The sequence below is a fragment of the Suncus etruscus genome, chromosome 6 (assembly GCF_024139225.1).
Source record: "Suncus etruscus isolate mSunEtr1 chromosome 6, mSunEtr1.pri.cur, whole genome shotgun sequence".
Taxonomy (NCBI): domain Eukaryota; kingdom Metazoa; phylum Chordata; class Mammalia; order Eulipotyphla; family Soricidae; genus Suncus; species Suncus etruscus.
Genome location: NC_064853.1, coordinates 40,424,115 through 40,712,472, shown reverse-complemented (window position 1 = coordinate 40,712,472; position 288,358 = coordinate 40,424,115). Strand labels below are relative to the sequence as shown.

At 48.1% G+C, this 288,358-nt stretch overlaps 1 protein-coding gene, 1 non-coding gene and 1 pseudogene across 2 annotated transcripts; 1 reads left to right on the top strand and 2 right to left on the bottom strand.

The window, feature by feature from the left end:
- Positions 1 to 2,382: 2,382 nt before the first annotated feature.
- LOC126012299 (U6 spliceosomal RNA) lies at positions 2,383 to 2,484 on the bottom strand. Its single transcript, XR_007496817.1, has one exon. It is a non-coding gene; the product is annotated as a U6 spliceosomal RNA (small nuclear RNA).
- Positions 2,485 to 50,726: 48,242 nt separating this feature from the next.
- GRIK3 (glutamate ionotropic receptor kainate type subunit 3) lies at positions 50,727 to 240,162 on the bottom strand. Its single transcript, XM_049774672.1, has 16 exons — positions 239,995 to 240,162; positions 130,731 to 130,907; positions 121,775 to 122,032; positions 115,653 to 115,834; positions 113,175 to 113,228; positions 103,965 to 104,138; positions 103,280 to 103,423; positions 97,921 to 98,028; positions 94,590 to 94,703; positions 87,439 to 87,642; positions 75,531 to 75,754; positions 68,992 to 69,110; positions 66,396 to 66,613; positions 56,616 to 56,838; positions 55,797 to 56,047; positions 50,727 to 53,772 (listed from the first exon to the last, which is right to left on the bottom strand). Exons 1-16 carry the CDS (start codon positions 240,107 to 240,109, stop codon positions 53,578 to 53,580), a joined length of 2,760 nt encoding a protein of 919 aa, XP_049630629.1. The 5' UTR covers positions 240,110 to 240,162; the 3' UTR covers positions 50,727 to 53,577.
- On the top strand, positions 161,663 to 161,723 carry LOC126012421 (uncharacterized; annotated as a pseudogene).
- Positions 240,163 to 288,358: the final 48,196 nt, after the last annotated feature.

Here is a 288,358-nt window from a genome sequence, read left to right as displayed (position 1 = left end):
TTAATTCAGATGAAAGGAAGCAAGTTCTTTCTCTGAAGGTTGGACACTGATATGTGAGGTCTAATTTTGGTTGACAATCTCCTTTCTCCATTGGGAAAGCATTGTTTGTATTTTGGGCTACATCTTTTGGTGCTTAGGGTTTACTCCTGGCTCTCTGTTTAGAGAATATCCTAGTGAGCTCAGAGAACCATAAGGAGTGCCAAGAATCAACCCAGATGAGCCACATACAAGGCAACTGCTCTCCTTGCTGTACTTTCACTCCATTTTCGGGGAAAGCATTCTAGGGAGGAAGAAACAGCCAGTGCCCCCACAAGGGGAGACTGAGGATGGGCAATCTCTAGACTCTTGTTTATATTACTCTTGTAATTCAAGTTCACCATTCTTCCCACGGTTTCCTCATTTGCACCAACAATGCTTCATTTCATGTAGCAAAACCAAGTGTAGACAGAATGAAGCGTTGGTACCTGATGGTGGATGATGGTGATGCACTGGCAATGGGTCTGACAAAAACCCTGATAGTCGGTAAGGTTGGAAACTTGCTGAGAAGGATAGTGCTATCAAGGTGGGTGATGGAGAAGGTAAAGACACATAGGAGAGAAGTCTACAGGGAAAATAGCTGCCCCTGGCAGAAGTTGCAGTAGGTTAGAGGCAAATGGAATTGAGAATATCTTCTAACTCAGCAGCCATACTTGTGAAATTGCTTCCATGGACAATCAATGCAATTGGGAGTTCTTTTAATTTCCACTTGACTTCACACTTTGAGATTCTTCCTTTAAAATTAAATATGATTTGAAAATGTTATTTTTAATGGCTTCATAGCATGCCCCTCCCTACGAATCTAACCTAATTTATTTAACAAATCCCCTAGTGAATTGTCTTCTTTTTTTGTTTGTTTTGATTATTTTGTTATTGTGTACCATGCTGCTAGAATCTCCTTGGAAATAAATCTTTGTGCACATCTCTAATTATTTCCTTAGGATAAATTGTTATAAATGGAATTGCATTATCAAAGGGTAAGAGCATTTTAAAGCCTTTGATCCATATAAATAAATTGCCTTCCAGAATGGATGTGGCAACCTGCACGGCCCTTCGCCTAGAACAGTTCTCTTCCCTCTGAACCTTTGCCAGCTCTAAGTACTAGGGTGTCTTAAAAGCTTGGCAACGATGACAAGCAAAATATATGTCTCATTGTTTTAATTTGAATTTCTTTTTTATTACTGGTGACGGTGAACATTTTCCTACATCTATCGGCTATCTGTAGTTTTCTATAATATATTTCTTGTTTTATAGCCTCTGTTCTTTTTTCTAACAGTGTTTTCTGAGTTCTCTTATTGAGTTATAAGATTTCTTCAACTTGCCTGTCATATATGTTACAAATACCATTTCCTCTTGGTGTTTGATTTTTAATTTATGGCTTATTTTTATCAACATAATGATCTTTATGGTTTCAGCTTGTCTTTGTTTTCCTTTGCATTTTCTTTTAAATATGAGTATAAAGAAGCTGCTTCCTGGAGGCTGGAGGTCTAATGCAGGTATCAAGGCACTTGTCTTAATAAGTGTCTGACATAGGTTCAATCCCTAGAACCACATATGATTCCCTGAACACCTCCTGGAATAACGCCCGAGTACTAAATAACTTCCAAAATCAGGTTAAAAGTTCACCCATATTTTCATTTGAATCTTCTAACACTCAATAGTTTGAATGTGTTCATTCTCCTAGAATTGACTGTGGTGAGCATAAAAGCGGTTCTTTTTTAACCTGTCCCAGTTTTGTGCCAGTTGCCCCACATCATGTGATCACAAAACCACACTTTAGCTAGGCCATCTGATGATTCACAAAATAATTTAAAGTATGAGGGTCTGCTGCTTTCTTTCAGCTCTGGTTTATTTGACTAATCTGGAAGAGAATACAATTGAAGCTATGCTTTTTAACTTAAAAAGAAGAATCCTTGTTTGATAATAAGAAAATTGAATCTAGTTGCATTTGTTGTCAAAGTTGATTGTGCCATTTTGCATTTTGCATTCAGTCTCAGATTTTCCTTTCCCAGTCTTGTCCCCTGCTATTTCACACTATTCTTCACAAGAAGTGGTTATTTAATATATGCTTATTAAATTAGGGCATATATGAATATAATATAGGAGAAATATGGCCACTAAATATGCAAAGAAAGGACAAGGGAAGTTGAATCAATTGAAGAGTCTTCTGGAAAATAAGCAACACAGATCTATACCTCACATCATGCACAAAGTAAATTTCAGATGAACTGGAAATGCTATCTTTAAAATAAATCAAGCAAATTTGGGGGAAATGCTAGAAGGACATGTTTCTAATTGTAGGATAAACAAGATTCCCTTAATCATGATACAAAATACAAAAGTCACAGAAGAGAAGATCAATTATTTTGTGTGTCATCCTTGTGCAGGGGCCATGCTAATCTTCTCTGCACCGTTCAAATTTTAGTATATGTGCAGCGAAGTGAGCACAAGATCAATTATCTTGTCCATATAAAAGCTTAACTTTCTTTAAGTCAAAATTAAATAAGCTAAGCTAAGTAAAGCAATGAATTGGGAGAAAATACTTTCATATAGATGTATGTATATAAAAACAAAGGATTACTAAGCATAAAATAATAAAATTACATAATCTAAAAGAAAAGCAACACAAAATAGGGAAATTATATGAACTGGCAATTTACAGTATAGGAAATGAATAATAAACACTTAAAATTTTTCATTAGTCAGGAGCATAGATCAGAAATTACAGTGAGATATTGTTCTGTCATTTTGTCAGCAAATACAAAGTATTGGCTTGACTAGACTCATGTAAGAGATGGATGTGATTATAATTTGTATCACCAAAGGTAGGCAGTCCTAGGGCCTGAGGGTAGCTCAGTGGCAAAAGATGTTGACTTTGAATCCTAGTTTTGGTTTGATCCCTGGCATGTGCCAAGCATCACAGTTAGGCATGACCCCCCCCATGTGCTCTGTGCCAAAATGTGGGTGAGCACCAAAACTAGAATGTGACTCCCGCTGAACATGTGTGGGAACACTACAACCAAGAATCTAATGATCCCTCTGGTCATCGCAATAATAACAGTAACAGAAAAGGAAGGGATAAAAAAAGAAAAAACGGGGCCGCGGAGAGATAGCACAGCGGCATTTGCCTTGCAAGCAGCCGATCCAGGACCAAAGGTGGTTGGTTCGAATCCCGGTGTCCCATATGGTCCCCCGTGCCTGCCAGTAGCTATTTCTGAGCAGACAGCCAGGAGTAAACCCTGAGCACTGCTGGGTGTGGCCCAAAATTAAAAAAAAAAAGAAAAAAGAAAAAAGAAAAAAACGAGGCCGGTGAGGTGGCGCTAGAGGTAAGATGTCTGCCTTGCAAGCGCTAGCCAAGGAAGGACGGCGGTTCGATCCCCCGGCGTCCCATATGGTCCCCCCAAGCCAGGGGCAATTTCTGAGTGCTTAGCCAGGAGTAACCCCTGAGCATCAAATGGATGTGGCCCGAAAAACCAAAAAAAAAAGAAAAAGAAAAAACATAGAATTTACTTAAATATTAAGGAATGCACATATCTTTTAGCCCAGGAATTTCACTTCTTGGCATTTAACCTTTTCAGAGTGCTTCTAACATGTAAAAGGAAATAGGCAGTTACTACGGGGTCTCAAACTCACGTCTCGTGAGTTGTTGCAGCCTCCATACAACATTTTGTGGCCCGAGGCCGGCCTTCAAATATCGCAGTATTTACGATTATTCTCTTACAGAATAAAAATCGCATATTTGAAGGCCGGCGATTAAATAAACTGAGGAATATTGAAGGCAAGGATTCTTAAACTTCTGCACCGCTTACTCCTCTGGTGGTCTAATGAAGCCTGTGTATGAACTTATTCTCAGAAGATTTGAGTAATTAAAATACATGGGATTACAAAGGAATGGAGTATTCTCAATGAGAATTATCAGATGTTTCTGGGTGGGAGCAGTGCTGGGGAATTGAACCTAGAGCTTTACACATGCAAGGCAAGAGATCTACCAGGGAGACATATCCCTAGCCCTATACAAATTTTCTTTTATGGCTACCTTTAATACCAAGATCTAGAGACAGGTTGTTAACTACAAAAATTATTATTTTTTTTTTGGTTTTCCGGTCACACCTGGCAGAGCTCAGGGATCATTCTTGGCTCCTGGTAGTGCTCCAGAGACCAAATGATGTCCTAGGGCTTGAGTGACCATTGGTTGCATGCAAGGCAAGTTTAAGGCATGCAACTGCTGGACTGTATCTCTAGCAGCAACTATAGAAAATTTGAATTTAAGATGCATGTAAGCTATATTTTGAGATATTTGAATAACTGTCATCTACTGTGACTTTATTGCAGACAAGGTGCTAATTTTATAGTTGTTTTTGCCTACTTGCATTAATTTCTTCTTGCCCCTGCAACAAATTTAACAAATTAGTTTGTTAACTGACATATACAGAGTTCAGAAGTCCAAAGTCAGTATCAGCACATTGAAAAGGTGTTTGCGGGGCTGAGTTCCCTTTGGAGGCCATACAAGAGAACATTCTTTTGTCTTTTTCATCTTCCATCTTTCCGACCATCTTTTCATCTGCTTTCTTGGCTTGAGTCCTGCCTCTCTTCTCCCAATGGCTTTTCTACCATGACTTACACTTTTCTGCCTTTCTCTTATAGGCCTCCCTGGGATTTAATAGAATTCATTGAGATAGTCGAGAATAAGCTCTTCTTCTCACAGCTCTTGGTTTAGTCCCACCTGTGGAGGACTTTGCCTTATAAGTGCACATACACACCGATTCCAGAGCTAGGATGTAAACATCTTTGGGGACCATCTGTTAATGAGGAAGATACATACATGACGAAAAGAATTGTTAAAATTCAATGAGAGTGTAGGGGAAATAAAGTCACAAAAGTTTCCCACTCAAGTTCATAAAATATTACTCCCCAGATATGTGGGTACACGGGTGATGAATATAATATGGAAATTATCTCCATAAGAAACCATTATGAACAGTATTGTAAATTATAGTATCTCAATCATTTAAAAAGTCCCCTCCCCAATCTTTGAATTCTTTAATTATAGAATCTAAATAATGTAAAAAAGAATCTCCTCCCTAATCCTTGAACCATAGATTGACGCCAGTGAACAACTTCCATCCAGAATGATAGAGATTAAATGTATGCTCTTTCAATGGATCCTCAAACTGTCAACTTGTTTATATTGTTTAATCATTTTTCCACTCCCTTTTGTTTAATAATTTAGGCAAAGATAAGAAAATAAAAGAGTGAGATGGAGGGCCCGGAGAGATAGCACAGCGGCGTTTGCCTTGCAAGCAGCCCATCCAGGACCAAAGGTGGTTGGCTCGAATCCCGGTGTCCCATATGGTCCCCCGTGCCTGCCAGGAGCTATTTCTGAGCAGACAGCCAGGAGTAACCCCTGAGCACCGCCGGGTGTGGCCCAAAAACCAAAAAAAAAAAAAAAAAAAAAAAAAAAGAGTGAGATGGAGAGATATTTTTTTTTTTTTTTTTTTTTTTTTAGGTTCTGTGGGTCTGAGATTCAGACTGAGCCTATAGGGACTGTTTGTGTTTCCACTCTGTTGGTGGAGGTCTCCACTGGGACAGTCGAAGGCTGTGATCTGCGTGATATGGGGAGATACTTTAAGGTCAAAGGTCCTTGTCTTGCACCAACCCTCGTTTGATCCCTGGCATCACATAGGGTCCCCGAGCACAGACAAGATTGACCTCTGAACACAGCTTCATAAGTAACCACCAGGTATGGCTCCAAAACAAACAAACAAACAAACAAAAAGTAATAAAGAAAGAAAGGGGGAAAAGGAAGGAAGAAGAAGATAAAGAATAAAATAAATCTCTGACAAACTTACAGGGAAAAGTCATCACATAGAACTTGGTTCTATCTAAACAAGATGCTGCCTTTTAATCCCTAGTCCTGCTTGAAATTTTCACACAATCTATTGCTATTTATTACTTTAGAAGTTGGCTGTCTATCTGAGAATGGTTAGATAACAAATATTTTATGTTTTGCAGGCTATCTGGTTCCTATTGCAATGACTGAACTCTATTGTAGTATAAAAGAGCATAGAAATATGTAAACAAATGAGTTGGACCATGTTTTGAGAAGATAAATTATTATGGTGAACCCAATTTGGCTAGTAGGCCAGCTTTCCAATCCTGTTCTTCATCTTCACTGTACATTAAAAATAGGCTGTAAATTATTAAAAAAAAACTCCAGTATCCCTGTTAAAAATTAAAACAGATGAAACTGATATATTATTGGATTCCATAAATTCCCAATATTGACATTTCAAAATATAATATGCATAAAAATATGGGATTATTTTACATAACTTTATTTGTGGTGTGTATTTAAATTTTGATGAGCATTTTATACTTATATCTCATTTCAGTTCAAACCAGCCATACTTCAAGTGCTCAGTTGTGATTGGAGAAATAGTACAGGGGTTAAGGCACTGGCCTTGCACATGGTAGACTTGGGTTTGATCCCGGACACCTCATATGGTCCACTGAACACTGCCAGAGTGATCTCTGAGCAGAGTCAGGAGGAAGCCCTGAGCACTGTAGGGTGTGTTCAAAACAAAACAAAACAAAACAAAAAACCAACAACAACCCAAAACCAATCAAACAAACAAAAAAACAAATAAGATTAAGTGCTCAGTGATGCCTTGTGTGGCTAGGGGGCCACTACATTGGTCTACACAGTTCCAAAACAGAAGCTAAAGATTGCTTCAGATTTTTCTTTGCCATATTTTTCTCCTGTAGATCTTATATGAGAATTTTTTATGCTAAATTTTTTAATTTGACTTGGAAATACTTAGTTTTCAATATTTTTATCTGCTCTTTAGCAATTCCTTTTAGTAGACTTGGTACCATCTGGAGCGCATTCTTCTGCCCTCTCTGACAATTGCTTTGGTTCTGTTACTGTACTTATGCTAGAAACACCGATGATTTGTACTGGATCACAGTAATTTCTCTTCATATTTGTCATTTCTTGTTTACTGTTTGAGCTCTTGACTGGTTCATTCACATCTATTTTCAACAATCTGGTTTCTTGTCTTCATTAGCTTCCGATGAAGATTCAAGCAGCAATTAAGTCTATTTCTTCCCTTATCTAACCTTCATTTCTCTTTTTTTACCTTTGGCCAACTGGCTACGTTTCCACCTAAACCTTTTATTTATCATTTACTTTCTGCCACTTAAAAATCCAATTTATTGAACCTTTTAGATGAGCTTATTCACTTAACCTTTTGTGGTAAACTTTAAAATATTAAGTCTGAATTGCCTGGTGTACATTCAGCCACAATAATGCTGTGTAATTTTAATCACCTGAAACACTGTGATAAATCACATGAAAAACCATAATGAGTATGCATTCTCATGCCCATTAGTCCTAAATTAGCCGGGGAACTTTGCCCAACTGCAAACCTGCACATTGTTTAGGATGGTTCTACTCCATACCTCATGCTAGGCCCAGAGTAACCCAGGGCATTCTCATCTCATGCTTGAAAGGCCAAGCTCCTCGAGAGGCAGAAAAGTGTGCTAGGATTCAAAGGTGGGGACTTGGAACTCACATGGCATCATGTCTGTCCACATACCAAGGACAAAGCCAAAATCACCAACATGGACTTTTATTGCGTGCCTTAAAGTGTTAATTTAGAAAACCACAGTGACAATAGCATATACCTATTAGAATAGGTAAACTCAGGAAAGCTGCCAATACCAAGTGTTAGTGAGGAGGTGGAGAATCTGGAGCTCTGATTTCTGGAGGAAAACAAAACCCTGCAGCCTCACTGGAAACCAATGCAGCAGGGTTTTATTATGTTCTTTTGCAGGTGACCCAACAGTCCAACCCCAAAGTATTGATCAGAGGCATGAAAACATGTACAAAGTTAAAAAAAAAAAACTAAAGGCTTCATAGGGCCTGAGAGATAGTACAGGGGTAGGGAACTAGCCTGGCATATGGCCAATGGGGTTCAGTCTCCCAAACTTCATATAATCCCACGAGCCCACCCAGAAATGATCCTTGAGCAGAAACAGGAGTAAACCCTGAGCATACCTGGGTGTGCCCCTACAACACCCCCCCAAAGAAACAAACAAACAAAACTAAAGACTTCATGCTGTTTGTTCTATTTAAATGACATCTGGAAAAGACAAGATTATAGAGACAGGAAACAGTCAATTGAAAAAAAAAGTGAGTGACAACAAAGGCCGAGACCTTTCTAAAAATGTCTGTTGTTCCTTGGTGAACTGTTTTTGTAAGAAGTGTGGAATGATTGCATCGCTATTTTATTCTAATAGCACGTAGTCTGCATGATTGGATTTCACCTCTTCGCCTTTGGAATGAAATCCTTTTACAGAAACCTAGCATTTAACCCTCATTAGAGCAGGTGGGTCCGATTTGTTCCTTTCATTTACCTGGTTGTGGACTTTCAGCCCCTCTCAAAAGAAGTCAGCCCTGCATTGGTCTTTCTGTTTGCCATGGCTGGGCCTAGCTCAGCTGCCCTTAAGCTGTCTGTGCTGGCCATGTTGGCCCAGGAAATGTCCCAGGAATGCTCTGGGGGATAAGGATCCCAGAAAAAGGAGTCTTGACTCTCATCTGCCTAGGCCTGGTGAAGTTGCAGAGCCTGGGGCAGGGCTGAAGAGTTTGGACAATGACCTTCTGGTCTTGCCCAGAGAGCAGAGGCAGGATAAAGGGGTGTCCTTTAGGTTTGCAGCCTGGTCCCCTGCCATACTGCCCAATTTCCACTCTAATGGAAACCCTCACTGCCCTCCCCATATCCTCAGCATGGGCTCCTAGCTGGCAGGTGGCAGCAATGATGAGCCAATTTGTGGTTGCATAATTCTGAGGATGAGCTCCCCAAAGGGGGCTGATGGGCTGGGCTGGTGCTGACTTCAGGAAACTTTCTCAGGACAATCAGTCACTTCCTGCCACCCTTCAGCTACAGGGATGCACAGGCACTCACTGAACTCCTTGAACTGACCTTTTAGTTTAGAGCCTCTGTCCCTCATCTGCTCTCCTCCTTCACAATCACTGCTCCCTCACTCCTTCCACTGCTCACTTCACTTACCGGAGCAAGTTTATTGGGGGCTTAGTGTGCTGAACCTGTTGGTGCAGAGATGCCTATAAATTTCCTAGGAAATGTCAGGGGCACATGGGGTTGGGACACTTAGAGGTGAGATTTTACTATATGTCAAAGTATTGCTATGTCAGAATCCAGGGTATGTCCAGTTGAGGAAAAAGTCTCATTTCTTTGTGTTGGGGGGGTTGTCACCTGCTATTTGTCATATGTTGCATGAAACTCTGGAAAGGGGGTCCTAGGAGCTCAAAATGTCTACTTCAGGTTGTGGTGTCCACTCCAGCAGGCTCCTGTCTGGGCACATGGCTAAGAGCTTTGCATAGGGCATCTCTGCTCAGATATCTTTGTGGTTTCTTTTCTTATGGTGCTTGGGGCCCTATCGTGGGGCCAGAAATAGAACCCAGGGCTTCCCCCATGCAGACCAAGTACTCTAATACCTCATGGTCCTCACACCATTTCTTGAGGTTATTTCCTAGAAGTTCTGGGGAACAAAATTCCTCCCACTGGTTTATCCAGGCAAAACTGTGTGGCTGGTCAATGGAGGCTCTGATGGAGATGAGATAATGCTTAGCAGACATGCTCCCAGGCTTTCAATCTGCCACTCTTACATGGGACACCTTTGTCTTCCTCCGAGGTCACACATGGCCGGGTCTGGTCTCACTGACCAATTGGTATCTAAGAATTAGTGATCCAGCCATTGAATCTTTAGGAACCCAAAACTAGGTACCCTCTACTCCCAGCCACAGCAGGAACTGATTTCCAAGACCAGTGGTCTGAGATCCAGAGAGGAGAGAGAAGTGGGAGCTTGATACACAAGATGCTCTTATCAAGACCAGTATCTCTGAGCTGTCACTCAGGCTGGAGGGTCTAGAGAGGCTAGACCACTAGCTTTCCTGTGCTTATGGTCATGGAAAACTATTTGTGTCAGCAATTGCTGGAAACTCGACAAGGGTGGTGGTGGTGGTGAGCCTGGGTTTAAGGGACTCCAGTGAACCCCATCTCTTGCCTTTGGGACGCTCCCCTTCAGAGATGGAAACATTATTGATCTACCCAACAGTTGGTTGCCCTGAACATACTGGTAGGTCCATAGGACAGGACCTAGGGAGAGTGTTTTGGTGAATGATTCCAATTCTTCTTAGGGCTGAAGAAAGGAAGTCCACAGTGCCCGACAGATGGCAGCACTTTTTGGCTGACAGACTTGGTCTTTATGTGGTCTTTGGTGTGTGGAAAGCATGGAGAGAGAGTGAGAGACAGACAGAGGGACACAGAGAGAAAGAGAAATGGGGAGAGACAGAGAAAGGGAGAACACAGCGAGTGAAGGGGATTGAGAGAGAATGAGAGAGAAAGAGAGAGAGAGAGAGCAAGCTTCTTTAGTTGCTTTGAAGATCTCAAATCTCACTGGGGGCTCTGCCCTTAGCCTAACTCAAACCACCTCTAAGCCATCCCAGTCGGAGATGGGGCATCGACGACACTTCATTCCATCAGAGGGTGAAGGTTAGGTGAAGATCAGGGTCAGGACAGGCTTGGAAGTTTGGAGAGTGACAGGTCTTAATGCACTTGTCTGTCTCCCTCTGTCCTCTCACTGTCCCTGTCCCCGCCTGCCACCCATTTCTTCTCTTTCTTTTTGGAGGATGGGAGTTATGGGTCCAGAATAGAAGTTTATGGGGAAGTTTATCCTTGGCACGAGAGACATCTGCCTCACTCCAGAAAATCAGGGTAAAATAAATCTAATTAAATCTGTTACTGTTCACAGAGACTAGTTTTGTGGGCAATTGACCTGTTTTATTTATTATGTAAACCATCATGAAACCCAAACTCCATATTATTTATGCTAATGGGAGGGAATGGGTAATAAATCCCGTGTGAGGATGTGGGCTGAGCAGATGGCAGTGTGGCACTTTGATGGCTCATGCTGGTGGAGCGTGGCAGACGTGGCTTCCAAACCTAGGACAAGGAAGGGGTGTGGAGTATGGAGGGATACAATGAAGTTCTGGGGGCCTCTCATGCTCAGCCAATCACAAAGGGCAAATGAAAAGGGGGTAAGGGGGGGTTCTGGATTCTCACCTGCCCTCCTCTTCTCTCTCTGAAGGAATCTGAGGTATGTTCTGTCCTTGGGGGAGATGGGGATAAAAGTGGAGACTTAATTCCTGTGTTTCCTGAGCTAAGGCAGTCAGTGGCATGGCCACAGCTCAATTGTCCTGAGATTGGCATCTGCTTGTTTCCTCTTCCAGGTACAAAGACCAAAGTGTGGCAGCAGACATAAATTTTGAGCTCCTAAAAAGTTGATTTGCAAACCTCAAGCTTCTGGGGGATACCTTGGATTGCACAGACCTAGAAAGGCAGGAGAGGTCTGAAGGGAGAGAAGGGGACAGAAAAGGAAAGGAGAGGTGTGAGTGAGAGGGTGAGGATGGGAAAGGGGCCAGAAAGGGGAAAAGGAAGGAAGGGAGGGAGGAAGAATGGAAGGAAGAAAAGAGAAAGAAAGGAGAAAGGGAGGAAGAATGAAGAAAGGAAGGAATGAGGGAAAGGAGGAAGGAGGGAAGAATAAAAGAATAAAGGAAGTAATGAAGAAAGGAAGGGAGGAAGGATGAAGAAAGGAAGGAATGAGGGAAAGGAGGAAGAAGGGAAGAATAAAAGAATAAAGGAAGTAAGTAATGAAGAAAGGAAGGGAGGAAGGAAAGGAGAAAGGAAAGAAGGAAGAAAGGAGGAAGAAAAGAAGGAAGGAAGAAAAAAGAAAAAAGGAAGGAAGGCAGGGAGGAAGAGAGGAAGGGAGAGAGGGAGGGAGGAATGTCTATCTTAGAGCCAGCAGGGGAGAGTAGGGGAGTGGATTCTGAGCAGACAAGTGCAGGAACAGCTGGGAAGCAGGGGGAGCTGTCTGCAGCTCGAAGTATAATTGCCTCTCAGAAAGACTGGAAAGAGGGTCACTCAAAATTTTGAGAGCATTTTTTTCAAAGAAAGAAAGCAAGCAGCCCCATCCTGGCCAGTGGGAAAGGGCCTGAGTACCAGGAGCCTAGCAGGAAAGCAAAGGAGGCTGCTGCCCAGTCCAGCAACTGCTTTCTCCAGCCCGCCCCACCCCTGCAGGCAGCTCCAGGGAAGGGCAAGGCTCCCTTCTGCTCTCTGGTCATACAGACCTACTTTCCCAGCTAGAAAGGGTTGGTGCCCTCCGCCTCCTTTCATTCCCTGTCCCCTCTTTCCTCTTTTTTCCTCCTTTTTTTCTTCCTTTTCCTCTTCTTCCTTTTCTTTGCTCCCCCTCCCTCCCTTTTCTTTTCTTCCTCTCCTCCCCTTTCCGTAGTTCTTTTTCCTTTTGGTTTTGGGTCCTGCTTAGCCGTGCTCAGAGGCTATTCCCTGTTCTGGAACCAGAGGCTCTCAAGCATAAAACATATGCTCCAGTCCTTTGATCCATCTCGTCAGCCTCCAAAGAAGGATTTAACCCCCGCAGAGGTTTGATTTGTCTTGAAAGTGTATAGAGTAGAATTAGAGACATGGATAGAGGAATCAGTGTGTACATGTGGGGTGCTGTGTGGGAGGGGTAGGGTGTCATGTGTGTTGCCTGCAGGTAGAGATGTAGCCTTGAGAAAGTGTCTGCTGAGGTCCCTCACAGAAAGGATTGGGCAGTGGCCTGCCAGCTGCCCATATTAGGTATTGAACATGGTTTCTGCCTGCAGCACCCACCCCCTTTTTTTAGTTCCTACGTCTTCTCTGTCCACTACCCACATGTAGGCTGGGATGACTGGACAGGGCTTCCTTCCCTCGGATGATGCTCTGGTACCAGCTGCTGCCATCATTTTGGAGCTCAGGAACTCTTCAAGCTTATAGTTCAGCTGATTAAAAAGATAGACTTCACTCCCCAGAGTCTACACCCCAAAATCCCTGTTATCCTGCAGTCTCTCTGAAGGTCAGCTTTGGACAAGGAAAGGCCAAGTTCCTCTATAGGTGATCCTGTTGCTTTTCCCATGATCATTCTTTTCTTCCTTTAGTCTTAGCCTCCTCTCAGATAATTAAGACATGTAAAAATAATCACAGCTGACATTTGGAAAATCCTTACCAGTAGATGTGCTTTTCCAAGTGCCCTACATAGACAGATCATTTATCCCCTGGTCCATCCCAGGGGAAGCTATGGTTTTCCCAGTAAAGAAACTAAAGCCCAGAGAGGTGAAGTGTTTGCTAAAAGTCACAGAGTGGGGAGGTGGAAATGCTGGGTACAAACCAAGCACCCCTGGAACCTGGGCATTTTCTCCTGTGCAAATGGTGCCTGCAGGAAGACTGTCAGGCAAACCCAACTATGTTCCTGAATTCTAGCAATTTTTGGGGCAATAATATAAATCCTGTGTGATCAGAGGGATGGACTGTGGTACACCACATTCTTTAATAATAACAATATTACAAATAATAGTGATTTTCAAGTACTAACTGTCACACACTATACTAATTCTATCACCTCTTTATCTCTTTTTTGTTTGAGAGGAGAGAACTTCCAAGCAGTGCTCAGGGGTGGCAAGAGCTACTTGGGCAATGGGACTGAAAGGATCAAGACTAGCACCTTATGATGTGGTGCTTCTTGAACCTTATGGTGTTGGGAATCACCAGTGCCATCTGGAAGTGCTTGGGAGCCTCTAGGGTTACAACCAGAGATGCTTAGATGCCATATGTTGCCAGGAATTGAACTTGGGGTAAACACACATACACACACAAAAGCATTCTCTTTTGAACACTATGCTATTTCCTATCACCCAATTCTTATCATGAATCTGCAAGGAAGTCATTCTTATCCCTATTTTATAGAAGATTGTCACTTATCCAAGGTCTCCAAAGTGGTGGTGCTCAGTGGGTTACCCATTTTTGGTAACTCTCTAGAAGTTAGCAGCTAACATTATCTTCATTTATTCTGCCTTATTGTTTAGAAGGTGAAGTATCTAGACAGGACTCAGTTGCATGTTTCTTTTGCTTCATGCGCATTGTCTAGATCTCTCAGGGGTATTCAACTAGCCACTGAGAGCCCATGACTGCTTCTTTCATGATGGGTGTCACTGTTTTTTTTTATTATTATTATTCTTTTCCCTGTAGTTTCAGGGCTTTCTCAGGGGGTCCCTCCACCCCAGTTAGGTTTCTTAGTTGGCAACGAAAGCATTCTTTCTCCTGACTGTGGCCAGTCCATAGGTATATATAGAGAAGTAAATGGCAGGTTGATACATGGCTAAAACTATACCTGAAGCTTTAGCCAACTCTTCTGTAAACAATCCAATTATCTAGATGCCTAAGTGAATTAGCTAGTATTTCTGTCATTTGCAGCAAAACTCTCATTGGTGGTAGTTTTGCTGAGATTCAGATGAGATATTAACAATGGATAGTGGGCTATAAATTATCCTCTGGGGAATGATCATAGAACTTGATTGTCTTGGCTTGTTGCCCCTCACTTTCACTGTGTAAATGGAGAAGTAGAGGACAGAGTAACACAGATGGAGTAAGGTATTTGAATCCCAGTGAAATGGCTCCTCTACTACTCAGCAGAAAACAAACAGTCTTAGTTCTGGGTCTGGGGGAAACACCGAGGGGGCTGAAGGGCCACAAGTCTGTGACCTGGTTTCAGGGTGTGTACTCTTTTCTTGCTCAGCTCCCTGCTCTAGACACACTGGCTTGCTCTGTTTCTGAACTGAGCCAGCACTGTTTACATCAGGGTTTCTATGCTTACAGCCCATTGGTGTGGATAGAAAGTTCTTTCTACCTCCCCCTACCAGCTGCTTTGCTCTTATTTCTCAGTCGAAACACCGCTTTCTCAGGGAAACCTTTTCTTATCTGCCTCTGTAGTTCAACAAATATTGATTGAGGCTCTACACATGCCAGAATCTTTTCTAGTGGTCCTTTCTCTCCTCTCCATAACCAATGTAGCAAATGCTGTTACTGGGAATAGAACTGGGGGGTGTGTGTGTGTAAAACACACACAGACACAGGTCCAGTCATACACAGACAGACAGATATACACACAGATACACATAGATATACCAAGGACACAAGTAGAATGACATTCACATAGGCATATATATATATATATATATATATATATATATATATATATATATATATACACACAGACACATAGATATACATCGATATGCACACACAGATATACCTACATGTTGGTGGACGTACCTGAGACCCTGGATCTGGGTGTAGCTACCTGAGACCCACCCATTTCTGGGAGGGGTCTTGGGAACGGAATATTAGGTGTTACCTTACCTGCAAGACCCCGCCCATTCCTGGGAGGGGTCTTGGAAAAGTTAAATAAGCCTTGGACAGAGGGGATTCGGGCCCCTTTCGGCCCTGCTGAGCTCTCTGGCTTTAGGGTCTCTGCCTCTTTTGGTTTTGGACCAGGATGGAGGCCAAGGGGAAGATGGCTGAAAGGGTTTAGATGCAGGGTAGCCTAGAATGGCTGAATGCTTAAAAGGTTATGAGATAGGCCACACACATGTGATGAATAGGGCATGAATAAAGTTAATGCTTCCTGATGCCTGTCTCTGGATAAGTCTAATTTCCGCCTTTCACCTGGGCCTGGGACCCGCCGGCTAGATGGGGTTGCGGAGCCACATGGCCTGGGATGGCAGAAAGAAATCCATCGCCATCCACCGCCATCCAGCCCCATCGTTAATTATTTGATTCAACACCTACACACAAAACATCCATACATATGTATACATGGATGTGTATATGTTTATCAAGGTATATCATAGACATAGGTACACATAAATAGATATATAGACTTACATGCATGCATAGTCACTGACATACATACATAGGCAATATATATAAATATACATAAAGCATACACAAGGCATATATGCATAAATACATTGATTGTTTAATAAGAAACCACAGAGATGTTGAAATAGAGGAAGATGGGTTTGAGTCCTGTTTCACAGGCCCCCTCTGGCTACTGTGTAGGAAACGGCCTATGGACAGAGAGCATGAGAGTGTGGGGGTTGGCTGAGTTGTGCCAACAGTCTGGGCAAAAGAAATGGTGCTGGGCCCAGGACAGTAGCTGTCATGGAGGAGGGCAGAGCAAAGGTTGGATTCTAAATCCAGTTTTGAGGTAGTGCCAGCAAGATTTTCTGGGGAACTGGACATGGGGTGTGGTTTTGGCCTGAGCAACCAGTCACTTAATGAGATGTGTAAGGCTCAGGGAAATGGGCTGGGAGGGAAGCCCAATTATTTTGCTGAGGCACTGTAGGATTTGAGATGTATTTCTGCCAAAGGAGTCTGTCCAGTAGGTCATGGCATAGATGAATCTGAAGTTCCAGGCCAAGGTGAATGCTGGACATGCACATATGGGCACCTCAGTTTATAGAAGACCTTGAAAGTTTTATGGGGGGGGGCAAGGTCACTGAGGGTGGGGGGATGGAGAGAGTCAGGCCTGAGACTGGGATCTGACAGCAGTGAGGGAAAGAACTGGTACTCCCAATACATCTCTAATCCTTGGGAAGGTTCATACCATAGAAAAGGCCTTTCCAAGTCCAGGGGGCATCTCCAGAAACCCAGGGATCAGGTCTAGCAATGGTCCTCAAACTACTGCCCGCGGGCCACATATTGTATATATTCCTCTTTTGTTTCTTCACTTCTAAATAAGATATATGCAGTGTGCATAGAAATTTGTTCATAATTTTTGTTTTTACTATAATCTGGCCCTCCAACAGTCCGAAGGACAGTGAACTGGCCCCCTGTTTAAAAAGTTTGAGGACCCCTGAATGATCTAGAGAGAATCTCTCCTGCTCCTGGCTCTTGCTGCTTCTGCCTCCTGAGTCCCTTAGGTGTTCCTTGGTCTGTGGCTGTGTTGTTCCAATCTCTGCTCCACCCTCTCCCAGACTTCTCCCGTCCTTTCTGGTGTCTTCTCCTCTTCTGTCTCTTCTAAGGACATTTGTCACTGGAATTCAGAACCACTGGTTAATCCAGGATTATCTCCAGTTTGAGCTCCTTAACTTAATTACATCTGCAAAGACTCTTTTCCCACAGAACTGCACGTGCATGGGCACTGGAAGGTGGATGTGTCTCGTTAGGGGCCGCCATCCACACAACACAGGGGTACAAAATGGTTATAGGGAGGCTCCCAGCTGGGCACTGTCAGTAGAATGTAATGTTGACCTTCTCCAACAGACAGACAGTTCCCATAGCAGTAGTATGCTCAATTTTATCCCCATCACCCTTGGTTTCTCAGGGCCTAGTTCAGTGGCTGGCACATGATCCAGGGCCCATACAAATTTCCAGAAAACTGTTTTTCCATATAGGATTCCCCTGGGATCCCTAGGGAACTGGGACATACCTCTGTCATGCTCAGCCTGGTATCAGGGGCTTGGTACTTGGTAGATTATGTAGTGCCAGGGAAGTGCTAGACATGTACTTTAGTCCTTTGAACAATCTCCTTGGCTCTGAATAATTTCTTATTGAATTCAAGGGCTGAAGCCCAGCACCCCATGAGGATAATAACCCCAAGAGAAAAGTTGTGTGGCACCTAATGTTCCCTAAAGTCCAGGGAGCAAGATGGGATTGTTCTTGCATAGGCTCAGGTGGTACCTTCAAGCCTTCCTTGCCTACCCAGGGGAGGGTAGAGACAGTGGCAGGCTCATGGGCCCTAGGTGGGGTAAAGTTCCTGACACAGGAGGGCTGAGAAGAGGGAGCTGGTGGACATCACAGAGCAAGTTTCTGGTCAGGCAGAAGCTGGATGGAAATTCACCCTCAAACCCCACCCACTGTGCTGGGTCATGCTGCCCACGGTCTTCAGCCAAGGTGCCAAATGCTAACCCTGGCCTGGGCCTGTGTAAGCTGCTGTTTAAATAGTCAGAGATTAGTTTTCAAATTGACAAATAAAGCCCATCTGGAGTGCTTGGAGCCGGCCCCTCCAGAGCCTGGCTGAGCAAACCCAGTTTAATTAGCCTTGGTGCACAGCCCAGCAGGGGCGGGGCTGACCGTGGTAGGGTGGTAGTTTCTGGCTACACTTCTTGAGCTTGTTTCCATCTTTCTGCCTATCTGCTGGGTCCTGAGCCCTCACGGGTAAAGGAAGGCGAGGTGGGGCAGTGTTGAAAGCATTTACTCCAGACAATGAACAGGCTAGCACCTCTTCAACACTCACAGAGGGGTGGGGGTCTCCTTCATGCCCCTCCCAACTGCTACTTGACACCCTCTTCTCATTCACTGAGTCCTCCAGCCTTGTAGTTATTACTGAGCACCTATTGTTTGCCAGACAACATTAACTGGTGGGATAATCACAGAAGTGAGAAGTGATGTTTGGTTACAGATGGTCAAAAGGTGGGCTCCAGGGCCGGGCGGTGGCGCTAAAGGTAAGGTGCCTGCCTTGCCTGCGCTGGCCTTGGACGGACCGCGGTTCGATCCCCCGGTGTCCCATATGGTCCCCCAAGCCAGGAGCAACTTCTGAGCACATAGCCAGGAGTAACCCCTGAGCGTTACCGGGTGTGGCCCAAAAACCAAAAAAAAAAAAAAAAAAAAAAAAAAAAGGTGGGCTCCAAAGAAACAAGCACTGTGGGTAGAGATTGTGGGGTGGGGTTAGCACTTGGCAGAAAAGAGAAATCAGAGAGGTCGATAGACACCCAATAGACTGGACATTGGAGCCTAGGTGAAAAGATCTGGGAGTAAGGTGAGGGAGCAATGGTACACTTAGGGGAAGTCTATGTGTCTAGGGTGAGTTGGGGGAGACAGGAGAGGTTAGAGTGGAAGGCTGGTCCCCATATCTGCTAAATATTGAATTGTTAAACAATGGGAAGCTTCATTGGCTTTAGCTTGGTCATCAGTTTACTGTGTGTATGTGTGTGTGTGTGTGTGTGTGTGTGTGTGTGTGTGTGTGTGTGTGTGTGTCCCTGGTCTCCAGTTTGTGTTTTTAAAGGGTGACATTAGTTGCCACATGAGGACTAAAATCATTGCTTAGAATTCTGCTCCCTACCACATTGCCCTTGGACAGGGGAACTACAGGTCCCATCATGCTTTACATCTTCAATGGAAAGTCATGTGCTTCCCCAGAGAAAGAAAATAGGTTCCTCTTTGCCCAGCAATAGTTCAGCCAATGAGGGAATGTCCTAAAGCAACCAAAGAATAGCTGCAACACATCAATCTCATCCTTACCCCCAGTGAACTCTTGGGTTACAACAGCCCCTCTAAAATCTATATAATTTGGTTCTGGCTTTTGTTCTGGAGGAAAGGTGGCTTTGTCACTTGTCACACCATGAGATAGCACTTTCCAAACTGCCTTTTTGTATTGCTTCTGAATAAGCTTATTCTGTAGTTGAAATGACTGGCTGCTATTTGTATGAGATTCTAGAGTGTCAGCTCTAGGGCCAGGCACATACATCATCTCCTCAAGCCCTTGAAGGTGGTGGTGTATGGGTAAACATTTAATAAATGACTCTGGGGATGGGGACAGGGAAGGGATGTCCTTTCCATGGACTCAGGTCTCTGCTAATTTCAGTAACCCTATCTACCATGACAGAACTGAAGCTTCCAAGCTTGCCTCCCCAGATGTAGAGTTTGGAGGAATTGATCATGGTCAGTGCTTAGAAGAGGTACAAGTTGACTCACCCCAACCTGCCTAAACTACCCCATTGTTTTATGACTGGCGTCACCCTGGGTCCAGTTTAACCTCACACTGTATCTCTGTGTCTCAGGACATCTTGACTTTGCTGAGGTCCTGGTAAGACTGGGTGTTACAATTTTCCCTGCCTGGGGTGGAGCCTTACAACTTGCTGTGGCTGGTTGCTTTTGCTTTCCAGGTATAACCATTAACCCTAACCTAGTTGTTCTGTGGTTTTATGTCACATGCCAGCTGATTGCCTTCTTCAAACCCTGTTCTCACCTGTAATAGAAGCCCACTCAACTCCTTTTCAGCAAGCAGAGGCCCAGATCCCCAGTCCAGCCCCCAGCAACTCTTCCTATGGAAGACTCAGACCTGGCTGCCTGCATCTCTTCATATCCTGTGGTCTAGATACTCATCCTCTGCCTTCAACTCTAGACTACCCACCTCTTCTCTACCTCCTCCACCCCAGTCTGGGATTACCTCTTTGTAGGGAGGCCCTGGCGAGTCTAAGGAAACTGGAGATCCAGGATTTTTTTTTACCAGATTATAATTTTAGAAGTCTTTATGGGAGCAGTGAAAGTGTCTAGAGCTGTGCATACTCTAACCAAGTGCCAGAAAACTCTAGGAAAGCCAGGTGGACCCAAGAATAAGGAGCTTACCCAAGTTTTCTCTTGATGTCCTTGAATGCCTTGTTTGTTGATTCCATTCTCTTGAAATAATTGCAGGGCCCAGATGTTCAAGAAACAAAAGATAGGGCCTAACCTGGGGTTCTATTTGCACTACCACATATGCATCTACAGATGTGGCCCCGGAACCTGGCTTAGGTAGCTTCAGCATCATGGGGCCTGAGTAGCATAAATTCTTGGGGTCTGTCTTTGTACTGAGTCAATAGCTCAGTTGGCTGAGAATTACTGTTAGGTCCCCTAAATCTCCTGAATACAACTTGAAAGGACCCCTACCTCCCAGAGAGAAAAATCCATAATGTGAGGGCAATTATATTAGCTACTTCATTTTTTTCCTTTCACAAATTTGGAAGACAGTTGAGCTAATTGGCAAGAAGCAAGTAGCATGCTTGATTATTTAAAAAAGGTCTGGACAAAGTGTGCAATTTACAAGAGAGAAAAGGGGTCACTGCTTCCCTTGGGTACCCAAAGGGCAAGGAGGGAGTTTCCAATGGCAGACTTGTTCATGTTCCTGGAGGAAGGTAGCAAGGACTGGTGTCCTGCTGGCGTTCAGAGGGTGCTGTGTTCACCTTGGATATCCTGAACTGGGGTAAGGGCTCTATGTGGAGGAATAGAAACTTGGCAACATATGGGGTATCTTGTCCTTGAACCCCTTTCCCTAAATTTGCTATTATCCACAAGGGCAAGGAAGTTGTCCGGTGCTGGCTGGCAGGATGGCCTCCATGAGAATCTTCTCTTTGGAGTCCTGAGGTTGCACCCATGGCCCTGTGGGTATGGCTGCCAGCCATCATCTTGCCACAGAGGGTAAATGCCCAGGAGGTGGAAGGTGGTAGTTGGCACAACAAAAGTGGGGCCTGCTGAGCAGGGGCTAGGGCTCCCTCAGGTCTGCTTTCTGCCTGGTGATTACCCATTACCTCTCGTCAGTGCCTGATAAACCGTTATCATGGAATTATCCGCCGCAGGCTCCGGCAGTAGTATGAAATCCATTACTGTCTGTCAAACCCCATGGCTAATGGGAAAAAACCCGGCAGCTGCCCGGTGTGCCAGGCGGGGCTCGGCCAGATCTGTTATCTGTCTATTACTTTAACAATCACACCTCGTAATAGAATCTTGGATGAGAAATGACAAGTCTCTGGGCGTGTCATCCTGATGGGCAGCTGGTGGGTGGGACTGTAGGGTGCGCCAGCAGTGTGAAGTACAGCAGGGGAAAAAGATCCAGGAGGTCACTCTGTGCCAGCCTCATGAGCTGGAGGGAAGATCTTTTCTTGTGGGCTGGAGCCAGTTCCCTGATGGGCTGAAGCCAGTTCCCAGTACAGAGTCAGCTAAGTATAATAGGTGCAGAAGACTGGATGTGTGGCTGTCTGGGTGAATAGATGCATGAAAGACTGAGCCCCTGTTCACGTTGTACTAACTCAGAATTGCTTCTATATCCTTTAGTCCTCTCTTCCTGCTCTTTTGTGCAGGGAGACTCAAAGATTCACTGCCTTCTGGGATGACCTGCTTTGGAGCCCAGCCACCACTGTCTGGCGACAGGACTTCAGAATATCAGGAACTCATTGCCTCGGTCTCCTCCATAATCCCTCTTGATCCCTCCTTGTGCATGACAACCAGTGATAGTGTTATCATGTATTTATAAAGGTCACCTGCTTTGGGGCCAGCCAGAGTTTCCATCTTGACTCAGAAGACACCAGCCACCTGTCCATAGATGTCGCATTGCATTGAGAACGCACTGTATACTCTCTCACCTGCGTGCCTCCTCTGGGCAAGGGAATTTGTGGTGTCTTGGATGGTAGAGAGGGACAGAGACTGTCCCAGGAATGTGGCTTCACATCTTCTCTCCCAGTCCTGACTTTACTCTTCAAATACCAATACTCTCTCTTCTGGGTTTTTAACTTTTCTTTTTCTTCTTTCTCCCTTCAGCACCAATCCTGGACCTCCACAGCACTCTGTGAGGCCTTTACTGGCTGCCTGATCTACACCAATATGTCAACCCACTCCACTCTTCTTGTCCCCCTGTTACCAAGCTTTGTCCCTCTCTCATCTATCTCCCACTACTGACAGTCTAGTTTCCATGCTGACTATCCTCTTCCCTCTAGAATTGAACTTTGTCTTTTTGATTCGCTGTTGTGTCTTCAGAACCCAAGGCAGCACTTGATCTGTGAAATGGATAGATGGATGGATGGATGGAGGGGTAGGTGGACAGATATGATTGGTTAGATAAATAGATAGCTGGCTAGGTAGATGGAGATGGTTGGATGGATGAGTGAATTGATGGGCATGTGGATGGATGGACAGATATGTAGATGGATGAATGGATGAGTGATGGATGTAAGCACACAGCAAGATTCTGAAAACGCCTATTTCTGTGTCCTCTCTTGATTCAATTTTCCCAATGTGACATTTTCTCCTTCCTTCCTGTCTGTAATCCAAGCCACTAGTTTCTGTCTGCCCTAGGTACAATTGGTGTCTTTAAAATTTTTAATTAAAAATTGGGAGGGGTATACCTGACAGTTTTCAGGATTTAATCTGTGCTCAAGTATCACTCCTTGTGGGCTCAGGGGGAAGCTGGGCATTAAACCTAGGTCAGCATGTGCAAGGCAAATGTCCTATCCTCTGTACTATTGCTCTGGCCCCAGGGACAACCAGTATCTGCCCCCAATCTTCCCCTCCCTGGTGCCCCTCATCAGGCCTTCTTCAGTACTTGGCCCTTTGAACTGTCTCTAATTGCTTTTGCCCTCTGTTCGAAATGTTCTCTTTCCACACCGCTACCTGGCTCTTGCTCTCCCTTCTGGGTCCTGTGCAGGGAGGTCCCCAGGGCACTTGCTTTATCACTTTCATATTTTCTTCACGAATTCATCTCTAACTGGAATTATTTCATTTCTTTGGATTTTTAAAGTGTCTCTCCCCCACCAAAATAAATGTCAACCCTTCAAGTGGAGGGAGCAATTTATCTAGTGGGTGGTTAGAACCCCAGCGCTCAATAAATGTCAGGTTATTGAAAGAATGAATGAAAAGATTGGGGGAGGTAGGAGAAGAGGAGGGAGGAAGGAGAAAAGAACTGAGTGGAAGGGAGTGAAAGAGGAATAGGAAGGAGGAGGAGAGGTGGAGGGAGGAAGAGAGAGGCAAGAGGAGAGAAAAGGAGAAGGGATGGGGAAGGAGGATGAGAGGAGGGAGGAGGATAGTGGATAAGAGAGGAGAGAGCAGAGAAGAGAAAGGGATAGGGCCATGTATGGTGACTGTGATCTCACTCAAGTTCCTCTCACTCCTCAAATCCTGTTGTCATCCTGAGGTCTCAGGGGCTTTGTGAATATCCTATCCAGCCTCCTGACCTCCAAGAAGAGTCCCAAGTGTTCTCTTGGAACGCAGACAGAGGTGACTGTCAGCCATGCTACCCATCAGTGATGTCCCTGTCAGATACTTGTGGAAGTAACTCATTGTGTGACCATGGGAAGGTCGCTGAATCCCTTGGAGCCTCTGAAATGGGTTTCAAGACCTGCTAGGAAGGGCTGCTGAGCACTAAGGGGGCCCGAGAAGATGTCCCAGCTCCTGGAGTTTAGTGGTGCTCCAACAAGTGTGGCTCTCAATTCTGGGACCATTCAGTCACTCTTGTCCCAGTTCCTGCCAAGGTCCCCTTTGCTTCATAGCCTGAGACCACAGAGGAGCTAATACACACATACCCTCTCTGGGCCTAGACTCCCCTGATCTGCCCGAGGTACTCTTCCTGGTGAGGTACCTGACTGCCCTTCTGTGCACACATCCTACAAACTTTCCACGCAACACAGCTAGGTCATATCCACACACACATGGTCTGCCACACACACTCACACATATACTTTCACACACATAGACACACTATTATAATCTCATACTTATACACACAATCACACTGTACACCCACATACAACAGTATAAACACATATTCCCACACGTACACACATATCTACTCACACATGGTCACATGTTCTGTCACATCCACTCACACACTATCATCTGCTCTGTCACAAACACATAATCACAGTCACATACTATCTCACACACTCATTCATACACTCACACATATGTATTTTCATACTCATAATCAAATACGTTTACATAGACATTCACACACGCTCATATACACTCATTAATTCACACACACACACACACACACACACACACACACACACACACACACACACACTTGGGTTGGAGGCAGTGTGGAGACTCAGAACCACCCTCTTGAGGAAAGGAGCCCTGAAGCACAAAGCAGTCCAATTGGGCCATTGTGTGTGGGGTGAAAATTAGAAAGAAGGGTCTGAGAACCAGTTTGATGGAAGAGGTTGTTTCCATAGGCAACCTTAAGTCCTCATGGCTATGTCTGGGAGGGTGGGGGAAGATGAGGACATGGCCAATCTCAGGACAGCAGTGGGTGTTGGCAGGTAGGCAGGCTGGGTGGTGCAGGATGAGGGCTGGGATCCTCAAGATGGCTCAGGCTCAGCAGAGCGGGAAGGAGAACTCATGACTAGAATCCAGGCTGAGCTGGGGAGTCCAGACCTGCAGCACCTGTTCTTCATAAGGGAGGCTCCAATTTAAGGCTAGGGTCTCCCTTCCACAGGGTGACACTGAGTCCCTAAGAAGCTGCTGGTATTGCAGAGTCCTGAGTTTGAGGCAAGGCAAATGCACCAGGGTGAGTTCTCAGCCACTTCCTGCACTCTTGGAGCATGAAGCCGGGCAGTCTCTACCCAGGCAGATGCATGTCTCTATGGGGTTACAAGAATTTCTTTAGCCCCCACCACCGTCTGCCTCTGAATCGCCCAAGTGTCAAATGGAATTAATCCATGAAAGCAGATGAGGCACCTTGGATGGGGAGACTTTGGGGAGCTGTGAAGCAGCCTCTTGGCTTGGCCTGGCCCTGAGGAGACTCCCCAACCCAATTAGCAGTTTTATTAAAGACAATTGGATCAGATGCCAGTGCAGCCAGCATTTACTTGGCTGGAGCTGGGGAGTTTATCCATTTTTCATTAATGTGTCTGATTCCCTCTCATCTGCTGGCCCTTGTCGGCACAGCTGGTGGACACGTACCAGACTGCCTGCTCATCCCGCCTGCTCTTACCTGCCCCTGCCTCTCTAGCCTCTTAGTGCTGCTCCTGCCTGGGGTGGGGCAGAGGAGTGAGCTTTGAGATTTCTGACTACCTACTCTCCAACAACACCTCCTTGCCTGGAGACAAGAGGGGAGCAACCTGGCCCTCCCCCCCTGGGGTTTTCATGAGTCTCCATGGTTTAGAATATTCTTCCCCAGCTTTTTGCTTAGATCCTTCTTATCTAAACCCAAATGCAACCTCTTTAGAGAGACCTTTCCTGACAACCTCTCCCCAAGTGACCTCCTCAAAGTTTTCTTTTAAAATAATGTTTGGGGGACTCTTGAAGCTGTGCTCAGCTGTCACTCAACGATGTTCAGAAACTGGGCACTAACTGGGCTGGTGGCTCAGTGCTTGGGCCCAGCTGGAGTAGGAGTCCCCAGGACACACCCATTGATAGCTGGGGTGTGGGGTGGGGTGAGGCTTGTGATGCTGAGTTTTGAAGCCTGTGCATACAAATATCACATGTTCTCAATCACTGAACAATCTTTCAATCAATGCCATCACTCTATTTATTTCCTTTATAGCTCTTATGCCAAGGGAAAATATTTCTTTGCACCTGTTGGATAAGTAAATACTTCTCTTAACATCCCTGCAATGTTAATAGCATATTTAATTTCATTTTACACATTGGGACACAGAGGTACAGAAAGGTTTAATCAGTTCCCAAGGTCATCCAGCAGGTTTGTGGTAGAGTTGGGAGTAAACCCAAGACCATGAACTGAGAAGAAAATGTTTTTCCTTCCCCTTCTTCTCCATGAAAGCAGGGTGCAGAGAGATCTTCTGCATGCACAACCTCATTCACACACAGAGAACTATAATCATTCCCAGTGGGGCCCAGGAACAGCCTCCATGTCCAAGCCAGCAGACTGCTTGCTATGGAGCAAAAGTGAGGCTGTGGACCCGAGTCTAGCAAAGGCAGCCACAGGCTATTTGTTCCCTAGATCTTTAGTCCAAGGAAGCCTGGAGGCTTTGCTCCATTCAACAGCAGTATATCCCCTCCCACTGCAGATATTAATTTGGGGCTTTATAGAAAAATCCATATGCTGTGAGTTATCCAGGGTGGCGGTTGCAGGGAGAGGCACAAAATCAATAGTGAGAGATTGTCCCATTTCACAGCTTCTGTAAACAGGGCTGGTCGGGCCACTCTGGGTAGGGGCAGGCAGGCAGGCGAAGGTCAGGGGGCCACTGGGCTTGGAGCTGCCCATGCTTCTGGCTGCCAACCCCAGGAGGCTTGTTCCAGCGCCTGCTGGGCTGATTCCTTTTCTCCCTCGACACTGTCAAAGGGCTCTGTAAATATTTATTAACACTTCTCTGCAGGCGAGAGCGGCTTCTTGGCTGCAACTCCTTGGGCATCAGACTATGGCAGTGATGCTCCAGTGTTCAGTGCCACACCCCACCCCACCGCTTGCCTGCATTAAGAGGAAGGGGGGTCTAGATACCCCCTAGGTCTCAACTCAGGGCTGGAGCAGAGGCTTTCTACTCAGGGAATCCTCCTGAGATTTGGTAAAGGAGTGAAACTGGGAATGAGGATCCCTGAGGCTTTTTTTTTTTTTTTTTTGAGGTTCTATCTTCCTTGTCCCTTGTCCCTTTATTTGCAGGCTTACTTTGAGTCTTGGTTAATGGTAAGTAGGATCAGAATTCTCTCTGTGCTGATGTTAATAGATATGGGGCAGAAGTCTCATGTACACAAATTTGAATGTTCTAATAGTCATGTTTAGAGAGGTATACAGATGGGCCTGGATATTGCAAAGTTTTGTCTTGCAGGTGGCGTATCTGGGTTTGATCTCTGGCACTCCATATGGTCTGATGAGCCCACCAGGAGAGCAACCCCTGAGATCTGTAGAGTGTGACCCAAAAATTCCCCAAAAATGATAGATAGAGGGGCCTAAGAGATAGTACAGCAGGTAGGATTTTTTCTTGCATGTGGCTGATTTTAATTTGATCCCCAGAACCCCCATATGGTTCTCTGAGCCCACCAGGTGTAATCTCTGAGTGCAGAAACTGAGCACTGCCAGTTGTGACCTCAAGACCCACCATCCAATAAAAACATTAAGAAAAAATACAGAGAAATAGAGAAAGTGAACCAACCTATTTTTGTGGAGCCCAAATTCATTTCAATATGAAATCAAAATTAAAATTTGATAACAAGACATTTTTATTCATTTTTGACCTGCTAGTTATTGGGTCATGTTTGAACATGGAACTCAGAACCCATCTAACCTATAACCACACACAGGACAACTCTGTTGTAGGGAGCAATGCCCTTTTCAGGGTTTGCTGGGCCATGGCTGGGGCAGCATCAGGGTAGGAGGTGAAGTATGTGCCCACCAGTGAGGCCCATCACAGCCCCTGAGTTCTGCTGGGCACAGGGATGGATGGAGACGTTGTCCAATGAGCCCCCTACCTGACACCTGGGGGTTGTTTGTGACACAGCACAGTGTGACTGGTGGTGGCATTGGAGACTGGGCTGTGGCCCATCTCAGGAGGTGGCTTCACCCTTCTAGAACAGTGGGATATGAATGATATAGTATCTCTCTCAATGATTGGGGTGAGGGACCTGAAGAAGGGTCTGAGACTCATGAGTACATGTTACAGGTGGATGCAGGTTCAGGGGCTAGGGAATGAGTGAGGCTGGCCCTGAAGAATGAGAGGGATTCAGTAGTGGCGGTGGATGCAGCATATGTGAGCTGTCTTGACCTGTATCAAGGCCTGCCTGGTCCTGGCTTTAGGTTTACTGCAGGGCTTGACCCTGTACTCTCTGAGCAGGGAGGACACACTCAGCATGGTGACTGGGAGACTCACTCTAAAGGGGCTCTTCTCTTACCACACTTGAGCTGAGTCTGAACTCAGAAGAAGGAAGCAACTATTTATCCTGCCTCATATCAGTGTGTGTGAGTTATTGACTGGGATATGGTCAGGCGAAGGGTTCAGATCATGCTGACCATAGCAAAGGACATGGGGTGATCTTCCTGTGAGTTCAGATATCCTTTGGTGGAGTTGGAGGAGTAAGAAATGGAAAAGGGATAAACTCCCTGGCGTGACAGGTAGGGTCTTTTCAGGTAAACAAGTGCCCTTGCAATGTGAATGGGAAGCAGTGTGGATTCTGAGCAGGAATCTGAAGAGGTGAGACCATGGTAGAGTGTAGAGCCAGGGACAGAGGGCGCCAGAATAGGACAAAGAATTATGAAGAACTATTTAATATAGAGACAGCTCCAGAGTGTCCTAGATGGTGTCCCTTCCACGTGTGCTCAGACCCAGTTGAAGGTATCTCTAGACAAATTGCCTCTATTTATTTAAGGAAATGACAGGCCCTTTGATATTTCCCATTCAAACCCTCTGTTGGGATTCAATGAGGTTCTGGTGACCAGCACTCTGGGAGGCACCACCAGGGCCACATTAAAGGCTCAGCATTCATACTGAGATCTGTATACTAGAACAGGATCTTTAGGGACATCTCCTGGCCCCAGGGACCTCTGCCAGCCAGTGAAGAAACATGAAGATTGCTAAGTCCCATCTCTAGGCAGTTGATGTAGATATGGTCCAAATTCAGCTTGGTAAAAAGTGCAGAAGCTACAGGAGGGAAAGTAGAGAGCCTGGTCAGAGGTGGGCTTTTCTCTCTGTATAGAACTGGCATTACTGTTGGTGATTCCATCACAGCTATCTTTAGCACCCCAAGCATGGCCCTTTAGGGAGAAGAGGGCCCTTTGATTTGACAATGGTGCTGGCCCCTGCATTCTCTGCTCAGGACTGGCTCTTAGGTCTCTCCTGCCTGCAGCAGTTTCCTCTGCACCCCTTCTCTGAGGCAGGCTCAGCCCTGCAGCATGACACCCACTTAGTGCAGGGGGCTGGTTTGTACAAGGCCATGTGGCCCTTGCACTTAACCTGCTGCCCACTGCAGGCAAGTTGACACTCATCTCTATCTAATTTGGGGGGTAAGGGGATGACCGGAATGTCATTTTGTGGATCTTCTTAAGCCTCATTAGCGGGCATCCCAGAGTAAACCTCATATTGCTGCTACACCATGTGTGGGCATCTCATGTGAGGGGCCAGAGGGACAGAGAGAGAAAGACAGACAGACAGACAGACAGACAGGCAGGCAGACAGGCAGGCAGAGACAGAGGCATGAGCCAAGGACAATTCTGGAAGCTCTGGTAAGGACTGTCTTCTCCTCTTCTCTCCTTTCTCATCCCTGTCTGCCCAACACTATTAAAAACCTACCTGCCAGTTACCATGTTCCATGGATAATGCTCTTCTTCTAACTCCATGTTTAGAGCTAATTTCATGCCAACACATTTTAGCATTTTTGACACCACTGAATCCAGCCTCTTTATTTCGTTGCAGAATTGTGGTTTTTTTCTCATAAAGTGTTTACTGGGTATGTAAAATATAATCACATCTTTATGTATATGAGCTAGATTATTTTAATGATTGCAGGTAATTTAAAACTTAAGGGCAATCACATTTCCCAGCCACCTTCTGGTGCTTTCAAAGCACGAGTGAGCGGTTTTGAAGAGCCTGGTCTCACTTGCCTGCTTCTAGGCAACATCCCCGCTCCAACCCTGTTACAGTTATCTGATTATTGTAATTGATGACAATAGGAATACGGAGTCTGCACCAAATACTATAGCTGCTTGTCATGCCAGAGTGGTTTTATTCATTGTTAGAGAAGTTCATAAACTTGAAAGAAAGCCTTTGCGTGGGCTAACACTGCACAAAGCATGTTTAAGCCCATTCTCAAATTGTAAATAAAATGATTAGTTCCCAATGTCTACTTGAGCTGATAATTGAAATAAGCGCTGAACCTTCACTCCCTCCTGCTCTGTACCCGGGAGTAACTTGGCATGGTTCATTCTCTCCAGGGACCCCTTGTCCTTCTTGTTCAGAGCCAGCTCTGGAAATCCTGTCTCCCTTACTGCAGAGACCCTTGGGTGCTCTCTTCTCTGCTTAACTACTTGCTTAGCAAGTGCCTTTGATATCTTATAAAAGACAAGACTTTAGTTGTTCTGGAACTTCAGATGTTGTTCCTTTGTAAGGAACAACAGAAATCTCTTATAATTAATACCCATCATTCATTGAAAATCGCTGTAGACCTGAAACAAAAAAGCAATTAGCTATTTTGTCAGCAAAATGGGATTTGTTTAGAAACAACTACAAAAAGGCAATTTGGCCAGTAGTGAGTGAGTCACACAGATATTCCCCGGTGCGATGCCAGCCCCCAGGGTAGCCTATGAGGCCATGACTGTGCAGGAAGGTGCCTCCCTCTTCCTTCCTGGGAGCGCAAAGCAGCATCACTTCCTGTCGAAGGGTAAGGCATGCTGGGTCCCGTAGTTTGCTGATGGCAACTCCCTTCTAGCCCCACCACCCCAACCTCATTTAAATTGGGTTTCTTTAGGATCCTCTTCACATTGCAATGTGCAGGCGTGCTTTTCAACCCTGTATTGATCTGTCAGTGGGACACTTCACAACACTTTGCATTAAAGATGTCCAAATTCTCATTTTACAGATAAGGACACAGGCTTGGAGAGGCTGATGTATGTCTAAGAAAGCACATTTTACTTGCGGAATTTGTGAAGTGATGATTAGAGATTTGTGGAGAGGAAAGGAAAGGAATGTTAAAATATAGAGGAGTGTGGGAGAGGGGATGGTGAATGCAAAGGTGGACCTTTTGATCAGAAGCACTTGAGAAGTGCTGACAGGAGAGGTGAGAGAGGGAAGTCTAAGACTAAAGAGCAACATGGTTGTCTGCTGGCTTTGAGAACTACCTAAGGGTCACAGCTTTGGGGAGGGAGGACTGTGCGGGTGGGAAAGTCCTAGGTCAACCTAGTGGCCCAGAGTTACCATCCATTCTATCTCCTCTCCATAGCCGCATGCTGCAGAGTAACTACAAATTTCCAATTTGGGGACACGGGAAGGCAGGACAATTTCCCTCTCATTCTTGTTAATTTGCTGCTTCTGCTTGAGATCATAAAAAGTTCCCTAGCAGAAACATTTCGGCCTGAGTTCCCACTGGAGCCTGCTGTGCTGCTGTAATTAAGCTTTGATTAGCGGACGGTAAATTCCCTTTGGGGAAGCAGCTCTTGGTGGCCTGGCCCTGCTTGGTAAAAAAGCCTGGCCCAGAATTTGGGTTATTTACCAGTCTTGGGGGGAAGGGTGTCTCTGGGCAGGAAGTCAGGAGTGGAGGTAGGGGTTCAGGCTCAGCCTTCAGCTAGACTAGACCATTTCCAGACATAGGATAATGGCACTCGGGTGCTGGGACACAGCATGGGGGGCTCTGTGGAGACTCTCTCTGGCCTCTGTTTTACAACGCCGAACAATAGGTCCTGGCTAGATATATTTTTCTACCATCACAAGCTTGTTGCGGAAGTTGGTTTTATGGATGCACTAAACCTGCCTTTTAAATTATCGTCAAGTGTAATAAAATGGTAGAAAATCGTCAATTTTCCCGAGAATGTGAGTAAAGTGAAAGTTAGTTACACGTCCGCGTGGGAGCCGCAGTCCAGCTGTGTCTCTGATCGGAGATAAACTCAGAGAGCTTTGTGGGAACAGCTGTTTTCCACTGTGGCAGCCTGACTGAGGTTCTATCTGAAGCAGCAGAACACTGGACACTCCCTGTCTGGGAGCTGCTCATCCAGAGGCCAGTGAAGAAGGGTTCGGTTGCAGTGTCCAGCACCTCCCACACCAATTTCACTTCCTGGCTCCCTGACTTCTTGTTAAGAGCTAAATTGCTTGGAGATTATTTGGCCCCTATATTGAGAAGCAGCCCGTGGTCTATGAGAGATAGTTAACCACTGACTCAAAAACAACACTTTCTACGTGTAGTATCCACTAGGCTTCATGGTCCAAATTCATCCTTTTCAAGGGACATGGCCAACTTCATTGGACATGATGAGAGGAGTTAAAGTATAAACTCCTAGTGGAAAATGTGGCTTCAGAGTCATGAAAGACCATGACCTCGCGGTCAGAGGGAATGGCCAAGATGTGATGCCAGCTCATCCTTGGGTTTATAACAGCTTGTTTAGTGGTCGATATACATGATTTTATTTTTATTGATGGTTGTGTTTTGTCGGCTTGAATATTTTTTTTAACATTTAATGATATTCTCTCACAAGCTGCTTGGAGGCTTTTCTGCAGGCTGCAGGGGACAGGGCAGGAATCTTGCTAGATTACTGAGTCTCCACCAGCAGGCGCCTCTGCCTGGTTCATTGGTGAAGCCTTGCTATAGACAGAACTCAGGGTTTGGAGTGCAGTGAAAGTTTCTAGAATTTATGATCAGTCAGTTGTAGGAAATGTTTCTTGGGGTAGGGAATGGTCTTTTCCTGTGCAGCTCTTTTCTCTCCTTCCGGCGGAGCTCCTGGGTACCCTCATCATTCATCCAGGTGGTCCTCACAGATGCTATAGAGAGTAGTTAATGGAAAAGACAATCTGATTCCAAACCCTGGTTCCATCTCCTCCTTGCTTAAGCAAGTTATTAGCCTCCTGGATACCCACCAGAGAAGTGGAAATGATCTTCCCCCTCCTTCAGCTAATGTTTATCGAGTGCCTACCAGGTGCCAGGCACTGTCATAAACGATGCAGACACATAAAAGAACCGACAAGGGAATAGACGACGTGTCATCCTACAGCCTTGCCGGTTGTGCTGTGAGCTCTTGAGGGGATGTGAACATTTCCGGAAGAGAACCAAAGGGCACAGAACGCAGAGTTAGATATCCTAATGAGGAAGCACCATATAAGGTGAGCGCAAAAGTTGTGAAGGAGCTTGATTCATGGCAAAGAGTATGAGGAACATTCCAGAAAAAGGAAAAGCAGACTCAGGTGGAAAGAGTCCTTGAAAAGCCTAAAGGCTAATATGAGTGTGAGGCATACAGTAGGATCTCAATAAAGCTCCTTCCTTTCTCATCCTCTTCTGATTCCCAGGGGCTGGACAACAAGAAGTCCAAGTCCAAATTAGTCTTGGTGCTAGATTCAGGGGCCAGGGAGAGAGGTTACACCCCAGACATTCTCTTTTTAACCAGGGGTCATGCTGTCAGCTCCTGAGGGTGTGTGTGTGTGTGTGTGTGTGTGTGTGTGTGTGTGTGTGTGTGTGTGTGTGTGTGTGTGTAAGCTTGGTATTGGCATTTTGGCATTATTGGCATTTTGATGGCCCCATGTCTCTAGACTAAGAGCCATGTACAACCCTTTGCTTTTCTCCTGCAGATTCCTCAGATTTCGCTAAGGTCTGCAGTCATGTCCCTTCTGCAACTCTGTTCTATTTCTTTCTAAAGCAAAACTTTGATTTTGCCTGTCCTCATTTTCTCCTTCCCTAATGTTAATTTAATGTGGCGACTGTTATAAGCTGGCTTGGATTCCTGACGAGTATGGTGGAAGAAATTAGAGAGAGAGGAGAGGGGAGGGGTGGGGCAGGAGAAATGAGGATACATTGGAGGGGGGGATTTTCTATAGTTCAGCTCAGGAATCTTCCAAGAAAGCCAAAGACTTAGATTAGATGGGATGCTCTCCATTTACTTAGGGTCAAACCCTGTTGGGCAGGGGATGAGAAATAGAACTGTCAGTGTAAAAATTGTCTTATTCCTGAGTACCCAGATCTTTCGATTCTGGAATAAAAGATTTTCAGACTAAACCCTAGATGTTTAAGGAAAGATAATTTATTGTGCAGTTTACATTTCCCTCTTTTGACCAGTACCAGTGTCACTCATCCTGGCACTTGAGAATCTTGGTTCAGAGCACGACTTCCTGGTCCTGTATCTTCACTGTCCACTTGTCTCCAGTCAAGATGTTGACTGTTTCTGTCCCCACTAACCTAGTCCATGCTCAGCTTCAGAAACTGAGTCTGAGACAAGAGTTTTGGGACCATGGTCCTCTTTCTGGACCTTGCAATTCTAGTTTATGGCTGAGCCTCTCAGGCTCAAAGCCCAGAGACTCCTTTCCCTCTGAACTCCTTAGCTTTCTTGATGAAGTATTGTGTGTCTAGAACCATAGCTTTCCTGCCATACTCCCAGAACAGGTGAGGGGCAAAGAGAAGCTGCAGTCACCTGGAGGTGTGTGGGGTCAAAGAGGAAGTGCCCTGGCCAGGGGCCCCCTTTCAGAGCAAACTATTTCCCACCCCACCACTTCATGATCTATTTGGTCTATTTTTATGGTGGGAAGGATTTCAAAAGGACCAATTAAATGATCTATATAGGCTCAGGAGAAAGATTTGGAGATAGGAGTTTATTCTGGATCATCTGGATGGAATTGATATAATCACAAAGGTCCCTATAAGTGAGAGGTCTTAGACTGCCTTGGTGGTAGAGCAGACTAGAGGCCACCATTCACATGCTGACTGTGGTCACCAGTCCCGCTGACTGTGCTCTCTCCAGCACCCACAAATATGGATATGTTGACTGCATGTGTGTGTGCCTGAAACCACATATGTAAGTACTACAACCAAGGCCACACAGGATACTGCAATAAGTGTGACCAACAACATCAGAGAGAAGGGAGATATATAATATATATATATATGATTAGGACTAGGAAGATAGTATAGCCGGTAGGACACTTGTTTTGCACTTGGCTGACCAGGGTTCGATCCTTGGCATCCCATTTGGTTCCCCGGGGTCTACAAGGAGTGATTCCTGAGTGCAAAACCAAGAGTAAGCCCTGAGCATTATGGGATATAAACAAACAAGTTAAAAATAAAAGATGAGAAGGAGCAGGGACAGCTGGACTGTACGGCTGAGCAGGGAGGCTGAGGCACTGTTAGGAGGTGAGAGGACCAGGAGAGCAATGGAAGGTAGGGGTGGCCTCTGGGGTGGCAGGAACAGTGAAAGGAACCCTCTTTCTCCCCCACTTCTGGAAGTATCAGCTTTCTGGAGGTTAAGGTTGGACTTCTAGTCCCAGAACAATAAGAACACTTTGAGCTGATTTTGAATTTCTCACATGTTACAGCGGTGACAGAAACCTGATAACTCTCTCTAGACACATTCAGCTTCTTACCTCTGATGCTGCACCTCCTCTAGGAGTCTTTTTGGCCTTCCACTTCCCACTCTCAACCACTGGTCTGAATCCCTTGAATCTGTCTGACTTTATATCCCCCAGTCTCCCCTTTTATTTTTTCTAACCTCCTGGCATTCATAGTCAAATACTGGCCTACATCTGCCTTCTGCAGCATCTTCAATTCTGACCCCAGCTTCTTACCCCTATGACTGCCCAGTCCTCCTCCTTTTGACCTTTTTTTGTGCACAGGGTGTGACTCCCCTTCTCTGAGAGGGAGTGAGGGACAATGACTTTGGGGTGACCTGCTTCCCAGTGTATCTGCTGTCCAATAACTGTATCTGCACAGAACAGATACTGTAGGGGGAGATGCTTAGCATCATCCTCAGCTGGGAAATCTGAATTGGCTGATTTTGACTATATATTTTAATAAATTTCATCAAGTCATCAATAAATATCGAACTGAATTGACCTGAATAATCTAATAATAACCACAGCTGCTGGATATCTGGCACCTGTGGGTTTGTCTCTTTGGTCCCATTTCTTCAACTAATTCCCACAGTGATTTCTCATATCACAGGTGAGAATTTGAGGTTCAGAGAGGTCAAGGGCCTTGCCTAAGGACAGAGCACTGGTGAGTGGGAGAATAAGTCAGTGTGTCCCAATGTCCATGATCTTTTTTTCTGTTTTGGGGCCACACCTAGAGGTGCTCAGGGGTTACTCCCAATTCTGTGCTCAGAAATTACTCCTGGCAGGCTCAGGGGACCATATGGGATGCCGGGAATCGAACCCGGTTGACCATGTTCAAGACAAACTCGTTACCTACTGTGCTATCACTCCACCAGTGCCCACATTCTTAACCCCATCCCAAACTGCTTCATCTTCTGCAACCCCATTTCCCCAGGTGTAGATGGGGAGAAAAGCAGTGACCACCTGGCATGGTGGCAACATGAGCTGTAGGCTGGGGTGAGAGCTCCTGGTTTCTGATCTTTGGATCCCCGTGGTTCCCCCAGTGGGGATCCAGGCCTGGCCCAAGTTGTTGTGGGTTCTGGGGAGGGAGCAGCCACTTGTCCCCAAGGTGTCCTTGGGATTTGCTTTCCAGGGCCATCCAGGCCTGGACAAAGCATCCTGGGAAATACCGGTTTGCTTGGATAGCAGAGTAGGGCTGTCTGCAGAAGGAGCTGCGCTAATCCCCGCGTGGCCCTTCTGCGCGCTCCTGCCGCCTCTGCACTTCTCAGAAATGCTTTTTAAGTGGCAGCTGCAGCATATGTGTCCCCTGTGCCAGGAGGCCCCAGGAGCAGTCATCCCGTCCTATCCCAATGGCCCTCCTGAGACTAGAGGGGGCGGTATAGGAATCTCCTTGGTGCAGGGAGAGACATGAGCTTCGGGCAGGGGTCTTGAGGAGAGGAGGGGTACCTTCTAATCAGACAAGGGCCCTGCCTTAGGCTGCCAGCTCCTGTGGAGAGGCCCTACTGTGCAGAAATTCTCTTGCCAGAACAGAACCTTGAGTCCCCCAGCAGAGAGAGTCCTTAGGGCAAAGGGCTTAATTTGGGGAGGCAAATTAGAATGCAAATGTTCTATCTAAAGTGGGTGAGATGAGCAAAGCAGGACAAGCTGCTGGGCTAGTGCACCCAAGTTGCTGAGTGGGGGATGGAAAGGGATGATCAGAGCTCTCCTACCTCCTACCACCTGGGACACTAGAGCTAGCTTCTTAGAGGGGAATGGGCTGTGGGGTCTTGTTCATGGAGTGGGGGTTAAATGGGAGATGGGTTCTCCAGGGTTCAGCACAGAGCTGCCTCCTACTGAGGGACAAGGCCAGGAGAAACCTGGAGAGTGAGCTCACAGCCCCTTCCCACCCTGATCTGACCTACCTGTAGCCTCACTCCCTTCAGGACATGGTCCTTTGGATTCCCTCATCACTGTCATGTCTCTGCCTCTACCCCCAGCAAAGGTCAACAGTTCCACTCCAGTCTTCTGTGCTGGCCATTGGCTCCTTGACATCCTTCCCCTGTGCTTTCTATACCCCTGTCCCTGCTGTCTTCTCTGCCCCTGCCAAGCCATCAGCTCACTGCTAGGCCCTCAGTCTTTTAGTGCCTAACCCTCTCACCTGGGCTGGGGACTCAGACTCACATTCCACCTACCAGAGAACCTGGGGCCTGACCACTACTGGTTGTGTTAAAGACCTTGAGTCTCAGCCAGGAGTACCTAGGTCCCCCCACTCCCAAGATCTGTATCTCTGTACTGGGACACAAAGTGAGTGCTCCCAAGACTCTGTCTGAGAGGTACTAGAATAGACCCAGGACTTCAGCCTTCTCTGCTCAAACACAAAGGGGAGCTGTTGGGATGCATGGGAGGATGTCTGGACAAGGCCCCAGTTCTTTGGGAAACCAAATCAGGAATTAAGAAATTCTTTGACTTTTTAGGGAACCCCACACCACTTTCCTGGCACTTGGTCAGAAACTCTGCCTTCATGATCACAGTTGGCCTCTAAGGAAATAAAAATATTTCACCCTTTGCATGAGTTTTGTGCTAGTTTGCTTTTACAACTCTTTCCTTTTAAGTGTATTTAGTTTTAAGCTCCTCAAATCCTGTTTAAGTACATGGGGATAAGTTGTCAATGAGGGAGACAATAAATAGGCAACTCAGAAGAGCTGGAGTTTCATTTGCTTTCTGATTTTCTTTTCTTTTCTTCCCTTTTTGAGCCCCTTCTCCTTCTTTAAGTCTCACCCTACCTCTGAACCAGGTTTTTGGGCAAGGGACCCAGGTTAGTTTGGGGTATTCAGCTCAGTATCTGAATACAGATCTGAAGCCACAACTCCTTGGTCCCCCAATTCTGGCTGGCTCTCCTACACTCAAAGCTAAAGCAGACCAGTGGGGGCTGAGGAAGGAGGGTGCGTTCCAGGTAAGGTATTCTGGGCAGGAAACTCACTTTGCCATCACAGTGGCTCAGCATGTCTTTATGGGGCCTATGCTTCTCCCCACCAAGCATCTACTCTCTCCCCTGATGATGTCTCACTGCAGCCTTGGGGTTGGGCATTTTATGTCCATTTTACTCTTTACCAACCCCAGTTTCTGAGGGTTCCTGAGAATTTTGTTACTGAGGAGCTCTCTCTCAGAGGCTGAGCTTCTGCCTCCAGTCAGTTATTTGGGTGGATGCAGGCCATTAGGGTCCATGTATCAAGCACTGTGTTCTGGTCAGTCCACCAGAATCCACTCTGGGGCAACTTCTTCAGCCCTGACCACTCCATTGCTCTGCTTCTTCTTGCTTCCTGTCTCTGCTGCATCAGAGGCCTGAGTGCTCCCAGGGATGAAGTACCTACCTTGCCTACAGATAGTGTTTCATTGTAGAAGTTTCATCTGTCTGCCATCACTGTCTCTGTTGATACAACACAGAACCTCCCACAAACCGGAGAGGGTGTCCCTGCCAGAGGGAGGGAAACTATGATCACATGCCATGGATAGGGAGAGTCCGAGAGCAGTGGGAAATTTGGATTAGGGTTATGGTCATGGTTTGGGGTTTAGGGACTAAGGTTTGGGTTAGGAGTTAGAGTTAAGGGTTAGGATTCAAGTCAGAGTCATTCTTTGTTCTGGGCCTGAGCTGATCTCCCCTGCAGTGAGAGCAGGCGTGTGAGAGTTCTGGGCCACATGTCAGTGGACATCAGATCTAGGGGTCAAATAAGGGAAGTCAGTGTCAGGGAAAACAATGCTGATGCTCATTGATCTCCATCCTGGTACAGGGACCGCCCCCCCCCCCCCAGATAGATACACAGACACATTCTGCTGTTGGGTGAAGCAGGAGAGACTGTGGAACTCACACCTGCCACTCTTCCACTCTTCTTTTTGTGTTTTGCCTCAGTTGAGGAGTGAAAAGTGCTTCATGGGGAACACCCTTATCTGGCCCAACTACGACCCTATTTCCAGAAACAAACCTCTCAGAAACTCCACAAAATCTCTCTTCACGTTAAATAAACTAAAAGCAACCTCCCACACTCATACACACATCACATGCAAGGCTATCTATCTATGTCTGCACCTTGGTCTTTGTTGTACTTTCAAGGGGAATTTTAGCCACTCTGGAAAATGCTGTGTGGAGAAGTAAAGCAGAAGTAAAGCAGCCTGTGATGGCAGTTTCAGAGGAGAGTGCAGCTATGCAGAGGTCTGGTCCAGAGAATTCAACACGTCAGATAACATTGGATTGAGCCATCAAGATATTGGGAATATTTGCTGTTTTAGCATTATCAACCCCCCCCCCAGTTTATTCTCTTCCTTCTCTCTCCCTTCCTTGGGCTCTCCCCTCCTCATCCTTTAAATTAATCTACTCTGTCCTAATCAACCCTAATGTGTCCTTATATAATCTACTTTCTCTTAATCTACCTACCCTATCTTCTCTGCCCATATCCTCTCCTCCCCTGTCTTTTCTTCAGTTCTCCTTCCCTACTGTATTTATATATTTTGGGTTTGGGTACATGCCAGGCAGTACTCATGGTTTACTCTTGACACTGCACTCAGGGATCACTTCTAGAGTTGCTCAAAAAACTATGTATAATGCCAGGAGTTGAACCTGGGTTAGCCACATGCAAAGCAAGCACCCTACTAACTGCACTGTGATTCCAGCCCCTGGAGTTGTAGTTTATGTCCTCTCTAGCGGTAATTACTTTATACATATTACTTTACTAAATCCTTTCATTACCATTCTAAATGCATGTTTAGATGAGAATGAGGAAGTTTAGAAAGGTTAAATGACTTTAACTTGTTATCATACAGTCAAGAGGGACCTAAGATGTTAGCTAGGCCAAGTATCTGATTCTAGAACTGGAATGTTTAACAAGACTACCTTCCTTTTCTTGCCTGTGTAGAGCTCTGGGATTTGAAATAAGAGGGAGAGTTGTTTCCAGAGACTCCAAGCATTAGTGGGGACCCTGAATGGGTACACCACCATTCTCTGCACATAGGTTTCATAGTCCAGTGGAGGGTCCAACCCAGAAGAATTGTGTGTGAGAGCATATTTATGTGTGTGAGTGAATACATGGATACATGTAGAGTGTGTGTGCATGAGTATGTGAGAAAGAGGGAAGAAAGAGAATGAGAAAATAAGAGACAGAATGTAGGAGTAAGCTGTGCCTTACATCAAATCTATGATAAAGTTGTTCTCAACTTGGGAGAGGTGGAGGTATTGGGTTTTCTAGGAGCTCTGGGCATGTCCTTTATCCATTTGCCCTTCTCAGAACAACCCTGTACTCCATTCTTTCTGCCCTGTTTAGGAAAGAGTGCTGCTCTCTGCCTGGAAGCAGAGGGAGGAAGCAACTTGTGTCAGCAGTGGACCCAGAAGGCAGCAAGCAGTGAGTGGTGGTGCTTGCTCAGTCTCAACTTGTTCAGAGTGAGGGCTAAGCCCTGAACTGGGGGTAAGGCAGTGTGAGAGTAGAAGAGGCAGACACAGGCTTTAGATTCAGCTTTCATTCAGCTTAGGGATATCCTTGAACAAGTCTCATGCTCCAAGGATGGAGTCCACATCTCATGCTCACTGAAAATAGCCTGTGTGGCCTCTGTGTCCATAGTGTGCTTCTCTTTACACCCCTCCCAAATACCTACCAACAGCTCTGCATGGGACTAGACTAGGACATTCTCTGGACCTGGGCAGGGCCATGGGGGGGGGGTGTCTGTATTGGGGACACCAGGGCCCAGCTGCGGGTGGCCTTGTCTTCACCCAGAAAGGAAAGATCAATTTAAGCATAAAACACCCCCCCCTTTCCCAGCACCCCGTCCCCAGAGGGCGTTTGCAGGCGGGTAATGTACGGCTCCATTTTTAGATGTTGCCGAATTCCATTTGCCGGAGATCTGTGTTTTATTGCCGTATCAGTGTTTCTAAATTGCACTATATTTTCTTAGCTTGATGGGAATTTACAGCTCCCGGATTGGAGCAAAATTGGGCTCTCCCCAGGCTCAGAAATCATGGAGGGCGACTGCAATGGCTGCTGTTTCTGCTAATTATTCATATTACAAAGAATCTGATGCTGAGAAAGGACGTCCAGGACGCCCTGAATGAGAGGTTCCTGGGAGCTGAGAGCTAGGGAGCTGGGCTGCCTGCTGAGAGGCAAGAGGCAGGAATGGGGAACCAAGGCAGGGAGGAAAGTGAGACTGGGGTTCCTTCATGTCCCAGGGAGTGCTGGACTGTGGGCTAGACTGTAGATTGACAGAAGGAGGGTGTTGAGCCTTTGCACTCCTCTCCAAGCACTATCTTGTCTTCCTCACTCTTCTCTTCAGAGAAATTCCCATTTCTCAGACAGGAAGTGAGGGCCTGGGTGCCCAGGATTCAACCTAGGACAGTCTGCACATTGGGGTTGCTGCCACCTCCCCATTGCCATACTAGATGTGAGTGGAGGGGTCGCTGCTTTGAGCCAGCCCTGTGCTAAGGCATCACACCCTCTTAGATGTGACTATCACTAAGTCCATTCTATGAACTAGCTTTAAGCGATAAAAAACATATTTACAAGGCCACACATTGTCTCTTAAGTGGCAAATCAGAAATTTCTGATTCAAGTGCCCATTCTTCCTCCACAGCTTCCATGTTCTTGCTGCTGGGGAACAACCACCTGACTCTATGCAGGGAAGCCTGATGCATTCTGGGAATCAGATGTCTGCCACTGACATTCAGCAGGCTATGGGCTTGCAGGACACAGGTCCAGTGCTTCAGCTGCACCTACATTTGAAATGCACCGTTTCCAAGCCTTCAACCTCTCAGGATGCTGCCAATCCACTAGGGTATGGGACAGGGAGAAGAGGTAGTCCTGAGGACCCAGCTGGGGACAGCAGAAAGTTGGGGCCCAGCCCTCTGGCAAGTTTCAGTCGTTTATCTCACTTGGCACTGATCCTCTGTCTAAAAGCACGTCCGATGTTTTGTGCAATAAAGTTAATGGACTTCTTCATCTTAGAGCAGCTGAATTCTCTGGGAGCAGATGCTGAGGGTTATGGATGTTCTAATTAGGAAGCTGCCTTTGGCATGGAGGCAAAGAGGGGAGGCTCATGACGTGGCACACCCAGACAAGACCCCCCACCAACCTGCTTCCTTCATGCTTGCCAGGGCAGACATGCTGCGGCAAGAGAGATGCTCCTCTTCTTCTCCCCTTCTCTTCCAGTACCAGTGGGTACACCTCACTTCCAGAAGGGACTGAGGCAACCCAACACCATGGCCACAGCTTCCCAAGTTTAAGCCACCACAAACAGGGTTCAGTGTTGCAATCAAATAAAACTTACAACTAAGTTAATCTGACACATTTATTGATGTGCATAATTGTTATTGGGCTGCACTGCAATTAGGCATAAATGGTAGGTCGTTGCTTTGAGCGGCTGTAATTAGTAATTCTCGTTTTTGGCCCAATCAAGTTTGGATTTTTTTCTCTTCTCTACAAGCAGCGATGCTCCTCTTTGCCCATAAACTGCATTGATGAGGGGCTGTCCTCTAACCCAGTCATTCATTTCTTCACTGACTCTATCCTACGGAGACCAGCTAGGAGGCTACTTCTGAAGGCTAGCTGGGTGTTTGGAGGTGAGTTATTCTCTACTTTATTAGCCTTAGTGTCTACGTCTGTGAAATAGGATATGCTACCTTGGCTCCCAGAGTTCTCTGTTGAGAGTTTGATGTCAGGAAGTACCCATGTGCTATGTAGAGTTGCATCTGGAGTTGTCATTAAACTAGCTGACCCTTCTTTAAAAAATCTTTTTTTGGCCATATCTGGCTGTTCTCAGGTTTACTCCTGGCTCTGTGCTCAGAGACAATTCCTGGCATGGTTCAAGGGTGCTGGGGATCAAACTTGATTAGCTGCACACAAGGCAAATGCCCTCTTCACTTTGCTGCCTCTCTATCTCCATATCTGACACTTTTTATTGCTGCTACTTTTAAATTTTATTGTTTATTTATTTTTATTTTATTTTATTGTTTTTTATGGAAAGTTCTAGAAAAGAAAGTCAAGAACTTTCCAGTCTTTGACTGTAGTTGAGGGGTAACTCTAGAATTGCAGGGTGCACTGGAAGTCAGGGAAATGGTGCCAGGAGAACAAAGCCAGCAACATTGGGTCATAAACCACTGGGACTATCTCCTTGAAGGTGAGTGGGGTGAGGGTGGTGTGGGGCTGGAAAACTTCTGCTTTTTACATCTTGTGTCCCACCATGGTCCAAAGCTTAGGGACTGGATCACCAAGTTCTCCATGACTGTGAAGGAGGGTCCTGAAGAAGCAGAAGCTCTTAGAACATGGTGACTTATACATGTCACAGTGGCTATCACAACAGACTCTGGAGGATGCTTAGAGTCTGGGATTGAATAAGGAGAAAAAGGGACATGGTTTTCACAGCACACTAAATCCAGGGCCCAGAGTTGACTGGATGGAGGCCAGCATGCTCTACTAAGGAAGTTGTCTTATGTGGGCACTACAAACTCTTGGAAGTATGCGTACTGGGGAGATGCCTGGAGAGCCAGCCTAAAGCGGACAGAAACTGGGCCCCTCAAAGTAGGGCAGGTGTCTGGGTGGGGGACGTCTATGTGTGGAGCAAGAAGCAGCATCCCTGGGTTCCCTCAATCCTGGCACCTGCTATCTGGGGTTTGGGCAGGTAATATGCTCCCCCAGCCCCGTGAAGCTGGGTCTGAGAGAATGCTGTCTATCCACCTTTCGCATATGCTTCTGTTCCTCCCACTTCCACACCAGTTCCAGATTCTTATCCTTAAATTGCTTCAGTATCCAACTTGCTGCCTGTGGCTATCAAGAGGATGGTCAGGCATTGACAACTCCTGGGTCCAGCCTAAACCAAAGACTGGAGTCTATGTACCCTGACTCCCTCTCCTTTATTTGTGGTGTCAGGAATTGAATCTAGATTCTTTTTCACTGAGCCAAGTCCCTGGAAAGGAAAGTCTTGAACTGCAAGTTCTCTCTGGCCCGAGCTCCCTGGTGGGATGAAGCCCAGTTGCTTTGCTCTCACCTTCACTCTTCCATCCTGCTGGCTACTGCCCACTCTGTCTTCTAGCTCTTGAGAAATTGAGAACATAAATTCTCAGCCAGGCTGGGCAGGCACAGGGGTGGGGATGGGGGCTTTAGAAATCAAGGATTGGCCTCCTGGGAGGGAAACAGGAGCTTGACGTTGGTCTGGTGGGGAGGCACGTGTGCAGGGTAGGGCGACTGCTCCGGAAACCAGCTCCACAGGGCCTCCTCATCCTCCATCCTGTCTGGAGGCCAAGGCCAGCAATAAATCCCGTTGGTAGAGCTGGTCCCAGCATGGGCCACCCTGCAGAAAGGCTTCATCAGCGGTCTCATTTGCATAAGATAATGAAACCGCAGTAAAAATAGTCAAAGAAAAAATGGCCTGGCAACTTTGTTTTCATAATGACAGATGCTTCTGAAACACCAGCTTCTGTTTCTCAGGGAAGTGTCATCAAGGTCCCCCGGCAGCCCAGGGCCCTAGTCCAGCTGATTCAGGAGTGCCCTGGTCCTGACCCCTTCTGTAGCTCCCAGGGTTGGGGGGTACAGAAGCAGGAGAAGGGGGAGCTGAGTGAAGAAGAGTTGCGCCCCACACTAGCCAGCTATTGGACATAGAATGCCTGCTTGATCCAGAGACTCTCACTTTTATACAAACCTGAGCTGCCTATGCTGTCAGAATGGGATTCCCCATCCTGAGGTGGGCAGTTATTAAGGTTTGAGAGAGTCATCTTCTTAACTTAGGGTGCAAAGGGGCCATGAAGCTTATCTTCTGATTCTCCCCTCTAACTTGAGTGCAGAGGGGCTCTTGCTATAGGAAATGACAGGAGAGAGGGAGGTTCCTGATTTGGATGGTTTTGGGAACCTGTAGGTGGTAGGAGCCCATTCACTGGAGCTCAGACCTTTCTGTTTAAAGCATCAAGAGAAGGTCAAGGTTGAAGGTCAAGTTAGACACAAATCAAGGGGAGGGTTTGCTAGAACGGGTCACCCCAGGATCTGAAGTCTACTTTGGTACCATTTTATCTAATCATCGCCAAGTCACCAGTCTTGGTGAAATGTGGGAGGAGAGAGTGAGGTATACATATGCCCCAATCTTTAGTTTAGGTTGGGCACCAGAGATTGTTGATACCCCAGTATGTGTGACAAGCCAGGGAGGTAAAGTGGGTGCTGGGTTAGGCTAAAGCCTCAGAAAAAACAAGTCCTATAAAGTCCGTGGAAGTAGAAATGATGCTGACAATAATGATAATGATGATGGAGAAGGGGGGTGCTCCCTAGTGCAGAAGCCATCTCTAATCTATAGAGTCCCACTTGGTAGGGGTGGGAGGGTCCCGTCACATCATCAGCTTCCTTCTAAGTGTACTGGATGGAGCCTTGATTGTATGATTCAGTGAAGGGCGTGGACTCAGGAGAAGCTGAATAGTATTGGTGAGGCTGACAGCAATAAGGCCTGAAACAACACACTGATGGCTCTCACCATCCTCCTCCTGAAGCCTACTCTTCTTGAAGCCCTTCCCATTTTCAAGGCCCCAGATTCTTTTCTTCTTTATGTCCTTTTCCATTCCTCCTTTAGGAGATGATAGAAATAGGGAGGTGGGGTGCTCCAGGGTCAGTACCTCATACTTTTTTGGGATGGTGGATGAAGATAAGGTACTTGGGAAGGGCTAGTCCTGCTTGGTAACCCAAGTTAGTGTGTAGACTGCTCCGCTCACTAGCCATGGGATATTGGGCAAGTCCACACACATTTCCGTCTCCTTCACTGTGAAGGGTTGTTAATAGCATTTAGGGGTCACTATTCACTCCATAGAAAATGTGTCTAAAGTGATGTCTGTTAAATTTGGTAAGTACTCAGTGCCTGTTAATGTGGGATTCACCTTTTTGGAGAACCCCTCACTAAAGAGAAAAGCAGCACTCCCACTCTGAGGGGGTAGACAGTAACATCCTAAAGCAGGGTCACGGGGGGGGGGGGGGGACGGGACTGGAGGACCACGGAGGAGATGAGCTGGGCAGAATTTCCAACATGGTAGCTTTTATGGCTCCGTCTTTTCTGCATGGCTTTGTGAGGACATAATCTGTGTGATACTTGCCAGCTTATGGAGCAGGAGACACATTTTAGAAGACCTGCCCAACCCATATAGTTCTTTTTAAAATTTTCCCATTTTTGAACTCTCCTAAAGCAAAGAGCCTGGATTCAGAATTGTGTTATGTATTTAGATGAGTTGGCCAACTGATCTGAGCTGACCCAGTCAGTGTCACTCCCCTGGCCACCTGTCACCTAGCAATGAGGCAGGGTGGTAGATATTTGGACTGAAAGGATCTGTGGAGTGAGAGTGTGGGCAGTGTGAGGGTCAGAGGTGAATATGGAAGAAATTAATGGGTGTCAAGGGCTTCACACTTCCCTTGTTACATAGAAGAGCTAAAAATTATGAGTTTTGATTAAGATGATGTCATAGGGGAAGGAAAGAGGGAGGCTGCATGTAAATTAGTTACTACCAATTAAATTTGTTTACATGAGATTTGGAAGACAGAGGCCAGCGTGCTGCCCCTACTAGGCTGTTTCTGACACAGGAACAGGCTGTTTTTCAGCAGCGTCACTCTGAATTCTATCTCAGCTTCCTGGATGATAAGAAGCAACTGTGCGGGGGCAGTGGGGTGGCCGTTTCTCCTTCCTGGCTGTCAGGGCCCTGGAATATACTTTGGTTTCCCAGTGCACATCTCAGATGTGGTGGTTGCTTGGAGGAGTCAGTGCTGGGACCCACTGGGGACCCAACTTGGTCCTGCTCCCTCATCTCATCCTTAGGTTTCATGTCTGTTTTCAGTCCCTCCTTGCTTAAGATGTCCTGCTTTGAACCCTGATTATATGCATCCATTTCCCAAGAGCTAGTTAGTGATTTCAAGCTTCCGCATTTTTAGTTTGAAAAAAATTCAGTTTGATTCACCGAGCTTAGCTAAATACTGTAGGCCCTGGAGCTTTGAGGGTCGCTCTGTGGTAAGGGGTACGTGCCTGAAATGTGCAGGGCCCTGAGTTTGATCTCTGCTCGCCCCCACCCCAGCCCTGAACTTCCATTGGGCAGAGTCCTGGAGGCCCAACACTGTGAACCTAAACGAAACTGAAGAACTGGACCTGAGCCTTGAATACCCAATACTGTTTACCAAGTGTTATTGGGATTGGTCCTAGGCCGCATCTGTTTGGGTGGCCCTATCCTCCCAACTGTAATCAAAGGGATAGGGGGTACATAGGGGCATGACCACTCCCCAAGGAGCTGTGAGGATGTCAGGTGAAGTCAAGATGATATCAGAAATAGGAGCCTTAGAGCCTGTGTTAGAGCCATCCATGTTTCCCCAGGATCTTTTGCCCAAGCGTCTTGCTCTGGGGATGGTGGCACAGCCTAACTACCTGTTATCCCCTGATTTCAAGGAAAAAAGGGGAAGGGAGAAAAGATGTTTTCTAGAAACATTGCTTTATTTAAAATTTAAAACCATATTACTTCATACAGCAAACTGTGCACTTTGATATATCACAGTGTCTTAAAAAGGAAAATAATCAGATTTGTTTGGAAATTTATTTACATCAGCCTAGAATGATTGGCAAGTAACACAGTTACTATGAAACCCAAATTGTTACAAAATGTTTACAAAAAACTATATTCATAGAAATTCTGCATGTCCACAAAGGGTGTCCCCTGAAAGGCCCGGAGACCAGTGTGTGGGAACCATGGTGAGCTGGGATGGGGGGCATCCAGGCACTCTGGTCTGGGGATGGGATGAGCCAGGGGTCTCAAATGGTGCTGTCCTGGGGGCTTAGCCTCAGGGACGGGGACCTAAGTCCCCACCCTGGGACGACCAGCCAGGAAGGGGACTAGCAGAGGCGGGCAGGGAACTTGGACACAGTGGCTTAAGGGCCTCTGGAGCCCTGATTCCATCCTGGAGCCATGCTGGCACCTCCTCAGGGACTGGGTTCCAGGGAATTCTGGCCCCCAAGGAGCCCTCACGGTGCTGTGCAGACAGTTGGCCACACAGAGGAGTTAAGGGGAGGCCAGGACAGTGCTCAAGCCTGCTTTCTACATGCTCCAGAGCTGCCCTGAGCATGGAGGCCAGACCATAAGCTAAAGGATAGACATTTGGAAGAGCAGACAGATCCAGGTGGGGTAGGGCCAGAGGTCAGCAGATATTGAGGGGCTATTCCCTGCTAACTGTTCACAGGGTTAGATGCCACAGGAGGGAAGGTGGACAGATGGCAGGGGCTGTGCTAGACAGGGATCCTGGCCTCTCCCCTCACCCTTTATCACTGTCTTTGGCCTCTGGTTGAGTGGGGCTGGATGTGGTTAGCTGGGCCACACTCTTGGCCAGCACTGCTGGTCCTTAGTGCTTTCAGATCTGGAGGCCCCCCAGTTTGGAGCAGTCAAATAGAGACATACTGAAGGTATGGCATTCAGAAGTTGGGGACAAAGCGCAAGGGAATTAGCTCCTGTGGACTTTGCACAGTGTGTAACCAGTACCACCTTCATTCCCCTGCTGCCATCACCTACCTGGCACACAGCAGGCAACTATGCCACAGTCTCAGGGCCCAGGACTAGTATGCCACTGCCCACAGACAGAGGCCTGCTGCCCACTTTAGGCACTCAGAGGCAGGAAAGTTGCTCCAGGCCTCTTCTGTCCCTATCCCAACCCACTCCCATGGTTCTGCCTCTTCTCCAGGGCTTAGAGCACTGATGAATGCAGAAGCCCATCCCACTGAGGGGTTCTGTGGCCCCTACTCCTGGCAGGCTCTGCCCCCAATATCCCAGACTCTACTACCTTAGCTCCCATCTCTCACCTGGTCCCTGCCCACACTGGTTGGGTTATATACACTCTGTGTGCAGACGTGCGGGAGGGAGCATGTACACGGGGCTACAGGTCCTATGTACACTGTGCATATATATATACAGCATATATATATATATCTTTTTTACATTCATATATATATAGTACAGAACATTAACCTTCTACCAGCAATGGTTTTGTGATTTCATGTATGGCCTCAACTCTGAAATTTTTACTCCAGGGCAAATTCAGGATTAAAATGAGGGCATGGCTCAGACTGGCTAGGGAACACAGGGTAGGGTGTCTTGGAGGCAGCCAGCAGTGGGGCGCCTGGTCCTGATGTGTGCACCCAACCTGGGAGACAGTTCCCAGCTGCATCTGCCTAGTCGAGCTCTCTTCTTGTATCTGTCCATGGGGCTGCCCCATGCCCAACAGTAAGTCCATACAGCTGTTTACAAACCCAGCTTTCCCAGATGGCTCTCCAGACATGGCTTAGTTCAGATGTTTGTGCCTACAGCTGGGAAGGGCTGGAGCGAGAAAGCAGCAGCTGCACCCACCTTCCCCACAGCACCTGGAAAAGGCAAAGGGATCTCTCCACCTTGTTCTCAGTGTGTGTTAGTCTGTCTGTCTTGGGACTGACAGAGAAAAATGGTGACTTTTACTTCTGGGTGCCTTCCCCAGACAGGATCAGGATTTCCATGGGCAGAGCTGGGTCTTGGGGAAGTGAGAAATCCCTTCCTCCACTTCAGAGATTTAGACTGGTACCACAGCTGTGGGGGTAGTCATCCATAGAGACACTCAGAATGGACCTCAGACACTCAGGGTCTTGTACCTGCACAGCCGAGAGGCCAGGAACAGATAGGGAGGGGAATGAGGAGGATTCATGGTTGGCCTCACTGCAGCCCTCATTTGGGCCTGGCTGAACAGGTTGACAGGATGAGCTGGCATCTGGGGATGGGGGTGGGATAAGGATGACAGGTGGGGGCCAGACAGGTTCAATCCAGCACCTGCTCGGGCAGATTACACTTTCTATTCCATTCAAACCACTCACCCCACCTGTCACTCTAGAGCAGCCAATCACAAGAGAGCCTCCTCACTGCCCCACCCCTTGCAGTGTAGGTTCCATTCCCTGTAGCATGTGTCCTGCCTCCTGCAGTGAGATCCCACCTCCTTTGGTTCTAACCCTTGCAGCACAGTCTATGCTCAATGGTAGCAGATCAAAACCTTAACTCCACATAATTTGCCCTACTGGGGACAGATGCCATGACAGAGCAGCATCTTCAGAACCCCACGGAGTCAGTGCAACAGAAACACGGGCACAGTTCTCTGGCACAATCTGAATTTGGGTGGGTGATAGACAAACAGAGACTGGACTGTGGCTGTATGTGAACGTAAGGCCCAGTGGAGGGCAGCTGAGCAGGAAGTGGCTCCATTCACACAGGGGGATGAAAATCATTCCAGCACTTCTCATAGAGGTTTTCAGGTTGAATTGTGCCACTGAATTTCACCCTTTTCTCTTTGATGAGACCTCACCCTACTCCAAGCCACTTCCTTTCCTTCCCACCAATGCCAATGTAAGCTCACAGCCTCAAAAAACAGGGCATATTCTTGGAGCAACACACACAAAGCCACACTCTCTGGTGCGTGCATGCACTGTGAAGTTCTGTCTGAGAAAGGCAGACCACGGCTAGTCACTGGCTACTGAGATTGGCTACATAACCCTAGATTTCCTGCTATCTGGGACTGCTGGGACACACTGTTTTCCTTCCAATGAGATGCAGCTGAGAACAGCAGTGCCACAGCCACGAGTCCCCAATGGGGGTCACCCCCACTCAGCCAGTTCCCCTGCCATGACAACAATACAATCCTGGCAAATCGTGGTGACAAGTGCTCTCTCCCCAGGGTGCAAGAACAAATAGACCGTGGTTCCCTGCCTTCCTGATTGTCCATCTCTGCCCTGTTGTGCGCTGGAAGCTGTATGTGAACATATGGGCGAGCAGACTTCCATACACTCACAACCTCCCTCCTCTGACTTCTCTCACACAACATGCACTGACCTGCTGCCCATCCATCCAGTTATGTCTTGCCTCTGCAGCCTCCGGCACATATCAGCATTATGCATAGTGGGCTTATGTTCCCACATGGCTGATATGGCTTCTCCTTTTAGACATATTTGGCAATGCTGCAGGTTTAGTCCTATCCTTCCTCTTTGCCTTTTGGAGCACAAATGCACACAATTCCAGTAAACAGCAGTCCATATACTACTCACCCAAGTTCCTCTCAACATGGCTTTTTCTGTTTTCAATAGGTACGGGGCATTGTTTGCCAGATTCATTTCCATTCTCCCCAATTCACACACAAGCATACATATATGTATATATGTATTATACAGGTATAACTGTGTGCATGCTCATGTGTGTGTGTGCACGCACACACAAACACACATAAACACAGCCAGAACTCAAAGAATTCTCTTCTTATTGCATGCCCTGGACTCTTTTCTAAGTCCAAATCTTTCCTTTACTTAGTTACCAAAGCTCATCCTTCAAAGACACCCAGCAAAGCACATACGTGTCTGCATGTGGAAACTCACCATAGCATGGCTTTTCCTCGTGGTACATGTGTTGGCTACACTGCACGACCATCCCTCTTCCCTATCCTGCATATGCAGCCTATTGTAGCAGCTGTGATGCTGGCAACTGGCTGATTTGGTCTGAAGCTAACAGTTTGGAGGGGGATTGTATGTATCTGGTGATCTCACAGTGCTCACTGTTTGGGGAGTCCCTGGGAGGACCTAGAGGTTACCCTTCACTTCAGTGAAGATCTTTGAGACTTACATGCTCAGCCTCCTCTGGGAGTGGGCTGGTTGCTCTCTCCTGGGTCCCTGTTCAGAGAGTTTCCAGTCTATATCCCTGCTCAAAGACTGCCCTCTGGCCTTGACCATGGGCAGCCTTGCTGGCCCATTCTGTTATCTTTAAGGACACTTTGCTCCTGAGCTTTGCCTGTTTTACACATTTTCCAGAGTCTCAAAGCATCCATAACAGCCAGCTGGTCTATTCCTTACTGAAACCTCTCATCTGCTACTCCTTCTCTACTGTACCACCATGCCCCATGGGGTCCCCAGCTGCTATGGACAAGAGACCAGGGGCCTAGATGGCCTTGTGTCTCTGGTGAGCTCTTTGGTTAATTCTCCAGGAGGCAGCTTCTCCCCCTCACACTCAGGGGCTCAACCATTATGACAACTTTTATCTGGGGTGTTAGGCTTGACAAGTTCAGAGGTTAATAGTTCCTTTGGGTCCTCTAACTTTCCCTTCTACCCCAAGGTAGCCTGTGAAGCAAGACTCCGTCTTCTCTCTGGAGGAAGGTGATAACTTTCACTGAGTTTAAGCCACTTTTCTTCCATCCGACACAAGTAGGTCATGGCCCACCAGGAGCTGTTGTGGAGTAGATAGATGTGAAGGAGCCTCAGCTCCCCAGTTCTCTCAGGGTTTAGAAAGCAGCTTGTTGACCAACATAGGAAGATCCAATGACTCTTTTGCCATTGGGACTCCCCTAGAGGTCATTGCTCCTTTGGGCTTCAAATACCAGCTGAGTCTCTGGGAATTCTTTGTGAGAAATTAAGGGGTCATCTCTTCTCAAACCATAAAGAAAATTTTCTCTGATTTGTCCCACTTCCTAGTGGAATGGGAGCCACGAAGATATTGTCTATGATGGCAGCATTCTCCTATCTCCGAAGCGCAAACTCCTCTCTGGAACTTTCCTAATAAAGCTCTGCTTCTAATTCTGCTCAAATAGGGGCTGCCATGGGTGATGCCAAGTCCAGGAGACAGGAACTATGTAGTCTCTGAGAGCTGAAGTCTTCCCTCAGTCTAGGCATGTGGGTTGGCTATTCCCCATCTTTAACTCCCAATGGCAGCTGCATTCTAAGATCCTTAAGTTCCCAAGGATTGTAATTCTGATCTCCTGGTCAAGCCCCAGAAAGCCCAGGCTCATAGGGAAGGAATGGAGAGAAGAGCTGTTTTCCATGTTCTTTGGCCTCTGTGGGGCTGCGGAAGCTGCTTCTAACCATACAGGGCTATTGAAGGGCAGGTAGGTTTGGCCTGAGAGAGGCGTGTGCTTCCTTTGGCCTTGGCTATCTTGACTGGCAGCTTTAGAAACCCATAGAGGAAATGAAAGGAGAATGAAGCCCCAGCAATTGGCCTGGGGCTGCTGGTTTCCAAGGAGGTAAGGGCAGATGGCTCCTGGCTCACCAGACAGGCAGCAGCTCTGATCCCCATGGCCAGGAGGGGACAGGGGACCTTCCTTCTAGTCTCCTTTGCTTTCCTTTGTCCTGCCTCAGGCCTGGAGTCCCCAGCACTGTGCCTAAGGGAACACAGGGGCCAGAGATGTGCTGCAGCTCATGCTGTCCTTGCCTGGAAGCCGGCGGTCATTGAATGTGTGCATGTTGATGACGGCATCAGTCTTGACCATCATGGGAGGTTGAGGCTTGTGCTTGACCCTACGCTGGCAGGTAAGGGTGAAACGGATCTCATCCGCCACAGTGCTGCAGAAGGAACGCTGTGTGGGGTGGGCGGGGAGAGGGAAGTGGGAGAGAGAAAAAGGTATACAGTGAGGTCTGGTCTTGCCAAATATGCCAATTCTTTCCCTTTGTTCTAGAGCCTGTGCTGAGGTCATGCAGACACTCTTGCAGCTTTACTCCACCTATGTCAGGCTGCATGTGTAACATCCTGTAAAGCAGCTAGGAGATTAGGATGCATCTTATCCCTAATTTATAAATAAGTACACTGAGGCCCTCATGGCATTCACATCCTAGTTTGAAGAATGCAACTATCTGATAGAGATACAGGTATCTGCTGGCAGTGGGTTGTCAGAGAGGTTGTCTATGACTTGTCTAGAAGGCAGTGAGAGATCTCTATGGCTCAACTTATCCAGTGAGGATGCTTTTAGCACTGGGAAAACTTGCTTGCAGGGAAACGGATTTCTGAGCCCTGACTCTGCCTCTCATCTGCTGTGCAACCTCTCCAGTGATGCCCAGGCTCATCAAACAAATAGAATCTCTTCCCTCCACCTCCCCTTTTCTTTATTCTCAAACATTTACAGAGCCCAGGCCTGGACCAAGCTCATTCTAGGCACTAGGCAAATAGCAGAGAGAAAGCTCAGGGAACTTATAGGTGAAAGGGGGAAGACACAGATAACAAACATGTGATTAAATCATATTGGAGAACAATCTTTATAGGAAGAGAAATAAACAGCTAACAGGCTAGAGAAGGGCCAGGAGCTGGCATGGACAGGAAGGCACAATGAATAGAAGACATGTGGGTGAAAACTTGACTGACCTGAAAAGGTCAAGCACTTGGCACTCGGTGGTTCAACTGCAGGTGCAAAGGCTTTGAAGTAGAAATGCACTTAGGGTGTGAGAAACTGTAAATGCAGGGGAGCAGAGGAAGGGAGGGAGAGGCTGGTCAGAGACGGGAGGGCATGCAGTCTTGTGGAGCTCATTCCAATTGGTTCACTTTTAGCAGGTTCCTTAGTATTATTAGTATAATAAAGTTTCTCCCATATTTTGGGCATACTATCATGTATATTTCGACATCATCCTAGTAAGTAAGAGTGCATAAACCCTTATAAACTTCCATTGGGTGCATTTCTAGTGGTAGAAACTAGTCAAAAACCTGTGGATTCTTAAAGATTTCTCACCCTGCCTGCCAAACTGCCTGGCTGAAATGCCCCTTTCTTCCCTGTACAATGCTGAAATGTGGTTGTTAATGAGAGTTATGCTCTACTCTCTGCTGACCTGGCATCGTGAGTAGGAGGAATTTCATTCCATTCTCCCTGAAACTACTGCTCATTCCTGTCCCTCCCCACGTTGCTTCATGGCAAGCCCCTTCCTGCTAGCCCAGCCGCCATCTAGGTTTCCAGGAGAAAGGCCACCCCCAACCTGCGCTGGCGTCCACTGAAACACCATGTGCTTTTGCTTAGTGCACCAGTGCCAGTCTTCACTGAAGATAGATTAACACAATCTCCCAGAAGACATGGGCATCAGCACTTAAACCCTCTTCCCTTGGAATCTCACTGGCTCTGGACCCAGTGCCAAAGCCTAGCTCCCATGGGATAGAAGGATCAGCATGAGCCTCTTAGCTATCTCCTATTTGAAATAGCTGGTGACAAGAGTTTCCACATATATGTGAAAGTGAGGAGAGTCTAATGTAGTCTAATGTCCTTTCACTCTGTACAATGACCACAGGGCTGCTCACCGGGAAAGGGAAGCTGGGATGAAATGTTAAATGAAGCACAGTGGAGGTGGAGGTGGAAAGTGAGGGAGGAAGGTCAGACTTGGTCTTCTGGGGATGGTGGACTGAGCCAGAAGTGGGACTTAGAGTGGGTGTTGGGCGGGGGGGGGGGGAGGGGTAGAGGACTGTTCAAGTTTCCTGGAGGAGCAGAGAAAGGGTGGATTCAGGTGAGGACAGGCTTAGATCCCAAGAGTTTCCAGCCTATGGTGGGGTGGGGTGGGGTCTGAAACTCAAGTTGATTCTTCTTTCCTGGCCCCCTTTTCCCACTAAGACTCCAGTTCTCAGTCTCACCTGCTCCCGCTCTGCAGTTTTTCGGAGTTTGTACACGAACTCGCCCACGGCCACCAACACGGACAGGACGAGGCCAGCAGCCAGGACAATGAAGATGCCTCCAATCTTCTGAATGCCCAGAGCACTGGCCTCTTTGCTCTCCTCCTCCGGGCACCCGCTGCCACGCCACCACTTCTCCTTCATGACGTGCAGCTTGTCCTCCTCCTGCAGCTGCAGGATAGCGATGGTGATCTTGTCCCGATACGGAGAGCCTGGTGGGGGCAGGGAGGAGAAGAGCCTGGCCTCAGCACACCAGCCACCAGCACCTGCTCAGTGAGCTCCAGAAAGTGGGTCTCTGTTGTCAGAGCTCCCTTTGATGGAAGGAGTATTGATTCAGAACACTGGGGCAAGCTCTGAGTTTGCAGCCTTTTGAACTGGCACCAGCATCTTCTGCTTGACTCATGCCCAGAAATCTAGTTTTCATCTGCTACCTAAAGGTGACCCCTTGACTCAATTTGCCCACCCTGCTTCACCTTCCAGAAGGTGCTGGTGAAATCTCAGGAAGGATCCTGATCCAAATGGGTGTCTTGCCCATGAGAACCTATATACAGAGTCCCTGGAATATTGGGGTGTCTGGGCTGACTCTGCAAGGGGAGGTTAGAAGAACAATGACCTTTATGCATTGGCTTCTCCTGCCCTCCCCCTGAGTTTGTCTCTGTTCACTTACTACTCAGACCACCCTTATCTCCAGGCTCTATGGCATGAAAGGGGAGAGGAGGAGAGAAAGGGGTGCATGAGTGGTGGGGGCAGGCCCGGCCCCTCCTCCCATGCCTTGCTCACCCATGGGGGTGCCGATGCCATAGCCCTTGGAGTCGATGAGGCCCCCGATCTGGGTGAGGTTGCAGTTGCGCTGTGTCACATACTCAATGGTGGTGGACTCCATGAGCAGCGCATAGTCAGCTGTCAGTGTCCTCTGAATACCCTCCTCATTGTTTTTCACCAGTGCCGAGGGCTTGCTGCTCATGAAGGCCCACATCTTCTCGAAGGTGGAGATCTTGGACTTCTGATCCCCCCCAGAGGGACAAGAATACAGAGTTATTGAGCTCCCTGGACACCCAGCACCACTCATCCTCCCTCATCAGGACTGTGCCACTGAACTATCTTGGGGCCTGTGGAGGGGAGTTGCCTACAGGGCTGAGGAAGAAGCTATGGCTGGTTAGGGTACCAAAATCACTGAGAGGAGGACACCAGCCCAGAACCCAGCTCACGCCTCCCTCCTGGGGACTCTTAGCTCTTTGCTTCAATACAATACATCTGATTTTCAGATGAGTTTACAGAACTGAACTATATTTCTTTAACATGGATTAAAGGATTGTATGAACAGGCTCTTCCCTATGTGGCGTTAACCACATAGACTCAATGGACTCTCTGATGGATAGGCAAGCACTATCACTAGCCCTATTCCACAAACGGGAAAATTGAGGGCGAACTGTCCAGGCCAACAAGAAACACAAGGATAGAGCAGGGCTTCCAGCTTCGGCCTTCAGCTCCAAACTCAGTGTCTGATCACTCAGCTGCACTGCTACCCAGTAGCCACTATGAGGTACATGGGAGGAGAGATGAGCCTAGGGACCCCTCTCCCATACCACACACATAGCAACCAAAGCAATGATTCCTACGAACTGTGTCTTAGAGAGCAGGCCTGCCTTCAGGACTGTGGACAGCAGCAAGGAGAGCATGGCAGAGGGAGTAAAGGAGGCAGGAGTGTCTTTGGGTCTTGGTCCTGGAAGATCCCTGGCTGGATGCTGCTGGGAGAAGGACTCAGAGCCTCCCCAGGCCTGATGGCAGGGCTGTATCTGCCTATCCTAGGGCTGGCAGTGAGAGTCAGAGAGGGCACTGAGGCCAGAGAGAGAGCAAGGCTAGTGGGCTTTGCACTCTCTGGATGGAGGGCCAGGGTTTCTGACCCAACAGATGGCTTCCAGATCAGTGCCTGCCTGCTGTCTGCAGGATGGTCCCCACCCCCATGGATCCCAGGGGAGCAAGTGGCTCTTCAGGCCCTGCTGCACCCAGCTGTTTCCCAGAGTAGCTGAGCCTGCCTGTAATGCCAGCCTGTCTGACTGACTGACTAGCCCTGGCCCAGCTCCTGGTGTGTGATGGCCTGGGTGCATTGAAATAGGCTAGCAGACCTGGGGGAGGGAGGTAGGGCAGCATCGTCAGAAGGAATGACTGGCAGGCCTGCAGGAGTGTTTCTTCTCTCCCAAACTAGCTCCTTGGAGACCCCAACATACTGGGGGAAAGAGAACCCCCCAAAGTTGCAGACAGGACCTCACTTGGAATTGCATCTGAGCCCGAATCTGCTTGCACTGGGTACAGACCTGGAGCATCTTCCCAGACAGGTAATCTTTCCACCTACATCCTCTCTTCCTGTGTCCTCCCAGCCTGAATCTCTTTTATCTGTGTCTTCCTTGGCTGAATCCTCCCCACTTGAGTCCTCCCTGCCTGAGTGTCCCCAATCTGTGTCCTTCCCACCAGAGGTGGGACTGAGCTGAAAGATCTCTCACTTCCTTCTGCTGCTGCTCCCTGCAGAGCTCCCTGCCTGGTCTGGTCCCACTTAGAGTTCTCTGTGACTCTTTCCACAGTTACCTCCTTCCTCCCCTCACCTCTTTGTCTTCTGTGCCCCTCAGAGGACGTCCACAGATATTCTGCTATCCCAAACTCCCCCTTAAAAATATCTCTTTGCCCTCATTTTTCTATTCTTCTGGGACTATAGACTCTTCTCCTCCTCTTCCTCTTCCTCCTCCTCCTCTTCCTCTTCCTCCTCCTCCTCTTCCTCTTCCTCCTCCTCCTCTTCCTCCTCCTCTTCCTCTTCCTCCTCCTCTTCCTCCTCTTCCTCCTCCTCCTCCTCCTCCTCCTCCTCCTCCTCCTCCTCCTCCTTCTTCTTCTTCTTCTTCTTCTTCTTCTTCTTCTTCTTCTTCTTCTTCTTCTTCTTCTTCTTCTTCTTCTTCTTCTTCTTCCTCAGGGGTCACACCCAACAGTGCTTAGAAGTCACTACTGGCAGGCTCAGGGGACAATATGGGATGCCGGGAATCATTGTCCATCCTGGACCAGCTGCGTGCAAGGCAAACGCCCTACTGCTGTGCTATCTCTCCAGCCCTAGACTGCATTTTCTATATGATTTCAGTGTTCAAACTCTGTCTCCCTCCAACTTTTCTTTTCATTCTGATGCCTTTCCTGCCCAGTCAAAAGTTTCTCACTGGCTCCAATAATCTGGGCTCTTGGCATCATCATCTCCCCTGGGGTGCGTGCCAGCCTTATGGCTCTCTGAAGCCACAGGAGTGGTGGGCTGTGCTCCGATTGCACTCACTGCCACATGCTTTCAGCCCATTGCCTACAGAAGTTGGCTGCCATGTTTGGTGTTGCCCATGTGATGGAATGGAAGCAGATTTAGCTGATGCTCCATGAATATGGGAGCCCAGGATCTGGGGTGACTACGGCCCAAGAGACCATATGGGGGGGGCAGAGCAGCTGCCATGTCTCTGGATCCCTTATGACTTGCTCTGCTGCTGTAATAGATAATGACACTCTCTTCTCACAGCCCCTTCCCTTTTCCCATTCCCAATACAGTTGCTTTTTCTGAGAATCAAACCTAACTACTCCACAAATCATATCATTCAAGTCCAAGAAAAGTAATTGCAGATTCCCAAGCTCCTTAGACATTCTGCTATCCTGCTTACTGAAAATTTTCTGCTGCCACTGGCTCTGATGACTCTATTCCTTTTACATCCTAGGCTCTCCTGTGTCCAGGTTTTCCTTCTTCTAGAACAGTGAGAACTCTGTATTGATAAGCCATCAGGACTGTCTTTACCTCCTATTCATTCCTGAATGCACTCATTTTTTATTTCACCCTCTATCCATCCACACTCCATCTATCTAGCCATTGTTCATTCATCCATTCACGCATCTATCCATTTTTCCTTCCTTCCTTCCTTCCTCTCATTCATCATGTTCATGTTCATACCCAACCATCCACACATTATATCAACACTAATTTACTAAATTACCTGGATGTCATCTGCTATCCACCAGCCTGTTATCTGTTTATCCATCCATTCACCTAAGTATCCAACTATCCCTCCCTCCCTGCATTATCTTCCCCATCCATCCACAATCTGACCACCCTTTCACTTCTCCATCAGCCTGATCTTACTTACTCACTCTCCATTACGTCAATCCATCATCAAACTTGACCTACTCATGCCTAAGAGTGGAGTTAGAACTTATCCTTCAAATGCTGGCCTTTATCCCCCAACTCAATGCAGAGTAAATGGAGAGACTTCAATAATTCTCCACCCTAAGTGGCAAAGAAATTCAAGTTGAGAGCTGGGAAAGCTTTGAGACTCAATGAATTTTAGGGAGAAATACTTCAGAATCAAAGTTTTCAACAGGTAAAAATGGGAGGAGGAACACGAAAAAGGATGCCAGAGTCTGTTCAGTTAAAGTCAGAGGTGACAATTAGACATGAAGCTGGTTGTAACTTCAGAAGTTTCTGATTATCCTACTTTGAGAACCAAAAAATTTCCAAGGAATTTGAGCATCTTTGAGGTCTGCTTCTCTATGGAGGTCATGCATTATGCTTAACCTCTATCCCGGAGCTCCCTTCTCAATCGTAACGTTCAGAGCTCTTTCTCATTAAGTTCTGTCCTTCTGTCTTTGATTCTGACTTCAGGACACATCCCTGAGATATGAATTCTAGCAGGGATGGCTAGATCCTCTAGAAAGGCAGGTTCCTCTCCTCTTTCTGGGCCTAGATACCAGGGTCCTAGGCTACAGCCTGATCCCAGCCATCAGAGTCTCCTAGTCCTAAGGTTCTGAGTCATCATGCCTGTCCTAATTCTGGTGGGAACCGTTGCTTCAGGGCCAGTCACCCAAATCAATTAATGGAATTGTTTGGAGCAGCCAATACAGGGCAACGTGCCAGGACAGAGAAGCCTTTTTTATTTTTTTTATCAAGGAAATTGGCATGAAAGTAAGTTTCAGGCTCATGACTTTCAATTCCAACCTCCTTAAAGAAGTGAATTGATTTTCCCCAACTGAAGATACTTAATCTTGAGAATTTAACGTTTTTGTACAAGAAAATGTATACTGGTGTATTTATAAAATTTTATATCAATTTCAAAGAGAGCGAATACTAGGAGCTGCATGCGGAGAAGTAGCAGCAATGAGTTTGTGCAAGTCCTTGGGTTTCCAAGTGGTAAAGGAGACCTTTTCCTAACGTAACTGGCTCTCCTATCCCTGGGGAATGAGTCTGTGATCCTACTAGGTCCATGTGCTTGAGTAGCTCCTCACATTTCAAAGGTTATGTCCGTGGGGACCAGATGCATGCCTAAATCTAATACCTCTTTAAACTCTTACAATCCACCTGACTTTCTGACACACTGGTCTGCACTTGTCTCCAAGACCTGATCGTGCAGGGATATGGGCTGCTCCCTGTAGGGGGAGGGTGGGGCAAGGCTGATGGCTCGTGAGAGAACTACAGGGCACAGTCAAAAAGGGTGCATCCTTTCCCTCCCTCTGGATAAGCCAATTGGAGAGTCTTTTGAAGTGAGCACTGCAATGAAATTTGGCTGTGAGACTGGAACTAGCCTGGTTGCACCCAGCAGGAGAATCGAGGCAAGTGAAGACAAATAGGGCAGGACTGCTTGAGGCCCCTGATTTCCTGGCTCTAGAAAAAAAGAGAGGCAGCTGGCCAGGAGAACCACCCCTCCTGCCAGGCAAGAGTCCTGGGAAACACTGGAAGATGGGTTGGGACTGCAGAGCCTCAGTGGGCCCCTGTAGGCACAAGTGCTGGGACAAGTGAGTCTATGCAAGGGAGATGGCTTGAGTCTCAAGCTTTGAGATCCCAGCTGGCTCCATCATGGTGGGAACCAATGTTGCCTCCCTGTGTGAGGTCCCTTTCCTCCAGCACCTTCATAGAGGGCCGGATTTTCAGAGAAGCTTACTCCGACATCTTCTCCTTCACAGTGCTGTCTCCTCGCAGACAGTACTTTCCCGTTTCCTCCGTGCTTTTAGCATACACCATTGTACGGCCAAACAGGCCTTCAAAGGCCTCCCTTTTCATCTCCTAATTAATTTTTATCTTCTAAGACGAAGGGAAGACAACACAGGAGATGCTGTGTGTGATGTTTGCTGCTCTCTGACAACTCTCAAATGAGATTTCCTAAGGAAAGATGGGGCTGCTTGTAGCTATGCAGCCCTGAGGCTACAGGGAGGTAGGGGCTAGGGTTCTGGGAGACCCCCCCAAGAGTCTGGCTTCCTGCTGCTGTTGTCTTTAGATGGGAACACACTTCCATTCCCTCTCTCCCTCCCTCCACTTCTCCCTCCCAAACCCTCAGTCACAGCAGCTTTTCCGATGGTTTATAGCCTCCCAAGAACACACATTGATCATGGAAGTGAAGTGCAGGGCCCTAGCTCAAAACTGTCACCTGCCTTTAACATCTCACATTCTCAGTTGGTTCCACCCAGACTCCTGGTTCTTCAGTGCTGCCTTCAACAGGGATTCTTGGAGCAGCTTGGTGCTGGTGTTTGCCCAATGGGCTTCCCTGCCCAGGACTATGGTTATATCCTAAGCAACAATGGACAAAGGCCCTGAAGTCGCTCAAACTCTCACCTAGAAACTCTGAGCTGTGTGAAGTCAGTGTTAACCAAGTTAATCCCTAAATTTGACACCCTCCAGCCCCCCAAGAGATATGATATTGACTAGCAATGGTTCCCAGGCCTGTGTGAAATTGGCATGATATTGACTAGCATGGGCTCCTAGTGCTGTTCTGATGATATAAGAGCAAGTAGTATGTGCTACACAACCGTGGTGATTACGATTAATGCTTTTGCCACAGAGCAGGGGAGTGAGTGACTGCCTGTAGAAGTGGTTGCTGCCTCTAGACAGCAGCAGCTCTGTCATTGCCCTGCTGAGTGATCACGGGTCAGTTGTTGAACCTCTCTGAGCCTCCAGATTTTCAGGCTGAATCCAGCCTTCCTTCTACCCACATAGCAACACTGCACACCGCTGCGTACAACCCACACAGCAACTCTGCATACCGCTGCACACAACATACTGCACATCACTGTACACACCCCACACGGCAGCATTACACGCAGAGCACACAGAAAACATAGCTCCAAACTGGCTGGGGGTGGGTGGGGGTGAGATGGGGTGACTCAGAAGCTTGGCAGGGGCTGGGACAGGGGAAGGAGGAGGTTTGTGCAGGGAACATTGTGCTTCTAGATCATCAGCGGAGGCCACATCCAAGCTCCCTTCCATTTATATGACAGTTCCACCATAGTTGCTCATGAAAGGGAACCCGGGACAAGGGTCATCACTGGTAAAGTGGCAGGCCACGTGGACGGGCAGAAAGAGAAATAACTGCAAGCAGTGTAGTTAGTTCTGCAGGAGGATGTGGAAGTGTTGTTTCTGGCCAACGGTGCCTGTGAGCAGAGGCTCCTACATCCCAGTCAGGACTTGGGGTAACTTCTTCCTGTCTCTTTTGCCCTCATCCTTGCCTTGCTGTTTGCAGGGCAGGTAAGTGAAGGTGGACTCAGTGGAGGTACAGCTTCATGACAAGGACAGTGGCTTGATGGGAAGCTGAAACAAGACTCCTGGAAGCCAATCTGAGCATGTTAGCATGGAGGGAGGCAAAGATATCCAATCAGTGGCAAGAGTCTGCGCTGGCCTTATTTATTCCGCTTGCCTTTGATGGAGCCCTGCTTAGAGATGGGCTCATGTGTAATGCATGAGAGATGCTCTGACAGAGTCTAAGGGTGGGCAGTCTAAGGGTGAGCCTGAGAAGGTGCAGAAGCACATGCTCACACACGGGAAGGATTACATGTATTCATGAACAGGAGCACACATGTCCACATGTACAGACATGTATACACAGGCAGGAGCACAAATACACACATGGGCAGGAACACATACACACATGGGCTACTTTACTTATGCTGTTCCCATGTCTTATCTAGGCAACATGGAGAAAGAGTCAGGTGTCTGCAGGTACACATGTTCCCTTCTTCACTCACACATAAAAAACATGTGGACATTCTATTACATACCTGCACATACTTGGGCATAGTCCATATGTTCAGACTACAGAGATAAAATCTCTCTTCTTCTCCCCATTACTTATCCACATTCACATGCACATTTGTGTTCATAACAAACTCATGGGTAAGACATATGTGCTCATATACAGATACATCTAAAAGTATACACCTCTGTACTGGCTCCCCTGCTCTAGGCTACATGCATGTACAAATAGTCATGAACACATAGAGCAGGTTCCTGGGAAATCCTCATGCAGTGGTGTCACTTCCCTTTCCTCTAAATACACACTTGTGACTTCAATACACACTTGTGGCTTTGTTTTAGGCTTCTCAGGGGCAGCAGTCATGGTCATGAGGGGACCCTCTCCTCCTCTCTTTGCTCTTTGCCAAGCAGCTGCTTCTACTCAGGAGGGACAGAGGCAGAGGCAGCTGTGTGTGTGGGGGGGTGCTGCTGAGGTCCAGGACCTGGGAGATGTGGATTCCTCTCGCCTAACTCTTTCCTTATCTCCTCTCTCAGAACCCCACAGGCTCACTCAGAGGCTTGGCCTGGAAGAGCAGGGCTGGGGGGTGGGAACCAGAGCCCAGACTGATGATGAATGGTCGACAGCCAGAGTTCCCCCAGAAACTGATCTCTTCTGAAAAGAGGTGGGGGAGTAGTTCTCAAATACATGTTCCTAGCTGAGTCTTCAGCCAGCATCAGAAGCATCACCTAGGATATGGTAAAAATGTACATTCTTGCAGCCTGGGTGCGAGCTCCAAGAACTAAGAACAGGGGCTGGCGAGGTGGCGCTAGAGGTAAGGTGTCTGCCTTGCAAGCGCTAGCCAAGGAAGGACCATGGTTCGATCCCCCAGCGTCTCATATGGTCCCCCCAAGCCAGGGGCAATTTCTGAGCGCTTAGCCAGGAGTAACCCCTGAGCATCAAACGGGTATGGCCCAAAAAACAAAAACAAAAAACAAAACAAAAAAAGAACTAAGAACAGGATTTGTACATTCAAGGTTCCAGGTGTGGTCCTCAACACTACACAGACCTCTGTGCCACTTGGTATAACCTTGGGGTTCCCCTGAGCACATCTGGTTTCAAGCACTGAGCTGTCTAATTTTGTTGCTTTAATATTTTCTTGATTTTAATGGCACCACTCAGAGGACTATCTGGGGTTCCAGGATTTGAACCACTGTCAGATTGTAGCCACATGCAAGACAAGTGCCTTAACCTCTGTATTACCTCTCTGGCTCTGCACTAAATGAGCTGGCTGACTGTATCACTGGGCAATCCCCAGTGTCTCCTTTCTCCCCACAAAAAAATCCTCTAGAAGTAAACTTTCTTGTCTCCACTTTTGCCTTCCCGTCTAAGAACCAGAAATTCTAAGGGTGTATCTAGTCATCCAGGGTTCCACCAGCCTTCTAGGTGAGTTGAAGGCAGCTGCAGCTTGAATGCCACATCTAGGTGAGTCCCCAGATATTCCAAGGTTTCACAGGGAAAAGTCACAGAAATAAGGAATAAGGCATGAAACTAGAGATCAACTGGTAAGATGTTGGGACCACAGGAAGGGAACAAGTAGGTAAAGGATGAGGAGCACTGGCCTCAACCCTGGGTTTTGGAGAAAGGTAGATCTGGGTCTGCCTCTCACTTCTGGAATTGTGAATTTCTAGACAAGTGGCTTATCTCCTAGAAACACCAGGTGTGAAAATGGACATAACAACAAGCACTAGCTCCTGAGACTGGCCTTAGAGATGGAGCGAGGCCAAGCATTCAGCATGGAGCTTGGCCCATAGGGAGTGCTTCTGGCAGCAATTCATATGTAAAGCCATTCATTTTTGGAAGAATACAAGAGCCACTGGTACTTGGGGTCAGTCAGTCTCTTAACTCTCAGCTATTTAGGCAGAAAAAGGTTAAAACAATGCTAGGGAACTAAGTTAACATACAGAAAATGAAGAGCAGCCAAGTCATAGCCAGGTTCACTTTCAGAACACAAATTAGCAGATGGTTGGACTTTCTTGGGACCCCTACGTTTCTGGAGTTCAGAGTGCTGAGGAATGATGGTGAACAGTTGTTCAAGTTCTAAGCTTCTTACCTACTTCTGATGTACCCCACAGCCAATTTAGAGGGCCATAGTTCAACCCTACACCAGATCAACCTATGAATGTGGCTGCTGCAGAGACCCAGACTCAAGAGAAAGAGAGCCCAGGGACTCGTGTGTGTGTGTGTGTGTGTGTGTGTGTGTGTGTGTGTGTGTGTGTGTGTGCCTCTCCTCTCTTTCCCTCTTCCCTACCAGGCCTCTTCACATGACTCAAGAAGGTATAGACATACCACCAATGTACCAGATACAGAAGATTCTAGCTTCTGTTCTGGGACCAAGCAAAATGGTCCCATGATCACAGATCCTCAAAGTTAATAGGCCCCAAAGAAGACACTAAGCCCTGGATTGTGAACAGTGCAATGTGTGTGTGTGTGTGTGTGTGTGTGTGTGTGTGTTAGTGGGGGTTGTTAGCTGTGTCACTGTAAGATATGAGGAGACTCTCACCTTGAAGAAGGTCATAGTGGCTCCATCCTTGACAGCCCCGTACTCGATCTTGGTCTGCTTGGCCAGGTCATCAGCAGAGTCAATGGGTGACTCCATGCGCTCCACAGTCAGGAAGGCGGCCAGGTTGGCCGTGTAAGAGGAGATGATGATGAGCGTGAAGAACCACCAGATGCCACCAATGATGCGTGTGGACAGGGCTTTGGGCATCAACTCAGAGCCTGGGAGGAGGGAATAGGTGGGCTGTGCTGAACTTGGACAGTCCAACCAGGCTTGCTCGCTAAACACAAGCCCAGGCCTTTCTCAGAGGCAGAACATCTTCAATTTGGGTCTGGTGTTAGCATCATCTGGGAGCAACACACACTCTCAGTAGTCCAACTCTCCCTCCTACCCACCCCCTTCCCCAAACTACTGAAGCAGCCATGTTGGGTGTGGAATCTGTGTGCAAAATAGTTTCTCAGGAACTCAGACCAAGGCTTAAATTCAATAAGTTAAATTCAAGAATTCAATAAATTCTCAAGAGCAACAAGATGCTCTTGAGAGCACTGTCTGTGTCACTGTCATGGGGCCACAGATGTGCCTGGGCTCAGAACTTTGAGCTGAGCCTGACCCCCCGACTCTCTGTTAGAGGTGTCCCAGCTCTCTCCTGCTAAGGCATCTTCCTGCTGTCTGGGACCCTGCAAAGCACTGAGCCTTATCCTTCTTCTGTCCCAGCCTTACCACAGACATCATCACACTGCCATTACTGGAGGAGAAACTTGTGTGGGAAATAAAGGTGCGGTACAAATTGTTATGAGGTGCCGTGCAGGAAGAGAAAAATCAACACTTTAGGAAGCTCTCTGCCGAGTCAGATCGCTCTTCTTCCCCGACCTCGGGTGCGGCACACAATTTAGATGAAACCTTCCAACTGAAGTAATTAACTAGACCGCTTTCAAGAGATTTAAATAGCAAGTGACTCCTGAACTTTCCAGAATATTTGGACTGGCAATCTGAAAAGCGCCTGCTTTGATACCGATGATTTTTCTTTTCTTTTTTTTTTTTTTCCTCAAAGAATTCACTCAAGGGAGTTTTTCAATGCGTAACTATTTTTCTCCCTCCTAATCAAAACCTCACATGGAATACATCAGGAGCTGGTGCTTTGAATAGCAGCAGGAGGTGGACGAGGAGAAGTTATTATGCATAAAGGGGCTCCCAGATCTTTTCTGCCTGTCACCGGACAAGGATGAAGAACCATGAAGCAAGGTGAGTCTTCTGGATGCTTACTCCCAGTGAGAAGGAAACACTTCTTGTGAGAGCTGCTTTGAGATCTCCAGGCTCCTGGAAGCCACCATGTGCCTCAGTTTCCCTTCCCAACTAGAGACCCCAAGTCTCACCTGCCTGGCCTTTCCCTGGATGGCCGCAGGTTGGGGGGTATGTGTGCAGCTGCTCACCATAGGAGAAAGACTCATATTAGTTGCTTGATGAGCCTTGTTGGTTCCGTTGGACCTTTACCCGGATCCTAATACTTCACTGCTATGTATTTGTGTGTATGTGTGTGAATGCACACACATGTGCATAGATTTGTCCTTTCTCCTCTTGTATTCAATTGCTAGTATAGACCCAGGTGCTCAGGCATAGTGGGGCTATATATTCACTCATTCATTCATTCATTTGGGACTGATAGACCTATGCAGGGACCAAACTTTGTGTTGAGGCCTAAGGTTACACTCAGGTGAGGGAGGGACACAGAAGGTCACTTAATCCCTGGTCCTCTCTCCTCACCTGCCCTCTAGTCACTTGCTGGCCTTAGTAGGACCCTAATACAGCAGACTCTGGTTTTCCCTAACCTCTAAGAAGGCCTAGGATGAGAGACTTGAGATGCAGAAGCAAAAGCACCCAACCTGGCTTCTGGAGCTTCATTCAGTGTTCTGGGTGCAAGGGGGTCTTTACTGGCCAAACTGCTCTCTCTCTCTCTGTGACCCCACACCTCTGTGAAAGTATTTGTGCTGCAAGCCCTGAGCAGGCATTCAGCTGGGAGGTTTGCCCTGGTGCAGAATTCTAGGACAGGATTCTAGGACTCCCATGTCACATGCTCAGGCCCTTGCACAAATAAACAGAGGCCAATAGCATCTGTGTGCACCATCCCCAATGCCCTTGGAAGGGCTCCCATAGTCAGGTCAGCTATGGGTCTTGTCCTGACAACATTCCCAGGTCCTCACAGCTTGTATCTGCTCTCCTCTCCCAGGGAGGACCTCACCCCGAGCCAGGCCTTGTGATCCCAATTTGGCCATGGCTTGCCCTGCTCATGGCCTTCTGTCTGCTCCCTGCCAGACTCAGCTTGATGAGCTGGTCTATAGTGTGGGGACCAGAGAGGTTGGCACCAGAAAGCCAGGCCTATGTGGTGAAACAGAATCCCCATACGCCACAGGTGGGTACAGCTAATCTGATCAGCCCGAGCACCACACACAGCAGTGCTGTGGGACATCCAGCTAGCTCCATCCCCATGGCTTAGCACAGGCTGACAGAGCACACTGGCTCTGCTGCGTGTATGAAGGCCAGGCATACCCCAGAGAAAGGAAGCCCAGGGAGTATAGAGAAGGGGCCCAGGAGAGGTGCCTACCTTGCTGCATGAGGGAGCCCATGCCGAACCAGAAGCTGTTGAGCAGAGTGAAGTTGTTCTCCACCACCTCAGAACCTGGATTGCAGGGATGAGCATCATACCACTCATAAGGGCTGAATCTGCAGCAAAAAGTGGGGAGTAGGGAAGTGTTGTATATGAAAACATTTCCGTAAGATTATTCTTTGCCTATTGTCCCACCTTGACCTTCCAGGTAGGGGCGCTGTTGAGAGCCGAATGAATAGTGTGGGAGCGAGGTATTTGGGGTCTTTTGGAGAGTTTGCTGGCGGGCTCCAGGTGTTTTTTGGAGCTTGCAGCAGGCTGACAAAGGCCTCTCTTCGTCCAGCCTTTTACCCCTTTACCCTCCTGTCTGTGTGGATTATTTGCTGCGGATAAATATTACCAGGATCTCCCCCCAAAAGGGGACAGGGGGTGAGAATCAATTTCTCATTCTGGGAGCTCTTTGAGGATACACAAATAACCAACAAAGGAGTAAACGGGACCCCACAGGTGGGGCAACAGGGAAGAGGGCTCTGAGCTGCAGGGAGATGGCAGGGAAGGGTGTCCACGTCTCACAAAAATGGTGCAACCCACACTGCTGGCAAGCAGACCATGCTTCCACCCTCTCTGTTCTTCTGGGGGCACGGGTGGGACACCAGGGCCATTTGGCTTCTTGTTCTTTATTGCTAGTGGCCTTATCTGGTTATAAAAGTGATTCAGCAGCAGGTCTTCAAATTAAAAGTGCATATGCCCTCCCACCTAGCAATTCAGCCACTCATTATCCAGCCTAGAAAAATGCTCCCATTGAGCATGAAGAGAAGTGCGTGAGGGTGTTTATGGAAGCATTGTTTGTAAGCTTGAAAACTGGAAACCACCTCTAGGTCCTTCAATAGAGGAGTGATTACTTCCACAACACCACCTGCGTGTGAGCATCATGCAGCTGTTAAGGAAGACAGGATGCTTCGAGATGGGCCAGCAGGAAGAGATCTTCCACACGTATTGTTTAGTTAAAGACAGCAATAAATATAAGCGCAATCGGATCACGTCCGCACAGATTCCTGAAGATGTAACTCTACTCCCCTTCATAAATCTGTCTATGAAGGCAAACCAGAAGTTGGAAGGGTCCACTGCTGAGAAATGCCAATGTTTGTGGAGAGGGAGTTAGAAAGGTAGAAACTGTTTCAGGGAGGCCTGATGCTTGATAGGATGTGAATCTCTAAAAAGGTGAATGGGCGTTTGAATTACTTGCATACTTTAAAAACTTGAAATGGAAAAAAAGTACAGCACACTCTATCAAGTATTCAAGCAGGATGGAAGATACAAAGCAAATGTAAAAGGACTGTGAGCCCAGCCCCTGGGGAAAACAATATGCAAGATAATTTCCCATAATTTTCTCTCTGTATATACAAATTATGTGGCAGGAAGAACATTTGAAGGTCCTCCCTCTACCTTCAAGGGAAAAAGTCCTGATTGGGGCAGAACTATGGTTTGCTAGGAAGTTTCAATAGAGAAAATGAAGCTACTGACATTTCTCTGGAAGACGAAGACTTGGGAACATGGTGACCTGGGGACACAGAGACATAGGGAGATAAGATCTGGGAACATGGAGACCTGGGGGCAGAGAAACCTGGGGAGAAGAAGACTCAGGGAGAGTAAGACCTGGGAAGAGAGAAACCTGGAGAGAGAGAGAGAACAGGAGAGATGGAGACCTGGGGAGATGAAAACCTAACGAAGTGTCTACAATGGAGCTGGGAAGTGTGTGCTGGAGGGGGCAAGACATCTGAGGAGGAAGCCTGGAGACAGCAGTGTGAGGGGAACTGGGTTTAGTTTGTTTATCTTTTCCAGGAACCACTCTCTGTACTGAGACAGCCACCAGTGTGGAGGCACAGCTCTCCCATGCAGCCATTCAGTGCTGTAAAATGTGGTGCGTTTCTGTGGGAGCTGGCAGGAGCCTTTTCCATTGCCCTTTACAGTCTTCATAAATTATACACTGGTCACTGTGGTTCACGTGAGATGAATTTTATTTGCACAAAGCGGGACAAGAAATTCCAAAGTGGGACTTTAAAGCAAGCTGGAGGCTTCGAAAGGGGCCAACCACAAACTGGTCTAGGACTATAACATACTTTGGACATGCTACTGGCCAAGAAGCGACTGCTGGGAGTTGGGGATTGGGGAAGCCCTTGAAAAAGGGTGCACTTGGGGCCTCTCAGGCAGGGCAGGGACTCTGGGGGAGCAGCAATTGGGACGGTGTAGAGGCTGAGTGGCAGTGGCGATGGGCCCAGACACATGGCCAGAAGAGAACACGGATCAGCTCTGCCTCTTTGGCCTGGACTAGGGCCCAGGCATACACCATGACTCCCAGCCAAGAAAGCATGCAGGGAGGGGTCTGGGCTGCTGAGGAGCAGACATGGAGTGAGGAAAAGGTGGAAATTGAGGGAGCCTGGGAATGAGAGAAACAAATGCTGGGGACACCTAGGTCTGACTCTATACTTGCTGCATATGGTTTGGAAGGGAGGGATACCTGGGCTTTCTGACCTGGAGGGGAGTCTGCCAGTTCAGTGGTGTGAAGGACAGGAGGGGGAGAAACAAAGGGAAAATGCTGTTCACTGAGGTGTCACAGGAATTGCTGTTTTAGGGTATCAGTGACATTCACTCAGGAAATTGTCCACACATGTGCTGCTCCTGACCTCCTGACTCCACCCCATCCTGCCCAGATGGCATCTGCATACTCTGCATCTCATCTACAACAGCTTCCAGCATCCCTGGCTCTGCCTCCTTTTCCACCATGGAGCAGCCACTGAGCCAAAAGCCACACCAGGGAGCATGTGAGGGTCCCATGCCTGAGGGAGCCTGGTCCCCCAAGATTTCTAGCTTTAGGATAATATTAAAATGTGAGGGCTCAGTGTGACTCCATCCCGGATGTGGAATTGCTCATGACACAGTACCTGGTCCCTTTGAGGGTGTGGGTAATATCAGGGGTCAAATTCAGTTTCACATTTGTAGGTGCTTTTGCACCTCAGTCATCCCCAGGGCTCCCAGTTGGAACTAAATGAGAATAAAGAAATAACCAGGGGGCCAGAGAGATAGCATGGAGGTAGGACGTTTGCCTTGCATGCAGGACGGTGGTTTGAATCCCGGCATCCCATATGATTCCCCAAGCCTGTCAGGAGCGATTTCTGAGTGCAGAGCCAGAAGCAACCCCTGAGCGCTGCCGGGTGTGACACCTCCCCCCCGAAAAAACCCCAAAAACAACAAAAAAGAAACAACCAGTTCTAGGGGTCATGGAGATAGTCCAGAGGTCTGACTGCTTAGAAATAACTTGTGTTTTGGCCTGATGTGGTTCTCCTGGCCTCATTGGGGTAACCTTGCCAGTCCCTAGCATATTGGGCTTCAGCACAACTGAATCATGGCACCTGAGCATTAAGTCCAGTCAGTGGACAGCTGGAGGTAATCCCAGGGCCCTCAGCATTACTTGGGAGCTCCTTTTCCTGCACCCACACATCAAACAACCAATCCTAGAAAGGGCCTCTTGGCTTTGAGCACTGTTCTCAGTAAGTTTCATGCCACACCAAGAGGGCCACAGTGAGGTGGGAACTGCTACAGATGAGGAGTAACTCAGTGTGCTTCTGGGGGAGCTGGGCTTAGATGGTAGTCCCCAGGTCATAAGAAAAGAAGGGCTGCCTGACCACATCACATTCTTCAAGACCTCCATTCTTCAAGGACCTACCAACCACTTACTACTGCTGAATGGGTTTGAGATAGAACTCCTGGCTTCACTCATGACTTCAGACCTTTAACTTACCCTGATCCCATCCCATGGAAACCCTTAGCCAAAACCTGTATTTTTCACACCAGCCCTTAAGTCTCAATTAATTATCATTGAAGGGGGTGAGCATTCAAACTTGGGCTCAGGAATAAGGCCAGGGGCCAAAAGGGGAGGGAAGGGATACAGAGCAATGAGCAGAGCTAATATTGGAGTGTTTTAGAATAATTTGTTAAATAAGTTAAAAGCAATGTCCACGTGCTGCTGAGTCAATTAAAGCCTCAGGTTTGCAAGCAGCAAATTTCTGGAGTGTATCTTTTCTAGGCTGACCAGGTAACTCAATGTTAAATAACAGGACATGTTATATTCTAACGACTGTTTGTTTGATGCATGAATTATCTGTGTTGATCATGCAAATCTGTGCTAAACACCAGGATATATATATATTCTAACCCCAAGCTATGTAAAGAAACCATTGTCCATTTTATGGATCACTGTAACCATGTCTTATATTTTTGTATTTAACCAGAAAGCATGGCAAAATGTTTTGCTTGAACTATAGACAATGCAGCTAGCAGTTAATCTTGTATTACCATCTATTGCTTTTGTATGTAGTTTTAGAGTATGCAGCTTCAGTGTTTGAATCAGGTCAGACATCATGACCCTGGGGCCCACTATGATAAAATAAACGTATGTTCTATTCTTCTTTATCTTGGCTATCTTACTGAGTTATGAAGAACTTAGGTATAACAGAGGAATACTGAGTCATTTTGGGGGGAAATGGATCTACTCAAATAATGCTCAGGGGGTACAAAGGTCACTCCTAGAAATACTCAGCACATCAGTCATCTGATGTTTCAATGTTTGGAATTCAGTGATGCTGCTTGGGAGGCCAGGGATCTAGCTTAAGGCCTTGTACATACAAGGCCTGTACCCAATCCCTAAGCCATCTCCCTGGTTTCTGAGCCTTTTTGTTTTAGAGTAGAGAGATCAGCTGGCGGTGGCTAAAATCATGGTAAGTGCTCGGGGTGTGTGTGTGTGTGTGTGTGTGTGTGTGTGTGTGTGTGTGTGTGTGTGTGTGAATGGGGTGAGTCCTGAATTTCTAAGTCTCTCAAGCCTGAGATAGGATCTGTTGCATGTTGACTTCCCTGTGGCTGGCTGGGATGCCCTGAGTAGCTGCAATGGCCTAGCTGAGAGGTCTTGCTTCTCACAGACCCACCTGGGTTCTCTGTGCAGGAGGGAGCTGAGGGAGCAGCTTCCAAAGACCATCAGGAGGAAGAAGAGGCCAAAGCCCCAAGCTCTGGCATCTCAAGTGGTCTCTGTAAAGAAGTCTTCTTTATGTTAGATTTAGAGACCCAAATGTCAGGACTGGGCTTGCCATGTAGCTGGGAGGGAGGAGTGGAGGTCTTGGCTGGGAAACAGGGCCAGAAGTTGGACTCAGAAACCATCAACTTGGGACAGAAGATAATGTCCAGTAACAGATGTGAATTGCAGATAGAACACTTAGGGACCCAAGTTTAAGGCCAGGGGTTCTCCTCATTCTCAGGAGCACCTCCTCCCCGAATCTGGACTACCTCCCTCTGTCCTTCCTGTAGCCTGAGACATGGAGCTTAATGGACACCAGAGGCTTGGCCTACACCAGCAACCTCCTCCCACTACCAGCAAAGAGGAGAGGCTCTCATAGCAGACCCTCCCACTCTCCAGGGCACAGCTCGTGTGGCTGGTGTTAGCATGGGTTCATTACAGCATGGACCGTGTTATAGTGGCTAATACATTTTGACATCCCTCATTATTTATCAGCGGTGAGAGTCCTTCCTGCTATCCTGCCTGACCATGTTAGCCTCAGGGCAAGGAAAAAGGGTGCTGATGCTTCTGGCAGCTTTACACCTTCCTACTCAGTCCATGTGGAAAGTGAAATGGGAGTTTTCAAACCCTGATGATTTTTGCTCTCTGCCTCCGCTTATCCCATAGGCCTAGACAGGAGTCACTGCCAGGCCTGATGTCACTACTGGACTTGATTGAGCCAAGAGAAGGAACAAGTCTGGTGCAAAGAGGACAGTGTGGAAGACCTCTACTGTGCCCTCAGAGCCAGATTTTAAGCCCTTGGCTTGAAGAAATAAGAAGACTGACTTTCAAAGTTCAGCTTGGTCTTTTTTTTTTCTTTTTGGCCATAGCCAAAGGTGTTCAGGGGTTTCTCCTGGCTTTGCATTCAGGGATCATTGCTGGGTGAACTGGGGACCATATAGTATGCTGGAGATAGAATCTGAGTTGGCCACATGCAAGGCAAGCACCTTACCTGTTTACTCTAGCTTTGGCCCAGTCTTGTGGTTCTTAGATCCATTTCAAGAGCCCAAGCTGAGCTATCATCCTGATGGTAGTCTGAGTGACTGGCACACACAGGCAGGCACAACAGAGGGCCCTGCTCTGCTGGGTTATGAGAGTGACATGACCTCCCCAGTGCAGATAAGAGGGACCCTTGTCTTCTGCCCCAGCTTAGAGTGAGAACACATACTCTCCAGGCCACTCAGAAGAACGTGGGTGCAGCAGCTGTCTCTCACTCATGGACACAGAAAAGACTGGGGGGATTGAGCCTGGTAAACTGGACTTCTCAGGGGGTCCTGGAAATTTATGAGCTTCAGCAGAGTAGACAAGAGCAAGCCCAGTTTGTGCTCAGCATTTCCACCTTCCTTTGCCAATTTCTGAATATGAGGATGAGGGATAACCTGGTTCCCTCCACCCCAACCTAGGGCCAAGACTCCAACAGAGACACTGCCCTTACCTCGCAATGACAAAGAGGACACAGCTGACCCCCAGGTAGGCGAGGAGCACATACATCCAGATGTCTGGTGATAGGGGGTTGAGGAAGGAGAAGACGCTGGGGTTGGTGCCATTGGGCTTGCGGTAAAGGATGCTCACACCCAGGGTCATGAAGGGCTTGGAGAAGTCGATGGCCTTCTCTCGGACATGGGTGATGGTCAGGGGAGCCACAGCCAGATCTGCTTTCTGCAACCAGAGATAGATGGTAAGCAAAGTAGAAGGCCAGGAAGGAACTGAACAGGAGGAAGGGATTTGAGGGAATGGAGTTTATTCTAGAGGTCAGGGACACTGAACCATTCTTCACCATCCACTGACCTCCATGTCCAGAGTGCTGAGAAACAAATTAGACTAAGCACCTCTTCTCCAAGAACCATAGGAAGGAAAACAACTAGGGACCACAACACTTTCTATCAATGCGATACCATATCATCCATTCCTCTGTAATATTTTGCCAGAGAAATGTAGCCAGTGAACTACCCATATTTTTCACTGAGACATTTAGAATACAGGAATCACACACTCCTTACTGAAGTATGGTTTCTTCTACCCATTTAAAAAAATTGCATTTCCCAGCTCCAGATATTCTGTTTATCTAAAATCTCCTTAAGCCAGGTAGGCAAAAAAAAAAAATAACACATTCTTGAAGGGCACAAAACTGGGGGAAAGCAAACAGGTAAATTCTGATTCCTCTTGAATACAGAGGGAAGAGAGCCAAGGGGGAAGGAGGGATAGGTGGAGAGGAGGCAAGGGATAGTCATAGGTTGATCAATTTTAGCCCATCAGTTTTAATGAGAGGAATAATTAAAGTTCCATCTCTGGTCTGAGCTTCTCATTAAAAATCTATGCTCTCAGGGCCAGGGAATAGCTCAAGTATATATCTAGCATGTGCAGGGCTTCTGGTTCAATCCCAACTCTGTCTGGACCCCGGAGCACCACTAGTTGTGACTCACAATAGCAATAAAAAAAAACCTCTACAATCCTTCACTCTCATCTTATCAGCTTCTCCCATGCTCCTTCGTAGATGAGACTCCATTTAACTGCTTCCTGCTGACCACATTCTCTCTCTCTCTCTCTCTCTCTCTCTCTCTCTCTCTCTCTCTCTCTCTCTCTCTCTCTCTCTCTCTCTCTCTCTCTCATCTCCTGGCTAAGCCTTAAACAGGACCCTTTTCAGAAAGTTCTGTTCCTGCAGTCTAACCTCTGCCCTATTTCATACTCCTTTGAACCTGCTACCTTTTCCCGGGTGCCCTCTTAGATGACTCTCACTCATGAAGCTGGATCTTTCCCAGGGTAAGGTTTTGACACGCACAGTTTGAGCGGCAGTGTGAACATTTGTCTTATCTGTCATTTACCCGAAAATTCCTAAGTGAGGTTAGCTGATTCACTATTTTGTTTCTTTGCTCCCAAGCCCCATCTCACTCTGAAATATTTGCTTATTAATAATGTTTCTCTCTGAGAGGCTTCCCCTGAGGTTCCTGTGGATATTTATATATTAAAAGTGAACCAAATTATCACCTTCAGTCTTTGGGTGAGACAGGACTGAGAGGATGGAACCTGATGATAATCACTGAAAACCCTTTTGTTAAGAGACATTCATTGGTGTGGCCCTGTTCTATCCTTTCATCGATCCTCCCTTCCCTTCCTCCCTCCCTCCCACTCTCCCTTCTTTTTTCCTCTCTTCTTTCCCTCCATCTCTCAATCTTTGACAAGTTATTTGACAAATTCCACTAGGCACTAGGGATATAGAAATAAACCAATCAGGCACAATTTTGCTCTAAAAAATTTCTGTTCTAATGAGGGACATTAATGGACATTAATGAAATTACTTTCTAGCTGCTAGCTATTAACACTGTCTCTGACTTCACCAACCCTAGAAAAAGAACCAGAAACTGAGTCAGGGGACTAAGGGACTACTAGGATGGGCGGAATCCCAGCTCCTATGTGACTCCTTGGTGGCCCAGGATATACCACTGTGGTGTTGGTCTACCTTTTGTTTTTCCCAATGACTAACTCCAACACCTGCCCCTGCCACTTGAATCTCAAGGATGCAATGAATGTCCAAACCAGGCAAAAATAGTTAGGAGAAAGTTCTTACAAATGATTGCTTTTATATTAGGATCTCCCTTTGGAACATTTCTCCATGTATAAATTGGAATGTGCCTAGCTTTGGAGGCAGAAGAAAAGGACAGAGGCTACTATCCAATTTCTTAGAAACTTCTCACTTAAAGATACATGTGTAAAAGAAAACCAGACAAGGACTGAAAATAATCGATAAGGAGCAGAATGACAGATGTTTTCTCGGACCTTTGTGCTGTTGTCTCAGTGTGCAGGGTGAGCAAGCATATGAATCTTACAGGGTCACCAGTTCAGGAAGTCCCCATTAGGGGTTGAGAGGCAGGTAGGAGATCCTGGAAGGTCCCTTTCATTCCTGAAGTTCTAGGATCCTCTAGGATGCTGCTGTAACATGGATAAAGTGGAATTTTTGGTTCTAAAACATGGCTTATCCACAGCCCTATCCTCTCAAAGCACATTACTTTGGGAGGCTTACTCCTAGGTTATTCCTGGTCCAATGTATTAGGAATTGGTATCTGGGGATGATTTCCAGAGCCTGAAGTAGATTACTAGAAGAGCTTCAGCCAATGTTGGCAAATCTTCCTTTTTGACTTTGATCACAAGTTGAACAAGAACACCAGTAACCAGGGAGTCAAGATATTTACAGTCTCTGCTTGTCCACAAATGTTTTGGGACTGACTAGGAAGCTGACTGTAGGATCACGGGCCCTTCTTCTAAGTTTATACCTTCTCAAAGCCATCAGAATGTGTTCACCAGCTTTTCTTGTCTCTCCTCTAATAGGGCAAAGAGAAGGGAGCATTTGACATACTCTGTGCAAGACAATTGGTCAATCTGATCTTCTTCCTGGAAAGGCTTGATGCGTGTTTTCCCTTGGGCTTCAGAAGCCCAGAGTTTTCTATTTTTATTTGCTTTAGGAAGGAAATTCTACTTTTCACTGTTGGTTACGATTACCATGAAAAAGGCATTATTTTATCCAACTTCCCTTGAAGGAGCAGAACAGATGTCAAGACTTTGCTGTTTCAGTTCATTACTCAGAATGAAAGGCCCAAGCTTGGCAGGTTCTTCCCACTTGTGCAAGTTTCTTTTGAGAAATGATTCGTAAAACCATAGGCTGTCAGAGCTGGACAGGCCTTCAAGAACATCTATTCCAACCCTCCATTTTTCAGAGAGGGAAACTGAGGTGCAAAGAAAGTACAAGGTCTTGGCAGTCATATTTACAGTAATCATGTTCTTGAACAAACTGAACCTCGATTTCCCCATTTATCATTATTTTTATGGTGATTTAAGGTCTTATGGTGATCAATGATCCCTCAGCCTTGCTGAGGACCTTTGCATGTCTTTTCTAAACTCTGGACTAGTCATTATGACCATTCCTGGGCATTACTTGTTCTGCATAAGTGCTTTTTCACTTGTCATGATTGTACTTGATTCAATCCTTGATGAAGTTCTACAGTGCCACTTGCTTTACTTTGTCCCTAGTGACCAAAATTAGGTCAAGAAGAAATCAACCAGTTATAACTCCATATTTGGACTCTCAGCACATTGTGCCCCAGAAACATCCCACCAGATTCTAGAAACATATTTCTTACTCTGGTCTTAGCTCTAATAACTTATCATCCTTAGTATGGTTTCACCAGGATTGCCGCCAGAGCTCCCACTTGTTCTCTGTCTAGTGTTTCTATTGTCTTCAGTAGACTTCCCCATGGTTTCCATTAGATCCCCAGCTCTGTGTGCTGCTTCTTAGTATGAATTCCCCAGATCATATGGCTCCTTAGACTCTGACCTGAGATCATTAAACTAGTAAGAACTGCTGCCCACTGTGGATGCTTCTCATGTAAAGGTGCCATAAATGTGCTACTATGGGTCTTATGTGACCCAGTAGCCCCAGGAAACAGTAAATGTGAACAGCATATTCTAAATGAGATAGTGTGGCTCCATCAGGCTAACAGGCATATCCTGCCTGGTCAGTAGCTGAACTAGTATTTGCACCCAGATCACTGAGGATAGAAGAGCTCACATCAGCCACAGGGAGTGAGTGAGTTGAACTGGACCTCTCTCCACAAAATTGTCATATTCTAACAATCCCTGGTATGCACAAATGCTATTATTATTCAAAAATACAGTATTTCAGAGATAATCAATTTCCCATGATACCCTACTAGATTAAGATGAAACCTAAATCCAACACCTGGGGTTCTTTGAGGAAAGTACACATAAGTACAGAGGTTTTTCTGCTTACAGAGAAGGAATCAGAAATTGGAAGGAGACAAAGATTGCTGGAAGATACAAAAAGCTAGGAGAGAGACAAAATCTTTCAGAGGAAACTGGTTCTGGCAACTTTTGTTTCTATTCTTCAGCAAAGTGGGAGAATCTATACCTATGAATACATTTAATTTGGGGTCACTTCTGGGCAGCTCTAAGCAGTGAACACACCTGCCATAAAGACATGGGACTGGGTCTCTTCTACCTGCCAATGCTGGTCCCAGCCTAGTCTGTGCCATTCATCAGAATTTATGGCTGAGACCTGTCTGCTGCCCTGAGCCCAGTGTGTTCCTGGAGACCTGAACTTGACTTTGAACTAACCATGACTGCCTATAGGGCCTTCAAAGCACATATTTGGCATTTTAGTTAGACTGGAGAACCTCATGATTCAGGATTGGTGATTTTCTGATTTCCCTTCAGGTTCCTCTGCTTCTGCTTCCATAGCCTCCCAAGGAAACCAGTCTTCTCCCCCCTTCAATTATAGGATAAGTGTGGAGGCTCTGTCCTTTGACTTACTGCCCATTTCTCCAGTATGTAGTGTCCAAGGCATTCACCTCTAACTCTTTTTCTTTTCTTTTTTTTCTTTTTCTTTTTTTTTTTGGTTTTTGGGTCACACCCGGAGGTGCTCAGGGGTTACTCCTGGCTGTCTGCTCAGAAATAGCTCCTGGCAGGCACGGGGGACCATATGGGACACCGGGATTTGAACCAACCACCTTTGGTCCTGGATCGGCTGCTTGCAAGGCAAATGCCACTGTGCTATCTCTCCGGGCCCCTCTAACTCTTTTTCACGTAGAATCCTTCCTCATTGTCATGCCTCTTTAAGCAATCAAGGCTCCCTTCTGTCCTGAAGACATACACTTTCATTGATAGTCCAGCCCAGTGTAGTTTAGCTAATGTCCCACAACCAGAATTAGAGGCAATTTCTCTGCCATCTAAGATGCAGTCTTTAGCATGGAGAACAAATGTGGCCTGTATAACTTAGGAATTGAATTTATACTAAAGGGACTAAAAATGGGATTGTAATTAATTTGAATTTTTTAAAAGTTATTGCCATTTTAATGTAAATATTCCCCATGACTGCTGGTGGTTGAGGGAGAGACTTTTGCCTTACTTGCATTATGCTCCCCCGCCCCAATGCTTGCTACCTGTTTCCCTCATTTCTATCTCCATATCTCCATGCTTTCTCTCAACCCACGACCTTTGTATATGTACTTTTCTCTATCTGGAGCTTTTTCCTCAAGCTCTGGATCTTATTTCTTTGTGTTTCCCAAAGTGGTGTTACTACACCCCTTGTTGCTAAGTAATTTTTTTCTAAGGAGGAAGTGTAGGCCAAATAATCTGGTCTAGCTACTTCTTTCTTCTCCTATACACTTGGGCTCCAACATTCCTTCATGGAAAATTTCATGGAAGAAAACAGGTTTCTTTGGAGGTCACTCATAGCACCAGGGCTTCTGGCCCCTCTCACAGATCATAACTATGGGTGCAGGGGTCCTCAAACTTTTTAAACAGGGGGCCAGTTCACTGTCCCTCAGACCATTGGAGGGTCTGACTATAGTGAAAACAAAACTTATGAACGAATTCTTATACACACTGCACATATCTTATTTTGCAATGAAGAAACAAAACAAATACAAATACAATATGTGGCCCGCGGGCCATAGTTTGAGGACCACTGGTTAGAGTGTGGTTGTCCAGGTTGTTCTCCTCTAACACAGTCCCTGGAAGTCAGTAAGGCTTCAGTGGAAATGAGAGAACTGAATGAATGGGGACATTTCTGGGGCTCAAGAGAGAAATCAGCAAGCATGTCCTTAGAGTCAGCTAGTAGAGCCCAAGGCAAGTGAAAAGTGTGAAAACAAGTCACAGCTGGTATCCTAGGATGACCCCAACTTCCCGCTTCAGAAAACACGGTGTCCTGTGCAAGGCAGTGGACGTGAGAATGACAACCAACACAGCAGCCACAGGAAAATGGGAGCTGGCAAATCATGAGAGCAGCTACTCCTGACTGCTCTGTGGGCTGAGGCCTGGGTTACCACCCTCCCCCAGAATACTTGCCCTGACTATGCAGTCTCTGTTCGCATGATCATAGATGATGCTCTATTTCCTCCACCAGAATGGATGAGAGATCCTAAGGCTCAGGCGGGTACCTGCTTGTTCTGCTTTCTGCTGACCCACACATCTCCTATGGGACCTGGCTAGAAGCAATTCTTTGAAGGTGTGGCACACAGGAGCTACTCCTGGCTGTGTTCAGAGTTCCACTCCAAATAGTGCTTGGGGGACCATATGGAGTGTTAGGGATCCAACTGGAATCTTCTGCAGGCAAGGCAGGTGTTTACCCTCTAGACTATCTCTCTGGTTCTAATTACATTAATTGAAGAAATGAATAAATCAGGGAGAATGAGGAACAGCAAGATTTGAAAGCAATCAGTCAGCAAACATTCCCTTGGTACCTGCTGCATAAGTGTTTTGGGGGGAATAGGGAGCATATCCAGTCCTAGATAAAACCCAGCAGAACTGTGGTCACCACTGGTAATGTGGATATCACCATGAATCTAAGGAGATGCCAACAGGTGCCAGTTCCTTTTTTTTTTTTTTTTGCTGAGTGTCATGTTGGTTTCCTGAGTCCTGCCTGCACCTGGCTTTTAGGAGAGAAAAGCAAAATTTTTTCTGGGGTGCCCAATGAGAGGCACCTCACTTCCTGTCCCCTAAAGAATCACTCTCCTCCATTTTCCCCAGAATCTCAGGCATGTGTCCATCCAGGGCTTCCATGTATTGTCTTGCTACTGCTAGTGACCCCTCACCAGGACAGGTAACTAAGGTTACCCCCTTAGTACCCTTACATCTCTCCTCTTTCCTTAAGTTTCAACAGCCCCTTCTGCTGGGCTGCCTGAGTTACTTCCCCATTCCATGCTCCCCGGGCCAGTCTCAGGTGATCTCTTTTTTTTTTTTTTTTTTTTGGTTTTTGGGCCACACCCGTTTGACGCTCAGGGGTTACTCCTGGCTATGAGCTCAGAAATCGCCCCTGGCTTGGGGAGACCATATGGGACGCCGGGGGATCGAACCGCGGTCTGTCCTACGCTAGCGCTTGTAAGGCAGACACCTTACCTCTAGCGCCACCTTCCCGGCCCCTCAGGTGATCTCTTAATCACCATCTCTTGATGGTGTCAGTGGGTGTGAGAACCAAAGCCTCTGGGCCTAGGACCAAGGTCTTAAGCCCTCAGTAAAGCCACTGTAAAATATTTTTCCAATCTATAACTTCCCCATAGGCAGAGAGTATTAGCCCAAAGATAAAACTGAAAAATGTACCCTGTAAAGGGCAGAACCCTCTCTGTTGAGCTGAAATAGAGGAACTAGGTGGATCCGAATGCCACCAGACAAGGACCCTCTGACACAAAGTTGAGTCAGCAATAAGTTGAGACACCAACCCTGAGTATGATGTGATTGCTAAGGTGATTTCTGTTCAAGTAGATAAAATGCTTGCATCATTGTATTAACCAATGAAATGCTTGAGTTGTTGAAGCCTGTTAAGCTCTTATATATACTGCTTAAAGATTTTACTCAGGGTCCTTGTCAAAGTGAGGACACCTTGTGAGGTGTCCTTGGTTGGATGAGACTTGGACCTCAACTATTTTAATAAACTCCCTTTTGCACTTTGCATTATCGGAGGTGGTCTTTGACTCTCAGCACCGATTTGCGTGTCAACTCAACCGCTAACATGGGGAGTATTCACCTGCTGACTTGGTGTTGGTCCAGGAAGCCAGAGTTAGCATCTGCTTTGGCTGCTTATATTACTCCAACTACTGTAGGTCTGGCATGTCATGGGGTGCTCAACTCAGAACAGCTCATATTCCATCTCAGGCACCCAACAACCTCCCATGGACAGTTGTGGGGTTGTGCTTAGATCCCATGTTCAGGCTATCATTGGCAGCAAAGGTAGCTGACAAGTGATCGGTACACCTGTCCCCACCTGAGAAACAGACCAAGACACTCTGAGTAAGTCATCTTAGGCTGCAGACTCAATCTGGCCATGAGTCATGCTCAGTGGACAAGTCCCAGTGTTGGCTCCTCCATACCCCACATCTTGCCTCCCTCCTCTGACATCACCCTCTAAAGTCAGGGCATCTATCCCTCCCTCTTGTGCTCTGCTCCATGGTAGGCTGATGGGGGAACCTCAGGCTATACCTTCTTCCCTTGTGAATCAAAGAATGACCTTCAGGTGTGGTGGGGGGGGTCTCTGAATTTAGGCACTCTTCTATCCTTCATCCTGGAGGCTTTACTGTTCCCATCTGCTCTTATACCAGTTTGTTTGAGTCCTAGTTGCTCTCCGGGCTCTGGACCAGTTGCTGTGGGTTGTGGAGAGTATCTCAGCATTGTGAACTCTTTCTCCTCCTTCATCTGTTCACCTGGGCACTTACAGGCACATAAAAGCTGCCCAAACACTGGGCATCTGGCTGCCCTGACAAGGGTCTACATTTGGATCCACCTGTTTCCCTGTGCTCTCCTGCCCTGATCCATCCAGGATGCTGACTTGTCACAGTGACCTTCCAGAATGAACAGAGCCTGCCTCCTAGCACCAATGCATGAGACCAGAACCATCTTTGGCCTGAAAGTCAAGGGATCAGTAGGTGATGGAGTCACATGACTTTGACTCTGGACCTTTCCATTCACATACCAGGCATGCCAGCTCATATGCTAAGCACGCACAGAGCACATGTGACCGGCACTGGGTGCCAAACCACCAGAAATCTTCTCATGAGCCTGTTAAGAGAGCTTCTTTATTACTGCCACTTTAGAGACACAGAAAAGGGGACCAGGAAGGCTGTGAAGTTTTCTCAATTCCTGCTGAATGCACCATACCTGAAAGCCCTCTGCCTGGGCTTCCAAAATCATTAAGACTTAGGGGAGTCATTTGGGCACGCACTCGAGAACATGGATGAGAAGAAAGGAGGGAGCGGCAGTTAAAATGGAGTGGAGTTGGAGGAGGTTTTGCTCCATTGAGGCTGTCTGTTATTCTCCTGGCTGGAGGTGACTTGGAGGAGGTGGATATGTCAGCCTGCATTTGTGTGCTCTCCTGCCACCCCACTTCCTCCTCAAACCCCCATCCCCAGGAAGACCACAAGGCAGGACACAGAAGTGAGGAGAGTGGGCCGGGAAGGACAAAGAATTCCTAAATCCTGTGGGTCAGAGGCTCCCCCCACAGAGCCTCCAAATGGGCCTTGGGGGACAGACACTTGCAAAGGTGGACATCCATCATTTTTACACCTTGTGCAGCTTCCTAATAAGGAAGTGATAATATTGCAGGCCTCCACCAGGCTTTCCATGAGCTAGTGAGAAGACTAATTATCTGACAGCACTAATAAATGGTTATGATGTTATTAAAAATGGCACCAAGCTAGGATGAATGGGCTCATCAATAGCAGGAACTTGGGATTAACAAGGTCCCCTGTGTGTCCTGACAGGCCCCAGTGGCCTTGATGGATACTGGGCTGTGCAGAGACCCCTGGTGAGGCATCCTCCATCCTCCAATTGAGGGTCAGCTTTAGAAGGTCTGGCTGCTGCTGGGGGTTTCTGATCGAAGCTTCTTCAAAGTGCTCAGGCCACTTAAATGCTGGCACAAGACTGGCACAATCCTGCTCATGCCTTACGTGAGCTCAGAAGCTCACCCATGATCTCAGGGGGAGCCTATGAGCTGGAGGTGCCTCTTGGGTGCTGCTGACTGATTTCCATAGTAATTACTGTTATTACTAATATGGTGACAACACCACTCCCTTCTGTTTAGACACGTTCACATGACAGGGGCTGCTTCCACACTATGAATTTCTGCTGAGCCTTCTCTAAGCTGGAACACACAGGGCAGGTGTGATGAAGCTCACTGCCACTTAAGGGACTGTAGTGCAGGGAGGGAGTGGGCCTTTCCAAACTGCCCCCAAGAAAAAATAGAATCCTAAAATCCTAAGAGTGAATGCTGAGAGGGTGCCAGCTTCTGCATGCACCTAACAGAGCTCTGCCCTACCCACAGCTATTCAGATAAGGTGATATTATGTTCATTTTACAGATGGACTCTGGAGGCACAGAGAGGTTAAACCTGGAACACGGAGCAAGTTAGCAGGAAGTCCTAGTTCATGTGCTTCCCCAATAAGCTCCTGCATGGCTTCCACAGGAACCCAGGTGCCTGGATCTAAGCAATTACACACCACTAAGACTCTTCTGCCCTCTGACTCTGAGTTCAAGTTCTGTCCTCGCTCCTGACTTCCAGGCTCCTATGCTGCAACAGGTCCCTACTACCAGGGGCACAAAGGCTCCCAGAGAGCCCCTGACTGAAGATAGAAAGCAGCTCCCATGAGCATCTGAGTGAAGAATGGGATCCAGCTGCTTCTTCAGCCCTGGAAGCCTCAGAGGCTCTTTGCCACTATCAGATCAGAGCACTTCAGGGCAGAGAAGCAACAAAGACACCCCTGCATGGAGTCCCAGCTCTCTTCCTGCCTCAGTTTCCTCCTCTGGTGATCAGAGCAAGGGAAGAAGGGATAGGTTTAGTCTGGAAGTCATTGGTTTCCTGTCCCAAGAGCAGATCTGATGGAAGATGCTCCGGGTGGGAACTGTAGGAAGACAATGTTCAGTGAGTGAGTGCTGCTGGCAGACACACCCATGCCGCTTTCTCGCTTTCCCCTGTAACTGCACACCCTTGGAGACTTCTAGAAGGGAAGGAGTTAAATCTGTTTGGGTTGCTGCACTGACCAGATTGCATCTGTGATGAGATAGAGCTGAAACTGGTCCCCCAGCCATACACTGTCACCTGGCTCCTGGCTCATGTGTTCTGTCTTCCCCAGGCCTCCATCTCCCCAAGCATGTTTGTGAGCCAGTACCCTGAGGTGACAGCTCCTTGCAGAAGGAGACTGAAGACATTCACTTGGAGCCCTAGATGGCTCTGTTCAGTCCATGAAGGTGGAGCAGGTCTCAAGCTCACGGGTTCCTCAGATTTCCACTAGGGGATCCATAGACAGTGGCTTTTCTCCCTCTTCCTCCCCATGTCCACCAGTTGCTCCTTCACCACAAAGCCCTCTGTGCTGGCTCCTTGGCACCTCCTATTTCAGGCAGGGAATTCACTCTAGCCTTGCCCTAGCATCACCTGTCTCTTCCCTGAAGCCACTCTTGCTCAAGGCAGAGACTCGGGGACCTCTGCATCGTTGGGGAGTTGACCTGCTGCACAGGCCCCTCACACATGTGACTGAAACAGTCTCATGTGTGTTTTCATAGAACAAAAGGGAGCAAGGTTCTGGGGAGCCTTCTAAAGTGAGCCTCTGAGGTTCAGTGGGAAGATCTCTGGGCCAGAGGGGCAGGTACTCATGTGCATAGGTACAAGGGAGTGGCTGGAAGTTGGGGAGCAAGGATGAGGCAGTCCTCAAGAAGTGGGTCCTTTGCTCCTGAGGTCTGTGTCACAGACACAGTCTGTGTCTCTCAGCCCTGCCTTCCCCAGAGCCCTCTTTCCCAGGAGGCCTTGTTCTGCCATCACTGGGTTCTGTTTTAGGGCCCGCCCCACTCACGTGGTCGATGAGCTCCTTGATCATGCCATTCCATTGGCCTTTTTCATCCTGCGCTCCGTACTTGCCGTCCTCCACCAGCCGGATCTCATAGGAGAAGCCCAAGATGTGAGCCAGCTCCTTAAGCAGGTCAATGCAGTACCCCTCGAAGCGGTCATTTCCAAACAGGGTCCGGTCGGACTTGCGGAACATAACAAAGGGCTCCTCCTGTGGGGACAGGAGTGAAGGGGCTGATTCTGGGGGCAGGAGAGATGAGACACGAGCTACATCCTACCAACTGTAGTTCCATCTCTTGCACCATACATGTTCCCCTGAACACTTCAAGGAGTGCTTCCTGAGCACTGCATCACAATGTTCTCTTGAACACTTCTAGGAATGCTCCCTTAGCACATGCTGGCTGAATACTATAGGAGTGCTCTCTGAGTGCTGAACCACAATGTTCCCCTGAACAGGAGTGCTCCCTAAGCATTAAGCCAGGAATAGCCAATGAGCATAGTCAGCTGTAGTCTAAAACACAGAACCAAAAATAAAAATAAAAACAAATTCTGGGGGAGATTAAAAACTGTTCTGCTATATCAGGAGAGGAAGGCCTTTCCTAAACCCAGATTTGAGGCTCACAGGCAGTCATTTGGTTGACTGGGCCCAACTCAAAGTAGGGTTGGAAGAAAGCACTGAGCCTCAGCCCCACAGTCAGAGCTGGTGATGGACTATGAATGGAGGGTGAGCTCCAACGGTCACTCCTGGTTCTCCCCATTGTGGTGCCCTAAGCTCACATTGTGTGTTTCTGGTCCAGCAGCATCTATATCCCTGGGACTTATTTAAAAAGGCGCCCTTGGCTTAGAATGGGGCTCAGGATAAAGTGTGTGCCTGAACCAAAGAGAATAGGATTCAATCCCTGTAACAATAGAAAAAAATAAAAAGGAAAGAAAATAAGAGAAAAGAAAAGAAGAAAAGCAAACAAGATATAGCCCATGTATGTTCTGCTACTAAAACAAACCGAAATTTTTGAGTAGGCCCCAAATCCATGAGATTTGTGGGTTCCTCTTCTAAACGGCCTCCAGGACCTGCCCAATGTTTCTCCTGACTTTTCTTCCTGGATGAAAGACTGTGACTGTGTCTCTCATGCTATCTGTCAGGAAAACCCCACTGCCTGCTGCAGCTCAGGAACACACCAGCACTGGGGAGCTGCCAATGGGACTGTGAGGTCATCACGGAGCCCTTCACATGTCCCATTCCCCACTCCTTATGAACCAGTTTCTGTCTTACCAATGAAGCCAAAGAGTTGGGTGTGGGGAGGGTGTGAGTATGAGGTGCCCCCCCACCTCCCTGTGTAGATATCCTCAGAAGGTGCCCAGTGGCACAGGTGGCAGTCCCAGTCAGGGGGCCAGACAGTTGAGGCAGGAAGCAGGCTGGCTGCTCAGCTGCTTGCTAGAGAAGCAGCCCTGGTGGCCTGGGCCAAAATAAACTGGAGGAGGCTGGAGGCCTTCAGAGAGCCGTCCAGCCCTACTGTGATCATGGAGAGACAGAGGTGGGGTCCCTGCCTGTTCAGGAGCTCTCCTTTGACACCTCCTGACAGACTTTATTGTCATGGAGCTCTGCAGTAAACCCACTTAGGGGGGTCACACTAATGCCTCACCCACATACCAACACTATTTGATAGATGGGGAGATTGAGGCTCAGATAGGGCCGCATACTACCCCAGGCAACACAGGAATAGAAGAATCTTTGGTAGCTCTAAGCTTCTGCCTACAGTCCCTCAACCCCCAACTTCCCAAACTGCCTCAGCTTTCTAACCTCAAGATGCCTTGAGTGGGGAGGACTGCTGCCCACTGACAGGACACATCTGTGCAGATGAACCTAGAGGTCAAGAGGTGTCTGCTTATCCTCTAATGTTGGGGCTCAGCAAAGGCCCTGTCCAAGGTCCTGGGGCACAGAGCACCCCACCCCACCCTACCTCAGTCAGCCTCCTACGCGGCTCCTACTGAGCACAGGGGTCTTGTTCCCTGGCCCTGGATTCCTAGAACTCTGTCCCTCCCAGGCCCATCTCATACCTGATTAATGCTAAACCAGACGCCCTTTGGAGATCCCCACACAAGGGCTCAGAGCTGTGAGTTCCCCAGGTTTGCTGTGTTTCCAGGTGTCTGAGAAAGCTACTTCTCAGCTCAAGTGTTGAAAGTTAGACTCTGCTATATTAAACCCTCAAGCTCCTCACAAATAAGGCTGACCAGGAAATGTTGGGACTCCCTGGGGTGAAGGGGACTTTGGCTGGTGCAGATATACTGTCTTTGAGCAACTTTGTCTCTGGGAAGAGGCTTCCAGAGTCTTGGCACAGGGCCTGGGGAGTTACCCTGGGCTGAGTTTAATTACAGTTCCTCTGTTTGGGTGAAACTCTTGTACAGTGACCAAACTGCACCACAACACATGGAAACCCAAGTTAAACATCAGGTACTTTCATTCTTGGGGTAATCACCACACAGATTCCTGGACCGATTCCTATTGTAGAATGGGGCTAACACCTGAATCTTCCTCACAGGGCTATTTTGAGGATGAAATGAGAAGAGCTGGCAGAGAGCTGGCAAACTTAAGTTCCCATTATTATTATTAGGATTCCCTTTATTATTAGGAATATCATTCTTCTCCCTGGGTGCAAAGTAGCCCGTGTCAGGGCAGTGAGCCTTCCAGCCTAGAGGCCAATGTCCAATGGCAACCAAAGGTACAAAATGAGAACTGGCAGCAAAAAAGTCGTTTCAGGAAAGGTCCCCGAGCCAGCTCGTTTCCTGACCCTCTCTATATGCCCCTCCCTGGACCTATCCTCTAAAATTAGCACTTCATTTGGGAAGCCACCACAGCCCCAGAATCTATACATCTCCATATGAATACGCTGCCTTCGAAGCAGCTGTAAAATGCCATTAATTTCGGGAAGTGCTCTGCGGATGGCATACATATTTAACAGCCAAAGCCCAGAGCATTAAAACGGTGCTCGGCTTAGCAATGTGTCTGCAGCCCGGCAACATTTCCTAGGGGGTAATTCTGAACTCCGCCAACTACTTATTCATGGACTATTTCACAATTTATTACTGGAAATGTCCAGACAGCCAATTCACAAGCTCTCTGGGCTGCTAATCGATTGCTCAGTGAAGGTGCCCTCAATTTCCTAACTTCACGCTCTCCTATTGCTCTGGGAGAAGCGCCGGAGGAGCAGCAGTAATATTTCTCTTCAACAAGTCATAGAAAACTGGGGTCCAGAAATAGAACTGGTCCTGACTTTTCCTTGTCAGGGCTCTTGGTTTCATGTCTCTCTGATCACTTATGCCAGAGTAAAAGTGGAACTGGATGTGGGTATGCGGAGTTGGAGGAAAGGGAAGTTGGAGGGGAGATGTCAGGGGAAGTGCCATAAGAGCCAAGTTTCCTTTGAACTTGGTCAGGACTGACCCATATTGACATAGTCATGGGAACAAGTGAGCCCCTTTCTAGGAAGTAGTCTGCAAGCTCTGTCAAATGTTGGCCTTAGAACAGGGCGGCATGTGTGTGTGCAGAATCCTGCCTAACTTGAGAAGGGGCATGAACAGTCCAGCAGAGTCAGCCTTGCAGTTTCCACCCCTTCAAGCCTCTGACTTCCTAAGCTTCTCCCTCTCCTCTGGTCCCACCCACCTGCTCCTGTAGCTGGCACCTATGTGGGTCACGATGTTCACAGGGCAAAGATCCAGCCACTGGTGTGTGTCCAGACACAGGCGTAAGGGCACACACACATATCGCTGCATGCATGCCAAACACACTGCTCACTCCAGCTGCCCTGAGAAGCCCAAACCTTCAAACACGGGGCTCCCAGGAGCGAGACGGCTGTTTTCTCGGTGTGTGAGCTGAGGTTTGGGCAGATGAATGTTTCATGAGCTCTAGGAAGAGCAGAGGCTGAGCAAGGGCTGGGGAGGCCAGGTTGCCTGACTCCTGCTGCTGGTCTTCCAGTCAAAGGAATGGGACAGGTCCCCTTATTCTTTCATTCATGGGGATGGGACAGACCCCCTTAAGCTCAGGAGGAAGAGAGCTCTGTGTTCCTATCGGTCCAGAGTGAGAAAGACATCTTTGCCCCCCGAGAGTTTGGGATGGGATGGGGGACAGCAGTCACAGTGATGCTGCTCTCTGCCCCATTCAGATGTGGGGAAGTGGGGAGAGGAGTAACGCCCTCTCATCGGCATCTCAGCAGGTCCTGTTCTCTAGGGGAAAAGCATTTGGATGCTCTTGTACTCCAGCCTTAGAACGTGTCTGTCAATCAAATCGTTGTTGCCTTGACAACATACTTGCAGCTGGGCAGGGGCCAGTGCTCTCGGCAGGAGGTGCTGGCCCTGCGTTCAGGCAGAAAGTCTGGGGCTGGGTTTTCAGCCAGAGCAGCTGGGCTGGGTCAGACTGAACCACTCCCCACATCTGGTGCAGCGTCCCAAAGAATTAGCAGCCAGGGCACCTCAGGGCTTAAGCAGACTCTACTGAGATTTCTGGACTTTGGAGCAGCTGGGCCAGCTTTAGGTTTTCAGGTGGCTCCAGATCAGGCTCTGTGTGAAGCGAACAGCCCCACTCGAGATACCTCAGGGTAGAATCATGCCTGGGTGAAGATAGCATTATTTGATATGCAGCAGAGGGCCTCTTTCTTACCCCACTTCTAGGATAGAGGGGGCTTCTCCCACCGACCCCTCCATGATTATGGGTCACTGTGGGGGGGCAATGGGGTGACCCATCTTGAGTATGACAGGATTGATATGGTCAGTGGGTGCTGTTGAAGCATCAGTGCCTATGTCCAGGTCCAGGAGACAGAGTGAGCAGGCGGTTATGCTATCAGGGCATATCAGCTCAGACACCTGATAGGGGAGAGACTGGGATCTGGAGTTTATGTAACTGCAAAATTAAAGTTCAGAGGAGCTCAGGAGGCTCAGACCTCAAAACTTTTAGGGGAAAGTCAGGAAGAATAGAAGGGACAAGTGAATATTAATCATAGGCAGTGGCCAGATCTGGGACTTGGGTAGTGCCTGTGGGTTGAGGGGCCTTCTCGTTCAAGCCAAAGCTTGGGCCTTAATGTTCCATGGGGACCCTGTGGTTTTCCCATGCAATTCAGGATTCTGTCTGTGGTCATAGTGGTGTCCTCGTGGAGCACATTGGGACATGGACTTGTCCCCATTACCAGACACCACTGCTGCTATGGCCAAGACAGCAATAGTCTACCGCTGACAGTTATTAATCGGTTATCTGAAAAATGCTAGCAAAGAGGTACAATCTCCTCTTTTTCCATGGGGAAACCAAGGCACAGAGTGTTGAAGCAGTGCTACAGGGTCACCTAGCCAGTGAGTGGTAAAGTCAGGACACAAACTCCCAGGTCTATGCTCTTAACCATGGTGCAGCATGGTACTGGTACATGCAGATCTGGTATTCAGATCATGGTCCTGCTGGACCACAAGGGCGTTCCTTTCCCTGTGCCCTGGTATGGCTGCATTCTAGCCAGACATTAGAGGTCAGACCTCTAGGGGGCCAACTGAGGGTGGCAGGTGAGGGCATTTGTGAAAAGCTAAAGTTGCCTCCTCTAGGAAGGCCCAGACCTGCAGCTGGAGACAAGTTCCAGGGTGCCTGTTCTTGCCCAGTACCAAGCCTGGGGTAGCTCAAGACCTGTGCACTTTGCCTCCTCTTGGAAAATCACCTCTCTAGGAGCTCTTTCGGTTGGGGGCTGACCCAGGTCAGCACACCCCACTATCTCTCCTAATCTCTGAGCACCAACCAGCTTCACCTTGGTTAAATCTCCTCTTGTGAAAGTGTTTTATTTATATCTCACATTTTATGCAGCTCAGCTTTTAATCTTTTACCACCCTTTTACTATTTTATTTTTACCCTTTTATATTTTAGCTTTGTCACACTTTTATCCTTTGCTTTCTGACATTTTACATTTTTTTCACCTTGTCTAGCCAGAGCTGTTAATTATTTAATTTTTCATCCTTTTCCTGATGGCTTTTCTTTTCATCTTATCCCTTTTCATACATCTTTCTCTATTATTTTCCTTTTAACCTTTCATTTTGTTCTTTTTGTCTTCTCTGTTTCTATCCACAGGAATATTCTGTTCATCGTGCACCAGTCTTTACTCTTAGCCCTTATTTGTTTTTCTTATTTGTTTATTTTGAATCTGCTGGGTTGTTCTACACACACACCCCCATTCCTGATAAAAATCTTTTGACGTACTAGTTTTAACAGTCTGCTTTTAAAAAATATATTATTTTAGTTAATGAGAAGTTGATTGCTAATGAAGGCAAATAGGGTAAGAATGCCTGAAAGAGGGGCAGGAATCTTCCAGAGCAGTCTCCAGAAGCACCCTTAGCTCTCCATCATTAATGGGCTCCATTCACTATCCAAAACCCAGAGGACAGGCAGCTCAGTGTCAGCTGCACAGGGAGATTCTGGGAGAACTGGATTCAGTGAAGATTCCCTCTGTGGCACTCCACAGTACTCACCTCCCCCACAGAACCAACAACTGGTATGTTTCAGCAGGAGGATCTGGGACCACCAGTATGGCCTGGCTGAGCTGGCTATGGCAGGAACAGGCAGAAAGAATATCACAAAGACTCCCAAGCAGGATCAACTTGGTGCCTCCCAGTTCTCAGGTTCTGTTCAGTGGCTACCTAATTTCTTCTGGCCACTACCAGCAGTGTTCTTCTTCGGAGACCCTCAGGGTCAACTACTGATTTCTCCCAAGGAGATGCCATCAGGCCGGGTTCAGGCATTTTTGAAGGCTCCTGGGTGAGAATCCACTGGACAGAGTGACAGAATGGTTCCCACCCCTGGGACAGAGTTGGTACTGAACCACCGAACATCCTGAAGGCCTCCAATATGGGCATTCGGAAAGGTCACAGGGAACCAGTGGGCTGGTTCTGCAGAGGGGCCAGGACCTGGAGAGTCAGTCCTGGATTCACTTGGTTAGAGGAGAGGTGCCAATCATGGCTGGGGCCTCAGGAGAGGTCGAATTGGAGGGGCCCAGTGTTGGTGGAGCATGGCTTCTTCCTGCTGTCCAAACCCCTTCTGAATGTGTGCACTTCCTGCAGTACCCCCACCACCAGTGGCCTCCTCAAAGGCCCTGGGCTCTTTAGGGACTGAGGGCTCTGCTGCTCTTTGCTAGCCTTGGCTCTTACCAGCAAGGTGGTGACAATGAGCGACCGGTTGGTCAGTGAGTCTGTGACATTGGGGCCACGACCTTTAGCAACTTCTGTGATGTTGAGGCCCTCAGCAGGACTCCACACCCCAACCTGTGAGACAGACAGACAGACAGACAGACAGGGAGACTGAGTTCACAGCTCACCATCCTCCCTTCATCACTCAGTTTCTGCTCCAGCAGTCCCCTCCACCACCACCACCCCCCTTTCTAAGGACATCCAGAGCCTAGCCCAAGATGCTGCACTCACTTGTTGCCAAAACCACCAAAGCAGAAGGAGAAAATGCAAGAGAAAGTTTGATTGGGGGAGCACAGGGTAGGGGGTTCTGCCTTGGGATTTGATTATGAATAAGAAGGACATCTGAATAAGAAGGACACCTATTGCTTGGGAAAATCCTGGGTACACAGCTGCTCACTTCCTGGGACCCCGCCCATGTTTTGCTCATGGCAAGTTCAGGGGCCAGGAGGATCTCTTGAGCATCTGTTAACTGAATGACCAAGGGACTTGGGGATTGTCACAGGCTAGAGCTAGTCACTGCAGCTGCTAAGGGGCTGGGAGATAGATCAAGATAGATCAAGTCAGATCAAGATCTGACTTGAAGGCAGTTTGCTTGTTTTCCTCTTAGAGTCAGCAGTTACCTGGCTAAGGGGACAGAATGTCCCTGCAGGGGCCCAGATCAGAGAAGCAAATAGTTGTAAACTCTGATCATTCTGCCTGCCCTCTCGAACCTCAATCTACCTGTCATGGCCCCCATCTCAGTACCCTCTCTCAAGAAAGGTTCCGGAGACCCACACTGCTTGGCCCAGTTGGGGGTTATTCAGGAAGCTTAATCAATTAAACAGAGAGGCTGAATGCAAACATCCCATTAGGAGAGCTGTGCTGAGCAGATAGCAGGGAGACATGTAATTAGGCTGGGTAATTCCATCTTAATCCTCCCAAAGCCACCGGCTGGAGCTGCTTGCCCAGCTCTGACCCCGCTTCACAAACAGGGGATGAAACGAGTGGCATAGTGGCCATGCAAGGGGGCTCAGCATATTCCCCAGCAACTCAGTCAATGCAGATCTCTTGCCAAGAGAAGTGGTACTCAAGGGTTTCTTCTCTCAAGTGGGCTGAGCTCAGGCACAAGCACATGACAAGGGTCCCCAGTAGCAATCGTGGGGGCACCCAACAAACATTGGTCCAGTGACTGCATAAACAACAGGAACCTTTGCCAGCAAGATCCTCCTGAGCTGCTTTCCTGGTGACACCAACTGCTGTGGCAAAGAACAGTGTATTGAACTGAATACCCAAACAGCAGAGATACTTTGCCTATAAGCAGGAGTTCTGACCTAAAGCCTCTGCAGGTTAACCTTTGTCTGGGAGTAGTAGAGTGACTATTTTTTTTTGGTTTTGGGGTCACACCCGACAGCACTCAGAGGTTACTCCTGGCTCTATGCTCAGAAATTGCTCCTGGCAGGAACCATATGGGATGCCAGGATTTGAACCACTGTCCTTTGGCATGCAAGGCAAATGCCCTACCTCCATGCTATCTCTCTGGCCCCTATAGAACTATGATCTATTTGTATTAACTGTACCAGAGCTACTGAGGGAAACTCAGATGGGAAAAAGTTCTCTGATGGGCCCGGAGAGATAGCACAGCGGCGTTTGCCTTGCAAGCAGTTGATCCAGGATCAAAGGTGGTTGGTTCGAATCCCTGTGTCCCATATGGTCCCCCGTGCCTGCCAGAAGCTATTTCTGAGCAGACAGCCAGGAGTAACCCCTGAGCAACGCTGGGTGTGGCCCAAAAACCAAAAAAAAAAAAAATGTTCTCTGATGACCAAGGAGTGTTGTCTGCCATGGGCATAGAGTGGTGACACCTGGGCTATCTAATTTCCAGCCTTAGAATTTTAGGTCCTTTCCAAAGAGAAAGAACGAAGAGAGGAAATCAAGATAGCTTTTTGTGCCAAGACAGTATTTGGGGGGGTTGGAAGGAATTAGGTCATATCCAAAGGTTCTCAGAGCTTATTTCTGACTCTGTGCTCAGGGGTCACTCCTGGAAGTACTTGGAAAACCAAACACGGTGCTAGGAATTGAATTGGGTTGGAGTGTTCGGGGCAAATGCCTTACCCACTGTACCATTCTCTCACTCAACTAGTACTTATATTACTACAGTCATAATGAGGATAGCTGCCCAGAAAGGCAAATATTTAACAAGCAATGAGAGATGATTTAATGAGAACACATCTAAATTGTAAAGAGCCAGGCTTACTAGTTTCTTTGCTCTTAGGAGCCCAGGCCCTGACTTTATTGAATGGACTGATGTTCTAGGCAGCTAGAAAAGGCTATAGAGGAATGCTGTGATCTCCTAGGCAATCCTTCCCTGGTCCATTTACCTGGTGGGAAATCCAGGACCTAAAGTTACCCTAACCACAGGTACATCCCAGCTTGAGAAGGCTGCATTGAGGGGATGAATCAGAAGTTGGAGGTGACAAGGATTACTTTTGCAACCAGCAGGACTGTGGTAAGAGACCTGGAGTGAGATCTGAGGGGGGCAAGTGACTGGTCAATCACTCTATGTTGGGGGGCATGGAGGTTAGGACTCAATGGCAAGTTGGGGCATTTTTTGGAGATCCTGAGAGTCCCAGGTGAGGGGCTGAAACTGCAATGTGGAGCAGCAGTTGGCAATGCCACTATGTTTGATAAGCTGGTATGTGGGTGCTGAGATTGCAAGACAGCTTCAGTGGAGACTCTGGGGGAACCGGCTCAGAATATTGAAAGAAACCAAGGAAAAGGTCTGAGCCAGGCAGAAGAGAGGCAAGTCATAAAGACCCCCTCAAAAGTGAATGAATTCCTGCTCCTAGACAGGGGCTGGTGTGTGTGTGGATGCTGAGGGTACCCAGGACACCCACTCTCAGATGAGGGAAAGTGCTCTGGTTAAGTCAGCTTGTAGGGGGAATGGTGTGGCAGAGCTTCCAGTCCAGGGGTTGCTGAGCAAGAAGGAGCACATTAAACCCCCTTTCTCAGACCTGAATTTCACTCTGACCCAATGGTTTCCCTCGAAGGGCCTGTTAAGACAGTGCCATGGATTTCAGAGAGTAGATCCCACTCCCTAAATCCCATTCTCATTCCTCCCCCACACTAAGCATATGAGACCCTTGGTCAGCGATAGCTTGGGAGCCCATGAGGCTATAGCCCTAGGCTCTGCCACTCCACTCTGTCCTTCATGTCCTCTCAAGGGTCCATGCATGGCCCTCCACGTCAGGCCACACCCCAACTCCCTTTTCCCTCGGGTCTTGCCCTCTGCCATCCTCCCTCTCCTGAACCCAAATACCTTCTCCAGGCCATCCTCCTTCAGGCTGATGATGTCCAGATCGAAATCCGTGCGTAAGCCACTGGTTTTGTTGAAAACAATCCGTCCAGTTAATCCTTCCCACTGAGCCTGCCGGAGGGGAGAGGGCAGACAGGCAATTCCTCGGGCTCATAAATCATCATTCGGTACAACTGTACAATGCTTCATTTTAATTACTCCTCGCACTGATACTGTTCCCCCAAGACCATGATTAATTAATAATCACCTCCATCATTGCTCGGGCTGTGGTGCGAGCCAGAGATTTCCATAAATTCTATTATGCTCTTTAGCCAGCTTTACACTTGCACCTCTCGTGTACAACATCGATCTTGGATGCGCTCAAATGAGCCCCCGCCTTGAAGCCAGGAGAAGGGGGACCCGTGTCAGATCCCCAGAAAGAGGCGAGGAAGAGACAGGTAGGTTAGGGCAGGCCGCACTACCGAGTGTCAGAAAGCCCAGAAGCCAGGTCATCTTGTTTATGAAAGAGACTCTAGGTGGAGCCCCCTGAAAACGAGGGGTGGTTGAGAATGGTCTCACACACATACACACACACACAGACACACACACACACACACACAGACACACACACATACACACACAGTCAGGTCCAGTTCCAGGAATGTCTGAGATGGGGTTGATGGACACCCTCAAAGTTGGCTGTGTGACCTTGGGGATTTTATTTCACCTCTCTGTCTCAGTTTCCTTGTCTGTCAAGTGATGATAAGCACCCAAAATGCTGAGGGAAAAATAAATCACAGAGATGACTAAAAACAAGGAGTTGGAAAATAGCACAGCAGTTAAGGATCTTGTGTAGCATGTACCCAAATCTGATATCCTGGACCACATGATCCCTGGAGCATTGATGGTTCAGTCTGAGAGGTACCCAACACTGCTGAGGTGCCATGGGGATCCCCAGCACCATAGGGCCAGCATGATCTTATTTTTGGGTTCCTGTACTGACTTATCAGCTTGATTGGCCAAGAATGGTTTGTGAAGCCTCTCTTACTCAAATATTTAGAATAGTGCCCAGGACAGGCTGAGCTGGGAGTCAGCAGTGGCTTCTGCCTCATGCTTTTAGCATCACTAACTCTGAGAGAGCTACAGAAAAGCACAGAACCCAAACCAGAGCTGTGGTTGGCACATCTTCTGGGTCTCTACCTTTGGCCCCTACACACTTCTATCAGCAGCATCTTCCCACCACAGGTGCAGGGAGTGGTTTGAGCAGTTTCCACACTGCATCTTGTTGCCGAATCACTGATACTTCCCTGTCCCTCAGATCCTGCGGAGTCTTTGATTGGGTTTTGTGCAATCCAGGCAATGGTGAGTGAGGGTCGTGCTGCCCGTGGTATGGGGCAGAAAGCAGGCAGGAAGGACACCAATACCACTCCAACTAGAGTCTCAGGACCTCTCCTGCCCAGCAGGAAACCATCCTTCCACTTCCTGCACCAAGGATTCAGGGTTCAGCCAGTACATAGATTGATGCTCATGTGCCAGGCTCTGTCTGTCTGGGGGCAGAGTGTGGAAAGAGAGGTGGCCTGAGAGTGGGATGAACTGATTGGGCTCATGCATTGTGCTTGCATCAGGTGGATGATGGGAATATTGAGGGCAGGGGATGGATACCCTGACTGGCTGCCTCAGCTTCCTAGTTACACTGAGTTAAAGAACCCCTGAAGATCCTTAGGCACCCTCCTTCACTGCAGGGCTCACTCCTTGCTAACTCACTCACAAGCTGCCATTCGCAAGCTAACCAGAAGTTCAGGCCTTTATAGGCTCTGAGGCCCCAAACTAACCCCTGGATGCTTCCAGCACTTGGCAGCTTTAAGGCACAAATCTACTGGAAAAAATATGGCGACACACCAAAGTGTTAGCTCAGACAGGAGGCAGCTCTGGGGACCCAGGAGTGTATAACAGCAAAGTGGACAGGACACGGGCTTGGCACACATGGTCTCCCTGTACTGAGCTTTAGGAAGAGGCCAGTGATTTACTTCACAGAGGTTCAAAAGTAAATGGGGTATTTCAAACAGCAAAGCACATGCCTAGCCTGTGCAAAGCCCTGAGTGTGGCTGTGGCCTGAGAGCCTAGAGGGTGTGATCTGGTGGGCCCCACAGTACAGCTGGATCCTGCATCATCATGCCAGCCTGAGCTATACAACATGATCAGACCCAGACATGGAAATTTGCCCCTGACCCCAGCACTGCTGGAAATTATGACAAAACAAAGGATTATGTCCTACAACAGTTCTGACTCTGGGAAATTTTGACACTTATCCTTTGCTGCTGCTGGTGGTGTGTGTGTGGGGTGTGTGGGGTGTGGGGGGTGTGTGTGTGTATGTGTGTATGTGTGTGTGTGTTGGGAGGGGGGTGTAACCAGTACTCAAGGGAAACAAGGACTCCTTTAGTCCTTGGCAACTCTTAGCCAATGGGGCAGCAGGTGAATGCAAGGACTCAAGGATGTGCTGTTTAGGTCCTGTGGTACCAGGGATCATTTGGGCCATTTTGGGTGGTACTTAGGGCCTCTGGGGCCAAATATGGCTATGCTAAGGAGAACATGCAATTCGGGCACAGTACTCAGGTCAGCTGCATGCGAAACTGTGCTCTAACCATTTAGGTTTGAGTTAAGCTAACTTGGGGAATGGCAAAGGGAGGTCACAGAGTCAGGGTCCTGAGGTTCCACCACAATGCTGCCAGGTGGCATAACCCCCATTTATGGCCTGGGGCCTGGAGTCTTAAAGATTCAGACTAGGGGGCCGGGCGGTGGCGCTGGAGGTAAGGTGCCTGCCTTGCCTGCGCTAGCCTAGGACGGACCGCGGTTCGATCCCCCGGCGTCCCATATGGTCCCCCAAGAAGCCAGGAGTGACTTCTGAGCACATAGCCAGGAGTAACCCCTGAGCGTCACAGGGTGTGGCCCAAAAAACCAAAAAAAAAAAAAAAAAAAGATTCAGACTAGGCCAGTCCCCAAGAATGGGGTTCAGTAATGGCTCCTCTGCAGATGCAGCATGCAGGAGCCTTCCTGGTGCCCCCTGTGCAGTGGGGAGACCCCTGGAGCTCGAAGTGTGAGAAGCAGCGGGACTTCCTGAGTTGGTCTACACTTGACCCTGTGTTTCTCAGTCTGTGCCTGCCCCCTCTCCCAGAGGCTCCCTGCAGGCCCCCAGGGAAATCACAGCAGGAGCCTTCAAACCTGCCTACAGGGCAGCCTTTCTCCCTGTCAACTCCAGGAACGAAATGCCAGCAGGTGCCGCCCCGGTGGGCGGTGGGCAGGGCCGGCCAGGGCATCGAGCAGCGCGCGTTTCTCCGGTGACATTTCTTAGCCTGCCCGCCCCTCCAGCCGCTGCTCAGGACTTGCTAAATGAAAGATGCTTCCCGCGCGCTGAACTCCGGCCTGGTATTTTCCAGCTCCTCTCAGAAATGCCATGTCTTTAAAATGATTCACTGTCACGCAGTCAGGTGGGGAGATTGGACAGTTTGCAAATGGTCACAGGGAAGTGTGTGCTGATGCGGGCGCCTAGGGCCTGGCTGCAGGACCAAGGACAAGCCTGGCTGCTCAGGGATCCATTCCAGAACCTTTGAATGAGCAGAGATGGTGATTCTCTGCTTTACTTTTTCTATCTTTTCCTTTACAATGTTGGAGCTAGTACCTAGGCCTTACACATGAAGTGCTAATCACTACTTCTTGTCCCCAGCCCTGATGATGTTTCTGAAAGGTTCCATGAGGAACTGAGCAGGCAGGGGCCAGCAGAGGGTGGGCAGCAGCTCAACAGCTACTCAGCCCTGGAGAATAAAAAGGGCTCCTTCCTAGACCAAGGGCAGTGATAAATCTACTCTCTCTAGGCTTTACTACTGACCATATGCATCTCCAAGCCACACAGGGTGGTTGTCCTGTGTCTTTTCTCTTTATCTGGGCAAGAAATGAAGGTAGTAATAACCCTGATGAGGGAGGTCAGAGCTTCACTGACTCAGGGGACACTTTCTCTGTGCAGGGCAGAATCTTGAGTGCCTCTCACTCTCCACGGTGCTCGTAATCTCTAACAACCCTTCTATTATCTCCAGGGGCTAAGGTGGCTCAGAGGACCTTGTCTCAGGTCACTGAGTTGAAAAGCAGTGATGTTTCCAATCTACTTCTCTGCCCTCTAAGGCTCCTGAGGGAATAGTTGCAACTGATCCTTCCTCTGGACACCCACAGTTAACATCTGATGCATTTTTCAGGAGGGTGGTCTGAGCCAGGAGCATGAACACCCGAACATCCTAGACAGCATCACTGCCACTGAGGGTTTGGCACTACTTGCTCCCCTATGTGGTGCTCAAAGATGTAATCATAGCAACATGCCCAGGGGTTAGTATGAAAGGTCCCAAGGAAAAGAGAAGTTGATAGGGCTAAAGATACATGTGACTCCTATCCTGCCAGCTTGGTCTGAAACATAGGGTTGGAGGCATAGTATGACCTTGTCCCAAGGTGTCCCAAGGTGAACTCAAAATCCCAGGAAAAGCCTGGGAGTCTTTTCTCACTTTGGTCATTGCACACACAGACACAATGATTCCATTGCTATCTACCCTACCCAATCATGTTCGTGGGTGCATGGGTTTCTCTGTTTGTCTCCATTTCTCCATTTGCAGTGCCTGACACCAAGTTATGCCTATCAGCTCTGACATAAATACCCCAATTCAGTTCTCAAGGCAGCCATTCATTTCCACCCCCAGGAATTCTCCTTCCAGACTCTTGCTGTAGTGCTTTCTTGGACTGCCATTTGGTGCTGCCCTGCCAGGGCTGCCCTTGGGCATTGGCTGATCTGCCTATACCTCCTACCTAGTTTTCCTACTGGAGGTGCCCCATTTGGGCCTGCAGACATCCCAGCAGCCCTGAGCAGCATGTCCTCTCTCCCTCACTGGTAGAAGACCCTTGGGGTCATCATCTTACCCTGGGCCATGGGAAGTGGCTTCACCTTTCTGTTGTTAGGACGGGGCAACAAGTTCTGTACTCATTGGCCTGCAATAGCCTCTCTGTGGAGGGGCTTTGCTACAGGCATCAGGAAACCAGGAGAGCCGGGCCCCAGCAGGAAGTAGATATGGAGAGCACTGGGAGTTGACTGTTGGTCAGAAGCCTCCTCTGCCCATGCTGAGCGTTTCTTGCTCACCTGATCCTCTGAAAGTCATGCCTCCTCCCTGCTTGATGACTAAGAGAGGCACCCTCCTTCTTCAGGACTCAGGCCTCCATTAGCCTGGGTCCTGCTGAGCCACTCTTACTGCCAATGTTTAGTTCCCATGAATTGTGATGAGTCTGTGACGTGCTAACTGGCCTTTGGCCTTTCTCTGGGGTGGAGTTGTGGGGATTGGGGTGGAGCACTCACCTCCTTGATGAAGTTCATGAAGCGGCCGCCGAAGCGCCAGGCTTTGTGCCGGTGACACTGCAGGGAATTCACAGTCATCTGGGGGGCACGTTGGTAGCACACGGACACGATGTGGACGGCGTCATACAGCAGAGCTGCATCGGTCTGGAATAGGGTGCGACCTGCTAGGGGCAGCTCTGCACCCACAGTTCCCCAACCCATTCCCACCATGGGCACATGATGTCTTGGTGCAAGGAAAGCTCCAGAGGGAACAGTCTCTGAGATGCAAGGCTGAGGTGAGTGCAGTCATGCCTCACCCCAGTCCCTGAGCCCATGCTGAGGTCTTGTCCACACCTGATCCTTCTAGCCCTCCCCAGTCCCAATGGCCACATGTTCTGCCTTTTCAGGATTCACAGTCTTGTTCCCTCTAACTGGGCCCCACATGTCTGCATGCTTCAGGAGGACTGGGGAAGGGAGTTTAAAGTTAAACTTTGGGTCTGATTCCTCTGTGTTGTCCTGGTCTCTAGTCTGAAAAGTGCTGGTCTGAAGAAGGGAAGTGGTAGGAGGCAAGAAATGAAAGAAGGAAATGAGGGAAAGAAGGAAATGAGGGGAAGAAGGGATGGAAGGAAGATGGAAGGGAGAAGGGAAGAGAGGAATGAGGGGAAGGGAAAAGGAAGCCCTGATGAGGGTTATCCTGCCACCATACCATCATCACCCCATCCAGCAGGCCAGGCTCTGCACGGGGTGCTGCCTGCAGCCGTTCCACAGACCATTTATCCACGATGGTTGAGACATGGGGGTTGTCCACGTTGAGGATGCGGAAGCCAGTGAGGTTCACCCCTGAGTAACGGTAGGGCTCCAAGTCCAGTGCATAGAGATCCTGGGCAGAGGGAGGGTGACATTAGAAGGAGCATGTACCCTGCTGAACCCTGGTCTCCTGCCCCCACACAGCACCCCAGAGAGGCAAGGTTTAAAAGGTTATACCCAGGGAGGCTGAGTCCCCCAAGTACCTGTCTACTAGTGCTTAAGCCCAGAGCCTCACTGCAAAGCCCCAGGTCAGCTGCTCTGCCTGTTTCTCCATCTGCAAAATGGGTGTGGTGGCACCTTTAGAGAACCCAATAGTCAATGTCTCACCACCAACCACCACCGGGATCTTGGTGGTTAGAATGATCTGTCTTCCCAAGTCCAGGCTGTCTTTAGGAGGACAGATGGCTATGAATTTGGACTCGTCTAAGTTTCTCAGAGGATGGCTGGAGGGTGGAATTTATACACAAGAGATGTTTAAGGGTCCCTACCCTTCTTTCCTTAGCCACAGCTTCCTGCATCAGCAAGTCAGTCTATCTGTCTAGGGTCTGATCAGGCCCAACATGGGCAGGAAGCAGCACACAGCTACTGTTCAGGGCAGGGATCTGGGAGGGGAGAAAAGGAGTGACCTGGTGTGGAGCTGGGTGAAGTCAGTGTTGAAGCTGAGAGATTTGTGTGTAATGGGGGCCAATAGGTCAGCGGGAGCAAGAGAAAAATTGATCCTGACTTGGAAATAAGCCAACAAGAGGTTGCCAGACATGGCTCCCAGACCATCCAGGCCTATCCAGGCCCACCCAAGTCCACCCAGGCCATGCCACTCTCCAGGATCCTGCATCCTGGTTTTACTCTACTACTCAATACTGGGTAAAAGCCAAGACTTACGGTCCAAGTGCAGACTTTAGTCCACAGAAAAGACAATCTGGTTTGGTCTAGGAGGTGGCCTGTGTCCCCCACTTGGTGATTGATGTCTTGTCCTTCCACCCCCAGCTGCCACTACCTGGTACCCTGTCAGCTCTCCTGAGATGGCACAGGGTCTCCCTACATGCTCACTTCTATGCCTGCAGGTGCCAGGGCTGTCACTTTTTGAACAAAGACATTGACTATCAGTTGGTTGCATTCCTCTGTGGGGAAACTAAGTCCTCATGTCTAACACCTCCACACTGCCCTACGAATTTCTTCCCCCTGCCCCACTCCACAGACTTTCTAGGTTTGACTCCCAGCCATAGCACAGACCCTTCTTAAGCCAAGTTCAAGGCTCTTGGAACCAAGGCATTATTTCTTGGGAAACACCCCAACATATAGGGCTGGAAGCTGCTCTTCTACACTGAGCTGTCTCCTCTGGTCTCAGACACACTCCTGATAGATTCTAAACTCTGTCTCACTTATGCTCCCCAAAACAGGCTATTTTCTGGAAGGTACTATGTTGGAGGGGCAGGGAAGAGACTTGGAACATATTTTGTGAAGAAAGCTAAGTCCCAGTCCTGCCCAAACAAACATGATTCTGATCTGTGATGGAAAAGCAACTGGATGTGAAAGCAGTTTAGTCTTCATAGTTAGGGCTCCCCACTGAGGTGGCCAAAGGCTGTCTCCATGGATTGGATCATAGTGGGAAGTGGAAAAATCTGTTAAGTGCCATGTGGAGCAGATGGTCCACTCTTCCTGCCTCTAAGTGGGTCTTCCACCAACTGCCTTTCAATGGTGGGGAGTCGTAGGGGCAGGTGACTGACCAAGGCCACATGGCTGGAACTTGTGTCCAGGCTCATTCTGTGAAATAGGGAGGCTTCATACTGGCTTGTGACCCCTGACCATAAACCTTCCTACCTGAGTCTACATTTAGGGCCACCATAGGACAGGAGGCCAGGATCGGCAAATTCATACTACATGCAAGTCTACAAATCTAGATTCCATCCCTACTCTAATGCTCCTTTGAAGAACAGTCCACACCAAGCTCATTCAGAACCTGGCTTGTATCTTCAGTGACTGTCAAACATGAGACACACGTCAGAATTCTATTTGGAGCTGTGGAGGAGGGAACATATTAGCTATACGGAATCTAGGGGGGATATAAACATGACTTTGAGAGCTACAATTGAGCTATTTTCCTTGATGGAAACACACAGAAAGGGGTCCAAGCTTAAATGGGATGGGTGTGGAATGAGAGGGGAGCCCCACTGGAAGGGGGAAGAATCTAAAAGGGAGGATTCACTGGAAGGACTCATTGGAGGAAGAGTTGACTGAAAGCTTCTATCACCACTTTCCCCATCAGCATGGCTCAGGAAGGTGGCTCCTATATGGTTAGTAACATTTAGACTGTAAGGGCAGACCATTAGCTCTATCCTGAGTACAAGACTGTGGCATAGAAGGAAAAAGGGGTGGCTGTATGTACATAGAGTTGGGGTGGCTGTCAGGCTTTTGATAAATACTCAGAACATGCCCTCTCTGGCAGCAGGTGCGGTAGCTCTTGGACACGGACCAGGAGTTATGGTTGTTGGAAGGATGGGATTGACAAGAATAGAGCCCTTCCTGCTTTCTGTGCTTACAATATGAAGACAACTATGAGAAGCTGACATTTCCCAAGCACCCACAGACCTAGAGCAACAGACCTAGTAGAGCACTTCCTTGGCCAGCTCATTCAGCACTGCCTTAGGAGGAGGGGGTCAGCATAGTTTCTGACAGGCACCGACAGTTGACACAGCTAGGAAGCAGCGCTGACCAGTATAGGCAGATGTCTACCTCTCCTGCCTTCCACAGCCTGGAATAGCTGCCCTCCCTACAGCATGCAGAAAAGGCCCAGCCTGGCTCTCTTCAGCTCAGCTTCCAGTAGGAGCTCCTACTGGCTTCTTGAAACTAAGACCCAGGTCCTCCTCGGACTTTACAAAACTCTCCTCCCCGCCAGTCTCATTCCTCTTCTTGTCCCACCACTGCTTTGCTCCAGGAACACTGACTGTGTTTTGTAGCCCTTCTTCCCCAGCCCCTGCTCACACCATCAATCTTAGCTCTGTGCCATGTCTTTGTACATGTCCTATTTGCTGCCTGGACTTCTCAGCATTGATGGGCTAAGTCTTCTTTGAGACTTAGCTCAAAGGCTGCTGTTTCCAGGGAGTCTCCCTTGACTGATACCCCATACAAGCGTGAAAGGGCAGGTCAGGGTACTTCTGCTCTTATCCAGGACTTCACTGTCACTGATAATAACTGTCTGTGTTTACCTTTCTCTCACTCTTTGGTGAGCCCCTGAGCCAAACACTCCATTGGTTGAAAGAAGGTATCAAATCTGAAGCATTTGCCTTCTTGGATCTCTGTGACTGGGTCTGTCCTCTTCGGGACACACGGAGAAAGACAGCAGCTGACCAGACTCCTGTGTTGGAGTCCGTGCCGTCCACACAAACCTTCATGTCTATAGTGCATGGTGGGCCAGCTCTGCCCTGCCAAGCCAGGGAGAAGGCCTGGGAAGGGGCCAGTGCTGGGACCCACCTTCCCTTCTGCCACTTGGAGCCTGGGTGTCCTGCAGTGTTGGAGGACTTGGGCTCCCCTACGATGTAAAGGCAGGAACAACGGGGAGCTGGTAAAGAGGCCAGTCTGTCCATCTCTGATTATTTGCCTGAACTGCCCTGGGCTGAGACCCCAAGTACCATACACGGTGAACTGTGTGAAGCCTTTGCTGCTTGGCAGAAAGTTGCTGTTCTTGATGCCAAATGTTGACACACTGAATTCAGTATCAACGAGGGACCTTTTAGAAACATTCAGCATAACATAATAGACTAATTCATTAGCACCCCATGGGTCTGACTGGATAGAAGCTGAAGCTTGGAAAACATCGCCTTAAGGAATGACAGATGAAAATATCTTTCCCATGATATAACTGTTATTGCCGGGAAGTGGCATTAATTGTGATTGCTTATCTATTAATTTATTATAATTCCTTTTTTTCACCTCCAGGCTTTTACCTACACATGACATGTACCCGGGGCTCAGCTGGGGCTGATTAACGCGGGGTTATCTGGGAATGGCTCAAAGCTGGCTGGGATTGATAATGGCAGCTGGGGTAATTAAAATGTCTTCTGCGTGGGAGAAGCAAGTTTGGAGAATGGAGAGGCGAAGAGTTGGTGACACGGTCTCCTACAGAGAAGGAGATAAATACTAAATGCCACTGTCCCCCATCCACCTACTACTGACCAATGAGCTTAGAGGCAGGACCAGGAGTCAAGTCTGGAGTCTGGAGAACTAGATCCAGGAGTAGGACTGGGCTGGGGAGAAGATCTGGGACATGTGAATGCCCAGCATCTGAAGGGGAGGTTCCCCCATCCCAATGTTCTTCTGCATAGTTGTCATATTGCCAAGAATATGCCTCTTCCAGGATGGTTCTCCTTGGCTTTTTAAAAAGGGTTGTAAGCTGAAGAGCTGTGGGCATGGCCAAAAGCCAGGTGCCAAGGCCTCTCTCATGCAACTGCTCTGAGACCTGGGTACATCCCTCAGGCTTTCTTATCCCGGCATTACCCAATGACCAACAGGAAGTGCAACTGGTCCCACAAAGAAGAAACTCAGCCATGTGAAGAAAAGGCCAGGGAAGCTGTGAAGTGTAAGCACTGCTGGGATTTGTGGGGAGGCTCTGGGGCCAGTTAGTGTCAAAGGGCAGGCCTGAGCCATGCAGCTGAGTGAATTGGGAGCTTCAGAAGAGGCTTGTGGGCTCTCATCTGACAGGCCCCAGCAAGGGTTCTGGAGCTGGACAGCTCCTGTGGGTTGTACCCCTGGCTGTGGTGTGACCTCCCTGAGCCTTTGTTTACACATTTGTATAATGCTGGGAAAGCCATGTCTTCCTGGGGAAGTTGATCTGAACTCTGGATGAGACAAAAACACAAAAAAACAGCTATTCAATTGGTTGAACACATGTAAGGTACTAAATGCCAACCGGGTTTGAAGCACTTTGTTGGCATTGAAGCAGAGTGCTCAGCATAGCACCCTGCAGACAGCACTGTGGCCATTCCAGTGTGGACACTAGCAGAGAGGTCAAAGAGAAATGCGAGTGTCTGAATTCTTATGCAGGCAGATTCTGTTGGAATCACTGTGGCCCTGCAATCTTGGGGCTTAACTGTTGCATATTGTGATGAAGCTGACAATTTCACAGATGACCTTCTATTCTGCAGTGTATTCACTCACTCACTCACTCACTCACTCACTCACTCACTCACTCACTCACTCATTCACGCACACTCTCTCAGTCACTCACATACTCACTTTCAGGAGCAACCACCAGAAGCTGGTGCTCACTGAGCACTGGATAGGGGGTAGGCCCCAATACTTATGTGTGCAAGGGAAGCCTGCTCTTGAGAGCTTTGTGCCAGCTCCATCTTTGTCCACCCTCTGTACTGAGCACCTGAATCATACCTGGGACCTCAATAACCATTTCTATATTGCTGCTGGTAGGTAGAAAATGAATGGGGGGAGGGGACTAACAAAATGAAGAAATTTAACAGGTTGTTTCAAGTTCAAAATAAAGGAAATGGAAACTACTAGAGTCCTCCCTTGTAGTCATTTTCCTATTTCCAGCTTTAAGCCCAGATGTCTAACAGCGTTGATATGGAGTAGAGGGTGGGTGGTGATGCTCACTGCTATGCTCTTGACCAGGATGCAATGGCTAGGGTCTAAAATTTCAGTCCTTCTATTCCAAGGCCCCCAAACCCCTGTTCATGGTAGTGGATGATGCAGTGAAATATTTGAGTTGGAATTTTGGAATTGGGAACAAGGCCCAAAGAGCGGGGGACAGGCCTATGCAGATCCAGTGGCGAGGGGGAGAGTTCAGGATGCACACCTGCGTGTTCCCATTTGTGCCTGTATGTTCCCGTGTATACCTTGTGTAGCTGTGTGTTTACCTGTGCGCGCTTGTTTGTGCTTATATGTACTTGTTTGTGCTTGTCACTTGTGGGTTCTTTTGTATGTCTGTGTTAACTGTGTGTACCTTCTGTACCTAGTGCCTATGTGTTTGTGTGCTTGTATGTACCTATGTGTGCGTATATACCTATATATGTACCTTTGTGTGCACCCATGTGTGTCTGTGTACCTATCTGTGTGCCAATACGTGCATAAATGTGTACCTGTGTGTACCCATGTGGCTTATGTGCTTGCATATTTACCTGTATTTGTTTGTGTTTATATATACTAGTTTGTGCTTGTGTGCACCTGTGTGCGTCTGTCACCTATATGTCCTTGTGTGTATGCCTGTATCACCTGTGTGTACCTCTATGGGCCTATGTGTCTCTGTGTATCTGTGCATGACTATGTATTCCTGTGTGTACCCATGAATACCCATGTATACCTATATGTGTCTGTATGCCTATGTGTCTGTGAGTGCCTGTGGGAGTCTATGTGTGCCTGTGTGTATTTTTGTGTCTATGAGTGTTTGTGCATTTCTGTGCAAATGTGTGCCTGTGTGTTTGTGCAATGTATGTGTATGCCTATGTCAGTGTGTCTGTATGCATGTCTGTGTGTGACTAAGTGTATGTGTTTGATCCTGTGTGCCTGTATGTCTGTGTGTGTCCATATAGAACTATTATACTTATGTATACTAGTGTGCCTATTGTACCTTTATGTACTTTATATGTCTATGTGTGCTTATGTATGTTTACGCATGCCTGTACCTGCCTATGTGAACTTGTGTGTCTATGTATTTCTGTATGTGTGTGTACTTCTGTGTCTGTCTGTCTGTGTTGATGTGTGCTTGTGCCACCTGTGTGTATCTGTGTGTGCCTATGAGTGTCTGTGTGTATGTATGTGCATATTTGTACTTATGCATGTGCTAGCAGTGCAGACTTTGTTCCTTTATAGACACAGACATACATACACACATAGGCATATAGACGCACTGGCACAAAGGCACACACACATAAACACACAAGTACTCACAAACAGAAACACGAAGATACACTTCTGTGGGAAGCACCTGTGGCTCCTGCTCTGCTTAGTGGTCAGAGATGGATGGGAGAGTAAGACATCCATCCCTCCTTCTCCCATCCTATACTCTCCCACAGTGTTGTTCAAGGAGTGGTCACCTTTCCAAAGGGGGTTTCTCCCATATGTTTCCACCAGGGGTGTTTGCAAATGTAGATGGTGGTGATACTTACTGGTCACTGAGCCTATGCCAGTGGTGGGGACAGGACATTCTATGGTGGTGATGGACAAGCTCCCCATCAAGGGCTGCTAAGAAACATGTCTGCATCCAGGCCCTAGGTAGGACTGGGGCGTGGGAAATGCTTGGAAGGAAGAGGAGAGAGAGAGACAGAGACAGACAGAGACAGAGAGAGACAGAGAGAGACAGAGGTAGAGAGGTAGAGGTAGAGAGAGACAGAGGTAGAGAGAGAGAGACAGAGGTAGAGAGGTAGAGAGGAAGAGGTGGTAGGATGAAGGGCCGTGACTAGCACCACCATTCCATCACTGTGATGTGTTCAAAGTTGGGAGAGCAAAGCTGGGAGAGTGAATGGGAGCCAAGAGTAATGGGGAGAGAAGAGAGAGAAGGGGGAGAAAAAGAGGAGAGAGAGGAGAAAGAGATATTTAGGGTTTGGTCACAGCAACTCAGAGCAGGGGTTTCAGGGGATGGAGCAGCAGGAGGAAAGCAAGAGAGGGGAGAGTGTACTGAGTTATGAAGTACAGGGCTGGTAAAAATTCTTAGTGCCCAGTGAACTGGACTAGGATTCAGAAGGCTTGCATATGGATAGTGAACACCAAAGATTCCAAACAGAGCAAGGCAGTCAGGCATGTGATAACCTCAGTGACTTTGCAGAAAGAGCTCAGGTGAGTAGGAATCCAGAAGGGATTGGTTAGTCCTGGGTTGGGATGTTCAGTGTGGCCACTTGGCCACTAGGCCCCCACAGGCACACAGAATAGTGGGTGGTGGAGAGTCAACCAAGTGAGTTGGGTAGTGAGTGATCAGCTCTTAAGAGCATTGTAGGAGTTGAAAAGCCTGATTTGCCAACTTCTGTGCTATGAATACCCCAAGGCAGACTCCATCCATGAGGTCACTGGCCTCTGTGTGGGAAGAGATGGACAGAATGGCCTCAGGGCACACTGGTTCCAGCTCCTGCAGATACACCTTTGCCTCTCAGCCTGGCTTCTGCTGTTTTCCTATGTGGAGATCCCTTTCTCACTCTCTATTTGGGGAGTCCCTGCTGATCTTCCAAGGCCCAGTCCCAGTTCCAGCACCTACTTCCTACAAAGTCCAACTCATATTTCCCTCAATACCAGGTATCGTCTCCTGATATGCCCTGTGCAATCTGGCCTGACCTAGGGATCATGAGCCTGCTGTGTCAGCATCTCACCAAGAGGAGAGAGATGGCAGGAACAACTCCGGGAGGGCTGGCCTTTCTCCCGGCTGTGCCACTGGCACCCCAGGACACTTCCGGTGTTGCCGTAAGAATGGGGAGACACAATTAGAGAACTACGTAGACTGTGGGCTGGCGTGATGATGACCAGAGTGGAGGTGCCCATCCAGGTAAGGGTGGTCTGAGGCCTTGGCTTTGAGGAAAGGCAGTCGGTCTCCATGCCCTCAGGTACCTCTGGTTACTTTGGGGCTAACATAGGTCTCTGTGTGATCCCATTTTGGACATCTTCCCTCCAGAGCCTGGATATGGGCTGGCCACCTGATGAACCAAGATGCCAGCCCCAAACACAAGGAAACATAATCTGGGAGTCAGGATCACCCTGACAATCAAGGTGAGTCATGCCACCACTCATCAGAGGCCCAGAATGGCCTTGCAGCCACCTTTATTAACTCACTTGATCCTCATAGCCATCTCAGGAGACACAAACCATCGCTGTACCCATTTTCCAGAGGGAGGAACTGAGTATGGTGGGAATGGGGGTCAATGACCCCCCCCCAAAGTTCCACCTGGCTAGTAAGCAGAGCCACATTACAACATGATGGGGGAAGTCAGAATCCCCCACCTGCGGTCCAACATGATGTCACTTCTCAAAAGTAGGCAGGCCAAAAAAGGCATGTTTGCACTGTGGCCTGGAGCTTAACATGGCAGACTTGGGAGCCAAGTGCAGCCTGAGTGACTTCTAGCTTCATAAACTGAGAGACCCTCACTTAGCCCCACCTAGCTAGGAGCTGAAGGTACATTACCAGAGTGGTGAAGATGAAGTGGTAGTACTCGGTCATCATGCCCATGGCCATGGCCTGTGGGAAAGCACAGTGTTAGCATCTACAAGGAGAGCACAGGTCCAGAAGCCATACCCCATCTCCCACACCCCAGTGGAGAGGACATGCAGGGGAGTGGGGGCAATGGGGCTCAGGCACACAGTCTCAGAGGCCACAGGTAAGAGCAGTTTCACTCTGGGATTTTTTTATCTTTTATTTTATTTTTAATTTTTTTGTACTGTTGTTATGTTTTTCTTCCTTTTCCATCTCTGCTTTTAAACTGATAGATATAGCCTCTAGAAGGACTCCTTTCATTTTTTTGCTTGTTCGATTTTTGCCCCATTTTATTTTATTATTATATGTATTTATTATTATTACTATTATTGTTATTATTATTATTATTGTAATTTTTCTCTTTCCTTCAAACAGAACCACACAACTTGAGCCATTTGCGAGACAGAAATAATGGAGGGTACCAAGACCAAACAGTCACATGAGCATTAAGTAGAAATAAAAGAAAGGTTCAAATTTAATCACCAAATCCAAAGCCAACGACAACAGAATCGATACCCAATTCACAACATACTAGACACCGAGAGGACCACCTATACTAGCAGCCTGGGGGTTAAAAGAGGGGGATATAGGATGCATGCTGGGAACAGGGTTGGAGGGAGGATAATATTGGTGGTGGGAATACCCCTGATTCACTATCACTATTTACCTAAATATTACTGTGAAAGATTTGTAATCCACTTTGATTAAAATAATAATAATAAAAAAAGAAATGCAACTTCTCACTCTTTGATGGTGCCCTCATGCCACGCACAACAAACTCTCTATTTACTTCACTCTGGGAAGATGGTCCCTGGGATCTAGCTTTTTATAAGCATCTCTGAGTCTACACTTACATTGCTGAAGGAATCTGCCCAAGGCTAACAATTCCTGGCAAGCCCTGGACCCCACTCAGCTGAACCCAGTCATAAATCCAGAGATAAGAGTGAGGGAGCAGGCTCCTCTCCAGCCATTGGGCCCATGGAATGGATCTGACCTCCAGTGATCTACTCCCCAGCTCTGGCTGCCTACAGGGAAGTATGATACTTTGAGATCTCCATCAGACACATCAGACTCTAATCCATGATGTTACTGACATCCTGCAATTCTGACAGCCTCAGAGAGGCATGGCCTATCACATACATGATCTGCATGTAGCCCTCTGAGGCACTCACAGTGCCATACTTGACTCAGGATCCCAAAGGCTGCCAGGAAGCAGGTGCTTTGAATTCTAGAAGCTTCTATGTCAGCCCTGTAGGTAAGTTCTGACTTCCATACTGGAAGGCCAGTGTGATCACTTCCCTGCTTCTTTTTTATCCCCAATGACTGATTAGGGAAGCTGCCTGTACCCCCAAAGAGATGCAGAGAAAACTTGGGAAGCCAAGCTGCAGGGTCTCTGGAATTGCTTACTCCAGCTCTCCAGGGATAAAGGGGGCACTATGAGGTAAAGAGCTCTCTGTGAGAGTGTCCCCTGTCCAGGACAATCAAGGATGGCTGAGGCTAACTTTTTCATGTTTCCTCTTGTGGACCATCATGAGAGAGGGTCCTCTGCTTTATCTTCAGAGGATCCACTCAGGGCTACTGGCTCGAGGAAGATTCAGACTCTCAAATGAGTTTCATGTGAAGGGCCTATCCTTGGGGGCAGGGACCTAAGGGTCCCCCAAAGAACCCCAATCAGGTGATGTGATAGATGCGCAAAATCTTGAAAGTTCTCCTGAACCCATTCACTCAGTCCTAGAACTCTTGAGGTTCTCTCCACTCCCTGCCACCACCTTCTTGCTGTGGTAGGTGCACCAGAACTTGTACCCTGGAGAGTCTAGCATGGCCTTGGACACATGTACTGGCTCAAGGTCATGTGGCTAGTTTCAGTGGCAGAGTCCTCCAATGGGCTGTGTGTGATCTAGTTTGCTTCTTAGTTGCCTGCCTGGCAGAGCTATGCATGCTCCCAGGCTCCATGTAGGCATGTCCAGAATGGAAGCTCATGCCAGCCCTTGAAGCCCTTCTCCTCCCACAGCTGCTGCCACACTGAGCAGATGGTGCCAGAATCTCCTCACACCTCATAATAGCAGAGTAACGTGAGTGTTGCCAGCTATGGAGAGTTAGTCACAGAGGCCACAAGGCACTCTGGGAGGTTCCCGAGCCTGTGTGTTTCCAAAGTGTTCTGTTTCATGTGCCTTGGGAAAGGCATCAGAAGCAGCAATTGCTCAGTCCCTCCATACAGTGGGTGTTAAGAACCTTGTGTCCATTCCGATGTTGAGGAAATGAAGGCTCTGAGATACCAAGGAAACACCATGGCTATGAAGCCCAAGAGAGGCAGAGCTGGGTAAAACTGATGCCTGTATGAGGGCTGGGGAGTGGAGAGGGGGCACACATGCCTCAACCAGCCTTCTCCACTGGCCAGCGCTCACATACCTGCTTGAGAATCTGTGCGGCCATGATGTGGCTGCAGTCAAAGATGATACGGAATTCCCGGCCACGTTTCATCTCCTTGAGCAGGGGCCGTGCATCATCCGAGTCCAGGGGCAGCTGGCGGATCTTCAGGCGGATGTTGTATCTCGATGGGGCCATGATGAGTTCCTGAAGGCGGATGAGCCCTAAGAAGCCCCAGGCACAAAAGACATGGGTGTACATATGTGGACACACAACTGCCAGAACCCCAAGATGATAGGGCACAGCTCCTTGTGCTGTAGGTCTGCAGCTGCACAGAAATGTGGAGAGAGGGGCATCTGTGGGACATGGACATGGTGGGAGCACCAGCCTGGACAGGAGCTGATGGTGTACAGATGCACAGCATATTTTTGTGTATAGAAATAAAGCATATGTGTCTGTGAAGATAGGACCCAGGCTGTGTACCTGTGTAAGCCACATATGAACACACACGAGGGCTGGTACATGTGGTTATACATTAATATGTAGATTCCAAAGCAGCCCAGAGTTGGGACCAGAGGATACTTTTATTCACCTCAGCCCCCTGGGACATGTTTCTGGCTACAGGCACAGGGGAAAGTTCCAGGTCCAACTGCACTAAATATTCACTTGGGGTGGGCCAGTTGGGCAGGCAACCTCTGCACATCTGACATCATCTTCCAGACTCCAGAGAAACATGCCTTCAATGAGACCTGCCCCTCCTGTACTAAATAGCCATGTTCTCCCTATCCCAGTGCTTCATTTCAGTTAGAAACCTGGCCTTCACACCTGCCTCTCTGGCTTTCTCTTGTTGCCCCTGTTCTGTGCATATTCTTAACCCTCGCCCTGTCCATCTGGGTCCCATGGCTCTGATCACAGGGCTGCTCCAGGTGCGACTTAGCATCCAGTTCCATAGTGGGCTGTGACCGCCGGGTGTGGCTTTCCCCTTGTACTGAAATGCATATCCCCAGCATGGGACTGAGCTCTTCATCTGAAACTTCCAGGGAGAATGGAATGTCTCTTCCTGAAGGCAAATGTCTCACTGAGGCCTAATTAAGCTCATTTCTGTCTCTATTTCACAGTCTGTTCTTGCCGAATCCACCCTGCCTGGCCCAGAGTTGGCTGCTCTATAACACTAGCATTCTGCAAGGAGAGGACAGCAGCCCTGACTAAGGGTCCTCAGCACCCCACCCACACACCCCAGTTTCAACCATGCCCATGTTCAGGGCTCAGAGTTTGCATCCAATCGGGATGTGTTTGTGGCCATCCTCTAAACTTCCAGCCATGGCACTCTAGTTTTCTAAAGGGGCACCTAACTGTCTGACTCCATCCACAGGTCCCAGGAACCTGTCTCTACAGCTCCAGGTGCACAACATGTGACCCCATCCTGTCGAGGAACTGGACTCCTCTCACTGGACCTATCAAAGTGACTTCTGAAAGGGTCAAGAGACATTTTTATCCCATTTAAAGCCAAACAAGGAAGCTAAAAACCTGAGGGATACCACATAGAAACCAAGAATTCTCAAGACTGGGAAGGTGGTGCTAGAGGTAAGGTGTCTGCCATGCAAGAGCTAGCGTAGGACGGACCGCAGTTCGATCCCCCGGCGTCCCATACGGTCCCCCCAAGCCAGGGACGATTTCTGAGCACATAGCCAGGAGTAACCCCTGAGCGTCAAATGGGTGTGGCCCAAAAACCAAAAAAAAAAATAAATAAAAATAAAAAAAGAAACCAAGAATTCTAACATGGCAGATGTCAGAGAAGACAAATAGAGTGAATACATCCTCATGATACCCATTTGAGTCTCTGGATCAAATGAAGCTGAAATTACTCCAGAACTTTCCAGTAAAGGGAGCAAACAAAAATCACCCCTGGTCCCTCTTTGCTACAGCTGTATTTTCCTGAATTAAAATGTGCAATTAGGGGCTAGAGTGATAATACAGCGGGTAGGGCATTTGCCTTGCAGATGGCTGACTTGGGTTCAATCCCCGGCATCCTGTATGGTTCCCCGAGTCTGCCAGGAGTAATTTCTGAGTGCAGAACCAGGAATAATCCCTAAACACTGCACGATGTGGCCCAAAACAAACAAACAAACAAATGCAATCAATGGTTATAGCAGTCCTTATCTGGTCAGAGCTTTTGATCTATGCAGACAACCTGCTTCAGAAGTCCCTGACAGACAGTTCCTCTGTCTCGAGAGCCAACAGGCAGAGCTCTTAAACTGTTTAGGGTCCACACACCTGGGTCTTGCCAGTCTAATCCCCATTTCTTTATCTCATCCCCATTTCTAAGGGCTGGGCATCAGTCAGCAATCTGATTGGTCTCCAGTCATTGCCGCTTCCAGGAAGGACAAAGCAGAGCCCTATGCATCAGCCTCTCACATTTCTTCTACCCTATTCAAGGCAATTTAGCATCAAGAGCCTCTGCCCTGAAAAGTCTTGGGCCCCAGAAGAGGGTTCTGGAGCACTAGAATGATTTGGAGTACACATGATGAGAAGAGAAAGGGATGATGGTATTAGCTGGTTTTAGCAAAGAAGGGAGCAGCCATACCTCACTCCCAAACACTCTCTCTACTTTAATTTCTCCCAACTATTCCCAGAAATTCTGAGGGTGGCTGAAGTGTCCTGTTGCTCACATCCATTTCCCTGATAAGCCCTGGCTGCACATTCTGCTCTCATTGGTTCTGCTTCTAGATACATATATAGCTTCAGTTTGGCACAGGCTTCAGGGACTCAGGACATGAGGATAGGGACAGCCTGGACACTGAAGCAGAGGCCACTGGAACCTTCTTGTCAGCCAAGTGTAAAGTAGTGGTTCACATCTTCCAACAGCCCATGTCATCCCTCTTTCCCATCAGTGTATTCCCAAAGGAGACCAGGGGCTCATCTCTGCTCCTCCATGTCGAATCCTCCAACAGAAGTCTAGTGTCTCTTTGTTTGCTGGAGCTGAGCTTTCCTTCCTGGCTGCTTCCCTAATCAATCTCTCTCAAAATATCTGCAGTGAATCATGCTTTCCACTTACAAAGTGCTTCTGCATTCATTACCCTACTTAACCAGCTCCCTGTCCTAGAAGGCAGGCAGCAAAGAGACATTTATTCCAACGCTACAGATGGAGAGACTGAGGCCCACAAAGGCAGAACGCTGATCCCTGAGATCTGACAGCATGCTAGCAATGGGGTAAAAAATCAAGATCCTACTTACTGACTCTCAAATCCTTTCTTCACCCCAAGTTTTCAAAACCCCTTTCTTGGAATGCGTTTGTCTTGGTGTTCATCTTAGGGAAATGAACACAAGCAGAATTCTCTCCAACACTGTTGGCTGCTGCGACAATATTCTGATATTCTGTAATGATTTGACACCTAAAACCATAGGTCAAACTAACCACCAAGGCTGAAAATACACTAACCTCTTTACTAGGTTTTGCTCCCCATCCAGTAAGGGGTGGCCTTACTTAACAACTTTTGTGACTAGACTGTTGTAATAAAGGCTCTTGGTTCTGTTTTCCCTCCTCTGGGTCTCCTGCCAGTCTTGGTGCTCCTCTGTGTGGCCCTGCCTGGCACAGTGTGCCACTCCTACTTTTGGAGAACTAGAAATATCAGCTTTTCTCTCACTGTTACTGTCTTCTCCCTCTCATCTCTCCACTACACCTATTACTTAAATTCTGGGTACACTTCAAAGCTGTTTGCCCTGCAGGAGACTGTCATAATGACCTCAATTCTTAACCCTGCCCACAGTGACATTCTTTCCATCAGGCTCTATAGTGTTACCCTCCCAACCCCCAGGCAGGGGCCACACCACCTATCACACCGAGCTCAAACATGGGACAGGGTTTTGTCCCTTTGGTATCAGCAGGCATGGCACAGCGGAAGCTTTGGCTTGTCTCATTTTGTCCCCTGCCATGGCCACAATAGCAGGACTGGGCTAGTCTGCTAGTGTGGATACATGGAGATTTGACCAGCCTGTCACCCTAGTCATGACCAACTTAAATCAGCCAAATACCAGGCAGATGAAAGATCCTACTGAGATTAGAATAAAACATCTACTCAAGCTCAGCCAATGCTGTCTCTGCAAACTTTAAGATGAATACGTATTTATTATTCTAATCATACGCTGTTCTTTGGAGATGTGTAGGGGAGAATGTTTTCAAAGTTTTATTATAGAAACATAATCCATGTACCCCCTTTGGCTATATTTGGACAGCTGTGATGATTGGTAATGGGTAGGCACCAACCAACAGCAGCTCCATTCCCTTTTGAACATGCTTAAAGAGTAGGGATAGACCCCAGGAACTCAATGGAAGTTTTCTGGAGGGTTCTGAGATATATATATATATACAGGTCCTAAATAAAATTATAGGTTACATTAAAAAATTAATTAAGGAAAGACAGGAGTCACATAACAAAAATCCCATGGGATCTGGGGAAATAGCTCAAATACCTTGCAAGTGTGAGGTCCTGGGCTCGATCCCTAGCACTGAAAACTTCCTATACCCCAAAGCACTCCTGAGTGTGGCTCACAAGAACAACAAAAATATCCTACATATTTTAATTATATACCTTAATCAGACTCTATTTCTTGGAATCAATCAGTCTGCTCAGTTTTGCTCATTCTGCTATTGCCCGTCCCTCTGATGGTCCTCCATTCTCAGAGCTCAGCTCTTGACTCCTTTGAGATGATCCCAGACCAGACAAAACCACAACATATCCTCTTCTGAGTGTCTTCAGTTATTACTGAAAGTATGTGTTCCATGATTCTCCATTTTGATGTCTTGCAACTGCTAGTAGGACACCAACTCCCCTATGTGTGGTCAAAAGAACATGGAACAACCCTTCCTACTTTTCTTCTTTACCAGCCCCAAAACATAATTTTCTGCAAAAGTTAGAGTCTAATTTAACTTGAGTTTTGATTCAATTGAAAAATAATCTTTTTGTTTGTTTGTTTCTGGGTCACACCCGGCAGCGCTCAGGGCTTACTCCTGGCTCTATGCTTAGAAATTGTTCCTGGCAGGCTCAAGGGATCATATGGGATGCCAGGATTCGAACCACCATCCTTCTGCCTACAAGAAAAACACCCTACCTCCATGCTATCTCTCTGGCTCTCAATTGAAGAATAATCGTGAAACATCTATGTTAGATTATACCCCATGCTAAATCCCCAGAAGCAGAAAGAGATTCAAAGAACAATGATCATTATTGTGTATTAGGACAGACTTCTGGGGCTGCAGAAATAGTGGAGGTGACTTGGAAGCACCCCTCAATGGCAACAACCTCCTGAAGAGGCCACTGTACGGAGAGGAGGGATCTGAGCCTCTCTGCCCAATGCTGTCGCAGCTCAAGGACATCAGAAGACCAAAGTAGGTGAATCCTGGACTGTCTTTTCTGAGTCTTTCCTCCCAGACTTGGTCCTTATGAAAAGATCACAAGAACTGGCACTAAAGAGTTGAGAGCTGGAAAGCTCTTTTCAACTGGAGGCCACAGATCTTGATATATGTACAGTAGAGGGCCAAATTGGTTAAATGACTTGACGAGGTCATTTTCTTGTAGAAGGCTGGGTGCGCTAAGCAACGTCTTGGAAAGAATAAAGAGCGGTAAAGTTCCATATTTTGAAGCTAGTGAGCCTCATTGCTGGTACATATCTACTGGCCTCACTAAAATCCAAAACCTGACCAGGCAGCAAGCACGGAGCCCAGCAATGTTGAGTGCAAGAGAGGATTTCTCAGTGGAAGTGTTAACTTAAAAACACAAATGCTGGAGTGGAAAGAGTGGGAGTGGCCACAGGAATGTGGGCCTGGTTATGCTGATGGGCGTGGCTACAGCCAGTGGATGTGCCCACACTTCTATGGGTGTCCTACATCTGTATAAGCACAGTTCTCAAGTGGAGCTGCATACCGATGTGGGTGTGCTGCAGAGAGGTGGGAGTAGATGGAAAGGCAGGAAGCATGTGTGAGTGAGGTGGGTTGGGGCTGAGTGCTTATGGCTAGGAGGGAGTTCAGAGACAGGAATGGGACACTGGAGGGAGCGTAGGTATGAATGTGAGCCTTTTCCTGGGACTCCCAGGTGTTGGGGGAAGCATCAAGAGCCTGCTGATGAGACTCTGCTACCTTTGCCCCTACCCCAGCATCTGACACCCACCTGTACTGTCGTCATAAACCACAGTGGCCGACCGCCACTTGAGGTACTGCACCAGGTCGAGGATGGCGTGGCTGAGGGAGGCGTAGTCAGGATATAGGTTGACATAGAAGGTGTCTTTGTTGTCCAGTGGGTGGTGTTTCCAACGTAGCTGAATGTGGGGCACCTCCAGGGCATTGCAGATGGACTGGACGGCATTGGTGCAAGAGCCCTGTGAGGGCCCAAAGATTGCCACCACGCCCAGGGCCAGTTGATCACAAGCTGTGGCAGAGGGAAAGAAGAGGGAAGAGTGTCAGGCTAGGCTGCAGGCATGATCCCATAAATACATGTAGGGAAAACAGCCCTGGGGCCCATCTGAGTGTGGAACACGGCCCCCTCTTCCTCCAAGGATCTCTCTGCATCTCGCCTGTTGCTCTGGAAACCACGTGGAAACATCCCAGGCCTCCTGCAAGAACAGCATAGTGGAAGGAGACAAAGCACAGAAAGGGTTCAGCACAGCATCACAGCATGGACTTGGGTAGTGAGGGCATATGACTACTGCCACCTGCATTGCCAGCTCTGTGCCAGGTCTTGTTTGAGGTAGAAACAGGAAGACAGAGAGAGTTGAGCCAGTGAACCAGCAGCCCTGGTCAACTCCTCCAAGCCAACTCATTCCCCCCATATCTCAACACATTGCTCAGATGCCCAGATGCTGGGCACTCTCCAAGTGAACACCTCAGCCCTTATACCTGAGATCCACATCCCTGCAAGCACTGTCCCTTAGTCACTTTCAAACTGAACCTAGAAGTGTGACCAGGACCACTGCTGTTCTTCATATAGGTTCAGGGACATCCCTGAAGGTGCCCAGGGATGACTGGAGAGGAGATTCAGGGTTCAACTTGGGGGGTAGGGGGAAAAAAGGCAGACAGACAGGGCACCAGCTCCAAGCAGGCAGGTTGGGATCTCTGAAATCTTTATCATTGGAGGAGGCACCCAGATAGAGCAGAACCTTTAAGGCAGGACTTGTAGGGCCTTCCTGTCTGTGCTGAGCTGGAGACCACAGTTTCAAGGACATTAGTTGGTCCTGAATCAGAATGTCTTGTTTTCTGGGGCTGGAGCAATAGCACAATGGTAGGGCATTTACCTTGCATATGGCCAACCCAGGACAGACCTAGCATCCAATATGGTCCTCCGAGCCTGCCAGGAGTGATTTCTGAGCACAGAGCCAAGAGTAACTCCTGAGCACTGTGTGCCCCCCCCCCAATTTATTTTTTTAAAAAGAAGGAAATAAAAAAAATGTCTGGTTTTCAGGCTCCTCAGACTCTCCCCTGACTTCTAGATTGGTTGTGGCTCCTGCATCTGGGAGATGCTCTGTAATGGTTACCTGGGAGCTTTACTTTCCCTAGTATGCCAGAGACCACGTAGGGCCTAGAAACAGAATAAGACAGTTACTATGGACCAGCAGAGGCATGCCATGGTGACTGGGTGCCTTGTCACCAAGTGCAGGAAAGGGTAAAGAGGCATTGTGAGGCCTGGATTGCAGATTCCTGGTGCCCCATATATGGGGCTGGAGGTCAAGTCTCAAAGCATGTTTGTCTGCCAGTCTCCAAAATAAGGTAAGCCATGCTTGGGGGTGGTCTGTATGAGATGAACCCAAAAGGAGAGAAATACTTCAAAACAGGATATCAAGTGGGTTGGCAAGTTGTCTGATCTTAAGTCAGTTCTGTCCATGCTCCCAAGAGGTCACATCTGCCTGTTCATGGACCTCTATGGGTATGTACCGTGTCTTCTCTGATCACACTGACCCCTGAAGACTCTTCTAAGACACTGCATGTCATTCTGTGGCCCAGAGGCTGGACACTAGTCTATGGATGTGACAGAGAGGAAATAACTGCTATTTCAGCCTCCTTCTCCCTCCCTTCCATAGCAAAAGCAGCAATCATGAAAGTTGTAGATTTCTTTTATCCTTTACTTAAGACCAGTGGAAGCTTCTAGTTGTTCTCTGAGCCTTTTTCTCATTCTCCCATCTTAGACCCTTTGTTGGATGGCCTAGGAAATGACTATGTCACATTTCCATAACTTCCACTACCTAGAAGTGACTTTTGCATTTCCCCCTTTAACCTTAAAGCAGACAGGTTGTTGCTACCCTTGCCAGCCCCAGGTTACTTGAATTCTCAGACCCAGTGTCTGGGTATTCTAAAGAACTGAGAACTGAGGACACTGGATTAAACACCTATGATGCAAGAGGTTGTTAGGAGTAATCTTGAAGGAAGAGGACTTAGACATTGAGACGGAAAATAACCATCAAGCTCTCTGCCATCAGAGTTGTGATGTGAAGACCACATGGTAAGATCTGGTTGAAGATGATGCCTATGGCATTTCCTGGAGGGGACAAGACTGATATTGCAACATAAATATGGAATGGTGATGACAAGGTTGATGGTAGAAATGTTAGTGTCATGGCAATAATGACTTTGGAGATGATGATGTGAGTATCATTGAGGAGGAGGAACTAGTAGTGGTGATATATTGATTATAGGGATAAAAGGTGGTAAGAATGAGCATGGAGGAAGTAATGGTAGCAAAGATGCAAAGGAAGGCAATATGTGACTTTTTTTATGGAGGTTGGGGCCACTATCTGACAGTGCCAGGGATCAAACTGGGCTTGTCCACTTCCAAAACAAGTGCCTTAACCTTGGTTCTCTCTCTTCCATTTGTGACAATTTGGTGGGGGAAGATAAGGCCATTTATATTGAAGATGACAATGCTATTATGGACAGTAATGATACAGATGGATGATGGTGATGGTGGGTGTAAATGAGGTTGGTAAGGGATGAAGATGGGGCTATTGTGGCAGTAAAGGGTGATGAGGCCAGTAGGTGGAACAGAAGTGATGTTACTCTTGGTGACAATGACAATGTGTTAATGTTGAGAACAGACAAGGACAGCATTCCAATGGTGACAATCACCCTGGCTTCCTTCTTCCAGGGATGGATGTCTCTTAGTGCTGGGTGGTGGGTAGTATTATTTTGCACCCTTGTCTGTGTCTTGCCTCTGCCCTCACTTCATATTCTTTCCCTGCACCTAGTTTCCCATTTCTTTTATGTTCCTTCCAACATCTGAGGATCTTCTGGACTACAAGAGACTGAGGTAGTGCGGCCAGTCAAGTAGCAGCTGTAGCTCCATCTCCAGATGTTCCCAGCATAGCCGCCAACCTTTATTCTAGCAGCCCAAGCACATACTGGAGTAATTACATTATTTTGTGGCTCCAATTTTAAATCCATTTTCTGGTCATTTTAATGTAACTCTGTGGTTCACAGTCATTGCAGGGACCTACTGCCTGAATGAGGCCCTTCCCCCTCTCCATGGCAATTGTAGTTATAGCCAAAATTATCCCAATCAATGCATGTCTTAAAAGGAATTGAGCAGCCCAGAGAATAAATGGTGGCAGAGGAGCCTGGGGAGCTCTGAGTCGATTCCAGGCCCTCTCAGGTCAGACCTAGAAGAAAGGCCTGCATCTGGGAGGGAGCCCTACACACCAGGAGGAAGCTCTGTACCTTGCATTGCTGTTGACCTTCTGCCTGCCTGTCTCTCTTATTTTCATTTTCAATAAAACATTAAAAAATTAAGACAATAAGTTAAAGTCCTTTTTAATGGGGATATGCCTCCAGGGCCTCATGTGGAGGGATGGAATAATCATACTGGAGCTAGTGGGGCAGGTAATGGGTCCCAGCTCAATGCTGCCCCTCCTTACCCCCCACCCCGGACCTAGAAGGAGGCTGCATCCATCTCCTGGCAGAGGGAGTGTGGATGGGGCCCTCTGCCTAGGGAAAACCAATTATCATCGGGTTTCTTAGAATTAGGCCCAAGTTCGCCCCCTGGAAGACTCCTAATGATACTCTGGAGAAATAGAGTTTTTTAAAAACCAAAGATCAAAGGAAGAAACAGATCACAGGAGCCAGAGTTCCCAGAGGGAAGGAGGGACTAATGCGGAGCTGGAGCAAATCAGAAATGCCTTTGGGGGTCGGATCATGACACTTCCTGCCACAGCAGGGTCTGTGTTAGGTGCCTGATCAGGGAGACATTGAGGGAGATAAGGGCAGAGAGGAACATCTTACTTTTTTTTTTTTTTTTTTTTTTTGAGATGCAATGTGATAAAATGCATTCGTTTTTAAGCATAGGCTTGGCTGCAGTTTTACTTATGACTAAGGCATGTGACTACACTCACTTTGATTCTACTACCTGGATCAAAAGCTAGAACAATACAACACCTAGGTAATTCTTACTCTTTTTTTAGTTCTTATTTTCTGGTTACCCCTCTCTCCCTCCCTCCCCCCCCCTTCCCCTGTTCTCCACTCAGCTTCTGTGAGCTTCTTCTAGGATGCCATGCTGAATAAGTTTTTGTTTTGTTTTTTCTTAATTGCCGATTTGATTACCATTGGCTAACTGTATCTCAATGTATTTTGTCTGATAGAACTTTAATTTATTTCCAACATTTGGCTCTTATGAAACAGCCAGAACATTCCTGCCGGCATACATTCAGTTGCAGTAGTTGTTTTAGAACGGTTCTCCTGAGAAGCTGAACCAGTTTTCTCTCCCACCAGCATTAAGTAGGAAAAATCATCTTCAACCCCTATCTCCCCCCATACGCAGAAAATCTACTGGTGATCCATCAGAGAGCTAACTGTGGAAGATAAAACAACAGAGCTTCTAGGAGAGAGCATTGGGGAGTATCTTCATGACCTTAAGAGAGACAAAAAGAGAGGGAGCACAAAAGGCATTAGCCATAATGGAAAATATTGATAAATTGGACTTCTTTAAATCAAGAACTTTGCTCCTCAAAAGATGCTACAGAGAGAGAAAAGACAAGCTCATCCAGCACAAGGCACACCCCTCACACCTCTCCAGCAAAGGACTCTTACCCAGGAGACCAAAAAGACTACTGCAAATCAATATGAAAATAACAAGCAACTCAATTTGTAAAAGTGGCTGAAAGGCTCAAAAAGGCACTCCAGGAAAGAGAAGATTCAAATGATCCATTAGCATATGAAAAGACGCTCCACATCTCTGGGAAATGCAAAATACAGCCACATGGACATGCCCACTACCTAAACCAGCCAAATGGCCAAGATTCAAATCACATGAAGTTTACTAAGAGTGGGGAAGAGTGCAAGTGAGTGCAGCTGTTATTGGTGGGAATTGGAAGTGTGAATGGGCTTGTGCAGCCATGGGAGATTCACACCCACCCTACGTGCAAACCCAGAAAATATCTGCACTTTTTTTTTTCAGGCCACACCCATTTGATGCTCAGGGGTCACTCCTGGCCAAGCGCTCAGAAATTGCCCCTGGTTTAAGGGGACCACATGGGACACCGGGGGATCAAACTGCGGTCTTTCCTTGGCTAGCGCTTGCAAGGCAAACACCTTACCTCTAGCACCACCTTGCCAGCCCAATATCTGCATTTTTGTGCAATAAAAGGTATTGGTGAAAATGTTCCCAGCAACACTACTATGTGGTCCCAAATGGAAACACCGCAAATGTTCAACAGTACATTGGATTTTAAAAAAAACTTAAGGGGCTGGAGCAACAGCATAGTGGGTAGGGCATTAAATGCCTTGCATGTGGTCAACTCAGGTTCAATCCCCAGCTTTCCATATGAGCCTGACATGTGTAACAGGCAGCCTGAGTGCAGAGCCAGGAGTAATGGTTCTGAGCACAGCCTGGTGTGATCAATCCCCCCTTAAATGTTTTTACATGTGGTTTGAGGCTGGGGAGATAGCACAGGGTTTATGATGCTTGCCTGGCATGTGATCCATTCACTCATTCTGTTCTCAACAACTGAGAACACCAGGTCCTCCAAGCATGACTAAGGTGAATCCTCAGTGCTGCAGGATCTAAGCAGCACCTCAGTTCTTAAGCCCTTGCACTGAACCACCAGCCTGGTTGATGGAGAATCAGCAGGAAGAGTCCTTCTGAGCTCCTGAGCTCCTGAATCTCCTGAGCACTGCTTGGGAGTGCTCTCTCCAAAACAGTATTGGGGTCTGTTCATCTCATGGGGTACTCACAACACTGAAGGACAATAGACCCCCATAAGGTGAACCATTTCCCCTAACTTCCTTTATTCCCTAATCCCTTCTTTTGGTATGTAAACACCCATTTGGATTACAAGGACCTTCCCCCGACCTGGTAGGTGGGGTTCTGGACAATAAAGAAAAGAGTCTGCCTGGGGGCAAGAGACATAGCTTCTCAAGAGAAGAAAGATGGCTTAGGGGCAGAGGCCAGGGAGAGCTCAGAAAAATGAGTACATGGCAGTGAGACTCATGGCAGAGAAAAGCTGTGAAGAATGAAAGTGAGCTGACTCCAGTGACTATCTTAACTGACCGCTTGTGAATTATCTCTCTGTCTGTTACCCTGCATCATCAGACCTGTCCACCTGAGGGGTTAGGAATACAGTGCCTGGGGCAGCCTCACCCCAAACATGGATTTTATATTTTATATTTTAGTCTACAGATTCCTATTAAAGTCTATAAACTAAATGTATTCCATGGATTATTATAGGACATGAAGCAATACTTGAAGAAGCAGCCATTCATTGGTGGTCTCACTATGTGAAGTTAAACCCAGACAAAGCTCATGACTGGTGTCAGTAGTCAGATCAGGTTTCTACAGCATGGTGGTCAAAAGGCAAGGGGTTGAGAATGTCATGGAAGAGATGGTAATGCTCTGTCTCTGTCTCTCTCTGTCTCTGTCTCTCTCTCTCTCTTTCTGTGTCACTCACACACACACAGTTAGGGTTGTGAAAGCAAAGTCCAGAAACCTTAGAAGATGGAAACAGATGACTGAACTTTGGGGGCTTGGGGAGAATAAATGTACCCTGAGCACTGCCAGGTGTGCTCTCAGAGCATAGACCCAAGTGCAAGCCCTGAATATTGCTAGGTATGGCCCTCAAGCCAAAAATTATGTCAGCAGTGACCTTGTATATGTCATCACCAGCTAATCTTCAATACACAAGACAAAGAGAAGCAGGGCTGGGGACACAGGTTCTCACTATGGGGAAGTGTCTAAAGGTTGAGAGACCCTTTTACCTAACAAGCTAGTGTGGAAAGCCAGATAGTGTGACAGGGGCAAAATTCAAGAGGGTTCCTCACACATACCGATCACAGAGCCCATTTTTTGGGATGAGAAGACTGAGGTTTCAGTTGCTTCGTCAGCAGAGCTGGCAGCGTGCAAATATAGGCAATCTGACTCCCAGCACAGACTGTCCTACCTTTCTGGGCTGAGATGGGGCTTAAAAACCAGCAACAGCATGCAGCACCATGGCAGGTTTGTACCTGAGAATACTTGATTCACTACTGGAAATAGCTGAGAACTACCACTAACCACCTCTGTGGACAGCCACGTCCAACCCCTTCCTGCCCCATTCTCATCCAACTATTGTCCTACTGAGCACTTTCTACACACTATTCTCTTAAGTACAAGGGTCAGTCAAGCGATAAAGCTGACTTTTCTTTCACCAGTGCTCAGTAGCAGGAGAAAGACATTCAATTCACACAATTATTGAACTATAGATTGTGACAAGGACCTTAAAGAAGAAAAGCAAGAGGTAAAGATGACCTAGCAGTCTTTCTGGAGAATGAGAATCCTTAGGCCTAGAATTTTTAATAGAGTTCCTTGCAACTCCAGGCATCTCCGAGAGTTTTACGCTCAATAAAAATTATATGTATGTATTCATATATATGAACTATCTATCTTAAAACAGTAGCAAAATAGCACACTTGTCACCAGAGTGTGCCATATGCCCCTTGCAAATGGCTCATTCATTCAGGGACTGACACATCACTGTGAGTACATGGCTCCTGGAATAGACTTCCGTTCCTTCTGTGCATTCATTGGGGGGACTGTAAATATGTCACTCATGAAGAAAGGTGCAGGCCGCCAACTTTTCAAAAACATTACTTTGGGGGATGTAGAGTAACCTCAAAGGGCTGAGTGCATGTGAGAAGTCCAGGTTCACTCTGATCCTACATGGTTTCCTGAGTACCACTAGAAGCACAGAACTGCAAGTTTTCTCCAAAAACTGGCAGGATTGACCTAAATCCTCCCAAATTACTTTCAAAATTTAGGTGTGGCCGGAAAACTAACTGTACTTATGACACCTTATTTATAATGAATGATTCTTTTCTTTGTTATTATGTAGACAAAACAAATAGACAGATACTTTGAATGCTGAGATTAATGTCAGCCTTCAACCAACAATCAGTTTAACCTCTGGGGTTAAATTGCAGCCACTTGAAGTAGCTTATTTCTTTTTAGAAAATATTTTGTTGGCTAGTGAATGTTGTCTATTAAACAAATCCAAATCTCTTTGGTGTGTTTTGGAAATATTGATAATTTGCATAGAATGCCAATTTAAGGGGATGAAAGTTTAAAAACACCAGCTACTTAGTTCAGAGGTACTAGAGATTTGGGTTGAACTCCTTCCAGTTACCCTTTTGGGCCCATCTCAGTAATGTCCCCAGGGCCTGGAGAGAGAGCACAGCAGCGTTTGCCTTGCAAGCAGCTGATCCAGGACCAAAGGTGGTTGGTTCGAATCCCAGTGTCCCAAATGGTCCCCCGTGCCTGCCAGGAGCTATTTCTGAGCAGACAGCCAGGAGTAACCCCTGAGCAACGCTGGGTGTGGCCCCAAAACAAACAAACAAACAAAAAAAACAAATAAAAACAATGTCCCCATATCACACCCCCACTCCCACCATCTCCTGAGTCCTTGTGTGACCAATCTTCACAATCTCTGTTAGTGGGCTAGGAATTCTTGATGGAAACTCACTGCCTTGGAAGATAATATGGCTAAACTGAAACTGAGGCAGGTAACCCAGTAGAAAATCAGACCACCCAGAGGTGAGCACATTTTCAGAACTTGGAAAGCAAACATGGTCTGTCCATTCCAGGACCAAGGAGAGGCCTAGGTCACATGTACACTTACCCTTCTTGGTGGCCTCAAAGCTGTCGTGGAAGTGAATCCTTTGGATGTCGTAGGTCAGGGTTGTGTTGGGCAGCAGGGTCCTGTTCCTGTTGATGATGTTGGCAGAAAACCGAAAGGCATGTTCCTCGGCATTCATGACCTGGGCATTGGGTCCATCCGCATACTCAAAGATGCCTCCTGTGGGAGATGAGACAGTAGTGTGTGGGTGGAAGGAGCTGACTATGTGCAGAGATGTTGCACCCAGGGAATTTACAGAGATTGTCTCTTCTCCCAACTATTCAACAATATCCTAGACAATTCCCATACAAATTATTCAGACCATAAGAAATATAGAGTCCTCTTCTTTCATTTTACTCAGCTAGCAAATTTCTGACAGTGCTGACTGACAGAGTCAAAATAAAATGACCAGCTTACTAATATTGCTATAAAAATTCGTGATAGAGTGCTAACATGTAGAACTCATCAGAATATTACAAGGATAATATAGTATGACCAAGCTGAGCTATATTTCAGGCATGTAAGGGTGGTTCAATATAAAGAAGTCTATGAATCTCATTTCACTCAGAGAGGAAAAAATCACATGATCAACTCACAAAATGTAAGAAAGCATTTGATAAAATCCAATATCTACTGCTGTTAAGAATATGTAATAAACCAGCCCCAGAAAAGACACTTCCTTGAAGCATCTTTAGCACAAATTGGTCTTTAATATCACATTAATGTTGAAACACTAGAAGGATTCTCATTAAATGGGGGGAAAGAGTACAGTAAGAATTCACATCACACCAGCTATCAATGAAAGGAGAAAAAAATAATGTAGAGGCATACTTCTTGGAACAGAAAAAAATCTGATTTTTAAATGATAAGAATGATTTTCAAAAACTCTTAAAATAAATCCTTAAACATTAAAACTAGTAAGACGGGTTCGAGATATAGTTCAGCAATAGATTACTTGACTTGAATATGTAAGGACATGGTTCTATCTCTGGTAACACAAAAAGTGAAAAACGAAAATAAAACTACTAGAAACACTAATCAGGAGGTAAGTGAAATGACCAGTTATCCCAAATATAAGCTTATATATATTAGCACCAACACGAAAGAAAACTTAATGGAACACATTTTTTCTCTAATATTAATAAAACATTCAAAGATGAATATTAAACCAAATAGCTATCAGCTCTAGGGTCAAAATGGAAAAGAATAGACCAGAATGACAATTCATCATGCTGGAGTATATGTACACAGATACCCAGGTTTGATTCGTGGCACTGCCCCATCACTGCATGGTCCCCAGAGCATGACTAAGAAATAGCCCAAGTGCCTAACCAGTAAAAGTCTGAGTACCAACGCTGTGACATCTACCACTCCCTCATCCCCCTAAGTGACAAGAGCACCTAGGGGAGTTATAAAAGCAGACAAGTGAAGAAGCACATTCCTAGGGAGTTAGAATCAAAGATGAAAGTGTCAGTTTTCTCCAAATTAATCTTTCTGTTTAATGCAGTTCCAATCAGAACCATAAAAGAATTTTTCTTTCACTTGACAAAACGACTCTACAATGCAATAATGAAACAGGAGAAAACAGTCTAAAAAGAGAAGGGATTTGTGCTGACATGTCTCAAACATAAGTATAAAACCCAAATAATAAAAATCATTGCATTTGAAAACACAGATGCTGGGCTGGAGCAATAGCACAGCAGGTAGGGCATTTGCCTTGCAAGTGGCCAACCAAGATTTGATTCCCAGCATACCATCTGGTCCCCTGAGCCTGCCAGGAGTGATTTCTGAGTGCAGAGCCAGGAGTAAACCCTGAGCACTGCCGGGTGTGACCCAAAAACCAAAAGAAAAAAAATGAAAACACAGATGCATCCATGGGATGAAATAGGAGCCCACAGAGAGTCAAGTAGAGATAAGTATTTAAGATTTGATAAAAGTAGCTCTTTCCAATCAGCAGGTAAAAAGTGAATTATTCATTAATTGCACTGAGATAATTATTCAATTATTCTGGAGAAGTCTAAGTGAGATTCCAATCTCAAGCCATACATCAAAATAAGTTGAAAATGGATTAATGATTTTATTCAAGGTAAGAGTAGGAGAAAGAGAAAACTATTGAAGTACCCCCAAATAAAATGTAGATTATATTATACAGGGTCAAAAGGAGGCCACCTCCTGGACATTTTAATAGTCATTTTAATAATCATAGGGGAATCATTGGTAACTCCACAGAAAAGCATGAAAGTTTTCTCCATCAAAATTGTCAGAAGCAAATGAAATGCCCGGTAAATTTAGGAAAACATTCATAATGCATAGTGCAATGTAACAAGTTGATTTTCTTGTTTTATGAAAAGCACTCAAAAATCAACAAAGAATACCAAAATAAACCTATAAAAATTGCACAAATGTATATTTTACAAAAGCAAAAAGAATATTCATACAAAGGAACCATTGATATATTAAAAAAGTGTACATCTCCTATAATTCAAAGAAACTTAATTTAGGCCAATACATCATCTTCCTTCTCCCACAGATCCCATTAGCAAACATATAGAATACTAAAAAAGCATATTGGTTGGGAGTATTTGGAAACAGATGTTTAGTAAAAGTGGGCACTTCACTTTGCCTTTCTGGAGCACATTAGAAGTAAAACAAAGGGGCTGAAGAGACGATACAGTAAGTAGAGTGTTTGTCTAGAATGCAGCCTACCCAGGTTCAGTTCAATCTGGCATCCCATCTGGTCTCTGAAGCACCTCCAGGAGTGATCCCTTAGCATAAAAGTAGGAGTAATGCCTAAACATTGCAACTTGTGCTACCAGTCTCTCCCATCAATAAAAGTATTTCAATGTCTTTTAAAACACTCACATCCTAGGGTTAGGGAGAAGTACAAGGGATATGGACTCACCATGTGCATGAACTCACCAAGGTTCTATTATGACATTTTATGGTCTGAGTGGCACCCCTGAGTGGCCACATTGGTCCCACACTATAGGGCCTAAACACATTCTCACATCTTCAGGCCCTCACACACATTCCATATTGTCCAGCATGTATCATGGACTGTAATTCTTAGGTATCCTGAGAACTGTCTGGAAGGCTCCCCTGTCCAAATGCTCACATCACTGACTCAGTATTTCAGCTTCTAGGAATTGACTCCAATAACAAAAATAGTCACCTAGAACACCTCAAAGGAAAGGGAGAGAAGTTCAACACCGAGAAATTGCAAATAAATGGCAATATGATATGCATTTCTCTAATTTCACGGCTAAAGATTCAATGTTTGGGAAATACTCCCGGCCAATTTTTAAGTTAAAAATGAAGGTTAAGAAGCAGGAACTAAAATGTGACCCCAGAAGAGGAGGAAGAGAAGATAAAGAGGAAGTCCGATTAGTGAATTAGAATCAAAGGAGATATTTCAAAGCAACTTAAGTCCTATGGGACCAATTTCCTTTTCTATTCTTTATGCTTTTTTAATTTTCCAAAGCTTAGTTCTTTCATAAAAATGAATACCACTGAGTTATATTATTTTTATTTAAGAAACTTCACAAAATTCACCTGTTTTCAGTATTTTGGGATTTAAAAATCCAGCTTTGCGTGAACATCACTTGGATGTTTTAGAATGGCTTCAATCATCCTAATAAGCATCCTTTCCCCATATGGAGCCAATCAGCATTCATAGCCCTTCCCAGGCACCCACATATACATCCCTGTTGTCACTGAGCCCTTATCTCCTGGATGTTTAGTAGAAACGGAACCCCATTCTGTGGCATATCTTCTTACTTGGCCTGCTGTGCTGGCCCTGCCAGAACCAGGATCAGCTTCTTGTGGTTGTTAAAGGATATTGTTTTGTCTGAATGCAGCACATTTTTTACCCACTCATCAACAGTGGGGTGTTCAGGTTGTTTTAATCATTTTGGAAGCATAAAAAGCAGCAACTGCTGCTGTTCCTAAAAGGTGAACTAAGTGTGTGTTGTGTACATATACATGCACACATGGGTCTGTGCATATACATGAGAAGCACAGGCCTACAAACAGACTGGAAAGCATCCCCAAATGGTGAGGAGGTTTTCTTGACAGTAGAGTTATGGGTAACTTCCATTTCCTTCTTGCTGTTTTACTGTGTTTTCAAAAACTTCTGCAGTGACATGTGTTCTACTTCTAATCAGAAAGCCATCATGTGACTGTGTGTGTGTATAAAGGAAAATAAATGATCAAAATACCATATGACCCAGCAATTCCATTCTGAGGAATAGAAATTCAGGAAAACAAAACAGAAACACATTTATGTATAAGGATTTTCTTGACACAAGCTTGAGAAAAATAGAAACAATTTAATGTCCAAAAGAAGGAGATCACTCAAAATATTAAGATCCACCCAGATGGCAGAGCAACTTGTAGTCACTAGCAGACAAGCTATAGGATGAGAAATGGGTCCAGGATTTGCTCTAAAATTATATGGGAGGGGTGGATGTAAAGGGGGTGTGGGAGGGCAGTTAGGATTAGGAGGTGCTGATTACTGGCAGCAGGATAGAGAGCTTTTTTTTTTTTTTTAGGATAGAGAATTCTTATGGAGGGGCACACCTACAGGTGTTCAGGAGTTACTCCTGGCTCTGTGTTCAGGAATTATTCCTGACAGTCTCAGGGGACTATATGGGGTTCTGGGGATAGAACCCAGATCAGCCTTGTGCAAGGCAAACACCCTACCCACTGTGCTATCATTCTGGCCTTAGGATGCAGAGTTCTTACACCATTCCTGAGTCTTTCTTGAGTCTGGAAGACAGATATTCTTCATAATAGAATATTCTTGAAAGTTACAGTCTAAGTAAGAGAAAAATAATAAGTCATGAAATAGGATTCAGAGGAGACACAATATTCTTTTCAGATGCTCTTGGGTTTTTTAATTTATAATATCTTTACTTAAGCACCATGATTACAAACATGTTTGTAGTAGGGTTTCAGTTATAAAAAATGAACACACACCCCCCTTCACCAGTGCAACCTCTCTACCACCAATGATCCTCATTTCCTTTTCCCCCAGATGCTCTTGTTTTCTGAAATTCAAAAATCAGACAAAAGCCAGATGATATCAAAGACTGCTGGGAGGGGAAGCATATAAATTCAGAAAAACTAATATAACACACATTGGCAATAAACAGGGAGGAATTAAAGAGGCAAAAGAAGAGACTCTATTTACAAAAGCAACAACAAAAAGGTGAAATATTTTACAGTAAATGTGTAATTCCAACATTGAAAAAGCGACAAAACTTTACTGGGGGACATAAAAGCCGACTTGAAATAATGGAGAGTCATAACTTTGTCCTGGAAAGGAAGACTCGGTATTGTAAAGATGTCAGCTCTCCTCAATTAATTTATAAATTTAATGTAATTTCAATTAAAATCAAAAAGGACACACCGGAAGGGCATACACCACAATGTTAACACAGGTTCTTTCTAGAGAATAAAAAGATAATGGATTGCTTGTGGTTACTGCTGTTTTCCCTCAAGTCCTCTGCATTGAAGGAGAGGTAGGGTTATAAGAGAGAAAAGCTTTCAAAAAGGCTCTAAAAAACTCATAGAAGATGCTCATCTTTTGCACCCCCCACCAGCAACAAATGAATATTACTGTTTGACACCTAGATTGCCAACAAAAGCTATATTTGAGCTTTTAGGGAAAAAAGCTGAAAGGATTCATATCAATATGTTACCAAGAAACACTGCTAACAAAGGAGTTTATGTCTGAATAGTCATTTATGCTTGATTTTGCTATCTGTATTTCCTTAAATTTTCCAAATTATCTTCAATATATTCTATTTTTATTACTTTAGCTTTGGTACTAATATAGATTTAATTGAGTCACTATGAATTATAAAGTTACATTTATTTAAACACCATGATTACAAACATGTTTGTAGTTTGGTTTCAGTCATAAAAAGTACACCCCCTTCACCAGTGCAACCTTCCTGCCACCAATGCCCCCCATCTCCCTCCTCCTTCACTTCTTGCCTGTCTTCGAGACAGGCATTCTATTTCTCTTACTCACTACCGTTATTATGATAGCTGTTGGTGTAGTTATTTCTTTAACTGCACTCACCACTCTTTGTGGTAAGCTGGTCCTTTCAAACCTCATCTCTATTGTTTCTGGGCATTATTACCATACTGTCTTATTTTTCTTAAATCCCACAAATAAGTGAACGTATTCTATATCTATTTCTCTCCCTCTGATTCATTTCACTCAGCATAATAGTTTCCATGTCCATCCATGTATAGGAAAATTTTATGACTTCATTTTTCTGATGGCTGCCTAGTATTAATAAGAAAAATAAATAAATAATAAAAATACACATGAGGGCCAGAGCAATAACACAGCAATAGGGCGTTTGCATAAAAGATAATTCTAAAGTTACAGACTTATTCATGATTGAATTTCAGGAATACAATATGTTAGCCCCTAATCTCTTCGCCAGTGACTACCTCCACACACCAATGTCCCAAGTTGCTCTCCCACCTCCAGCCTGCCTCTGTGGCAGACACTGTATACCTTCTTTCACATTCTTTTCTCTTCCAGAGAGACCACACCCATCCAATTTCTCTATCTGCTAAATGGGGCTTCTGTTTCCAAGAGCTGACTATTGTGAAGAGGAAAAGAAAGAATGTATGAAGCCTGGAGAAGACCTAAAGGCCACTGATTCAAGGAGGAGGGAGAGTGCATTTCAGAAAGACAAAAGGAATTTTCAACTCAGTTTCAAAATAAAGGGCCCAGAAGATGATGCAGAGGGATCTCTTTGTTAGTTGCACTCAGTATCCCCCCACTCAAAAGAGTCCCATCCTGTACTTAAGAGCCACAGAAAACTGACCTGACCAGTGAGCTCCAGCAGCAGAGAAAAAGGCGGGTTATTCCAGCACGGTGCCAGGTGAGGACAAGATCTCATTCTAACCTTTCTCAACAGTGAGAGACACAAAATAAAAGAGGACACAGAAGGAGGTGGAGTTAAGAGATGGGAGGAGAATCTGGGAGTTTGGCTTATTTTCAGACAATTCCAGGAGAAGCCCCATAATACAGCTTTGCAAGAGACAGGTACTTCTTGAATCTGCCAGGGAGTTCCTGAAGGTGGGATGGCTTAGGATATCAGGCTGCAGAAATCAGGCTTCAGCTCAGAGGTTCAGAAGGGACCCTGCATGCAGCTTGACCCAGGTTTGAGTCTCATTCCACTTGATAGGCTTAAGAACTGTTCTTAGCAGAAGGGAAAGAACTACCCAGGTCGCGGTGCTCAACTCTGCAACCAGTGATGAAATAAATCAGGCTTGAAAAGAGGCACGACAGCTCTGTGCTGGCTGTCTGCTCCAGAGGTTTTTTGAACACCTACCTATCACTTTGCATCAGGACAAAGCTAAGATCCCTCCAGAAGACATTCTGCTCCCCCAACCTATCCCTTGAGCACTTTCCTGAAGAAAATGCTTCCCCATGATCCAAACCCCTGCCTTAGGCTCTGCCTCTAGGGATGCTGCCACAACAGAGATGCTATCATTTTGCAGAGGGTATACATTATTGCTTTTGGAGACTGAGAAGGGAGCATTGAGTATTCCTCACTGATCAAGCACTCAAGGACCTCTATCGACCCCTCGAGAACTCTTGCCTCCGCTTTTTCCAGTTGCTAGGAAGCTCCAGAAGCAGCGCTTTTCAGTCAGGCTCCACCCCTTGGAAGGAAGACTGCTTTGGATCCTGGCTTCTAGAGAGAGCACCCACCCCTTGGAGACAGCTCCCCCATTCAATTGGCTCTTCTCCATTCTCTCCCTTCCCATACATTCCTCATGATCGTTATTTAAAGAGGCTAATAAGTAGGTTGGCACCGTTGATTAATGCATAATCTTAATCATGATTGCATAGTGTAATTGGCATTAATTTGAAGAGCCAGTTCATTATGAAAATAATTGTCACTGCTTTCTACTTTAATAAAATGGAGCACAGACACCAAGGCTGCTGAGGAAATGGAAGGGTATCTGTGTGCGTGTGTGTGTTTGCATGTGCCTGTGTGTGTCTAATGGTCCTCAGATAATGTGAGCAGGGTTGATAGTGTCTGTACAGTTGCAATGTCTTCTCCAAATAAAATCTTGAGTGCAGACTCAGTGGGTGAAATCACCACCACCACCAATAGCAGCAGGTGATTCTGGATGAGGGACCAGCTGAATGTTCACTGGAAGCTCTATGACTTCATTATATGGGAACTATGATGGACTCATTTTACATAAGAGGAAGTTGAGGTGCAGGGAGGTTACAGATGCAGTTAATACTACGTGGGGTGGGGGCAGAGAGATAAGTCCAGGGGTTAAGGTGCTTGCCTTGATTGCAACTGATCCTGGTTTGAATCTCTGGCACTATATAGTCTTTAGAACATGGCCAGGAGTGACCCTTGAGCACAAAGCACCTGAGCACTGCTGAGTGTGGCCCAAACTCCACTCACCTCTGAAGGAAAAAAACAACTACTATGTGTTTGGACCAGCGGGATTGCTCAATGGGCTGACTGTAAACTAAGCAAGCTAGAGAATTTGTTTGGTTCCCTGAGCAGTAAAAGGAGTGACCCTGAGCTTTGAGTTGGGAGTAAAAAAAAAAAAAAAAGCAAGCATTTACAGTGGGTGTATCCCCTAATATATAAAAGTACAACAGCAACAAAAAACCTACACGTGTTGGGCTAGGTTCTAGGCTTTGGAAACCAAAGTCAGCTTGTTAGAGCTCATACTTAAATTTCCAGAAATTCTGGAAACGGATTATTCAAGTGTTGGCAGCTTGCAAAGGACCACAGTGAGAATATTTACACCACAGAAATCAGTCAGAGCTCCCACCCCTATCCCTAGTGTGTTTACTAGTGTGTGTGTCAAAACCTGTCCTAGGCTCTTTTTAAAAAGAAATTATTTAAATACCATGTTTATAAGGTTATTCATAGTAATATTTTTCACAGATAAAGTTATTCATAATTGAGTTACAGTCATAAAATGCACAACAACCTTCACCAGTGCACATCTCCCGACACCAATGCCCCCAATTTCCCTCTCACCCTCCCTTATGCCCTTTTCCCTCCTTTCCTCTCTCTCCCTCTTGCCCTCCCCTTCTGGAGCAGGCATTCTCTGTCTCTGTCTCTTTTTTCCTCCCTCCCTCCCTTCTTCTCTCTCTCCGACTTGATTCCACAGTTCCTGAAAAGGCTCTGGGGTGCCCCCAAGCACAGCATGAAAGTCACCGCTTGAATCCAACCTCTGGAATGGAATGTGAGTCAGAAGGGGGGATGGTGGCAGGAGACATTGAAGAGCTGAACCCACTAGAACCTCGCTCCATCTATCATGGTCTGTGGTCTGTCTGGAAACATTCTAAAAAACCCTGATTATTATCACTGTGCATATTCTAAAACTGCCCTCATTATTGAGGGAGCCTAGTTTACATGGGTATTCATGTGTCTGCTCTAGGGTACAAAGTTACCCTACCTCTTCCACCACCAGCATGCCCCAAATCCCCATCACAGTCCTTATACACATCTAAATCTGCACTATCACCCCCTCTACCCCTCACCCTGCTTGGAAACCTGGATTCTCCTGTCAGAGTCCAAGGGGGATGTTTACATGGTAAATGCCCATCTCTTTTTTTAATATAATTTTTATTTTGATCATAGTGGCTTACATATTGTTGACAATAATATTTTAGGTACATATTTACATAAAATCAGGGGGGATTCCTATCACCAAATTGTGCTCCCTACACCTCCGTTTTTGTCCTACCTCCCATATCCTCTTCCCTCACCCCCAGGGTTGCTAGAATATGTGGTCCCCTCTGTATCTAGCCTACTACTTAGTAGTCTTGCACCTGTTTGGTCCTGGTGCCTCCCTTATTTCCCCCTCTAACTGGGGGTAAATGCCCATCTTTTTACGATCATTTTTTCCATACGTGACTGGATATGTGCTGGAGTTCCTGGCCTCCCAGTGAGTGCTCTGGAGGCCTGTGCATGGTTGACATTGTCCTGTTGTACCCTCCTCTCTCCAAGGGAGATGACCCTAGAAACCCCCTATGGAGCTGACACTGGGCAGACAGGAACAGGAGGCTGAGCCAGGCCCTCATGCTGTCTGGGGCTGCTCTGACATTGGCTGTGATGCTCCTTTTTTTTTTTTTTTTTTTTTTTCTGCTTCTCTGCACTTCAGTTTGGTCCTGGCAGATCAGTGCAGCAGCCTCTGAAACTCAAGCAGGGCCTAGGGCAGCTGAAGGTGCTGAGTCCTTGGTGATTTGAGTTCCTAGCACCCGAGTCTGCTCACGTTTCCTATCTGTTTTGGTTTTTATCTGAAGTTTCCAGGATTCATCAAGATCTCCTGGTCATTGAGATGGCAGCTCACAACCTCTTCTGAGCCTGCCTCTCTCTGTGCTCTGATCAGGGGTCCTTCACCTCCCTCCACCACCCTATAGCACAGCTCTCAGCAGCATATTTGCTGGGAGCTTTAAGTCTGCTCCCTGTTGCACCTTGGCTGGCCTGTGAACAGCCTTCAAGCCTGTTCCCTGGGCCTCTTTGTACTATGGACTGAGTAGGGGGTTGAGGCAAGTATGTTATTGGTTGGTTTCTCTGCTGGACAGAAAATATGGCTTGCTGGGGGCCGGAGTGATAGTACATCTGGTAGGGTGCTTGCCTTGGATGTGGCTGATCTAGGTTCGGTCCCCAGCATCCCATGTGGTCCCCCAACAACCGCTAGGAGTGATTCCTGAGTGCAGAGCTAGGAGTAACCCCTGAGAGTGCCACTGGGTGTGGCTGAAAAAAAAAACAATAACAATGAATATGGTTTATAAAAGGTGGATCATACCTAGTGAGAAATGTCCAGGAATGAGCTTTCTGGGGTTCTTGACAAACAAAGGGAAACAAGAAGTATGTGTTGGTGCCTCTTTTTTTTTTTTTAACTTTTCACTCATCCCTCCATTTTTCTGCTCATCCATTCACTCCCCAGGTTACTGGGTACATTTGTGAACGTGGCACCATATTGGACACTCCAGAGAAATTAGACATGCTCCCACCCATCAGGTACTCATATCCTGAAAGTGGAGACAAAAGCTGTGGAGTGAAGGGAAATCTTTGTAAGAGTAAACATTCTCCTTGTGATAAGAAGAGTCTAGAAAGCTGCGGAGATGAGAGGAAAGCATGGCTGTCTACCTGAAGAGGCCACATTTGTTGTGCTCAGAACAGGACTTTGGAAGGAGTATAGTTGCCAATCGGGGAGACAGGCCTAGGATAGGTGTGGCAGGGAGGGCACTTGTCCAGGGTGAGATTGTACTTCTAGTCTGAATCAATATGAAGATGATATGAGGTGTCAAAGTGAGAGCCTCGCAGAGTCAGCTTGGGATTCTACATGCATCGACCACCTTCTTGTGTGTGACCTTGGGCAAGTCCCTTCCCTGCCGCATGTGCGCCATCTGAAAACAGGGATATTAATAGTACTTGCTACTGAGGGTTATTTTGAGGCTTTAAGTGGCTTGAATCATCTCGGGCACGTTGTGAGCTCTGGGGAAGGAGAAGACTTTATTATTACGAGGTGACTGGGAAGTAGAGTTTTTCACCATACTGGGGGCCGCAGAGAAGGAGCAGCTCTAAGGGAGGGGTACCTGATTGAGTCCTGAAACCTGGTGGCAGTTGCTTTAATTGATCTGGTGATACGTAGAGCTTTGTCTGTACAATTCAGGGACACGCAAATCAAATATTGTAGGATAAACCATGTGGGAGCATGGCCAGAGGCTGCAGAGTCGCCCCAAACCCTGATGACCGATGGGCTGTCAGCCTGCAGAGCAGCAAGAGCCCAGACTGCTGGGAAGGGGCCGCTGCAGAGGGGCCCAGGGAACTGTGAGTGCCCTTGCCAGAGGCCACAAGGAATGCAGATCCACAACCAGTGCCATGCAGGACTCTCTAGCCTCCTGCATACTCCTGCATACTCTGTGCCCAGCGCAGAGGCCAACCCAGGCACTGAGCAGGTCCAGACTGAGCCCCTCCATCCACGAGGCCTGAGCCACGTCCCTATATGCAGCTTCCTGGGCGTGTGTGCCCACCCTCCTTCTCTCCTTTCTTTCTGCCCAGCAGAGAAACCTTCCTCCCTTTCTCCATCCCTTCCTTTCTTCCTTCCTGGCCGACCAGCTATCTCCTTCCAAAGCTGCCTTCCTTCTCTTCCACATCTGTGTGAAAGACACTGTTGTATTAGGGTCCTGACACCAGCATCCTGTATCTTGGATAGCCTTAAGGCAAAAGTGCCGCCTTGGCTAGTACCTGGGACAGGCCCCCAAAGCCAGAGTATGATACTTAGCAGTGGTCTCTTCCAGGATGTAGGACAGGTGGATGAAGCCTGTTCCCCCCCCCCACACACTATTCCGAGGTCCCATTTACCCTAGACAGGGCTTCCTATGTCTCTGTCTCTGTCCCCACACTTCCTGGACTCAGCCCCAGATACATTAATGCATTCTGGGAACACTGGTGGAGAGAAACTGACACTGTTGGTGGGATTGGTGCTAAAACTTGTATGTCTAAAACGTAACTATGACTTACTTTATCAATCACAATGCTTTAAATAAAATGTTTTAAATGATAGGAAGCTTGTCACAAAGAGCAGAGAGTGCAATTAGGGTAGGGAAGGATCCACTGTGAAAAGTGATCACTCTGGACACGAACTGGGCCCTGAAAGGGAATGAAGTGATATGCATGGTATCCCTTCATTAACAATAATGCTTAACCACAGTGTCCAAAATGGAGAGAGAAGATACAGAAAGAGGAGAGAGAGAGAGAGAGAGAGAGAGAGAGAGAGAGAGAGAGAGAGAGAGAGAGAGAGAGAGAAGAGAGAGGAGAGAGAGGGAGAGAGAGAGAAGAGAGAGGAGAGAGAGAGAGAGAGAGAGAGAGAGAGAGAGAGAGAGAGAGAGAGAGAGAGAGAGAAGTAAAATATCCACCCCAGAGTCAGACAAGGGGAGGGTGGGGAGGAAACTGGGGACATTGGTGGCAGTAAATGTGCCCTGGTGAAGAGTGTTGTACTTTGTATGATTGAAGTGAAATCATGAGTAGTTTGTAATCATGGTACTTAAATTAAAAAGATTAAATTTAAAGAAAAATTACAAAACTAATTCCAGTCAGGACTCTGACAGTAAGTGACAATGTAGAAAAAAATACAAATATCTGTCAAACTGTCTTCCATGAACAAAGCTGTTAGGTGGAAGACCCCAGCATGCTGTGGTTTTGTGCCTCTGGTTCATTCCATCCAGAACTGACGTGTAGTTAACAGATGAGGAAGCAAGCACCAATGAGCCACCAGCAGGAACTCCCTGAGCCCTGCCTTTTGAGTACTTGCAGGGGAGCTATGCTTGGAGATGCAGCTAGGGGGCGCTAGAGACAGGACATGTGTGGCCCTAGCTGTAGGTGGGACCCCACAGCCCGCCCCTTGCTCCGAAAAGTACCCGCCAATTCTGTCCTCAGCATCCCCACAGTGCCAGGTTATGCACCCTTAACTGGATCTCAGGTCAGCCAGGATTTGGAGCGGCCAGGGGCTGGAGGAGCAACCCCTTGAAAGTTCACGGAGAAAGCAGTCTGTTCTGCATTATTACTCCCATCTTCATCTGTTTTAAATATCAATTGCTATGCAGGTTAAATACTTATTCAGATGCCTTTTAGCTTAAAAGCAAGCTAATTGATCTCTGGAGATCCTGAATGAACAGTGAAGAAACGGCACTAATTATAGAATCAACTTCCACTTGATGTTGTTTTGTTTCTTCTCTGACAATAAGGCAGTGGGGGAGTGACAGAGAGGGGTGAGCAAAACACATATTGTTTTCATTAGACGGGAAGAACCAACCATGTGGTGTTTCCCCTCTCCACTACTGGCTCCGCACCCATCAACCCTGATCTTGTTTGAGTGCTGGGTGGACAGACTTTCTGGGGTTGGAAAAGAAGCACAGTCCTGCTCTGTCCAAAATCCACTCTGTAAGTCCATCCTCAGCTTACCTCCCTTAAGGAGTCCTCCTCACTAAACAAATCAATCCCAATTGTTGCCCAAGCTGCCCAGGACTAATTCCAACTCAGATCTGAACCTCTCTGGGCTCTGCTTCCAGGACTTGTTCTGACCTTCTGTAATCAGAAACATACTCAGCCTCTTTTTGGCAATGGGGCAGGGGCTCCCTATTCAAGAGCAGCCCTTCCTGTAGTCTAGTGGTCTCTAGAGAAGCTGGAGTAATGGGACTTGGACTGCTCAGTGAGGAACAGGATTCCTGCCTCCTGCCTGGCTCTCTCTGCTGTCAGATTGCGACCATCTACTCTGCTTCCCTGGAAGGAACCATTACTGCTCTTTCAGAGACACCAGAACCCACCATCTACAAATGGGCCATAAAGTGGACTGCAAGTTCTAAAAACAGAACTTAATTCATGCCAAGCGGTTTTCTTTGCTGAAGGACTTCTCCAGGCATTTATTTCCCTCATGTGCAGCCTGCAAGAGGGGGTCAGTGTCAGCTCACAAACCCACTTGACGGCCATGGAAACCTCTTCTGGCAGAGCAGCTCATTAGCAACATGCTTCAGGAATAGTTAGTTGGGTTACAGTGATGCGAGCAAAAGTTTCCTTTTCCTTCTAAGGTCTGAGCTATCTGAAGCCCAGAGCTAGAGTCTCCTCGTCTCAGTCTTCCCCATCCTTATTCCCATCCCCAAACCCGGTCCCCAGAGACACACAGGTAGAAAGGAGGAGAACAACAAGCACAGTGGGACAGTCTGGCATCCGTCAGTATAGGGACCCACCTAAGGGCAGGTTCTGTTTTTTTTTTTCTGGATAGTTCTGGGATGGTTCTTGGGTGGTCTCTGGTGGTCCTAAGCAGCTTAGAGGAGTGATTAAACCTGGAGGCTCTCACTGTGTGTGTGCGTGTATATGTGTGCATCATGAATGTGTACATGTGACTGCATGCGTGCAAGCACATATACATGGGTGTATACATAAGCTGTGTGTACATGTACAGGTGTGGGTTCCTGCATACCTGTGCAGGTGTGAGTACATCTCATTGCTAACTGGAGTGGAAGCACAGCAGAGAAGATGGTAGTAGGGAGCCAATTTATCAGTCGGATGTTTTGTGTCTCTCTCCCCAAGGCATTGAGTTGAAATAGAGATTCTAACTTAATTATGATCATTAGCAAATGAAGCTGCTGGCCTCTCCATAAGCTCTTAATGCCTACAGAGAAATCCCAAGTGACCTTGTCCCCCAGCAACGTGACCCCTGATAGAAAAACCCTGCACTTAGCCCTTCTCCATTCAGCAGGCAGCCAGGGTCCCTCTGAGTGGGAGTGGGCAGACACCAGATCAACAGTTCGCCCTGTAAACTCTCTACGCCTGTTTCTTTCCCTGAAGTTCTTACTGCAGGTTGAAATGATCCCAGTCTCCATCATCTGCTCTGAAAACAAGCCTTGACTAAAGAGCTGATCACTGCTCCCTCCAGTGCCTGCACTGACAGGCACAACATCAACACTCGCTGATGTGTGGCAGATGCATGTGAGACATGCATGTAGAGTGAGCCTGAAACAGTTCCACCACAGCACTGCAGAGAGCAGGACACAGGGGTGGCAGTAGGGGACCTCACGAGAGCAGAGTTGTGGGCAGCGTCCCATGATAATGGTGCGTTTGTTCACTTGAAGGCTGACCACTTCTTGCTCAATGAGAGACACTCATGCCTCCTGGTCCCAGACACAGAAAACCCTAGGGCTTATGGTAGGCAGGACTGCAGGTGCGTGTGCACATTGAGAGCAAAGCTCAAGTGCAGAATTTTCAGGGGCTGTCAGAGCCGTGGAGAATAGGAGTTTGAATTTTAAAATACAGCTTAAACACGCCATCCGCTAAACCCTGCGCTTGAACAAATGCAAAGATGGAATTTACTGCATAACCATCTGGTGCGGGTTAGCAGGAGGACCCAAAGCTGTTCAGGAGTCCTAGCAACAGTGGTGACAATCCCTAATACTCAGGGATCCTATCTGAAGCCTTCTGCACCCCACTCTCCCCCCACCATTGTGACTTTTGTATTCCACTGTCCTATACATTCTCTCCACTGGCCTTGGGGTGAGACTCAATTCTCATTTTCCTCCAGAGGTAAAAACAAAAGCTCAGATAAGTCTATTATTTGTCCTGCTGTGCACAGCCTCTGCACCACACTCACACTTGCTCTGGTTTAACAGGAACCACAGGCTGCCAGCATTAAGCAGGTGAGGAAGCAATGCCTTGCTTCTGACACTGGGGTCATAATGCCGTTTTGAGAGTTATGCCCCTGGAGGAAAGGTGGGTGGGTGGGAAAAATATGGTAACAGCAAAAGGTTTCTGAACATGCCCCGACCAAAATTTAATTCAAACGCATCTGCGTCATGTATTCAAGAAACACATTTTCTGGCCAGGCTCAGTCATGTTGCATTTCTAGGGTGAGAGGAGGACACATGCAGAAAAGGTTTAAGAAGTCCTGATGGAGGTCATGGAGCTGATCTCCCAGAAAGAATCACCTTTCTAGGGCTCCTCTGGATGGGGCAGGTCAGGGAGGGGGTAAGGAGAGCAAATGTCAACTCTGTTCTTATTTCTAACACCTTGCAAAATTCTTCCCTCGACTTGTCTGTCTCATTTCCCGCAAGCCTTCCTCTGTGGCATGGTTAAGTCACACCAGATGTCTCCAGACACACCTGAGTTGCCACATCTCTGCCTTACATGGGACACTAAGTTCTGAAAGAACCCAGTATCTTCCCAGGCTCAAAGCTCTGTGCATATGATCATTGAGGTGAGGGGCAGGGAGGCCACATCCAACAGAGCTCCATGACCATGTGGAAATGGGTATCTTTACTTCCTCCCTCTTACCACCATCCTCCCCTCCCTTCCTTCTTTCCCTCCTTTCCTCCCTCCCTCTTTCTTCCTCTCTTTACTCTTTCCATCACTTCCTTCCCTCCTTTCATACCTCCACAGAACTCATTGTACATATATTATGTACTATGGGACTGTGTAAAGCATTCTGGCACTTGGGTACCCACCTAATAGGTGGGAAAAGAACATGCCAGCTGAGACAATGAGAGCTGGACTCCAGTGCCATACAATCACTGGTAGAGAACAGAAAAGTGGGTGCAAGACCCTTCCTCCTTGCCCTGCTCACAGACTGAGGCAGGAAAGAGTCATATAAAGAAATAATTATCCATAAGGGGGCAGCCTGGTGGTTTGTTATGATAAATGTAGTAGCTTAGGGAACAGAAATGGCCTGGAAGAATCCCAGAGGCATCTTAGAGAAGGTGATATTTAAGCTGGGTTTTGAAGAGTGAGTAGAAGTTGATTAAACTGAAATATTAAAGCCTTAAACTGGCAAAGGAACAGCAGGAATCATACAGAAATGAGCAATGGCATTGGCAAGCTGGCGAGAGCTGACTCTGATACCGGACATCGCCTTCCCATTCCACCTAGTTATCTCCTAGGGTCAGTTTTTCTCACTCTCTGAGTCAGCACAGATGTGAGGTGTTGTAGTTGACTCCTCCAGCACCGCTGAGCTCTGTACCCAACTGACATACTGCCCTTGCCTCTGCATTTGTGTCCCAGCAGGTGATAGGACTGCCCATGTACCTGGCAGCAGAGAGCTGCAGAGATATGTGGGAAGTTAGATGCATGGTCCACCTGCCAGCCTGGCCACATCCTCATCCTCAGGAGAGAAGCTTTTTTTGTGTGAAGAAAACAGCCAGCAAAGGGTCCAGTTGGGCTGTGAGCAAGACCAGGAGGATCTTGAACCTGCAGGCTCTAAGACTCCCAGTTCTTAAAGTAAAGTGGGAGACCAGGGCTGGGATGAGCAGGAAGGGGTGGGAACCCCCACTTTCAGAGCACAGGAACCCTGAAGTCTGCTTGTGTTGGCTGGTTGTGATTCCATCTTGCCCTGCTCAGCTTGGTTTCCCTGGAAGGACCCAAACAGACTGGAAGAGAAACCCCTTTCCACTCAGTCACATGACAGTCTAGAGCTGTGAGGTGGGAATGGCCCACAGGGTGAACAGACAGGTTAAAGCCCTGGGTCCTTGCTGCTGCTATCTGGCAGGTCTTGGAACTAGGATGCACCTGGATGGCCATCCCTGATCCTACCGCACCTTATGCCCACATCTGACCCACAGATGTCACCATCGGTTAGTCTGTGTGTCCGAGGTCATGAAGTCTATCTCTCAAGCATCCAGGCCTATTCACCGCATCAGACAAGCCCAGCTTCTCCCATCCAGATGTTATGGGAATCCTGATTTCCTCTCACACATCCCCACCAGCCCCACTCAGAGCTAGCCTGGGATCTCAGTGCCCCTATAAGAAGGCATGGGGTTGCCCCAGACTGTTCCCCACATCCGCCACGCCTGCTTTTTGCAGCAGCCAACCAAGGCTCTCACGCTGTTTGCCTGGTAATGGCTAGGGAAGCGAACTGATGGGCAAAAAGGAGGCTCCATTTCTCTCTGGGACCAATTTGTGAGTTTTCGGCGGCAGCTCAGTTTCAGCCTTGCCTCTGCCTGCCTGCTGTTTCCCCCGCCTCCGTCCCCCACTGGCTGTTAGGGTTCTGAGGGAGGCCAGAGAGCCAGAGCCTGCCTTCCAGGTAGCTGGGAAAAGCAGCCAAGGCCCATGTGGGTGGAGAGCAACCTCTAGGGGTCTGCAGGGGGAGAAAGAGGATGAGTGCTGAATGTGGGGGCACAAGCCTACTGCAGAGAGGTAAGAACATATTCTGTACCCCCAAGCTGTGGTCACACGGAGCAGAGTTGCCATGTGGCCTTACTTCTGCCCACTGAGAACAGGATGGGCACAGGGAGCCAGCCCTACTCCTCTGTTCAGCCACAACCACCAAGCTGCATGACCCCAGACAGGCCAGCTGCTCTCTGAGCCGCAATGCCCTGGACAACAGATAACAGAGGGGTGGGAGGGATGCAATCTTGCTGCATCCAGAACAAGTGGCTGTGTGATCTTGCAGCACCCATTAACCTCTCTGGGTTGTATCTGGACCCCATGTGAGTGCTGTGAGTGCTGGAAAAACACCTCCTCCAGCCCTCACTGGGAGACTGCTGCTTGGAGCACCCTGATAAATGGCAGCGAATGTTGTTTTTATTACCATATTTCATTGATTCCAAGTCACACTTTCTTCCTTCCATAGTTTAACATCCCTGCAATGGAGATGAGTCTTGCAAGAGATGATAAGAAAGCAGCACTGTGTCATAGTTTAATTGGTGGCACTTCTTTCTTAGGGAAGTACATAAAATTATGTATTTTACAGTCGTTGGAATTTATGGAATCTATGAAGCCCAAGGAAAGCAGGAGATTTCCCCCGCAGGGGGCTGGCTCAGCACTGTCTTGGGAGTACTGGCTAACCCTGCCTGCTTGAACTGCAGATAAGCTCCTCTGCTCCCCAAGGTCCTGGGGCCCTTCCTGTGGGGTGAGGTCTCCTAGGGGGGAAAGACCAGACCCTTGGCTGGACCAAACCTTCTCGTTCTTATGCTGCTCAGACTATACAGGAGGGGGTGCACAGCCATAGCAGAGTCCAGGCAGTGAGCAGAGCCTGGGACCAGTGCTTCCTGTCGCTGGAAGAGAACTCTAAGACTCTACCATATCCAGCAACCTCCAGGACTCAGAAAGATGACCAGAGATGCAGGTGAGAGCTGGCTGTGTCCACCAAAGCTCTGAGCTTTGGGTTTTCTGAGGTGGGGGGGAGAGGAAAACTGGAAAGCCTAGGAAAGATGGGTCTAAGGAGGTCAGGTCAGAAGGCCTGGGCTGTGGCTGGCAGCCCTAGACCCCAGCCAAGCTACAGCAACAGTTCACTCTTTTCCCTGTGGGTCCTGCCCCCTGTACCCCTTTCCTGTCTAGCAACTAAGTGGTTAATGCTGCTGGAGCCCCCAGGTATTCTAAGGGACACTGGCTTCTCCATTCCCAGACTGGAGGTAACTTTGAATGAGTTATACACTAAGGACCAGCGTGTACCTCCCTGCCATCCTTAAATCCCTCAAGCAGAAGTCAGCCTGGCAGGTATCACTAGGGCCCACCAGGAGGCTCTGAGCATCAGCAGGAGCCTGAAGCCTTTGTTTTGCAGCACAGTGTTCCCTGCCCTGTGTCCCATCCACAGAGCCAGTGTGGTAGGGGCCCTGGAAAGCCTGAAAAGGATCAGCTGTGTGTCTGGGTAGTGGTGGTCATGCTCAGAGCTCAGATCTGCCTGTCTGAATCTCCTTATTTACCCACCTCCCCTCCTCAACAAAAATTAATGGCCCAACCTCTCCTGACCCTCCTAATTGGCCGACACAGCATGGTCAAAGGCAGGGTGCTTGCATTGGCCTGAATCTGGCGGTCAAGAGAGGCCTGGCAGCTAGCAGCAACTCTGGGAGCTCACGGCAGGCAGCGGGCAGCACCCGGGCCCATGGCCGGGCATATGAGACCATTAAACAAGCAGACTCTCATCTTCTTCTTGGGCCATGGAGGGCTGGAGTCACGGGAGGTGACATTGCTCTCCAACAGGTAAGTTGTTCAACAGATGGGCAGTCGAGTGGCAAAGAAATACATTATTAATGTTTCTGGTTAAATTAACTGATTAAAACCACCCCAGGTAAAAATGTCCGTATCAGCGCTTTGCCTGCAGCAAATGAGGAATTAATGGAATATGGCTGCGTCTTTGTAATGAGACACAGACAGGGGCTGTCTGCAGAGGCTCCTCTTCTCAACAGCAGCGGCAGGGGGTGGGGGCAGGAGGCTGATCCATCTGTTAAAGGGACCTGCTCAGAACGGCACAGCAAGGCGGGAAAAGAGATTGCCGGGGGAGGGGGACTTCCTGAGACTCCACAGCAGACTTGAATCTGGGGCACTGCAGGGGCCTGAGGTGGAAACAGAGGACCTATTGAGGTAAGGGAAGGACACTGTACTGGAAGCACGATGCAAGCAATGGGGGCTCATCTGGGCTCTGTCCCTGAAGACTTGACACAAACCAACTTCCCTGCAGGGTCTGGTCTGTTCTGTAAATTAGGAGGCTGATTGCTCCTCCCATGCTCTTCCCACTCTTGCTTTTCTCACAGCAGAGATGGCCAAATTCACCCCAACACCTCCCTTTATAGTATATAACACAGGGTTGCTGGGCCCCATCTGGGGTGTCTCCCAGGACCCTGCTTACACATGATTTCTAGGAAATCCCTGTTCTGACAAGCACAAAAGGGCACTCACATCTCTGAATCTGTTTTCAAACACATACATACATGCACATGCATGCTCACACAAATGCACAGATGCCACATTCGGGTACACAGTTGCATTCCCCTACTCCTCATGAAGCTGCACACAGACACCTACATGCCCATGTGCTCCTACAGCAGAACATGAAGAACCCGACACAGTTGTGGGCATGCCGGAGTGGGGAAAGCACATTTCAGAGGCAGCACCTGGAGGGAAGGGCAGAGAGGGCGCTGGTGGGGCGGAGAACCCAGGGCCACTTTTCTCATCAACAAAATAAGATTTCGTGCCAGGGTTGCAGGAGCTCCCAAAGGCTGTGACCCAGTTCAGACATGAGTAACGCTTCGCATAAATGAACCGAGGAATGCCAGCCGCACCAGGCTTGCTTCCCCAGGTAGAGAGGCTGGAGGGCTGGGCCTCAACGCTGTTCCACCCTCCCTCCCCAGGCTCAAGGAGCTCGCCAAGGTGCTGAGAGCAGGAGGCAGTTGTTAGAGGTTCTTTCTCTCCATTGCCAGTTTGCCAGCGGTGGGGTGGCTGGATGGGCTGCATACGGCTGTCCCACACTCACTCTTGGTTCTCTGGGGGAGCGGAGGTGGACACAGCCAGAAGCCTCCTAAGGATGCCTGCGCCAGCATGCCTGGGTAGGCCTGTGGGTAGGCGCGCAAGGAGGCCAGCCCGCGAGGAGGTTAGCGCAGGCTTCAAGGTATCATTAACTGTTTACCCTGAGAAAGTTCACACTTCTGGAAACCGCGCTTGAGCTGTCAGAAACACCGCACGCAGCGCTGGCAGCTCTGCCAACTGGGCTCCCCAGGGCCCAGCAAAGCAAATATTTAGCAGGCGCCTGGCTCGCAAGCACACGCACACACACCTACTCACAAGGGGCACGACGTGCCAACACACAGAGATAAACATCCACAAACTATCTCCCCAGACACACGGAGAGGCCCATCTTGTGCCAATACACACACAGCGTCACACCTGCAGGCAAGCACACACAGATCCACCCTTTGGGGAGGTGCTCACCATAAGTCAGTGATGGTTATTGGTTGGAGTTTCTACCTCTGATATTTATTTTTAGTCTTTTGGGCCACACCCGGTGACGCTCAGGGGTTACTCCTGGCTATGTGCTCAGAAATCGCTCCTGGCTTGGGGGACCATATGGGATGCTGGGGATCGAACCTCGGGCCGTCCTAGGCTAGCGCCAGCAAGGCAGACGCCTTACCACTCCGTGCCACCGTTCCGGCCCCTCTGATTTAATCCAACCTACCAGGCAGCATGCAGGACTGACTCCACCACATTTTTTTTTCTCCAGGAGGACTGGAAACCTCCACAGTAAGTGCTCCTACCTTTTGCCATATAAACACAGGCCGGCCCACCCAGAGGTGCATGCAGACACGACGTACAGCAGGAAGAAGCACATGTGGGCTCAGACACACATCCAAAGAAACATAGTTGAGGGTGGAGCTGGATAGGTGGCTCAACAGACCGTAACACACACCTCATGTGCAGGAGGCCTGGGTTTGATCCTTGGCACTGAGTGTTCCCCTGAGTACCACCAGTAGTGGCCCCTGAGCATTGCTGGCTGTGGTCTGAAAATAACACAACAAAACAAAAGCAGATGTGCACACACATTCACACCGTGCAGCATGATCTAAGGACCTCCTTTCTCAGACCATGCCAGAGCCTGCTTTCTTGTAGGGAATGCACACAACCCCAGGGGAGCAGTCTATGGTCCCGACCCCTCCTGGGCAAGCTGTCCTACTTCCGGCCAGGATGCCTGGCTGATGGTGATAAGAACACTGGCAGCGAGAGAGCGGGCTTTGATCAGGAGAGGTCCAGATGGTGGTGGGAAGGCCCAGATGTTGGCTGGAAACAAACAAGCCTGCTGAAATGGGGGGCTGGGCTCTGGTTGGGGCCCACACACAGTGACACTGCCCACTGTGGAGAGCACAGTTAGTTAGTGTGGACCCCATTCCAGATTAGGTCCCTCACAAGAATTGACAGAAAGGGGTACAGGCTTTTCTCGTTCCAGGGAAGCTCAGCACCAGGAAATTTGGGTTTGGTTTCCCAAGGGAAAGAAAGGATAGTCAGTGCTAGTGTGTGGGATTTGGCCAGGTAAGCATCACCCATAATCTCAGTGCCCATTTGTCTGGCCTACAAGGGCACACAGCTGCCCCAACCTGGTACTGGTATCATTCGCTGACACATTGATTTCCAAGCCAGCTGCCACTCATATGTTTAGGGTCACTAAGGGCTGAGTTTTAGCTCTTCCTTGCTCACCTTCAAGGTCAGGCTCCCTCATTCCCAAAGTTGTGACATGATTATTTGGGTAATCACTAGCCAGAGGCCCTCTATTTTGTTCCGTTTGATTTGAAGTCTCACACAGTAGTGCTTTGGAGGTTGCTCCTACTTGTAGGAGAATGTATGTGGCGCAAGGGATCAAATCTGGACTCCTGTTTGCAAAGCCTGGGATCTGTCCCTTGAATAGCTCCATCAGACTGCTTTCTGTTGACCCTAGGAACCACAGGACTTTGTGGACCAATCTGGAGACTCCCTAAGTCTGGGCCTCACTGCCTTTAGTGAGAAAGACCCGGCTCTCCTCTCTCTGGCCCCCCTGGGCCTCTGGAAAGACAAATTCCAACCAGTGCAGTGTTGGATGGGCTGATTAACACTGCAGAGTGGGGGTGTAAGGACCAATTAGAGGATGGTTTGGGGGCGAAGCTTGTGATTTATACACATGTGTCACCTTCAAGTTCTTCCTCATGTTCTCTTGCTCCCTTCCCTTCTCTCTCTGCCCCCTTTTAACAGGACCCCATGTCTGCTTATCTCTAGGGACCAAAGCCAGGGCTTCCTCACCACTCAACACTCAAGTTCTATCTTATTCATTTAGTTTTTGCTCTCAAGAAAATATCTAACAACAGCTTGTGCCTTGCACACAGCTAACCTGATTCAATCATCAGCAACCCATTTGGTTCCCTGGGCTTGCCAGGTCTCACCCCTGAGCACAGAGTAAGTGCTGGAGTAAGTAAGGAGTAAGCCCTGAGTACCACAAGGTGTGGCTCCCAAACCAAAAAATAAAATATAGTAGGTACTTATATAATGCGTAGGCATTATGCACATGTAGGGACCCTATAGGCACCTAAACCTGGCAGATTGCCTTGCCCATGAAAGTATCTGACTAAACCTAGGCAAATCAGCCATTGGGCCTACACATCTTCTCCTTGGGAACAAGCCAGAAAGAGAGAAGCTGAAGAATCTCCAAGAACAGCATTTCCACCTTCAGGCCAGCAAGAGCCACTTGCAGAGCTGAGCAGACATTTCCCCCACTTCCCCAGGTACTGCTTGAATGGCTAAGCAAAGAAGCCATATACCAATAAAGTGTCATGTCCTGACTTTTGATCATTTAAGTCGAGCACCGAGAAGCATCTGCTTAATTTTACGAGAGGCTGCATGTGAAGGCAGAGCAAAGTCCTAGGGGCCGCCTAGACCCCCTCTGAGTGTGATAATAGCCACACGGCCTAGGGTGTGCAGACAGCCAGATCTGTCTTTAGAGGTTAAATTAAAGCCCACGTTTCATTTCTGACGCAACCCCATTCTTCTCTGCTTTCTCCATCTACCTCCCGAAACTGGGGCCGTAAATGGAAAAGATGCATTGAATAGCAAATGCAATTCAACAAATATTATGACATGCTGTTCATCATGAGCCCTAAATATTTAACCGTTCAACTTTATGGGCTTTTCATTTTGTTTTATTTTCTTTTTTTGCCAGACACGATGAATTTAGCACTTAACGGGCCCCATGCAGTGGAACTGTCAATGCCCTAGTTAGGGGAAAAAAAAAAAAAACGAACAAAGTGAATTTCGTGCAGGTGCTGTGACCTCGGTCCACTGGGATCCCATTGCCTTATCTCAGCCTGGCCCGGCTGGCTCAGTAGAAAAAAAAGGAAACATGAGATGGAGAGAGGGGGTAGGGGAAGGAGAAAAGAACGAAAGAGGGTCAGAAAGCCTCTCTCTCAGCCAATTCATTTCTGTTTAATCCATCGCTGCATGGCAGAAAGCTCCTTTGTGGCACCGAGACCAAAGGTCGGTAATAGATTTCAACAGGTTCTGAGAGGCTGTTGACTGCTTGGAGCCGAGCGGGAGAGGGGAAGGAGCCCCCAGAGGTACTGGCAAAAAAGATAATTGGAGACCCAGAGCCAGCACTTGCCCTCTGGTTCTGATTCCACAGACTTTCCAAAAAGTGTGTCCTGGTTCAGGAGCCTCATCTGCTTCCTGAAAGGGAATGAGGGGGAAGAATGTAACCCTGGGGTACCACCTCACTGAAAGTAGTAAGTGGTCACTATCCTGCTCAAAGTGAGGGGCTGGGGGAAGTCAGGGAGCTGGGAGCCAGGCCTCTGGGGTGCCCTTGGAGCTGCTGTCTATGGAGTGAGGCAGCCAAGCATCTCAGTCTTAGAGGGAGGGAAGAACAGAAGCTGGGGGAGGCAGGCATCAAAGGGAATTTTCCTTCTTTTCTCTGCTCCCTAAAGCCCCCAACTCTCCCATATGCACAGTTCAGCTTTAACCACATAGGGGCCATGGCAGGGTTGAGTCTAGGGACACAGGTCCGGGGACCTCTGTGGGTTCTACATCATTAAACATGGAGATTGAAGAATGGATGAAATGAGAGGTGTTTTGAATCCAAACAGACTCTGTAGGCACCTAGGGGTCTATTTCTTGGTTCTATAATTCCTAGAGGTAACAAACCTGCCAGATTGCCGTACCCAATAAAATGATCCAGATTTCTACATGGCCTTGAACAGTCACTCCCATAATACATGCAGGGCAGTTTTTGTAAATGTCAGGTACAAGGGTGTTGGTGGTCACATGAGTATGTGAATTTGGGTTTAATAGACTTCTCTGATTCAGGGGTTTCCTATGTTTAATAGAGGAGCATCTCCCAAAACCTGATTCCCAGAAACCATCTGTGGGTCCCTTCTTTGGGATTTTGGCAATATTTGGTATATTAGACACTTTCAGGGGACCTTCCAAAGCATGATCAGGAGTCCTACACCTATGGTGTAGGCCCCTTTGAGTGGTTTTTAGTGGACCAGGTTCAATGCAAGGATCTAGGGATGTGGTGCTGCTCAGGCTTGTGGGGGCGGGATGACATGCAGCTTTAGGGGACCACGTGGTGCTAGGAATCAAACCCAAGTCAGTTGTGTACAAGGCAAGTGCTTTAACCCCAGTACTATCTCTCTGGCCCAGCACATTATTGATTGCAGTATAACAAATTACCCCATGCCTGCAACCTGAAGCAACAATAAATATTATCTCCTAGTTTCTGTACATCAGGAATTCAGAGGCAACTTGGCTAGAGAATTCTAACTTGAGGTCTTGCATGAGTCCCAGAGAGCCAGCAGGGATGCAGCTTAGACTGCAATTATCTGGAAGTTTGGTGTTGGGGACCCACTTTGCAGAGGGCTTGTCCCAGCAGCAGTAGGTAGAGCCTCTGGGGCCCCTCCACAGAGGCACTGTATTGCTTTGGTCACAGCCTTCCTGAGAAGGTAGTGCCCCACCATGCTGTGCTGGATAACCAGAATGTTTGAGAAAGGTATCCACCAGGGCATGGATGAGGTAGGTAGGAGTCATACCATACCAGAGGGTCAGGTCCACATCACCTATGTGCCCATTTGCCACTCTCTCACCTGCAGGGCAGCAGATTGTGGAGCCCATTGTCCACACTGAGCTCTGTTGGGAGGGAGAGTCCTATGGAAAGTTAAGTATGCACATTTAACTGGACTCAAGCTCAGACTTCCAGAACATGGCAATCAGAGTTCCTTCTTCAGCCCAGATAATACATGCTGCAGTGTCTAAAATGCAGTAACCACCCTCTACACTCTATTCTTTCATTCCCTGTTGTCCTACATGTCTTCTTGTTACATGGCACTCCACACCTTACATGCCTTCTTGATCATACAAGACAGTGAGGTCTCTATGTTAGGGCTACATGACATACACCCCAAACTCTTCTATTAGAGATGAAGAAAGGGGGTCACTAAGGGCAAGGAAATGCTTGCAGAATACTAACAAGTTAGTCCATTTCTCCTTGTCTCATTTGTGAGTGATCCACCACCATCCTCAGAGGGAACAGTAGTAATGAGAAGCTTTTCCACTGTTCCACCATCAGACCCACCTCTGAGCAGAATACTGAGTGGGAATATGCAGAAGCCTATGGGACTTTGTTTCTGGGTGGCTCCGTGTGATGCTCACACACCAGACACCAGCCCATGGAACACAGGCCTCCTTTTGTGGGACTGCTGCAGGGATGTGACCTGTATCTGCAGGGACACCCACTCCCTCATCTGTAGCACATTTGCCACAAGTTTGCACACCAGCTTATTCTCTCCCTCTAAAGTAAATTTGCCAAATTATTACAGTTGACCTGAGATGACTCTTAATAAAAGCTGAATAAACAGGGAGAAAGTCAGGAAAGAGGTCCCCTCCTGCCCTTCCACCATAATAAGCTCATCTTGGCTCAGTGTCCCCCAGAGCAATGGCAGTGTCTCCTCATCTGCATTTCTTAGCTGACCCCTAACCTCCTCTCTGACGCTTCTCTGTCCACCTTCTTGAGGATCCTGTCACCCTATGCTTCCTCACTGTGTCCTCCTTTGCTTCCAATACTCTAGGGGAAGGTTGCAACACATCTAGCAGAGCACAGAGGCTATTCCTGGCTCCATGATCAGGAGTGATCCCTAGCAGTGCTCAGATGATCATATATTGTGCCAGGATTTAAACTGGGGGTCAGCTGCATGCAAGGCAAGCACCTTAACCTCTACCTTCTCTCTGACTCTCTTTCACTGCATTCCCTCAAGTTGGAATATCCAGATACAGATCAACTTGCTCCCTGTCTCATTCTCTTCCATACTGGAAACTGTATGAAGACATGGATGAAGCTTGTCCTGCTCCCATGTGACTGGCCCAAAGTTGGACAGCAATCATCCCACTCCCCTTGCCTGGCCCAAAGCCACACTGCTCAGGTTCTAGCAGGAGACTGTCATTCTCCAGAAGCCAGGGTGCCAGACATCAGGAGAGCCCACCTTCCTGACTGGCCTGAGGACCAGTGGGTGAGTATTTCTCCTACCCATTGTCACTTGGCAGGGCCCCCGTCTGATCTAGGATGCTCCATCTCCAGTGTCTAGCCAGGTCCCCATCTGTTCCCTAGCTGCTGAAGAGCTGGCTTTTTGCCCCACTCTAGTGGGGCCTTAAGTCTCAGCAGTGGACTGTTCCTGTTCTTGTCATGCTCTCTCATCCTGCCTGAATCTTCCAGAGCCTATGCCTCAACTCCTCTGCTAGCCCACATACCCTTCCTCCCTGGGACCCCTCTCTCAGCCTCCCACCTGACTAGATAGCTGAGTTTAGCACCATCTCCCCTTCATGAGTGAGCCTGACAGATTCAGGAGTACTATGGAGCCACCCCCCTGCACAGATGTGCAACTTATGCCCTGAATCTTCTGTAGAGAAAAGAGAACCAAAGGGCTGGCCTGGGATTCCCAGGACGATCATTTCCTGATGCTCTGCTTGACCTTCGCTCTCATTTGTGGTCCACTTGTTTCCGCTGAGTTAAACCAGTTCTTGCTTTAATAGGTCTAGTGCCCTATAATTCCCAGTGCAGACAATGGCCCTGGGGTTTGGTCTTTCAGTGCCTGGTCTTTCAGTGAATTCAGTTTCAGCCTCAGCCTCTGATACCCACCCTTTGCTCTACCTCGTAGCCTCCCATTCACCAGGGTAGGGAGCAGGAAGGGGAGGAGGTGCCAGAGATGTCTGAATATTTAGTGGTCCACTGCACCTTTCTCTGGATCAAAGTCCACAGTGCTCTGACGGGCCAGAGAAATAGCACAGCAGTGGAGTATATGCTTTGCATGCGGCCAACCCTGGAGAAACCCAGTTGGATTCCTGGCATCCCATATGGTCCCCCAGCCTGCTAGGGATAATTTATGAATTCAGAGCCAGGAGTAACCCCTGGGCACTGCTGGGCATGACCCAAAAACAATCAATCAGTAAAGTTTAAACAAACAAACAAACAAACAAACAAACAAAACTAAAATCCACAGTGCTCTGCCACCATCAAGAAAGCTAAATTTCTTGGGTCCTAAACACAAAGGCATCTCCATTCTCCACCCAGAGACTTCACCTTGTTCAAGGAGCCAGTTTCCATTCTACTGTAAGTGATTCTGGAAGGACTTTCATCTAAGTACTCATGGCTTCTGCATCATCCGCATTCTGCCTACTCTGGATTGTTAGATGGGACAGTGAGGGGAAACATAGAGTGAGGTGGAGAATTCATATCATTAAGGATACTATGTGGTCCTAATGAGGACCCAATAGTTACAAGCATCTGGCATTTCCTGAAAGCAAGAGGTCATCATTACTGGCAATGTATAAGTTGTGTGTGGCTTTCTCTCACTTCAGTTTTTCCTCTCCTGTTGTTTTTTCTCTTTTGAAATTTTCCCACAGTTCTTCTGAAAACCAGAAAATGTACCTACAGTTAACCAAGAAGTTGTGGCATTAGGAAGGTAGCTTTGCTCCAAGTGCTCTAGCTGGCTGCAGGCAGCAGAAGTCACTCAATGGTCTTATGTGTCTCTGCTATGGGATCCACATACATGGATATCACACTGAGCATGAGGAAATCACTTCAGGCTGAGAGTCTGCTGAAACCTTCTGAGATTTTTCCAATCCTGGTCTGGACTGGTCCCTTTAGCAAATCCTGAGACATAGAGGGCCTAGAGGAAGAAAAAATTCATCCTCTTACCAGAACCTTGGCAGTATACTACCATTAACGAGCTGCTCGTAGTCCACAGGAGCAAGGGACTTCTCCTGTCCTTGAGCAAGGGAGAAGGAGGAGAGAAGTGCACTGGAGGGCCTTCTGGGTAAATGTGGAGGAAGGGGCGTTCATTGATTCAGCAGCATTAATGAGCCATAATTGTGTGCCAGGCAAAGTCCAGAGCTTCAGGGAGCTCACAGCCCATTGGGAAAAGGATAGACAGAAAAACACATGTCTGTGTTGGATGGCAGCAACTGATATAGAGAAAATGCAGTTGGGAGAAGGGATGGGAGTGGATCTGTTTTCTTTGGAGGGAATCAGGAGAACTCATTTATCTACAACCATCTGGTACATGCTAAACCCATGTGAAATCCAACTAGCTCTGCTCACTTTCCTAAGATGTCACAGATGATGGGGCTTGAGACTTGTCTATGATCATCATCAAACTCCTTGGAATGTACAGAGCTGGATTTGGAAACACCAGGTCATCCTCTCTGTGTTCTGGGGTCTCCAGTAAACCTCACATTGGATTTCCTTAATATGTCTGGTTAATTCAACTGCCTGGGCAGTTGAATTTAGTCTGGAGGAGTCAAATATATTCTTCTTCACATCTGCTTCACCCATCTCTGGCTTGAGTCCTCTTCCATTTAGGATTGCTTCCCCTCTTTGGTCTGAGGTTTGGACAATCAAGAGTCTAAAACTTGAAACAGAGAGATAGCACAATGGTAGGGCATTTGCCTTGCACACAGCCAATCCAGGACAGACAGTGGTTTGAATCCCAGCATCCCATAGGGTCCCCCATGCCTGCCAAGAGCAATTTCTGAGTGCAGAGCCAGGAGTAACCCCTGAGCGCCACTGGGTGTGATCCAAAAACAAAAACAAAAACAAAAAGTCTAAAACTTTTTTGCATTATCAATCTCTTGCCCTACTCCCATTTTTGGGGATCAGTGCTTGCTTCGGCAGCACATAGACTAAAATTGGAATGATACAGAGAAGATTAGCATGGCCATTTTGGGGATCTATTTGTCCTTTACTTTTCTATTTTTCCCTGGGACTTCAGATTCCAAGAAAGCACATTTAAAAAGTGAGACAAAGATGAGTGGATGGCAATGACATTTTCTTTTTAAATTTTCAGAAAATGGAGCACGAGGGTAGGGGGTGGTAGACTTTCCAGCACACTATTAATTTGCGGTTAATTGGTTTGGAATTCATTAACCACATTTTCCTGCCTGCCTGTGCCTGTCTCTGGAGCGGCACTTGAGTTTTCCAATTCTTTGAGTTGCCAAACTAATAATTCACCTACTTTATTTCCTGACTCGCAGTTAGTTTGTTTTAGTCTACATAATGCATATTCAGCTTCATTAGCATATATTTGGATCGTTTCCGACTTGAATGTATTCAATCCCATCAATTTACCATTAGTGAGATCATTCAGGAGGGAAGTCTCCATATCTTTCATGCTTGTTCATTTGCCTCATCTTTACTGGATATGGGGGTAGGGACAGGGAAGTGAGGTGAGGGAGGAGAGGAAAGGAGGAGAAATGGCCATATCCAGAGACATAGTTGTCACAGGGTCACCAATGGTCCCAAATGGGGTTTGGGGGATGTCTTGGACCTTAATGTCTGTAAAGGAGACGAAGTGGGAAAATGCACAGAGAATCTACGGCAATGCTAGGAGTCTTCTGGAATGCTTCAACACCAGGTGGATGTCCAATGAAATTCTTATACTGACTCCTCAGAATCAGCATAGACCCAAAGGTGAAAGACTTATTCCCACAAAAAGAGCTCTTACTTTTCATGGTCACAGGGCCACCTCTACTTCTAATAAACCAGTTATGAGTTCCCACATTGGGTTGCCTAATTGTCTCAGAGGACTAAGACAAATCACTCACTCACTTCCTTCTTCTGGCTTTTATTGAAGCTCAGGCACCACCAGATAGGATAAACACATGGGGCAAGGTGATGGGGGAGGGTTTGTGGGAGTTTCCATGCCCTCCCCTGCAATAACACATCCCCATACATCACTGAACTCAGCTGGAAAGGTATGGAAACCTCTTCATTTGGAGTGTTTTATGGAGGTTTTATTATCTGGGCACGATCGATCAGTTAAATCATTGGTCATTGGAGACCAAGCTCAGGGTTCCAGTTCTTTATCCCTCCTAGAAAGGTCTGAGACCAGCAGACTTGAATGCTCCAAGCCTTTTGGCTTGAAACCCCAACCTCAAGTGAGGGAGGTGACTACTAACAGTCATCTCATCAGGGCAAAAATGCTCCCATGGACTTTGCCAATCAAGAAGTTCCAAGAGTTGTTAGGTGTAGGCTGTCAGGACCAATGACAAAAGCCAACCTCTCATTAGAGTGACCATAGTGACTGACTAATGGGTAGTTAACTGGATATGATGGGGTTCTCTCCTGTCACACTGGCATAAGTAATGTGTATTGTTAGAGATGCCAACATTCATTCATTGTCAACTACGAGTCTTGTGGACATGGTAGGATCATGCTGGATGCTAGAAATGTGGGGATCAAGGGTCCACAAAGTGGTGTGAGTTTCACAAGGCTCACAGCACAGGCTGGTAACAATCTTCTCAGCCCTGGGGACATATGAGGGACCTTGATCATCTCTTAGAATTCTTGGCTGCCAGGGCATAGGAGCAGATGCTAGAGATGGCCATATTTGCAGTGGAGACATCCAATCCTGGAAAGGAGGCACTACAATGGAAAAGAAAAGGAGATGTGGGGCCTGGAAGGGGAGCCAGGAGAGTTGGGAAATGAGAAAAGAGGGAGAGAGAAAGGGCAGCTGGAATCCCAGAGAAAGAGCCATGCTGATGGACAGAGAATGGCACTCCACCTGCCTCTTTACTGGGCTGGGTCCATGCAGACCCAAAGAGGGAAAGGACATAGCAAGAACCCTTCTGTGCAGGTGGAGACCCCATTTTCTTTCCCTGACAATGCCTAGGGTTGTGTTCTGCTCCAACCTGCCTGTATTTAAACAATTGACCATATGGCCAGGTCTGCAATGATCAATGGAGAACCTGAACTTGCGACTGCCAGGAAGTCCTAGGCTGTGCTCCTGCTGGTGGGAGAATGTATTTTTGGTAGCTGGAGCCCAGGGGACATCAGAACCGCTATACCAGCAGGAATGACCAGCCTGTCTCACATCATCCTGGCAGCAAGACCTGGGCCACCCCCACTGAACACTGCTTTGAGAACGTGAGTGTTTGGAACAAAACCTTCTGTCTTCCCTAAGCCAGTCCCTGCCCCCCTCTGATGTCAGATGGTTCAGCATGCACCCACATTTGTCCCTTTGACATAGGAAACACAGGGGAAGGACCAGTGACAAGAATTGTAGAGTTGGGTACTCCTAGTGGCAGAGAAACTCATCAAAGAGAAGATAGGGCACTGACAGACAAAAAGTGGGAAGTAGGTATGGACTCAACCAGATACCAGGGCAAAGTGAAGTGGGTGAGGGCAAGTGGCCATCAGTACAGCCATCCCTGAGCCAAAACCAACTCTGCCTCCCACCTTGGGCTCTGTATAGCCTTGTGGCCACTCCTGACACTCAGCAACTGGCCAGGGTACTTTGTCTTGCATAGACAATATCCCTGGTCACACTCACAGAGAGAAATGTCTGTTGTTCCCCTTAAACCCTACCTCAGAGAGAATCCTGGGACTCTCGTTTGATCCAAACTGCATGCAATTTTAGTTCACCTTCTCAAGAAACCTGGCTAGTTTCCACCGTCCAGGTCCCCTCACCGCTATGTTTCAGAACACAAGAAGTATCTGAACTCTTGGCCCTCAGCCTCTGGGACTAGAAAGCCCTGAACACCCCAGAACTCTCAGGTCTCTGCAACAGAGCAAGCTCAGCTCCACATGGACAGCTACTGGTCCTGCTGAGACCTCGGTCCTGGCAGCAGGGCTGAGTGGCCATGCCTAAATGTGGGCACCCCCATGTTCTGCTCCCCCCCGTCTACCCCCCCTCAGCCCCACAGTACAGCTGGGCGGCAGCAGGCAGCCTCTTCATGCAAATGAAATAAAACAACCTTTTTATCTGTTGGCTGATTCCCTCTTTTGAAGAAATCAACTACAAATTCATTTTTCGGGAGAAGCAATTATGATGATGGATGGAATGTCAGAGAATGGGAATCAAACAGCAGCCGAGAGGCCCAGGCTGGGGACGGTTCCTGGAGCAACACTTCTAGCTCCCATTCTCACTCTCTGCCCTGTCTCTTCCTCCCCAGAGGTGGGGCACTGCATATAGGAACCCTCACCCCACACCACCACTAGCAGTCCACTTTGTCCGAGGTCAGAGAAGTATGGAAGAGGTGACACTTAAATAAATCATGAGCTCTGACAGCAGCAGGCTCCGAAGATGTGACCTTGTTTCACCTGTACCACAGCATCTAAGACTATTTTACCTTTGCGCAGATGGAGAAACTGAGATGCCTCAGAGTACAGCAAAATGGACTCAACCTGCATCTCCCATTAAAGAATGAGACTTTTCAAGGCCCTTGAGAATGAGCTCAGAGCCCAGCTGAGCCCAGTCAGCCCCCTGGTTCTAATTTGTGGATGGAGAGTGGAGTTGGGACAGCAGCCACAGTCCAGCTGTGTGTGTGTTGTGTTGTGTGTGTGTGTTATGTTGTGTTTTGTGTGTGTGTGTGTGTGTGTGTGTGTGCAGACATCTACGAATTCACTCATCTCTCACTGCAGTTACAAACAAGAAAGTAAGGGCTCCAACCAAGTTCAGAGTCAAGGCTCAGCCACCTCACCCATGAGGTGAGCCATGGAGAACTGAGAAGGGGAAGATTTTGATCCTCCCTTTCCCTAGTGGGGGAAGAGGCAGGCACTGGGATAGGGCCCCGGTTAGCTCAGGGGATTCATCATTGAGCTGGGCCTGGGCTCCCACTTCAAAGCCTTCCCCAGTAAAGACCTGCTAATTGTTCCCACACATCCGCAGGGGGAGTGTGAATTCCTTTTCCCTCATCTGAGCCTCCTGCAGAGCTGGGCTAGAGGCAGCTCCCTTGTCAGAGCCCATGGGGACAAAACTTAGGACACTTGGGTGCTTATTCTCCTCAGAGGAGAGTTAGGGTGACACTCTGGGGCCTGAGTGCCCCTTGGAGGTGAGGATCAAGTCCTTGAGGGGCTTTACAGGCTAAGAATCTGAAGTGCATCACAGATTCTCCCCACACCATCAGGTGATAAAGGGATTGTGGCTATGGAGACCAAGGGCTGAAGGAGGATCCTACCAGCGCCTCCCTGGCACAGCTGTCACAGGCACCATTCCTGAGTGGCCTGAGAGGGCGGCCTGACAGTGGCACTACTGCATGTCCCTGCATCCGTATCAGCACAGACAGGGAGTCTTTGGCCACTCACTGTCCTCTAGGTCAGCCCCTGGGCAGTCAGGCTGTGTGTGTCAGGGAGCAGGAGGCATGACACGAATAAATTCAAGGGCTGGTGTGTCCCACTCTGGATAAGGGGCCCAGCAAGCAGGGAAACTGAGGCCCACTGTGAGGAAAGAACAGAGATACCAGCCATGCAGATCGAGAAGCCACCAGCCATGTCATGGGCAGCAAACTCTCTCTGACTTCATTCAGGATGGGTCCTGAAGACAGAGGCAGTCCATCCCTCATTGCTTGCCTATTTTAGGTGGAAGCTGGGCACCTTCACCCCAGAGGAACTGCTGCCTGCAAGCTGGTACCCGAGGCACCTCATTAGAGTCTTGGCCCTGGAGATAATTACACGTTCAGAAACTGTACCAGAAAACTGGCAAGAGAGCAAATGAAGAAAAGACAAACAAATGTGCAGTACCTAAATTCATGACAGCCAGCCATAGTGTATGCATTCATTCATTCATCATTCATTCATGCCTTCATTCATTGTTAGCCTCATAGGCCCAGTGCAGTTGATGATCCCAGAGGCTCCAGGCTGGGAAGACTGCCTTGTCCCAGAGGGGTCCATTGTCTAGGGCAACACCCATGAATGCCTGCCCTGTGCTGTCTGACCAGGGCTTGCAAATGTCTGTTGGGGGTACCTGACTGCAGGTGGCAGCTGGGCTCCAGTCAGTGAGTAGGGAGGGGGTAGGAATAGCCCTTCTGGGGAGGTTGTGCCTGGCATGCAGCATCATTTTCCCAGGCTCTCAGCCAGTTCAGGACCCCAATGCACAAGGGACCCCCATGAAGAAACCTAAGCAGTATGTGGGGGAACCTATCTCTTCCCTGGGGTACAATGCAGCTAGCTCAGATTGGGGTTCCTCAAGGACTAGCCCCACTCAGGACTTTCATCTGCCTAGGAGGAGGGTAGATTTGGGGGAAAAGATGGGGCAAAGGGGGAGGAGAGTAGTCTTGGGTAAAAATGAACCAGCAGGCCCCCCAGAGAAGGGGATACCTGGAGATCTTTGGCAGGGTGCAAGGATGCCCAAGTGGAAGCCCTGGATTCTGCAGCTCCCCCCTGCACATACTACACCTCCTTCACCACAGCCCCCTTTCCTGGCCTCTCCTGGGACCTTCTGCTAAGAGGGAAGTTAAGGAAGGAGGAGAGTGGGGGAGGAATCATTATAATGTTCATGGTGTCCCATCCGGGCCACCTATCTGTGACAGTCACACAAACAACTGAGCTGACTTAGTGCCCTCTCCAGTCAAAAGTCCCGGGGCCAGCCATGAGAGAACCCCCAGTCTCTCCGCTTGCAGGGCAGGCATACTGGCTGGTTCTGGACACTGGCTGCTCACCATGCTGCTCTTTAGGTGAACAGATCTCACTGGCTAATGCTCAATGGAGCTCGGGGGCTAGTGCCTCTGCTGAGCCGCCTCATCAAAGGCCGGTGCCGAGCTCATTTAAAGATCTAAGTGGAACATAGTTCTCCTGATGCGGCAGATTCAATCGACTTGTATTGTCTCCAAATCAACACTGGAGTCAGAGCAATTAGTTTTCTGGACACAGAGCCAGTTTTGGGGAAAAGGGGGGCAGCAGAGTAGAGAGGAGCTGGAGGAGTAGGAGGGCTGGCAATGAGAGAGGTGCTGAGCTTGGCCGGGGGCCTCTGCCTGGCCAAGCCAGACTCTGGGGCCACAGCAGAGACGTAGAGCTGTCAAAGTCCAATGGCAACATTAAGTCTGGTCCAGCAGCATCATTTATGTGGCAGATAGGACACTAGGGACTCAAGATAGAGTGTAGGCGACTCCAAAGTGTCCATCAAGTCAGAGAGGAGGCCTGCGGCTCCTGACTCAGGGAGAATTATGTAACCAATATTCACAGCCTGCCATCGCCTCTCAGAGGCTGTGGGTATCTGGAATGCCATGACACCTCACATACAAACCTGGAAGGGTGGACGCAGAGTCTACTGTGGTGTTGGGAAAACAAGCTCGAGAGCTTAGGTGACTTGTCCCAGCAGACAACCCTAAACACTCCTGACTGGTGCCCAGCCTCCTGCCTCAGTGACCCTAAGCTAACTTGTGCTGCTGCTCATCTGCCTGTGACATGTCATTCCATCTTGAGCAATTCTGTGGGTTCCTCTGAAGAGGTTCTGACCACAACCTTCATGCTCAAAGACAGGCTGAAATGACAGACCAGAAAGGGGTCCTTCTGCACCAATTACCCCCACATGGGAGGCTACTCCCTGAGGGCCCCCCACTCAATGTCACCCATCACAGCAGGTACCCTCACCCTCATCCCCTGCTTGTTTCGTCAAAATCCTACCAGTAGTGGGGGTTCACTGAGCTTATATTTTCCTGCCTCTGAAATAGGAAGGTTACTTAGAGCCTGCCATTGGAAGAATGGCATGGCAGTGTCTCAGAGACACATGAAGGTGACCCGCCCTTCATCCCATGAAACATATCTCAATCTTCACAAGGATCCCATCTGCTCCCTTTAAGTGAATCAAGAAATTTGCCTTATTTCCAGGACCTCCTCCTCTAGACAATCCTTTGCCTTCCAGTCCATCATAAAATGGAAGTTTTGTAGAGGGCTGGTCTTCCCTGCAATCCCTTCTCCAGGCATGAAATTGGACAAGCCATTTCCTTCAGTAAACATGAAATGTATGTTTTGCCAACACTACTCCTCTATCCTCACCCTATAGTTCCAGTTGAATCCAGAATTGTTATCTGCATGATTCCTTGAATCCAGGAAGGAGAATAAAAAGGAATCCAAAACACACTCCTGACATTGATGTACTCTGTCACCTGCATGGGCCGAGGTTCCCTGAATGTCCAGCCCCATGTAGGGTGGATTTCTACTGCTTGCCTGGTCCTGTAGGGAGAGGCTGTATGTTAAGCTCTGTGTAAGGGGGCACCTACCATGTGTTGCCTATGCTGGTCAAGGTCCCCTGAGTACAGATGTTATTCTAATGAGCTCCTAGGACGGGGCATACAGGTGCCCAGCTGTGAGCCAAACCAAGCGTGAGGCAGCAAGAGAAGTGAAAGTAAGCCCTGCCTTCAGACCTCTCCCAGCAAGCCAGTCCAGGATGCCAATATGAGAGGCCAGGGGGATGGCAGTACAGGGGAGATGCATGTTAACGTTTCTCACAAGTTCTGCACACTCAGGACATTTGGGAACGTGGCTGTGTCCCACTGCTCATCAGAGAGGCACAGTGCAGGAGCCCCACTTGTTTCTGAGAGCTGCAGGCATTCCCCCATCAATAGGAGGTGAAAGGGTCCCGGGCCATCATGCGCTGTCTCCTGCACGTGGGCAGCTCCTGTAGCCATAAGGCCAAGACTTGCTTGGTACAGCAGCTGAGCTCTGGCCTCCCAGGGTTAAGCAGATCCTCCTTGGGCTGGAGGGTGCTCAGGATCCCAGGCTTAGGGAACAGTGCTAGCGAATATCCAGCAACGGGTCACAGGCAGGGCTGGGATGGTGGAGGAAGGCCTGCCCATACTGCAGGGAAGCATGGAGCTGGTCCCATAAGTCAAAGACCAAGTGAGGCCAGGCCCAAGCTGAACCGCAACACTAACTCTAGGTTGAAACCTGACTTGTTTTATGCTGAACCCCAATTTTCCTGGAGGTAGTCAATCCCTGACTGTAAAGACTAGAAGCTAAATCTCTGAAACAGGAGCAAGCAGCATCTCAGAGTAGGAGACAGAGAGCTACACAGGCTCTGAATCCAAACAGGACAGGAAGGAGAAGGACACATTACTTAGGGACAAAAGAGTAATCATGGTGGCCACAGGCCTGGTGCTTGTATGTGCTTTGCCTGGACTGACTCATTTATTCCTTAGAGCCACCTCACTTTACAGACAGAAAACAGGCACAGCATAGGCAAGCAACTTTCCAAAATCACGTAGCTGGAAAGTGTCAGAATCGGGACTCAAAGTCACACATGGGCACAAGAGATTGTGTATTATAGAACACTGGATATGCTTTATAGTTGGGCCAGTTTCTGCCTACACACACTTACATGCACACACATACAGAATAACACACACTCACACATACATACAGGCACACATATACACATATTCAGGCATGCATACACTCACACACCCACACACATATATACACTCATACCCACAGACATGCGTACATACAATTCAATTTTCCTTCTAGGAACAATGCTATGAAATAATTTTTATTGGCCCCGTCCTAGCAGTGATTAAGTTGGACGTGTCTGAAAGAACTGATTTGCCAAAAATCATGCTGCAGGGGCACAGTCAAGCCAGCTCCAAAACTCCTATTTTTCTTATTACTATTCCTGCTTAAAGAACACAGGTTTCCTGATGAACACGGAAAAAAACCAGAGCGCTTTACATTGCACAATCAAGAACGTATGTTAGTATAGGTTCTTCTAGTCTTTTCTCCATTTGTTACATAACGTGCTTCTCAACAAAATTGTTTTTCCATTGAAAAGGGGTTTTTCCTCGAAACCTTCTCCCTTAGATATCCTTGAGAGTCTCTGAAGCTAGGCAGTGAGTTAGGGCTGGCGTGTAAGCTCAGCCCAGCCTCCTCTTAGCTGGGTGCAGGATGCACAGTGGATGCCTCCTGGGCTCGTCTTTGGGCTTGGCAGGACCCAAAGACATCTTTGGGCTATGTGATTGTGGGCAGAACAGTCAGTCTCTGCCTCTTGTCCACAGTGCATTCTGTCAAGGGAGTCTCTGCTTGTTCTCAGATTGCCACAATTCTAGAAACTAGCCAGGAATACTGATCTGGCAGAGCCAGTTTAAACCCATGCCCTCTGATGTATTGGGATCCTGGGCTGTGCAATGGCCGTGAGGGCAGCAGGAAAGACCTGGCAGGGGATCCTCTGTTGCAGGCCAGAACTAGACAGGTCCAAAGAGAAAGGTTCACAGAGCAGCACCCGGCAAAGGAGAAGATCTGGGGAGTACTGAGGAATGGCTATGAAGAGAGAAAAGCTGGGCCAGGAAGGTGTGGTAGGGGATCAGGCATGTTTAGAGGGTCTGATGCTGCGAGCAGAGGCTGCAGCAGGGTCTCTGCACACTCTTGGATGGAGGGACCAAGGCAGCTCCCATTCTGGGGGAGGACAAATGGGCAAAATGAAGGACACGAACAAGAAAGCAAACCCTGGGGGTCCTTGGGCTTGGAGCAAGGACATAGCAGGAAGGACATAAAACAAACCCTGGGGTCTCCCTTTCTCTGTCCTTCTCCTTTGTCTTCTTCCCACTGTACACCTGGGGGCGGCCACGTGCCTGCTGGGGCCAGGTGGCCAGAGCCCATGTCCCCCTCTCCACGACAGCGTGGCTTCTGTCCTACTTATGTCGGCACTGCGATGCTGGCCGGCAGATTAATGAGGCCAAGCCGAGGCCCTGCACCAGGGGACTGGCCTTGTTTCTAGGTGACCAGGCACTTGAGCCCAAATTAACTTTGACTACCCCTTGTGTTCACCCACTGGTGCAGGGCAGAGGAAAAATAAAAGGTATAAAAGAGGAAGGGAGGGGAGAAGAGAAGTGGGAGAAAAGGGCTGAAGGGGAGAGGAAGAAGGAAGGGCAGATGGGATGAGGAGGGGGGAAAAGGAAAGATAGGAGGATGAGGGGAGAGAGAGAAGATAGGAGGGAGATGATAGGAAGAGAGAGAAGGGAAGAGGGAGGAGAAAGGAAAAGTGAGAAAGGAGGAGCAATAAGAAGGAGGGGAAGGAAGAAGCAGAAGGGAAGAGGGAGAAGGAGAAGGAAGTGGAAGAAGGGAGGGAGGAGAAAGAATAGAGGAGGGGAAGCAGAGAAGGGAGCAGAGCAGGAGAGATGTGGAAGAAAATGGTGAGGGCAGGAGGTGGAAGGGCAATATCCAGAGTGGAGAACCTGGAAGTGTCCCTGCTTCTCCCAGTCCCTCCAGATCCTGAATCTGGGGTCCTCTCTCCTGAGGCATGAAGGGAATGTCATGCTACTGATCAATCTCTTCACTCACACACAGTACCAGCAGGACCAACCGCCAGGCAGGAGAGAAGCAGAAACAGGTCCAGGTAGCTGGGAATCCTCAAAGTAAGGGTGTGGCAGAGGCTTTAGCCCCATTATACCACTCCCCTCAGTGCTTGTTCTGCACCAATAATGCCCTCTCATGCCTCAAAACCCCACTCAAAGCGCCTTTTTTCCAAGGCCTTCTGCAGGGGCTCTTCTCTGAGGTTCTCTCCCCAAATGACTACACTAGTCCCAGACATCAAGTCTGAGGGTATGTCTCTACTCCCCACACCCAGCAGATTGAGTAAATGGATGAACAGACAGACGAGGTTGAATCTCCACTCCACCTCTCCTTACCTTTAGAACCACTATTGTGGCTCCAGCCTTTACGAACCTCAATTTCTTTATCTTTCAACCGGATTCCTCTCAGAGTTGGAAATGAATTACATAATGCAGCCCTTTCTCCCTTCTTGTACACACTAACTGAGCACCTACTCTGTGCCTAGCAGGCTCAGCAACAGGCACAGGACAAAGAGATGGTCCACACATTTGCTCCCACTGCTGGACTCTAGAATAGTGAGACAGACTATGAAAGGAGGCAAACAAATGGCCGTGCTTTGCAGGTATGCCAGGTGGTGAGTGGGTTAAGTTTTGATCAAAGATGGTGAGAGAGCTTGTCTCATCAATGTGTGGTGCCAGGAAAGGTCTCCCCAAGGAGACACACTTAAAGCCAAGACTGGAAGGATGAGAAACTGTCTTCCAAGAAGGCACACAGCCTTAGTGGTATGGTTCAATGAAGGCAGTATCACCATCAAGGGCTCTACACTGTGTCCTCAGAAGGGGTCAACCAAGAGTGCAAGAAGGAGAAGCAGGAAGAGGAGGAAAGGAAAGGAAATAGGAACAGAAATAGGAAAAGCAGTAGGAGGAAAAGGAAGAGCAGGAAGAAGAGGATCAGGATGAGTAGGAAGAGAAGATAATGCCTGTGTCTTTCTCGTTCCCTTCTGCCCATCCCTTTCTTTTTGATATGTGTTGAGCTCCCAGTCTGCAGACTGATTGCCCTACTGGCAGTGAGTAAATCTGACACAGTCCTAGTCTCATGATCCTGAAGCAAGAAGATGTGTTGGGAGCCAGTTAAATAAATAAGCATCCTCAAGAAGGATCTGCCTTGCCCATCATCAGCCAGGAGGTCAGAGCAGGGATCCCTGAGAACAGGATGGGAAACCAACATGAAGGGTTAGGAGAGGGGCTTCAGAGGGAAAGGAGAGCCATGCCTTTCATAAGTGAGTCTTGGGTCTCACTTATTAATGGGGTTCGTGATGGAATCTGTAGATGAGAGGCAGGAGGGCAAGAGTCCCAGCAAGAGAACAGCTGAGGTGGTGGTTATGATAGGTCAGTCAGGTAGGCCGTGTGAGAAGGAAACTGTCCAGGGCATGCTTAGAAGGTGATACACAACAGCAATGATGGACAGAAGGAGAAATAGAAAATTAGCACCTGTGACCATAGGTTCCCAGCTATGTGGGATGGGGTACCTGTGGGCTGTCCACATGGAAATATGGACAAGAGCTGTGCAAGTGCTATCAGAGGAGCTATTCATGTGGGCTTGGCTGGCTTCACAGCCACCACAGTGTGGTCCTGGTAGAGATGTTTAAAGAGAGACCCCAAAGAAAGTACAGCCAAAATGAAAGAATGTCCCAGAATGGCTCAGGTGCCCCATGGAAGCCATGGCTAGATGTTCTCTGGGCTCTGCCACTCTATGCAGGCAGCCCTGGCCCCTATCCTCTGTGCTAGTGGTGGGACAGCTTGGACCAGGAGATCTACTATTGTGGATCTTGAGAATATGGTGTTTGTCACTTGTGAGTGCACCCTGGAAGGGGACAGCATACTTCTGAGAGATTCCCCAAGAGCAACCATGAAGAGGACCTCCCTGTGTACCCCAAAAGTCCCAAGATAGAGCTTTCCCCAGGATGCTGGCTTGATGCTGCCTGTATTTTCCAGAGCCCAGTATGTATGAGGACTTGATCTTAGTGTTCCTCCATGGAAGAGGTCATGAACAAGAGCAAGGCCTAGAACTTACTGGTGGCAGTATGGAGAAGCCTGGAACAGGTCTGCCCTGTGGGCCAGCACACAATGGGTGGTCTGGGGAACAAGCCTTGTTCAGAGGGGGGTCTGAGCAAGGGTGGTGTTGAGTGGTGGTGGTGCTGCTGCAGTATTGGAAGGGAGAGGGGCAGAAAAATAAGAGGAAGCCTGAGGGTTACTCTGAGTATCTAATGATGCTGGGGGCAGTAGGGACCCCTGATACCACCCCATCTGTGCATATTGTAACCCTCTGCACAGCCGCAAGGACTTACAAACACACAAATAGCTTCAGACACAGAAACACAGGTTCAGGCCAAAAAAAAAAAATCTCTTCAACAAACAAGTGCACAAAGAAAGAAGTGAACCAGTCCTGTGTGAACATGTGTGCACTCACATATCTATAGTCCCCATACACATATGCAGACATGCTCACACTTTCATATCCATTCATGAACGGTCACCACACTCAACACATACTTTAACACACGCATGTTATACGCACCAATACAAGCACTTACAAACATGCAATCATGCCATATATTCATGCATACACATTTACACATATACTCCCACGCATGCATGCTCATGTACAAATTCCGGTCAAACCCGCTCACATACATGTCCTCATACTTACAGGCACACACATATAGGCACACATTCACTTCCACTAACACACTTACACACATGCAAACTCACACACTGACAAGGAGCCTTGGGGAAGGGCTGACTCCTTCCAGCACAAGATGAGGTGAAAGCTGGTTGCCTTGAGAGGTGGAAGCATGTTTCAGGCAGTGCCAGGCAGAGGTTTTACCCCTCAGACCCTGAAAGCTGTAAACAGCCCTCAGCAGCAGTGAGGGGTGCCCAGAATGCCTTCGGCTCACCAATTTGCTGAGGCGCAGACGTCAACCCGCCAGCTGCTTCCCCTCCTAAAATAGCAGCCACAGATAAGTGACAGCCCGCAGGGCTAATGGCAGGGCCTGGCACGGGCTGCCATCAACTCTGCCAGCGGGATGAGAAGCGACAGGCATGGGACATGGGGGTGAACATGGAGGTTGCCCTTCCTCATCCCAGCACCCCAAAAAGCACACAGGACACATGGGCAAGGGAACAAACATGTGGACGGGTACAGAGGTTGACTGAAGTGTGAGCATACACAGGACACAGATCCACAGAGGAACATAAGGATGGGTGGGCACAGACTTCCACACCATCCTGAAAGTGGGTGGGCATAGACGAAGAAGCACACAGATGTACACATCCACACACAGGGGACAGACGCACACAAATGCAGGGCACAAGCACTGCAATCTGTATATAGGCAGACAGAGGGCAGCCACACAGAGTGTGCCATGTGCCACACACACACACACACACACACACACACACGCCCAAACTTCCATAGATATATAGCCCACACACGTCCACAACCACCACTACACACAGGCAGAAGCTCATCAACACACTGGCATATCCATGCTAGTGATAGACATACAGAGTAAGCCTGGCATCTGGGAGCAAGACTACAAATATGCCAAACAAAACCACACAGGTCACAAGCAGGCACCACATGCTCCTAGAGCATCCACCTTCCTCCAACCTCCAACCTCCAACCTCCTCCTCTCACTCGGTCAAAAGAGCCAGGATGCAGAGTTCCAGCTGGTCATCAAGAGAGCTGGGTGTGGCCATATTCACCAAGATCCATTTGCCATGATGCACTGGCATCTCAGAACTGGACAGTGCCAAGGTACCACCTGCTCACCTAACCCACCAGGATCCCTCACAGGTGTAGCCAACAGGTCACCTAGATGGCCCCCCATCTCTGCCCTCAGTCTGGAGAGAGAGTTCTCTTCAAAGAATCTGAGAGTCTTTTTTCAACATTATCCTCTTTATTCCTCTTTGCCAAGCCAGCCAAGGCAGGGGTTAGGAGGTTGGTGCAAGGCAAGGGTTGTGATGGGTATGACAGCACCAGCTTGGCTGGAGAAAGGCCAAGATACCGCATGATCACCAGGCCAGAGAGGAAAGTTACTCAGGAAGACGAGGTGAGTCAGTGTGGCATCTCTGTCAGCCATTACATGACTCAACAGCTCCTTTCGAGACAGTTGCCATTTACAGGAATGGCGCATTCGGGTGGCTGGAGAGTAAGTGATGTCAGCATGTTCCCATGGACTTGTGAGTGCAGAATGACTTCACCACTCCCTCTATGTGGGCCTGCGAGCCACAGGGCTTTAGTGTCTCCAAAAATGGTACCAGGTCCACACCCCTGGATATGTGTCTTCACCTACACAGGTAGCCTGCCCTCACATGGACCTGAAGAATTCGCAGGAGATCCAGACACTGAGCCTGGCACAGAAGTGGCCTGTCCTGAAACCCTTTGCCATTCAGAAAAGGGGACAGTAAGGTTGATGGTCACACAAGGGCTCACTGCTTCTGTTTTGGTATAGGTTGAAATTGTTTGTTTGTTTGTTTTGAGTCACTCCCAGCAGCACTCAGGGTTTAGGACTGGCTCTGCACTCAGCAATCGCCCCTGGTAGACTATGGGAACCATATGGGATGCTGGGAATCGAACCACGATAGGTCCTGGGTCAGCTGCAGTGTAAATGCCCTATCACTGTGCTATTTCTCCAGGCCCTAGGTTGAAATTTTTTAAGATTAAAAAGAATGTGGTGGGTGGTGAAGGGCAGAGAGAGAGAGAGAGAGAGAGAGTGTTATGGTGGCTGACCTGGGTTTATCATTGGCACCACATGGTCCCCCGATGACCCAGTACCCACCTCTGAGCCACAGGAACCAAGCCTTGGGCCTTTGCATTAAGTTGCCAGCCACAGGCTGAGAATAAGCCTGATAGTATAAGATTTGACTGGCCTCTGAACTAGCATCAGTTCATCAGTCAATCACTCCTCAACCCGTCCCTATGAATGGGCCTGGAGTAAGGTCACAGAGCAGAACAAGCAGCCAGATATAAGGTGCCATGGACTGGATACCACAGCCAGTACAGAGAGGTGGCTGCTTCTCAGGGACCAGAGGCTATGGGCAAGGCAGAGAGAAGGGCAGAGGGAGGTGGGCAGGAGGTGACCCTGGGGTGATGGCACTAGGCATTATCAGAGGAGGCAGCTCCTGGCAGGGCAGAGAGGATGCTGTGTAAGAAATAACTGGTGTCAGGGTGGAGTACAGGGGTCCCCCGAGATGAGAATACCCCATTAGTCAGTCTGGGGTCAGACACACCTTCTCACTATCACCTCCACATTCTGAGGTGGCAGGTGTGAAGCCCCACTGCAGGTGCACACATGGAGGCTTTCACCATGGGCCCAGAATAAACTGGGGGTCCTGAGCACCCCCACTCGTTACAGCACTCTGGCTAACATGTTCAGTTTGCAGAAAACCTCCTGGGGTCATTGGGGTAAGGGGACCGGAGAAGATTTAGGGGAATAAGTGGACTCCATAGGATGAGACCCCTTCCTGGACCTAGTGCTTGACTAGGAACAGAGGACACTGCTAAGGAATGAGAGAGGGGTACAAAGGGTACTTCAGGTGGAGTAGGGGAGGGACAGACTTGGTCAGCTGCACCGGAGCCCCAGGCTCTGGCTGCCTTGAGAATCTGTAGGGTGGAACAGTAGGCAGGGGGCCTTGAGCTCATGTTTGTCTCCCAGGCTCTTTTTCCTACACCCCAGGAATTCCACTGCTAGGCTGGGCCACAAGGAGTCTTTCCATTCACCCACTGGAGGTTCTCAGAGAACCTTAGCACACAGAACTGCCTATCTGGCCTGTGCCTGGTGTCAGCGCCCTGTGTACTGCCTGGCAGTGACCAACTGACCCAGGTAGGGAGACCCCCAAAGCTCAAGTCTGGGCTAAGACTCTAATAACTAACACTAATATCACAGTTACAGGGCCAGTCAATGGTCACCCCAGAACCAGAGTGGGCACACAGGGATGGTTTTCAGATGACCCTTCTGGTGTACCTCTGGTTTCTGTAGAGGTCCATGTACAGGGGTAAGTTTAGGGGAGCATGAGCATACCTGTTCATCCCTCTCTGCAGACAGCACCTCTCCAGGTAGCCACTGTCCCCTACTGCCCACCTAAACCTCAGCGAAGCTGTCCAGCTCGGGCCCTGAGCTGGAGTGAAGGGGCAAGCAGGAAAGGGCTTGGCCCAGATTCTGAAGTCTGAAATAGCCCACCGCAAATTATCTTTGTTCTGACAGGCTGATTAGCATAATTATCCCATCAGAGGAAAAAAAAAAACAGGAGAAAAAGGACGAGGACAGTGGCAGACAGAGACGGAGATGGCAGGGGCATAGACAAAGACAGTGACAGCCACAGAGGTGGCATCCTCAAAGGAGTAACGAGCAGAGAGCCTCTCCTCCCTACCATGGGGCCCACAGAGCCTTAGCAGCCCCACATGCCAGTAGACAAACCGATGTCAATGTTCTAACAGATCGACACCAGTGTCAGGCTGGCAGAGTGGTGAGGGTGAGACATACAAGAGGTGGTGAGACCCCTGGGGCTGACCTGCTTCAAGCCAGGTTGCAGCTCCTGTGCTCTCACATCTCTTCCAGGTGCTAGGCACTGGGTGCTCAGGAGGGACCCAGAGCTAGTACTATCTTTGCTGAAGGACAGGGACTCCAGGAAATGATTCTATTACACCATTTAACTGCAACCTGTGGCCAGGCGTCCTTGAGGTGCAGTGGAAGGACTAGGCACCCATGTTGCAGACCAGAACAGAGGGAACGAGGAGGTTTTGGGCTGGTCAGGGGAACACAGAGGTCCTCATGGCTCCAGGCAGTGTGGCATGTGGCGGTTTCTCTTTCACTACTGTTATGGTCTTTGAGCAAGTTCATGACTAGAAACTTCTCCAAGATGGTCCTTCCCTTCCTACTTAAGTGCCACATCCTGAGACCTTGCAGGCTTGATAATGGCAACTTAAGGCAGAGTGGTGGGCTCAGTTGCCCTTTGCTGCCACTCCCCCATTGCACTCCAGAAGTCAAGGAACCCCACCTGCCTAGGACACACCCAGAGGACTAGCCTCAGTCCTAATATTAAGCCCACATTTTAGAAAAAGGATTGAAGTGATGCTTTAGTTGGGACCCAGCATGAGCACTTAGACCCATGTTGGTGGAGACCCGGGAGTCTAGAACATACCTTGGAAATCCCAGCAAGGAGTGATAAACCCCTAAGAACAGGAGGCTGCAGAAAGTCACTGCCCTCAAGCCAGAGAAAACATAGGAAAGAGGTAGGAAAGGCAGAGAGAGGGGTGCAGCCAGGCGAAGAAAGCCCTACATAAGAGGAGAAAATAAGTAAGTATGGAAAAGTAGCTACAGAGACAGACAGAACAAAATGACCAGAGGATAGGGGGAGGGAGGGTGATAGCAAGGACAGAAAGAATGGAAGGAGACAGGACCAGTGAGCCTTGAGGAAAATAAAAGGAGGGGGAAATAGAAAAGTACATCCATCTGGGCCAGGCCAAGCCTGGGTCAGGGCCCTGGGCAGCAAGGCTGTGTGCACAGTGTCCTCTGAGCCATCTGTCTGTCCATGGGAGCTGTCCACAGCCTTCCATACCACCAGGCGGCCATGTCTTCCTCCCTCTGCCTCCTGCCCACTTGGCTCCTGAAGCATGTATGGGGTGAGAGGAAAGGGAGGGGGGTGGTAAGGGGAAACCAGCACAAAGGAAGAACATGGTCTGATGAGCTTTCTGAGACCAGGACACTTGAGATGCCCATTGGACACTCCATTTCTGAAGGAGACTAAGGTACCTTTGGAAGACTCACCATCCCGAAGGATGTTTTCTGTGATAGGCACTGACTGTACAATCACTCCTGGAGAACCACAGTAGCCCACTCATTGGGGATGTCCTGCCTGTGAAATATTGGGGCTCACAGAGATGAAGACTTTCCCTAAGCTGCGTCTTTACTTTGAAAGAGATGGAGCAAGGGTTGAATCTTCTGCTTTGGATTCTTGCTTGTGATCAATAAAGAGGCATGAGCTGAGGGATCTCTCTGTGTGGGCTCCCCACACACAAAGGCCATGTGTCCTTCCAGAAATAACCTCCAAGGGAGGGGCCGGATCACCCACCTCCTGCTCTCAGGTCTGTGTGACCCCTGGTGGCAGCTTTTTCCTGAACACCTGATAAAAGCACTATACATATGCTACCAAATGGGCCCAAGATTACATCTGTCAGCCCGACATAGTCCCGGGGACAAGGAATTTACTAACCAGAGTTGGGGTACTTGTGGAGTACCAAGTCCTTTCCCTTCCAAGAAGAAGGTGTAGCCATGACCTATGTCTCTGTGCCAATGGGCCCCAGAGTTCCAAGGAGCAAAGTAAGAGGGTAGGAGGTCCTGAGAAACCAGGGGTAAAGCCAGTGAAGAGTCTGGGGTATCAGGCAGCTCACAGCAAGGGTAGGGGCAGGTGGTTAGAAGCCAAGGGCACCTGAGCCCCGTGGACAGCAGCAAGTCCTTTACCAGACAAGGGTCTCCCCTTGTCTTTTCCAGGCAGCTGCAGCTGCAGCACCTCAGAATCAGATGCTCTCCCTAATGGGGCGCCCATAAGTGCCATTCACCGGCACCTATGAGACCCAGAGGTGCCCCACATGGTTATCCATCCTGCCCCACCCTGCACAGTATATAACAGGCAAGTTCAGAGACTGAGCCCAAAGAAACCCTGACATGTTCTCAAACTGCATCTTTCCTATGTGCCATAGTGACCCTGCAGAAGCCCCTTTGATAGATGAGAAACTGAGGCTCCACACCATTAGCATCTCACATGCTGGATCCCAGATTATTCCCGTCTCCTTCACCAGACCCTGTGACTGTCCATGAGAGGTGATCAGGCCAGATATAAGCAGAGCAGCTGCTGGAGCCCCCAAGTGCCACTTTGAAAAAACAAGCCTTGTCGGATGTCTCAGGGCAGAACGGAACCAACATTACAGTCCAATACCATCACAGACTCAGTTTCCCAGGGAAAGAATTGAAATGCTGCTAATTCTCTGCTTGGAGACAGATGCTGGTTGATCCTGTTACGGCTTAGCAAGCAGCTGAGCTGCACAGTGACAACTGAAGCTGAGGGACTCTTGCCCAGGAGAAGAGCGCATGGCCCTCAGGAAGGGATGTTCTGTGCTTGTCCCAGAGCTGCCATACTTAGAGTGTGACCTTGGGCAAGTCACTTAACTGCCCCAAACTTCCATTTCCATAGCTGTCAAATGAAGAAACTGAATTACTGGTCCCCAAGGTCCCCCGGAGGCTGAACCATCTAGAAGCCCGTGCTTCGTGATTCAATTAAAGTTTACCAGGCTGCCCATCAGCACATTTAATGACTCTTCAAAGTTGACCAAGGCAGGCAGCGAAGATTATAAATGCATTTTCAATGAAATGAGAAAAAGATGAGAAAAAAAGCCAGCAAATAGCATCTGAACGCAGAGGCCACGCTTACCGGCAGACAGTGATTCACTGTGTTTGCGTGGGGGGTAAGAAAGAATGAAATTGGATTCTCTGCAGCTCACGTGGGCTGGTCTTCCCAGAGTCTGGAAAAGGACTGGCCAGAGCAAGGATCTGAAGAGACCCTTGGGTTAATTCAAAGTGGAGAAAGAGAGGGAGGAGAGTCCCAGGATAACAGGGGTTAGGCCTGCCTTAAAGAGCAATTTATGACAACTGCAGTCAATTCTTCTTTCTCCATTTGACCCAAAGGCCTCCAGATCTCCTGGGAGGTAGCTTGAGAGGCCTTGCAATGGCTTGCATTGAGTCCCAAAGGGAATTTTGGTCCCAGGGAGGTCAAAGGTCTTCTATGGAAATTCAATTCCCTAAGAAACATTGCAAAGAGGGCAATTTAAGCAAAAAATACTATTTGTTTCCCAATTTACAAGCAATTACACATGATTTACCATCCGGCCTGCCTCTTGCACAAGCAGCTCTGTAATTTACAAGACCATAAAGTCGGGGGCACCCATGCTCCCGCCACCATAAATCTGGCCGGGACAGAGGCTTGGGGCGGAAATGATTAATCTGCCCTTCCAGAGATGAGGCTGCACACGGCTCTATTAGCCAGGGACACAGCGTGCTGAGCTGGCACTTCTCAGTCCTGCCCGAAACCAAGTTTTTCTTTGGGAGAGAAATATGTCCCACAGTCCAACAACCCCTAGGGCTTAAGCTCTCAGGCCAGTGAGGGGTGCCACCAAGGAAACAGCTTGTCAGTGAAGGTTGATATTTTTTCCAGAATAGTCACCTGTAATGCAATCAAAAATACATATTTATTCTCTTCCCTGGTTTTCAGTACTATTAGCTCCTTGATTTGCATTGCTGCCAGAGAACCCCCCGAGTCTGTGTCATTCCTGAAAGTTGAAGGCATAGGTCTCTCCTACATAGTGCTTCTAAATCTTTTGGAATCTCCTGAGTGACTGGAGTATCTTTTTCTTTTTTTTTTTTTTCCTATCACGACAACTCTTGGTGAGGTCCTGAGTAGGGGATGCTCACCAAGAAGATGAGACCAGGAGAAAAAGCTTGGAACTTCCAGCCCTGATCCTCTCTTCCAGGTAGGAGATGAAATTAACAATGGGTCATATCTTCAAATCTCTAAACACAATGCTCAAATAACCCTAAATTTATGCACATCCATAGGTCGGCGCATCCCAGCCCCATGGAGACATAGATGCTGTGCTTTGGACCTTTTCACAATGTACATGCAGACCTCTTCTCCTGGTTGTTCTTCTATATCCTTTAACATAGCCTTTATTTTTATAAGAAGTCCATAAAAGTAGGACCAGAATGATAGCACAGCAGGTGGGGCATTTGTCTTGCACACAACCAGCCCATGTTCAATCACTGGCATCCTATATAGTCCCCTGAGCCTGCCAGTAGTGATTTCTGAGTGCAGAGCCAGGTGAAACCCCTGAATGCCTCCAGTTTGCCCCCCCCCAAAGCACAGGTGTTTCCTTAAATTCTGTGAATTTTCAGAGCAAACTGTTAATAAATCAGCCCTCCCACCTCCTTAAAACACTGGGCAGCCCACCAGTCTTCTAGCAGCAGGAAATTTTGCAAGCTAAAATCATCCTCTCACAACTGGATTCTCAATCTCCCCAGCCACAGGCTTCATGGGGAGAGAAGTGAGACCCTCCATGGACCTTGCAAGACATTCAAGTCAGTGGCACAGTAGCAGCCTGACAGATCCCCAGAGTGGGTGCTGCAGACACATGAGCCTTTCAAAGCAGCACCAACACCCCCACCCAGGATACACTCCCAACTGTTGGATGTGTATGGGTTCAGCAAACAGAATGAGTCATAACAGAAACAAAGCCAAGGCAGAGAGCCTTTCCAACCTCTCCCTGGGGAGGCAAACTAATGAAGTGGCCTCATCAGAGGGCTGCGGGTAGAGCCAGCCCTCCCTGATCCCCCCCTCCACTCATCCATTCCCAACAAAGACCGATTAACGAAATGCTGCCCTCACAGTCCCCTAATCACTCTGGTTCCTGAGGCTAAGCGACCTTTCCAAAAAAGGAGGTAAGCATCCTTCAGCTTGTCTGCACAACTAGCCCTTGAGACCCCATGCCAAGTGTTTCTTTGGGGGTCCTGAGCTAATGCCAATGGCTCGAGACCATCAAGACAACCAGTTGTTGGGCCCGGAGAGATAGCACAGCGGCGTTTGCCTTGCAAGCAGCCGATCCAGGACCAAAGGTGGTTGGTTCGAATCCCGGTGTCCTATATGGTCCCCCGTGCCTGCCAGGAGCTATTTCTGAGCAGACAGCCAGGAGAAACCCTTGAGCACTGCCGGGTGTGATGCAAAAACCAAAAAAAAGAAAAGACAACCAGTTAGAAGGGGAAGGAAGAGATCTGGATAAGCCAGAGAAGTCACTCTGGTCTCTGGCAACCACTTTAGGGCACTGGGGTTGGTTACTTTGTTCCAGAGACCCCCTGTGCAGTCACAGTTGGGACTATGATGGAGAGTGGGAACATGACTGCCAACTGCTGTCTGGGGACATATTTAGGATTTGCTTCTGTAACAGAGTTGACAAAGGTCTGATCTCAATAAATTAATCTTCTTTTATATGATCACTAACAGATGCATCCATCCCTTCAACATATACTTGTCCAGTAGGGCTGAAGAGGAGCAGAAATGGAAATGCTAGTGAAATAGCTTGCACTATAACAGTGCCCCATGTCAGGTTCCCCTAGTGGTCACAGCAGGCAGGTTTTCCCATTCTCTGAACATATCAGAAAGGGCTTCACAGCAGTGGGGATGCTGGCTCTGGCACTAAAATAGCAATCCTCCCAGGAAGGTATGGAGCAGACCATCTTTAGTGTGGTCATTGGTACTGGCTCCACAAATCATCTGTCTCATCTGGGACACAGCATATCCTCAAAACCACAGTGCTCTTCAGGGAATAGTGTAAAAATGTAGATGAAGAGAATTTCATTGCATGAACTAAGACCAATTTGATGAACAAACGTTGGGTTATATCCAAAGTAACTCTTTGAAGGAAACTCCCATAAAATCCTATCTTGGAAAGGTAAAAACGACTCATATGTCTTCTTCCTTTGACTGTGTGGAAGGTCTACAGAGCTGGGGCCCATGGGGCTAAGGGGTGTCACTTCACCAGTAGCCCTTAGAAATCCTGAGATTACTGAGTCTGATATTTGAGTTCCTCATCCTCTGAGCCAGACTGAAGTTCCAGACTTCACTTTCACTCCTTCAGTCTTTCACTGAACCATTCTACTCACCACTCCTGTCTATACTATACTGTTTTTTTTTGTTTTGTTTTGTTTTTTGTTTTTATACTATACTGTTTGATGACCATTTTAAGCTAAATTCCTTGAACTTCCACACATAAATGGGACTCATTGGATATCTTGTAAAATAAATAAAAGAGCAGATGGATTACTGAATGCTTGAGTAAGTGAATGAATTTCTACCATTCCATTTGCTCTGCTGGGAATTCTTTTCAAGTCTAGCTTACCCATGAAGTTAGCCCATAATGCTTCACCTCCAGAACCCCTCACTCCCCAGACCAATGCATAACTACTAATTTCTGGTAATGGGTATGTCATGCTCACTAGGAATAGAATCATGGCTTGATGCAGACTCTGCCCCCCTGTTGATTCCAGACTGTGCCTCCTGTTGTCATTTTTGTTTCTTTGGGTTTTACAACAGTTTCTTTCTACATCTTTATTTCTCCAAAGAGTCTGTAATTAATGAAATAATAAAGACTCTGTGTTCTATTCCTAGATAATATTGGGTCATTGGGCAAGTCTTTATAAGAAAGCACAACAAACCCTCATTGAAGAACTGTGCTGAGCTTTGAAAAACCACTATACAGCAAAAAAACCAAAAAACAAAAAACAAAAAACACAATTTTCCTAATCTAAGATCTGCTGCCATGGGACTTCAGGTGACTACATACTTAATTTTTCTGGAAGTGCTATTTAAATTGCGTCTTGCTATGACATTAGCATAACAAAGACATAATGCATTGGGGCCTCTGAATTGTTCTGGACCTTGCTGTTCTGCAACCCTCCCATTGGAAAGCCCCAAAACATTTCTGTTTCTTGAAGGTTATCAATCATGATGGTCTCTCTCCCAAGCACAAGTAAGGGCAAGTGTCTGAAATGTCAAACCTGCAGTCATTCTCATTGCCACTGAAACCAACTCCAGGATAGGTATGGGACCAAATTGAGGGCAATATGGAGGACTATTACTAGAGTTATCAGAACAGATCTTTCTCACAAAAAAAGGAAAGGAAGACAAGTCCATATCTAGACCCTCACAAAAAAAAAAGTCCAGAGGAACCATGGTCCACTGGTCTACTATATCTAAAACTAGTCTACCCAGATTTTTCCATTTAGAAGCTCTGTCCAGTATTCTTAGATACTCTGATCTGAGTTCTTAAGATATAGATAGTCCAGAAACTAAATTCTCCCCCTATAGCATGAGGATGGAAAATGAGCAAATTTCTCTGCTTCCAGATGCAATCTGGAGGATGTATGGGCACTGAAGTGCTTGAGATGTTCTTGGAGATTCCTGACTTATTCATGTGAGTTGCCTCATCCCATTCCTAGAAAGCTCTTAAACAGTATCTTTTAACCCTTGGCAGTTCTGACCTTTTCTCTTTGAAGACCTCTAGATGGAAAGCAGAGTGAAGAAAACAATTGCCTGACATTCGCTTTCTAGCACAGACACCATCACCCAAAACTCCCAGGACACCATCCTTTCTTTCACTCAGCTCATCCTGCAACCTTATTATGCAAATGAACTCAATAGTCACAGAGCCCTAGAGATTCTGGAGAGAGCAGGAGACCATCTCCAACTTACCTCTCTGCAAAGTACATCTGCAGCAGAACCACTCCCTAGGGCCAAGCACCATCTGTTGTTAGAAATTCCCTTTGTTAATTATTGAACTTCTCTGAACGGAAATGAATCACAGAGTCAGGCAGGAGGGGGGCTGAGGAGGCACTGGCAATTTCTTTAGCTACAGTATTCAACTGAGCCGAGGCACACATGGGGTTCCAGATCCATCTTTGGCGTGGGTTCTGCCTTGTGCTGAGAATACCAACAAGACCATTATCCAAAGGGGAATCCACAAAATCAAAAAACCCTGGAAATAGCCTCTTAGAACCTTGCTGAGACTAGAGTTATATTGGGATTTTCTCTCTGACCAGAAGATGCAATGTGAACATATCCTGTTAGCTGAGCACTTCCTGACATCAGCACTTCAACAGCAAAGAATCAGGTCTACCTGAACTTATCTTGGTTGGGAGAAATAAAATGAATGACAATGATGTTTTCCCTCAAGATTCTTGAGAGGATGGAAGAGGTAGACATAGACTTATGAGAAATGGGTGGTGAACTCCATGCTAGTAAGGGCTATCACCAGAGTTCTCTACCACTGTTGGCCTACCCTGGTCTCAGACAGGGTGGACAGACCAAGTTCAGGAAGCCAAGTTGAGTGTTTGAGGGTACTATAAAAGGAAACCGCACATTTCCAGATATTGAATGTATTTCCAAGCTCTTTGAGGTTCCCTTGGCAATGATTTCCTAGAGATATGCCCTCAAAGACATGCAAGACATATTATATTCCTCCCATTTCCCAGACAAAGGAAGTAAATTTCAGTTATAAGAAGTGATTTGTTCAAGGTCTTTCAACTCGCTGAGAGCAGAGCTGAGCTCAATTCTCAAGACTCTTTCCTTCCCACACACTGAAGCCCTAGGAGAGGGATAGGTGTATGCTTAAGAGAGAGATTAGCTCATACTAATATAACCTCATGGAACACTCACTTGCTCAGGTCTTTCTTTTTTTTTTCAAATTTAGTCAGCATAAAATTACAAAATTGTTCATGACTGTGTTTCAGGCAAACAATGCTGCAAAACCAATGCCTGCATCATTGTCCACTTCCCTCCACCAACATTCCCCACTCCCAGTTGCCTCCCTCCCACCAATCTGCCTCTCTAAGAAACTTTTTTAGTAAGTCTTTGCACCGTGGTTTACAGTACTGATAATAGGACTTCTTGCATAACACTTTACCACCTTTCAGCACCAACTCATCCTCCCAGATGAAGACTTCCCTCCACGATAGTTGTTATCCCCTCTCAGTCCTATCCCCCCCAGCCTCTGCTGACCTGGGTCACCACCATCAACACTGGATTACAACTCTGACCTTTCCCCAGAGGCCAACTGGATCTTAAAAGTGCAGGGACCAGAGAATCCCCACTGTAGACTCCTGGAATGGTCAGACATTATCAGTGAGTGACCCCATAGTCTAGTGTCCACCCTAGCGAAAAAGGGCAGGCAAAGCATCACATTCTCCCTGGTTTCTCATGTCAGTGTAAGAGCATGCAAGCCCCCCACAGCCTGCCTCTTCACCAAACACACACCCTGGACTCATCTTTCTGCTTTTCTTCCTTTCTCTGGCAGCACAAGCCTTCTGAGATCTGCTTGATAAGACCGTGCTAAAAGGTTTGTGCCCTTCTTCCATCAACAATGGCCTTCTAGCACCCAGGCTGGCTCCTGCCCTTCCTTGGGGACCAGACAAGGCATATATCACTAGATGCCAATCTTCCCAAAAATAAGACAGTCAGAATCACAGACAAAGTCGCCAACATTCCAGACCAGACACTGACGGTCAGGCCTCTCTGCTCACCTGATTTCAGCACTGCTGTGATGGACAGTTCCCCCACAGCTTTCAGAACAGAACTTCTAGAGGTTCCACTTCAGCTTCCTAGAATCCTGGAAAGGATTTGCAGCCCCCTCAGGAGTCACCAGGAAGTGTGGGAAAGGCACAGCAGTGGGTATTAGGATTGGTGAGGTACACCCAGCTTCACTGTCCTCCAGCAGGTTCCTTCCAGATATATTCTACCTGGGTCCTCAGGAAGTGATCATAGTGAGCCACACTGGTAACTGGCTCATTATTTCACTGGGTACTGTCCCTGTTGAATTGCCTTTCTTAGGTCCTCCACTCAGCAGCTGTTCAGTCCCTGGAAATTCCCTGTACTCCAGTCCTTATCTTAGGCTCAGCTCTCAGGAGAGGCCATCACAGAGAACTATCCTTTTTATTTTGAGTTCTATGCAGGCTTTAAGATATATTAAAATACAAATAGCATACACAAGCGCCCAGAGGTGGAAACGACCTGAATTCCCATCACGGGCGAATAAACACAGTGGTAGATGCACCCAATGGAGTATTAGTCAGCCTTCAAAAGAAATGGAATTCAGATACAGGTTACAAAATGTTTGAACTTTAAGGACATTATGCTAAGTGAAAAGAGACAGACACAAAAGATAATAGTGTATTGTGCCATCTGTATGAGCTGTCAAGAAGAGGTATATTCACAGAGACAGAAAATAGAAAGGAGGTGGGGAGGGGTGGGGAGGAGGGGGAAGCCCAATGGGTGTACTCTAGAGAGTGGACCTCGGTGACAGGCCTGTTGTGCTGTGTGCACTCAATAACTCTGCCACACAGTTAAAAAATGGCCACACGGTAAAGTTGAGGTCCTATATATTTTACCACAGTGAAACATAACTCTCACTTTTTCAAGTATACAATGAGTCCATTAGGAAAAATATGACTCCACAAATATACTGCTTAGGATAAGGCTGAGATTGGTGTGCCTAGTTAAAGCTTATTTCATGAGAAACAATAAGAAACAAAGAATACCACAGGGTATGCTGGTAGAGCAAAAACCATGAAGGTAACATTTAAATGATCAGAGTTTGGGGATGCCCTCTCCTCCCACACACAAACCTCACTGTCTTGTGCTTCTGGCGAACAGCTCCATGTGCACATTTGTGAAACTCCTCACACCTGTAATATATACTTCCATATCTGGTTGCCCCTGGCAAGCCATGCCCCACAACTCTTGTGTCCCTATATGTAGCCTGCAGAAAGAGCTCAAGAAATAAATGCCCAATCAAATTTTGAAGTTGTTAGGGGTTATCCTGCAAGAGGGTCAAATCCACAGGTGGGACTTTAAAGGTGGGATGGTTGTGACTGCAATGTGCACTCAGGACCTGCAGCCACTAGGCTGGTGGAAGATGGTGAGTGTGGGGGGGGGGCGTTGTTATGAGGGGAGTGGCACACGGGCAGATGAAGAAGAAAGGTGGAGATGAAATAAACCCAATGCCAATCACTGGTCTTGTCACGAACTCTCATAAGACAAAGGGAAAGCTCGTGATCTCCACTCAACTCATTTCTACTAAGACTGGAAGGCCTGCCTGGGGATGGTCTTCCAGGTATCTGTGCCCATAACATAAGGAGACCAACGTTCATTTTCCTGAAAAGGATCCATATTTTCCATGCAACTCTAAAAGGACTCAGTTCCTTTTGGAATTCCTCTAAGAGCAAGAAGTTCCTGCTTTGAAGAAAGCCAGTTGTCAAGGGTCCCACTCACTCTGCCTTCCTTCCCCACAGACCTTGGACCTCCCCTATAGGTGAGATAAGGCCACCCCATGAACTCAGACCCTACCCTGACCTCAACCACCTGGGGTTAAGTCTGAGACAAGAGACTGCCCAAGGTGAGCTGCTGGTGTGGGGTCTAAGGGGTGCTCATTTGTTGTTTCCTCGGGACTCTAGGACCTCCTGATTTACCTCTTTCCTGGAAATCCAGAAACTGATTTCAGAAACTGAGCCCCAATAGTCTTGCACCCCCTTCACATCTAAGACATTAAAGCTCTGCAGCCCCTCTTCAGGGTCAAATATGGTCGTCTCCCTCTGACACTCTGCACCAACAGGATGCCTCCCTCTGCTGTCACTGCCCCTAGACATACAGAGCCCCATGTCCCCCAAACTGACTGTACCTGCACATCTACAGAACAGACTCCCCTTTGGTCATTGGCTAAATAACCAGAGGTGACTGTCAGAAGTCCTTGTTGGGTCTCTCTGTCCAAAGGCTGCCTTGGGATGCCAGTTCCACTGTCCATCCAATGTTGGGATTGCAGAACTATAGAGTTAAACATGTGGCCCACTGGAGTCACAAACCAGCCCTGTGCAAAGCACTTTCCCTGAAAGTCTTCTGTCAGCATTGTGATGGGAAGGAAGGAAGGAAGGAAGGAAGGAAGGAAGGAAGGAAGGAAGGAAGGAAGGAAGGAAGGAAGGAAGGGAGGGAGGGAGGGAGGGAGGGAGGGAGGGAGGGAGGGTAGGAGGGAGGGAAGGAGGGAAGAAGGATAGAGAAAGAGGGAAAAGGAAGAAGGAGAAAAGAAGGAAGAAAGAAGCAAATTTCTGCAAAGTTCTTCAAATCAGAAGCTTGGTAGCCCCCTCTTAACCCAAGCAAGGTTGGGAGAGTCTGTGCCCATTGAAGCCTGGAGCTGCTGGGCATAAAGGCAGAGCCATACTGGAAAGCAGTAGGTACTCAACTAACAGATTTTTCGCCCCAGAAACTTCTCCTTGAGCCATATATGCAAAAAAAAAATTCTAAAATGGAGGTAACAGCCTCTTAAGGAAGCTTTCAGCGACAGTCCTGAAGTCTCTTTAGGCAGATGGGTGAGACCCCAGACTTCCAAGTACAGCTTCCTGAGACCAGCTGGTGAAAGATGGGAGGTCTCCTGGGACCCCTGCAGGGGTGGGTGAATCCTGCCAGATTTGAAGCTCCCTAATTCCCCTAAGATTTCTCTTCTGACAGCCAAGACCAACCCACCCATTAGCAGGGCTCCCTGGCCAGAGAAGAGAGAAGTGAAAAATCAGTGGAAAGGAAACAAGCCAATAAACAGAACCCGCCCACTGCCAGAGGCTACCTACCCCAGGAAGCCAAGTTAGGGGGTGGGTCCTGCTGGGGTGGGACCTCCCCTTGCACTGCCACCAAGACCCAATGGGGTTGCTCCTGGTTCTCCCAGCCACCTGATATCCCGCCTTCCCTCCTTCCCTCCTCCCTATGGTGTGTCCACTGATTAAGGCAGCGTTCCTACTACAGCATAAACGAATGCATTATGTCTTTGTTATGCTAATGTCATAGCAAGACGCAATTTAAATAGCACTTCCAGAAAAATTAAGTATGTTCATTGACACAGTGAAATGTTTTCACCCTCGATGTAACCTTCACAGATTCTGTACAAAATCCATCAGTCAGTGAGCTATTCATTTGCGAATGCTTAGCAATTATTATGCTAATGTATCACAATGCATTACAGCAAATTCTCTGTAAGTGGTAGGAAGTGCAGCTGTCCAGCAGACACTGCAACCCAGATTACCCAGATTACAAGGCATCTATCAATACATGGTGTCATCCTGCAACTGGGTCCTGCCCACCTTGTGAAGCCTGTCTGCAGATAGTGAACCTTCTGGGTATAAGGAAAGAAGTTAGAAAACACACATGTATCAACATATTCTTAGAGGTCTCTCAGCGGGGAAGTGTACCAGTTAGCTATACTGCCTGCTGTGTAACAAACCACCATCAAACTCGGTGGTTCAAAGCAATATATTTTTGCCATTGCTCAGGAGTTCATGGATCTGGTGGATGGTTCCATTGAAATAGCCCAGGCGAGATATAGCTAAGCAAATCTAGGCCAGGTTGGCTCATGTGTCTGGAGGGCAGCCTCATTTAATGACTGGCAATTGGCTATCAACTGAGGCAATGTGGATGAGTTAGCATTACATTCCATCATCTGGCAAACACAGCAGGTTTTCTTCATATGGCCAGAAGCAGGATTCCAAGAGAGAGTAAAAGCACGCACACACGGAGTCTTGAAGTCTAGGCTTTATATTTGCATAATGTCCCTCAGCCATATCCTATTTACTTTAACTGACTTTGCCTCTTGATGGAAGAGGCTGCAGTCACATTTCCTAGACCACAGATCCAAGGAGGAAAGAAAATGCAGACATTTACCATCAACCTCCTACCCAGAAGGTTGATGGTAACCTACCTCAACTATATAACAAGGTCATCTGACCATACCTAGCTACCGCCTCAAGATGTTGCATCTGCTGGCAGCTCAGGGTCATTGAATCACTCTTGGTTCTGGTGATTTCTAGGAAAGTGAACCAACCCTCTAAATGCAACAACCACCCCCAGTATAATGAGCCAGGCATGAGACAGATAAAGTCTCCAGATCCCTCACCTGTAAGGTGACATCCAGCTATTAACCCAAAACAAAGGTATTCCCCCATCTTCCTATTTCCCATAAATCTCTTCTTTGATATGTAAAAGTCCACCTGGATCACACTGTCCTGCTTCACCCTGGTGAATTTTGTTTGAAATAATAAAGAAAAGTCAGTTCTGGCTTTTGGCTGAGGCAGAGAGACATTGAGGCAAAAAGCAGACTGATTTCATGGCTCTTTCCTGACTGTCTTGGCTTATTATTTCTTTGCCGCTACCCTGCTTTTTCAGACCCATTCACCTAAGGGGTTAGAAACATGGTGTGTGGGTTGATCACACAACTAGTGGATTTTATTTTACACTCACCCTCCCTATAATATGGACTTTGTGGGCCTGCATGAAGCCATTCTTATTCTCCTACTGGGATCAATGACACAGGCCAGGTCTAGCTGGGGTCCAGAATCCACTAAACTCTGAACATCAAATAACCAACTGAGCAGTCTTCTCCTGCAGGTCTGGAGAGTGGGACACTGGACAGGAGTGTTCTGGATCATACCTGGGTATGAGGCTACCCTCTTAAAACCCAATCCTAGCCTTTTCCATCTTGGCTCAGTCAGAATCATATTCTCCTTGAACAGAGCTATTTGAATGAAAGGGTAGTAGACAGGAACTAGGTTCTGATAAGAGGTAAAATGGCACTCATGACAATATTTTGGTAAAAGTGTTGCAAACTGCAGTACCTAAAGGGAAAAAGAGGGAGGAAAATTGGAAAGAAGAAACATGATTGCCATAGAGGGAGATTCAAAAGGGAAGCTGGAGATATTGGTGGTAGGAAGAGATGAGTATTGGATACTGGTAAGGGGATGGATGTTGGAACACTTTATGACTGAAACTCAATCAACAACTTTGTAATCATGAACTCAATAAAATAAATTTAGTTTTAAGAAAAAAGAAAGGGCATTAACCACCAAGACAATCATTATTTTAGCTCCTAAAGAAGAGCTCATCTGGGGTCAGAGAGATAGCACAGTGGCGTTTGCCTTGCAAGCAGCCAATCCAGGACCTAAGGTGGTTGGTTCAAATCCCAGCATCCCATATGGTCTCCTGTGCCTGCCAGGAGCTATTTCTGAGCAGATAGCCAGGAGTAACCCCTGAGCACTGCCAGTGTGGCCCAGAAAACAAACAAACAAACAAACAAACAAAAGAGCTTGTCCAATCAGATCTCATCTTTGGGGAGTCAGAGCAAAGGGACAGAGAAGACCGTGTGTTCAGTGATGGGCTGCAGTGGGTGGATGATGTGTGATGGCACAGGAGAGTAGAGAAGCTCAGGATGGCAGAGGGTAAAGATGGGGGGAGGAGGACAGGCAGATGCATTTTGCAGGGCTGAAACACATTGTGGGGGCCGTTGTGAGTAGGAGAAGAGAAGGAGGTTTTGAGAGGTTGTTCTCAAAGTTCTCTGAATTCCAGCAGCTTCCAGCTACTGCTCCAATTCACATACATCTTGAGAGTAAACCCTCTTAAGTGGGCTTTTATTCCCTGCAATTCAACAAACACAACCCCAGCACTCCACAAACCCACATGCTCCAGTGTGTCTGCTCTCCTGGCACCCTCTCTCCATCCTACCAAAGCTCTCTTCCAGAGTCTCACTCAGCAATGGCAGAACTAGCAGGACCAAAACAGGAGACACACACACACACACACACACACACACACACACACACACACACACACACACACACACTAGTCTGTTCTTCTTTGAGTCTGAGCAGGCCACAACTCTGCTTAAAGCTTGGGAACACATCCCATTGCTCTTTTGATAAACCCTTGTTTCTCCCTGTGAGGCACATTTTGGACCTCCCAGCTTCCATAATGGAAATGTGCCAGGTGCTCTTCACATAGATGTTGGAGCTGGTTCCCTCTCCTGAGCATTCTCCCTCCTCTGTGGTATCCTCTATTCCTCTATCCTCCATTCCTGGCATTCTCCTCTGGGGTGTCCATTGCCCTTCTTGATGCAATACAATAGGATACTAGATAGGTCTAGACATCCTCAGAACCAACAAAATCCATCCTAGTGACACTCAAACTTTTCCTGTCCATCTTGCCAGGTGCTAAGCCTTGCAGGAGGCCATGTCAAGCCCTGCCACTTCAGTCCTATTGGGGTTCTCTTACACCTTACACCCCAGGGAAGAGAGTGTAGAGCAGAACAATAGGAACCAGAAGAAATGTGGGGCTCACAGCAGCAGGAAATGAGGAGTAGGGCTGTCTTCTTGCATGCATAGAAGAAGAAGCCTCTCCCCCTACCATCCTTCCACCCCTCTCTTCATTCTAGAGGGAATGATGAGCATGATGGAAATGTGTGGCACCCTCTGCAGCCTCCAGGCTCAGTATAAGATATGAGTGCTGAAAGAGAGAATCCTGGGGCAGGAACTTCTGAACCCCTCCAAGTGCTGGTGGGATTTCAACCTGGGCAGTGCTGTTTCCCTTGCATGTGCAGCCCAGGGAACTTGACTGATCAGAGGCTTCTCATAGACAAGCAGCTGGGGTAGTCTGAGCTGGGTCTCCTTCACCACACTCCTGCCTAGAGGGCCTTGTCATCAGGGAGGCATCAAGAATGCCCTTAATCAGGGTAACCGGAGTAAGGTAGGGAGGGAATGGTCACCAAGGCTGGGTTCATAAGCTCTGGGACAGCTCAGGGCACAGGGAGGTGGAGTGGCTGCCCCAGTCTTGCAGAGAAAGATCTGTCTGGGAGCACACAGCTCCTCAGTGGTCAGGACTGGGTGAAGATCTGTCCCTTCTTTCCTGCCTGGGGTGGGAAGGCGACCACTCCTCTAGCTGGGCCACCTCAGGCTAGACTGCAGGCTGCCTGGCCTGCATGCAGCCACTGCTTCTGCCTTTCTGCTTGGTGGCTTGGCAGTTCTAGGCTCTTGGGTTTGGCCACTGGGGGCTCTCATGGTGATCAGATAAACAGAGCAAGAAGATGGTCTGTATCTTGGGGGTGGGAGGAGCTCTGCAAAGGTACCACAGAGTGACACTGGGAAGAGACATGCAAGGAAAAGGGATCCTCCCCATGCTCCTTCACCCCTTCTCAAGTTCTCCTTACTCTGGCTGCCCCAACCTCAGCCAGCTCAGCCACCCTAAAAGCCGCATCAGAGACACAGGCCTTAAAACACTCAGGTAATGTAGTAGTTCATCTAGGTGGACTGGATGGAGCAGGTGGTACTCAAGAGGACATAAATGGTCGGAGCAAGGGCTGCTGGCCCAAAATGTCACAGGCACTGTGTCTACTGTCCCTGGGATGAGCTCCCACCTGCAGCCTCCAGATAGAGCAAGTCTCAGCCCCAGCCTCCAAGGACAAAGAGAGGGAGGTCATGTTTTTTCTTTCTTTTTCGGAATGCTGCTAGGTCAAAGCTGGCCCAAAGACTAGGTCCTGGATGATCAGCTCAGCCCCTTCCAGGGGGATTGATAGAAATGCAGGGTCCAAGGCTCCACCACAAATAAGAGCCATAGCACAGTGCGTTCTTGCAGTCCAGGAAGCCCAGCCAAGAACCACCAGCCACAGGAAAGCCTCCTGCTACAGGGGTCTGCAGGGTCCTGGCCAGCTTCCTGGGAGTGGGTCCGGATGGAAACATCAGCCCAGAGGCTGAGGACTGGAGGCTTGGCAAGGGAGGGAGCAAGAGAAGAAGCAAAGCAGGAAGCTGGGGAGGAGTGGGAGGAGGAGAAGGGAGCGTCTGCCAGCCGATGACGGATGCTGGCCAACAAGTAGGGCAAGGAGCCGACCGCAGGGCTCCCAGGGCTGCTGACAACTCCCCAGAGCCCATCATCTCCATGGACAATTAAAATTCGTCTCCCAGGGAACTGGGCAGCCAGGCCCACCTGCTGCTGCCGCCACAGCACCGCTGCTTTCTCCCTGCCCTTCTGTGTGCTCAGTCAGAGCTCTCCCACTCATGTGCTCCTGCAGCCTTGCACTTGTGCACACCGAGTAGCATGACAGCCTGCCAGCATTCTCAGGAATATTGTCACCTAGCAAGGTGCCCACCCACGCATTCATGTACACACACACACACACACACACACATACATACACACACACCAGCCACAGTACACTACTTCCTACAGAGAATATACATAAGCACATATACAGTCACATATACATGATTCGCACACTACTGTGGATGGTCCTATCTGCACACTTGCTGCCATGTGCTCACACACAATATCTCAACCATGGCATGCTCAGTTCTCCTAACACTCCAGGAGTGAGGGTTGGGAGGTAAGAATTCCAGGGACAGTCAGTTGAAGCTTCCTAGATCCTTAGTGCTTAGATACTTAGTCCCAAGTATCCCTTGCAGTCCTGGGAGATAAAAGCCAAAACTGTTCTTTCTTGACCCATACATAGGCAGGTACAGGGAGGTTCTAAAGTAATAAGCCTCAAATCCAAGTTCTAGCTCACTTCTTTGTACCTCATCCCATGAAGCTCAAGAGTAGAATTGTCAAAACGGATTAGGTTCTTCTGAAATAGGGTCATGGGTCTGGAGTTCCACAAATCAGCAACCCTAGTGGAAAGACATGATGGGACCCTGCCGGGTCACATGAATTCTGCCACATCAGCTGATCCAGCACAGCACAATGGGCAGGGGGAGCCGCTCAGTTTGTTTTCCAAATGCAGGGCCAGAGGAACAGCACAGCACAGCAGGAGCCAGGCTAGGTTTCATCCCTGCCACTGTGGGGAAGGCCTAGTGGCTTCAGCACTCATGTGTGGATCTGCTGGCCCTGGGCCCCACAGGCTGACACTGGGCTAAGCTCCACTGGAGTAGCCCAGAGGAAAAACATACATAAAGAAAAAACAGTTATGTGCAGCGGTGTATACAACACGTTTTTACATCCCACTTGTACACACCACAAACCATATACATATACCATACACACAGCACACACACTCCTTTCTTCTCAACAAGCACATAAACCACATATTCACACCTCACATTCACACCACACACAGATGAACATCATATACCCATATCCATGCATACACACAGTATCCTCATACATGAACATATCTTGCACACACACTCACATCATACACACATGCACTCAGACTCTACTGATATGCTTGCACCATATTCGGGACATGCACAAACCACCCCTCCCTGGCACTGGTGGAGACCAAGGTGTAAACCTGACAGTTTCAACAAGGCACAGAGAGGGTAGCATAAGGAAGAAAGTCTCAGTTCAGTGCATCTGGTTGTAGAAAGTGTTCCCGAGCCCCCAGATCCTGAGTCACTTTCTATTTGCCCAGACACTGGGACTCAAGGGAGCCCAGCATCCTGATGATGGTCACCATGGATAAGGGGGCAATTTGAGAACAGTTCTTTTTTTTTTTCCTTTTCTTTCCTTTCCTTTCCCTTTTTCTTTTTCCTCTCCTCTCCTTCCTTTCCTTTTTCCTTTCCTTTTTCCTCTCCTCTCCTCTCTTCTCCTCTCCTTCCTTTCCTTCCTTCCTTCCTTCCTTCCTTCCTTCCTTCCTGCCTGCCTTCCTTCCTGCCTGCCTGCCTGCCTGCCTGCCTGCCTGCCTGCCTGCCTTCCTTCCTTCCTTCCTTCCTCTCTCTCTCTCTCTCTCTCTTTCTTTCTTTCTTTCTTTCTTTCTTTCTTTCTTTCTTTCTTTCTTTCTTTCTTTCTTTCTTTCTTTCTTTCTTTCTTTCTTTCTTTTTCTTCCTTCCTTTTTTTCTCTTCTTTCTTTTTTTTGGGGGGGCATCTGGTGACACTCAGGAGTTACTCTTTTTTATTTCTTTTTCCTTTATTTAAATATCTTGGTTACATATATGATTGTGATTAGGTTTCAGTCATGTAAAGAACACCCCCTTCACCAGAGCAACATTCCCACCACCAATGTTGAGAACAGTTCTTAATGCATCTGGGCAGGTGGGGAAAGAGAGCTCTAGAGAGTGTCATGGCAACCAGGAGAAAAGGGAGAACCTTTTGGAGGCTTCCCTGGGGTGAGGACCAGATCCTTCCATGGTGCCCCTTTGTCCTCCTTGCAGGAACCTGTGGCCACATGGGCAGGAAGGGCACAAAGCCCATGCCAGTAGGTGCAGAAAGTGCTGAGAGCAGGTGGGGAAGAATCAGAGTAGTGCAGGCCTGAGGACAGCTGGGACAGAGTCTGGCTCAGGCAGGACCAGAGACCAAAAGCATGTGGCATAGTCAGGCTGCAGTGGAGGCTGGGATGTAGCTTGAAACTGAGGGAGCCCTACACAAGGGCAGAGAAGGTCCCTGAGTAGAAAGAGAAAGAACACTCTGGGCATCCACAGACAGGATCACACTGAGGTGGGCACTCAGGATTACCCCTAGCCTGGGAGCACAGAGCAGAGCAGAGGGGTCAGAGATCCTGGAATAAAGGAGGGGAGGGGGAAGATGAGAGGCCAGGGTGATCCTGGGGATGTATGGGGTACAACATCCCCTTGCCTGTCTGCTCAGGTTCCTACACAGACCAGGCCTTTCCTGTCTTTTCCTCAGATAACACCCAGATCATGGAAAACCCAGGTCCACCCAGTAGCTGGGATGGAGTATATGCTATGTCCCAGCCCCCAGTCCATCATGTCTGCCCCTAGAAACCATCACCACTTCTCCCTGGACAATGTGCACCATCTGTGGGAGATCAGTTAATGTAGCTTGGAAAATGTCACCCTACATCCATGATGAGACCAGATGTTGACTTGGCACAGAGGTTTCAGACCCTCTCGAGCTCCCCTGTGCCTGCTGAGTTCCCTTGTGAGTAGTGTCCTTCTCCCCAGTGTGGGGATGGCTCTCAATGTGATTGCAGAATAGCCTTCCTTCTGGGTTACCACAGGTAAGAAATTCTTTCAGTAACTGCCAGATGACAGAAGTAAAAGTTTCAATATTGGACACACAGTCCCCATCTGCCTTCATGATGACACAAAGGAACCCTACTCCCTGCCCTTCAGGTTGCTGCTGGCCTGTCACCCCAGAACTCACTCCAAAAACTGGGGCATAGATTGGCTTCCTCTCTCAATTGGACATGGCACTCTTGGGGCATTTCTTTAATGATCTCTACCAAGGTAGAATCTGCCATAAAGGTCCCTTTCTCAGCCTTTTAAGGTTGTGGGGGCAGGGTAGTATAAGAAGGTGCAAGTTCCAGAACATAGAAAAGTTTCTATGTTGTGAAACACCCATCATAGTTATTCTTCACCCATCCCACAAGGGCCAAATTCATATCACCCAAGTTCCAGGGATGCAGGCACACTGTTTCCTACTGGAGATTCCAGGGTAGAACCTAAGAAGCCAACTGCCCATTAATGCAGGGAAAAGTGAACAGCTCATAGTTCTGAAACAGCTTGAACATAAAAAAGGAAGGCTTCTTCAATTTCCACCCAATAGTCTTTTCATCCATCCATCCATCCATCCATCCATCCATCCATCCATCCATCCATCCATCCATCCTTGTTCACTCATCACCCACTCAGTTACCCATCCATCCATCCATCCATCCTTTCCCACTCATCACCCACCCAGTTATCAATCCATCCATCTATCCATCTGCTCACTCTTCCATCTACTCATTCATCTTTTGATTTGTCTGTCTATCCATTATCCATCACTTATCTATTAAATCTGGCCTCAACCTCCAAAGCCAAGACACTGAGAGACGCAGGTCTGGAAGCAAATGTCGATGCAGAAAATATTATCCACACACTAAAGAGGGTGAAACGAATTCAGGGGTTCCAAAACACAAGCCTTCTGCTCCTAAGAAACAGGCAGCTCCATGGGGAAGTCTGGAAACACAAGAGAGTGCTTTCCTGAGACCCGGGGTATTTATTAGGAAGAATCAGACCACATTCAGAGGTAGAGACTAAGTGGTCTAAAGACTAATCCAAGGTACTACATTCAAAGATGTTTCTAACCAATGAGTAACAAGGCATATACTCAGTGGGAATCTAGTTAATCCCACACTTATTCATCCATTAATCTTTAGTTTATGCACCCATCCCTCAATCCCTTTCTAGTTCATCCATCCACCTATCCAACTACCCATTCATCCACCCTTTAGTCCATTCATCCATTTATCCACCCAATCATTCAGCCATCCTGCCATTCATCCATCCATCCATCCATCCATCCACTCACCTATCCATTCATACATTCATTATCCATCCATCAATCCCCTATTATTTGTTTAGAGGTTAAACCTTGCTGTGGTAACTCTTGGCCCTGTGCTCAAGGATCACATCTGAAAGACTTAGGGATGATAAAGAGTGCCAGGGATTGAACCCAGGTCATGGCAAGACAAACACCTGATCTGTTGTACTATTGCTCCAATCTCCCACCCCAGTTTTAATTCATGCAACTATCCATCCATTCAATCTATTCATACTTCCCTGCAATCATCTATTCCTCCTTTATTTCCTTCCTTAGTCCATCAATCCATCCATATGACCACCCATAGAATCAACCATTCATTAATTCAGGGCACGTTACCTGAGAAATGGCCATGCCAAGTTCTCACTCTAGGGACAAAGAAATGAATCAACACATCCCTGGCCTCAAGGAGCATCTAGCCCAGTCAGGGACTAGACGTGGAGACAGATAAATGACAGGACAACCTGATAAGTGGGATCGCCAACCTCTGAATAAAGAGCTGTGGAAACACATTGGCCAGAGCCTGGAGGAGCTATGGAAGACTTGGCAGAAGAGGTGACATTTCAGCTAAATCTAAAGAATGAGTGGCAGTCTTCCAGCCAGAGGTGTGGGGGAGAGCTCATTCCAATAGCCCTCAGAGGTGTCTTGTGACAGGTTTAGCTCCACAACTAATAACTTTGGGGTTCAAACTAAATCCTCCCCTGCCATGAAGCTCAGACTTGAATCCATCATTTAGACCTGGACCTAGGAACCGGAACCTCACAAAAAAAGATTACATGCCTCTCAAAGACACAACCACCCCTTGATATACTAGGAGAGGCTTCTAGGGGACTTGGCACCACTTTGCCTAGACGGGCACTTTCTTCCCTTCTGCAAAGATTCTCATCAAAGTTGAACCTTGATTTTCATCAAGAGCAGAACCCACAGCAATGAACCTATCTGATCTAGTAGGGGGTGGAAGAAGCAGAGCTCCAGGCCCTGATATCAGGTTGGTAGTACTGTTTCAACTGTGCTGCAAAACTTTTTCCTGAAAGCAGAGCCTGAGACAGGGATTTGAGTAAGTGGCTTGTTTGACAGGTGCTGCCAGGGAACCCTTGGAGAAGACATGGGCACGGGGAGTGGGGAGCAAGGAAGGAAAGAGCAAAAGAGAACAGATTTTTGGCAGATTTCTTCCAAGAGCAACTGGGGGCTCCAACATGTTGGATGTGCCAAGAGGAAGTACAGACACATCTGACCCAGAAAAGTCTCAAGAGCTCAGTCTCAAGGCCCACCCAGAGGGCCTGACCCTCAACAAGGGACTGAGTGCTGGCAGCAAACAGTGCCAGCAAAAAGGGCAGGGTGAGGACAGGGGAGACAAGGGCACAGCACCAACAGCTTCTGCTGCCACATCCGTGCCAACACACCCTTCTGCTCACCACAGAGAAAGAGAGGCCAGCAGCCTGACCAAGGCAAGTCTTAGACTTCAGTGAGTCAGAAATCTCGGTAATTGGGAAAGTTCCGTTCCGAACAGTAATCCGGGATCACTAAAGCAAGTCTGAGACATCCAGATGTCAAGTGCCTGCTCTAATAGGACTGAGGCAGGAGCCGCAGCAGCCAGACAGAGCATCCGTGCAAATATATACAAATGCATGCATGCAAATGCATGTGCCAATCCTCGGAGAGTTGGGGCAGTGTCAAGGAACCCCTCAGAATCCATGCGTAGGAAGGCTACAGAAGGGCCATACTGCCCTGGCCATCCCACATTCCAGGAAGTCAGGAGCAGCTGTGCTCATTTAGTAGTGAAAGTACTCCAAATCCTGGCCGAGTACCCAGTTGCTCAGTGATCCTGAAGGTGCCTGGGCATGGAGGCGCCAGGTCGCCCGGCTGATGCATATAACTCAGAGACTTTCCTTCCCTCCTGTCATGCTGGGCACTGTGAGCGCTGAGTAACTTTCCTCCTGAGCGCTGCAAAGTGAAACTCACAAAGTGCAGCGTCAGAAAACGCCAAGAATCCTCACACATGGAATAATGAGGCAATAAAACTCAACTATAAAGTTAAATAATTTACCATAAATATCTAAAGCTCTCAAATTATTCTCTACATTAACTGCCTATGTTTAAAATGATCTTTGCATTCACTATGTCACAGATGGCAAAAGCAGACAAGAGAGTCCTTGACAACTCTAACTGCAATTAGCCCTTCCCAGCTGCGGTGATTTAAAGGCCTTTTCAGTTAAGCTGAATGAAACACCCGCGCTTTATAAATAAAGGCTTTACCAGGGCTGACAATGAAGTATTTGAAACGTACAGGCCTGAGCTGGTGTAGAGGGGGTGGAGGGCTGAGGACTGTCTCTCCATCCTCAAAGATTGAAGTCCTACCCACCCCCTAAGCCCCCAAATAGCCCCTTCCCAGGGCCTCAGACACACCCCTTTTCTCCAGAGTGGAGCTCCCCCTGCCTGCCCCCTGCAGACGCACTCCGCCCCAATTCCCACAACCCCTACTCAAGTACAGACAGAAGCCTGAATCCCTGCACTCACAGGAACACACATGTTGCACTCACGCACGTACACACATGTGCATACACACAGCTGAGGATTTATGCCTCGCCAAGAAAGATGCAAGAGGGGGTGTGCGAGTTTTTCACCAGTAAAGGCCAAATGAGGGCGAGGTATTCTGGAAGTCGGGAATGCTACTGGTTGGACCAGGACCAGGAGCCCCTGCCTGCTGCCCCAGGCTGGCAAAGAAAGAGGAGGAGTGTCCCCCGTGCTAGGCAGGAGGGGATGCCCTTCACCACACAAGAGCACCTTGCAGAGGGAAGGTAGGCGCTGGCTGCAGGGGCAGCGCGAAGGAGGCCAAGGTTACCCTGATTGCTGCTACGAAGAGCTCCTCTTGGGGCCCTGCTGCTTAATTGCTTGGAGTCTGGTGTGTCGGAGAGAGCTGGCTGCAAAATAGACCCCCTGAATCTTATTCTCAGATCCTGGGCTTCTTCCTGGGTAGGGTCAGAGAAGCTTCAGACAGGCTCTGAGTTCCAGAGAAGCCTGGCTAGCTCCCCCAGCCCTTCAGTCTGCAGGTTTGAGTGTCTGATTAGGAGGAGCAGCCTGGCTGGGACCCAGCTCACAAAGGACAGGACAGACTTATTTCTCTAATGGCCGAAGAGGCCCTTGCTGGCTCTCTGGTTTGTTGAGGGAATGTGGGGCTGGGGAGCCTGGGGTCCTGGACAGTGGCAAGGTTGGTAAGAAGCCCTGAGCCAAGGGTTTCACTGGGCTTACACCAGAGTTCAGGGAGCTGGCTTGTATGTTAATTGTTGTGTTAATCTCCATAGGGAGATTGTTCAATGGCCAGCTCAGGTCCTATGGGGGCTCTGAGCTCTGGACAAGGTCCAAGTGGTCCCCATGTCCAACCTTCTTGACCAGTGGTCCTCAAACTTTTAAAACAGGGGGCCAGTTCACTGTTCCCTAGATCGTTGGAGGGCCAGACTATAGTTAAAACAAAAACTATGAACAAATTCCTATGCACACTGCATATATCTTATTTTGCAGTAAAGAAACAAAACAGGAACAATTATAATATGTGGTCCATGGGCCATAGTTTGAGGACCACTGCCTTGACCATCCCCTATTCCCAAACTGCCACATCCTGGGTATGGGGGGGGTGAAGGGGCAAGAAGCTGAGCTGTCTGACAGAAGTACATGAGGTCAGAACTCCAGGCCTATGATGTGTGGCCAGAGGCAGGTGATTTGGCCTCTCTGAGCCTTGTTATCCATGTGTCTTGAAGCAATAACAGGGCTCCCTGGCATTTGTGGGAAGGACTCGGGTGCTTGTGTATGTGATGTCAGGACCTCAGAAGATCTTTACATGCCTCAGTACATTTCAACTTTCTCTCCCAAGCCCTGGATGCCCCTTTACAGAATTCTCAGACCTTCAAAGCTCAGAGTCTGCAGCAGTCTCAGAGAACATCCAATTCTGGGATTCCTGTATTATGTAGTGCAGAGACAGGTTTAGAACAGCCCCATTACTCAGAAATTCAGTGACCCAGCTCCAGCCCTGTCTGAGCCTTCCCTGGGCCAAGCCACACTAAGAGTAGTGACTACATTGTCAGCAAGAGGGGAGGCTGGGGGTTGATTCAGGCACTCAGATCCCAAAGGAGGCCTTCACAGGGCCTGCCTCCTTGAGCTTTGGGACCTGAAGGACAGCTGCTCTTCCTGAGACGATTTTCTAGGCCCAAGAAGAACCAAGAATTTTTGTAAAGTCAAGGCTAAGGGCTCCTGCACAGTCCATCCAGAGACAGTGCTAGTCCTCTGCAGAGGAGCCAAACATAGATGGGTAGAGGAGCCCAGCTTGAAGTAGAATTATGGAGAGAGAGTTTAAGGGGGAGAAAAGATAGGCCAAGGGGGAGATAGATTTCGGGTAGGCCAACTCCTGGGCAGAAAAGGAGAGCTTGTCAGGGGTGGCTCCCACAGACCCCACACCTTTATGTGGTCTCCCATAACTTCAAGTTCATTGGGCTCCGGTGAATGGCCCTGGGTCCTGGAGATGCTGAGAGAGGAATATTGGAAGCAAGTACAAGGTGGGAGGGAGGGAATAGTGTGGAGTGCAGGAAGAGGCTGGAGAGGGGCTGCGGGCTGGCATAAGGGCCGGGAGAACCCCCTCTGAAAAAACTGGGATAAAGGGATCATGGAAGGACCACAGCAAAGCTCACATTAGACACATCCAATTCAATTGCTGCAGTGCTCCATGGTGGCTAGGCTAAACCTTCTAGGAAATAGGAAGCCCCAGCAGAAGGTGACTCTGGTGTGACTGAGACAGAGGTGACAGGGACAGAGTATCCTGAACAGGGGAGAGCAGAAAGGATGGGGTTCTCTGACAAGTTAGGGGTAAAGAATGGGGGTGATAAGAAGCTTCCAGGAGAATTGGGGAAAGCTCATGTTTCTGGAGCCTTGCTACAAGCACCTCAGTTATCCACTGTGCTAACTGTCACATAGTGTAAGGTAGGACCACAGTGCTGTCCCTGGCAGATGAGAGAATGCTGAGGCCCAGAGCCAGGCCACCATCTAAACCCTACAAGTCATTACTGAGCCCAGATCTGAACTGGATGCTCCCTCCCTGACCTCACCCCATCTTGCTGACTTGAGTGCTTAGTCAGAGCAGGACAGTAGAAACTACCAGGGACGCATAGGTGGGCCATGTGAGGAGTTGGTGTTCAGAGGGGGTGTGAAAGCTCTGCAGACTGAATCATGAGCATGGGAAACACTGACTGAGTAGGGTTCTGGGAGACACAGGAAGAGATGGGAGTCTAGGATCAGTCTTCCCCAAACCAGTGCCCAGTGGTACCCCAGGTCTGAGTGAGAAGCACTCTTACTGGCTCAGAAATTGGATATACTGAATGCCCCAATCACTTCTCCACTCACTGGCATAGTGACTAAATACTTTGTGCTAGTGCCCACTAGCCTGTCCCTCCAGGGCTCAGTTTGCACAGTTCAATGCCAGAGTATCTGGAAGGGAGCACAGGGAGCTTCCAACCACAAGTAAGTTAAGGCCATTCCCATGGGTGCAGGTCTGATGCCCAATGCACTGACTGGACAGTCCTGGACTAAGGTCTGACAGTGCTGGGGCATCACCAGGACTATCCTAGCAGTGCTTCAAGCCACAGGGTGTCATGGAGGAAACTCAGAGCTCTACCTGCCTACCATGTGTTTTGTCCACATGGGGCAGTCTTCCAGAACTGGGTGGGTATTCCTCGAGGAAGATGAGTTCAGCCAGGCTGGGCAGATGCTGCTGGACTATATTGCTCAGAGTCCCTTTGTTCAGAAAGTGTATCTTATATCATTGGACCAGCCTCTGCTAGCAGCTAACAAATGTGGCTTCCTCCAAGCAGCTCATTTGGAGCATAGGATCAGCAAGAAGCACACAGGTATCCTTGTCGTGGGCCAGAGTACTTCAGGGAACATGTGGAGGCCTTCCCTGTAACCAAGTGCCATGGGAACTATGTCCTACTAAATTTTGCTTTACACTCTTGTTCCCCACAGGTAGATCAGAGCCCATTTCCTCCGAGGCACCCCACTAGGGGTCTTCTGTGCTCATCAATTAGACCCCCAAAGGGCAGTGCCAACCATACTCGAGGTGTTCCTGCAGGGAGCCCCATGGACCATTCTGAGATTGCCCCCCTCTTATAGTCTATAAATTACAGAGTCATGTACCTGAGTCCCCCAAGTCCTAGTCTCATCTGTCCTGGGGATGCAATCTCCTCCCTCAATGTGTGCAGATGACACCAAAAAGTGCTTCTTTTGGTTCATGTGCTTCTCATCACAGGCTCTGCTTCTGAAACAACTGACTATCAAACATCCTTGCTCCCAGGTTTACCTAGACAGTAGCCAGATGCCCGGGTTTCACTCATGTAGATTTCAGCTGAGCCATCTGAAGCCAGTTGCAGAATTTCCCTAGCCCATTTTGAATGTTTACAAAACAGCACCCAGGTCAGAGGGTCACTGCAAGGATGAGCAAGTTTGTCCCCACAATGCGGGTGATTGCATGTTGCGTGTGGCAGTTTTGCAGTAAATGTCGGTGATTAACTTCAAAACTCTTTATCAGCTGGTACCAGAAGTGAATGGTTGCTATTGGCTATGGCTCTTCCAAGCATAACAAAGAAACATTACCGCCTCCATTTCAGATTCATTACTTCAACTAATGCTGCCCAGAAGTTTGGGAGAATGAGTCTTTTCAGCTTCTCTGTATCATTCTAAGATTTCTGGCACAATATAAAAACAAAACTAAATAATACACAACAACAACAAATCCCAATTCACTTCCCCACATATTTTCAAACAACTGATGGTTCCAGGAAGCTTTTCTGGAGACTCATATGGGGTCTCCATTTTCACTTGAGGCCTCAAACAAGCTCCTGACATGTCATTTCTAGAATCCTTCCTTCTTTTGGTAATCTGCCTACCCCCACTGTCAGGACACACCCACTCTCCAGAAGTCACCTGTGAGGTTTAATTTCTCGTTCCAGCAAGTCCTGTCTAGGTTCCTGCCCTGAGACTATACCCCCCTCCTCCTACTCTGGTGACTCCCTTCAAATTATAAAAGCAGAACACATGTGAGGTGTCTCCTCCCTGGCACCTGCACCCAAGAGTACAAAGTTCTTTCCTGACTCAAGAGAAACTGGAGCCTGTCTACTCTTCCTTCTACATTCAGCGCCTTTCCTGCTGTAGGGGCCAGTCATCCAAGAGCCACCCTGCACAGCTCTGCTTAGGAAAGCAGCTGGACATGAGATCCGGGTCTCACCACCACCTTTCCAGCAGAGACACTGATTACTGAACTAAAGCTTCAATTTTAACTTCAGCCCATGCCTATGGAACTCACTGCTGACCCTGGGGTACACCGGATGGGCACCATCATCTGCCTCAGTTTCCTCATTTGACAATAAGGAAATGCTTCCAACCTCAGGGCTACTGTGTTAACTATCCAAATGATGCTAGCTCCAAACTGCACTGCATGAGGGAAGGTCGTCTTTCCTCTGAGTGGGTTGCCCTAAAGTCTCAGCACTTGAAACACCTTCTGGGAAATAGCCAAACTCTTCTCTTTTCAGCCTCAAATATCAAGTATCTCTAGGGCTACTATATCTGAGCTAAGTTCACCAACAACCTTTCCATGACCTTGGGCTCATTTGTCCCCACACAGCTGGAAACAGGGTGTCGTTGCACCATCTCAGATCCCTTGCTAATGTCCAGGAATGGCCCTTTGTGGGGCCCACACTGTAGGTGGCCCAGCCACCTTCCTGCCAATCAGAATTAGTCTTGTACAGTGCTTCCCACCACCTTCTCTTCCTTCCAGGAGCTGCCACTGTCATCAGCATGTCTGGGACATGTCCATAGCAGGAAGACTACTGGCCACCATCCCCATCCTTGTGAGTGGGATCCCAGAATTCCCCTCCTCCCTGGATGGCAGAAGAGCCAAGTGTGAAGCTGTGACTCCCCACATGCCTCCTCCTATGCCAACAGTGGCAGATGCCCCTGGGCCTCGGGCCCTCCCTAATAACTGGAAAGTCCTAATTTATAGCTGGCACAGATGGTGGCCTAAGGCACAGGGCTCAGTCCTCAGGGAGCAATCCAACTTCCTGTTTGCTAGGCCTGAACCATCAGAGCTGAACCAGGAAAGAACTGTCACATGGACCCAAGGGTGAATCCCTCCCAGCTTTACCAGGAAGACAAGGCTCAGAGGAACATGCTCTCTAAGGCCTGAGAGTGAGATACAGGGAAGCCTGAGACTCAAAGGAAAGGTTGGCAAACCAATAGTCTGGGCCCCACTGGCCTACCAGGCACTCTACTGGGAACTGGGCACTCTGTGGGGTTGGAGGTAACAGAATTTGAGCTCCCATTCTCTGCAGGCTTGCTTGAGGTGGGCGGGCGAGCAAGAATTTGCTTCTACCCTTTCACCTAGATACTATGGGGTTGGGATGTTTCCTTTTCCAGGTTCTCTGGAGAGGTCTCTGGGGACCACCCCAAATTCCTATGGACATTAACCATGTCTGGATATATTTGTGGGTATCACAAGGAAAGATGGGGAGAGGCCAGGAGCACAGCCCCACAGCACACAAACACCTGGCCCCAATGTAAGCTGTGCGAAGCCTGTGATATATGCGGGGATTTGGCTCAGGTAAGAGTCAAGGGTTCCAGGCCATCCTGTTTCACAGGGTAACCAAGATGGACATTCCTGCCCCCCCCCATGGGAACATAGAGCCTCCCCCCACCCTCAGCCCTTTACCAGGTCAAGATCAGAAGTGGTCAGTGCCAGGCCAGGTCCAAGAAAGGGTGGTAGGTCGAGGTTGGTTGGCACTTGGGCATGAGGTTGGCAAAGAGCAAGCTTTATGGCTTGTTCTGTGCAGAGTTTTAATTAAGCGTCTCAAATAAGGATTTAATTGGGCTGTAACAAGCTAGGCTATTGTATGCGAGAGAAACACCTGGGGATTATTGGAAAACATTTTTAAGGCAGTAAAGCTGCGGCAAGCACATGCAGTTGTTAAATCAGGAACTATAACTCCAGAGCTCGCACCACACAGGAGCAGAGGCAGCGGCCCCCCACTTCACAGCAGCCACATGGGAGACTGGGGGTGGGGTGGTGGACAACATCCAAAGGCCTCTTTAGCTCCTGCCCTCCCAGCAGCTTCAGCAGAAAGTCAGCCTGTCCTGAGTCCTCAGAGGGGCCAAGGATAACCAGTTCTGCCTGGTCCTAGCAAAGCCTGGACAGTGTGAGTGAAACAGTCTCAGCCGGAAGGTAAGGATGGCTGGGGATAAGTGTGTATGCATCTCAGATCCATCACAGGGAACAGAACTTCCCTGATTCCAATGGGATTTCTGTTGGTCCAGGGCCACACATCAGTTATGGTTCATGCTCCACTGCTTACCATAGAATCCAGGCCCAGGAGAGGAGGAACAGCGGTGAGTGGGCCATCCCATAGGCACCAGGAAAACTGCCGCCTGCTCAATTGAGTCCATTGCCAAAAATCTGATCAAAATATTGCCATCCCCATCTCCACCAAGAACCCCTTTCCACCTGTGCAGGCCAAGCTCTTCCCTGATCACCTGCTGATCTCCCCCACACCCCCTTTCACCTCTGCTTGGGTCTGACCACAGACTACACTGATCACATTGCCTCCCCAACATGCCAGTGGGCTCCCGGGGAACACCCCAAATCTGGTTCATTCTGCCTCCAGCACCAATCAAGGCCTAGACAACAAATGCCTGTTCAGGGAACTCATGTCACTTGGACACACCCCAACTCCAGAGCACTGAGTCTCTGCTCAAAGCCTGTCCCTGAGCCTGTCCCTGGGAACTCCTTCTTCCCACTTATATCTCCTCCCTATAATCTTTCTCCTTAGATCATAGTATTTGTAAGCACACACTTGTTTTACTTGGGTTATTTTGCTTGTAGTTACTACTTCCACCAGAAAGCAGGCTCTGTAGGGACCAGGATTTCTGCTGCCTACAAGGATTTTTTTCTCTGCTGCATCTGGAGTGCTGAGGACAGTAACTATCCAATAAATAAGCCATCGTTTAGTGGATGAAGGAATAATCTTTAGAAAGCCATCCATTCCTTTGATCTCTCAGCCTTCCTATGGGATAGGGTGACAAGATGGTATTACTTTCATCACCTCAATCAGCTCTGTGAGAGAGGCATCACTACAGACAAAAGAGCTCACCTTCACTGAACACTTCTGGGATCTTTCCCACACAAATATTTAATACCATTATTCTCATGTCTACTCAATGAGGTTAAGTGCTATTAACCCAATTTGATAGGAGAGGAAGTAAAGCTCAGAGAGGTCAGGTAACTTGCCGAAGATCAGACAGCCCAAGGCATCAGACTCTATGTTGAGTGTTATATGTGATTTATCTTATAAGAGTATAAATCCATAGACACTCCAGAGAGATGTAATGGCTGTTTGTGGGTCCTACAGAGATCAAGGTAGAGTCAAAGATCCATCTTACATTTTTCTGAAACAAATTTGGTCTCTTTTCATCTCTGTCCAGGACTGGAAAAGGCTTTGGAGGGACTTGAAACCAGAGAGGGAGAGGTGGGCCTTAAGAACAGCCCAGATTCCAATTCTTTCTTGTACTAAAATGCCTGTGGGGGAACTTTCAGGTTTTAAGTATACAGCCAACAAGCATCCATAGATAAATGTCAAAGCCTTTCTGGGGCTTCAGTTCACTCGCTCCTCACCCAGGCAGTCCATGGGGTGAAATGCCTCAGGTCTGTCCTCCTGCACTTCCTGTCAACAACTAGTACAGATTATTCCTGGGATTATCATGACTTTTTGTTTATAACAGACAATCAAGATGTAGATAGAAGTCGCCTGTTCCCCTCCTATACAAAGGAGTCAGAAAGATGAGCCCAGCGGGCCACAGGCTCCCAACCTGGAACGGCCGCCACAGAGAAGAGACCCTTCATCTGCCTATTGTCAGACAGAACTGCCGGAAATCAATTGTTCTAAAGCAAAAATCAATTGCATTTGGCTGTTGTCCTCTCAAATGTAACGAGTTTCTATTCAATAACTTCAAGGAGCTGGGGACTTAACTGCATTACCAGGGGAGAGGGGGTGGTATTTGAGTTCCACCAGGGGCTCCCAGCTTGGAACGCCTGGGGGAGCATTATAGAATTTTTCCCTGTTGGTAGCAGGGGCTGCAAGGGTGGACAGGAAAATCTTTAGACCCGAATCACCATACCAGACCACAGAGCTACCCCATTTGTTCAAGTGTGGGGGCAGCCCTGAAGCTGGTTTGAAGAAAAACACTATCCCTTCTCTGTGTTTTGTGAGGAGACAAGTCTTACTAGGTTCTCGCAATCCTCCTAAATGACCTTAGTCTGGATGATCCCAGAGCGAACAGAGACCAAAATCAAATTCAGGAGCTCATTGGGCAGAATATCCCAGACCCCATGGGTGAGGGTGTGGATGATGCAGGGGAAAAATGGGACGTTGCCACAGGGTTGCAGAGAGCTCACTGAGGCCAGGTTCATTGCCACTAGGCACCCAGCTAAAGGGAGAGGAATTGGGCAGTGACCCATGAGTGTTGCCTGTCCAGCTCTCAGCCACTGTTGGAATTGTCAGAGAGCTAGCTGCTAGGCTGGCAGAACGATCCAGAAGGGAATGTGCTTCCCCATCCCGTTGTGGCACAAGACCACCCACTCTAAGAAGACTTGACTATTAACTTCTGCCTAGGCTGGTCCGGCTTCTCACCCTTTTTAATTATGTGCATATGTGTATGATGTGTGACACATAGAGTGGATCGACTGGGGTGTACTTGTATACATCCTATAAAGAGGAGAGAAATCCCATTATTGAGAACACGCTAAGCCTTGTTGCTAAGAGGTGATCATTATCAATCAAAGAGCCCTGATGACAACAGCTCTCCAGGGAAATGAGACCTGCCCCTCCAGCCACCTGGATGGTGGCTCCAGCTGTCTCCTGCCCAGCACAAACCCCAGAGAGAAATAGAGAGAAGCAGCATTTGGGAGAAGGGGGCAGAGAAGCAGGGCATCCATTCTCTTCTTTGGCTGTTAGGATAGATCCTGGGCCAGACTAAAAGGCTGCTCCTGGCAGGGTTTATTATTATGTGTTTTGTTCTGATCAGAAAACACCTTCACACCCCTGAAATACCAGAGCAGGATGGAGCAGCCCCAGTGAAGCAGCTCTCCAAAAGCACCATCCCCAAGGGTCAAGGGATATGCCACGAGGTGGCATTCTAATCCCTGCTCCAGAGTCACCCCCTTTAGGGCTCAGAGATGTTTCTCTGCATCTGGGTTGTCTGTTCTCTAATGTCTTCACTAAGGGCATAGTCTATCTCTGTGAAGCCATGGAATATAAAAGTGCACAAAGGGGTCTAAAGGAGAAATGGGGCCCAGAGCTGCAGAGCACAGTCCTGGAATCACAGAAAAACCAAGAGAAATGGGGCTTCAGGGTCTGAACAGGGCAGAAGCCTGGGGGCTGCCCATAGGCTTCCCTTGGAACCTGCCACTCCTCTCTCTGTTCTCAGGGGCATTCTCTAAGCAACAGGCTCAGTAGATCTGAAAAGGGTTGTCCAGATCACTGGGAGGACATTCTTTCACTCCCCATGCTCCACAACTGAATCCTTTATTGTTACTGAATTGTATATGTCCATGTCCATTTATTCATATTCCTGTGTGTCTTGTATGTATGTGTGAGCTTGTGCATACATGTGTACATGTGATTGTTTCTGCATGCATATTCATGTGTGTGCATTTATCTGTGTGCTTGTGTTTATTCATGTGTCTTGGTGTATGGATCTATGCAGGCACGTATGTCTGAGTGCATGTGTCTGTGTGAGTGCATAGGTATCTGTAGGCATATGATTCTGCTCATTCACATGTGTATGACCTGTGCCTATGTGTACGTGCGTCTATATAAATGTGCATCTAAGTTCATTTGAGTTCAATGTGTGCTTGTGTCTAAGTGTGCCCCAGTGTCTGTGTGTATCTTAGGAAGCCTTCCTGAGACAATGTCACATATGTGACTGGTGTGTGGCCTTTTCAGTGGGAACACGTCGGTCTACAGTGGCTGAATCCCACTTTGACTAGAGCACCTGCAACTCCCTCTCCTCCCGGAGCTCTGGGTGCTTATGTGTAGGCCAGCCCAGCTCTGAGGATAGTAGATCACACTCTGTACCCACATCCTGCTCTGGTCCATGATCTTCCTTGGTCTCTGGCTAGGTTCCTGCCTTGTTTCCTAGGTCAGTCTTCTATAGCACCTCGGCAGTTTCTCTCATCACAGAATGCCCAAACAGAGTTTAGTTTTGCCTGTTCCTTCGATTTCTGAATCTCACCTGATCTGAGGTGCCCCTATGGCTATGCCACTATCCATGTCTTCCCTCTGCAGTGCCCTGTTCATCTGGGATCTCCCCTAATGTCACCTGCCAGTCCCAGTGGGCATCACACTCTGCCTAAGAGTACAAGGGCCTCTCCTCAACCTATGGCTGCATCTCTGCCTTCCTGGGGAGCCCAGCCCTGCCTTCCTCCTCCAGCTAAGAGCCACTGGGAACTCTGTGAGGTGCTGGCAGCTGGCATGAAGGTTCATAACACAGACGTCTATGTGCACTCCATGTCCAGCAGAGGCACTTCACAGCTGAGGGCTCAAAATGAGTGAAGAGTCTAGGTGTGGGACCTCTAGAGCAGGAGTGGAAAGAAGCAGGGTCTTGCAAGGTAGATCTCACTCAGGTGAGCAAGAAGGGGACAGCTGGCCTGGTGGCAAGGACTGTCCATAAATCACAGAGGTCATAGGTCACAGCAGCTTTCATTCACTCATTGATGTACTGAGCCACACTCTGTTTCTCTCTCAAGTATTTTGTGCTTGCCTAGCACCCACTTAGTATTCACTGAGTATTTAGTGCTCATCTAACACCCACTTAGTACTCATCAAGTATGAGGGCTTGTCTAGCACCCACTTATTGCTCACCAAATATTTAGTGCTTGTCTACTGCTCACTTAGTGCTCACTAAGTAGTGCTTATCTGTGCCCACTTAGTGCTCATCACGTATTTAGTGCTCATCTACAGTGCTCTCAGCACTATGGCATAGGAGCATGGCATTAATAATGCAGAGAAGCCCAGGTCCTTAGAGTCTTTCACAGGTTAGGGCTGTGGAAAGACATGAAGGGACGGGTCTCCAGAGGCCTTGAAAGCCAAGAATTGTTGGGCTTCCAAGGGGACAGGCAGACATGAGCAGAGTAAGAACCACTGGCGTGGATGGTGACAGAAATGATGTGGGAAGAAGAGGTAGCACCAGGCCCAAGGCAAGAAGACAGAGCTGGGGGCAGGACAGTTTCCTAAAGAAGGCCTCTTCTTGGGATCTGGTGCCCTCTCACTGCCTCCAAAACTACCACAGCTAGGTCCTGTCACAGACTATGGGGGGTGTGGGTTCTTTTGTTCCTCAGCCTTAGCCCTGAGAGCTCCTGCCCCACCTTAATCAGGCTAGGAAGGGACTCAGAGACTGATCTAAATATTGTCTTTGGGCAGTGCAGAAAAGCCCCATGAGCTTACTGTGGAACAGAGGTTGGCGCACTCCACCAGGACCACGATTTGTTTCAAGATCACACCAGCCTGTCCAAGCCTGATAGGCCCACAGAGTCTCCTTTAAAATACAGAAAACATGAGATGGTTTTCTGCAAAAGGGCCCAGTGTGAGAGAAAGCAGCGGCTAATGGGAGTTAGAGCCCTGACTAGTCACTGCTGGTAGGCCTGGGGGAATCAATACTACACAAACCGAACCCTCATCCGGCAGTATGTGCAAACCACAGGCGAGGAGCTGTGTTACCTGCCTGAGGAGCCTGAAGCTATGGCATGAATTCATGAGTGCCAGGACAGGAGGAGAGAAAGTGAAGGCCAGGAGGGGTCTGTACTAGCAGCATAGATATAAACAGCCAGGTATAAACTCCAGGGCAGCTGCTCTGCCCTCACCTTCCACACCAGGAAAGTGGAACAGCAATAGAATTGCCTCTTTGGAGTCTGTAGGATGGTTTGTGATGAGCTGAAGTGTGATAGCAGGTATGTATTGCCACAAGAGCCCACACATTTTTCTAAGTAGCCATGCATGTCGTTTGTGCTTCCCTACTGATTGCATGACTTTGTAGAGTACCCCTAGGTGGTGGCTTTGGGTCATTATTTTTGTTTTGTCTTTTCCATGCCTTCAGAAGTTTCAGCCCAGCAAGCACATCTCTTCCCTGAGTCACCCAGCATGTAGGACAGAGTACTGGCCCTGGCCTGAAAGAATGCTCACTCCCTGCCCCTGGGCTAGCTGGCCTTGGTTTGCCATTGGAACATAAGTACCACTCCACCATGCTGAGTAACACACATGGAGACAGAACTCAAGAGTCAGTTCAACTTCTTCAAGAGCCTCCCCAAACCCATAGCCTGCACACCTGTTCTTTGTGCTTCCCTATAGGAAGTCAGAGGAAATGAGGTATGGAGAAGCCAGGGTGTGAGAGTGGACTGTTCCAGCAGGACAGCATAGACTCAGCTTCTACCTATGCAGTCAAGTGGAAAGGAGAGTAAGGGACAAGGCTCCATGTTTCCAGAAATCTGGGAACACTTCCTGGGGGACACGGACTCTGAGGGACAAGAGAGGCCCAGTGTAGGGAGGAGGCAGGCCTGAGGACACAGGAACATTCAGGTTCTTTGTGACCTAACTGGGGGCAAGGGTACAAAATGGTGGGTCAGCTGTGTATAGAAGAAGCATGCTAGATGCCCATTGAAAGACCAGCCTAGGTAGGACTCAGTATCTGCAGGTGAAAATGCCAAAATGACCTGTCAAAGGTAACCCAAGCTGCAGGCTGAGCACAACCAGAGCATGTCAAGTTTCTGAGGATTGATTTCATGATTAATCCTACCTTTGCAGGGCAAACAACATAGCAGGCAGTAGCAAGGTGGGGGGTGATCATTAGAACAAGTGAGCTCATTTGTGAGCGTTAGAACAAAGAAGCCTTTTCAGCCTGCTGCCCCACACTTTCTTGGATAGAAAGGAAGAGTTTAGACCCATGTAGATTCAGAAGTTTGGTCAATGGTTCCAAACCATTCTACACACTGTCCCCACTGTGACCACTCTGAGTCTCAGTCTCTTCCTGTGCTTTATGGGGATGAAGCATGTAAGTACAATAGTGATCTCAAAGTTGTTGTCTGGAATCAGTGTAGGAAAGTACATAGCAGAGCATGAGAGTCAAAAAATTGAAATATTTTAATAATTTTTTGTAAATCTCCTTTTGAAGAGAAATTTTGGGTTCACTTAGAACAAGTAAAGAAAGTGAAGTATCCCCTTCCCTCTCCCCACACCAATCAGGTACAGAAAGTGTATGTAGCATTACAATACCCTGCCCCACACCCTCCTCCAATCAAGTATAGAAAATGCAGCATTTCCATTCCTCTCCCACAACCCACCAATTAGGTACAAGCAGTGTACCATTTCCTTCCCTCTCCTGACAAACCTTTACCCCAACTTGAATGGCACATTTGCTATAATCAGAGCACCTACAATGAGACAGCATCACTAGGGTTCAGAGTACAGTAGAGTTTATCTATGTGTCTCAGGTCTCAGGCTTTGCCAAAAAAAAAAAAATACATCTGCCATTATCAGACCCTACAGAATCCTTGTGACCCCATGCTCCATCCATGCTTGCTTTCTGCCCTCCAGTTATTTATCTCCTTGACAGGAGGATTTTCATGGACCTCATATACAATTGCCCATGTAGATATAAATTGAGGGTAGACATGAAGTTGGACATCAGTTGTTTGTCTCACAACAATCTAAAGAAAGGCCAAGCTGAGTGACTCCTGGAGGGAGGTGGCTGGGGGCTTAACCAAAGGCTGGTTTCCTGCCCCACCCTATCAACTCTGCCTGGCTTCAGCCTCACAGCGTCTCCCTGCACAAGCCTTGGAAAGATTACAGTGCTCAGTCTGCATACAAATCATGTTGGAGGAAAAAGACTTTTTCGCTTTTTCTTTGCACTTGAGTAAAGAATTTATGGAACTGGGGTTGAAATGGCAGTGTGTGTGGTTATGGCTGGAGGGGTGTTTGAGTGTGTATACGTGTGTGTGGGGGGGGTCCATTTGTGGGGCACCCATGTTACCGGAGTTCAAGAAAACGTCTGGATCTTGGAGAGGAGATTTTAATTAGGTGAGAGTTGCCTCCAAAAAGTACTAAAATTAAACATGAATACATAATGCATGGCATCATAGCTAATGGTATGCAAATGGCACTGGGTCTGGCAGGGCTGAAACAGGAAGTTGGGGCGAATAATTGGGGAGAATGTCTGGGTCCTATGGATGTTGATGGGAGGAAGAAGGGGTGGTAGGCAGAGTCAGAGGGTAGAGGGGGTGGAGTCATGGGTCCTATGGATGTTGATGAGAGGAAAAATGTTGAAAACAGGTCTGGGCTTAGAATGGGCAGGGCTCAGAATGGGCTGGGATAATGAGAAGAGTAGATAAGCTGTGGGCAGGGCCAACAATGTGGCCACCCCCAGTGCCTAAGCAATGTAGGTGCTTTTGAACTCACACTCATACCTAGTGGAGACCAGCTTCTTGGGGGAGAGGGGGCTTGTGATTGGACCTTTGAAACAGGGGCCTCTGGAGTACAGGGATGAAACAGAGCCCCAGATGTGTATTTCTGTCATGCTTCTCTCCCATTCAGCTGTACTGCTGGAAGAAGTGGAACAAGCTGAACCTCAGCTACAATTAGGAAAGAGGAGCTTGATTCTTCCAGCTCCCAGGGCATCTGAGTCTCACAATGAGCTGCAACTGTTTTGAGCTGTCCTATGGACTTTATTCTTTTCAACCCAATGTCTATTCTTGAGAAGAATAAATAAAAAAAAAATAACATCTATTGAGTGCTGTCTATGCATCAAACATCAGATCCACAACATTATTTCTATAGGCAAGAAAAAAAATAAGACTCAGAAACCCTGAAAGGGGCATAATGAATTCAGGATTTAAACCCGGCAAGTCTGACCCAAGAACCTTCTTGCTTAGCAGCTTTGCCAAGAGAGCTCTTAGTGACGCCCTGGAAAAGAAGAGGGCATCATGCATATGTGCACAGGACCCCCAGATTAACCGAGTACACCTCAGCACCTGTGGTCCTCTACTGACATGCACGTGGGTAGACCCAGAAGTCAGCATCTGCCTGCCCTGTGCACTCAGGCAGGCCATGGCGCCTTTCCAGTCAATTTCCCTTCCATTTCACTTCATATTCAACTAGGACAGCATCTCACAAGCTGGCCACCTTCAAAACAATGCAACTGCTCAAATAAAAATGTAGGGCTACAGGAGCCAAATGATCTCAGGAGCACTAAGTGGGGTAGGAGAAGGTCAGATCTAAATACCCAACCAAAGTCAATGACAATAAAATCAAGAGACCCATACTATAACAAGCTAAACAGAAAATGGACCTGTTACACTGGTAGTCCTGGGTGCTAGGGATGGATTTATGGGATTCATGTGGAGGGAGGTCAACACTCATGGTGGGAATGGCCCTAATTCACTGTCACTAGATGCCTGAAATACAACTGTGAAAGACTTGTAATTCACAGTGGTCTCAATAAAAAAATTTTTAATGGAGGACTGAGTCAGTTCTGTTGGAGTGAAATCTCTGCAATCCAGGTGGTCTGCACAACCTCAGTTTCCTAGCAATAAACTGAGAAGGCTACTTGTTCTGGCCCTGTAGCTTTGTGGTGGCCATGAATGAAGATGGTGAGAGTTTATAGCTCTAAAAATCAGACATTGTTCTGAGCAACTGCCATATACATATTCACTCATTTATCCCTCTCTAGTAAAAAAAAAAAAAAAAAAAAAAAGCCAGCCTTAAGAAAATGTTCCCACGTGCCAGGTACATGTTGCTCACCTGAAGAATCTCAATTTCTACAACCTTGAGGAGCCAGACATTTTCATCTCTATTTTGCAGATGAAGAAACAGAAGTAGAGAGAAGCTCTGATCTTTCCCAAGGTCAAGAACCAGGACTTGGGGCCAGAGTGATAGCATAGCAGGTAAGGTGCTTACCTTGCACTCAGCTGACCTGGGTTTGATCCCTGGCATCCCCTGTGCCCAGAGAGCAAGCCCTAGCATGTGGTTGTAAGCAGCTCACTATTTTGTGCAGATACAATAGTGCACAGCACCTGCCTTCAACAAGCCCTTGGTATAGGTGACTGCTGAGTCTAAGGGGCAGGGTAAAAAGTTAGCATCACATCCAATGCCTTCCACTGTCAAAGATCCAATAATATTATTACCCATGGACAGCACAGAGCAAAAAACAGGGAGGGAAGGAAGGAAAGAAGGAAGGAAGGAAGGAAGGAAGGAAGCAAGGAAGGAAGGAAGGGAGGGAGGGAGGGAGAGAAGGAGAGAGGGAGGGAAGGAGGAAGGAAGGAAGGGAGGGAAGGAAGGAGGGAGGGAGGGAGGAAGGAAGGGAGGAAGAAAGGAAGGAAGGAAGGGAGGGGGGAGGAAGGAAGGAAGGGAGGGAGGAGGAAGGGAGGGAGGGAAGAAGGGAGGAAGGAAGGAAGGGAGGGAGGAAGGAAGGAAGGGAGGGAGGAAGGGAAAGAGGGAGGGAGGAAGGGAGGAAGAAAGGAAGGAAGGGAAGGGGGAGGAAGGGAGGGAGGGAGGGAGGAAGGGAGGAAGGAAGGAAGGGAAGGAGGGAGGAAGGGATGGAGGGAGGAAGGAAGGGAAGGAGGGAGGGAGGGATGGAGGGAGGGAGGGATGGAGGGAGGAAGGAAGGGAAGGAGGGAGGGAGGGATGGAGGGAGGGAGGGATGGAGGGAGGAAGGAAGGGAGGGAGGGAGGGAGGAAGAGAGGGAGGGAGGGAGGAAGAGAGGGAGGGAGGGAGGGAGGGAGAGAGGGAGGGAGGGATGGAGGGAGAGAGGGAGGGAGGGAGGGAGAGAGGGAGGAAGGAAGGAATGAAGGAAAAGAGAAAAAACAGATGAACTTATGAAAGACTGGGTCTGTTCTAACTCCTGGTTCTCAGCAAAATTATTGTAACTGTTGATCCCCCAGTGTCCCATATAGTCCCCCCAAGTCAGGAGCAATTTCTGAGTGCATAGCCAGGAGTAACCCCTGAGCATCACTGGGTGTGCCCCCACCCAAAACCAACCAACCAAACAAACAAAAAAAGTATTGTAACTGATCATTTAGAGGAGTGGGGTATCTCTTAGACCTAAGGAAGAGTGTAATAGCAGCAGGACTAGGTCTGGGTTCAGTATACCCTGAAAAGGAAGTAAATTCTTCATTTTTGTATGGTGCCAGGGATTGAATCCAGGTATCACACATACAAGGCAAATATTCTACTGCTGAACTATGTCCCCTGAACTAAAACATTTTTCCCAAGCCTGGACCCACTCTCCTTCCCATATCTTAGGCCCAAAAAAAGCCTGTCATGGGCCTCAAAAATCTCCAAGTTCCCAAGTGGTTTCTGGGAGTGGCAGGCAGAGGAGAAAAATGGGATGTGAAGCACACCAAGGTTTTTGAGATAAAAAGCGCAAAGTCCTTCCTTTGTGTGGAAATGAGTGCCAGGGGGCCACTGTCTATTGAGTTTTCATCAAAGTAATTTATTGATCAATAGAGCTAACATGGCCAGTTCAGCGATTTTGTAAAAAATCACCCTGTGGTGGATGCAAGGGGCACTTTACTGGATTGAGGTGCGCAGGGCTGGCAGGATGGGCCATGTTTTATGGCCACTGGGAGCGGGGCCCTGGCCACTCTGTCTCTGGCTTTATCGTTGTGACAAGAGAACACTGGAGCTGAGAGAGAAAAAGTCAAGCCCGTCTTTTAGCTGTCTCTCTGCCTGGCAGCAAATACCAAGAAGTTTCTGCTCAAGGGCCAGAATCGGCTGAAACCTCAACACAGGAGAGGTGGTGCTGGTGGTGGCAGCAATAGCAACGGTGTGGGAGCTGCCAGCAGCAGAGTAGGCTTGAAGGTGGAAGGCAAAGGGACTACACCTCTCCCAGCCCCCACTGTTTTCAGGTCCAAGGTATGTGTTTTAGCACTTGGCCCTGTCTTTTCTCCTTTTCAGTAGGCAATAGAGCATCTGGAGGAGGAAGGATGGACAGACCTTCCAATCCCACTTCAGGACTGGCCTGATTCAGTGCTCACTGGTGTGGCTTTGGACACACCACTTAGTGCCCCTGAACCCTGGTCTCTTTGTGGGCAAGGTGGAGGATATACCTGCAGAGCTCTCATCTGGGAGAATGGAGCAGGGCATAGATGTGTGCGTCCATGGCACGGGGTTGAAAACAGCACTATTGTTTTGTTTTTGGTTTTGGCTCACACCCAGCAGTGCTCGGGGTTTACCCCTGGCTCTATGCTCAGAAATTGCTCCTGGCAGTCTCAGGGGACCATATGGAATTCTGGGATTCAAACCACTGTCTTTCTGGATGCAAAGCAAACACCCTACCTCCATGCTATCACTCCGGCCCCGAAAACATCACTATTAAAGAAATCCACCAAAGGTCTGGCCTGGACTTGGGCCCTGTGGAACTACAATGAGTGGAACCTGCTGGCCTGCCCTCCTGCCCTAGGCACGTCTGCATGCCTGGGAAAGTGTCTGTTCTTCCTCCAGATGTATGGGCCACCCAATGTTTAGGCTTCACAACAGCCTCAATCAGAACTTGAGCTGCTGTAAAGGCCCTTGAAGGGTTCAGCTACATAAGTCCGAGGTGAGGTTTACTCACCCAGAAGCTGGAGTTTGCAGGAGACAGAGACCTGCCTAGAGGGAAAGCTTTGCTCCTGCCAAGAGCTGGGCTTGGATCTTCTGGGCAGTCTGTTCCTTGCTCACTGTGGCTGGTCTGCCAAGGCAGGATGGGCTTAGAAAAGCTCCTTGGCAGGGAAGGGCATCACTCACTAGAACAGCCCTAAGGAAGGATGTGGGCAGAAAGAGTGAGGTTGAGCCCTGTGAAAATGAAACAAGAGGCCAGAAGAACCAGGCTGGTGTAGGGCTGGCAGGGGCCTGGAAGAACCTGAGCTTGCTTGAGGGCACCCGGGTTGGCAACTGAACTGCTGTGTCACCCCACCCTCAGGTACACTAGGACTCAGCCAAGGGCCTTCTTCTGTCCTGCGGCCTCCAACCTCCATGCTCCATCCCCTCTCACAGTCTTCACTGTGCTGTTTCCTCCACTGGATGCTGGCTGCACAGCCCTGGGCTGGTGCCTCCCAGGCTCTGGACTGCTATCCCTGAGATGCCCTCCTGCTCCTGAAACAAAGACTGTTTTCATGCATTTGCTGTGATTCATAGCCCCAGGTTTACTCTCTTTAGTGTCTGCTGTTTGCTGTCCTCCATAGAGGCAGCCTATGAAGAAGAGGGTTTCACCTCTCTTTTTTGGGGGGTTGAGTTTCTGCCACCCCACCCCCAAGGTGGCGCTCAGAAGTTGAGCCAGGAGGAACTGGTAGACATTGATCCAGGTCAGGGCTGGCGTACCAGGTTGTGAAACCCTTCTTGTTAAAATTATTTCCTGACAATGTCCTAAGGTGGAGGACTTCCTGACACAAGCAGCCTACGTCCCCATTGCAGGTGTCTGGGTGATCAGTGCCCCAGCTGCTTCTCTGTCCTCTTTTCTTCCAACTCCTTCAAGTGAGGCTCTGTAGTCTCCTACCTGGAATCGCATGCCCCTCAGTGCTGAGAGAGTGTAGGAAAGGGCTCATGTTTCTGTGGCCTATTATCCAGGTTAGTTGCTGGGCTATGTTAGAGCTGTGGGCCCGAGGCTGCCACACAGGCTGCAGAGAGTGAACAAGGACAGAGGTTGTTCAAATGCTCCTGCTGAGAGCAGGTGCCTGCACCGTGTCCTAGTACCTAGAAGACTCGAGGGCCTCACAGCAGACTTTCTGCCTGGCATAGGTTAACTAGATCTGGGTAAGGCCACTCAGGTGTTAGCAGCCGCTGCTGAAAGGCAGAAAAAGAAATACTCAGTAGACCATGTGTAGAGAGGGAGGTGAGTGTCTGTCACAGCTCTAACCATCCCATCTGCAGCTCTGCGGTCCAATACCCTAGACATGAAGACCCTCATGGAAGACTCCCATGGAAGCCCTGAGGAGGCTGAGAAACTAGGGGGAAATAACTGAGCAGCATGGTGCAAATCTCGGCACCCCCATGGTGCACATCTTGGTGCCCCCTCCCTTCCAGAAAGCTGCTTTTGCCTGGCTATAAGTGGGGTCCTCCTCATCTGGAAAGTGGGAAGAATTACACCCTCGGTTGGTGGCGAGGCTTCAGTGAGGTGGCAGCATGAAAAAGGGTTCCAGCAACAGTAGCTGTATTTACAGAGCTAAAACATAGTCACAGAAGTAGAAGACCTCTGCCTCAGAGAAGATCCCTGGGCCATGTGGGGCTCCAGGAGCCAGGGCTGCAGGAGGAGCAGAACATAACTTAAAGGACCAAGAATAAGACCTGAAGAACACACTTAGTATGCCTTTGGCTGCCTCTGAGAATTCAAGCCCAGTGTTGCTGATCCCTCCTCCCTTTCCCCCCACCCCAAAAATATGCCTGATGAATGAACGTCCCACTTTAGGGTGGGGAAACTTGCCAGGAGAGGTGGGACTGTCACTCAGGGAATGTGGTCAGAGACACTGAAATCCAAATGTATATATGATCTCCCCTATATTTTTGCTAAATGAAAAATGAATTTGATTTGAAGCTGAATTAATGGAAGAGGCCTCTCTCTGAGGTCTCAGGCCAAATGTTACTTTATTTGGGAAATCTTGTGATGTTCTCTATAGCTGGAACTTCCCCCTGAAACACTTTGAATTTGTAAGCCTCTCTGATTTCTGTTGCTCCCACTAGCTGAAGGCAAGGGTGCTGAAGTAACACTCACCGCCCCCCAGTCCCAACACCTAATACATGGCAGGCTATGTAGCTAATAATCACCAGTTCATGGGTCTGGGCAGATCCAGTCAGCTTTCCTGCCAGTTGCTGAAAATGTTATTGCCACTTAACTATACATGATACTTGGATCGTGCACTAGTACACATGTTGCATATATTCATATATTCATTCTCTAAATAAGGGCTTTTATTTCTGCTTTTGCTGTCTGCACAATATTCCTCCTATTCCCATACGTTGGCTGGTGGAAGGAACATGGCTAAAAACTACAGGTTTCTGCTTTATCAAGTTTGGCTGACCAGGCCACGCAAAAGGTCATGGGGAGGCCCTATCTCTGACCAGTGAAGGCACATGGCTTTCACCATCGTTGGTTTTTTTTTTTTTTTTTTTGGTTTTTGGATCAGGGGTTACTCCTGGCTCTATGCTCAGGCATCGCTCCTGGCAGGCTCAGGGGACTATATGGGATGCCGAGATTTGAACCAATGACCTTCTGCATGAAAGGCAAACAGCTTACCTCCATGCTATCTCTCCAGCCCCAGCCATCCCCATCTTGACGGAAGTTTCTGCATCAAGGAGGAGGCCATCCACCAGCATGGAAAAAAAAGATGCTAGATCAACGGCATTTGCCATGACACAGATCAGCACAGTTGTGGGCCCCTGAAGTGGGTCCCTACATGGTAGAGGTAAGCAAAGAAGAGTCAGCCTTTGAGAGAAGAGTTCCTGGTCAACACTAGGAGCTAGCCTATATGGATACTGTATGGCAGAAGCAGCACAGTCTGGCCTTCCAGGAAACCTAGAAATCTGGGTTTGTATAGCATGGCTGATTGCACAGCTGGGAAAGCCTGGACTACTAGCAGGAAAACAATCCAGTGCCCTCTAGAACCACCCTGATCACTCCTTCCTTGAATATCTCTCATAATAGAAAGCTCAGTTCTGCATGTTAGATTTTACTGAAATGGCCAAGAGTGCTGAACACGAGATACTGGTGCGGGATTCTACCTTCATGGCCCTACACCTCACAAACCCCAATTCTCTGGACTGGGACCTCTATACCCATGCTTGCTACCTCACCTTTCCAAGCACTGGTGTGGGTGCTCTCTCTGCCTCTAGACTCTGACTGCAGCACACTGGGACAGAGACCCAGGAGAAGAAAGGCTTCACCCCTGTTTTTCTCAAAATGAAGCTGCAGGAACAGCAGAGCTGTCCCGAGAACAGGCCTCACATCCACACTGGGCTCCGAGCAGCTAGCAGAGGAAGCTGCTTCTGCCAGCTGAGTCAGGCTGACGGGCTCTGCGCAGCCCCCCACCCCCACCCTTCCTCTGGCCTCTGGGGGAGATTGATGCTTGCACTGACGGATCGCTCCAATGTATTAGGTAGATAAAGAAATTGATTATTCCATAAATCACTGTCTCCATGAAAAAAAATCTCATTTTTTTTAAAAAAAAAAAAAAAGCAAAAATTATAAATCTGGCCGAGCCTGTGTGAGCCAAAAAGCAGAGCTGTTTCAGTTTAATTGTCTGAAAGCATCTTTGCTTTGGCCCTAGAAAAATAAGACCCCCGAAGCTATGGGCTTCTAATTTAGATGTCTGCTCCTCAAAGCCACAGATGGCTATGTCACATCAGGGGCAAGACTGATGGCCACCGCGGCAGGAAGAATCTGAGTTTTCCAGGGAGAACTTTTGCTCAACATATACATGCAGCATCTCATGGAGAAGAGCTGAGTTTTGGTTCTGCAGAAGGCAGGAAACTGGGAAAGGACCAAGAAGACAAAAGGAGGTATATTTGATGAAAGGGTGTGTCCAGTAGGAATGAAAGAATAATGCAAAAGATGTCCTAGGAGTAAGATGTTGAGGGAGGTAAGAGTAGAGGAAGGAAGAGAAGGAAGGTGGGTAGTTGGCTTCTCAGCTGGTTGTGTTAAATGCTTTTTAGAAGAGGAAACTCATGTGTCCTCCCCAGCTCCCAGGGCAGGCAAGGACGAGAGAAGTGCAGGACTCTCACTTGACCTGTGTGACCTAAATGGTTAAGACTTAGTATCCTCACCTTCAGAGTTACCAAATTCAGAGATAGCTCCTTCCCTCTGTGCCTCCCCCAGCCCCCAGGATTCTGCAGTACACAGAATGCACTCCATAAATGTTTGGTGAATCAATGAGTCAGCCCCGGAGTCCACGTGAAAAAAAGACAGGAAATAAACACTAAATTACAAACAGCATAAAAATAACCACATTTCCAAAGCAGATTTTTCTGATTCTGCGAATCCAAGCAGGAATAGCAAAAAAAAAAAATATTAAAAAAAACCCCACAAAAACAAGCCTGATTCACTCTGTAATAGCTTGAGCTTGATGCTTGAAGCAGCCCTACTGTGTAGACTCTTTGCCACTTCCTCCTGCCTGCTGTGGCTCTCTCTTTTCTTCCCTCCCTCCTTCAGGGGGTAGCAGCATCTCTTCCTCTAATGCCTGAGAGCCCAGTTCTCTAAAAGCACAATTCTGGTCTCAAGTGTCAACCTTGCTCGTCCCTCTGTCAATCACCCCAAGACTCTTTGTGTCTGTCCAGGTGATTCCTGAACCAATTCTTAGCATTCCAGGGATGACCACCCCATCCCTTTCTCTGAGGCATGCCAAGGTCATGCCGCATCTTACATTCCTGTCTGATAGAGGCCTTTGCCAATACCCAGCACCATCACGAGGTTTCTCAGTCACAGCCAGGTGGTAGAGCACCTGGTGTTGTTGGGGTTCTTTGGGGGAGCTGCCACAAAGCTGGGACACATTTAATTCCCATCACCTGAACAGGGAGTAATTTTATTTACTAGCAGCAAATACAGCTCTATTATAGGCATGCAGGGCTCCACAACTCAGGAAATAATCACACACAAAAAAATAGTTTGAAGAAATCACATTTAGCAGGATATAAATACATGACACAAGTCTACTTACCAAATGCAACGGGAACAGTGCTGCTGACAAGCTAAGCAAAGACACTTGGGAACAGGTAAAACATTTGACAATGGAATGTTCACTCGGTTTGTCATCTGCTACTGCTCCTGAGCAGACAAGCTGCACAAGACACCAAAGATTTAGCAACGATTTGTATGTGGGAGAAAAAAAAAGGGGAGAAAGGGGAGGAAGTCCACACATGGGCTTCATTTTCCTTTATCGATAATTACTCAATTTGGGTAGCAAAAATAGTCCTTACCCAGCCTACTGTGTGCCTGCCAAACATCTCAGTCCAGTTCATGAGTACCAGACTCCAAGAGGAACAGCAGTCAGAAAACTCATTTAGCAGAATCTTCCACTGACCATCTCACCCTGCCTAAAAGCATCAGCCTACAAATACCTCCCCCAGTCCACCCCCTCTTGGCTACCCCAGGGTCTGGCCACTCTCCAGGGTGCTGAATACAGAGGTTAAGGGTGAACTTTAATTTCCCTGCCTCTTGCCAAACTACACAGGGTGTATCATTATCTGGGAGCTTTTATAAACACACATGAATCTGATTTGTATTTCTCCCTCACTGTGGAAAAATGGTTTAAATGTCTGTTTTGCCACCACAAGAAAAAAACAACAACAACTAGTCTCTCTCTTTCTCTTAAGATTGCAGATTTAAAACCTCAAATGCAAACACATACAGGGAGGATAAGAGAGGTTGAGAGAGAGAGAGGGGGAGTTTCCTTCACAGATGGGGGTCGAGAGCCCAGTTTTATCTCATTTTCCCCAGGGCTCACCAAGAGAGGCAGCGCAAGCTAATTGCCCTTTCAGCCCTCATTTTCCAAATCTAGAAATGAACAGCATGAGGGCAGCTCTCACTCCTGAAGCCCCAACATTTGAGGGTGTCTCTGCCTATGCACAGAGACTTCCAACAGCGTGACCTTGCCAGAATGACTTCCTGAATCCCAAGGAAGACAGAAGGGCTCAGCTCCTCCCACCAGCAGCTGGAGAGCCTATCTCTGCTCAACACCTCCTCCTGTCCTCAGCCCCCCATGAACCAGCCATAATTCAGTGAAACCCGAGTGTTACCCATATTTTATTTATTGATTCGTTGTTACAAGACAAGTAAAATAGACGGCTGTCACCACTATTAAACTGGGCAGGAAAAATGGCATATGGGCAATGGGCTCCTTTTGCTTAGAGCTTAGAGTGCTCATCTGTTTCCTTGAGAAGGGAAACCGGCAGAGGGGCCTGACCCCATACTGGGCTCCCTGAAAATGGTACCAGCCTCACTCTCTCAGCCTTGTTGATAGGGCAAACAGGACAAACCAGACAGCTGGGAACTTAGACCTACACTGGTGTTTTCCTTTTCTCTGGTCCTTCAAAGGAAAGTTACTGTTCTAAGTCATCAAAACTTAACATAAGAAAAAGGACTGGAAAGAACTAATCTGGGAAGCCTGGGATAGAGAGGCAGAAGTCCAACTGGGAGATCTCCCACTGGGGGATTCTTACAAGCACACTGACATTTACATACACACATCCATGCCTTCCTACACCCTGCGTGGATGATACCACACCTCCAAGGCTAAACGGTCCAGGTGAACTGCTATACATTCTGACTTTTCAGGTGAAAATCTCTATATTACACAAAGCTGCAGTATAGGCCCATTGTTTATACCTCCTCATGGTATGTATTACGACAAGCAGGAAGATCATACATTTTTGCCTGGGTCTCTTCTTGAAGTAGACAACTTCCAAAATGCATGTGAGGACCTTTATATGGTGTGGGAGAGAAGGATCACCCTTCCGAACCTCCCTATCTACCAGGAGACTGCATGACAAGGGCTTGGCATAGAAAATACCAAATGGAAGATTCAAAGAAGTACCATAGACGGCACCAATTCCTTGGCTTCACAGAAGATTCTAATAAGGTTTCTCATGGTCTGGTCCATGATGACCAGATGGGTAGAGTGTTGAACTAAAGAACAGAGAGATTAAATAAGTTAACACCAAATAATTAACTTTATCAATGATCTCATTTATTCAACAAAGAAAGCCATCTACAATTAACTACATACTACTAAGTCATGGACCATGCTGGATGCACTGAATAAAGTAAGAATTAAGCTATCTGATTCCAGCCAGCATAGTTCTTGCCTATTACAAATTATTAATGGAAATACAAAAATAGCAAGTGCTATAAGCAGGGTGTGGTGGGTGTCCAATAAAGTAGATATGTGTGAAGAAAGGTTTTGGGAGAAAAAGCCATGTTTGCTGACTCCTGAAGTATACTTGAAGTTGACCAGATAGAATGAACAGCAAGTACAAAGACCCAGAGATGAAGAGTCTCAGAGCCTCTACATACCTAAAATGGTAGACATGGAGCAGAATATGAGGCATGAAGGCCCCAGCATGACTGGAGATGCTGCTTGTGGCCAAATAAAAGCAGGAAAAAGCCAGTGGAAGTATGAGGCTTGTTCAACTGGAGGGTGGCAGGTCAAAGAGCCTTGAAGAAAGCCAAGAGAATTTTGTCATTGGTCATTCTCTGCCTGACATGTTGATGGCTGACTTGTCCACCCCAAACTCAGATGCAATGAAAGCAGGCCAAATAACAGAAAAGAAGATATAAAAACTCCACTGGCCAGAGCAGCAATTCCATATTAGTGGCCAATAATGATTGAACTGCTGCACCATCAACTCCCTCAACCAGGGGTAAGTCATGGAGGAAGAAGGGATGAGGCATGCCCACTTCCCCAGGATAAAGGAAGAGGAATAGGCTTTAAGTGATCCAGAAATAAAGATCCAGAATCACTGTCCAGAAGCCCAGTTCAACTATGCTAGGAATAAATGATAGGTCCTGCCTGTAGGCTCCAAAGATCAGCTGCCAAAGGGAATAGGAGAAAAATTATAGACCAGCAGCCATGCTCTGGAAATGGTTTTATGAGTCTCTAAGAACACCAGCTCACATAACTAGAGTGACATGGCAGCTGAGGGCAGAAGAAACGTAGGGATAGATAACTAGACACTGAAATGGAAATCTGTGGTGATTGTGTGTGCAGATTTCAGTTCACGAGCAGTACCCTGGTGGTGCTTGACTGCACCCTAGAAGAATTGGGCAGTGTGAATCTGGACAAATGCCTTTATATTTCTGTGGGGCTACCAAGTAGAATGGGAATCAAACCCAAACTAGAATCAGTGGACAGAGGGATCATGCGAGTTAAGAGTGATGGCAAACATTACCAAGTACTTATTGCCAGGGCCGCGATATTTTAAATGCATTTACTCACTTAATCCTTATAAAACCCATGAAGTAGGCACTACCATTATCATTATCTTGAGAGATTAAATCATCTTCCCAGGATCTTACATGTAGGAAGTGACACAAATAATCTTCAAGCTCAGGCTGTCAAATTCTAGAATCTGTAAGTATATCCATAGGTTCTAATGTGGAACCTTAGGGATTATCACAGATTGTTAATAACTATTGAGAGCTTCCCTATATGCTGGGCATGGGCATTCTTATGCAAATCACCAGAGATCAAACCTCATGGTATACCCACTTCACATGGAAGGAATCTAAGCTTAGAAAAACTAAGTGACTTTACCCCAAGTGACCCAGTTGAGAGGGAGAGAATAAGAGTTGGATGAATTTCAGAACTACTTGCAGGATCCAAGGTGAATGTATGACACATTCACATTATAAAGGGAGATTTGCAACCAATTTGCAACCAATATTGTAATAGGTCAAAACATTTGCAATAGGAGTTCTAGAGCATGTGCTGTGTGCATGGCATGTGCTCTGGGGCCCTGGGCCCTCTCTACCATTCCAGAACTGCTAGCCCAAGCACACTAGTCACCAGACCAGAATGCCAGACCTCAGGCTTGTATAGCTAGGCCAAGTATCATGCAGAAGGGGTGTTCCTTGGCCTCCAGAACACTGCCTGAAATTTCATCCCCACATAAAAGATCATAATGATTAAGAACAAAGCCAGGTTGAGTATGTGGGAACTTGCTGTCAGAGGAGATATAAAGAACCCACCAGCCCCACAGGGCAAGGGGTGGGGATCCTTCAGGAGATTTAGAGCAGAGCTTCTCAAAGCATAGTCTCCATTGAGTAGCACCAATTCAACCTGGAAACCCATTAAAAAGCAAGTCTTAGGCCTGAACTTCTTGAGTCCACAGCTCCAGGGATGGACCCAGAAATCTATATTCCAAGGAGCCCAGCAGGGGACACTGCTACACACTTGTATTTGAGAACCAGAGGCCTAGAATAACCCCTGGGGGCTCTTTCCAGGCTGGACTAAATGATTCTTCAGCACAGACAGGAAACGTGAAGCCTAGAGCCCTGGGAAGTCCTTGGCTCTCTGCTCCTACTTTTCCGCCCAATTGGGCAGCCTTCTTGGAATCTCATATTTCAGTTCTGCAAAGCAGATGCAGGAACTCTGTGTGGAAGTCCCCCTCACTCCCATATTTAAAGAGTTCATCCCTGCAGTTGTGTTGAGGACGTGGACAGCCCTCGTCAATCGGCAGCCTGCCAACACCAGGCCCTTTAATGGTGCTAGACTCTATTGTGCCAAACGGACCGGAACCCCTTTCACACAAACCAGAAGCTCAGCTCCTTCCGGTGCTTCCTTTTCCCTCCACCATTCTTAACCAGCATTCAGTGTGACACCAAAGGATTTGGAGTTTAAGCCGCCACTCCCTCTGGATCTCACTCCATCTCATTATTTCTGATCTGTAAGATCACCAAGGGACTCTCCTCTTCTCGGCTCTCTGCTCTTGCTGGGGCCTCATTAACTGGTGTCTCCCAGAAGAACCAGCACTATCTCTCCCCTGAGTCCCAGCACCCAGCTACAGACCCTCACAGGCCATACTGGTCTGTCCAGGAAACAGAACCTGACATGCTATTGAAAGACTTGTCAAGGCTCTTAGAGCCAGTTCTACAAGTGCACCCCCATGACCCTGAACACGTGCAAAATGCAGTTTCACAAAAAGGTTACAAACGCTAGAAGCACAAGACCCCATGGATTGCAAGGGCATGATTGGTAACAGGCCAGGAGGACACAAAAGTTGACCTGCAGGCACATCCTAGGAAGGTCTTGGCACCTCTCTGGCCCCCTGTGCTGGTAGGAAACTATCCTGGATGCTGAAGCCATCCCCAGTACAAAGAGGCAATGCTTACTGGGTGGCAGCAGAATGGGTATGAGGCAGATGGTACATGAGACTCAGCCTCAGAGTTTGGAGTCTGATGGCAGAATTTGGCCTCTCTTGAGGCTCCCTCATCCCCCACCCCACTAAGCATGAGGCACTGTGCAGAGTTGTATATATTTCATCTTTTTTTTTTTTTTTGGTTTTTGGGCCACACCGGGTGACGCTCAGGGGTTACTCCTGGCTATGTGCTCAGAATTCGCCCCTGGCTTGGGGGACCATATGGGACGCCGGGGGATAGAACCGAGTTCCGTCCTAGGCTAGCGCTGGCAAGGCAGACACCTTACCTCTAGCGCCACCGCGCCGGTCCCATATACTTCATCTTCTATAATCCTCACAATAACCCCACAAAGTCAAATGTGATCCAACTTCATGAAATTCTTGGAGGTCAAAACCAGCAGAATTTGGTTTAACCTAAATGAACTATTGTTGGGTACAAGTCCACTTCCAAACTCTGATGTTTCTCAGCATCCACACTCACACCTCAAACTTGGACACAGGTTTCCAGGAGCCAAGAAAGAATAAACTCCTACACACAAGCCTGATGCAGACTGCAGAGATGTGGCAGAGGGGGGAGGAATCCATGAAATACAGTGCTCGTCTGCAAAGCATTTCATCCATTCTGCCTTGAGTAGCGACCATGAGCAGTGGCCTTCGTGCCCTGAGCAGTTCTGTCTACACAGGGAGTTAGACATAGGCACATGACAGAAAGCCCCAGATATACCCATAAGCTCAACTGAAGCTGAGGTCAATAAGCACAGCAAACAAGGTAGAAAGGTCAAAGGGAGGCGAAGGCTGAGGGAAAGTGAGCTTTGGGAGAGAAGAGGGCCAGACTGGAGCAGGAGGCAGTGGGAGTAAGGAGGTAAGTGCAAAGGAAATAAACATGGTGGGGCAGGGCGATGCAGAATGCTCTAGGGGACTGCCCTAGAATGTGGCTAAGGACCACCAGCCCCTTCCACTCAATTCAGGTTTTGTCTCTGAAGGACAAAGAGAAGAGGAATATAGAAACTGTAAAATAAATGGGGGTGCCTTGACAGAGTTCCCCCAAATACACAGATACACACATATGCACACATAGGTGGGCACATAAATGTACTCACAGACACATATGGCCATATGTACATGCACACAAGTGCATATATATATATATATACACAGGTCTACACACAATGCACGTACAAAGAAACACATAGCCATGCACATCTGAGCACAGCACATGTACATGAGCATACAGATATATATCTGCACACAGACATGAATATGCATACACACAGGCACACAAATACATGCACATTCAGGTGTAAACAGGTACATGCATACATACGCTCACATATGCAGACACACACAGGTATGAGCACAAAGCCAGAGAGGAACATAAAAACACAAATCTGAAGGTGCTGCCCACACTCACTTCAGCATACAAGGGCAGAAGAATCCAGAGAGCCTCCCCAAATCTTGTTCCCTAGGTACCTTATGATTCCTCAGGTGCAAGGTCAACTCCTTCACTCCTTAGACTGCAGGAAATGTTCCTCTTTGAACATTTCAGTTTTTTGTAAAGGACATAGCACCTATTTAGCTAAACAACAGGAATAGTCAGCCCCAATTCACAGAGAGAAAGATGGAAGCCCCTATGAGCAGGCCTCTCCCATATCTGCTGTGCTGCAGATACTGAGCAGGGCTGCTTCCCTCATGTCAGGTCTCTATCTGCTACCAGAGGCGTCCAGGTGCATACACTAGGGAAGAGAATTAACTGGAGGTGGGGGGACAGGGTGGAGCAGCTGCTCTTTCACCAGCCCATAGTGTCTGCAGGCTGGACAGTAACCCCTACCCCAGAACCTGGCTTCGTTGCTCCAGGCTAGGCAGCTGTCAGGTGAGATGCTAGATTTACTTTAAAAGAAAATGACCCTTATAAAATCCATTATGGAAGGTTGGGGGGAGGGTGGTTTAAGGGGGATGGAAAGTAGAGCTAAGAGCGCACTCACCATCCACCTTCTCTGTCTACAAGTTCCCTCTTACAGGAGGGCAGGATGGGGCGGGTAGGGTGGGGGTTATATCTTTGAGGACGGTCTGGTAGAGGCTGGAATCCCAGAGCAGAGGGGGTCTCGATGGGTGGGTATATTGGTGATCCCAAGAGAGAATCCACCCTTCCAGAGATGAGAGCTAGATGAGAGCTTTGAGCAGAGACCAGAAGCCAGGACAAAGGGGTGCATGTAGCCAGTGTGAGTACAAAGAGTACAACACCCCAACCTCTTTCAGGACAGGCAAAAAGCCCGTGCTCAGGGAGAGCCTTACTCTGAAAACATCACTGAAGGGTTCAACATCACAGCCCAGCCCCAGAAAACCCACCTAGACCTGCACTCAGCCCCCATGAAAACAGCCACTTGCTCTCCACAGACCCCACAGCTGGTTCCCAGATCTGAAGCTGCAGCTAGACTGGCTGCGTCCACCACGCACTATCTTTATTACCAGCAACAGGGGCACTTGGTGTCCGCGTGGGTCATAAGCTGAAACAATGCCCTGGAGATCCCTTGGCTGAGTGTTCACTGTTCACCACCATCCCACCTCATAGATCCTCCGAAAGGCAGGCACCACCATGGGCAGCTCAGAAGAACGGTAGGCCTGATGGTTTGTTTTGATTTTGCTCCTGACCAGGTGGGGTCCCAGGAAGGAGAAGCTCTGGCACCTCTGCACAGGCACACTGCCCCCTGGTGCTGCCGTCTGGAATGGGCACGCGGGAAAGAGGGTTCCAGTCAACCATATGCGCCACAGCGAACCAACCCCCAAAGGGGGAGAAGGTGGGCATTGGAGCTCAGCACCACCCACCCTTACCCTCACCCTCACCACCCCAATGCCCTGCCTGGGAAGGAGGAGGAGCAGAGCTGTACAGAGGAGCCTGGCTCCCACTAGGGGAGCCAGTCCCAGCCCTTGCTGCCTGTTGCCAGGCGGGGCCAGGGGACCCAGCAGAGCCCAGTCTGTGCTCTGGTCTCCCCCTTGTAGGCATCAGTCAGGTAGATAGGAAGGAGGCAGCCAGAGCTGTTAACTGGGGCCTCCACATAGCAGCGACTTGGCCTCCGTGACGCGTCAAGGGTTCCAGCTGCCTAGCATCCCAGCAGATCTCCCCCTCAAAAGCACCCCAGCAGACTCCTGAGCTTAACCTGGACCATCCAGAGTCAGGCAGGGAGGTGGGAGCATCTGGAATCTTCAGCACCTCCTCCCAGAGGTGGCTGTTTCCCAGGGGTGTGAAGATGAGGGACAGAGTGAGTATAGGGTGTGAGGGGGCTGGGAAAAGAAGCCCTAAATGTAGCCAAGCTGTCTTGCACTCTTGGAGAGGGGAAAATAGCAGCCAACTCTCTAGCAAATAGTGGTGGTGCAGAGTGGGCTCAGGGGCTGGTCCTCAGGGCCCTTTGTGGTCAAACGCAGCAGGGGGCTGCCTTTGACCTTGGCTGGTGCTCATGGAAAGGGCTCTGGTGTACCCCTGCATCAACCACCTCTAAAGCCCCCAGATCATCCTGACGTCAAAAGCCTGTTTAGCGCAGTGCGAGGCAGGCTTGGAGAAGCCCTGAGACTCCGACAGGAGCAGGAGGGAAGCAGGCGGCTGGGAGGTTGGGAGCAGCTGGCTCCCCTGGCAGGGGAGGCAGAAATTCCTCAAGTGAATGCTTTCGAAGGCCCCTCGGGCCACTCCCAGGTCTTGTCTGAAGCTATTTACTTCCAGGGGGAAACCCTATTGATCTTCATTCAACTCCTGTCTGCTCCTACACGGCGGGGATGTTTCAGTGCATCACCAGTCACTACGAGAAATTCCTCATTGTTTTACAGGCAGCGGCTCCCAAACTCTAGAGACAAACACACGTTCAGGACCATTTGCAGGAAGAACTGATCCAAATGCGATTTCGAACTGGACAGCCCTTGGGCTTGGTGCTCTTGGGGGGGGTGACACCCCACAGAAACAGACTAAGGCTGCCTGCTGGGCTCCCCAGCCTGGGCTCAGGTTCCTGCAGCTAAGTTCAGCTCAGTCTAAATGCTCTGAGTCCAAAACTAAACCCTGCCCTGCACCCCACCTGCCTCAGCTCTTCAGACACGGGCACCCACCTGCTTTCTGTCACTGCAATCCCTTGGCTCTGGGTGGCTAGAGAGCCCCACTATCCTCTTGCTTCCTGCCATCACTGCTGTCTGCTTGCTTTTCAAATGCCAAGCTGGTCTCCATGCCAGGGAGGTATGTAGCATAATAGGAGACCCACTTGTGACACCTACAATGGCCCCCCCACCCCCACCAGCCTGCTCCCCAGGGAACTTGGAAACCTCAGCCTATCCCAAACCACCAGAAAAATGCCAACAGCTTACAGATGGGAAAACTGACTCTTGACATTGATTGGACCTAGGTGGGCCCATATATTGGTGTAGACAAAGCAGAAAATCCAAGGCCCTCTGGCCAACCCTGGGCCCTTTGAGGCTGCCAGCCACAGAAGCAGAAAATCCACCAGGAGGCCCTTCAGCCCCACTTGGCTATGAGAACCCAGGCATTAAACTGCTTTTCGTGGGTTAAGACCAGGTTCCATCTGAAGAATAATAACGATGATAATAATAATAATAAAATGCAGAACAATATGCCTTGAAAGCCTTCAATGAGCAGCACTTGATAATCACACAGAATACATCTTCCACATATTCATATAAAATAATCAATGATCATTTTTTTCCTGCAGACTACAATCCAATTACTCCCTCTCCCTCGCTCTCTCCCTCACTCTCCTTTGTTACTTGCAAACCATCCAAGCAATCAATGCCTTGACCTCTCCCTCTGATAGACACAATTACAAAAAGACAGAGCAATGCAATTCATCTATTCAAGCCGGATTGTTTGAACACTTTGTCACAGGACTCGGCTATCCATCTCCTTGTCTAAGAGGAAATTTCAGTCCCCATAAGAGGCACAAAGAGATAGGGTCGGAACGCCGCTGCCCATCCCAGAGAGCCTCTTGGTATACCTGCAGGAAAAACAGTCTTTCAGGTGGGTGTTAGTACCACCCCATTATTGGAGAAGATTCGGTTCCCCAGTACTGTCTCCAGAACCCAATTTCTGGCCTCCATTCTGAGAACCCCAACCTGAGCCCTGAGACAAGGCTACATGGGAAGAGCCAAGGACATGGGGCCCAGCCAAGGGGTGTGCTTGGTTTCAGCCACATTTTGTCCCCAATGCCATGCCCAAGGGTATCCCTCCCTCCCCTCTTCGTTCCATCTCAGACTCATTCCCTGGATGAAAAAGACTGAAGCTGAACACCCTAGGAAGCTCTGATGGAAGCGAAGCCTTCCCTTCCCTTCCCTCTTCCATCCACATTGGCACAGCTCCAGCGGTCACGTTTGGCATCAGCACAGCACCCCAGTTCTTGGGCTGGGAACCAACCAGGGCAGGGCTCTCAGATATAAATGGCCTGGGCAGACACGCTAATTAATCCCGGGGCTTAACATGAAAAAGATGAAAAGAGAGAAGGGCTCTGCCATCCTTAATTGTATTACTACACACTGTACCCAAGAAAGGGCGGGCAGGCTCGGAGCCTTCGCTCCACGCAGAAAGGGACACCCCCCCCCAGTCCAAGTCAATTTCGCAGTTAGAGGGGACTGCACAATATGACATATCCTAATGCTCCCAGTACATCCTTCTAGAGCTACCCTCATATGTTACTCCGTCTATCCAGGGCCCCCAGATACCTCGATGTCTAGGCTGAATTAGCCACACAAACCCTTCCCATGGTGCAGGGGCCATGGAAGAGGAACTGCAATGCGTGGGCACATGGCACCATTGGGGTTCCCCCAATTTCCTCCCAAGGGCACCCAACTATACAGGACCTCTCAGAAAAAAAGCGGGAAGGAAGGAGAAAAACCAGGATTGATCCCTGTTCCCTGGAATGGTCCCCCCAATTGGGTATTGGGGCTGGCAAAATAATAATAATACAGAGAACACGTTTCAGTGCTTGGCCAGGAGCAGTCCGGGTTGCAAAGGGTTATTCCTGGAGAGGGTTCAGAATCCTCCGCCTCTAGGGGCAAGAGCCCCCGAGGCCCAGCTCTTTCCCTTACAGACTTGGGAGTTCAAGGAGAGAGTGCCCAAGGGGAAGAAAGACAGACCCTCCAGGATTTCCCACAGTCCCTCGAAAAACCTCAAGTACAAGCACCAAGCGGGCCACTCGGTTCCCTGCAGCCCTCCCGCGCTGGCAGCTCAGGGCCCGCGCAGGAGCGGAGCTGCGGGGGAGTAGAGCAGCTCTGCTGGGAGGGGGGGCTTCGGGATCCAAGACGGGCCAGAGGCTCGAGAACCCCAGGCGGCCCAGGGGCATCGGGCTGGCGGCGGGCGCAGGGCCTGCATAACGGAGACTGCCGTGTGGCCAGGCCGAGCCCAACCCTGGCAGTCGCGGGCACCCGGGACACGTATTCCGACCCCTTCTCCATGGTCCCGCGCAGCCCGGCGCGCCACTACTGGGGAGCCCGGGGCGCCCACAACAAAGTTAAAAGCTCAGAGAAGGGCTAGAAGGGCTAGAAGAGACGCGGAACATCGGAGCCTCTGACAGCCGCGCGCAGCCCCGAAGCCGCCGACTGATGCGGCAGGTTTGGGGCTAACTTTACGCCACCACTCGCTAAGCCCCTCTTCTCCCGCTGCACACCGGGCGCGCTCTGCCGTTCCCTTCCCGCATCTACCCGCACTGTCCCAGGCTCGGTGGCCGAGCCCGCCAGAAGTAGCCAGCGGGGAGCTGCCCCTCCTGTGCGCAACACCTGGGGACTGTCAGGGGACCCGCCGGGAGGGTCGCCCCCTTCCCTCCCACCTGGATCCTGACCGCGCGCTTTGCTCTGGAGCCCCGGCCCGGGTGGTAGCCAGGTTCCCACGGATTGCGAGCGCTGGAGAGAAGTTGGCGCCTGCCCTGGGTTCCCGCTCCGTTGAGCCACCGGCTCAACCGCACAACTCCATCTGCGGCTGAGGGTGCGGGAACGGCCGCGATCGAAGCGCGCCCCGCAACTCGGCGGAGGCCGGTACCGCTCGGCTACATCTTAGCCACGTCTGGCCTCCCCTGGCGGGCCCAGGGCCCCTCGCCCGTCTCGGCCTCGGTGCCCAAAAGTGAGGCCCACGATGCAGGCTTTGGAACTTTGTCCTAGCCCGCACGAGCTCCCCAGGGGTCCCCCCTCATTCCGTCCCTGCTGCCCGCGGAGAGGTAAAAAAAAAAATCTCTTGAGATCGTGTCTCCATGCCCACCCCTGCCTACCCAAGGGCGCACGCACATCCCCGGCTCCGGGGGAGCCCCTTACCGATCCGGATGACGTGGGGCATCCCGCGCGAGTCCGGGATCCAGAAGGCGCACACGAGGAGCCCGGCCCAGTATTCCCAAAGCAGAGTCCGGAGGCGCCGCCAGGGAGCGGTCATCGTTGGGCGCCCGCCGAGCGTGCCCGGGGCGCGGCCGTGGCGGGGCTCCCTGGGGCGGCGGGCTGCACTAGGCGCCGGCGCGCAGCAGCCCCCAAGGCGCCGCCTGGCCCAGCTGCCCGGCTCCGGCTCCCGAGCGCCGCTGCGAGTGGGGGGCGCCCCGCGGCGCCGCGCACATCTTACTGGGGGGGCCGCCCCGCCGGCGCCCGCCCCGCCCGGCTGCCGCCCACGGGCTGCCCGCGAGCGAGCGAGCGAGCGAGGCTCCTGGGACTCCGCCCGGGCTGCGCTCGGACTCGGCGGCTCCGGCTCGCTCGGCTCCCGCGCGGGGCTCCCACCTGCCCCGGCTGCGGGGCGCTGGCGGGCAGGCTTGGCACGCGTCTCTCCCGCCGCTCCTCCTCCTCCTCCTCCTTCTCCAGCCGCCGCCGATGCTATCGCCCGGGCTCGCACAAAGCCCCGGAGTGGAGTGGCACGCGCGCACACACTCCCGCCCCGCGCCCTCCCCCGCGCCCGCGCTCCCTCCGCGCACACGCGCTGGATTCACACTCAACGCCCGCCCGGGTGGACCCGCGAGCGCTCACACCTGCGCGGGGGGCGGGGAAGGGTAACCCGGACCCCCGGCTTTGGGTGGGGGGCCCTGCTCGGAGAAGGAGGTCTCCGCCGGCCTCGCGGACATCCCCGCCCGGCCGGCCAGGCCCTTTGGCGGTGGTGGCGAGGGCGCTGGAGCCTGGCAGCGCTGCAGCCGGGCGTGGAGCCCTGCGAGTCGGGGAGGCGGCGGCGGCCTTAGCGGCCCGAGCGGCTGGAACACGGGGACCCGGAGCCCTCCGTCCGTGGGACCTCGCCTGGCGCTTCGCTGGCGCGCGGACTGGACGGCAGCGGCTGGACACCGGGCAGGGCAACGGCTTGTCCCCGCAACCCCATACCTCAAAGAAGCTGAGTTGGGAGCGGGGCTAAGGGGCGACGGAATGGAAAGGGAATGGAAAGGGAATTGGCTGGGGTTGAGGGAAGCCGCGGGGAGCTAGCAGGCGTGGGAGAAGCCAGCAGGCCGGTCCCTCTGCGTGGGAAGGGAAACTGGACCGCGCGCGCCGCTACTGTGGCCGCTTTGGAGGGAAAAATGGCTAAATCCCCAGAGCGCGGCGACCAGAGGCACCGCTACATCCTCATTTCTCCCCTCAACTACGGCCCCCAACCCTCCCACCAAAGAATAATGGGAAGCTGCAATTTTCCGTAGAATGAGTAGGGGCCCCTGGAGGAGATCAGCTAGAAGGGGTTAAAAATAAAAATAAAGCTCCCTTGTTTATTAGCAATAATAATTTTTTTTTTCCAAGTGGCGCTGGGCGTCGAGGGAAGGGCTGTGGAGCGAGTCTGGAGCAAGAGGCAGCGAGTGACGCAGTTAGGCGAGTTTAATGACCTTTTTGACAGAGACAAAGCGGTGCTGATACAGTAGATAAATAAAAGGGTCTGTCACCCTGCAGCGGCTAGGCTGTGTGTGGATTTATTTTTCTCATTTAAATAATTTCCTCTTTTCCATCATTCCTAATCTCCATTTGCCAGTTGCCTGCTAAGAACTTGGCCCCCAACATCTCAAAAAACAAATCTTTAATTTTCTTACAAATAGTCCGTGAGTCAAACACTCGCTAGCCTGTGAAATTTCCAGTCCTCTTTTTCCCTCCCTGTCTCAGAGGCAGCGTGGGGAGCCTGGCATTGTGTAGGGACCGAAGCAGGCAGGGCAGCGAGACCATCCTACCCAGGAGGACGTGATGGGGGAGAGAGAAGGGTCCATTCTTCTAAAGGGAGAGCCATACCTGTCCTGGGGACTTCTCCAAAGAGCAGCCTACATAGGGGTTACCTAGTTGTCTGCCACACCTGGGTACTCCTCACCTCACCGAGAGCTGCTGGTTGTTGAAGCAGACACTGGAACAGGGACAGGCAGCCTCCTGGTGACCATTAAGGTGGCCTCTCCACAGGGAGGGGAAAGGAACAGGGGTTACACCCTCCAAAGCCAAATTGGGGAGAACCTCTTGATAAAACACTGAACACCCCATCATCAGACCGCCCTGTAGCTCCTAGGCATTTCCAAATCTTAGCCACTTTCTCCCGGAATAAAATTCCCGTATCCTAATGGGGAAATAGAAACTAAGGTGGTGACAGAATCTGAAGTCCAGGCGAAATCTGAATCTGAAGCAGGCAGGGTTGAAAAACATCCCTGCAGTCACCCAAGAATAGTTGGGGGAGGGAGTGCTGGGGAATTCTGGGCGCTAACTCTGGGTTAGTCAGAAGGCAGCCCCTGACTCTGAGAGAACTAAGGGGAGGGGGACAAATGACCAGAATGGCTGAGAAACTGAAGAAGCCACAAGGGAGAGTTGAGGAAGGGGTAACACAGCACCTCACACCAAAACCATGGAAAAAGCCAATGAAAGGAAGGAATAAAAATGGGGAACAGGGTCAGAGCAGCAGGATGTTTAAAAGCTAAAAAAGTGAGTGGATGCAGGCAGAGAGAGACTACCATGTGAGTGGACCCCCTCTGCAGCCCACCTAACACTCTTGAAACAGCAAGAGCAGTGGGTCAGTGTTGCAAAGGAGGGAAGTGGGAGGCAGGGAGGTGGGGCTGCAGGAAGGGAAGAAGAAAAGAAGGGATGATGGAAGGAAGAGAGAGGAAGGAATAATGAGAGGAAGAGAGATAGGAAGGAGAAAAAAGAAGGGATGGGAAAGAAGGAGGAAGGGATGATAGAAGGGAGGTAAGGAAGGTGAAGGAAGGGAAGATGGAGGAAATGATGGGAGGGAGGGTGTGGAGAAGGGAGTGAATGAGAGCAGGAGGAAGGAAAGAATAATGGAAAGGAAGAAGGATGGATGGGAAAGAGGAATGAAGGAAGGAGGAGAGGAAGGAGGGAGGGAAGGAGAAAAGGGAAAAGGAGAATTGTGGAAGGAATGGAGAAGGCAAGGGTGATGGGAGGGTGAAGAGGAGAGTGGGAAGGGTGGAGTGGGAAAAAAGGGGAGGGAGGGAAGATATGAGGGAGTAGCAGAGGGAGGAGGGGGGGATAATGGGAAGAAGAGAGGGAGTGGAGGGGGACCTTTCTCAAGGACTCCACTATGGGATCAAGTCAGGCTCAGCCAAGAGCCTGGTTGCCTCACCAAAGTTATGAGGACAGAGACAGTCTAGCAGTCTCTAGTCCTGGCCTGAACCTAATTTCAAGCCATTTGATAACAGAAGAGGTCTCTCCAAACTGGCAGCAACTGGTTCCCCCAGTCCCTCCCCCAGGTGGGATGCATTTGAACAAAAACAGCAGCAGGGCAGTATTGACAACAAAACTGAGCTAGAGCCCTTCGGACTCAGTGGCCTGAGCTCTGACTTCCAAGCAGCTCATGGTCAGTCAGCTTTCCCGAATCCTCTACCCATCCCTTCGGATAGGAGTTGCATGATTTTCCAAATTTACAGATGAAAATGGGACAGTAAGATGAAGAGAAGAGGGAGGGTGGGCAGATCGAGAAAAAAGTGAGAGATAGAGATGGAAGGGAGAGAGAGAGAGAGAGAGAGAGAGAGAGAGAGAGAGAGAGAGAGAGAGAGAGAGAGAGAGATCCCTTTTCTGTCACACCCCTTCTCCTTTGTCCTTCCTCCCCAATACTATTATCACCGCTGTTTGCCAGGTGGTGTGTGTAACTAGCTAGGTGTGCCTGCAAGTCTATCTGACTCTGAGGGTTCAGAGCTGACAAGAGCCAGTCCAGTAGGACAGAGCAAGGGGCAGGGGCTAGAAGACCCTCCTCATCTCCCACTAGACCCCTGCAGCACGTGTCTCTTGTAAAGGGTTGGCCCGGAAACCGGGCTTGGGTTCTTGACTAAAAGACTTTGGGAACCTCTGTTACCCCAGCTCACAAAGAGAAACCTTCGAGGCCCTGCCCTCAGTCCGCCCCTTACCGCCCCTCCTCCAGGCACCCAGGCTGGCAGCAGCTCAGGCATCTTCTCCCGGGATTGGGGCCTCAGAGCCTGGCTTTGGGGATTGTTGGTAAACAAGTCTATGCAACCGCCAGGCTTGGCTCCCCTGCGAGGCAGCCAGCTCCGGATTTATGAGGCCTCCAAACCTCATTCAGACTAATGCAGCTTTTCATTCCTAAATAAAAGGGGCCGCTGTCTGAAAGGACAAGTGCTCCCGCATTTCATTAACATTCCCCTAAAACGGCTGAGCTGGCCCAAGTCACTGGCAGGGAAATTCACGTCGTCTCCTACGGGCTCACAGGTGGGGGTGGAAAGGAGGAAAAACTCAAGGCCTCAGCACCCCCTCCCATTGCTACCCCCTCCCTGGACCCCTCCCAGGCTTGTGCAGGGGGTACCCAGTGGGGGCCAAACGGGCTTCTTTGGATGAGTCCCCTGTGTGTGTATTTTGTTTAGACTCATCCACTCCAGCTCTCAGGGCCCCCCAATCATGCTGAGTGATGATACCCAGGGCTCGAGTTACTGAGATTCATGATCTCCGCTTCCCGGGAGCAGCCTGAGCGCCAGCGGGCTGCCGAGTGCAGATTCCTAGGGTTTGACTGCCCTCTGCCGAGGCCTGCCTACCTTCTCCCTCAGGCTGCCCGCCAAGCTCTATGCTACTGCTACTGCTACGGGCAGGATGCTGCCAGAGCCCTCTCCGCCACTCCCCTGTCTTCTCATGGGCCTACAGGGACATCTGCAAGCATCTGCACTGGTGAGAGAGAAGGGGGAGCAGCTTGCCCCCATCCCACCCTGGAGGGTGCCTGGGAAGAAGCAGCAGTCACCACTGCCCGTCCTTTCTTGGTCTTTGCCAAGTGCCTAGCAGGGAAAAAGAGGAAGAGTTCTTCCTTCAGGACAAAATCTGTACCAATCCCCAAAGGCAAGCCTCAAGCCTCAAGCCTCAATTCTTTCCTTTGCAGGAAAGAATCCCTGTGAGCTGCCTCCAGCACAGGGATTCATGTATCAGTCTGGGGCCTTTGTACCTCATTCCCAGTCCATTGAGGGAACGCCAGAGTGAGGTGGGGGTAGGGGTGTGGTCGGATGACTATGGAGCCAGCAGCCAACCAACCCAGTAGAGGCTGCATCACCTTAGATTTTTGTCAACAGTCAAGCAAGTTCATTCCCAGTGAAGTCAATTCCTGTGTTTATTGTCAGCTTAACCCGCTGCTGCGCGTTATTTCTCAGCAGTGAGGGAGACAGGTAGACAAGCCACCAGAGATATGTTATTTCACTGACATCTGCGTCTTAGTAGCTCCAATGAAGTGCTGGTGGAGGAGTAAATGACACAGCATTGCTCCTTGGATTGGTACATAATGGGACAGCCAGGGTGGGCCAGTGGCACCCATGGGTCCTGCCGTCCTAGGGGTGGGGAGGAGGGCAAACATTGTCTTCTCCAGTGTCTGTCAACAGATTACCTGTCCTGGGATGGGGACCTCATCACCTGCTCAGGCATTGTCACCCCTCACTGGTTTTCCATACAGTCACCAACCAATCTTTTCAGAGATTACGCGGTCACTTCATTCATCTATTTTGCAATTGCTCCTCAGTCATTTCCTCCTTCCCCAGTTCATGCTCTCTGTCCCTCACCCTTTCATACACTTACCTAGTTCATCCCTTAATGCCACATTCATCGGATCTTAGGATGACTGTCATTCATTCCTTCATCCATTTATTCCTTTGCTGTCTCATTACTGACTCACTCATTTGCACACTCACTCATTCACTTGTTCATTTTCTCAGTCCTTGCTGCTGTTTTGTCAATCACTCCAGGATCTCATGTATTCTCTCCTCAGCCTCTGCTCAGTCGCATTCCATTCATCTGCTCATTCACTCATTGCTGTGTTCACGCATGGCCTCCCCATCACACAGAGCCACCAGCAGCCTGCTCTGCCCTCCGCCACTATCCAGACTGAGTCTCAGACACTCCCCCACTTTCTGAACAGTCCACAGGGCCCCAGCAACAATGTGCCAAGCTCCTCCTGGCTCCTTCAAAGCCTCCTCCTCTGGTATCTTTCACTTGATCACAAAACTCAGCCATGTTCAAGACTCAGAGAACAACATTGACCATGGAGACGGTCTGGACATTGAACTTGCCAGAAAGACCAAATGTCCCTAAAGACCCAGAATCTAGGCTTGGTGATGAATAGCATATTAGAAGGGCTATGAGATGCCATCCCTCAGAGCCAGGTGACACACTGGCTTCTGTTTACATGATCTCTTAGTCCTTGAAATAACCCTGGGAGGAAAACATGGGTTCTGAAAAATTCAATAACATACCGGTGGGGACAGGGGTCTAAGGCAGCAGCCGCAGGTATGTGCTTCCATTTGGCATGAGAGGGAGAGAGCAGGTGAATAAGCAAAAAATATGATTAATGAGAGAGGAAATGAATGCATGAAAGAATGAACAAATGATCAAGTGGATGAACAGATGAGTGAAGGAATGGCTGTGAATTACCTGAGCCCAACAAGTGGGAAAATTGAGCTTCTGGCCCTAGTTTTTGGGCTCAGTCCAATGACTCCCTCAGCTACTTAAAAGCTAGTTCCCCTCTATTGTCCCCTCACCTTCAGAGTCCAGCCAGCAGAGGAAGCAAAGCACAAAATGAACACAAACTGGCCAATAGTGGGTGTGAAGAATGGCTATTTCCCAAGAAAGGTCTCCCTGGAATGTCTGGTCTTAGTCTCATTCATATCTGCCCCCCCATACCAGCCCCTGTGGACAGGAGATGCCACTATCCTCCTCCCCATTCAGAGAGAGAGAGAGGGAGAGAGAGATAGAGACAGAGAGAGAGGGAGAGACAGACAGAGGGAGCCTCACAATGCAATCACAGAGCGATGAGAAAATAAACAAGTGAACTTCTCCAAGTTTGCCAGACTTCCCTGCCCGAGGCCAGCTTAATTAAAGTTGATGTAGAATTTTAAAGTGGGAAAATAATTAGGGCAAGTGGTAGGAAAGAAAGAAGAAGGAAAACAATGTTTTGTTTTGTATTTTGCTCCCTCTTAATTATGCCACAGACTGTCTCTCCCATGGATCCCATCCCAAACCCGCCCTCCGCCAAGATTCCAGCAGGTGGTCCACTATGTGAGTGGCGCGGGCACACCTGTGCCTCTCTGGCATGCAGGTACAGTGCCTCTATGCCCGCATGATAGGCACAGCCAGGCTGTGAGGGGAGGGGAGCACGTGCTCAGCACTAGCTGGATGGTCCTATGATGCCACATAAAATCTTTGTGAGGACAAGTTCCCCTCTCCACAGGGCAACACATCTCCAAGTAAGACAGCTGCTGCCCTGCCTGCCTTAGCAACTGGTCTTGTGCTTGTGCCTGGCACAGGGCTGTGGGACAGCCAAAAGCCCAGTTACAGCAGATGCCAGCCTCAAGCCCACCCAGTCTATCATGCCAATGTGCCTTTGCTCTGCTGTTGCTCCCCTTAGGGCCCTGTCTGCATCATTTAGTCTACACGGAGGCTAAGTACTAGACTCAAGTATCTCACCTCTATCATGATTGAGGATAGTCAATGGATCCTTGGGTCAAAGGAGAAGAACCATCTCAAAGCTTCCTAATACAGAGCTGGGAGACCTACAGTGTCACCACCACCATGCCAGCATGTGCCCAGACATGTACGCAAGACACATATATACATATATATACACAGAATCAGCACTCCCAGGACCCACCTTGGGTGGGTATGAGATTAGTAAATGTGAGATCAGGAAGAGATAGACAGCTGATGTCCTCTGCCCCCAAAGACTGTCATCAGGGTGCCCCTGAGTAATTGATTTAAAATTTCTGTAAGATAGGGATAGTCCTGGGATCAGAGCCTTAGTACAACAGGTAGGGCACTTGCCTTTTATATGCCTGATCCAGGTTCAATTCTTGGCACCTTATATGGTCCCCTAATCACCATCAGGAGTGATACCTGAGCACAGAGCTAGGAGTATGCCCTGAGTACAGCTGGGTATGCTCCCACCCCCTCCAATGGAAATAATTCTATTATCTGCCCTTCAAGTGATTGAGAAGATTCAATGGGTTAATCCTCACAATGTGAGTGGGATAGTACCTGGCACATGTGTAACACAACCATCCATGATAACAAACAATCAGTTGTTCTTTTTTTTTTTTTTTTTTTGGGCCACACCTGTTTGATGCTCAGGGGTTACTCCTGGCTAATTGCTCAGAAATTGCCCCTGGCTTGGGGGGACCATATGGGACGCTGGGGGATCGAACCGCAGTCCTTCCTTGGCTAGCACTTGCAAGGCAGACACCTTACCTCTAGCGCCACCTTGCCGGCCCCCAATCAGTTGTTCTTAGAGATGAACTCTTTGCTGATGGATAGGTTGGACTCTAGCACATACCACAGGAGGACATGTTTCTCCTGCCAACTTTCAACAGGAAGAAGAAAAGTGTATACACACATACATAAACACACACACCCCTAACCATGCCTTCCAGGGCACATGGGTGGTGAGGGAGCAGCTTGATCAGCAAATCATCCTCTACTCCCTCCCACCCCCACATGGAACCTACAGAAGTTGCTGAATAAGGGGATGATTGCAGCTTAGGGCTCTGATCCTAAGCCTGATAATTATATTTCTCCAAGTATTCTTGATCCCTTCAAGACCTAGTGGGTGTTGTCTTGGGCCTGGCTTGACCACCTATTGGACCCTTCCTGCACTAGTCTAGGATCTGCTCATCCTCAGGGAACTTTCCAGCCCCTGGCCTGAGAGCAATAGGAAGATCCCATTGAGAAAGAGAGCACCATTTCCTCCATCCTATCCCTGGAAATCTCTGGAAAGGATGGGGTTCAAGGTGCCAAGGCTTTGCTACCCCCAGGCTGCTGTCACCCCAGAGGGCAGATGGAAGACAGAAGGAAAGTGATGGGGAGACTGGGGTAGAAATTTGAATGAGGCCTCAAGGAGGAGATGGCTGCAGGACCCAGTCTGGTACTTTTCTGTCTCAGTCTCTAGGAGGTCTGCATGATGGGGTTCTGGTTCTGCTAAATGGTTTCTCCCAAGCACTTTCTTCCTGCCTGGGATGGTCTGGGTTGAGTAAATAGGCAGGGCTGAACCAGTGCCAACCACTACAGCATTTTCTGTCTGGTTGGTTCTTCTCCTGCTCACAAGTCTGCATGCACACCCCCAAGTGTCAGACTGCTCAGAGATCCAGAGATGCCCAGAGAAGCTCAGAAGAGCTCAGAGTAGGTTAAAAGCTGATGGGAACCAGGGACTGGGGAACAAGGTTCTGATACTTATTCTTCCATGCTTTAAGGGATCTCCTGTGGCTACCAACTTGATGGCAGAGTGTTAGGCCAGGAGATATGGGCCTTCAATGAGCCTTATTCTCCAGGATTGAGGAACACAGAGCATCTAGGACAGGTTCCATGTGGCTTTATTCATGACTTATATCTTTGTGACCCCAGAAAGAGTTCAGAAATGGGATACACCCCCATGGCATCAGAAGCCCCTAGCTGACTATTTAAGATCTTGCTAAATCTTGCTCTGAGGGACTGGGAAGAAGGACTGGGCTGCAGACAAAGAATGAATAGCCACAACCAGGCACAAAGGGCTATGCCTGAGTCTGCACACTAACCATGGAGTAAAAAATAGAAACAATTTCCTGCTAGCTCAAAGGAAATCACGCTTACACCCATCATGCTTGAAGCTACTTCCAAATATCTGTGTAGCTATTTCCCTCTGCCTTTCATTCATTTGCTCTTAGTGGGAGTGAGGGGGGGATACACTGTACAGAGAAGCCAGATGTGGGTGGGGGAGTATAAGTAGAGATCATTTTTGTCCCAAGGGGGAATCATAGGGATAAGTAGTAGAGGGTGGGGGTACAGATCACGACAGAGGAAATGCAAGCTGATATTATGGGGTGTCAGAACAAGGCAAAAGGAGTTTGTGGGTGAGTTGAAGAGGGCAGATGAGAACCTGGCAATCCAGAGAGGACAAAGGGACAGCCTGGGGCTCAGACGCAAAGTTCAAGCTCTTGGTAAGTCAGGCAAGAACTAGAGGAGACTTGGGGCTAGTTGGATAGTGTAGCAGGTACCATAGACGACTGGGCGTATAAGACGACCCCCTAATTTTGCAGTTAAAACATAGGTTTAGGCCTATATTCGCTGTATCAGACAGAACGTTCCTGTGCTGCAACTGTATGTACCACAGTGAGCCAATCACAACAAGCAAAGGTTCAAAGGTTCTACTGTAATAGACTTCCTCTCTGACTCTGGCCAATCTGAGCAGGCTTTTGACAGTGTAGATTTGGGTCCAGAACATTGTCTAATTTTCATGTGTAAAAAGCCTGCTTGGATTGGCTGAGTTAGAGAGGCGGTCAGAGCAGCCTGGCAGTGATTGGTGCAGGATCGAGTTGGAAAATTCGTTTTGTGGCAATATTCAGGCAATTTTCGTTTAGCGGCATCATGAAACGTTTTTCGGGATATACTCAGCGTATAAGACGATTCCTGATTTTCGGTTGACTTTTTTTGTTTCAAAAGTCGTCTTATATGCGGGAAAATACAGTAAGTCATTTTTCTTGTATATTCCCAAGCTAGGTTTGATCCCTGACATCCCTATGGTCCCAAGAGCTCTGCCAGGAGTAATTCCTAAGTGTAGAGCCAGGAGTAACCCCTAACAGATATGATTCAAAAACAAACATGAAAAAGAATTAAAGGATGCAAGTAGGTGCTGTGGTGGCCAGGGAAGGGCAACATGTACAGAGGTGTAGGGCTGGGGACCCCAGAGGAAGCCTCTAGAAACAACTCCCAGACTTGAAGAAGGAAGATGGCACAACAAAGACTGAGAGAGGGAGGATGGGGATGAGAGGGCACAGATGGTGAAAACTTACTGAGAGTCTTCTGAGAAAGCAGGAGCTGGAGAAATGGCACTGAGATGTTTGTTAGGCCAGACACAGGCCAAACTCAGTTCTGACACCATAACTACAGCTCCTGAGAGAAATGCACTGGAATGGTGAGAGTTCACAGATTCACCCTGAGGAGGCAGTCTAAACTGCTTGCATGCCCATTGCCCTGAGGAGAGAACTGAACTGTGGAGTGTACAAGGTTCGGAGGAGGAGGCTAGACTGCTGTGTGCTCACGGCCCCACAATGTGCTCTGCACCTGTAGTGTTGTGCTCCCCTTATTTATCCTGAAGAATGCTTAGGGCTCCTTAGAACAGATCTTCCCACAGGTGAGCTGAGAGTTGTGGGTGGGTATGCAGCTACAGTAGGTGGGAGACCCCAGGAGGCAGCCCGGATTGATTGACTTCAATCCCCCCAGCTCCAGCCCTGTAGAGTTGGTCTTTGAGACCCCTGTCTCTGAGTGGCTGAACTGAATTCCATGGAGCTGTGTCGCAGGTATCCTTTACTTACCGTAGAGCTTATTTGTTCCAAGTACACTCTTTGGTTTCAAGTCCTTGCCCAGAGTCATGAGAGCATGCCCCAACCTAGGCTTCCAACTTTCCCATCATCTCCCATATGTCTCTTGGTATCTTTGTATCTTTGATCTCAGGGACGCTGCTCAGTCACACTGGGGTAGGGCCTGGGAATATATCTGAAAGATCCCACAATGACTCTGTGACAATGGTATTTGGGGACATATCACCATGGGGGGGGGGGATTCTAAATGCAAAATGCTGAGAGAGGGCCACTTTGCTGTTCACAGCCTGTCCTGGCTCCAGAACATATGTGTATAAGTACAAATGTGTGAGAGTAGATGAGTGTCTAAGTGGGTATGAATGTGTGAGTGCATGAGTAGTGTGAATGTGAGTGGGTGGGTGGGTGTGGATATGCGTGTGGGCATCTGGGTAAGGAATGTGTGTGAGTGGGTGGTTATGAATGAGTATTAGTACAAATGTATATGAGTGTACGTGGGAATGTATATATGAATAATTGAATGTATGCGAGTGTATGAGCGAATACATGTGTGTATGAGAATATGTGTGACTGTGAGTGTATGGATGTCTGTACGTATGAGTGGGTATGAAGGGGTCTTTATAAGTGTGTAAATGAGTGAGTAGGTGTTTTGTGTGTAAATGAGTGAGTAGGTGTTGTGTGTAAATGTGTGTAAGCAAGTTTGTGTGACTGTGCAGCTATGTGTGTGAATGAATGTATGTGGAAGGAGTTACCTAAAGGGATCACTTGTACTCTTAGGCATTTATTTGAGAGCCCTGCTGTATGTGCACATGGTATTCAGGCACTTTACAGGTGTCAGCCCTTTGTCCTCCCAGCTGCCCTTTAAGAGAGGTGCCCTGGGTCTTGCCACTACTGATAGGACATTGAAGTACCCAGGGAACTGGCCCCTCTCTTAGTCCCTTCTTCGGTGATCCCTTCTGAACTGGGCAGTGTCGCTCTGACCAGTGCTAGCTCCATAGCTTCCTGCCTATCCCTGTCCGATTCATCTGCTTCACTTTATCCCAACAATCCCCGCACCACCCCCTTGCCTTTGACTGTTTGCACAGGCTCCTTCCCCCTCGTGCCAATATCTACCCACTACTACTTGTGCTTCCAAACCCAACTCCAGTGCCAGCTCCATGGATCTCTTTCCAAGAGCTGCACCCATTAGCATGAGCCTGGCTAGGGCTTTCCAGGCCCTAGGTCCATTTCACTAAGGACTGACTCTATTGACACTGTAACTTGACAGTGAACTTCCATAGGTGTGGAAGAGGCAATACTACCCCTCTGTCACCCTCCAGTGTATAGAGCTTGTGAACAAATAATGGCTTATACAGGGACCTGAAGAGTGTCCTGCTAGCTCCCCTTTGACCCTGATCCAGTGGAACAACCCATCTCTTCCCTGGATTATAGCTGCCGCTTTCCAAGATGCCAGGATGCTATATTTCACTCTGCAGAAGCTATGTTGATTCTCCCTCCTCTCCAGAAAGAGCACATGAGAACTGTCACTCTCCTGCCTCGTGGGTCCCCCAGGAAATGCTCATGAGAAGGAGTGAGGGCTTGTGTGAGCGAGTGAGCGAGCCACATCTTCTGGGTTCCTCGACAAGGACTGTCTGGCTCACGTCCTCCTTCCACTTAAAGATGCCTGGATCTTTCCTGACTCCACTTACGCCGGAGGTTAATTCAAGTGCTTTCCAGCTTAGCAAGCAATAAACAATTCACTGTTGCAGCGAGTTGTTCTACATGTCATATTTATGGATTGGAGGTGGGGGAGGGGCCGGGGGCCCTTATTAAGTTCAGTGTTACAGGGAATGTTACATGCCCTTCCTTAATTACTTTTCTTCCCTTTAATTAGATGTTGAGGGGAGTGTGCCCTGGGGAGGGGGACTGAAAGTCACTGCAGACAAGAAAGGTGTTGGTGGCACCCTGCCATCTGACAGGACAGCAGTCATCTGTGGGGGTCAGATGGGGAAGGAGGGGGGCATTTCTTCCAGGAATAGACCCTGCAAGCAGAAAATTCTGGCTGCAGGGTTTACTTTCTCCCTTCACCTTGATCCTCCCTGTTTTTTTTTTTTTCTCTGCCTTGCTAGGTGCAGTCATAGCTGTCACAGGCATCAAGACCCCACCCCTCTTTCCTGCCATCAAAGTCACATGATGAGGCACTGACTGAGATGACATGCGTGTCCTTTGTGGTGGTTCTAATGGAGTCACTAGGCATCTCTCAGCCCAGGCCCAACATCTTCCTTTCATTCCTTTCTGGGGTGCCTTCAAAGCCCTGCTTGGAGGTACTCTAACCAAGTACAAGAGCAAATTTGTGTTAGGTGTTCCCATTGATTTTGGGGTGACTCTAGAAGGCATGCTCCACAATCCCGGGAGAGTGACTAGCCAGTCCTACCCTGTTGGGTGGCAGCCCCAGCCAGTCTTTGAGGCCCATGCCACCATGTTTTCCTGACATCACAGCACCTGAGTTGCTGGAGAGTTTCTGCAAAGTAGGAAGCACGAGCCATAACTTCCCAGAATGGTCCCCAAGCCACTGGGGCAGCCAGCACAGCTGCTCTGGCTGCATCGGGCATCTGACAGTGGGGAGGGTTCCTCCAGGACCCAGTTGATGGAGGCCTGGCGGGGCCCACCGTCCCTCACGCAGTCCCACTCCTAGTGCCAAGTCTCTTCCTCTTCCACTGCCTGTGGGGAGACGAGCTCCAAGCCCAGCCCATCTGCTGCATTTTCCCGAGACTCCCGAGACGATCCAATTCTGCACACCAGATGGGAAATAGCATGTACATTTCGGATGGTGATTAGTGTTTTTGTTTTTTTTCCCCAAACGCTGGCGTTAATGGAGCTCCTTCCTGAAAGTAAATTAGAGAGACTTCAGTTTGATGGAGTCTCATCGACCTCCACCTCCCCACCTCCTCACAAAGGCAAGTAGAGCTTTTCCTAGCTCTTTGCAGGGGCTGAGCTCCTGCCTCAGTGCCTCAATTCAGTTTTTTCCTCCACACTGACCAGGGTACCCCTCCCCCATGACTCAGCGTTACAAAGCCAAGCAAAGAACAGGTCTGCTGGGCTGCAGAGAAGCTTAGCGGAGCCTAGAGATTTCCAACATCTAATGTCATATGGGGACCCCTTAGCCATGGAGGGACAGGCTTGGCTGGCTGACTTCTTGCAAACATCAGTGCATGTCTCTGAGCTCTGTCTGAGCAAGGGAATTCAATTTAACTCCCAATTCTGGACTTTCATCAGGCTTCATGACTTGAGAGGAAGTTCATTCTTAAAGGCTAGATCTTTTCATTCCAATGGATGCATGGAACATATGGAGATCAACCTGCTTTCTAGAAGAATAAATGAATGGATGGATGGATCACAACATTGAGGATTCATACAGTGAGGATAGAGTCTCTTTTCATTATATTTTCCAAATCCACATACACAAAGAAATAAATTAGGACCAAATATTTGATGTTGAGCTTATCCATATTGACACCATATCTATATAAACATACAAACATTACATGAAAGATACTGCAGAATTCTCCCATGTTACTTTGCAAATTTCCATTCTAACTCTGCAACCCGAGTGTCAGGGAGGTAGTAACAGGAACCTGCATCTGGAAAGTCTCAGAGGAAAGATTTGGGTTCAGGTGCCACAGGCACCAAATGCTCCAGCAACAGGTTTGGAATGGAGAGTGGTATGATCCAGGTCATGCTTTTCAAAAGGGTCAGCTGTGTTGAGGCCAGAAAGCCTGGCTACTGTCAGCCCAGTGAAGAGTAGGGGAGCCAAATGGTGCTGATGATGGAGAGACTAGAGATGGGAATGTCCATCTCCCTGAAAGGTATCCCAAGCCTCTACAAGGTGAGATGCAGATAAAGATGAAGGAGACTGGGGAGGAAGGGGCAGAGATAGCAGAGATATTTTGGGCATAGGTAGTTTTGGAGCGGGAAAAGCTAGTAGTGAAAGGATGAGGGACCATGTGGGAACACTGAATTTGAGATATCAGCATATCATCTATTGAGCTCAAAGTCTTTGAGTTTGGAAAGAAGCCAAAGGTGGAAGAAGAAATTTATAAAGTAGAGATTACCCAAAGGAGAAGAAAAGAAGTTCTAAATAGGAAGGTGCAGGCTCAGGAGAGAAGTTGAGATCCAGTTGCATTCCTGGAACAAAGGAAGGAGAGTCAGCTGAGCATGCACACAATTGGCAAACACACTGGTTTGTGTTTGTGTGGAATCCTGCTACACACATACACATGCTCCTGCATACAGATTGTACACACACTCAGCTCTTTCTACATGTTCATGGACAAATGTATTTATTTCAGTGGGGCTCCTTAACCCCCCCCCACAGTGGTGAGAAGAGGCAGGCAGGTCATCAAAGGGGCCTCTAGGTGCCCCTACTCTTATATCCTGGGAAGAAGCAGGGAGCAGCATTCACTCAATGGTGGACCCAAGGCAACTCCATCTGTCCTTTGGTTTCCCCCAGTTCTAGGAAAAAGAGACCACAGAGCAATCCCATAATGCTGAGAACTTTCCAGGGTTCCTATCCTTCCTATCCTATGTATGCAACCTTGTATGTCATAGCTGGGACCCTACAGGGCAGCAGGGACACAGTGAAGCTGGACGCATCCAACCCACAACATTTATGCTTGGGTTATGCAGGAGGGAGGAAGAAAAACTTCTCTTCTAGGTCCTCTGTGTCTTTATACACAGGCCAGTCTGGTAGCTACAGCCATGCTGTTTTTAGGGCTCTAAAGTCCAGGAAAACCTTTGGCTGATTGCCTGACTCAAGCCTGAACAGCAGAAATATCTTTTAGTGTTGATTTTGGAGGAATGAACTAGAAGACAGTCACTGAGACAAAGGTGAGGAGATACAGGAATTAGGGGTTAGCACCAGTGCATTCTTGAAGGCTGAGATGACACAGTCCCCTCCTGATGATTCTTCCCTCTGTCCTGGATATATCAGGGTCATGATGGAAGTTGCCAGAAAGTCATCCCATTGTGTATTTGGAAGATGTGCTCCTTCCACATGTTACTTTCACTCTTTTGCATCAGGAAAATTCTTGGATTGGGGTTTACATGGAAAAACTGCTCTCTGCTTATCCAGGAAATTCTCTGACTTCTCCCACCTAGATGCCTAAAAGTTGGCATGGATCAAGAGGTTTAAACATCTCAGGGAGTGAAGCAGTGGAACCTGAGACATAACTCAATGGTTGGAGCTCATGGATTGCATTGAGAAGGCCTGGATTCAATCCCTGGTACAGCATGATCCCTGAGTACTGTTAGGAGAGACCTCTCCATACAAGCAGAGATGGATAAACCCCTGAGAACCACTGGGTCTGTTCCAAAAAACTAAAATCAAAGCAAAACAGAACCATGTCCGGGGGGAGGCACTTATGTGTGGAGGAAACCTCCGGTTCATCTCAATGGTGTGCGGGACGTGGGAGAGGTGTGAGCTCGAGTGTTGCAGAGGAGGAAGTAGCAGCTCCAAGAAAGCCCTGAAGTGAGTCAGTGACTGGGACAGGAGCAGTGCCAGCTTGGACTGGAACCTGGCACAGGTGCCGGGATGTCCAACATTGCCTCCCCAATGTAGGAGTCAGAGAAGTGACAAGTGCCAGTTTCCTTCTCCATAGGAAAAAAATTACTGTTGCCATTTGAGCATTCCTGGTAAGAATTCAGGCAGTTCACAATGTGAGGATGATCAGGGGATCCTTCAGCTGGTCTCAGCCCTTCCTGTGTCTGGTTGTGCTCTTCAGAGAATCACAGACTCCCAGAGCAGGATTATTAAGAGTAGCCCCCAGGACACACTGGAGGATCTTTAACTGAATTTGGAGGAGGCTTCCCTGCTGCCTCCATCCAGGCATTGGGTCAGAACTGGCCCAGAGTGATTGCTGAGCAAACAGGAAGGGCTATGTGTATAAGTCCCCAGGCCTGGCTATCCTGACTGCTGTCATCTAGGTTCTACACATTCATTTCACTAATGGGAACTCACAGAGTGGTGGGGAAGGGAGTTGCAGGCCCATGTGGAGTGTCACCACCAAGCCCATGGTGCCTGGTCATTAGAGCTAATGCCTGGCTTGTGAATAGCAGATGTATGTGCAGCCCAGACCAGCCACTTAGACTAAAGTGAATCTACTTTTCCTGGGGAAAACAATTCTCTACCATGGGGAGGCTGGGAAGAGCCTCTCACTCTATCTCCATCAGGGGCTTCTTTGAGGTCACTGAAAACCATCTGGGCCTTCAGGGATCCAGTGTAAAAAATAGTATGGAATCTATAGGCCCTCCATGGAGCTGTTTTACTACTGCCTCCTGCTACTCACACTCTCTTCTCCCTCCCCCCTCACCAGTTTTTGTCTAATTTCAGTAGGGGCTTCAGCTTGCTGCAAACCTAGTTCTGACTTCTGGGCTGTGGAACTGTGCTATTCCCATCTCTGCAGAAGCTGCCTCTTTGGGAGCTGCTGACTTGGGGGTTCCCAGCTGGGCAAAGAGGCCTAGGTAGGGGAGCATGGATTAAAACCCCTGATCTGAAGGCTAACCACAGGGCAGGAGCTACAAAATAAGAGTGTATTCAATCAGTTCCTCTGAGCCAGGCCTCAGGGAGCAAGTTGTCTGCTGGGATGCTCAGACATGGTTAAGGAAACAAGTAAATGAGACCAATGAGAGGGGGCTCTCGGGGGGCCTTCAGGTCTCCTGAGACCTTATCAAAGGAAGCCTAGTTGAAGACACAATAGGGTGACCTATCAGGGCCACAGAAAGGATAGTCACTTCCTTCCTGGATAGGGTGCTTCTAATAATGTGTCCCAGGGCCAACTAAAAGATGGACTAGGAGTCAGAATGAAAACAGTCTGAGGAAAGACCTGGGCTGGAACTGGAGGTCAGGATAGATACCAAGCACTGCTCATGGAAGCCCAACAGAAGATGAGTCCTGAAGCAAGAATGAATAAACATGGAATTACCAGCTAGTGTGAGGTTGGGGGTAAAAGGGCACCAAGAAAAGATGGTACCAAGAACTTGGAACTGGGGAGAAACCAGTGAGGAGTGAAAGAGAACAGTCTTGGGGGACAGGAGGAAAGTCCCAGTCTGATACCAGCATTTTCTCCCCCAGTGGAACTGTATGATGACAGGGTGATAGACTAATATGGATTCCTCACTGTCCTTATCTCACCTGTAGAGGTCCTACCCTGCAGTAGGAGAAGGGGAAGTGCAGTTCCTTCTCTCTTGCAGAGGAAGAAACAAAGACCTGAGATATCTGTCAATAAATGGCTACATTTCTAACCCCAGCCAAGGCTTCGAGTGCCAAGTAATCTGCTCCATAGGATGTGCTGCACTCAATGAAGCTGGGAAATAAAAGGGCCCCGGTGGTTGGTGATCTTAACTCAACTCATAGCCCTTTTTAAGGGAAGGACAAGGTGAAGGAGGATTTCTAACCTCTTCCAGCACCAAGCAGTGTGTTCAGACCCCCAAAATAATCACTGGGTCTGGAGTCCAGGTGATGTGGCCCCCATCCTGTTCTCAGAAAAGTCTCTCAGCAGTTATCTGGAAATCTACCTTCTTTAAAGGAACAAACAAAAAGCACCCCTCAATTGTAACTGAGGCTACTAACATCCCTCTTACTTCCTTATCCACTGCTGTGGAGGACTATGTGACTCACTTTGGGAAACACTGGTTAAGACCATTGGAATTTATCAACTTCAATCTCTTGCCTTACATTTGGGGACAGTGTGGCTAGAGGGAAAGAGGTTTAGCTAAGACCATTGAACACAGCCTTGATGAAGTTACCCAACATGTCCCTCACAGAACCCCTGAAGTCATACAATGTGTCCCTAAAGTCACCCGCTCAGAGTTCCTGAGGTCACATAGCATATTCCTTACACAGTCCCTGAGGCCACACAGCAGGTCTCTCACAGATTTAAGGCCAGTTGACTGGAATCATATGAATGTTCAGCTGCCCAATGTCCCACATTCCAGATTTCCTTGGGAATACTACAATCTTTGTCATTGGCCTGCTGTCCCCCTCAGCTCCAGATCACTCCTGAACAGAAAGGAAGGGAACCTGTAAATAATCAGCAGTATTTCCTAGTCACAGTAAATAAGTTCAGTTCTTATGAAGGTACTACCAGGACTGAACAAAAACTAGCCCACAGACCTGCCTCTGTCTTGCTTCCTTGTTTGTCTAACGGAACCTGGTAAATTCTCCCTTTCCAAGTGCCACACTGAAGATCTCATGAGTTATGGCAATTTCTTACTAACAACTCTTGTTCATTTTAATGATATGGTAAATTCATAAAGCACTTACTACATGCTAAGAATATGGATTACTTGTTCCCATGGTGCATCTTGAGATGCTATTAGGTCAATACTATTAATGTGTCCATTACAGGGATGAGCTCTGACTTGGAGAAATAAAATTACTTGCCTTGGATAACACTTCTTGTCTATGGTTAGGATTTTAGTTTATTTGAATCCAAAATATCTTGACCCATCTTCAGAATCCATTTTTTTTCATATTCTTATCCCAGAGTTCACTGCAGACCCTAAAATTCTATGCAAATGTATGGGTAGAGAAGTCATTTTCTAGAGAAAGAATAAAGATGAACAAATACCAGCTCTTCAAAAAGGTCCCTGCTCCATATAGCAAGTTGGCAGCCCCAGATGCTTGCCTCAGGTTCTCCAAGAGGTATCTGCAATCAACAAGTATATACCCAGCATTGCCCCAAAGGAATTGACAAGTATGTCAGGGACCATCTAGAGACATCAAAACTAGGGATCCCCCTCCCCAATATTTTATGCTGTCCTCTCGAACATCCCCATAGTGAAGAATAAGGTTCTTTCTCTCTGCATTCTTAATGGCAGAGACATTTGGTTTTTAGAACTCTTACAAGTCCTTAACCAGCCTCTTGGCCCCTGAGACTGCTGAGGCCAGAGAGATAGATGATTTCATCAATAGTCACCTACTCCCTGGCTAATGGGCCCGAAACATAGAGAAGTCAGGCTTTTGTGTCACAGCATTCATAACTTCTCCATCCCAGTGACTCGATTGATCAGCAAATGCAGTGCTCCTCTGAGTGATGGTTGGTGAGTGGGGGGCAGGAGCCATCCCCAGCCCACACCGCCCACCTTAGTAATAGCTCATGATTGCCCGACTGGGCAGCTGGCGGCAGGAGCAAGACTGTACAAGATAACTGATTGTTCATAATTGTCGACCAAATTGCATTCATGGTATCGAGCTTAAAAATGGACTGGCAAAAGCATCTCTTATTGATCTCTGTAGGTGACGCACAAGATGCGGCTGCATCTCTGAACTAGAGACCAGGCATCCATTGATCTGTATTTTTCTTCTCCTTTGAATAACCTATAGAGCAATGTGAGCACTGAACTTTAACTCCATGTCTCAAGGGCCTGAGGCTGTAGGAAACAGAACAGACTGTCAGTGCTAGGTTCCATGATGAGAGGCAGCCCCACAGGCTGAGAATCTGGGAGATGGATTGTTTATGTCCTCTGATCTCCTGACACTTCCCTCCAAATCTGCCCTCCTACCTCTCAGGTTTCTCTGCTTGGTGTAAAATCTGATGCAACCCTCAAATCCAGAGCCTGCTGGCTGACCACTAACTTGAGCTTCATCAGTATTGACCCATTGAGCATCCTGTACAGTCACCTCACCAGTTGTGGCCATATTATACTGTTCAAGAACCTACACACTCAGGTTTTGTCACGTCTGGGAAATCAACAGCAATGATACCTCCCAAGCCTCATGCATTAAGAGCTCTGTGAAGTAGATTGTGGTTCTGTGACAGAGAAACAAGGCATAAAGAGGGGCCAGAATACTTTGACGAACAGGTGTGTGAGGTCCAGGTACTGCAGACTAAACTCTTCCAGCCCCAGCTCCCAAAGTCACCAGGGGAGGAGATAATCTCTGAATTCAGGTCAGTATGCTCAGGGACCTGAGCAGACAGTGAAACTTCTGGAATCAGAGCTCAGAAATGACATAGAAAATCCATTGAAGTTTCATTGAGTCTTGCTGATCATAGTCCATGTTCCCTTCCTCTTTTCTGGGAAAGGAATTATCATGTCCATTATACAGGCAGGAAAACGGATGTGTGGTAGAATATAACAAGTGCTTTTTGTCGTTCTTTGTTAAGTTATTCCTCAGGACTGTTGGATTCCAGGAAAGTTTTTCTGCCAGCAGGCAGACGAGCAAGCTGGCCTGGAAATGAAAACTGGCAGGCTTCAGAGCTGGCCTGGGCTCCAGACATCCCACAAAATGCCCTGTTGACACATTCCTTTTGGCTTCCCATGGGAGTGTGTTTTCTGATATCTGGAGTGGGGTGGTGAGGGGGTCAGCCTGGAGGTTTTTTTTTTTTCTTATGGAAGTCAGGGCTTGGCCTCAGGCTAATAACCCCACCAGATTAGCAAAGCAACCATGAGGAGCAGGGCAGAGATTTCTCAGCAGGACCCTCCACTTAATGAAATCACCAGCTGGGAGGTGAGTGGCCGGCCTGCCTTCTAGATCCATCTTCTAGAGCCAGAGCCCCTCTGCCCATCCCCTGCTGGGTGAGCCCAGACAGCAGTTGCATCTTTAATAAACATGGCAGCTACCAGACTCCAGAGACCAGGGCAGAGGAGTGTGGGCCTGGTGCTCTGTAGAGCTGTTCCACCTTGCCCACTCACCTTCTGCCTGAAGGACTGGGTGGGAAAGAGCCAGCCCCTGGCAACTCACTGCTCAGTCACTCCTCCTGCCAGGGCATTTTGAGTAGCCAAGAGACCTTCCTTGGGACTGAACAATAGGCAGTCCTCAGTCTCTTCTGTTTTTTGGTTCTTACCTTTCCTAACAGACATTTGCTTGTCTTGGGGTTTGCGTGGGTTTGATTTTTTTTTTTGGGCCACACCCGGTAACGCTCAGGGGTTACTCCTGGCTATGTGCTCAGAAGTTGCTCCTGGCTTGGGGGACCATATGGGACACCGGGGGATCGAACCGTGGTCCGTCCAAGGCTAGCGCAGGCAAGGCAGGCACCTTACCTTTAGCGCCACCGCCCGGCCCCGTGGGTTTGATTTTTAAGAACTGCTTTGTTTTAAAACTACTGTCTATATCTTTACAGATATGGGTAAATCTCACTGAGATTTTGATGGTCTAAACCTGGCCACAACCACAGTGTGCTGACGACAAGGGACTTAATTTAAAAAAATACAGAAAGGTTTATTTTTAAACCTTTGTCCACATTTGAATCACAAGAGAACCTGTTAAGGCATAGAGACCTGGAACCAGAGAGCTAGTTACAAGGGTTAAAGGTTAAGGGTTAAGGTTAAGGTTAAGGGTTGCATGTGGCCAACCCAACTTTAACCCCTGACACCACATGAGTACCCTCAGGAGCAACTTCTAGCATAGAACCAATAGGCCCCAAGTACTGCTGGGAGTATGGCCCACAAGCCCCTAACCCCAAGTTAAATTTTAAAAATTTGTTTTAAATTTTTAAAAGACACCGATTCTTGCACAACCTCCCCTACCCCCAGACCCACTGCTTCCTAAGAGATCTGGGGAAGGGCCCAAGAATTTGCATTTCGAACAAGTTCCCAGATGTGATAGGAACTAATGTTTGAGAACCACTACTAGTCTAAATTGCAGAATACTAGGCGGACTTTTAAAAATAGTGTCAGAGAAGAATACACGTTGATTTGAGAAAATAGGAATGATAAGTTGCAAAGCGGAAAGTGGGGTGGGGCTGCCAAGTGTCGGGGTAGTGCAGTGAGTCTAAATGTGGCTCTCTCTGGGTGGCATCCTGAGGTACCTAGCATGGAAGGGAGACAGCAGGGGTGGGGGCCATGCAGGCTTGGCCTTAGCTTCCAGCACCACTGCTTCTCACTTAATGTTGCTGTCTGTGAATGAACCTTAGTGGATCGCCAGGGAAGTGGGAACAGTAATAGAACTGCCTTATCATGCTCTGTAAAGTGGTGCCAGGTATTATGTGCTGTCACATATGTTTCTTTATAGCCATGCATGCATGTACATATCTATAGAAACTTGTCTTTATGGGGTACCCATGGATGGTGAATTTGTGCCGATTTTTAAATTTGTCTTTTTCTATGCCTTTACAAGTTCCAGGCTGAACATATGTTACTTTTATTATTAAGACCGAAATCAATAAATATTACATGTATACTAATTACCTCTCAAATCCCTGAGTTCTTTTGTTCTGATTTATTCAGTCCTAAGTAACAGGGTTTTTTTTTTTTTGGGGGGGGGAGGGTGAGAAATAATGCCAAACCATTAAAATTTTTTAAAAAAATCTAAAGTCAGATTAAAAACAAAAAGTCTGAGATCTTTCAGAAGCTTAAAATAGTCCCAGAGCACAGTTCTCTGCCCTGAGGTCTGCGTCCTTTGATGCTAATCTTGGTGGCTGCCTGTTCTCCCACACTCCCTTGAAGGCTCTGGCCAGAAGATGTCGGAGCCACAGGATTCCACAGTGCAGCCTCAGACACTGTAGCCAGTCACGAGCTGAGGAGTAGGGGTCTTTTTTAAATTCAAGCTCCCAAACTGAGTTTGGTATTTCAAGAGTGGGAGACACCAAGTCAGAGACACAAGGAGCCCTGGTGTTTGCCTTTTCCTGGAAAAATACCAACCTGAAACCCAAGTGCTTGGCAGAGGGAGAAGAGATTGGAAATCAAGGAGAGGCCCCAGGTTGCTCTTGACTCTGGCTTTGCTCTCAAAAAAGACCAGTCCTCTGTGGGGTCATACCTTCCTGTCCAGAAATCTCAGTTCTGCCTTGCAGATCCCTGTCACCATAGACTGACAACAGCTTTGTGATGCTAGTGCTCTGCCCAGCATGTGCAGGTAAAATTTCACTTCACATTATCTCACCAAGTAAAAATACCATTGGGGGAGTGAATTCTGACCTGAATGACTCTGGGGTGGGGGCCGTTCAGAGTTCAATACCACCCTCTGTCACTGTCTTCGCTCCACGCAAGGCACCTGCTCTCCTTGGCATGAAGAAGGTTCCTATTCTTTCTTTCTAGCCTCTGGCTTCTGAGTCTCAACTGCGTCACCATCTGTTTCTGACATCTCCAGGAGGCTCCCGGTGGTCTGGCCCAGCCTTTCTCTCCACCTCTCTTCTATTTAGCTGTCTCAACTCCAGCTTTTCTGCTCTGTTCTTCATATCCTCTCTGCTACCTCTGCCTCAGGGTGCTTCACATGTGCTGTTTCCTCAGCTGGTTTTGCTAATTCCCCTTTGTGCAATTAGCCCCGAGTCACTCTCCATATCTCAACTCAAATACTTCCTTGGGGAAGGCATTCTTGTGGTATCCTACCTTAGCCCAAATGACTCTGTTGGGAATTCTCTAGCATCTATCCTTATCCTTCACTGCCCTTGGCATTTTTCATTAGAAATATATTAGCACTTTCCTTGTTTAATGTCTTTCAATTGGCTTCTAAGTCTATGAGGGCAGACAATGGATCTGTGGCATCGATGACCATCGATTATTGATCAAGATTAGTATGGTGCCTAGCATATTGAAAGTTTCCTTTTGTGGATGGATGGATAAATAGATGAATGAATGGATGACAATGTGGACAATTTTTGGATGGATGATGAATAAAAGGACTTATTGCAGGGATGGGTGGATGGATGGACGTTGGTATATATTTTGATGGTTGATGGATAGAAAAAAGGATGAGAGAACGAATACATGCATGCATGGATATATTTTCTCTACCTTAATCCTTTATCTGAGCTTCTTTTAGACCCCCACCTGGATACCTAAATTTTCTTGCTCTGTTCTCTTTCTCACAATCTCCAGGATCTTTCTGTATGTAGCCTTTTTGAGCCTTGTCTCATTCTGTAACAGTAAGTATTCATCTGCTCAATTGGGGGTCCACTTTGTTTAATGGATCCAGAATAAGGTGACATACCAATCTGGACCATAAGCAAGCAGGGGATGGTGACACTTTTCCAAATCTGTCCAATGCTGCTGAGTTCAAATTCCCTCCATGAAGAAGAAATGATAATTGCTCAGAGCCCCATGGTACCCCTGGGATCTGCACAGACCTCAGTGCAAACCTTGTGAATTGGGCCTGGTTTGGGCTGTGGACTTTCAGGTCTATGAAATATAAGACCACCCAGGAGAGCCAGGAACTAAGGAGACAGTTCCATAACTCTGAGATTATGGTGGTAAGTAGGGAAATCTCCTGGCTTCTAAACCCCCAGCCCCACGACTGGTCTTTTGACACTTTCCTAAATTATTTCAGTGACCATGTGGCAAACGTCTTTGTGTTTGAAGAAAACTGCAGGGCGTTGTAGGAAGTAGAGCAGTTGCTTGGCAGTGATTCAGGGAAATTCTGCGCCTTTCTTTAGTTTTATTTTGGCTGTATTTTTTTTTTTCTGATGAAAACGGCATGTGGTTCTAAGCAAAAGCAGGTCTGGATGGGCTGGAGTGAGAACTTGTCAGTGAGTCTGTACTAAGAAATCTGACACCTCCTGACTGGGGAAGCCCAGAGACCCTAGGATAAAGTTCTAGGCAGTGCTGTAGCAACTGTATCATTTTGTGGTGATGATACCCCTCCTGTCCTTATTTTTATGGTCCAATAAAAGTATAAATCGCATCAATATTAAGATTTTCTTCTCCACTATATTATTTAAAAGTAGAAACAGATAAAATGTAATTTATCACTCTATTTCATTTAACCCACTTTATCAAAGCTATTATCATTTCAACACAACACCAATATGAACATGAATGAGCTGTTTTTCATTCTGTGGACTGTACCAAGTTTTTAAAATCTGGGATGTGTCTTAACCCACAGCCATATCTCATGTGCAACCATGTTTTCCATGCTAAGTGGCCACATGTGGCTGTCAGCCTAGATCAGACAAAGCAGATTGCTGGCTTCCAGAGCCTGAGCTGCTCTAGCACTGAGCTCTAGCTCTGGAATAGAACAAGGGAGTCTTGCTAGCTCCTCATTCTCAGACTGTGTTATTGGCTCCTCCAATTGCAGCCAAGTCCCAGTTGCTTGTACTGCAAGGATTCGACCTTGGGCCCTCTTTCTTGCTTCCTAAATGATGCCATCCTATACCTTTATGTCAGATCTATGTACTCATGAGTCTGCATTGCATGCTTGCATCCCAGAATGCTGGCCTCATCAGTCCATTACCAGCAAAACTGCCGCCACATTTCCTGGCGCCACACGAGGTATCACTGCCAGGATCACATAAAGGTCCTCTTTGAGTCACCTCCTTTTCTCTCTCCTGTCTGAAAATATCCAATCAACTTGGGGTTTCTCCCCCTAAACATTGCCTCTAGCCAGTTTTCTCATCCCACCCTGAGTACCTGAGGATTTTGCATTTATTTGCTGCCTGCTATCGTACCCAGCTGGCCCTGGTCCTTCACTACTCACAATGACCTAGTAACAAGACATACCTAGACACAGCTCTCCTCTGTGTAGTTGTCATGCACTCAAAATCTCTTTCAGACTCTGGACACTGCTGGTGACAGATCCTGCATGGTGCCACCTCTTTCCTCATCTTCCAAGCCTGTTCTCACTGTCTCCACAAGCCTGCCCCCTTCTGTGGTGGGAGCATTCTAGGTGTGTTCCAGCTGCTGGGTCTGGAAATTGCTATTTCCCCTGATCTTTGCCTCTCTTTTTCCAGGACTGGCTTATGGATGTCACTTCCATAGGGACCTTCTCCAACTAGATTGACTGAGCTCCTTGCCCTTTCCCAGTCACAAATGATCACTTCAACTAATGTTGTATCCCTCCAGCCAGTTATGAGCCTCTGAAGTTTCTTCATTTTAGTCTATAATATCCTAGGTTTTTTTTTTTGAGATCATTGGTTTACAATACAATATAGGACTCAAATATATAGTTTCTCACCCTAGAGATTTCATAGATCACAAATACCCAATCCCCTATCAATCCACACCCACCACTCTCTGCTAATCACCCTCCCTTTCAGTCTAAGAGTTTGGCCTCCTTCACCTCCCCTCCATTCCTTCTTCTTCTTTTTTTTTCATTTGTTTATTTGTTTGTTTTTTGAGTCACACCTCGTGGCTGTGGCAGCGCTGCTCAGGGGTTACTCCAGGCTCTACACTCAGAAATTGCTTCTGGCAGGCTCAGAGGACCAAATGGGATGCCGGAATTCAAACTACCATCCTTCTGCATGCAAGGCAAACACATTACCTCCATGCTATTTCCCTTTCTTCTTTTATCTTCTCCTCTCTTTTCCTCCTGTTTCCTTGTTCCTTTTAGTTGAGTTAGGTTTCTTTTCAGGCCTTTCTATGTTTTAGGAGTACAATTCCACACCTCTACAAATGGCTATTGCCATGCCAACACCCTACACCAAAGTACCACAAAACCTCCTCTACACAAATTTTGCTTTGGATTTGTTTGTTAGCTTGCTTTGACTTTTAATATTCCACAAATGAGTAGAATTGTGTCATTTTGGTCATTCTGTTTCTTGTTCATTTCACTCAGCACAAGCCCCTCAAGGTCCATCCATGCTGTTCCAAATGGCAATATTCCGTCTTCCTTATGGCTGAGTAGTATTCTGTTCTGTGTATATATTCATCCATCAGCAGGCATTTGGGTTGTTTCCAGACATCATCTTTGTAAATAGCATTGCAATGTACAAGGGGGTTCAAATATCTTTTCAAATGAGGGTTTCCAAAGTCTTTGGATCAATATCCAGAAATGTATTATTGGATCCTGGGTTGTTCTTTCTGAGGCGCTCTCCACACTGTATTCTATGGTGGTTTCACTTATTTCATTCTCCCTTTTTCTACATCTTTGTCACCACTTACTGTTTCTTGGCTTTTTTGATAATAATCATTCAAACTGGTGCGGGTGAAAGCTCAGTGTGGTTTTGATTTGCTTTTTCCTAATGATAAATGATGTGGCTCATCTTTCCCTGTGTCTTTTCATCTTTCCATGTGTCTCTTGGCCAATTTTTTTTTTATGGAACGTTGATGAATTGAATTGTTTAGTATTTGGGGTTAGTAATTCTTTGACTGATATGTGGTTTGCAGATATCTTCTCCCAGTTGCTTTTTAGCTTTAGCGATGTCTTTTTTTTTTTTTTTTTTTTGCTCACAGAAACTTTTTTAGTTTGGTGAAGACCTATTTGTTTATGGTTTCTTTTGTTTCTCTTGCTGTTGGAGATGAATTCACTAAGACGAATGTCACAGAGCTGTATTAAACATGTTCTTATGTGTTTTATGGTTTCAGATCTCATATTAAAGTTCATCTTATATAATTGATCCAGTGTGAATTAATTTTAGCATATGGTATTAAGCAGAGATCTTATATCTTGGACATGTGGAATGTAGCAGTTTTTTCCAGTAACATTTATTGAAGAGACTTTCTTTCACCATAGTAGAATCTTTGATCTTTGTCATTAATTCATTGTTCATTTTATTTATTTATTTATTTATTAAATAATAATTATTAATTAATTGCCAGTTTTATTTATAAGATCTTGATTCTATTTTATTGATCTCTGTGCCCATTCTCTTTTTTGTTTTGTTTTTGGTTTTTGGGCCACACCTGGTGATGCTCAGGGTTTACTCCTGGCTCTGCTCTCAGAAATTGCTCCTGACTTGGGGGACCATATGGGATGCTGGGGGATTGAACTGCCATCTGTCCTAGGCAAGCATGCACAAGGCAGATGCCTTATGCTTGTGCCACCACTCCGGCCTCTCTGTGCCCATTCTTATTTAATATTTTTGATTTTTGGTTTGATTGTTGCTACTTTGTTACATAGTTGAAGTTAGGGAGCATGATACTCGCATATCTGAGATTTTTAATGTTGTTTTGGGGCCACAGTCAGTTATGTATAGGACTAGCTCTTTTTTTTTATTAAACTTTGTTCATTCATTGATTGATTTTTGGGCCACACCCAGTGGTGCTCAGGATTCAGGCTCTGGCTTCTGCACACAGGAATCACCGCTGGCAGGCTGGGGAACCATATGGGATGCCAGGAATTGAACTGGGTTCCTTCCAGATCTCTCCTGGGTCGGCCACATGCAAGGTAAATGCTCTTCCACTGTGCTATCTCTCCAGTCCCAGGGCTTACTCTTGATTCTGTTTTTGAGGATCACTTCTGGTGGTTTTTAGGGGACCATATGTAGTGCCAGGGATCAAATCAGAGTTGGCCATATGGGCAAGCACTTTACCCTAATATCTTTCCAGTTCTATTTGAGATATTCTTGAGATTTGATTCCATACACATTTTAGGAGTTGTAAATTCTACTTTTGTGAAGAATTCCATTTTCATTTTAATGACGATTGTATAGAATCTGTGCATTTCTTAAGGTAAAGTGATGATTTTGACAATATTGATTCTTCTAATCTTTTAGCACAAAATGTCTTTCCATTTTTTGTGTGTTCAATTTATTTAATCAGTGTCCTAGTTTCCCCCTGAATTTTTTCTATTTATTTATGATTGGTTCATATTTGTCTATTTCTTCCCACTCTGATATAAGCCCCAGAAGAGAAAGGGACTGTAGCTTTTCACTGTATGTTCACTAATCAATTGTTGAACAATTAGGGAATCTGAATTTGAATCTGATGCCTTAATAGCCATGCTAACCATGAATAAAAAACTCAAGCTCTGTGAGCATCAGCTATTGCATGATAACAGGAGTAATAATTGCAGCATTTGTCATCTTTGCTACAGCAACAACTACCCCTCTATTTCACAGCTGATGCCAATACTCATTTACTTCTTGCTTTCATTAAGTGGGTGCTGCAGTTCAGCTACAGTTGACCAGAGTTGACTGGGCTCCAGTGATTTTGAATGAAGACCCATGGGTATAAAAACAACATGACCTAGAGAATTAGCCATTTTCTTGGAGACAGAAAGAAAAGACCAAAAGGAATATTTTCTTAGCCACCTCTTCTGTACTCATCTCCTATTCACCTATAATCCAACAGTCAAAGCAGGTCAAGTGACTAAGTTCCAAATCGGTGGGGACAGGTTGTATAAGTCTCTTGTAAGGAAAGGGAGGAAGTAGTTGGAGACCAGAATCCAGTAACTAACCTTGGCATATTATATAGTCTGCCAGATTCTGTTCCAAGGAAAAGGTTTTTCCCAGTGCTGCTATTGCACAGATAGAAAATGTAAACCCAGAGCAAGAATACAGGTACCTCGTTCGCACTGGCTTTCTACAGTGGTTTGTACTTGAGTCCACTTATTCTGGCCTGGTCTGTGTAATTCCTCAAATCAGGACAGAAAGATAATGTCTTCAGGGGTTTGTTCATGTTTCAGCAGAAGTCAAGTAGGCCTGTCCCTTAGAGAGAGCTGATCTATTGGAGCCCAAGGAAGCCCATAAGCTGCCAGGCAATGCTTAGGCCCTCCTCTTCAATCCCAAAGGTGAGGTTCCACAAACCTGAAAACTTTCCCTCTTTCAGAGTCCAGAAGCAACCCTACACAGATGCCTTGTGTCCAAGTCCCCACATTCTCCAATAGTCCTACCAGGCAGGCACCATCCTAGTCCACAATGGGGATTAATGGATGGGGAAGCTCTGGCTTAAAGAAGTGAATCAGCTTCTTTAAGGTAACATTAATAAAGACTTTCCACAGAGGGCACATGTATCAGGTGGGAAACAAATGCAATCACTCTTTATTGGGAGGTCTGTGGGAGGGGATCCCTATAGAAACAATCCACACAATTTTACAAGTTCACACACACACACACACTCAAGAATTTATTCACTGGGTCTCATTTGCAAGTATGGTCATTCATTTATTCATCATCCACTCACTTATTCAGGTATCCATTCCTTCATTCTGCAATTTCTCCCATGTATCTACCCTGAAAATCCTGTAGAGATAGACTTGCCCCTCCCATTTTAGTTGAGGAGAACAGGTTTTTAAGGATCAGGACCTGGGTCCAGACCAAATAGAGAGCTGGAAAAAAACCCAAACCCAAACCAGGTTCACATAGGCACCAAAGGAGCAAGGCAGAGGGATGGTCCCCAGGAAACTTCAGAGAATCAGGGTAGAGGGGTAGAGGCAGACCAGTCTGAAGCAACAGTCTGGAATTCTGCACCATGGGGACTTGGGATGCTGAAATTCTGAGAACCCTCTGACCTCGATAGTGAGTGAGCTGGAGTGTCTTCCTTAGGGATCACTCTGGAATCAGGACATACTGACTGACCACTAGAAGCTTCTGCTGCTAGCCAGACCCATACAGAACTCTCACTACTATTGGAACTGACTGGCAACATGGGTCCTCATCACTAAGTGGTCGCTTATGGTCAGGGAAGCAGCCAGAGAGGATGAGGATGGGGTGGTAACGGATACATACATCCCCTCCAGTATGCAAGAACATTTGAATAAATGCTGTTGATACTCCAATCATGCCTGCATGCAGCCCTGACCTGTAGATCTGGCTAAGTCGCAATGAGTCACCAATATCTCCAGATATTGATTGGTGCTATCTGGAGATACAGGTGTTGGAAAGGCCTTTCCAAAGACAGTGATTGAGTGAGGGGAGACGAGGATCAGAAGGGTGAGGGGTGGGAGAGAGGAGACGTTTGCCAAGTGATTAAAAAATTAAAGGGGTTTTTATGCAGAGAAAATATTTAGCTTGGCATTGTCTTCCTAGCCCAACACTGGCTTCCAAGAGAAAGCTCGGTGCAGCCGCCAACCGTGCTCAATGGAAACAATGGCCGCCTCCCGGCAGCCACGAAAATGCCTTTGTTTGGGCTGGTGTTGCCCGGGCCAAAAACAGCATCTTCTGAAGCTGCCCCCAATTTCTTAGAGGCCTCAGGAAGTGGGAATTTGCTTGGAATCCATTGTCTTCCCAGCACCTGTTTGTCTCCCAGGAATATCTGCGTCTCTCCAGGTCCTATGGTCTGGGAGGCAGGTGAGAAACAGAAGGGATTTGGGGGCAGTAGCTGCTGCCTGGAATGTGGGAACACAGAAAGGATGTGGAGGAGTTGGATGGAATTCCACAAGAGTGGTGTCCCAGGGTACAATGTCCCTGCTCCCATTCCCACTTCTGGCTCTGTCCAGCAGCACCTGGAGGAGCCTTGGAGCATCACCAGAGAGCTTAGTCCCAGTGTTGGGGCTCTGTCTTGCCAAGTCCTTATGCACAAACAAAGGGTCTGGCAGAGCCCTCACTTGCTTAGAAAACAGTGCTGAAGGAGGAGGCAGCACTGTGCCCACTTCCTAAGCCTTGGGTTTAAGAAAAGTAAGGTTGCAGATTGGTGTCCCCAGCAGGCCTGCCTGGGACTTGGCACTGTGCCACCTGCCCCCCCAATCCCACCCTGGGCATAACCCTCTACACCTACCTCTCACACCTTGGGCTTCTTCTTGACTGTGCCCACTCAAAGGGGGTAACTTTCTCCAGTGTTCTATGGTTTCAAAGACTGGGTTTGAAAGGCACTGGGATGGACTGAACCATCTGCAAGGGGATAAGGCAGGTCAGGTGGCCCTGGGATGTGGGGATTCTCTGAAAATGGGGTGTCTGTGGGGGCTCTCACTCTCCTCTCCAAAGCTGACTACACAGGACAGTGTTGCATGAACATCCTGAGCTCAACTCAGTCATCCTGACCCCACTGCATCACAGATGACCCTCTCCTCAATTTTCACCTGAGGGCCAATCCCAACAGCAGGTGGGACACTCTCCAGAAGACCCCCTGAAAACATGCCACATCACCAACCCCACCTCTTTATACAACACAGGCATGTATGAATCCAGTCAGCTGAACCTTCTTTCTGCATTCATTCGTTCTTTACGTTCCCTCCCTCCTTCTCTTAGCAGGGCCTACGTGGAATGAGCTGCCCTCAGAGCCTGCAAGAAGGCTGGGGTACATCTGTAAAAGGGTGCAGAGTGTTTTGAAGCACAGAGACAATGCTCTGTTAAACCTTCTCTATCTCCAGCCCAGTTCACTATCCTAACTACCCATGATCCTGGTCACCATCTTCCCACTTCTGTTTGGCTATGCCAACTGAATGTACCTTGAAAGGAGCTCCATGCCATCCATAGCTTTACCAACTAAGTCCCTGACATGCCATCCTTCTGAAGCCTCAAGACAAAATTCCAGCATCCTTTCCACCAGGTTTAACACATCACATACCATCAGACAGTCCCCCAATGGCTCTCTCCCCATAGCATATGTGGGACTCAACCTCATCTCCTGGCTTCCGTCACAACTGTGCCACCCCATCACCTCTGGCTCCTTCTGGGGTTGTCAACCAGGATTCCTTTATCTAGAGCACTTTCTCCTCTCTCGGCACCCACCCAACTTGGGCTGGTTTTGCTGTGCCCTCTGCCCAGAGAATACTTCCTGTCACACCTCACAATCCCTCTGCCACATCTTAAGGCAGCTTCTCAACAAGCTTCTGCCTCTCAACTTACAGTAGCACCTCTCTTTCCCTTACACACACACTCACACACACATATGTAGGCAATACTTTCCTCCATCTGCAACACAAACATGGTGCCCATGTGTTTCTCTTGTCACCTGCCATCGCTTTATTTTTTTTCTTCTCCCTGAGACAAGCGTCACACAGGTGAGGCCCTTCTGCTCTGATTCACTGTGAGGCTCCTGTGACTGGGATGCTGCCTGGCATGCAGGAGCCACCCTGCCAAAATTCTTGAACAAACAGAAGAGGAACTGTTGATGTGCCTGGAGCAAAGGCCAGAGGCAGCATGAATTTGTGGAGACTTGTTTGTGTACATATGAATGTGTGTGGTGGAAGGACGTGATTAATGATATCTGAACCTATGCATGGCTGGCAGTGAACCCCTAGCCCATCAATGGCAGAAGATAGCATAGCTCAGAAATTCTCTCAGTACAGGAGGACAAGGACCAGATCTGAACTGGAACTGTCTCCTTCTCTCTTCCCTATGTCCCCTCTATTTGGATTGTGTCTCCCCAATGGCTGTGGCTACTCATGGTCTCAAAAGTTGGCTTTTTCCTCTCTAAGTGCCCCCTCCAGGGTGAGCTTAGAGTTGTGCCCTGAGTAGGATTGAAGTGAGTGTAAATAGCAATGGTATGATGGCAGGAAGGGAGTAACAGTAGAAAAGGAGCAGGAGAGGGTCTGGGGACACCCTGGGGATACTGGACAACTGGAGGAAAGTCTTCAAAGGGGCATCTTACTTCTTGTCCCTCAAGTACAATTGCATCAGTCATTAACTTCTATTCACAGCATTCTGTTTCCTTGTAACCCTCTTTGATGAACTGATTTTTTAGTTTAGTAATGCAATCAATGACTAAGAAGCCATTATTTAATGCACAAATTAGAAGTGACCAGTAATTTACATTTAATTTACATGTGCTTCCCTAATCTTACCATCCTGCACTCCTCTTTTAGTAATCACTATAAAAAATGATTCTTGGGGGCTGAAGAGATAGCACAGCAGTAGGGCGTTTGCTTTGCAAGCAGTTGACACAGAACTGACAGAGGTTCAAATCCCAGCATCCCAGACGGTCTCCCGTGCCTTCCAGGAGCGATTTCTAAGCATAGAGCCAGGAGTAACCCCTGAGCACTGCTGGGTGAGGCCCCAAAACAAAACAAAACAAACAAAAGATTCTCATTCCCTTTCTCCCTCCCTCCCTCCCTTCCTTCCTTCCTTCCTTCCTTCCTTCCTTCCTTCCTTCCTTCCTTCCTTCCTTCCTTCCTTCCTTCCTTCCTTCCTTCCTTCCTTCCTTTACCTCCCTTATTTTCTCTTTCCTTCCTTCTCCCCTCCTTCCCTTGCCTACTTAAAAAGTTATGGTTAACTTTATCTTCATTTTTATCATTATAAGCAGTGTATCAAATGGTCTGTAATCTTCAGAGAGTTGTTTCTCTGTCCTAGGTGATGTTAATAGGATTTATCCAACTTACTGTGTGTGACCACAATTCATTCCACATTGCTCTAGATCATTCTATAATGTGAGCTTCACTACAATTTATTTGGCCATTTTTCCAATGCCAACATTTGGGCTGCTTCCAAGCTTCAGTCTCTTGATGTTTACTTTGATGAACGTGGCAACTCTGAGCCTTTGTACTCGTATTTCTGGAGCCTGGGGGCAGGGACTTCTGCACACAGAGCCCAGGAGGGAGGTCACTAAGCAGAAGATGTGGGGATTGTTCTGTTTGGCATGACACTGCCAAGACAATTGCTTTCTAGGATAGTTGTGCTGGTTTTCAAGCTCTGAAGTTGTTTCTGCATCCCCTCCTATGTGGGCATCCTTAATATTTCTTATTTTCACAAAATAAATGGGCACCACCAAATAAATGGGCACCAATGGCAACCGATTGGATTTTTCACAAAAAATTTTGAAGTTATTCCCCAAACTTTTTCTGCCATCAACTGTACAGAAGTGTGGGTTGAGGGGGTATAGGGAGTTGTCTGAATTCCTCTTCTTAATGCCTAAACAGACTGTGAAGTGCAGCCCCAATCCTGGACCAGAAATGGGCCCCACAATTCCAATGCAGCTCATTGCCTGCAACTCAGTGCTCCCGAGGAACTTTTCTGACCCTTCTACGCTCCCACTCATGCCCAGGAATAATCTGCACTGCCTCATCCTGCCAAAGAAATGTGTGCACGAAAATTTACAAAACCTGTTCCAGAGATATGAGAGAGAGAGAGAGAGAGAGAGAGAGAGAGAGAGAGAGAGAGAGAGAGAGAGAGAGAGAGAGAGAGGAGAGAACAAAAGAGTGACAGCACTGCTGTCATGCCCACATGCAGCATCCCTAAAGGTAGGTAGCACTCTTTGCTAGTTTCAGGTCCTGCCTCTTCTCTCCATTACTCTGACACATCCAGGTGCCCTATTCTGGCCTGACCATCCAGCCCTTGTAAAACGGGCATCAGGACTCCTGTTCAGGTCAGGTGTTCCCTCTATCTAAGGCATGCATTCTCAAGCTCAGTCATTTCTAGAAGCTTTGCCCCATTCAGAAGCTGAGTTCCTCTCGGCCCTCTTCCTCTGTCTGCTCCCTGAGGCTCCACCCAACACTGCAGCAGCAAAACTGAAGCAGGTACTAATTTCCTCCCTATTTCTGCTTTGTGTTCCTCCCTAAATACCTCAAGAGCATCCAGTGCCCATAAGCTATCTTCATATTGCTGATCCAAGAGGGTGCCTGTGATCCCCCTAACTCACACTCACTCACTCACACACACACACACACACACACACACACACACACACACACACACACACACACACACACACACACACACACACATGGTCTTGCTCAGCTGGTCAGAGCACACAGATCTCCATCACTGTCTGCAAAGGTATTCAGGCGCCAGCCATGGGCACGGAAACTGCTGTGGGGCTGGCACCAAAGACTCATTAGTCAGCTGCTACCGACATCTCCAAGTTCATTTCCTGCTTCCACCTTTGGCTTCTCTCCCCACTCCTCCTCCCTAGTTTGTCAAGCATTCTTCCTCAAGCGCTTTTCATGGAGAGGAAATAAGAGCCCTTGACCCTGGGTCTCCAAGTTCACTAGTTGGGTCCAGGTGTCTGTTCTTTGTGCAGACATTTCATTCCAACCTGATTGTTCTCCTGAACTCTTCCACAGATACTGAAAAGTGGCACTCACGGGTGCCTTGTAAATATTTCTTAAATGAATGAATGTTTTCCCTTCCGTTTCCTGGGAACACAGTCCTTTGGGTATTTCTCCTAAACAGCTCAGAAGTTATTTGGGTTCCTTGTACCTTCTTCTTCAATCAGCCAGAATAAAATCCTCCAGCTGTCTCCCTTGGTTGGTCTTATGTTCTCTCCCTTCCTTCCCTTTTGTCTCTGAGCCTGAGTAACTGAGGATCACAGAGCTCTGGCTGGGTACTAGTAACCCTTTAAGTAAAGATCAGTACTGGATTTTACATTGTCTTTCCTTCCCAGACACACCACCCTCTGTTCCATCACTCTGCCTCTAAACCCACATAATTGCTCCATCTAATTTAATCCACATGTCAAATGATTGAGCTGTGTGCAGCCTCCCTGGGCCACGAGTGATGGGCATGTTTGGATCCTCAGCTTATGGCCCTGGGGAGGGAGTGAAAGTGGGAGCAGGAACGAACATGGCAGAGCCCTGCCCCCAGGACCCCCACCTGCTTTTGGGGGGTAGGGATACAGATATGAACTGGTCCCTTAAGACTGCCCTTGACATACCCCATGTACTGCAGCCTCAGATCCAGGAACAGAGGTTCCTTCCATCTCTTCCCCTCTGGTTACTCATGCAGACTAACCCCACCTTCTCTTGGAAAATCTCAATTGCCCCTCAGTCCTCACTATCTTTCTCCCCTTCAGGGCTTCTCTCCACCAGATATTTTTATTATCACCCAACCATCTCTCAGTAGTGTGGAGTCCCTGGGAGCTCTCCAGTTGGTGTATAGATGATGCATACTGACCCCACCCCCATACATAACCAGGGTCCAGACCTGTTCTAGATTCTGGCCAAGTCATAGGATCCAAGTTCCTGTTGAATCTCCCAACTCTCTCTACACTGTTGGCTGCCCACTGCTGGACCCCAGGGAACCCTCTCTAGTTTCCTGCACCAGAAACAACAGTCTGGATGGGGCCCAAGTCACTGAGGTTTAGAAGTCGGAACAAAGAGGCCTCATAGCAACTGAGGAGGTAACTGAACAGGCTGAGCATGTGCTCTGCATGTAGGAGCACAGGTGATCTAAGCTTCCACCCATTTCCTGCACTTTCTCACTGTCCACCTGTCTTTTGCATCTCTCCTTGGGAGCACCTCTCTTGTCTCCCTAAACATTGCTTCAAACCAGAAGAATGAGAAGTGTGGGGTATCCAGTTCTGCCCTACAGCACTGGATATTTCCTGCACTGTGAATGTCTTCCTGTAGTAGCCCCCTAACCCATGACCCACTTTACTTTGAGCTGCCAGAGGGGAACCCTGGGAAGATGGAGACAGTCCCAGCCAGGGTACATCCTGGTCTCCAGGAGGGCATGCCCTGCCCCAGGAGATTTCCCCCCACCCCCAAACCACAGCCCTCTGGGAGACGACAGCTTATCAGAACTCCTCTCTTCAGAAAAGGCCCAAAAGATGAGCAGGAACACAAGGTTCAGTCACTTGCATGTTGCCAGGAGCACTGTGATGGGAGTAGCCTCTGAGCATCAGCAAGTGTGGAAATCTTGCCCCACCCACACATAGTACCAAAAAAGGAAAAGAAATAAGAAAAAGAAGTCTTTGAGCTGAAGTTTTTCATAGCCAGACCTGCACGTTGTCTCCTCCTGAAATTACTGTGTTTTTCTGTACCCCTTGCCTACTAGCCTCTCCCCTCCCCATTCCTGGGCCTCTGCTTGCTCCTTTTCTAGTAGCACCTAAGCTACTAGTCTTCCAAGGGCTTCCTGGAGCAATGTGCCTCTCCCACCTTGCTCTTCCTGGCTGACAGCACGTCCTCTTATCCTGGAGAGAGCCAATGGCAGAGAAGCTGTCTGCAGTTCCCAGACATCTTTTAGGCCCTTCCTGAAGAGAGTTCTGATAAGCTGCTGTCTTTCAGAGGACTGTAATTTTGTAATTTGTAATATCCCCCTGTATTAACAGATATGCCCTGGCTGGGACTGGTCTCCATCCTCCCAGGGTTCCCCACTGGCAGGTCAAAGTAGAGTTGATTATGGGTTAGGGGGCTACTATAGGCAGATATTCACAATGTGGGAACTATCCAGTGCTATAGGGCAGAGCTGGAAATCCCACACACCCCAGTCTCCTGGTTTGAAGCAATGTTTAGGGAGACAAGAGATGTGCTTCCAAAAAGAGATGCAAAAGACAAGTGGTCAGTTAGAAAGTGTAGAAGATGGTTGAAAGCTCAGATTACTTGTTGACTCTGAGCTGAACTACCAAAGGGCTAGAGACGGAAGGGGTGAAGTAGGGTTGCTGCAGTAAATCTGGGAAGGCAGGAAAGGGGCTGGATCATGAGTGTACCCCACAGAGCCAGGGAAAACCCTGAATGACCGTGAATGCCTTTGCCTTCCAAACTTCCCTGTGAGCAAGATGCAGCAATCAAATCATTTTATAGATAGCAAAACTGAGGCCCAGAAACAGCAACTCTCCAAACTACCAAGCTGAGCATTGGCTCACACTGCTGGCAAACAAGCCTCCCTGCTTGTGTGAAGGTTTGCTTGAGCTAAGAATGCATTAGCTTTGGTCACATTTCTTCCCATGGCTGATCCTCTGCTCCTAGAAATAGAGGCCCCAAGCCCTTGCTTGCTCAACCAGCAGTGGAGACATGTGCACAGATCCTGTGAGAGTCAGCACAGCAAAACAAAGCCAGAGTCTAGCTCTGAAGAGCGTCAGTTGGCCTTTGGGGCCAGCAGGACACTTGTCTAATCTCCAAAGAAAAGCCGAGGAAAATGGATTAGGAAGCCAAGCCCCATCCAGAGCAGGAGATCAACATCTACATACAGTCCGGGAGCTGGTGCGCCACCGGGAAAAGGCTTAGTGGCGTCAAGGACTCTAAGACCACAATCTCCCCACGCTTGTCTTGGCTCTCCAGATCTTTTCAAAGCAGTACAGAAAGGAAGGAGGCCACGGATTAGGCCCCCAAATGTTCAGAGAATTGAATGAGGGATTAGCTCCTTAACGACCATTGACTTTAATGATCCTGGGCTGGGGAATTGCTGAGCTTCCTGAGGCTTGGGCACATGTGCTATTTCCATATCCTCATGTGTGTATGCCAGGTGGAATGGCAGGGGCAGGTAGAGCTAGGTGTGGCATCTATGCCTCCAGAGTCCAGGATCAGGGAGGCCCTGTGTGCTGCCACTGTATGTCCTATTCATTGTTATCTGCATCTCCAAAGCATGTGGCTCTGCATCCTGCCGTGGACTCCTCCAAATGTTTACACAAGGATGTGTGTGTGTCTGCCCCAGGCATATGTGCCTCAGTCTAGATCTCTGCATCTGTGTGTATAGAGCACATGCTTGGCACACTCACTCCTTGCATGTGGCTTTATCTAAAAGCAGAAACAGGTAACCTGTGTTCCCAGGAACACTGCTTTTACCTCTGGAACTCGGGCTCTTTCTGCCTCAACACCCTGCCTGTGCACTCCTAGGCCACAAATAACCTGTACTTGTCACCTGCCTTCTCACTCAATTTTATTTATTTTTATTTGGGGGCCACATCCAGTGATGCTTAGAGGCTACGACTAGCTCTGCACTCAGGGATCACTCCTGGCAGTACTGAGACCATATGGGATGCCAGGATTTTAACTCGAGTCAATCATGCGCAGGGCAGATAGCCTGCCCACTGTATATCACTTCAGCCTCTTCTCACCCACTTTTAAAAGCAACATTCTCACTGCCTTCCCCAGCCATGTTATGTACTCTTCCCTCCACACATGTTTAGCTATCAGCCTGTTACTGTGTTTCTGGGTCTGAATAAACCTTCTCTCCCCTTAGCTATGATTATCTGGGATGATATAGGAGTACAGGGATTTTGTCACCACCCACACTTGCCCCCCAATTGTGTGTGTTTTTGTACCTCTGTACAAGAAAATGTGTCCATTGAAACAACAAGCAACACCCTGTGCACAGGTATGTATGTAGGTGCATCTAATACACACCTGTGAATGGAAGGATGTGTGGGACTGTGAGTGCTAGAAATAGCCCGAGTCTTATTTCCTCCACACACCAACTGGGATATCCCTTGTTCCAACTGAAATTAGGGAAAGAAGATTAGGGAACCTTGAACTATCTGGAGGCAGATCCTGGGCCAACCAGCAAGAAGGGAAAGGCTGGTACCCTAGAAGTCAGGACTTCTGCTGCTCCATCTTCTCAGCAGACATTGGTGGTGTGCAGCCCAAGAAAAAGCTGGGAGATAAGTGAGGAACCTGTGCTATTATTTTCTCCTCACTGCTCAAACAGCAACTGTATGGAGACCTCCTCCTCAGAATTCTGCAAATGGTTCCACTTGAATATTCCCACAGACTGCCATGATGTCCTCCTGGAACATGGCAGAAATTCAGTCAGCCTATGGCTGCTTTTTCTGGGCCCTCCTTACCCCAATCCACCCTACCCAAACTCAACGTTGTCTGGGGACAGGGGCAAGGACCAGGCCATTCTTGCTCAATGCTTGGAGGAGCCTGCAGAAGAACTGTTTGGGATAGAGTGAGTCGAGCCTTGTCATTCTTTCTCCCAGTATGCAGAGAAAATACACCTTCTTTTATTGACAGTCTTGGGCTGGAAAAGAACATCTCTGCCCACAGTCCTGAAAGTTCCCCATTCTCTGCTGGAGCCCCCTGATCAGTTGGTTCTTCACTTATGAAAGTAGGAAGAGTTAAAAACCAAACAGAGGGAGAGAAAATGGCAGCAAGCAGCAGAGGCTGCAGGAGTCGAATGCTATAAACAGAAACAGCCAAAAGGCAGCACAGAGCCTAGTGTCCGCTAATAAGCCACACTTGGGGAGGAGGGGAAACAGCTAACAAGGGTTCAAGAACCTGCTAATAGCCCAGCCGGCAGGCCAGAGGAAGGAGTGTCTTTAGCTAAAGCAGCTGCACAATGCCCTGCCAGCTGGGTTGAGGAAGACAGTTCAGATTAAACTATGGCCCGCGGGCCACATATTGTATTTGTATCTGTTTTGTTTCTTCATTGCAAAATAAGATATACGCAGTGTGCATAAGAATTCATTCATAAGTTTTGTTTTTACTATAGTCAGACCCTCCAATGGTCTGAGAGACAGTGAACTGGCCCCCTGTTTAAAAAGTTTGAGGACCCTTGAGGTAGAGGGACAGACCAGGTGAAGGTGCCTGTTGGAACTGGCATTTTCCTCTGCTGCAAAATGCAGCCAAGAAGCCCAGGCCTCCCCACAGTTTGGTCACCAAGATACAGCGAAAGTTTGGCAGGCGATAAGTGCTCAGCTCATCTGAAGTTACTCCTAAGACAGGCTTAACAGCAAAAAAGTTTTAGGGGCATGTTCTTGTGACTTGGGGCTTAGCAGACTCAATTTACTGAAACTGAATCTATTGAAATGGTACAATATGCAGGCCGTTGGAGTGGACACTACTTGGAACCTCCTTTAATTGACAGCACAAATCCAGTGATTAATCTCATTTTACAGGTGGGGAAACTGAGTCTCAGACTTTAGTAGTCTATGTTCAAGGTCATTAAAGTAGTGAATGAGGTAGGATTTAGGGACTTGCTCCAGAGTCCAAGATTCTCACCTGTGAGCTTGACAAAAGACTTTTTGGCATGTCTACATGTCTCAGCACTGGAAATATCACATCTGTAAAAACAAAGACATTAGCTAGAGCAGTAACTTCCAGCCCTGTTGGCATTTTAACTGCATCCTTTTATTCATACAGAATCCCAATGTGCAAAATAAATAAAAGGGTGCTGCTTGGATTGACATCGACAGAGCCCAGAGCTTTTCCCCCAGCTAATGGCTGCCCCCAGGTAGCCCCGGAGGCACCTCTGGGAACTGGAGAACAGACATTGAACATGCTAGGCAGATGCTCTCAGCATCCTGTGGCTCGGATTCCAGAGTTTACTGAGTGACACCAGAACTGATGGGGATTGAAAGGGCTCTGGGGACAGGAAGATAGGACCAGACCCCACTATAATTCTCCAATCTTATAAATGTAGAGTCAGAGTCAAACACTAATGCGAGGTGTGAACCCTGGCCCCATGGTTCTAGTCCCCTTGCACTCACAGCTGGGGTATAACTGGTGATGTGAGTTGGTAAGAGCAGCTCCCATACCTGTCACTGCCACCCAGCAAAATACTGGCCAGTCTCGGGGGCTGGGAAGGGCGGCCCCCTGCCTGATGAGAGTGCCTTTGTTTGAAGCCCTGATTTATGCAGCTTCTCCCTGAAAACTAGGCATTAAGTCGCAGCAAAGATTCAAAATGGTAAAATAATTGTGGTGGTGAAATTATTCACACATCCATCCCAGCCCGGCGCTCTGAGAAGGTGGTCAGATTTACACGGAGCACATGGGGACATAACTCAGGCTAACAGTTATGCCTGTTCTGCTTCAGACAAGCGATTCCCCAGAGGCTGCTGGATAATGCCAGGCTGACACCTCGGCCTGGGGAAGGGAAGACCCAAGCCCATGTTGGGAGGGGGGGTTGACACCCCAGGGAGGGGGGTGACACCCCAGGGACGGGGGCAGAATGTGCCCAAAGGGACATGTCCATACTCCTTAAGTGGGCACAGGAGGCCAGAAGCTGTAAAGCCCTTGTTCCAGAGCCAGGAGGCCATATGGGCCGGAATGGGGGTGTGTCAATGGAACTGAGCTGGGTTCTTGCTCACCAGCCAGCTAGTGGATCCATTATCTTCATCTGAATTAAGGTACTGGGGTACTGGAGATGGTTACTGTATTCTTCTTATGACTTAGTAAGGTCTGGATGTCCCTGGGGGTGGACACAGCCCCTTGGACAAGATCAGGTGCCAAGTGCATTGTGCTGGTCTGGTTGACAATGCTCCCTTCACCTTCGATTAAATACTTCTTCCTTATTATTTTTTGCTGGTTGAAGTTGTTTTCTATGGCACTTTACCAAGGAGACAGGTGTTTTTGATAGTCCCCACAACAGTTTTTTTTTCCCACTCTTATCAAATAAAGCCGGCCGTGATAATAGGTAACATTTGTTGAAGGCTGTGCTAAGAATTTTATAAACATGCTCTCATTTTAACCCTCTCTAGCACTGATTTCCAAACTTCCCCGTGGATCAGCATTCCCTTGAGGATGAGGCTTTTGAAGTCTATAATTTCTCAGTGGGAAGCTCTATGACCTGCAATGGGTGCCACCCCCATATTCCAAGGGGGCCACAATTGAAAATCGAGTCAATGATGGGGGCTGCACAGCACAAGGTGAGGGACCCAACCTCTAGAATGGAAGTGAGGGACACAGGGAAGGAAAAAAGTCAGAGGGGTGCCATGGTTGGAAAATGGTTGAGAAATTCTATAATCTAAATCACAAACTTCCAAACCCAAACCACCAAAGTTCCTGGTTTAGGGGGTTCATTGTTCGGTCCTAGAATGGGCATTTGTTACCAGACCCCAAGAATTCTGGGCATCTCTTTTAGAGAAGATGGGTCTAAAGGAAAGTAGAGGGGCCAGAGAGATAGTAGAGGGGCCAGAGAGATGGAGGCAAGGGCATTTGCCTTGCATGCAGAAGGACGGTAGTTTGAATCCCAGCATCCTATATGGTCCCCCGAGCCTGCCAGGAGCGATTTCTGAGTGTAGAGCCAGGAGTAACCCCTGAGCACTGCTGGGTGTGACCCAAAAACCAAAAACAAACAAACAAACAAAAAAACACTAAAGGAAAGTAGAATCCTTTGGATCCAAAGAGATAGAACAAAAGGTAAGGCTCTTGCCTTGCATGCAGCTGTCCCTGGTTCAGTCACCAGTGCCACAGATATGGTCCTTAAACATCACTGATGTGACACAAAAATATCCAAAAACAATAGAATAAAGCTAAAAGAGACAGTTGTACACTCATTTGTAACCAGATTGCTTGGACTCACATTCTAGATTCCACAACTTCCTGGCTCTGTGCATCACTTTCTCCATCTGTAAAATAGACACATTAGCAGCAATCACTTCATTGGCAACTATCAAGAGCAAAAGAATGAATACATCTGAAGCTTTTAAGAGACTGCCTGGGACACATGGTAAACAGTTGGTAAAGGGAGCTTCCATGGTCACCACCTGTCTGCATGCAGGGGCAAGTGAAAGCTCTCACTAGGTCCTATGACCCAACAGGAAACTCTCCCTAACACATGGAGCGTCCATAACACCAGCTGGCAAAGCTGAAGCTGATAACCTGCAACAGGAGGACTCGACCAAATCAGCCATTCCCAGAGGCAGTGCTGATGAGGGGAGGACTTCCAAACTTGAGTTCTAACCCTATTGTATATTGTTGGGGAAATCCATTTTCTCCTCTGTGGCCAAGCTCTCATCCAGGGTCTAAATAGGGCCTACATTCTGATAGTTTTTTTTACCTCGTGGGCAAGTTATTTCACATCAGTAATAAAGGCCAATCACAAAGGATTCTAAATACTGAGTTTGGAGGGCTTGGACCCAGACATCAAAAGCTCTTTCCATTAAATGTCCCCAACTAGAAGGGAACATTGCTCAAAGCCAGTTTCTCAGAAATCCTTTCTTCATCTTAAAAATGCACACATATTTTGTATTCTGCTCTCTATTACTGCCATGTTTGTTTGCATATGAAGATAATAACATTTTCCCCCTGATTCTTCTAATAAAACAGGCATCAGGGAGCCATGGATCATGTTTGCCTGGGGCTCTGGATCCTCCTTGGTACGTGTCTGAGCCCATTCATGGAGTGAAGGGCTCAGCTGTAAGAGGAGCATGCACCCGGATTCCTGTGTCTTCCTGTCATGATTCTGCAGCCTCACCTCCTTAGATTAGGGATACCAGTGCAGGCTCGAGGGGATCCTGTCCCTTTCACACAGGGGAAATGCCATCAGAGGCCCATGGGTGGGAGCTCCTGCTCATGGAAAAATTTTACATCAAGTGTTTTTCATTCAGCATTGGAAGCTTTAATATGTTTTACAGGAAGCCCTTTGATGTGCCAATAAAAAACAAGCGATTATAGCAGACGATGAAAAGCAGCTAGCGCCTTGGAGCCACTGTATGTTTAGAAAGAGCAGATACATTTCCCCCGAGAACGACACGATTGGGTCCTTTCTCGTTCATTATAGAATCAGGCAGCGAGAAGCTCTTGTTACAGAAATGCAGAGCTTTCACCACCACAGTGCATGTGTCTGTGAGAGAGAGAGAGAGAGAGAGAGAGGGAGGGAGGTAGAAAACAGAGAATCAGCCATCCTCAGGCCTGCTCATAGTACGCGCTCTTCTTTGTAGATAAAAATGGACACCGGCCAAGGGCAGTAGCCATGACCACCAGGGGCAATTAACTCGGCATTTTAATGACCATTCCTTCTCTGCAGAGTCCAAAGCACTCACCATTTCTAGACCCAACAAAAGACAGTGTTGTAGAGACCTTGAAAGGTCATTCCTCCCCCGCATGCACAAGTGGCAAACTGCTCCCACAGAGTAAAGGGGCTCTTTCACATGACCTAGGAAACCACTGAGGCAGGGAATGCCCATATCCCATTCTAAAAAAAGGGTTTGCAAGAAAATTCTGGAGTTCCTGGGGTTCATAGGTAATCCCAGGGCTGGTATAGTCCTAAGCACTGGACCTGTTGGGCACCAGGAAGCACAACCATAGTCAAGAACTATGCAGAGTCAGAAAGGTCCTTGCATTTTGGAGGGTAGGGGTAGTGGATGCTCCAGGGCCAGTACCCTCGATCTGGAGGAAGAGGGGTGAAAGGTCAGGGTGGACAGTGAAACAAGGAGTCCTGGCTCTGGTTTGAGCTGGGGCTTTGGAATTTGAACCACTCTGAGCTTCACATCAAGTGCAGGTGTCCAGGAAGTAGGCATGGACAAACACCAGTGACTCCTGGGGTCTAGTCATGACTGTTTGACCTCAGTTCAGCTGCTCTCAACTGGGAGTGATTTTGCTCCCCAAGAGACGTTTGACACTATCTGGAGACATTTGTCACAAAATAGGCATGAGAGAGAGCCCACTGGTGTGTAGTAGGGAGTAGTCAGCAGTATTGTTAAACCTGAAGGATACAGGAAACCCTAATAAATAGGAGCCCACCCATAATGCTAGTGTTACTGTGCTCTCCACACATGACTGGGAGGATGGCAAACCTGGATCCATATTGTGTGTTACAATAGCACACCAAGGTGTGTGTTGTGCCCCAGCTGGAAACCACAGCCTGCACCAGGAGTAGGAACAGTCTGGAGAGTTCCACAGAGTTGGCAAGGTGTGGATGTGCAAGGACAAGTCTGGATCTGGGTCCTAGAATAGAGGGCTTCGAGTTGTAGAGGTAGGATGGAGGTTTGAATAGAGGTTTGAATGGAGCCTGGTGTCCGAGGCTCTGGCTAGAGTAGACAGCAAGAGGGCAGGTAGGCAGGGGTAGCCATACTCACAGCTCTCCTTCCCTGCCCATCCATGGCTGTCCTCATCTACCATCGTAGAGCTAAAAGGTAAGCTAAAAGGTGGTTCCCAGCCACAGGGCTGAATGGAGGAACTTTAAGCTTCTGGGTATCAGGAGACATGAGTTGAACAGGGCTTGGCAGTGCTTTGAATGTTTCTTTGCCCTCAACAATCTGCTCTCCTGGAAGTTTTATATTTCTTCTAGGAGGTGTGTATTTATTTTATTGTGTGGGGGAGAGATGGGCACATCTACCAGTGCTCAGGAATTACTCCTAGCTCAGCGATCACTCCTGATGAGCTCAGATGACTATATGGGGTTCCAGAAATTGATCCTCAGTCAACTGCATGAAAAGGAAATGTCTTACCTGCTGTACTATCAGTCTGGCCCCTTATGCCTAGCATCCTTGGAGGTGGCCTGGATGAAATAAGGTTGTCACAATGAGGTCTTGATCCTGGTATCCATCAAGGAACTTCCTGTTAAGGGAAGAAACGACATTGGGCTCAGAAAAAAAAGAGAAGGGGAGAGCCCAGAGAGAGAAGCAAAGATCCGAGTGAGGCAGCCAGAAACTAAGGAGCTCCAAAATGGCCTCAAAAACTGGGCAGTTAGAGGCCAGAGCGGACCCTCCATGCTGGTCTTTTTGACCCCTGCACTAAGGGCCAATGAGCTGTTGTAAACAAGCAGGTTGTTGGTGGTTTGTTTCAGCCTCCTCCACTCTCAAGTACAGCTCTCAAGTCAGTCAGTGACTCAGCATGGAGAATCGGCAGCTGGGTAAGTCTGACTGGCTCTGACCCTGGGTCACCTTTCAGAGCCTGAGATGAAGTTTTCAGCATCTTGTCCTCAGATAACTGCCCCTAACAGGGGCCTTTTCTTCCTGAATCCCAGAATCTCAGAACCCTGCACAGTTGGCAGGAGGAAATGCCGAGCCCATCAACAAGGCCACTCGATGGTCAGGTTTGGGCTTACGCATGGCCAAGTGCAGGAGGAGAGGCAGAAAGGAGAATGTGAGGACAACGGAAGCTT

Bases quoted from the DNA above. Each gene is read 5' to 3' on its own strand.
- GRIK3 (XM_049774672.1), bottom strand. From the start codon at position 240,109: ATGACCGCTCCCTGGCGGCGCCTCCGGACTCTGCTTTGGGAATACTGG. The intron at 87,643-94,589 runs GTAAGAGCCAAG...CTGTCCCCACAG, and splicing joins TCATTGTCACCACCTTGCTG to GAGGAGCCCTTTGTTATGTT. The intron at 56,839-66,395 runs GTGAGAGTCTCC...GGGGGGGATCAG, and splicing joins CCACTATGACCTTCTTCAAG to AAGTCCAAGATCTCCACCTT.